Source organism: Glycine soja, chromosome 12 (genome assembly GCF_004193775.1).
Source record: "Glycine soja cultivar W05 chromosome 12, ASM419377v2, whole genome shotgun sequence".
In the NCBI taxonomy this organism is placed as follows: Eukaryota; Viridiplantae; Streptophyta; class Magnoliopsida; order Fabales; family Fabaceae; genus Glycine; species Glycine soja.
Window position 1 is genome coordinate 40,474,757 of NC_041013.1, and position 280,298 is coordinate 40,755,054.

A 280,298-nucleotide genomic window follows, 5' to 3' on the forward strand; every position below is an offset into this window, starting at 1 on the left:
GATTATTGCTCTATAACTTCTATTCTTATAATCAAGACTTTAATTACAATTTAGATGTGAGTTATGTATTCATTTATATTACTCATTATTTTTATTGGTTTTTCTATTATAGTTAACGTTTTTTTTCCATTAACTTTTCTATTAAGTTTCTACCCCAAAGCAAACAAATATAAAAAGGCTTTTAAAAAGGTTATGAGGCTAGGCTTTTAAAAAGGTCAAACCAAATCACAATAAAAGTCTTTGATGGGCTATAGGCCAGACTCAAGCCTAAAAAATTCATCGTAGGATAGACTTAGGCCTTTTAAAGCTTAGTCTGACATATTCACACCCCTATATATCATCTCCGCTTTTTTTTATACAGATGTTCCTTTGTTTAAATGTTGGGAAATAATTGAGAAAGGAAATCTGTAAAAAAATTTGAGAAAGGAATTTTTTTTATGAAAAGGAATATTTCGAATTTAACAAAATGAGTAAAATTTAAATATCTGGCTTAAACAATTATTTTATTACACTTTATTTACCCCCAATTTGACCAGCCATTTTAAACATATGGGGAATACATGAGAATAATCCTTTTTTTAAAATTATATGTACGTGAGTAGAGTAGAGTAGTGTGTTAGCTAGGTGAGTGTATTAATTAATTATGACTAAATAAGTAGCATTTTACTTAATGTATTCTGAATTTCTCTTATTATAAAACTAGAATCTTAAACGAATGCAATTTTATAAAAGTCCTAGAAAGTAAAAAAAAAGAAGAAGAGAATTTTGTATTAAAAATAATTTAAATAAAATAATTTTAAAACCTTCTAATATTTTATTTCTTTATTCTTAGTCTTGAAACACACAACAATATTCCAAATAGTTTTAATTTAAAAGTAATTTTTAAGTTAAAGTAATTATAAATTAATTAAGAAACGTGATCATTTTAATTTTAAAGATCTTACTTTTAAATTTAAAATAATTTTTATGATTTACAATGTTTAAAACAAATATTACCTTTATGTGAGTTTAACTTATTTTATTTGATAAAATATTTTTTTGACAACTTTGTGAAAGAGTTTTAAAAAAATAAATTGTTTTCTCTTGAAAAAATTGTTACAAAACATTCACATAATTTAATATGTATGCTTAAAATTGTTTTTCAATAAAAATAATATTATATGTAATTATATATGTAATCAACATTATTTCCTTACTTTCTTAAAAAAAAAACATTATTTCCTTACTTCTCTTATATTTTTACTTGACATTTTTGCATGCACATATGGCACAAGGTATTCTTTGTTCATAAGTACGTAGCATTACTATTTGTGAGCTAACACAGTTACATGAGAACGATTAGATATAATTTTTTAATATTAAATAAAATTCATATAAATTTTATTAAAAATTATATATTTCACTTAATAGATCACACTTTTTATTAAATAAACTTTATTCAAAAATAAAAAGAATTAAATATCAAATAAAAGGATAAAAATATAAAACTAACATCTAAAATTAAATAAAATATTTTTTTTATCTATGTTAGTAGATATAAAATTATAAATGTGGAAGTAATTAGAAGGATACGGGTCGTTTATCATTTCAGGAAAACGCGTATAATCTTGATCATTAAAACTGTTGAGTTTTAATGGATGGAATTGTAAACTGCATATGAATAAGCATGACATGTAATTCAGAAAAAAATTTTAAATCAATCATAGCCTTACATACTCCATCACATGCTTCAAATAGTAAATATATTTATAAATTTTAATGTACTTATAACGAAAATTCCAGTGTGGGAAATAAATAAGAAAAAAATTGTTACTTCTAAAATAAAAGTATTTTTAAATTCTTTCAAAATTAGTCCAAACAAAACATGCAGTGAAAAACGAAAGAATCCAGATTTCTGCTTAACCATTTTTCATCAAAACAGGGGCGGCTCGCAGTTAAGTGGGAAACGTCATACTCTATACGTTAGATTTTACGCATTTAGACACAATGGTTGTTCGTGAATTGCCGCACGTGAATTGGAGATCAAGCAAACTTCTTGTTACTTTCCTATCATTTTTTAAAATAATTTTATAAAAATTAATAAATTTATGATAAAATCATTATTTATAATTAGATGATAATATAAAATTATTTTATATTGTTAATTCATATTTTTTTTACTTTTAAAAATATAAACAAAAATTATCATATACTACGAGGATTAAAAAAATATGTAAACAATATATTAGAAATTATTTAAGTGACTCGCTTCAAATCGAGAAAAAAAAATGAAAGATACAGAAGGTGAAATAATATAAAAGAAAAAAATAAAGATGAGAAATATATGAAAGAAAGTATTAATTGTTAGAATTTGATATTCTCTTTATACGTTGGGGGTAGATATCGAATCAGGTTAAGTTCAGTTGGCTAACTTGATTAGTCCAATAAAAAATATGGGTTAAGTTAATAAAAATATTTTAATTATTCATTTGGTTATATAAACATTTATAGTTTGATTTTGTTCTTTTCTGTTAAAAAATATTTAACACCAAAAAGGATGATGGATGTGATATTGACTTGCCTTTGACATGTGTGGCATTTTATGATTTAATTATTATACTTGCACTATCATTTATGTTTTGTCCAAATAATTGAACAATCTTTATATTTTGGTCCTACCTCATGTCTAGGAAATGTATTTGAACTCTACAACCTCGGTTATTATCTGATTTAGTCAATAGAAATTAGTTGTAAGAAACATAATCTAAAAATAAAAGAAGGAAATGGGTGTTGATGAGGAAAAATAAAAGAAGAGAGGAAAGAAAGAAGAAGAAAAGACATACATATGGATAAGAATTAAAATATAATGATCTCAAACGGTTAATCTAACCAAATCTACTAAAAATTGAGTTGAATCACATAAAATTTCTTTTTGTATTGGGGTGAAAATTCAAATCCAATCCAACCTATGGTGAGATATGCCAGGGTTGAATTAGTCCATCATCCCATATATTTAATAATTTTATTTGTCTTCAATTTTTTTCTAAATTTCTTAATCAAATATAATTATAAATAATAAAAATAATGTTATAAGATTACTAATAAAAAATAATTAAAAGATTGTCATAAAAGTGTAGGTGTTAAATATAGTTTAAGAAAAAAAAAACAGTAAGTTAAAAAAAAGTCAATCCAACTCACATAGGTTGGTTTAACGGATTACTAAAACAAATTGTTTCTAATGGTAGGGACCGAAACTTAAAAATTGTATAAGTATATAAAACAAAACGGAAAAATAGTGAAAAACTTAAAGGGACTAGAACCTAAAGTGCACATCACGTCAACGCTACCTCGACACCACATCCTCAACAGCTAATAACATTAAGTTCTTTTTAATTAACAATAAAGACAAAAAATGAAACTAAAAGTATTTGAGAATTAAAGTGCACAAACTAAAAAGTAAAATTTACATAATTATAAGGATGAAAATCAATCCTTAATAAAAAGTCTAAAAGCATGTTTGCCCAAACTCAATCCCATCAAACATCTATTAATTTTTTTAAACTCTTACATTATTCTGTAATGAGCTTTTAATTTTTTTATTATATTGAGTTCGTATATATTTTTTTATGGGCCTCATCAAGTCGAGACTTATGAATGTATTGCTTATAAAATCATTATATTTACTATATTAGTTTTAAAAATATGATAATATTATCACGAGTCATTAAATTATATAATGTATTAAAAAAGTAATTATTTCACACATATATTATATATATTTTTCTATAAGCTATATTATTTAAATTGCTAAGAAATAAGAAATACATTTTTCAAGAAAAAATATAAATTCACAAGTCAATACTCTTGCTATACAATCCCTAGAGAGTTGAATTGGATTATAAAATTAGTAACTTATAAATAAATTCGTTAAACCGGGCCAGAAAAATATAATAATTTGTCAGGCTAGGACTCACGAGTGACGTCAATATGAATCAACATCTATCAAACCATATATATCCAAATTGTACGCGTATTATATTTTGACAAAATTCCTTCAATTTACAATTTCATCCTCGATCAAGTCTTTATTAATTGTTCCAAATTCGTCATTTTCTTGGCACAAAGCTCGGTTGTTAAGACATGATTGCTATGATGGACGCAGAATTGGGAGGAATCTTTATAATTATTTAGTTTATTGAAATTCTAAGGAGCATGAAACACGTTTTGCCAATAGGAACTCATGTAGTAGTTATATATAAATAAGTAAAGGTTTCGATGATTTTGGTCCGACATTAATAGAGGGAAACAACATCATCGTCCATCATCTGTTTCTTATTGTTTCTCTTACACACACGAACGAAGTACATCGCCAACACAGCATCAGATATGAGAACTCCATCTTCCTCTCACAAAAGTGGACTTAACAAAGGCACTTGGACTCCAGAGGAAGATGCCAAGTTAATAGCTTATATCACTCGTTATGGCTCTTGGAATTGGCGCCAACTCCCAAGATTTGCAGGTAATTAAATCAAACAGCATATCCTATATATACTTGTAATTAAATGCATGTGAAAATTAAGTTAAGTTAATCATTTTGAAGTGTAAGTGTGAGTAAAAATAAATAAATTGAATAATATATAAGTGAAAAAGACTTATAAATCTAATATCTTACGAGTTTAGGTTAAATATGCTTTTTTAAGTTCAGATTTATAGAATTTCATGGTATAAGGACTAATTAATATCATTGGTGCATTGATTTTCAGGACTGGCAAGGTGTGGAAAGAGCTGCAGGCTTAGGTGGCTAAATTATCTCAGGCCCAACATAAAAAGAGGGAACTATACTAAAGAAGAAGAAGAGATTATAATCAGACTGCACGAAAAGCTGGGTAACAAGTATGCTCTCACATTCCAAGCTAAACTAAATTTCCCACAACATTGTACAGCATCAAAAGCTAGACAGGGGAACTATAAGATTTTCCCTTACTTCAACACCTACAGACCAATGCATCTTGCAAAGTCCACTCATAATTAATATCACAATAATAATTGGGACAAAACTTATAAGTAATTCATACATGTTTATTTTTTTAAGTGGTGCTTTTAAATTAGAATTGAATTTTTGCTTAAATAATCTGGATAATAATAAAAGTTTTCTTTTTTTATAGGTTAGTACTCCCTCTAAGACCTTTTTAGAAATTTATTTCTTCTTTTTCCATAAAATTCTTTTCTAATTTTAAAAACGGGAATTAGTTAAAAAATTCTTATAATTAGAAAAAAAGTAAGTACCAACATAAATTATCTAAGAGAAATTTATATTTTAACGGATATATATAGTAACAAAATATATCTATACAACTATATATAAGTTTTATTATTATTAGTGGGATATAAATTTTGTCTTTTCTTCCTTCACTTGCAGATGGTCTGTGATTGCCACTCATTTACCCGGAAGAACAGATAACGAAATAAAGAACCACTGGCACACCACTCTCAAAAAGCGTTTTGGAAAGAACACAGTTCACCCCAATAAAAAAATGAAAGCCACAAAATCAAATAGTTCTGGATCCAAGCAAATTCAGAACGTTGGTTTCTTTCACAGTAGTTCTACAATAACAACTTCTGAAACCTCTGATTCTGTCCCTTTGTCCCCAAGAGAATTCTCGTCCACAACCTCGGACTATACCACAGTTGTCACTAACGAAAATTTCTTACTGGAAGACGGGTTCGATTTTCTAGAAGCATGCTTAGAGGACGTGAACGAGAATATTTGGACAGAGACAAATGCAGCTAGCATTTCCAATTCCAAGACCCCAATGCTAGATAATGGTAATGGTAGTAATTTTCATGGTTCAGATGCTGCAGGGCCCATCATGGAATATAACGAAAATTTGGTTCTGGAGAATGATGAATTTGCGTTTCTAGAAGCATTGCAGCCAACAGTAACAACTGAGAATTTTTTGACAGACATGTCCCTTGTTCCAAACGAATTACTTGCCCCTTTGGTGAACGAATCTGAGGAATACTTTTCTTCCTTGTACGATGTGGACCTTTGGTGTCCCAGTAATTTCCATGATTTGCACGTGGGCTTATTGCAATGAATGAATAAATTGTTTTTCTTTTTAACCTCATTTTTGTTGCAACACAACAGTCAGCATCCTAAATTCCTAATAGTATTATTACTTTAGCGCAACTTTTTTCGCTGCGTACAACGTATAAGGATATGTTCGGAACAGGCCAACAGAAACTGAGGTCCAAAAATTGAAACTTTTTTGTTTTAAAGAAAAATGGAATATGTGAAACTTTTTAGTTAATATGTGTAATTTTTTTATTTTAAAAATTTAATAATAAATGTTAATAGGTCTAATGTCCACGCTTTAGTTATTTTATTTTTAACTGGATATATTCATATATATTGTGCAAAATTGTGGATCACGATTACCCGTTTATGACTAACTAGAGATAATTTTTTTAAAATACTTTCCTTCTTAAATAAAAATAAGCAACTCATTAGGATTACTGAAAATTATGTATTTAAATTAGTTAATCTTAATTAATATGTCATATGTTTAAATTTAATTTATTTCAAAATACTTATAAAAATAAATAAATTAAGTGGCCTGGTGACTTATATATATATAGTTGATGACACTGACTTAATTTATCTCCCAATTTTCACTTACGCTTTGCTTGCTCAAATAAAAAAAAATGAGAAGGAAGGAAAATAGAAATGAGAGGAATTAGATAGAAATACTAAATTTTCATCGATTGAATGGGAGGAAAAATAGTAAGGGTAAGTGTTTTTTTTGTGAAACCTCCGGAAAACACTTCCTCTAAATTGGCATAAAATGGGAGGTAGTTAATCTATTTCTTTTTCATTTATTTGTTTTAAATTCTTAAAAAAAAAATTGATAACCAAAAATTATTTAAAAATAATAATAATTTTATATGCTAAGAAAAAAATAATGGAATAAAAAATAGTTTTAATTAATATAAAATATTTTTATATTTTATTTATTTCTTATTACTTCAATTTTACTCATCCAAATAAATGTAGAGAATGTACAAAAGAGAACTACAAATGTACCAAAAAATAAATGGATTTTTTTCACTTCTTTACTTTTTGTTTCTAATCCATTCAAATAACATAGATTTCTTGTTTAATTTCTTTACTTATTTCCTTTCTTCACAGTTTTTTTTTTCCACTCATATCTATGCTTTTTCTTTAATTCCTATCTTTTTCTTCTCTATTTCACTTTTAATTTCAAACAAATCCATCCTGAAAATAAGCCATGTCAAGCTTCAACAATTAAGCCATTTATATACAAGTGAATTTGCTAATCTAATTTTGATTCTTATATTCAATTACCAATTACTTAATTATCAATGAAAAGAATATTATATTTAATTATGTCGTAAAAAGGATAAAATGTCTTTAACATTTTTATCTAACCATACTGGTGAAGAGAGCAAAATCAATTTTAATTTTTCTCAATCCAAACAATTTTCTAAAAAATCATCTTCTATTCTTTTTCTTATTTCCTACTTTTTCCCACCCTACTTATTTTTCTTTCTGCTTCTCTATACATCCGAAACAAACTCTAGCTAAGAGTACACGAACTCAAATAATACTTGGTTACAATATTTTTTTTATATATAAAAACAAGGTTTTTCTTCTAAAAAAGAAAGTTGTAGGGCTCCCACCCTTGCTAGGGACTCTTACCATGATCCATTAACAATTCTAAGTGATTTTGAGAGTGACCTGAGTTGCCAGCTTGGTTTTTGGTCCATAGACCAACATGCTTTGGATATGTCAAATATACCATGGGCCAGGCTTATTACCTGTGGTTTATTTTTCAAAATGGGCTATGAGCGGTGTCTCACCAGTATGCACAATACTTTAACCCCGATGAACACATTTTGGCGTTGACTGAAAAGGAAAATAAAAGAAGTAGATAAAAAATGATTTAGCCGCCATTTATAATTCTTTTTTACTCTCTTTTTTTAATTCCACTTCTTCTCTCTTTTCACTTCTAATGTGAAAAAAAGAGTACAAATCAAAGTGATAATTACATGCTTATCTTCTTGGGGCACACATAATTACATTTATCTTATCTTTTTCTTATTTAAAGTCTTTTTTTCTTCCTTTTTAGTTAGAATTTATTTAAAAAAATTATGTTTTCCTATGTTTTAAGTGAAAAAGGTTGGAAGCTCACTATTGAAGGAAGAAGAATCAAAGTAAAGAAGATGTTTTGAACTCTGGCCTAGCCAAACAGTGGTGTGCTTGTCCAGCCAGAGAGATTTTAGTCTCGAAGTGCTCCTAGCCTAGCGAGAAAAAGCTCTTGCCCAACCAAAACAAGTCAGAGAGCACCACATTTTGAAGACACTTCTAGCCCAGCTAACACAAGGGTGTCTCGTCTAGTCATGTTGTTCTAGTATTCATTAATGAAGCTCTGGCCATACAATAATATTGGTTAGCTAGGTCAGAAATGTTGCACTATCACTTTTTTAATAGAAAAATAAAGCATTAAAAGGAACTTTTGCAATAGAATAGATCATTCTTCTTAGACCTAGGTTTTGGGATAAGGGAGACTTCGCGGGCCTTTCTTTATTTTTCACCTTCTTCACTTTACCATTTTGAAGCCCTTTTCATCCATGAGTAGCTAAGCTCCCCTTGATTATGGTTTGATGTAACTAAACCTACCTAAATTCATGTATATCTTTTGAGTTATTAACAAATATTTATTGTTCACCGTTAAGTGTTTTTTTATTTACTTAATACTTATTTTGATTTGATCACCAATTTACTTCATTTTATGGTTTAAATGTGATTAGAAAATATATTTGAATTATGAACGGAGAAGACCACCTAATGGGTATTGTTGCTAAGAATAGAGTAAGACTAGACATGGCAATGAGGCGAGTCGGATACGGGTATTGTCTCCCCAATTCCTTACCCCGACTCCTCAACATATCCCCATGCCCGAACCCGATACTCGACGGGTTTGAGTTTATTGTCTCATCCTCGTACCCGTCGGATATCGGGTATCCCCAACCCCGTTTCACACACCATTTAGAAAAATATTTTTTTTTTGTAAAAAAATATTAAAAATTTGATTTTAGAAAAAAATAAATTGATTGTTAAACATTTATTTTTAACTACTTATATATCAATAAATTTATTATAACGCGTGTGTCAACATAAATAGTTAAGAAAATAATATTAAATTATGTAAAAATTTTAAAATAAAATTAACTAGTAATAAAAATTATATGCCTTTTTGATTAAATTATGCAAAAATTCTAAAGATTTTAAGTGGCGGGGCGGGTTCGGGTTCGGGGTCGGGATGGGTCTAGTAATCCCATACCCGTATCCGTACCCGACTTTTGGTTATCGGGGAAAACCCGAACCCGAACCCATACCCGGTCAACTCAGGTATTACCCGTCAAAATCGGGACGGATTCGGGCGGGTACCCACGGGTACGGGTTTTCTTGCCATGTCTAAGTAAGACCCATTGGTTACCTTTGACTCTTTTTTTTAAAGTAAATAACTTGGCTAAGCTATACAAGATATTGATAGTTTAGTCATAGGACTTAGGCTCTTATTATAAGAAATTAGGTATTGAGCATTTTTATGAGTTGATAATAACAAAGGAATGATAAACATAAATTAATAGTTTATTTATGTATGAGAGAGTGATTTAGTGAAGTCGAACCCCAATCATTCCCTTCTATTGTGTTTCACATAATTCTTGTTTGTAACTTAAATATTTGAAAATAAAAAAACTTTTTTTATTTGTTTTATTTCAAGTTTTCACCTTAATTTTTAAACCTTAATCATTGTTAATTTAAGTTTGCTCTATAGTTTTTTGTCTAGTAAGTAACAAATATGTAAATTGTCAATTATTAAACAAGCCCTTTAGGAAAACGATACATAGACTTTTCATTTTACTACTTGCGTTTATAAAAAGTGTAACACATAAATTTAATTTTCATGCATTATCAATCAACTTATTAAAATAGGTTGGATGCTCGGATCATTTCATTCAATCTTTTAATTCGCACAATTCAACCCACATAACCTGCTAACCCGTCACCACCATTAAAAAAGAATATTTTGGAACACAATATGTTTTCATAATCCAAATAGACTAAATCACAACGTGCCAAAATATGTTGTTAGGTAAGACCCCAATATAACCAACAAGGACGATTTTTTATTGGTGGACCTAATACATAGATTTTAGTTGCTTTACTCATAGACTAAACTTGATAACCAATCAATGCAGATATTACATATGAAAACTAGCTAGTTCGTCACCATTCAAGATAAAAATAAGTGATTACTATCTTTCTTCCAAATAAAATACAAGATATATGCATAAGTTTACTAAAAGGGAGTTTGAATTTTTTTCCTTTATAATTCTTTAAATATTTAACTTCTTATAAATGTAGTAATTTCCAAAAAAAAGTATTTATTAATTTTACACTTAAAATTATTACTAGTTTTTATTTTAAATGGTAATAAGCTTAACCATTATTATAATGGACACAACATAATTTTATACTGATTATAGCCTTAGCTTTTTTTTTAAGATTATAACCTTAGTTACTATTAAAATAAAAAATAGAATTAATTTTACAAAATTTTGCCTTATTTAACTTTAATTATTAATTTAATAGCAATAAACATAAAAAAATTTACACTAACAAATTTAAAAATATAAATATTTAGACATTATAAATTTCAAGGGAGGGAGCTAGGGACCCTGCATGCGCCCTACTCCATCCGTCCATGTACCAACACATGAGGTAATACTCCTCTATTACACAAATTCTAACTTGACTCGACAACCCATCCAAATTTACCCGTCAAGATAATTAACGCAAGTACTTTTAGAGGATGAGAACATTTCCAAATTAAAAAAATTTAAAACAACATACTAAGAAATCAAGAGTTGACTCTTTACAATACCCGTGCCTGTAAGAAGTTGTAAGCTGATTTAATTGCGAAGAGGCTTCTACATTCAGCATCCCTTGCTCTAACTAACCTCTACACCAAAAGAAAGAACCTAAAGTATTAACCGAATCTACCAACATGTATGTTTTTTGGTGATGTTAATCTTTATTTTGGTAATGCACCAACATGCATTTATTTATTTATTTTACAATAGCAGCAATGAAGATCAAACTTAAGCCTTCATGTATCTATCTCAACCTCCCATTACTAGGACGATCCTACACTAGTGAGTTTCACCAACATGTATTTTAACTTGATCTTAGTTTTGGAACCTTAATTAAAATTATGGTTTGAATAACTTTAACTTACTTTAATTTAATAGTAAATGCATCCTCAGATGTATGATTTAGAAATTGTTTTTGTTAACATCAAAGAAACTTTGTCCATATATAGAGAGAAAGAACACGAGAAGAGAATTTGGAGTTTGTTAGTTTTAAAATTGTTCCATGCCATATATCCTAAATAAAACAAGGTGTGACAGTGCTCCATATGCACGCACGCATGATAAGTAAGCATACGAAGCGCGCAGTTATAGCTCAGCAGCAAATGAGACAAGGATGAAGACCACCTCGTATTATGGAGTTTGGAGGCTTATCATTGTGAGTTTGTGACCACTTTAACGATAACGATGACAAGTGCCAACTCTCTTTCTTCTGTCGTCTCGGAATTCATGTGACTTTGGGCAGGGCTGGGGGGTTCCACGACTTTAATTGCTCTGCTCCTGCATGTAGCCCTCGCTAGACAATTCAACCAAGAAACTAGTACCAAATCTCTTCTTGCAAGATTCTCCCACATTGCATTAATTACGTACGTATATACGAAAAATGTTCATTTCCTGCACAATGTTTTTTTTACGTATACGTTATTCTTACAGCAGTAAATTTGTTTAGCAGCCGCTAAATCATTAATTAAGAAGCTATATGGATAGATTGATTAATGAACTTATAAGAATCCGTTAGATTTTAAGTCACATATATGTAATTCTTACCTACAGGACACGTCCTTGAGAAGTAAGAAACATTCAGTATGACCAAGACTCTTACCAAGAATTAGTTAAAGACCAAAGCTTATAAGAGTATCTTGAGATTTCATAAGAGTAACAAAAACCTAGTTACAGAAATTAGAAAAGAGAGAGTACTATATGCAATTCTTTCTTTGCATATAAGCAGTCTTAATCTTAATTATATATGAATAAATTCTTGGAAGTACGTATAATTAAATATTGCTTAATTAAAAGGTGCGTAGAAATAGTTAACCCCTGTTACATATGTGATTATGTGTTTCTTGCTTAGCCAATGGATTCCTAGTTTTTCATTAACGGATATAAAGTTCACAATTAAGAATACAACAACGTTAACAATAAATTTTTTACATGACTAATTGTAAGAACTATTTATTGTAAAAAATAAATGCAAAGAGTAGAGTTATTCAATTGGCAATATCAATGCAACCCCATCGAGCTGAACTTTCTATTCATGCAGCTTATCTTTTTCACTGTGTCGCTGTCTCACTGACCCATTGATCTCGTTCGTTCGTTCATAAAATATGACCTCAGTGTGTGCATGACACCCAAATTTATTTGTCTAGCCTGTCTATAAACTAGTTTTGGGCTTATTGCAAAATTGGACGTACTTAGTGACAAATCTTCCTACGTACTATTTTCTTTAATCGTATTTTTGTCCCAGTCTACTGTGGCGGGAGCGTGCACTATCCAGAAATTATGAACAAAGGCCCGCAAGGATTGGTCATCATTTTCAAGTTTTGTCCTTCTAGGTAGGAAATGAGTGAATCAACTTAAGTTATAATTGCACATATTGTTGGCTTCACCTGTTTTGTTTTGTGCCTATATCTCAAGCAGTAAAATTATTAGAATACGACATGTCTCCATTTCACTATAATTTATGTTAAGCAAACCCTGAGAAGCTATATAGAAAACATGTTGCTCGATGTACGTTTACTTTAGTTTACCGAACAGCAAAGATCCTTTCATGTTCAACCCCCCACCCCACCACTCCCCACGCACACAGGCACACACAAACCTGTTTGCACGGTTTACAGTGCGTCCTTGTAAAAAATAGAGTAAGGAAATGAAAAAAAAGTACAAATAAAAAGATGAATTTTTCACTATGTACTGGAGAGAAAAAAACTTGAGATTTTTTTTTTAGAACTCATCAAAACAATTTCCTCTCAATTTGACATAAAATTAATGGGAAGAAAATGACTTCTCTCTTTGTAATTCTTGTTTGTTTTACTTTTTTAGAACATAAAAGTAAAAAATATAGTACTTATTTTTTTATTAAGAAAAAAAGATGGAGTAAAGTCTTCTTTTTTAATTATTATAAAAATATTTTTCTATAATTTATTTATTTCTTTTTACTCTTTTCCACGTATTTAAATAAGTAAATAAGTAGGGAGAATTTTCTCCACCTTTTTACTGCTTATTTCTATTCATCCAAACAATACAATATTTTTATTGAAATTTTCTTTTATTTCTATTAATTATATTTCTTTCTTTTCTTCCTGTTTCAGTTATAATGCAAACAAAATATTAGGATTGGTTTCCAGATTCAAACTCTAATTTTGGACCTTTATCAATTTATTTATTTATAAAATTTAATTAAAATATATGTACAAGTTTTTATTTTATTTTCATTCAGTTTTAAATTATCGTTTATGATAAAATTATTGACTCTAATAATATATATTTTTTAAAATTTTATATTATATCTAAAATAATCACACTCTTACTTGCACGCTTAATTGTATTAATGGTACCCCACCGACATCATGCTTTATGCGAGTTAAAAACTTTATAAAACATTTTACATGCAAGGTAAATATAAACACAGAAAATTTACATCCAGTTGGATAACTGCGTGCTGTGGCGAAATTCAGCTACCGAATATAAACAAGGTTTCTGATAAAGGGTGTGCGTAAGTGAACAAGTAATATCTGTTAAAAAAAAGAGAAAAATAAATAACAGTTTCATATATGGTAATTCTTAACATATTTTTAAGCAAATAAATATTCAGTTGATAATTTTTAATCTGCACCATCCAATTATTTTATTTTATATCAATAATGAAAAATGAGGATAAAATTGACTTTCAACTAATAAAAAAAAAGTAAGAAAATACAAAATAACGGTTGGTGATATACTTTACCCGAATCCCCGCTACATATGTTCTATCTACACCAAAAAAGCACGTACCTCAACAGTAACAGGAATCTTCAGTGGCAGGTTTAAGTTTAGTTTTAAATTTTTTATCATTAGAATTGAAAATGCTGCTGCTATGTAACGTAAGTGACCATCTGCGACTGAAAACGCCACTCATGTCGCCATTATAATAAACACTGAAAAACGTTATTAGTTGCATGAGGAGGAGGATCATAAAAACAGAGAAAAAAAACTTTATAAAAGAGCAAAGAGTAAGACTATTATTATTTTTAAAAGAAAACAAACCCACGGTGGTCCCTATTCCCTCTGAGAAGTTGCAATCAATTCCCAGGTACAACAACAGAGATCTCAAAAATGGGTCCAAACAAATATCTTTGATAAAGAAGTGAGTATTTGGGACCTTTCAACGATTCAAATAAATTAAAATAACACTCGTTCACTAATTTCTCACAAATTAGACGCTCACGAGTTCTGTAACCATATTGATGACTTAAATAAAGATTAAAGAACTTGACAGATAGATGAAAGAAGATTATAAAAAGATAGATGCACACAAGAAATTATTATTTAGTCCAACGTATCATGTGCATGTGTATATAATTCTGATCGACCTTCACGCAGCATGTACATGAATTTTTTAATTTACGATAAAGAATTAATAAAACTTGAGTATTTTCAAGTTGATAGATGAAAGAAGTAAAAGAAAAAAAAAGATAAATACATATATTATATGAGAAATTATTATGTGGTCCAAAATATATTGTATGGTTTCAATTGATCATCATGTGGCATATTTATGATATTTTTAATGAAAAAAAGATTATGTAATAATAATATAAAATAATTTTATACCATCATCTAATATAAAATTATCATTTATAATAAATTTATTGACTTTAACAAAATTATCTTAGAAATCATGTTCATAATAATTTATGATTAAATTATTCTGTAAAATTAGCATTGTAATACCGTTAAATCTTCTTTAATTTACGAGAGAAAAAATGATAAAGCTTGATTATTGTTAAGTACTGTAAAAATTAACCGGGATTATAGACATTGGAGACACTCACATAGAGATTGGGGACACTCTACTTCTTAGATGCTCAATTACTACCATAACGGTTTTTTGCCTCAACAAATTTACAGCTAATAACTCAGACGAAATAGTATGCATTTATTACCATCTCTAGTTAAAAAAAATGGTATTTATGCAAGTTTATAAGGGGATTTCGCTATTCTTGGTTTGCGCAGACCTGAACTCACTTAAGAAAGAAGCAACATGAACAATATACATGGGTGTCTAATGTCAATACATAAAAGTACTATATTTTATTTTCCAAGAAAATTGGCTGCTTCACTATTACTATTGTGATTATTCCTTTGCCAGAAGCTAAGAGACAGAACCACACTTGACTACAAAACAACCAACCAAAAAAAAAACACTCAATCCTACAATTCAAAGTCACGTTTTGTCTTTTTGTTTGCTCTCTTAGGAAACCCAAAAAAAAAAAAATCCCATCTTATCTTCCATGCTCCTCGACACAACCAACAGATTTAATGAAGGCCGTACAAGGATCACGTTACAGTGATTTTGTCCACTAACTAAAAATTGATCGAATTCTCTTCTCCTCTCTTCTCATACTGAGTCCATCACTATCTCTCTTCCTATTACTATGTTCTCATTTGTTTTCCACATTATTTATATTTTTTGGTTAAACCACTAAAATATGATATTAATCGCTCGTGGATGGACCAGATGATATGATTAAATGTGGTCTTGTTGTGGTACTTTCAGCATTGATGAAAATGTGAAAACGGGACCGTGCGATTGTTGCCATAATCGGTGGTTTTCCTTCTTTTGAAATCCTGCTCTTGTGTCACAACGTTGGTTCCGTTGGTTTTTTCACTTTCCAAGCTCAGAAAATGTTCGTCTAACACATTAACCGGTGTGTCTGAAGTTGAATTTATATTCAACACTGATTCGTACTCCTCCCTGGTTATGTCGTGTATCACATTATAACATTGCACCACAGTTTCCTGCAGTAAAATTATCGTACCCTCTATTATCCATATCCATGTAATAATAACAATAATAGTAATAGTAAAAAACTAAAAATAAAGAACTCGTTTTTTTCTTACCACTCATTTTACACGAGATAGTAATTCATACGTGTTGGATAACAAAAAAGAAAAAAAAATGAAAGAATTTATGTACCTTATTAATATATGAACAATCGGATATTGCTCTTAAGAAGCACGGATATTGAAAGGGAAACAACTCATGTGAAGCATACAGAAGGGCTGACGCAGCAACTGTAGATGGCTTGAATTCCAAGACCTTTATCTCTGAAAAAAAAATAAAGTAAAAAAATATTATTTAACTGTAATTCTATATTAGCAATCAAATTAACTCATCTTATTTCCAATGTTAAAGTCAATTAAGCATTAATTATGTTTACACTACCTCTTTGTGACTTGAGTATGATTTCTGATGCTCCATCCTTCAGAACCTGCCTCAATGCAGGGTCTTTAAGCCTGAACAAGTTGACGAAGAAGGGAATGAAAGAGAAGGGGGTGATCGAACGCATTCGCCATTGTAGAGCCCCCAAGACAATGCCTTCCATTCTTTGAATTGTCTGTGCCTCAAAAATGGCACCCCCATCACCATGATTCATAAGAACCTAGTCACAAGTAATACTAGTTCAAATGAATACCAATCCCTCTTACAAAAACTTTGGTTTCAAATTTCAATTCAGGCAAATTGATTACTTAGAAGGCACAAACACTTTACCTGGACATCAGTGGCAGAGTACTCTGTTTTCAACATCTTGGCAGCTAGAGAAAAGCAAGAGATTGCAAGGAGCTTGTTTGCCCATGGCTTTGGTTGCTGTTGCTCATACCCATTTTCAGTTAGATCTTGAGGAAGCATATTCTAATTGTTTGGTTAATATTCTTTAGATAACAATACTAAACAAGGTTATAAATTGCAGTTTCAGTCGCAATTTCGTAGCAATCCTTCATATTAAGGAAAATTAATCAAAATATAGACAAATGTGACCACGATTGCAACTACATTGCAATCAGAAAAACTCTAAAAACCTTGATGTTGCAGTCAAAATCGCGATTTTTTTTCCAAAAAATGGTGCTAACTGCTAAGTATAAACCAAGTGGAGAAAAATTATGAACAAGTTGTTTGGTTTGGTAACTTACCAATATTCCTTGGTGAGCGAGGAAGCGATCCAAGTAGTTAATAGCTAAGTAAGGAAGAACCGGATCGAAGGTGCAGGACAACTGAAGAGAAACGAAACAAGCAAGCCACGAAAGACAAAAAAGACAAGATTTTGAGACAACAAAATTGTCTTTCTCAGAAAAAAGTGAATTGTGGTTGGTGTTGCTGAATTACCTGCGAGATCAAAGAGACAACGTCTCTTCTTACAGAGATGTCGAAGTCGCTGGCCTTGAAACTCTGACAGTAGTTGGGTGGAGGGATGTGGTCGGATTCGATGAGGAAGAGGGAAGGGACAGCGTCACAAGGAAGGTCGTGGAAGTTTCCAAGAGGGTTTTCGAGGTCAAAATCCATGGTTAAGTCTTTTCTTGTGAAGTTGGTGTTAGTTAGTGAGCAACAAGAAGAAGAATAAGCAATGTAAATAAAAGGGAAGAAGAGAGAGAGAGAACAATAAGGTAAAAAAAGGTGTAGAGAGAGTTATGTAGTTTCTTCAAATGAAAGCTACTACGAGGGAGGTTGAGCTTTCCTTTTGGGAAGTACCAGCCTCTCTCTCTCTCTTTATTAGTGTTCAGAGAGTATCTGTGTCTCTCTCTTAGGGGTTAGTGTGTGATTGGCAAATAAAATATGGGAAATAGGAGAGAAGAGGACTGGGGGCTGAGGAGGTAGTTGGTTTGGTCCCTCACCTGTGCAGTGCTCAGGGCTGCATGAGGTGAGGATGGTGCTAATGCTGTGCCAAAAATAAAGGTTAAGACCAGTTAATAATCATAATTTCAGATCTCATTTTGAGGACTCAGATTAAAAACTTCAAAAATCTATTGAAGACATAAAAAAGAGAAAAATATAAAAATAGATGAGAATGTGAATATTGTGATTACAATAAAAAAATAATAAAAGGAAATAATCATTTTTAATTGTGTTTTTTAATTAAAGAGATTGAGTCTAATATCACTTGAATCAATAATTTATTGATATTTTTAATTAAGGGTTTAAGAAAATAAAATGTATAAAAATTATCACTCGGAGCAACGAATTCTTCATATTTTTAATTAAGAGTTTAAGATAATAAGATGTGCAAAAATTATTACTCTTAAAAACTGGTTCTTTGAAGACAATTTTTTAAAAAAGATAAAAAAAAAATATGCAATAAGGTAGTTGATATAATAGAGAAAAAAATATTATTATAAAAATAATATTTTTTTTTTAACCGAAATACTATTTGTAAAATAATTTTAGTAAGTAATTGCACAAAAAGAGATATTAACCAACAAAAAAATATCATTCACAAATCATGATAAGAGTTTGGCTTAATTGATAGGATAGAGAAACTTAAAACACCAATCATATTCTTTTATGAAATTCTTTTTCGCATTCTTCAACATTTCTGTTTTTTTAAGAAATGTAATGCACACACAATAATTTTTTCAACTATTTATACAATACTACTTTTATGTTATTTTATAACATGCAATAAATAATGTGTACAAGAAAAATTAACACAAAAAATATTGTTGTAAATTTATTATACAAATAACATTTCTAATAGCATTGTGATTGATAAATATATTTTGCAATTCAGTCATATATTAATAGATAACATTATAAATGAATGCCTAAATAATTAGGTAAATTAATTTCAAATTCCCCTTTAGTTGTCCAATTAATTCATATTTTTTATAATAATAAATAATTTATTTGTATATTTCAGATTTGAGTATTCACAATAAAGAATGAGACTCTTGTTTTTCTTTTTCCCAAAATAAAAAAATCATTTAATGACGATTAAAAATGGTTTTCAACGATGATTCCAAACCATCTTTATAGCCGGTGTCATTGAAAGATAACACCATCAACGACAGTTTTACGAAAAATCGTCATAGAAAAATCGATGATATTAAGATAATTGTTATAATAATATAATAACCGCTAAATATGAGTTATTTTGATAGTAAAAATATATTGAAAATATTTTTAAAAATATTTATTTAGCAGTTATCTTTGGCTTAAATATTAAAATTTGATATTTTTATTATTGATGTCTTGCAGATATGAAAAGGAGAGATTAAAGGAGAAAAAGATCTAGAAAATATCCAAAATATCAAGAAATCTTAAGAAGATATGATTACAATCAAAACAAATTCAAAAGATATCAAAAATATCAAAAAAGATAGATAAATAAAATAGGCTTGTCATAGTGAGGAATCAGGGGCAAGTAATTGAACAGATGTGGGTAGAACAAAGTCACCTAAATTGATAAAGAAAAATCATAAACTCATACATCCTAGGCAAACAAGGTAGCACGCCAGGTCCCAACCTTATCATACTCTGATTTTATCTTCTATTTTTATCTTTTACTTTTCTTATCTTATTTTTATCTTCTATTTTCTCTTATCTTTATCATATCTTAGTTTAAATATTTTATCTTCTATATTTATCTTTAAATCTTTTATCCTTTCTTTTAAATTTTTATCTTATCTACTATATTTTTTTATCTTTATTTTAAATTCTTTATCTATTGCTTTTAGATTGGGTTTGCATTAAGTACAAACAAAGTCACTGTGGATTCGACACTCGAACTTTCGAGTACTTTACTACTTGTGACAAATTTGGTACACTTGCCAACGAGTTAACATCTTAGAATGTATATTTTTTAAGACGATTTTTATCTAATAATTGTCTTAGAAAACATATATTTTAAGACGGTTATTATAACAACCGTCTTAGAATATCATATATTTTAGACCTTGTACTGTTTCATTGTATTTTATGTAGAACCTATTGACTACATTTTCTCTTGAATAATTAAGCATTCTCGCTTTCTAAATTCTATCCAAAATATTTTGTTTTATCTTCCTTTCAATCCCACCCTACCTCTAAATTCAACAAATCTATGTAGATCTAAATCACTAAATAAACTAATCTGCAACAAAATTTTCAATCGTTCCTGAGGAGCAACTGCAGTACGTGAGCGGCACAAACACAAAAAAGTTTAGTGTGGTTAAAACTTAACATAACATACACCAAAATAGATCCCAGAATTATTGTCAAGAAATAGTTTCCAAGAAAATTGGATTATAGGTCGTTATAATTGCAACTAAATCTCATCTCACTAAAATGAAAATGAAATAAGTGAATGAAGATTTTCTAGTGAATTTCATTATAAACCACACATACAAGCACAACCTTATTCCAAAACCCTAACACCGAGTGGTTCTTCACAAATCACAAGTCATCCAATCCAATTAAAACAAAACCACACCCATTGACTTCCAAAATCACTCATTTAATTCAAAAGCCAGATTCAAAAAGGCATTCTACATTGATTCTAACGGCCTTTCTACATCGGTTATGACGCGTGGTGGTAACCCGGGGTCGTTGAATCACAACATCGGTTTTATGACCGTCTTTGAAGGGCGGCTTTTCTATATCGGTTGTATAGCTACAACCGATGTAGAATTGGTAGGTTTCTATAGCGGTTCTAAGGCTGAAAATGATGTTAAATGGGTAGGTTTCTACATCGGTTGACTGATAACCGATGTAGAAAATGAAAGGTTATTACATCGATTATAGTTCAACCGATGTAAAATGACTAGATATGGTAACGTGGCTACATCGGTTATCAATCAACCGATGCAGAAAATGAAAGGTTTTTACATCGTTTATCATTAAACCGATGTAGTATGAGGAGATTTTCTACATTGTTTATCACTAAACTGATGTAGAATGGGCACGAATGGAAAGATTTCTACATCGGTCTTCAATCAACCGATGTAGAATTTGAAGAGTTTTTACATCGTTTATCGCCTAACCGATGTAGAATGAGGATATTTTTTACATCGTTTATAATTGAACCGATGTAGCATATGGATTTTTTTTTTACTTTTTGGAAATTTATAAACTCAGGTTAAATTAGTACAAGAAGCTATGTTGCTTATATGTAATACAGTGCATATAATGAAATTCAACAAAATATTTTGAACCTATGTAATACAATACAAATTCTCAAGCTTACATCTCCAACATAATGGTTAATTGTGAAAAAGTCTCATGAGTTGAGGGAACATGCTGCAGAAAACAAGAATATAATTACAATTTCAACTATTATATAATCAATTAAAAATGTAACCCACAAAAGCATATGGATTATGGTAAACAGAAGATTTGAAAAATAACTAAAGAAGTAAGAAGATAATACACAATGTTATATTAACTAAAAAGAAAATAGATGATGAGAAGCACACCATTAACATATATATGGCCCAAAAAGCATTTAAAGTAATTAACTAGTAGGACCAATTTTAAAAATTAGACAAAACAGGCCATATAAAATGTCCTGAGTTATATACATATGACTCAAAATAAAAGAACATCAAAAGTATACTCACAACTGAAATGCCACCTGCTATTGCAGCTTTTGCAGCTTCCATGGCCACTTCTGCACTATATGTAGATGAAAATAAAAAAGTAAGTCAGCATAAAAGCGAATTAAAAAATAGTATTGACTAATATAAAAGATATTTGGGGGGGGGGGGAGGGGGGAATGCATATGAGGAAGGACCAAACCCTCCATATGTACCATTGAAAAAAGATGTCAGTTTTTTATACCCAATGCAAATCACTAAGCACCAATTTAGACCCTTGTACTAACATTTGCTTCCTATTCATGCAGAGGAAATGTGATCTTAAGCATCCCCCTGGTGATGAAATATACAGAAGTGGTACACTGTCAATGTTTGAGGTACATTTTTTGTCAGTATTTTTTTTGTCATCAGTACCCCGCTTCCACTATGTTCAATTTCTCGAGTTCAAAATGAATTTTGAATTTCTTAGTATTTTTCTTAATAAATTGTTACAATATCTTGTAAAATAATATATATGATTTGAATATGATGTGCTAACTTGTGAAAATTCAAACCATAGTGACTGCAATCTGAATCTCAGTGCATGAAACATCCACAATCACAATTTAAAACTTTGCTACTTATTATATTAATGGGTGCTTGAAGGATGTTTCTGTTTCTGTCTGACATGTACAAAGATTGTGCTGCTGATAAAAAAAATGTACAAACATTGTGCTGCTATTCTGCATTTTTGTGTTTTGTACTCTGTTCTTTTTTTTTTGAAGGATTAATTATCCTCCTTCAATTGTAATAGAGTTCTTTTTTAAAGCCATTGATCTCCCTTGCCCCAATTTCCCTAGCTTCAACTATTGCTTGATGAGCATCAGCTCTGTAATGATTTTTTTTTTAAATTCTTTATCTTTTTCTTAAAGATTTAGACAATTTTTTTAATTAAATTATCTAATGGAAGTCAACGATAAGTAGCTACAAATCTCAAATATTGGAAATTATTTCAATTTATAAAATGAATGAATTTTGAGAACGTTGTGTTATGACAGTTGCAAGTGGCAAGAGTTATATATACATTTTTTTTGTTATTAATGATTGATTACTATCATAATGTGATTACTTATAATTATTGCTATATCTGGTAACAGGTCGATGGCAAAAAGAACAAGGTTTATGGGCAGAACCTTTGTTATTTGGCTAAGTTATTTCTTGATCACAAGACCCTTTATTATGATGTAGACCTGTTTCTGTTCTATGTTTTGTGTGAATGTGATGATCGAGGATGTCTCCAAGATAAAATATTGCAGTGTTGTCATTATTTTGCTTTGACATGAGATATTTCAGATTTTTATATTTTACTGCTAATATGCCCATTTAACGTTTGTTTCTGATCTAAATGGCCCACCAAAACTGCCTCTGAATTAGCAAGCAGGACCATTAATAATATAATTATGAAGTTCTATTTTGGGGAGCTAAGTTTATGATGTTCTTTGACAGACCTTAATTTTAGTTGTTTTATGAAAAATGAACTTTGTTATAATTTTGACATATTTAACTTTCCAACTTTTTTATTTATTAGAATTCTTATTTGTTCATTAGTTTCTTTATGTTATGGATAATCTTATTGATTTTGTTTACTTTTTGATGATAAAGGAAAAACATTCTAAGGAATCTTACAATTTGGCATGTATCCTCACCCTACCACCTTACCAAAGGAAAGGCTATGGCAAATTTCTATTTGCATTCTGTAAGCTCTCTCTCTCTAAAGTTGGTCTCTTTGTATTTGCTAGTTATATGTGATAAAGTGTGAGTGAAGTTCATTTAAATTTCAAAAATTGAATAGCATATGAACTGTCCAAAAAGGAGGGCAAAGTTGGCACACCTGAAAGACCCCTTTCGGACCTTGGACTGCTAAGCTACATAGGATATTGGACCAGGGTTCTCTTAGACATTCTGAAGAAGCACAAGGGAAACATTTCTATCAAGGTACCATATTCTTTTCTATTAATGTTTCTAAGACACAGAAGAATTCATCTATTCTGTTTACAAATAAAGTTCATTTGATTGTGCCTGTGTTCAATTTAATTAACTCCAATTATTATATATAAAGTATAAACGTGAAACCCCAATTATATCAACTAATAATTAACTCTTCTTTTGAAAAGCCAAAGAAAAGAAATTTTTGACAACCCAAGTGTACCTTAGGAACGAAGTATTGCAGGAGCTTCTAGTGCGACGAGAGAGAATATTATTAGTGTTGCAGCCACTAACTTTGTTTGAAACTGAAGTGAAGTACACCCATTGTGTTATCAAACTTGTGCTTCCATGTTGAGCCTGCAAATCGAATCCAAATCTAATTTACTTTTGTTAGTGGCACATGGTCAACGGATGCCTTTACAAAAAGAAAAAAAATTGAATGATAAAGGTTGTTACAGTCCAAAACGAACAAACTCATAATTCACAAAAATGTGGACCTTGTTGGTGATTTATTTTGTAAATGTTCTTAAATCTTGAGGTCAGTCTTTCTTTTTTTGCATTTCACTAATTTAAACTTGGCTTTCAGTTCAGGAACAACAACTATTTCATGGTTTCATTAAGAAGGATGCCCGAAGGATATGAGTTGATTTCTCAATTAATTTATTGAGTAAAAATTTCAAGCCGAAATTGGGAAAATAAAGCCAAGATATCGAGGTTACCTTAAAGTAAGCAATTTCTACAACCTTTTCGTCCTCAGTAACTGATGAGGACTATTGGGCTGCAGGAGATTGAAAAGTAAATGCAATTCAGTCAAAGCCATTCAAAACCCTTCTTTCATACCTTCTTCATGGTACTAATAACCTCAGACTAACTTCGTACAACCCTTTTAAGAAATTTTGAATATGCCTAAACCCTAGCCCTAACATTCAACCCAAACACTAAAAATTGTTTGTGTGCGAACAGGGTTTGGGTGAACAAGCGATTGTAAACACATTTCGTTACCTGTGGCCGAACAAGGGACTGTAGGAGGCAAGGGATGACTCCTACTACCGCGCGAACTCAGACCACCAAAAAACCCAGCCACACCACGTCGAACTAGACAGGGATGACTGCTGGAAGCACGCGAACTCAGGCAAGGGATGACTGCTGGTAACACGCGCAATAGACACGCACGACGGACAACGAGATGCGAGACACAAGCTGAGAGGCAAGATTGAAGCTTTTCGGGCGCGCACGCATTTCAGTAGCTAGGTTTTGTATTTTATTCAGTGAACATCGATAACACGTTCCACGTTATTACAAAATTGCCACTAGGTGGCATTCTAAGACGGTCGTAAGGAACTGCCTTAGATTCTGTGACGTAAAAAAAATTATTCTGTTAATTACAAAAATGCCACCACGTGGCATTCTAAGGCGGTTCTGTAGTACCGTCTTAGATTCAGTATCGTAGAAAATTAATTTTCTAGTAGTGCAAATTGATTAAATTCATTAACCACTCTGAAATTAAAAAACAAAAAACTTGCTCATTTAATTCAAATAGAATTACTGTTTAGAAGCAGGCTTTAAGGAGGAACTTAAAAATGACTAATTGACTTACTTAAGTCTATATGTGCATGTGAGCCTACATGCATTATCCTGTAGCACACTTGAGCTGGCCAATGTTGAAATTAAATCAACGGTAGCTTCTTGCAGCCACCTATGGACAAATTGTTTGGATATAAGAAATTACAACTCATATACTTTTGATAAATGATAATAGATAAAAATGAATATATTTATATAGTCATGTGAGATATCAACCAATAGATGATAATTATTCAAAGTATTAACATCATATTATTTTAATATAAATAAAATAAAAATTATATGATTCATAAATATCTAACTTAATTCTGCGTAATTATTAAACTACTTATTTATTCTTCTTTGAAAAAAAAAAGCAAACTTATAATAGGAAACGAAATTTGAAGCATGTGAAGTTACAAATAAAATACAAATGCTAAGGCTTCATGATAAAAAAAAAAGGGAACAAAACAGCGTACCACTATTGCTAGATCCAATTGAATTTATATTTTTTATGTATCTTGTATATTTTTTATGTATCATAAAAATCATGGAGTTGAAGTACTAGTTGAGAACATGAATCTATAATAACTTCTGATATGAAATAGTTCCTAAACTGGATCTCATGTACTTCATAAAATCAAATTTCCATGAATTTTTTTTGACTTACCTTCAACATTAATAGAAAACATGAATATTATATATTAAAAAAAATTAAAAAGTTTTATTTCTATTTATTGTCATTATAATTAACTTATTTAAATTAGGTGTTTAATTGTTTATATAATTTAAATTATGCAATCTTTTATAATGTTGTTTGTGTGCGTGATTAATTAAAATTTTTGGCATATTTTTGTTGATGTCATCAACGGCTACTTGAAAAAACCACAGAAAATTCAAGACCCAGAAAACCAGCTCCAAAGGAATCCTGCGTGGTCTTTATTTTATATATATATATATATATATATATATATATATATATATATATATATATATATATATATATATATATATATATATATAATACCATTTAATTTTAATGATAATATTTTGTAATTGTGGTTTTTCCAATTTCTTATAATCATTATATCAAAATCTTAATGTTTTAGAGGAAGAAAATGAATATTGTAATGACACATATATATTGATCGATAATTGAAAATATTTTTATAATAAATTATAAATTAATCTAAATTGTAATTTTATTCTGATTAAGATTCATGATTTTGGTCATCTTTTTTCATGATTTTGATTCTTGTATTTAAAAAAATTTACAATTTTTATTCAACCCTTAATTTTTCATATATTTATTTCTTTTATTTTGGTTTATTAATTAAATACTAAATCTAACATATTCATTTAAAATATTATAAAAATAATTTAATTAATTAAAATATAAAAATATATGTAAAATTGAATATTGAATCGAAATTATGTATTTTTTAAACTAGAGATATCAAAATTAAAAAAAAATTGGAGGACGAAAGTCATAAATAATTGGTGAACTAAAATTAAAATTTATCTATAAATTATTATTATCTATATTGTTATTATATATTATATTATTTTACTTTATTTTATTAGTTGCACTATTAATTACAATTTAATGGAATTTTAACTTATGATTCATTTTTATATTTTAAAACTAATTACTTCTAATAAGCAAAATAGTTTAAATTTAAAATTTTGAAATGAATCAAATTCATTTTCATCATAAATTTGAATTAATTGAGTTCAAAATTATGAGTATAGATCAACTACGATTTAACATAGTTGATATCATGAAAAAATGTTAATGTTTTTTATACCAAAAATTATTTTTATGTTTACACTTTGAAGAAAAGTAAAATGTATCATAATAGTGATGATACGCTATCAATATTTACATGTTCAAATGTGATTATTTTAATTTCATGTAATTCTTTTGTCTTATACAAGTTAAAATTAAATTAAATTGATTTAATTAATACAATTGGAATTTAATTAATTTAAGCCAAACTATTATTCATTGCATAATAAATAGAGAGATAGAGAAATAAGATATTCGTAAAAAGGTGTATCCAATCATTACAATCTATGTCATGTATCTCTTTAATTTTGTATAAATTATTTTATCCTCTTCCCACCACCAACGTTCTCCATTTTGAATATTGACATTTATATGTAAAACGATGTTCAGAAATCTTGAGCTGTATTTTGATTTGATTATTGATAATTGTTAAATATGAGTTATTTTTATAATAAAATATATTAAAATATCTTTAAAAATATTTATTTAGTAGTTATGTTTGGCTTAAAGGATAAAAGTTGATATTTTTATTATTTATGACTTGCAGATATGAAAAAGATAGATTAAAAGAAAAAAAATCGAGAAAATATCAAAAAGAAAGACTTTTAGTATTAGGTCCAAGTCCACTTCAATCACTATAAATAGAGAGTCACGCCACGGAGTTTAGGATCACGACAGAACCCCTTTAATAGGGTTTCATTTACTTCTTTCCTTTCTTTCACCCATTTTATTCCATCCCTTCTTATATCCCATTTAGTGTAAAGTCCTCAATGGTCATAAATTAGCTAAATCTCTAGTTAGGACTTGACAGGCCTAAATCCCTAGTTATGTATGAATTCCATATCGGGGTAATTTTTTTAGACTTTTTTTGTCACTTAGCTTCAGGCTTGTGCGCGGCAACTTATATCATAATTAAGATTTAAAATACTAGCGCACATGCTTAACCTCTGGAAAGAGATAAAGAAGGACCTTGTTCTTTAATTAATGAATTGAAAGATTGGTGTCGCTTATTCAATTATTGATTCTTAACTACATTGTATGACATAAACAATAGTAAAACTAGTGGGAGGAATTTAATGGAAAATTAAGGTTAAAGTGTGAAATTTGGTCAAATCAAACAAACTAGAAACCTATCATAAATATAAAGCAAATATCGTGTTGTGTGCTGAAGTTCAGATTGTAGATTAGCATTTCACATCACATGTAACTAACTCCCCACCTTAATTGACCTACATACCTGAGAACGGGGACATTGTCATACGTGCGTACTTTGAAATTTACATCATACATACGCTTTCATTATGAATGAGTAATAGCAAGAGTGATAAGGTTTGAAATCTTTCCTTGCATGTTTTGAACCACATACGTGTGTGAAAGTGAGAAAGAATAGGTAAGAATTGAAAGAGATCATGTTTTATCCTAGGTTTGTAACAGGCATATACGTACGAACCCTCATAATTAAATAGGGATTAAATAGTCGGGTAGATTACTATAAATAAGTGCAACTGCTACTGTGCCGTGATACTACTTCCCTTACAGCTGTACAAACTTTAAATTACAAACCCCATTTTAACCCAAGCATGAAACATGGGACCATCCTGTACGAGAGCCTTAACCTACTTGTCCAACGGATACGACGTACACGTCTCTTTATATGTATCACTCAATCTAATGCATGACAACTTATAATTACTATAATTCATGCATCCACATACAAATTATATGTACCTCCAAATGTATATTCATTATAATATAGATAAATTGATTTATGCATTTGTCTAACATTTTCTTTATCTTAAGTTGGGCTGTTCTAATAATAATAAGTGAGAACAAAAATACATTTTAAGAATAAAATTATTATTTTAAATAAAAGTTATATGTTGAATTTTTTTTAACATATAAGACCTTTTTTATATAAAAACTAAAAATAAATAACTTTCTTTGTTGGTAAGTTGTCTAAATCTTAAGTTTAAAGCTTAAACTTTAGTTGTTTTATTTTTTATTTAGTTTTGACACTAAGGATTTTTTTTGAAAATGATAAATAAATCATACTAAAATTTATTTAAAAGATTAACATGTATATTTTCATCCACACAAACTTTGGAAACCAAAACTTTACCACGTACTTAAACAAAAGTTATCTATCAACCAAACATCCGAATTTTCCTTGTACGCATAATTAGCGCTCATTTTAAGAGATGGCACATGATGCAGCTTTAAAAGGGTTCCAGCTAATTTTCTTTTTGAACGGAAAGGGTTCCAGCTAATTAATAAAGAAGAAGAAGGTTCAAATAATATCTCCTATGTTGAAATTCTGCTTTAACGCACTAATATTTTAATATTGTGGGCTCCGTATTCGTTTTTCTTCTACTCAACAAGGTAGGTTGGGAAAGCAAGACACCAAGTCCCACTCTGAACCCTGGAGCGCAAAAACGATCATATATAGTGTCATTGTTAAGGGAAAAAATGTCACAACCTAGCTACAACGGTTCTCAGATCAATTGCACCAACAGAACAGATTCATTTAAAACATTGCCCCATCTCTTTGGGGGCCAGACCTGAAACCACACATGGAGGCACGCAGTTCCTTTTATAAGTCACTCTTGTGTGATGAGGGACAGCAATAATACAAATATATATATATATATATATATATATATATATATATATATATATATATATAAGCTAGATCTTGAGCAACAAAAGACAAGACTGAAACATATCTACCATCACAAAAGAAAAAAATTATAGGACTATATGTGACGGTTGGGAATTTAAAATGAACGTGAGTCTAGAACTTTGTCTTTGTTGAGTTATCAATCTAAGCAAATTAAACTAGTGGCTCCATAAAACAAAGACGACACATGTCTCAGTGTGTACCTCATCACCAATATATTGGTCAAAGGAATATATCATTGAGGTTAGTTTTTGGTAAGTATGTCTGTGGGACATGCCTCATTAAGATGCAGGAAATTAAAGTTAGTTTGTGTGACTTTGGGATGTTGGCTCAGTCTTTTTTTTTTTTTTTTTCGATTTGAACTTCATGTTTGGTTGAGAGTTGGATTAGGAACTAGTTTTCGTATAATGATGAATTAGGATTTGAATTTTAGTTGAGACTGATATCTGCATTTACCATCGTACTTTAAAATATTGCTTCCTGCGAACATTGATCCTTACGAGTATTAAAAAAAAAAAAAGACTCGGTGAAATTTAATAATATATCAATTTTTTTGGTACAATTAATAATATAGAATTTAACATGTGACAAGTTAGCATATAGTCATGTTTCTTAAATATACGGTGGAGGAGTAATATTTAGTGTAGCATAAAAGCATTGAGTAACTGTTTGGTATAATAAGTAAACACAATTGACTGAGAATTCAATAATTAATAGAGTAAATGTGAAAGGAATAAAATAAAGTAGTACAGTAACACGTTGCAGAATAAGTATTAAACTCAGTCTTAAATTCATGTATCATAATATAAGTACTTTCATGATAAAGCAGCCAAGGATGTAGCCCGATGACAACAAAATTGGCCCCGATTTAGAGTCTGACATCATGAGCAGCAACCTGTTTAATATGTTGTTGACTAGCTGGGTGAAGAAGTTTTTATCATTAACTTGGAGTGACATACGATGACTATGTATTTGTAATAATAAAGCTATTGAATAAGGAATGAGAGTCATAATTTTTAAGAAATTTCAGTTAATAATAAAACATACTTAAAATAATATATTAGAGAATATATTATTACATTTATATTGTACTCAAATATATTACGTGATGCTGTCAAAATTTAAAATGAGAAAAGACCTAACTGTAATTGTTTATATTATTTGTGTTTAAAAATACATTATAGTAGTATTTTTTTTCTTCGTGTAGAGAGAGGGAAGGAATTTATATTACACTAGTAGTACGTACTATCAATGAGATCTCCTTGCCATCAATAAATCATAATCAAATTACTCATAAAAGTGCGAGTAAAAGTAGGCAGGGCACTGAGGACAGAACCTATTTGTGCGTGAGAGGTTGGTCAGCTCCCCAACGTTTTCTTAAAGTTCAAAAACTTTGCATATAAATAAAATTAAAATAAAATACTACATACTTCAAATTTAATTTTAATTTGGTCTTGGGCGTGTAAGGTATTTATATTTGATGACTCTAACTAAACTGGTCTAGCTCCTCCAAAGTTTTAATCATGAATTTTTAATATCAACCTTTAATATTTTAATACACTAATAAATCGTTAATGTGTTAATTGAGTTGTGAGACAAAGGGCTTTGGAACATTGCAAAATGCAACATGGCCTTTCAAGGGGCTCATATCACTTCAAAACGCGACATTGAAGAACGTTCTATTTTTTCGGTGTTGCTTCAAGCTGCTTGTTGTATCTCTCTCGTACAAAATATACATAATTTTGTTGAGTAGTTCTGCTGTTAGGAATTTTATAATTCTTAATTAATTAATATGGGTTACTTATTATATTATAATATTTATATTAACTATTTATATTTATATGGGTTCAATATAAAGTGATCTAATTCAATGAACCCATTAGACTATCAACTGAAAATTGATATGAGTTTAATGAGCGAAAACCAGGTTGATTCATTAGGGGATAATGAAAATCCTAATAGGTTAAAATCTAATGCATGATTATGATCTTCAAGACACCAAATTAAGAAACAGTTTCTCATTTTCTCATCTGAAGAGAAAACGAGGAAGGTTCCATAAGAAAAAAGTGATTTGGTTGAAAAAGATTATCAAATCAATGGTTCATGACCACCTAAGATTCCGTTGCGTATGATCAAACTCTATGGATTTAAATATTCCTTAAAACCACTTTGTTGAGTGTTATCTTCTTTGACGAAAACCACATATTCTGTTTTTATTGCCTTGATGCAAGAGAAGGCGTAAAGAGACCCATTGTTTTTACTCTCGTTGGAAGACTATTATCCGTTTCTTTTCACAAACTCTTTCATTTTATGAGTTTAATTTTGATGGTGTGGTCAGTATAGAAACTATACAATTAACTAATTAAATTATCACAAATTTAATAGTTACTCAAATAATATTTATTATTAACTCTAAAAATATTATTATAAGGTAATTTATAATTAATAAGTTGATAGTATAAAAAATTATATTCAAATTAGAAGATACAATGCTCTTATACAATTAGTGTCATAATTATTAAGAAAAAGCAACTAAAGAACAAATTTATATATAAAAGGTTCAAATAAGAAGATTCAATGTTCAATGTTAAGATTATTACATGAAAGAATCTCTAAATGTTAAATAATGTTTAAACCTTTCTAATCTAGTTTATGTACTGCTTTTGGTGTAAATAGGTAGTCCCTTAGCTTAGTGATCTTAGATGCAAGTTTTCAGATTTTGTACTTAGCTACTTGTGAGTGTTTCTTTGTGATAGTTGTATTCAATTTCTTGTTTCAAAGAATTTGAAGTTCTCTCAAAAGTTGTCATACAATATGCAGCAATCATTAGAGATTAAAAGGCTTAATTTGGATTATATAATTATATTCAAATAGTTATGATTATTTTAATTAATTATAATTTCAATCATACGGTTATATTTACTTCTCTCATGCGCGCTCTTATATCTCACTTGATGTCCTTTTTACACACACAATGTTTTAAAGTCCTCGTAACGTAAGCTTGCTTTCATTTTAGTCTCTTTTTTTTTCATTTTAATCCCCTTAATTTTTTTTCTTATTTTGATTCTAGAACAAAATTCTTTTTTAATAAAAACAGGAAAATTTTAAGATCATTAAAACGAAAACCAGAGAGAGAGAGAGAGAGAGAGAGCACAAAAGGGTACATAGAGAGATGGAGAAGCACATGATGATTTGGTGAGTGCATGTGGCACGCCATACCTCCCATGCAGATAACAGCATCATTCTATACTTTATTATTTCCATAGAGGGCGTAGACAAGGAAGAGGACCATTACCTAGCTACTTGGGACATGCAAAATAAAAGACACTTATCAACTATTTATGTTTTCTGGGAAGGGCATTACCATTCATGCCTCCCTTCAACGTCAAGATGAGGTAGAAACCGAGTCTTACTTTTGGTGTGCATTGCCCACGACTACTCGAGAGGAGGTGAGGTTTATCTTATCTAGATATTATCTGAAGTGTAGCTAATTTAAGTAAATTGTTGTTGATGTATTAATTAAAGAGTAAATTAAAGTTTTAACTGAGTAAATTAAAGTTTTAACTGATGATATATATATATATATATATATATATATATATATATATATATATAAAGTAATTTACTGTTCTTTAGTTGCTGATTTTTATAAATGTAAATTATTAATAATTTTAATAGTATGACACTAAATTTATTAAATGAAATTTTTACTTTTGATTTAGATTTTTTTTTTATACCAATAGTATCTTGCAGTTAACAGCCAGAGATGAATCTCTTAGGCATAAAACATCATGAATGTGAGTTTTATCGCATTTAACAAAACATTTTTCATTAATATAATTACAAATCAAATCCTTATGAAGCTTAAAGGATTCAAGTATTTATACATCATGTCAACTTAATTTAATTTGATGGTAATGTGGTGAGATTTTTTTTACACGTGTAGTGAGATTTAAAATCTGAGTCTCTGACACATGAAAATGAAAAATTAGTCCCACATTTGATACTAAGTCCCATGTTTTAGTTTGAAATTTTAAGTTTATAAAAGTGATAAGCTTAAATATTTTTGGTGCATTATGTTTAAATATTTTTTTTATTTTGATATATTAAGTTTTAAAAGTTTTATTTTAATATTTTATGTTTTTAAAGATTTTATTTTGGTACATTAAATTTAAAAAAATTTATTTTAATCATTTATGTTTTTAAATTTTTATTTTAATCATTTATATTTTCAAAAATTTTATTTTATTTTATATTTTATTTTTGATAGCAAATGTTACATGTGTTCTTTTAATTTTTAAATAATTAATTTAAAATAATGAAAAAAAAGTGATGTAAAATCTAAAATTATCGTTGTGACATCTCAAACTTCTCATAATTGTTAAGATTCAATGTTTTTTTTATTTAGGTTGGTGTTGAATCGCAGTGTGACTATAAGATGATGTGACGATGTTATTTGATGGATGCATGTTACAAATGATTTGCTTGTTGATGATGATTGTTGTAGTGCTTGAGGAGGTTGTAGATCTAAGTGGACAATGATTGTATTGTTTAAGTTATAGTGAGTATGGAATTTACATAAGAAGATAATAGAAATTAAAAAAATAGGTGGTTGAATGTATTTTAGAAAGTTAATGGTGATTTTTAGACGTCACTATTTTAAATTAATTTATTTCAAATTTAATATTACCTATACACTAATGTTTGTTAATGAAAATTAAAAGAAATGTTCAAAATAAAATTTTTAAAACTAGTAAAATAAAATTTTTAAAAACATAAAAAATCAAAATAAAATTTTCAAAAACATGAAATATCAAAATAAATTTTTAAAAATAATATATCAATATAAAACAATACTAAAACATAATAGATTAAAAGATACATATTTAGCCGGAGGATAACGTCAAAGTTAACCGTTAAACACGTCTTAAAATCAATTCATTGAACATTCTGATATTTAAAGTGCATTTAGACATCAAACGAGCCCATTTTCTGACACGTATTAAGTTCCTTGCAAAGTGCAAACGGGACTAAGGCCTAAAAATATTTTGGGCCCGCCTGGTAAGCTCACGGGGCTTTGTTATTCTTAGTTGGCCTTTTTCCTCTTCTCACTCCCTTGTTTGTTGTTTTCCTTGAATATCATATTCTACCCTTTTCTTCACCTCTCTCCTTCTCTTTCAACCTTTTCTCTTCCGCCACTCTTTTTTTTTTTTCACAAGACACTCTCTTTCCTCTCCCTCTTCTATTCTTATCCCACCCTCATTGTTCCTTTTTGTTTCTTTTTTTTCTTTCACTTCTTGTTGATTCGATGGAAACTAGTTTTTATTATGCTTGAGTATGTGACTATACAATAAAAACATGTTCTTATTTTGTTTAAAAAATAACACAAAAGAACTACCCTTGTGCCAAAGTTTGAAAATAAAATTAATTATAAAAAATAATTCCTTCTTTTGGAAGAAGATTTTTCTGGTAAGAACTTCTTTCGATAGCTTTGTTCTTCCGGAAGAACCTTCTTCCGGAGAAACTACCGAAAGAACTTCTTCCGGATGAACAATTTGTTCTTCCAGAAAAACCTTCTTCCGGAAGAACAAAGCTACCAGAAGAAGTTCTTCCGATAACTTTTCCGGAAGAAGGTTCTTCTGGTAGAACAAATTGTTCATTCGGAAGAATCTTCTTCCAGAAGAAGGATTTTTTTTTTTTAATTAGTTTCATTTTCAAACTTTGACACAAGGATAGTTTTACCCATTCACCTAATTGTTGGGTGCACCACCAATGTTGCTGTGTGCACCAAATGTCCCAAAGGAAAAAAGCCTTAATCCTTAACAAGCTAAAATTCCATGACAAAAAAAGCAAATCAAGTTGCTGTGTTGGACCATGAGGACCCAAAAAACAAGATAACAAGGTGGTTTATTTGGTTGTTGTTGATTGGCTGAAGAACATGTGGCTATGTGGCACCTACGTGGCCTTAGCGCCTTATCCAGCAACTGTTGTGTTGACAGTTGTGGTGGTCCTTTAAGATTTTTAACCTGAAATCTTCACTTCACATCTCTCTATCTTCTCAATCTTCATCTCCAACAAGTGTTTCTGTAACCATGGCATCCACCACTCTATCCCCTACAACCCCTTCTCAGGTACTAAAAAAAAAGATTCTTTTTATTCTTTTTTCTCTATAATGTGTAGCATAGGTTTGGTGCTTTTCGAGTTAACAAAAGGGACTATTATGTTTTGTGATTTCAGCTATGCTCAGGAAAGAGTGGGATTTTCAGTCCCTCACAGGCACTTCTTGTGAAGCCAGTGAAGAGGCAGATGATGGGGAAGAGCAAGGGAATGAGAATTGCATGCCAAGCCACCAGCATTCCTGCTGATAGAGTCCCTGACATGGGCAAAAGACAGCTCATGAATCTGCTTCTTCTTGGTGCCATTTCACTCCCCTCTGCTGGAATGCTTATTCCCTACACCTACTTTTTTGTCCCTCCAGGGTAGGTTTTTGTTTTCCTACACAATTATACTTATCATCACATTAATTAGTTCTTACATCTTCACAAATTTTGGTCGTCAAATTAGTCCTTAAGAGATGCAAAATGTCATTGCCTTTGTCCTTGAACGATTTTATCATCAGATTACTTCGTTATAGGTTTAATTTGTCACTAAACTTGCTCTTCGATTTTATTATGGAGTAAATAATTTATGCAATATAGTATACTGTAATTTAATCACAAACCACCATGTATGATAACTTTATTGATTTTTACAATAACTACTTCAACTGTAATACCGACAATGATTTTTGATCAGTTGATAGTATATAGAAATTAAACTCCTTATTTTGTGTCATCACTTCCTTAAGGATGAATGTGGTGACATTTGAGATCTATAAGTGACAAATGTGGTGACAGAATTTTTAAAAAACTAACATGGCAGCATTTTAAATCACTAAGGAACTAATGAACTAACTAAAATTTAAGAAGGGCTAATGTTGTGTCGTGTGTAACTTTGGAGAAGTAATTACTCCAGTAGCATGAATTCCCCAAAACATAAAATAACAGGTGTTGATAGTGCTCATGTACTAATAGGATCAGCTTTAGGGGATGCCTTAATTTGATGGTGCTTCCATGAGAAGCTTTTCTCTTGAACGTTGAATAATTACCTTCTGCTTTGCTAGATGTGCAGCCTCTTTTTCAATAGTTGTACTATTACTTGAAGCTAATTCATACATATTACTTTTGGTATTATTATTATCATTGTAATGATTTTTGTAGTGGGAGGGAAAGAAGCGATGAAAGTTAAAAATTTGCACATTCCTGACATTGGGGGAGGAGTACTGAATTGATTATTTCTTAATGTTTTGAATTTTGCCTCAATTCTTTAGTTTTGCATTCTAGTCACATTAGTTTAAAAGCTATCTTCTGAACTTAAACTATCAGTTGATTCGAAGAGGAACATATAAATTGCATTGAAAGGGAAGAAAATCTATCATATTGCTCATTACTTGTTGCATTTAGCACCCAAAAGTTTGATAATTAACTCTTAACCTTCCAATGTGTTGCTTTTTATTATTCAATCCCAGTTTCTTCATCTATACAAATCATTAACCTGACTGGGGAAAAAATTACAGTTCAGGTTCTTCAGCTGGTGGTACTGTTGCCAAGGATGCTGTTGGAAATGATGTAATTGCAGAGAATTGGCTCAAGGCACATGGACCTGGTGACCGAACCCTTGCACAAGGATTGAAGGTAAGTGTACCGCTGTTTAGTTAGTGTACTCATAGATCTTCAACAAGTTGCAGATGCTTTACATGTAATATTGAAAGCAATAGCTTCCCTAGACTGCTTTGGCATCATTTCTCATTGCTTCTTTTCTTCAATTATTAGACCTCTTCTCTTTCCTCAACAAATTTATCTTGCTACACTCTGCCCATTTTATACAGTGGCAGTGTTAGAGAAATTTAAACTGTAGTTCTAGTTACAAAAACCAAAGGTTTGGCTTTGTAGAAGTGGAAATGATTTCCTTCTCACCTTCCAACCATAATAACTATTTTCATAATTCTACAATTTGAATCCACCCCCCTTTATTTACAGGGAGATCCTACCTATCTTGTTGTGGAGAAAGACAGAACCCTTGCAACATATGCAATTAATGCCGTGTGCACTCACCTTGGATGTGTCGTGCCATGGAATCAAGCAGAGAACAAGTTCATCTGCCCTTGCCATGGATCTCAGTACAATGACCAAGGAAGAGTTGTGAGAGGACCTGCTCCCTTGGTAAGTAAATTGGAAAGAGTCCTATTACCTTATAAAAGAAAAAATTAAATGAAAAAGTAAAGCGTTTAATGTCTTGAAAATATAAAATGCATTGAATACTTATCATGCAAGAAAGTAGAATGATTGGGTAAAAAACTGTTTTTGATTCCTAAAAGTATAAGAGTTATGACATTAGTCTCTGAAACTAAGAAAATTCAAATTAAATTGCTAGATGTCAAATATGTTCCTAAACTTAACTACTTATTGTTACTTTAGTCCCTAAACTTATGTCAATATTATGGCCTAAGTCATACGACTTTTTGAATTTTGGACTCAAGTGATTTACAGATTGCATTCGTAGGGGTTTCTTTTGAATTTTCGTACTTTTGTGGACTGATGTGACAGTACTATATACTTTAGTGGATCTGAGTAATGTTTTACCTTGGAATGATTAGTAGGAGCCTAGGGGGATTTATAATTATTCAATTGGAAAACCATGTCTTTTGAGAAATTGTGGTATTTAGAGTTTTAGAAGTATCCAGAATTCGTTATGATTAGTTTCTTTACAACCTCAATTTTATTTTTCAATTTTCAATCTCTGCTACACTTGTCTATTACTAGAACAGTGATGTATACTTCTGTTGTTCTTGTTGGACAGTCTCTGGCATTAGCACATTGTGATATAGATGATGGGAAGGTGGTGTTTGTTCCTTGGGTTGAAACAGATTTCAGAACAGGTGATGCTCCATGGTGGGCTTAGACTCCTTAAAGCCGTCCCTCTGTTGTCATGTATATTTAAACATGAAATTCAAACATTCTGTTTTGTATTAATGCATAAATATATTTTGTAATCAAATTGATATTTTGTGAACTGAAGCTAAGATGGAAAGGAACCTGAACGGGTCACTTTTTACCGTGTAACTTTTCACCATCACCTCTCCCGTGGGCTTTCTCTCCCTTTTATTTTCTTCATTTAATGCAATACATAGCTTAGTGCTGCCAAATATTGAACCTTTAGAATCCTTGCTAATTGCTAGGCCTTTTTATAACGCTGATGGTTTATTTTTAGCTGCCAATATGTGGTCTTGTGATTTAAAAGTTAAAACCAATGTTTAGTTATTGAATGTGACACTTAAATTTGATTCATTTTCACAACAAAACACTTTGATTTTATGTAATTATGATAACAATTACATTACATTATTAGTGAAGTTGACATCCGTGGCAAAGAATAAGAGTCGCAACCTGACTAAAAGCAGAATAAATTTGCTGAAGTGTTGACAGAACTAAAAAAAAAAGGTAAGTCTTTCCTGAATTTGAAGAAACAAGAAGAAGCAGAGATGAATTTGGAGTGAGAGGGGGATAGAGATAGGGCGAAAAGTGGAAAAAAAATGAGATTGAAACTGAAGATCTCTGCACATACGGCGAAGGTCTGAGGATTCTTGAAAGATCAGAACAAAAAACTTGAAAAAACAAAGAAATGATGTATCTGATAGAGGAAGAAGAAAAACAAAACTTGAAACGCTATCTATGATTTCAATTTCTTTGATGAGACGAAGGGAGAAAGATCATATACAAGATGATAATATTTGTAATAGAACAAAGAAAATGGAAGAACATGGAAAGAAAGATGTAGCAAAATATGATCCTTGGTAAATACCATGTGAGTAATGGTTGAACCTGAGAGAAGAGAAAATTGTAGAAAATTTACATAATTGAAAATAGAAATGTATTGAAATAAGAGATAATTCTATAAGTACACTGAAACTTAAATAGTCAATGAGAACAACTAATAAAACTAATCTGTAACTAACATTTTACAACTCTATTGTAGTGGAAGATCAAGTTGTTCTATAGATTAAGACATTGTAAAGATACAGTTACATACAACATTGTTGTAAAAATACATCATCCAATTCAGGTCGTGTTTTGTACAAATTAGTGTGCAATGCTACAACCTTCAAATCAATAATCAGTCTGGTAAAAATTAAATTGAATTCAATGGATAAGTTTTAACCTTCTGTCTGTTAGTGTTAGGTCTTACAACAACCATTTTTACCATGTGCAAATGAATGGATTTAATGAAAATATTATACGTGATTTGAAAGAATCCATTTAAATTTAAGGAAGTGATGTTTGTTACCAATAATTAAATTTAAACAACCTTTTGTCAATTTATTCACATGTTCATAAATAAATAAATTCTCATTTAATAAGAACTTACTCAGTATTTAATCAAACCTTGTATCCAAACACTACATTGAAGACAAAATATTCGAGGGGGGGGGGGGGGGGCACTTAGATCAAGTTAGTCATTACGGCCCAATGCCAACCATGCGTAGTTGCATACGGTTAAAATTCCAAAAAATTCTAAAATCTATATTGAGCTCTGTTATTAAATGTGATAAGTGAATGAAAGAAAAGAATAAGATTATATGCAAATAAATAGGAGAAAGATTAATATGTAATTGGATTGAATAACATTGTGGATGAAAAAACATAACTGAGAAGAAAGCTTCACAATCTTACACAGTTATATGTCTTCATCATACATTCCTTTTTTTTCTTCTTGATATTCTTTTATTATCTCACTTTCTTTTCAATCGTACCATCCTACTTTTTATTATTCTAAAACAAATGTAAGAAAAAAAGATTATACTTAAAAAAAAAAAGAATAACGAGCACAACAAAACTATAAGAGCGCAAAAAGGACAATTGAAAAATCGCATTACAGTCCTGGTCACATTGGCATAAATAATTATAATCTTATATTCCCTTTATTTTATCTTCATATTATTTTAATAAGTCACTTTCTTTTTAAACACATCATACTACTTTTTATTTCTAACTTAAATATATAAAAAATATAATGAATAATGCAATAAAAAATAAAATAAAAAGCGGAAAAAGAGACTTACAAAAGAACAAAGATGTACAAAAAAATTAATAGGTGAATCAATAGAGTCCAAAATTTACAGTGAGAAAAGACAGAGACTAGGTTGCATGTTTTTGTCTAATAGCTTCACGTGACACCCCCGAATACACATTAGAAACAAACCGGGCATGCACGCATCAAAGAAACGTCCCTCGCAAATCGCAATCAACAAGTGGACCCTTCAATCACATGCAGAATAAAATGAGAACGATCACGAGCACAATCCAAAACAACCTCAACGGCGACGATGAACCCTTGCTCGTTTCATATCGCAGCGAATCAACGGCCAAGGGCATGTTCTCCTGGTCCGGACTACACGTCGATTCGTGTGGATGCGCACTGTACATCACAGCCCGCAACACCGCCGAAACAGTGGGTATGTACGCCGTTTTGTTCCGCCCTAGAAGCCACGTCAGCGCCATCAGTTGGCAGTCCCGGTTAAACATCTTCTTCGCCCTCTCACTCTCACTCTCCTTCTTGTTATTCCCTTTTATCTGCATAAAAAAGAACCAAACTTATGAAAAAAAGAAACATTGGCTACACTTAATGCTATGGCCGTACATTGGAGAAGCACATGGCAGTGTCATTTTCGCAGGTCAACCCCAAATTAATTAGGACGACATTGGAATTCAAGTAAAGAAACTATTCAACGCTGCGTTATGAAGATAAGGCCCACATCGTCGAAAGGTGGTGTGGTTTTAATGTTTATAAAGGGAGGAGATGAGAAACGTGTAACCTTTTGTAGGGCGATGAGGCATTGGGTGCAGCCAGCGTAGGAAGCGTTGCGGCAATTCTTTTCCAAGTTGCGAACGATGGCGGTGGGGGTGGCGTTGTGGGTGCCGCCGGAGGACGCGTTGCGAAGCGCGGTGGTGACGTTGAAAGCGTTGGGGCAGGTCAGGGAGGTTATGTGGTGGAGCCTGATGCCACAGAAGCAGAGAATGGCGTCACAGGTGGCGTTGGGCTGTGGGATTCGGATGCTGCGGTTGCGGAGCGAGTCTTGGAGAGAGTTGACGCATTTTTGGGAGTCGTCGGCGGGCATCATGGGGAGGTCGCCGGAGGGGGGAGGCGACGATGCAGCGGAGACTTCGAGGGCGGTGCGGGCGTGGGCGGCGAAGAGCCAGGCGGCGAGGACGGGGCAGCAGCGGCTGCGGTCAAGGGTGGGGCCGCCACCGCAGGCGGCGTTGACACCGCCGAAGAGCTCGTTGGAGAGGTCGAGGCGGCAGATTTGGGACTGGGTTTGGGTCGGGTATGCGGGGACGGTGTTGGAGTCCAGAGTTTGTGGAACAGTGTGTGATATGGACGCGAGGAAAACGAGGTACGCTATAAAGGAAGTGAATGCTTGCATTTTGGCTTTTAAGTTGAACTGTGGGCACTGGTTGGTGATTGGAAGTCGAGTGTGGTGGTTTGTTTTGGTGTCGGAGAAAGTGGCAACGTTGTTCTGGGAAGTGGAAAGAAAGGGTTTGCGCGAGGAAAAAGAAGGCACTGGATAAGAAAGGATTAACGTTGTTTGGACTATAATTTTTTTATATAAAAGAAAAGAAATGAAAGATAATTCTGAGATAAAATAATTGAGGTGACAAAAAAAAATGTACTGGAATATCAAGGTTTCGTAAAATTCTTATTGTAAGGATAAAATAGAGTGGTTCCTGTGCCTTTTAAAATGGTTTACGCATTTTGAAAGCCTAAAACTTATTTTTATTTTTTGACAGCAATTAAAACTTAATTTTGTACTAGTATATTTTTAACATTGTTCATATTAAGGATTAAAGTTATATAAAATTATATTATGGTTGATAAAATGGAATATTCGCCCTAACTCGATTCTTCAAGTCTGAAAAATGAATTGGACTAACTCTGACTAAAATATTTTATGAGATGTATTTCTGTGGCCCGTGGAACAGGTCAAATTGGCTTGTTTTAGTTGTCTAAATTTATATATATATATTAAAATTAATAATTAAAATAATTACGAGTCAAAATAAACCTAATTGAATTCAAGTCTATAATTTTTTTTTACTCGACTTGGCGTTTAACCCATCGATCAGGGCTATATTGACACAGTTTATTTGATGTCACATTATTTTGGCCCTACTATGCCTGATGAGTTGGGTTCGACCCATTTTACTAGCATTAATTTCTTTGCCAAAATTAATCAAGAGAATAATTGAACATTTTAATCCCCTAAAAATCAAATATATTATTAAGTTAGTTCCAAAACTAATATTTATTAAAATAAATTAGGCGGTTCCTTTGGTGCATGTTTTGATTAGGGGGTATTGAAACCCCCTCTAACGTGGACCAATTGTAATGCACCATGCATGATCATGCCATGGTATAATCAGTAACTTTGACTCAGAGTTTTTTTGTATTTTTAAAAGATTATGGGGTCACTTTATAATTTAAAAAACATTATTTTATTATATTTTAACAATACATTTTGAATCTATCTTTAATTTCTTATTTCATTCTAAAATCCCTAATTGACCATGGTTTCTCTATTCTTCCTTCTTCATCACTACTTTGGCTCTCCACCTTGTTCAAAATCAAGCACCACATCCTCCTTCCTTCATTGCTCCAAAACACAACCCATCTTGGTTCCCCTCACAGTTGTTAAAGCACAATTGCTGAACAAAAATAATATGATTGCCTATACACAGATTCAAGCTATGGTTCCGTCGGGTCAAGCCACTGTTAATTGAGATAAGTAAAAATTAGAGAGATTTATACTAATGAATTATAAAAATTATAAGTAAAAATAACATTATACTTTAATAAAAAAACATTTTAAATTTATGGATTTTTTTCTCTTTTACCTCACAATAATCCAAACAGTCACCTCGGTGCCAATACAACAACGTGACCGGTGAGGAAGGCACGAGGAGGGAAAGTGACTATTCCCTTTTCCCCCTTTAATCACTACCAATAGAAACAACAAAAGCACAAACACAGAACACTCCCTCCGAAATTCGTCTCCGACATTACGCTCTTCCTCATTGTCCACGTTGGAAACGCCGACCTCGTACGACGTTGGGCCTTCAATTTTCAAATCGCGATTTCAATATTTCTTTTGATTTTCTTTTTTGATGCATCCGCCACTATCGCATGAGTTCCTACGCGAGGCAGTTGCCGCTGCCATCACTCCTTTTTACATTTAGATTTGTTTTTTTTGTATTCAAACCAATTTACCAAAATCTTAAGCACCAAGCATAAATTACTAATTTTTTTGTCAACCATAGAAACAACCAAGTCATTACAAAAGAAAAAATAGATATAAATATAATAAAATAGTATATTGCAAAATTATAAAGTGATCGCAAATCCCTTGAATAAATACACTAAACCCCAGTCAAAACTGCTGGTTATGACCTGAATGATTGCACAATTGACACATAATGATTGGTCCACGTCAGAGGGAGGGGTTTCAATACCCCTAATCTGAACGGGCACCAAAGGAATCGCGAAAAAAATTATGAATTGTATTTCATTGGTTATTTAAATTCAAGAGTTAATTGACATTACATGACAATCACATTTTTTTTTTATTTGGCATCCACGTGACATGCTGATGTGTTTAAAAGGTCATATTGCCTTTCATGTGTAAGTTAAATTAATTTCAAATTTAATTTCTATTTTTTATTTGGATTAACTTGAAAGTGAAGGGTTTATATCCGGTTAAATGGTTATTTTGATCTTTATCTTATTTATGTTACTCAAAATAATATTTTATCTTTTTAAAAAAAAATTATTTTATTCCTTTATCTTTTTTTAAAAGATTCAAGATAATTTTTTATTTTTTCAAAAAATTTACTTTGATACCTTATCTTATTTAAAATGATATTTCAATTATTTTAATATATTTATTTTTTGTTATTTGAATAACACTTGGATGAAATTTCATTATGAATATATTTCAATAATTGAAGGATCATTTTAAAAATAAGATGAAGTATCAAAGTGAATCTTTTAAAAAGTAAAGGATCATATTAAATTTCTTAAATAAAATAAAAGATCAAAATTAATTTTTTAAAAGATAAAATATAAAACTTAAAAAAATAAGATAAAAGATCAACACCATCATTTATCCTTTATATTAACTTTAATATTTCCATGGAAATAATTAATTCATCAACTTCATTGGCTCATGGCCCACTTTTCCTTTTCCACTTTCGTTGTTGTGGCTCGAACTTCCCTCAAGCCTTACAATTGTTTAGTGCTTGTAGACAATTTTGAATTGTAAGGAAGTTGGGTTAATTATGGGCTTTATTTTTTAGCCTTGACGTAATTTATTTGAAATTTTAACTTAATTTGTTAGTCTATTTAAAAGCATATTTTATATTAAATTTTTTTATATAAATATAACTTCTCTTTAAATGGACTAGTAAACTCATAATCTCCTTGAAACTAATTAACATTAAAGTGAAGTTAGCCTCTCATTCAAATTATTGATCCTATAATAGTAAAACATTATTCTTGTCAAACCAATTAAAAAAGATGATTTGTTGTTGAAGGCACCATGTGTGTAGAACGTTTTCTTATTGAGGAAATATCCTTTGTACTATGTTTTTTTTTTTTTCAAATCAGGCACGTTATATAATAATATTGTCTATTAGCCTTTTTTAAAAAAAAAGGACGCTGATTAATATTAATGAAGTGCCTGACGATGATGTTTTCTTATTTTACTTAGTTGTATTAAAAAAAAGTGCTTATCGTCAACACATGTTAATCCAAGTAACAATGAGGCTCCTTTCAATAATAATAACGAGTTTGGTTTTCTTTCCATATAAAATTTTTCATGTATAAAAATGTTTTTTTTTATTTAATAATTTCACGATCCATTAACACAATTCTTGTCCTCAAGCGTTTTTTTTTTCTTGTTTAAAATTCCTCAGCGCTTCTAATTTCTTACTGAGAACAGAGTGAAGTCAATGACTCAATGTTTTTGTTGAAAAATGAAAACCTTATCTGTCATTGCATGTTACACATCTTATCAAGAAAGTGCCAATAGAACAACTCACATTATTGCAATGGATTATATATTAGCTTTTAATAAAAATCATAACTAGTATTAATAGTTTTTGTATAATATGGAGAAAAAACAAAGAGAGTAAAGCAATTTGTACTCGAAGTAAACGCTGCCATTCAATTACGCCCAAACAAAATTGCATAAATGTAAACAAGCAAGGGTCAACAACAACTTGTCTGCTTTTGAAAGATGATGTGGCTAACGTGGTGAAGCTTTCTTTCACACCTTGCAGAAGAAAATCTTCTCGAATATAGTTTTTATGGTTCTCTAGCTAATTCGTTGTAGTAGAATTTGTGATTATAAAGCAAAGAGAAGAGGCGTGATCATGGCTCAGGAGTAAGGACAAAGGTGCACTTTTGTGCTCTTAATTGCGTGAACGCATGAGCTTTCAAAATTCAAACAGCTCAAGTCTTTTGCGTGGGCGGTAGAAGGACCAGAAAGATAAGAAAGACAGAAGAACAATATATGAATACTTTCTCAAACCAACAAGGAAAAACACATGAAATTTAATTTATTCATTAAAGAATAGAAATAAAAAGATTCTAAATCATATTAAGTCTTGTTATGTTGTTAACCACAAGAACAGAGAAAATAGAATCCCAAGAGACAGAAAGAGAGAAATCATAGAGAGAGAGTGTGGGTTCTCATTTATTAGTTAAGAGTTGTCAGTATCAATACATAATTACAGTATTTATGAATAACCATTGAGAAGCTTTTGGCGGTAAAATTAGTTGCGTCACTGTCTTCTATTTATGTTGGATTCCTCACCATTGAAGTTATATCACATGTTGACTTTGTGTTGTATGTTGACTTCATATTCTATGTCAGTTGTGTGTTGATTTTGTATTGTTATTAGTTGTATGAATTTCATCTTGATATCAACATTGAAATTCTTATAATAGTTGTTCCTAAGTTGGTGTACTTTGAAAAAATAATGCCAACTTTGAGTGGAAAGTAAATATCTTCCTCTTCTTCATAACAAGTCTAAACCATATATTGAATTATAATACCATCTCTAATTTAAGCCTTAACTAGCTAGCTATATCTACCACAATGATAAATGTTAGCATGCCTTGGTTATGGTAGGTTTAAAACTCCAAGTTCTTATGGAGAGTAAAAAAAATGTTCATAAAGGAAAGAGAAGACTACTATTTTGAACGGGTCGGATACCGACAGAATTGGATCGAAGCTTGGGCTTTATTCCAAATTGCAATTCAAAATCCAAAATAAAGTGATGCAATTCTACCGTATTGGGTGCGTCATGAATCATAAGGTACCGCAAAACATAGTGGCCCAATTTTGTTTCAAGTCAAAAAAAGGCACTTTACATCAAGACATCAGACATGTCAAAAAACGGTGCAGACTATGTTCTGTATTCAAATGCCACGCTGCCAGCTGGTCTTGTAGAGTCCAATAATTTTATGGATTTAATTTAGTTTCTATACACTCTTTGAGGCCAAAAATATTTACATTATTAATTAATAAGAAATTATAGTAGTAAGATTTTTAAAGTAAAAATCAATGAGTTTATCATATATATTATTGACTTGAAATTATTAAATATTTGTATAAAACTTTTTCATACGGATAATGCATAGGATATTTACTCTAATTTTATTATTTAAACATCAAATAATTGGCAAAGTATAACATTATAAATAACTATTTTATTGCTTATTTATTTTTCAACTTTCCATGTAAAGACATTTTAAAATAGGTTGATCCAAATTAAAAGGGATAAGTGTCCTATTTTAATTGCATAAAAGCATTTCTGAAAAGTCATTGTTCCTTGAGAAAAATGCGCTTGGAAATTCACCAATCTGCATGCACTTTAAAGTCACTATCTCATTGCAACTGAGGGATATGTGGTTCCATTTTTGCTTCTTTTTCTTATTGTCAAAATAAAAGTTTGCTTTAGGACTTGGGGAGAACGCACACACAAAAGGATAAGTCAAGGTACAGATTAACTCCCTCATAGTGTCATGTATGACGTGTCCTTTCTTTTCTAGAAAAATTAATCCACAAAGGAAGGGATAACTGATCGATTTTGCTTCAAAGCGATAATAATAGTTTCATGCATGACACGATTTTTGCCTCCGCTTTTGTGGAAGATGCTTTCCGTGTTTGAAATGTCTCCAACAGCGCAATTTCAGAGAAAATTAAATACTTGTAATTGTAAAGCTTTTAATTTCAACTCTGTAACGATGAAGTTTCTGTTGTGCGTAAGGAACAAATCCACCTCTATGTCTCATCAAAATATGAAAGTAATAACTCAATTTGTATGAGAAATAAAAGATACCGTATAGTACAATGTAATATGGGTTGTAAATACGGAGTTATGGACACAAATGTGCCGTAACAAATTTTATGCGGCGTAGAGGTTCGTTTCCCACTTAATGAGGAAACAAATTTTATGTGGTTCTCTTTCACAGAAGAGACCACGTAAGGACAAAGACACACTTTTTTGATCGCTGAATAACGTCAAAAAGATCGACATTCAAATTATACGATTTCCACAGTGTTTTGGCATGGTAAATGGTGATAAACGTGGCTATAGCGGCTCCATTGTTCAAAGTTCAAAGTTCAAAGTTCAAACACTTTGTGGAAGAGAGGATACAATGCGATAAGCCGAAAGATGATCAATAGCGGTCCCCAGAATAGATTGATTAGAACACGATGGAATTCATGTATGCTTTAATTAGTTTGTCCAATTATATTTACCATGTTTTTCGAAGAAGCCATGCAATAAATGGCACAAAAGGGTTTTGCACGAACCCATTACCAATACATGTGCTTTTTTTTTTTTACATATTAAAGTTTTGGAACACGGAAAATAGTTTTATAGTTGTGACTTAGAAGAATATTTGTTTGAATGTTTATTATGTTCAATATTATGTTTTTTTTATCTAATAATCCTTATTTTTATTTTTTATTTTCAACAAGTGCCTTTATGACATTTATTAGCAATATCCTTTTTGATTTATAAGAGGCCAAATAGATATTTATTTTGGGGAAGTTCTTTAAATAATTGTCTTTAGAGTAGATAAGTAGTAAGTGAAGGTATATTTATTATTGATCTAACCTATTGAAATTTAAAAATAAAACTAAAAAAACTCTTTTCAAAAAGTTAAAACATCAACGTTAACGGCCTTGTTTTTCTGTTAACGAAACATCAAAATTATATATATATATATATATATATATATATATATATATATATATATATATATATGGTTTTTATCAAAAAATCATAATTTTTTAGAATATTAGTTTTGTTAATTGAAAAAATTGAACTTATTATATTATATTTCCCATCTTCTCTTCTTCCTTAACCATAAAAAAACCCACCTTATATCTCGTATATATACAAGCTTTTAGTTAATTGGTAATGGCTCAAAGACTGTTAGCCCTCTTCCTTAAATTTTCTAACAAGTGCTTTCAGCTTTTATATAACTCAGCTCTTTTAAAAGGAAAAATGAAAATTTCTAATCTTTGTACTTGCATTTAACTCTTTTGAATAAAATGAATAAAGTATAATTAAAATAACTTTAAAATTCTCAATGGATTCTCAAGTCATTTTTCTAGCCTATATTTTCTTAAACAAACATTATTATTTATTAAAAATAAAATAAGTTATGTATTACAAATAAATAACCTTAAAGGATATATTTCCGATTGAATTATGATTTCATAGTACAAATTAAATATTCTAAGACAGTACTTTATTTTTATCGTTGGAACTGGATTTGTAGTACAAAATTTTCTTACAAATTCAACGAGTAACTTTCCCCTCTCTCTTCCTCCTTTTAGATAAGAAGCCATGTTAAAATAATTATAAAATCATGTTAATCCTTCATCTAATTTAAAATATAAATTAAGTTCAATCTTGACAAGTACACATTCTTAATATATTCCAGAAAAAGTCAAGTTTCACATTCTCTGATACTATGGCGGCATATACTGTTCATGATGTTTGGTAAATTATCCAAACTCTTTTTCAGCAGTTAATAGCCCGCTACTACTTAACTTTTTAAGTTCATTCTCTTGTAAGAAAAAGTAATCAACCTGTTAAGCGCATTAAATTAATTACAATTGAATTTCCTGATTAATTTTATTTGATTAAAGCTGTATCAAATGTTTTGTTTTCAGTTCATTACTACCTTCATGACCCAAGGAATTTTGTAGTTCCTAAGACGGTATATTTTGTTATCTAATTAACGTTTAGAGAGTGTAATCAACGAAACTCCACCACACAAAAATGTAACTGCAGAAATCATTCAAAAGAAAGACACTGATAAAAATTACAAAGACTTGGTGTCATATATCATATTAGAAATATTGACAGCTGCAAAGCAAAAATGAACAAAGATTTAAAAAAACCAACCCGAGTACAAAATTCTGCATGCCCCACATATTTAAATAACAAGAATAATATAATATATAAATTCAAACTAATTAAACAGCAGTGTGCAAATTAAACGCAATATTCACACAGACACATATTTACAAGAAATCGCTAATGTCAAGACTCTCTGGAATTTCTAACTTGAATACATCGCTGCAATAGGTGTCCCTCTCTTCCTCCGCGCAACTATTCACATACGTGGACGATGAATTCAATGAGGTAGGAGTTGACAAAGGTGTAACTGATTCATGGCCTATGTTTTGGTTTATACTGTTTAAGTAATGTTCCAATTCGGGGTCCAGAAGCAAATCAACTTGGTTAATTTGTTGAGCATTCAGCTGGTAATTATTCTCCCCAAGATAAGAAGGAATTGATGAATTCTCTGGGGAAATTGATGATAAGCCATTGTTCACGTTGTTGTTGCTTAGAGTTGGTGTCTGAAACTGATTTGGAGCAGCAACTTGGTTCTGTACTTGACCATTCCCAGCATTATTATTGAATTGTTGTTGCACTTGTGAAACTAAGTTTGATGCGTTCTCATGATTCTTCAAAGATAAAAGTGTGGCAGTGGCAGCGAGCTTAAAAAATTCTGGGTTCATCAACGCTTGGGCACCCAATAGGCCTTGCAGATTCAGAAACGATGGGTTAACGGTTCCTATTGCTGACCTTAGAATCGAGGACATGTCAAGAAGATCAAGGCGTGGAGCGTGTGTAACTGGGTCAATTCCCATTCGAAGCAACCTCTTCCTAATGTTTGTGTTCCAATAGTTCTTTATTTCGTTGTCGGTTCTCCCCGGTAACTTAGCTGCTATAGCCGACCACCTAAATATGAACACATAAATTAAACACATAAGAACAACAACATTCTTAAAAAAAATAAAATTGAGAAGATTAAGGAAAATCCAAGACGTACTTGTTTCCCAAGACACTGTGAAGCTGAATGATGGCCTCTTCTTCTTCAAATGAGAACTTCCCTCTCTTGATATCGGGTCTAAGGTAATTAGTCCATCTAAGGCGACAACTCTTGCCACATCTTTGTAGACCTATGATTAATCAACAAATAGTTCAATATATGTTAATATTCAATAATTAGATAACACAAAAAAAACTTTTAATAAAAATTAGAATTAGAATAATCAAAATGGTATAGCTAGGTACCAGCATTCTTGGGGAGGGTTCGCCAATTTCCTGGTCCATAAGTCTGAATGTAGTTGGTGAGCAGGAGATCCTCCTCAGGAGTCCATGGACCCTTTTTGAGGTCATTCTTGTCACAACAGGGTGCTCTTCCCATTTTGGAATTGAAGAAGATGAATAGCAAAAAGTATATAATAGGGTGAATATAATGATTTCTAAAAGGGCAGCCGCAAAGTGCACTCAAACACGACAGAGAAGAAAGAAAGAAAGAAGGTTGCGCTGAAACTGAAACTCAGGGAAAGTAAACGTTTGTTGGGTCTAATGAAAAGCAAGGACGTTCCCTGACTTTATAGCAAAAGAAAGTGGGGATCTTCGTTTGAAGTCAAAAGGATTTGGTGCCGTCCTTCTGCTATGTATTTATCAACAGATGTATACACATGATTGCACTGTAAGTATAATTATACGCATTTAATACGTACGCAATACATGCATACAACATACATTTCTTAAAAATCAGGACAAATATATGATATCATGTTATTATATAAATAAAGTGAGGTAAATGTATGGTAAAAAAGAGACAGATAAAATGAAGAAATTCTATTAAATTTTAAGGAGCAGTAGTATAATTTCCTTTGAAAAATATACATGCAATACACATTTATCTGATAAAGTTTCAAGAGAATGATATTATTTTCATTACCATTTTTGTGAGAATAATGTATACTATCTATTGTAATTATTTTCACTTCCCAATTGTTATGTTATAAATTCGATTTTCCGATCTCTGTTGTGGTCATTTCTTTTAATCTATTTTTTTCATTAAATTACATGATTATTTTGCATAAATTATTTTATATTTCTATTACTGCTATTACAAAAGTTTAGATCTCTCAATTGTAAATTCAATGCTAAATTTTAAAATTTGAAGCATCATATCAAATTAACAAATATAAAGATTATATGTATATATATAAACATAAGCAAGTGGAATGTTAGGTAATGTAGTTACACTCAAAGACAAAAATTTATCATTTGTAGTTTTTTTTTTTTTTTTTTACAAATCTCAAAAGCAAGATCTTACTTAAGAAATTCAAACTCATCTTCACTTATACCAACATAGTATTAATAATTAAAAACACATTTATTAGCATTTTTATAAATATTTTTCACTTCTATGTAAATATAAAAGAAACAGAAAATTTGCTATTCCTATATTGATCTAAACATAACTAATAACTAAAACAACTTGTGTGTTATTGGAGTTATAAAATTTTGTTTAAATTTAGGGTGCGTGATATATTACTATTTTTGTTTCTCAATTTTCACTCTTTTATGTTTTTTTTTTTAAATATTTCTTAAAATGACTTTATTTGGTAGTTATTTTCAACCATTATAATAATTTTTTAATACAAAATCACTTAAGAATTAATATACATTTTTTATAGACAAAATGATTTTTATTATAATATAAAATAACTGGTATCATAAGATATGATAAACACCTACTGGGATCAACTTAGTGGGGAAGAGTTTGGATAATATAAGTGAGATTATAGGATCTAAATTAATTCATTGTAACTTTTGTACAAACAAAAAAAAGATATGGTCTCACTATCAATAATACTTAATATATGTTTTTACAAATAATTACAAAATTGCACAATTTAGAAGATATTTTTTAAATCAATTTCACACGTTTCTTTATTTATGTATTAATAATTTATTTAATTTGAGATAATCTAAAGTACTGAAATATAAAAAATATTGGTTTTAATTCCTTCACTTTTTATGTCAATAGGAGTACTTTTTTAATAGAATTATATTATTTTAATAATTTTTTGTTACCTTGTTTTAAGAGTGAAATATCTATTGATTTTTTTTATAATTATTTTTTTGTTAGAAAAACAGACTGTTCACTTTTACTAATAAATTTTTTCTTCCTAGATATATTTTTTTTAATCCACGGTTCTTGAATTTGATATCTTGTTATTTAAGACTTTCGAACTTAGTTTTACTTGAACTATGTAATGCTGGTATCTAATTTTTTAAATACAAAATATTGGAATAATTTTGAAGACAAGAATCTAATTTTCTTTTTTAATGAAATAAATTAATCTAGAAACTGCTTATATGGTTTAATTTAGAATGATGAAATATAAAATCAAGTTTTGATCATTGGTTACTTTTTATGAAAAATTGTAGTTTACTTAAGTATAAATTCTTTGCCAAGCTAAAATAGTTATCAAAACTTAAAAAGAAAATGAACAAATTGAGTAACATGGTGTTTGATTTTCTAAAGTCTAACTGCATCAATTGGTTTAAAACGAAATATATATATATATATATATATATATATATATATATATATATATATATATATATATATATAAAATGTATTTGACATAGAGAATTATAAGTTTTTGTGCTCACTTACATTTTAATTCTTATTTGGAGTTTCATATAATTGCTTTTGAGCAGTCATGAATAAATTTAGGTTAAATTATTGATTTATTTTGCATTGAAGACAAATATGGCTCTTATTACCGGTGAATGTGAACTTTCAAACAGAACTTTAACATGGAGAATCACACGAGCATATTCAAAGAACACATGCACCTATGTCAGAGGTTTCCAAGGGGAAAGAAAACGATGAATCAGCTGGAATTGCAGTCACAGCCACGGCCACGTCTACTCCCGTTAGTCTTATATTAGGCATTAGCCACATATTCACACAATTAAACAAATTAAATGTATCCGTAGGGACTAATTTATTAATAGATAGGAGTTGAGGAACTAAAATTTTCATTATTTGTTTTTTGGAATTAATCCTCAACTTTCCGGAGGTTTTTCATTACTGTTTTATTTGTGTTGGAACATCATCATAACCATTAACTTAAGAAAAGTTGAGCATTTTAATTAATTATTGGATGATAATTAATCTGAAAAACAGTTTTGCAATTATATTATACGAAAATGAATTTATAAAATTATACTTTTTTAATATCTTGAATGATTTATAATATATATTGCAATTTTTAAAATTACAAAAATTACGTTTAAGTGATCAAAGGACTATGAACAAATATATTTAAGGTTTTGTGTTATGGTTTGAGTATTTTGGATGAAAAATAATTGTTGAGAGGAAATTTTTTACAAAAGGTAACTAACTAAATTTTTAACAAAAATTAGTTAAAATAATAACTATTTCGTCATAATAATATGATTAAAAATTTATTATATATTAAGAGACTAATTCAGACTGGATGCTCTTAGTCCACACAGCGTACAAAGAAATTCTCAAAATTTTTAATTAAGAATTAATACACGAAGAAATGGAATTTCCGGTATTTGTTTAGTTGAATGTATACTCAGTGGCAGATCCAGATACATATATAGCTAATTGCCCCACAATAAATTTTTTTATATTCAAAATATATTTAATAATTATAATTTTTCCCCACAAAAAATTAGTGTTGTTCCATATAGGACCATTTTTTTTAAAAAATAATTAATATAAAAATTTATCATTCAACATTTTTAAAATATTTGAAAATATGTAGGAGGAAATTATAATATATAAAAGCTTAAGTATTTATCATTTATTTTTGTCATAACATTACATAGTTTGAAAAAACTTATAATATTTTTTTCTATTAAAATATTTGAATTATTTTTTCTCCCAATAAAAATATTCAGTATCAACCACTGCGTATATATACATGCATACATATTTAAGTAGATTGGGGCACTGACAGCCATATATGAATCATAACACGTAACATTAGGTTGAAGAAAAATGATTAGTTTACACGCCACATTTTTTTAATGTCACTTTTACCTAATTAAGTTTAAAACATAGAGTAGCTTCTCTTCAATAACTAAGGCATGCCTCCATTGTTTATAGAAGGAGAGGTCTATAGAAAACACATGGGGGGGAGGGGGCTTTTTCTTTTTCATTGTAAAACTGTGTTGGGATCAGGGTGAGAAAATGAACATTGAATTTGAGTTTGACCTTATTAGCTTTAGGTGTATTATGGGGAATGATTGGACGGTAAGTTTGTTCAGTTTCCTTATCAACATTTGGAGAAATTTTATTCTACTCTTACGTCGTATTACTTTACTTGGCTGTCTCCCTTCGTTTCCGGGCTTGACTAGGGATGTTCCTTATTTGATTTGGTTTAATTTTTTATAAAAAAGAAATTATCTGAATCAAATTTAAAAAATACATAGGGTTTGATTTTTATTTAAAATAAAATTTCAACCAAACTAAATAAATATTTTTTGATTTAGTTCAATTAGATTTTTGTGATTTTTACTAAATATTATTTCTTTAAAATTTAAAATAAAATTCAATATTATTTCTTTAAATTAAATTATATTACAAAAAATTGTTAATAATAATCTACGAAACTTATTCATATATTAAACCTTCTGCAATAAAAATTCATTAAATTTTCATCAATTTTAAATCAAATATATCTTAAAAAAATAATTTGAAAAAAAGTGATATATATTGTATAAATTCATATTTGTAATATTATAAAATATTATGAAAGTAAAGTAATATATACATAAAATATATTAATATTAAAGTAATATAAGTGTTATTATAAGTATTGCAATTTGATTTAGTTTTAAAAAAATACAAACCACAAACCAAATCAAATCTATCCCTCTAAGAGAAAAAAATATTTAAACAAATTAAAAAAAATGGTTTTGTTTGATTTGATTTTCTGTTTTTTGAGTGATTTTTTATTTTTATTTTAGATGAGTTTAAATTTGAGTATTCTTAGTCGTGACTGTGAATTTTGGATAAGAATATTTTAAAATAAGTTTATGTTTAAAGTAAGTAATGAATGTATTTTTAATTAACTTTATTTAAAAAGTCAAATAATCTATTGGTCATTTATTTTATTTTTTAGTTCAATTTGATATTTTATTTTTAAAAAAATTTAATTTAATTCTTTATCTTATTTCTTTAGTCTTTTATCTTTTAAAAACTTTATTTTAATCATTTATCTTTTTTTTTTCTTTAGTTTAAATTTTTTATCTGTTTAAAATTGATGTTATTAATAATTTAAGAATGAATTTTTTTTTGTTAAGAATGAAGTGGAAGGAAAGGAAAGAAAATTAAACAAAAAGTTAATTTTTATTTTTAAATGATTAATGACGTAAAGTTTAAATAAACTAAAGGACCAAATTAAAAAAAAAGATAAAAAATGAAACTGAAAAAATAAAATGAAAGATCAAATAAAATTTTAAAAAATATAAACGACTAAACTAAAAAAAAAGATTAAAAAAATAAATTAAACTTTCTAAACTATAAAATATCAAACTAAAAAAATAACTAAATAGGTTATTTAACCTATTTAAGACTATGTTGTCTAATAATGACCACAACCAACGTCTCACTGCTCGAGAATCTTCCGCCTACCTACTAAGACTAATGTACGTACAAATTAAAGTACAAGATCATGAACACAATTGGTTAATATATCTAAATCCCGAAATCGACCTCAGAAGCATTTATACCACATCTAGTTACGTAAGAAATACTGAAATACTAAGTTTAATTTTACAAGCCTCACATAAATAACTTTCTAATTTTATACTACATTTCATCTTCTCCTGTGAATACTGATTAGAGAGCATCAAAATCTATTCCACCTAAGCTTGACTCAAAGATCATCAGAGATTCCAACTTCCACTTCAAATATTTCCTGTCTTGGGATGGTGCTGAATTAAGTGTCTGTTTGGTTTAAGAATTTTTCGCATTCCAATAAATGTTGAATATAATTTTATTGAGAGAAAACTTTGACACTTAATGTACTAAACACCAATACAAACACAGCCTAATTTATCAAAATCCGAACGAAAATATACTTTACTTAATGTATACACTATACACCTTAATATATAATTTTAAAGAATTACTTTTTTATTTTTTAATTGAAATTACGTAGTCTAAGTTTGACTTTTTGGTTACTTCTGTCCTATGTCAAACTTAAACACTTTGATGAATTGATGCACGCATTGCAAGGGATTTATTTTTACAGGTGCAACACCAATTAAAATGTGCGAGCTAGTAATTACTCTGTCCGACGTATATTATTGTCTACTTTAGATTATTTTACATAGATCAAGAAAAAGACAATAAATAGATAAAAAAATAGTAAAATAATTTTATATTTTCATTAATTTAATTATAAATTTTGTTATCCACAGAGATATATATAAATAGAAAAAAAATAATCTTACATTAAAAAATTAAAATAATAATTTTTTTAAAATAATTTTTTTCTTACATGATAAAAATAATATCTTATGTGAGATTCATAATGTTTAAAATATACATACATTTTTTTATTTTTGGGCCATTATATTTCTTTTTTTTATTATGTGATTTTTTATACAAAAGGTTATACAAATTCACATAGAATATAATAATTGATTATTTTGTGGTTGGTTGTTCTGTTAAGCCTACCAAAATTAGTGCTTATTGTTTAAAATTATTTTCTAAAATTTAAAATTATACCAAACTGATTGGCTTTGATGATGTGTCAACCTAAACTCTTACCTTCTAAGTTATAACAATAACAAGAGGTCAACCCCAAATTCTTGGACACATGTCTGCTTATGTGTGGCCAAATTTCTGTGGCAGGGAGCATTTTAACGATCGTATATGACAGTTGTCCATTTTTGTTCCAAGAGTGAAGTCAATGATGCCATAGGCTCTTGACATTTGTGATTTGCAGTATGTTGCTTCATCTATTTTAGCATCCGTGCCCATATATTCAAAAGACATGGAAAATCAGGTGCCAAAATTCATCAACCTTCCATCTAACAACGTGGGATTTAACGGTCAAATGTTATTTTAGTTCATTCTCTCCTATTAGTTTTTTACTTTTTCTACCAAGAAAACATTATTATTATACATCTCTCGGAGATCTCACACGATTGTGGTTCCTGTTTTCTTAAGTTACAACCTGCAGAAGGAGAAAAGCTTCATAGTGATGTCACTTTTGTTGTTGCTTGCTAATTGTGATCTCCTTGTACTTCACTGTAGACATGGTGGTCCATTATTCGCTACTAGCTAGCAGAGAAAATGATCTAGAAGAGTCATTTGTTATTTGCCCATTTGAATATGTCTGTTTATGGTATTGAAGAATGGCGCTAATCTAAGATAATGATTAATGTTAATCTTTTCTTTTAAATAGATGATGATGAATGTGAATCTGACAAATTTTTATTTTTCACTTTTTAAAAATAATTAAAGCAAAAGAATGAGTCTAGAGATGACAAAAATATTCATATTCACAAATACCCGCAAATAAAATGTACAACCAATTCAATTAATTTGGATAGTTAAATGAATATTTACCTCTCATTTAAATTGTTCTTTTCTCTATCTATTTATTGACAATGCGGGACATATATGAAGGTGCTTGAGAAATACTAAAAACACATTCTCATTCTCTCTTAAGCTTTCTTTCTAAGATTCTCACTATGATTTGTTAGAATATATTCGAAATCATCTCTTTTAATAGGTTTTGGTTATCATTTAATGATTCTCTTTCTTAATTTATATTAAATAAGAAATTTTTTTTTATTAAAGTTTATGATTTTCAATAAATTCTAACCAATCATATAGAGAGTCTTTGAGGGAGAATACCAGAAAGAATGCCACTAACATTTCTCATATCAAAGTTTGGTGTATGTCACTACTTGCTTATATGCATAAAAGTTAATTTAATAATTATGTATTGACGGTATAAAATAATTGTATACTTTCATTCAATCGTAAATAACGATTGAAACCAACTGTAAACAATTTTACATTGATAATTGTTAACTTCTTGACAAGTATATCAATTCATCCATGTATTATTTTAAAATGATAAGATCAAGTGTCAAGTCAATAGGGACTTTGACTGTACTCAAAGTTTATGTATATCAATTTTTTAAGCAATTAATGAATTGATTCAAATATGTGCAACATGTGACATTAAATGTAAATTTGACATAAAATTAAACTATGAAGTTGCATGTGCAAGGGGCGAGACAACAAACACTCATAGTAGTGAAGTGATGGTAGATGCAGAATTATGGACATATTGGGGGCTTAGCCTACCAAAATTACTCTTTATGCAATATTAATGATTTTTCTCTATTCAATATTATTTCAATTATCACCAACATCTACTTGCATACTCTAACTATGACTCCTCACATGAAAGAGTCTAAGCTACCTAATTCCTCCCCTAATCCCTTAAGAGATAAATTAGACATGTTGCATTATAAACATAGATGTATAAAATAGGCTAAATAATACCATTTCATCCCTAGAGATGACTTATCTATATGTTCTTTTCTAGTTCTTAAGAGATAAACATTTCTCAATGCATAAATCCTATAACATCACATGAGCATGGATGATCATACCACAAATATGAAAATAAACACAGAAAAGAGACAATAATACTGAAATAACATTAAATGGATAGTTAGAACATTACATCTTTGATTACTAAACTCTCAAGAATGGATAGTTTAGCCCCATTGTCATAAGAGACTTACAAATACAAAAAGGGTGAAAGTAGTGGAAGGGAATAGAGGAAAATGGAGAGGAAAGGAAAGAAAAGCTCCCAATGGGTGGTTCTCCCTCCAAAAGGACGAGCCCTAGTCTTATGCTCTATGGAATGCTAAATGAAAATGTTCCCTCTTTTTTTTTTCTCTTAAAATGCAGAAAAATCATTTTTTTTTCGACATTAACCGTGTGTTAAGCGAGACTACACGCTAAGTGCAGGACAAGGGGTCACGCGTTAAGCGCGCATGCATGAGACAACTGGCTTCCCATGTGACTTCTCGCGCTAAGTGGGGGTGACGCGATGAGCGAGACTCCTAATGTTTAACACAAAAAAAAAGTAATAAAAAAGAAAAGAATCACATAATTTTTTTGTGATTTAATTACATAATTTATGTATACATAATAATTATCAATAATGTACCAAATATGATTATTTGTGATTGAATAATAGTATAAAATTATTTTTTTCTCTATTATGGATTGTTAATTAGTATAATTGTTGATTTTTTTTAAAATTTTATTTTTAATAAGTATCCATGAATATCCATTAATATTCACAGGTGTCTACTTAACAATACTTGCGTGCATATGAGGCAGACATGAGACAATTTTTTAGTCAATAGAACAAGTAATGAAGGCATATTATTTGGGCTTGCTTTGTCTCTCTAATATCCTTAGGTGAGTCAGGTGGAATATAAGAAAACTGACAAAGTTTATTTCCTTTATAAAATTATAAGAAAAAAGTAAAGAAAAATAGATATTTGAATAGAAAATTAAAAAAAGAGAATAACTAGCAGTTAAAACAATAACCAAGACAAATAAATAATTAAAAATCAATTATGAGAAAACTCTAACTCAATGTATAAATCTTAGTTTCACTTCTTAAGATTGCAATTTTTCTGACAAATTGATTCTAGTTGTTAACAAGTTCTAATAATCAATCCTTTCTTACTTTTTTAATAACCAAGAGGACTTTGTTGATTAATTTCCCAATAATAGACAACCCTAAACAAGCTGCTAGGATTTAACTTACAATGCATCAAAGGGATCCAATTCAAACCAACAAACGCACAAGGATGGTCATTCATTTAGACTAGATTATATTTCTAAACAACAATGCAAGTGTAATTTTACCACTAACTATATTTGTGCACTCTACAACAAGATGTAGTTATATTTGACTTATTATTTCCTTTCTTTTTTTGATTTCAGTTAACTTTCATCTTTTTTAAGGATTAATTTCCCCCCTTTCACATAAAAAATTAATAAACCAAACAACAGTAATAGAACTGAGAAGATAAAACTATACAAATTAATAAAGAAATGTTATCAATAGTGTTTGTTTTTTACTTCCAATTTTTTAGTATAAAGTTGATAAAAGTTGTTGTCTCCTTGTTTGATGTTTAGGAGACATACCTATTTTAATTTGTAGTCAGTTGCATTAAACAAAAATAAGAAACAGTAGATATAGTTAGAGTTGCATTCTCTAAACAATAAATTAAATATGAAAGTTATCAGCAAAAACTAAAATATGTGAAAATAATGTGTTTCGAAAGCGAATTATACATGCACGGTTTTCCTTTGCGTTTCGTAAATGTTCATCGATCTCGTGCCTAGATCTATACTACATGATCAGTGTGGTGGGATAGCTGGATAACAATCACGCGTCACCATATCTTTATATACATTTTTAATACACGGTTTTAATTATTTATTTGAAGCACCATATCACACCTAATCTTAGTCAAATGGCTGAGGATTGTATTTTACTTAACATATCATAGGCATAGCCACTTAGATGATTGCATATGACCTGTTTTTGGTAAGTACTTTGCACAAATGAAAGGTGGGTGACGACAGCTTGCCTTACACAGTAATCTAACACCTCTTAATTAATTGAATAACATATATGAGTTTACAATGTGAATTTTGTTATGTTAGTTGTGTGGTTTTCAAAACTCCAACAAACTTTTAGTCTTGCATGGTCTTAATTGGTTTGTTAAAATTTTTTTGGTATAGTGTTGGTGGGGTTCGCGGTACTTGAAGAGTTACACGTAGAGGGTCACGCTGGTCTCAAGAGCTTCAAGATTGCCATCTTTGTTTTTGGTGGAAGCTTGCAAGATTACATGGGGACGTGCTTATGTTTATTCAAGTGGGAATCACACGGAACTTAATTAATTGACAAAAACTGAAGAGTTGGCGCTTCACGTAATAAACACGTATTATCATTGCCTAAGTTCCTTGAAGTTTATGATGAATTTAAGATAATAAACGATTGCGAAAGTTTATAAGTTAAAAAAATAGTGAAAATTTGGTAAAATTTTGGATAAGGGTATATACATATATATATATATATATATATATATATATATATATATATATATATATATATATATATATATATATATATATATATATATATATATATCTTTGTTTGAAATCTTATATTTTGGTTGGTATGTTTTTATTAAATAGAAAAATATTTAATTAAGTAAATTAGCTCGTGAAAATTTTGAAGAATAAAAATGAGATGAGAGTTTGGGTAAAAGAAAATCGAAGGAGATGAAATTTATTGAATGTTAAAAAACGGAGACATAATTAGTTAAAAAAAAACTTTGGAAGACCAAAATGATACATAATGCAAATTAAAGAAAATAAAAGTTCAATTAAATCTTGTTTTTTAGCCAATTAAGTCTTGTTTTATTTTGACCTTTTTTAGAGATGAACCATACACCTAATATTTAATCATCTTTGATTTTGTATTTTTTACTAAGAAATGTGTATACTCGATTTTTAAATGACTACTTGACTAGACTTCCAAAAATATGTTGCCGATGAAGTCGACCTAAGTTGATTAAGTAGGAAGTTTGAGTTCTTATAAACTTCCAACTTCCAGTTATTCTTATGGATAACAAAGAAGACTTCCTAAATCTTCTATCATTTTGTTTCGTTGCGGTAAGTTTGCTAAATAGTGCTAAATTCAAGCTAACGATATTATCTTGGGCTAATGACGCAAAGAGTAAGCCCGTGGGCCAATGACAGTGTTTTGCAGTGCCATTGTGTATTTCAATGATATAATAGGGTGAATGAACCGATTCAATTTGAAAATAGTTCAAATTTTGATTTGATAATCAGTTTATTAAATTTGGTTCATAAATTAAATTAAATAAATTAAATTTGAACTAAAAATTGACCTCATTAAATAAATGGGCCTTATTTAAATTGTGTATAGTGCAAATTATTTGATTCATGAATTGGATATATATAATTGTTTGGATTTTTTATTTTTTTATATATGTAGTGTGGAGTAGTTTTTATTTATACAGACTTTCATTGTAATTATATTTTTTTTATTATACTTGGTGACCCTTAATAAAATAAGTTTTATTTTGCCTTTTTTTTTAAAAAAATCAAATAATCATTTTATCTAAAATCTACTGATAAATTGAGAATTCAAAATATATAAGATTTAAAAAATTTAACTGTTAATATATGTGGGGGATATTTAAGGGGTACACTTATGGAACACAAGTCACCACATAAAAAGACCTGACACTACACTCTAACCCAAAACCTTAAAATGCTCAGGGTTTATGGGTCTTCTCTTCACTGGTGCTCAACCTTTCTCCTTCTACTCGATGTGAGACTTTACGTCACACTTGTAACCAGCAATACCTGCAGGAGTATGTGTGTGAGCACTCGAGCTAGCAGTTAGGCTGTTAGCTAGGCCGTTAATTCTGTTACAACAAACTATAGCATTTCAGGAAGAATTCCAATTGTATAAATTCAGAAATGACAAAGCAATGAAATAAGTCAAAACTTAGCTCCATTTTAGCTTTCTTTCGTTTTTATCTGATCTCAGTCCTCTAACAGGTTACTACTTGGTGGACCTATCTCGTTGGTAGGCTTATTTAAAGTGCATGCATTCCTTCTTATATGGAACCTTACCTCTGCATGTAATAGCACTTCTTGCGCGCTGTTATTAATGTTATTCTATTTGGCTATAAAAAAAATTTCATTAACTATCCAAAAATTATTATTCTCAGCAGACTAAATTTCTTAAACAAGATAAATCACCAAATTATAATAAATATAACATCAGAAGATCCTTATTACAGTTGGGGAAGCTAAAATCAACCGAGTCATTGACTCGATTTTTTTATATAGACCTTAGCTTCAGTTTTTATTTAAATCGCACGAATAAAATTAGAATTTTGAAACTTGAAGTCCTTGTTCAATGGCAGACCTTAAATATTCAAATTCTGTACTTGTGCACACCAAGCCAATCTCAAGTCCTCCTTCTTTATCCTCACTTTCAGCCAGAGACATACCCTTGAAGGAATGTATCATTTCCACTTTGGTAGGCCTTCCAAATCCAAAATCAGTCTCATAAACAGTGAACTTTGGTGATCCTGTAACCATCAAGGTACTTTCCAACACAAACATCTTTGTAAAAGATTCCCTCCAATTTTCTGCATCGATCTTTGAAGAGTTCACTTTTCATATCAGTCACTGCTCTTTCGATGACCTTGACCACATTCAATGACCTTGACCACTTTCCAACACAAACATCTTTGAATTCAATAACCTTGACCACATTCAATGACCTTGACCACTTTCCAACACAAACATCTTTGAATTCAATGACCTTCACCACATTCACCAAACCACTTTCTCCCTCGAGGTTTTTTCTCTTAAGCGTTGCATAACATAGAGTTAAGCAGTTTCCAAAGTATGTTTCTGGCGCAGAATGCTCAAGGCGATCTCTGCAATCTGCAGCAAAACGAAAGAACTCCTCTTTGACATCTTCTTCATCATCATTTCTGCATCTTGTTTAAACCAAATTAGCCCACACAAAGGCACATTACACCTCAAATCAAAAACTGAAAACTCACAGCAACAGACCTAGTTTTTTAAATTATTTTTTATTCAATTAAAATGATGTTATCTGATTTGAAAAAATCATGAAACTTAATTAGTTATCAGTGTAAAGATGGTTTACATGCATGGTACATAGCTTTTAGTCTCTAAGTAATAATATAAGCAACAAAATTGATTATTCTATTGTATTTATTTTATACCTGTGTGATTTTGACATGAAATAAGTATTTTGCTCATGTTAACAAAATAAATTAAATGCAGGCGGACCAAATTAACATTCAATGGAGAGAAGCGAAGCTATTGTGGATAAAGGTGTAATTTTGACGCTGTCTCATTGTCAACCCACTTGGCATATTATAATGGCCCTAAGAATTTTAGTTCATCTAATGAGGGAGTTTAACAACCCCAATCTGCATAACCACTTGATTAGTCAGGAGGTTGGGGCGACTTAAGGGTGGTTAGGCCACAAATTATAATTACTAGAGCAAATATTTTTAATTTGATTTTGGCTACAGAAATCTTAACTTGCATTGTCAAAGAATATTTAACTAGTCCTCTATTTTAAAGTAATTTGTGCTCACTCTTGATTAAAGTATTTTTATCCCCTTTAACCAAAAGTATCTTTAGTTTTTTGTCAGAATATATTTATTTTCCCTTTGATTTTGACTAAAGTATCTTTATTAAGCCCAAAGTATATTTAACTCAACTTCAACAATATATAATAGCTTCGTATTAACTTTACAAAAATATCTTTAATTTGACCTTGATCCAAACATATTCTCCTCGGTCAAATTAATTCCAACTCAACCCCAACTAAATTATCTTTGTGACACCAATTCCTTTCTTAACTCCTGTTTGAAGGACATTTGAGCTAATCACAAGAGATCATTAAGTATAAATAATGTAAAACATTATAAATAATCGTGTATGAGTTTCAGTATATATCTTACCAAAACCAAGATTGTGTTTTGAATTGACAGTATAAGATTATAATGTTAAGGTGAACAAACAATCAAGAGCTTGTGAATTTAATTAGGGTTAGTGATTTTAATCATAATCTTAATTTTCTGGAAGTTGCATGTGTTGTTATTTGGACACTGAAGATTAAGATGACTGGATTTTAATCCAATACCCTAGTGCACCGACTTGAAAAAAATTTAAAGCTGAGGAAAATTGCTCTGAGCCACACTCTAAATAATTCCTAGCTACATGTCCTAAAAGTTTCTAGCAGTGAGACATTGACCAGCTAATTTCATGAATTAGAATGATAAAATAGTTGCTTACTGTGCTTATTAAGTGTTTCCCCTCTCTCCCCCACTTTAGCTTATAAGAGAAGCCAAGCACCTAAACACCGTCATTTCCCCCTCCCCCCATCTTGAGATGTATTTAACTTTTAATTCTCAACACAAATAAGCAATCGAGTGGGAGGGGTATGATATAATAACTTATGTTTATGGAACATAATTAAGTGACCAAACAGTACAATATTGTTTTTTAGGTGAATGCAAACAGTACATTGATCACCTCATAAAACCTTCATAACAATCATGCATTAGAAATTAAGGAAACAAGATATCCAAGTAACTAAACATAAATCCAAACATCCTTATTAAAGTCGAGGAAGTTAATTAAAATCAACCATGATAACTTGTTAACACAAAGTTAACTTTTGGATAGACCTATGTTTTGATTTTTATTTAAATATATATCACAGTATAATAGATTTAGGATTTTGAAGCTTTTAGTCCTTGTTCAATGACAGAAAATAAATCTTCAAACTCTGTACTTCTACACACCAAACCAACCTCAAGTCCTCCTTCCTCATCTCCACTTTCAGCTAGAGAAATACACTTGAAGAGATGTACCATTTCCACTTTGGTAGGCCTTCCAAATCCAAAATCAGTCTCATAAACAGTGAACTTGGGTGACCCTGTAACCATCAAGGTACTTTCCAACACGTACATCTTCATAAACGACTCCCTCCAGTGTTCTACATCTTTCAAGGGTTCAATTTTCATATCAGCCACAGCTCTTTCAATGACCTTGGCCGCATTTACAAAACCATTCTCTCCCTTTAGGTCATTTCTCTTAAGCATTGCATAACATAGAGTTAAGCAGTTTCCAAAGTATGTTTCTGGTATAGGATACCCAAGGCGATCCCTGCAATCAGCAGTGAAACCAAAATACTTCTCTTTCACATTTTCTTCTTCATCATTTATGCATCTTGTTTTATCCAAACTAGCCCACACAAAAGCACATGCCACCACAAATTTTGACATATATTGTGGCGTGTTGAATTCCTCACTCTTCTTCCACTGATTCAGCACCCATCTTCTTAGCCCCTCAATGTCTTCTCTTCCAAAAACAATCGTTGCTTTGACATAATCTTCAGTATTTTCATTGGAAATCTCAGAAGTTTTACCAACCTTCCAACTTGACCTCTCTTCAAAATAATCTCTTAAGAAGATAGCTTCGAGTCCTTTGGGGTCCTTCAACACTTCCCTATCAAAGCAAGGCGTTGACTTCTCCACAAGAGTCAAGTCAACTCCACCACTTCGACAAATGGAAGACCAAGACTTCATGAAATGGCTGCAACAGTTATCATCCATCACGTGGCAATACGTGATTGCGATGCAAAGGCCATGGTTGGGGAAAACCGTGGCTTGCAATGCCACCAAAGGGAAAATGAACGTGTCATCGTGTGTATATGTGCATGTTAACTTGGGAACCAAGTGATCCAAGTCTTTGAGGCTTTTGGGGTGGTTTGATGATAGATTTTTGAAATCTGCTTGGGACTCGATGATGGTTAAGGTGACAGAGTCATCATCGGTGCAGCGAATGAAGGGTTTGTGGGGTGGTGGAGGACAAATGAGGTTTCCAGCGAGAGGGAAGAAGTGTTGAAGGGTTTTAGAGAGAGAGGTTTTGAGAGAAGGAAGGGTGGTTTCAGAGAAATGGAGTGTGGAATGGGGGAACTGATAGAAGAATTGGCGTCTCACATAAATAGGACCTGCCAAAGGCAAATCAAGGAATGTGAGGGGAAGAGTGGTGATTGTTCTCACTGCTGGAACAACCTGAATTTTTCCAACAAGCTTGTGTTCTCTAAGAACCACCATTTTCTTGGATGGAATTTCTGAAGAATATGAAAGGAACTTATCTGTTGAAGCTAGCATGTTTAAGAGATGCAGTGTACGTATCTATATATATGTTCTGTCATCTTTTCGTCTTTGAAGGATTCAAAATAGAAAGGCATATATTGCATGCCTATGTGACTACTAACAATTTTGAATTTCTGATACGTATTCTACATCATATTTTTATTTGACTTTTGAGGGGGGGAAAAAGTTTGACAAAATATGTATACAAATACGGGGTTTTATTTATTTCTTTAAAAAATAATTTGAAATTAGTGTAAATATATTATTAGCAAATATCATGACTTGATACAAATAATATAATGATTAGTCTCGGTAGAAATAAATTGTATCTCTTGATGGATTTATATGCAATAAAAATGTTAATTATTTTAAAACTATACATGTAATCACTAAAAAAAATATTATTATTTTTATTGGACTGGACAAATAAAAAATATTGATGGTTAGAATTGCCTTCATTGATAGAATTTTTATTTAATAAAAAATAGTTAATACATACAAGGTTAATCTATTCATTAAACTAATATATTATAACTAAGAAGAATTCAGTGACTTTGTTGATAAGGATTTTCTTAGAAAATTTGAATGATCATTTTTAATAAAATTTTTCTTTTTTCAATTATATTTATTTATTCACCAAATTTGAATCTCACTTTAGACTTTAAGAGATTTGTATTCAATATACTCGGACCAACATAATATTGAGACACAGGTTTAAATTAAGAGACACAACATTAAAAATAAAAATATTCTCATTAGAAATAAGATTTTGAGTACTTATAATTAAACTCAAACCCAATTATCATCCTTAATTGTCTAGACTTTACATTCCATTTTTTAATTTATTACTGCACTATATATACAAAAGCTTGATGGTAATTTTTATGATCACTAGCAATCTTTATATGTTCCGATTTGAGTAAACTCCACTTCATAAAAAAAAAACAATTAAAAAAGTGTTTTACATTAATACCACAAATGCGGAGAAACTTCCAATTACAATGTGACCATGTGAAAAAATTGCGTTTCAACTGCTGATTTGTCCCTATTTTGTATATTTATTGTCAGTGATAAGAAGTTATATAACTTCATTTTCCAAAAGCCTGTTAATGTAAGCATGGAAAGTGTCATTGTAGCTTTTACAACGCTAATTAAGCATTTGGCTCTTGGACTCTTTGCTAGAACGTGAATTAAGGCCCCTTTATTTGTGAATCAGTTGTTTTCATATAACTAACCGATTAGCACGAAAGTATATTGGTCTTTATTATTATCTAAAATATGCACAGATTTTTACATGTAAAATCAATTGATATAGTGATGTTAGGTTTTCTTCAATTCTAATTCTACGCAAGTGGTGGGAAGAAACTAGGAATTTTTTTTAATATAGAATGACTCAGTCGAAGTCATCATGTTGGTCTGCTAATTTGAGGATCTCGTTCTTATTTCTATGCTCTGCTAGCTACGGCAAGATTGTAGGAAACTAGTAAAGGGTAGTCAGATGGTTTAAGATTAAAAAAAAGAGTGATTCCGTTAAAAAAATAACTTAGTGATTATTTTGAAGAGTTTAATGATTATTGTTTTTTTAACTAAGATATCTCTTCGTCTAGAATTAAAGATTAATCCCTTAAAGTATTCGAATTTATTAGAGGAGTTGATATTTTCTAATAAATATTTTTTCATATACATAATTAGAAATTAATATCACATTTTTAAGATATAATGTTATCTTCTAATTAGAAATATAAATGAGTTAAGTTATTTGTAAATTATTCAAGTCTAACTCATTAAATAATTCATAAAGTTTATTTATTTAATTACATTAATAAATTCAAACTTAGGATTGAACTTAATTATTTAAATAAGTTAAATTCAAGTTTGACATTAATAATTCATATATATAAAGAGAGATGATCAATTATATAAAAATGATCAAGAATGATTAATGTCAACAGTTATATTAAAATAAAAAATCAAAATCAAAATATTTTAAATTAAAATTAAAATCTCATTTAATCAGAAATTTTTATAACAAATTAAAAATCAAACATCATAGAATTAGAAACGGAGTTAATACTACATTACAAGTTTTTCTCTAAACGACTTGTGTTGTTGAATAAACTAATTACAGGAGCAAAGAGCCTTGAATTTACTTAGATGTCTTGGAATATTACGTCTGGGAACGCCTCAGAAATTATCACGTCTTGGAATTATTACTTCCCAAAAATAATCGCGTCTTAGATATGTACATGAATGTGATTAAAACCTGTGGATCATGATCTTCCACGTGGCACTTCATCGGGGGATGCAATCACGCGATCAGACAAACCAACGGTACAGTCCCTTAGATGTCATCACACCGAGGTATAGTCTCTTTATGCTTATAAATTCGAGACTGATCGATGGGTTGTGTATAGAGTCTGAGGGGTTTGTATTCATTGGTTGTCATTGGTCGAGCCCAATGACCAATAAAACAATTATTTTATCTACTTTGATTTGTTTTTGTTATCTTTATGCATAGGCAACTTTTTGGGACTTTAGTATTTTTGTTGGGATTTCTAGTAATTTTTTAAAATGTGAAAAATATCATTATGGATATTTTTATTATAAATAAGGGGTTTGATTTTTCATTATTTTTGTAGTACCTTATTTTTTTTTGCAAAATTTCACACCCTTAAGTTAAGTTATTTTTATTAGTCTCCTTTTTTAGCATTTTTTTTTATCTCTGATGTAAGTGCATTGTTCAAGAGTATATGATGAAATTGGATAATTATTTATCGTCGAAGAAGAGATATGTAATGAAAAAAATAGAAACATACAGATTGTCAATCCATATGATTCATACGAACGAATCATCAATCTATATAGTCATACGGATTGACAATCTGTATAACTCATACAGATTAGCAAGCTGTATAAATCACACAAATTGCATGAGTCATAAAGATTGACAATTCATATGTTTTCTAATTTTTAAATCTGCATATAGTGATTGATATTTAAATTTTAAATCTAAAATTATGGTTTCAATATTTTTTATTACTATCAAATTTAATATATTTTTAAATTTGATTTTAATCATTATCTTAAACTAACAATCTTATCATATTTTAAATTTTGATTTTCATATTTTTTATAATTATCAAATTTAATATATTTTTAAATTTAATTTCAATCTTTATCTTAAACTAACAATCATATCATATTTTAAATTTTGGTTTCAATAATTTTTAAAACTACCAAATTTAATATATTTTAAATTTTGATTTCAATCATTCTTAAACTAACAATCTTATGATATTTTAAATTTTGATTTCAATATTTTTTATAACTACCAAATTTAATATATTTTTAAATTTGTTTTCAATCATTGTCTTAAACTAACAATCTTATCATATTTTAAATTTTAAATTTTGGTTTCAATATTTTTTATAACTACCAAATTTAATATATTTTAAATTTTGATTTCAATCATTTTCTTCAACTAATAATCTTATCATATTTTAAATTTTAGTTTCAAATATTTTTTATAACTACCAAATTTAATATATTTTAAAATTTGATTTCAATCATTGTCTTAAACTAATAATCTTATCATATTTTAAATTTTAGTTTCAATATTTTTTATACCTACCAACTTAAATATATTTTTTAATTTGATTTCAATCATTAATAATCTTATCATATTTTCAAATTTAAATTATGGTTTCATAATTTTTTGTAACTAACAGATTAGTTGATTGTACAATTAAAAATTATGTTTTGATATTTTTATAACAAATTTTAATTATTTAAAATTTTTGTTTAAATATTTTTTGTAACTAACAAATTTAAATTATTTTTAATTATGATTTCAATATTTTTCATAAGTAACAAATTCAATATCTTTTAAATATTTGTTTTGATTTTTAAAAAAAGTTAAGCAGACGAATCAACAACTCGTATGAGTTTTTTTATGTTTTTTTTGTTGAATTTTTTTTCAATTTTTTTCTTCTAAATTTGTTTGTTTAATTTTTGTTTACATTGTAAATATATATTTGTTGATTATTATTTAAATTTTTTCATAGTATAATGTTATTTTGTAATGTTAATGAAATTTTATAATTTTTTCTAATTTATATGTTAAGTATTAATTTTATTTATAAAAAATATATATTAGTTATTACTAAGACTAGATTAGATTAGATTTGCTAAAACTAAGGTTAGATGATATTAGATTGCTAAAATTAAGATTAGATTGGTGAAACAATTAATTTTCAATATTGTTATATTATATTTCAACATCAATCCTTATGGAATTTTTCCATAAAAATACCATTTTTGTTTGTGACATTGCTTCAAACAACAACATCAAATCAATATCAACAACATCCAAAAGGAGCACCAACAGGGAAAGGAAGAAAAAAAATCACAACGGTGCGGGAAGTGGAGGAAGAAGAAGGAAAGAAGAAGAATCACGATGGCACGAGAAGTGGAGGAAGAAGAAGAACGAAAACGGCGCATGAACAATGACTCGTACGGACAAGTTACCCTTTTTTTTATAGGCAAAAGATAATGATATTTTAGTCATTTCACCTTCGTTGCTGGGTATCCCAACATTTTCAAACTTAAGGGCAAGTTACCCTTGTTTTTTATAAGGCCAAAGTAATGGCCTTATACTTATGCATTGAAACTTAAGGGTTATGTATATTTCAAATGTCAACCCAACATCCAATAAAGTAAGTTGGATTCCAATTGATCCGATCTATACTGATGATAGACATCTTGACACTTTATTTAGATTAATATCCGTTCTCATTTATTATTAACTATTCGTTCATATATTATCATGTTTAATCATATCTAATTTAATCATCTTATATGGAGATAAAATATAATCAAATCTTATCATACATTATACCGAATATCTAGTAAACGCTATGAACAAACATATGAAACACTTGCATGCTTTAGATAAACCTAGCTATACCGGAACATATGTTATGGAGGTTCACATAATTATTGCTCTTAAATCATAGTAATAAAATTGCAAATTACTTTTTTTAATAAAAGGAATTGCATATTACTTATAAGTCTTGTTTTCTCAACAAATTACTTCAACTCCTACAATTGCATGCGCCTTTTTTGTTTTGTCTTGATTACACAAATGATCGTATATTATCCATCATCATTGTCTCTTAATTAGTTCTTCACTGATCTATCCTTGTTCCCTTTGGTCCATGTTAGCTTTCGAGGGAAAGGAGGAGAGAGAGAGAGAGGTATGAATGCCTTATTCGAGGTGAAGGCTCCTCCTGAAACGTATGAAAAGCTTTTATTTCTGCATGCATTGTGTGTTCATTTTCCAGCTTATATACACAAGTCTCACGTGCTTATTACAAGCTATTAGTTATAACGTCCTAACTAACTAATAACGGACTAACTACTTTAGCTTCTAGAACTTGCACGTGCGTTTTGATCTGCTACTTGCTTCCTGTTATTCGAGTATGTAATCGCGTAGGTAACGAGGTGTGGTGGCTCCTCTTCGGGTTCTGGTTCCTTCGAGTTCTGGTTTATGCATGCATGTATCAATACTCACTTCCCCGAATACCATGTTGTCCTCAAGGAGGTAGGAGTCGTGTAACTCAGGCCAGGACTCCCAGGTGGTGTCTTCGGGGGGTTGACCCTGCCATTGAGTGAGGACCAAACGAGTGGGGGGAGATGTGGAGTCATCCATCTTCGAATCTAAGAAGCATAAAGGGTGTGGGATTGGTTTGTGATCAACAACTTGCAAGGGCCATGTGTCTAAGGAAGATGGCAGACGACCGTGATGAGCGCGGAGGAGAGAACAGCGAAACGCGGGGTGGATGCGTGCAGTGTCGGGCAATCGGAGGCGATATGCGACTTGACCTATGCGATCAACGATCTGGAAGGGTCCGAAAAACCTCTTTGAAAGCTTGGAGTGGGTATCTCCTACGACTGAACGCTGACGATGTGGCCGGAGATTGACGTAGACCCACTGGCCAATTGTGAAGGATACATCTTCGCGTTTGGAATCTGCGTGGAGTTTCATAGCAGCTTGTGCTTTTAATAAACGCTGCCAGAGTTTGGTGTGGATCTCCTGACGGTTGGTAATCATGGTGTCGACTGCTTCGTTAGTGGTGTTGCCGGGAAGGTAGTGAGGTAGTGCTGGCGGTGGTTTGCCGTAAATGACCTCAAAGGGGGTGAACCCAGAGCTGGTATGAAGAGACGTGTTGTAGGACCATTCAGCTAGGGCTAGGTAGCGGAACCAGTTTGCTAGCTGCGAGTGAACAAAGGAGTGCAGATATTGCTCGAGGATGCGGTTCATTACCTCTGTTTGGCCGTCGGTCTGCGGGTGGTATGTCGTACTCATGCGGAGGAGGGTTCCATGCAATCGAAAAAGCTCTCACCAGAACGAGCTCAAGAACACAAGGTCTCGGTCTGAAACAATGCTGCGGAGGAACCCGTGATGCTTACACACCAGGTCGAGGAAGAGGGTTGCAACTTTGTAAGCCGAGAAGTGCGTGGGTAGTGCTCCCAAGTGCACACCTTTGGAGAAACGATCCACAATGACGAGGACGACGGTGTAACCGTGAGAAGCTGGTAAATGGGTTATAAAATCCATTGAGATATCTTCCCAGATCCCAGTTGGAAGAGGAAGTGGTTGTAACAGTCCTCCCGGCCGGCGAATGCTTGACTTGGTCTGTTGATAGACCTTGCATTCACAAACAAAGCTTTTAACATCAGCCTTAAGGTTTTGCCAAGTGAAGCTAGACTCGAGACGATGTGTTGTTTTGGCAACACCCATGTGGCCTCCTAATGGGGTCGCGTGGTATTTGAGTAAGATGGTGGGTATGTAAGGGTTTGTTTTTGGTAACCAGATACGTCCCTGAAAAAAGAGAAGGCCATTGTGAATTTGATAGTCAAGGTAATCTGAAGGTTTGGCCTGGACCTTTGAGAGTAATTCTGAAACTCCTGTTCATCATGTAAGGATCGTCGGAGATCTGAAATGAAGTCCAAGTGAGGGACTGAGAGTAAAAGTAGCTGGCCGGAAAGTGGTGGTGCTCAAGATAAGGCATCTGCTACGATGTTGGAAGCGCCTGCCTTGTATCGAATGGTGTAATCGAACCCCAGAAACTTAGAGAGGTAGTAATGTTGCTCAGGGGTTTGAATTACCTGCGTCATAAGTTCTTGGATGCTCTTGTGGTCTGTTAGGATAGTGAAAGATCTTCCTAAGAGGTATTGACGCCATTTTCGTACTGTCGTGACTATGGTGTGGAGTTCGCGTATGTATGTTGAAGCATGGGTTAGTCGAGGACCAAAAACCTTGCTGAAGAATGTCACTGGGTGGTTCTTTTGCACTAAGACGACACCCATGGCGGTCTGCGACGCGTCTGTGTCCACGATAAATGGTTCAGAGAAATTGGGGAGAGCTAGTACGGGGGCTTGAGTCATAGCTGACTTAAGGGCATCGAAGGCAGCTTGAGAAACTTCATTCCACTCGAAGGCATCTTTACATAGGAGTGTTGTAAGTGGTGAGGCTATGGACGCGTAATCTCTTATAAATTTTCGATAGAACCCCGTTAGCCCTAAGAAACCTTGGAGTTCTTTGACGGAAGTCGGAGTAGGCCATTGTAACATGGCTTGAATCTTAGAGGGTTCAGGTTCAACCCCTCTGCCTGACACGACGTGGCCCAAATAATCCACTTGTTTTTGCGCGAAAACACACTTATTATATTTGAGATAGAACTGACCATCTAATAGAGCTTTGAAGATCATTTCCAGATGCTGAACATGTAAAGATAGGGTCTTACTATAGACTAGAATATCATCGAAAAATACCGTAGCACAGTGTCGCAGGAATGGTGTGACAAGCTGTTCATGGCAGCTTGAAACGTAGAGGGAGCATTGCTCAACCCGAATGGCATCACGCTATATTCATAATTCCCCTGATGCGTCCGGAATGTCATTTTCTCAATATCGGTTCATGCATAAGAATCTGCTGAAAGCCCTGTCGTAAATCGAGTTTAGAAAACCAAGATGATTGCCCGAGTTCGTCCAACAATTCGTCGATAGTGGGTATCGGGCACCTGTCACGGATGGTTACTGCGTTGAGTGCGCGATAATCCACGCACATTCGCCATGTTCCGTCCTTCTTCTTCACCAGAAGAACTGGGGAAGAGTATGGACTTGTGCTGGGACGTATCAAACCGGCGGAAAGGAGATCGGAAACTTGCTTTTCTATCTCGGTTTTCTGGAAATGGGGGTATCTATATGGTCTTACGTTGATTGGGGAAGATGAAGGGAAAAGGTTTATGTGGTGAGTGACGTTTCGAGGAGGGGGAAGGGTGGTTGGTTTTTGGAAAATTTGTTGGTAGCGTCGGAGAAGGTTTTCGATTGCAGGGTCTGGGTGGGGAAGACGATGTTGAGGAAGATGATGATGTGGCGGTTCGGTGCGGGTTATGGGTAGTAGGCTTAAGTGAAATAGGGCGGAAGTAGACCCGGTTCGGATAAGGCGCTTGTCTTGGGGTGCTGAAACGGGTTCGGGCCCATTTGTAACGTCCGCGTGAAGCTCAATGACTTATTAGATCACCTCATAAAACCACCTTAAAAATCATCCATTAGAAATGAAACTAGATAACCATGTTACTAAACATAAATTCAAACATCCTTAGTAAAGTCGAGGAAAGTTAAAATCAACCATGACCACTTATTAACTCAAAATTAACTTTTGGATAGACCCATGCTTTGATTTTTATTTAAATATCACACTAATGGATTTAGGATTTTGAAGTTTTAAGTCCTTGTTGAATGACAGAATTTAAATCTTCAAACTCTGTACTTCTACACACCAAGCCAACCTCGAGTCCTCCTTCCTCATCTTCACTTTCAGCCAGAGACATACAATTGAAGGGATGTACCATTTCCACTTTGGTAGGCCTTCCAAATCCAAAATCAGTCTCATAAACAGTGAGCTTGGGTGACCCTGTAACCAGCAGTGCACTTCCCAACACAAACATCTTCAAAAACAACTCCCTCCAATGTTCCGCATCTTTAAAAGGATCAATTTTCATATCACTCACTGACTTTTCAATTACCTTGGCCGCATTCACAAAACCACTTTCTCCCTTGAGGTCTTTTCTCTTAAGTATTGCATAACATAGCGTTAAGCAGTTTCCAAAGTAAGTTTCTGGTATAGGGTACCCAAGGCGATCTCTGCAATCAGCAGCGAAACGAAAGTACTCCTCTTTGACATCTTCTTCTTCATCATCATAGTTTCTGCATCTTGTTTTAACCAAACTAGCCCACACAAAAGCACACGTCACCACAAACTTTGACAGATTTTGGGGCGAGTTGAACTCGTTGTTTTTCTTCCACTGAGTCAGTGCCCATCTTTTTAAGCCCTCAGTATCATCTTTTCCAAAAACAATAGTTGCCTTAACAAAGTCTTCATCGCTATCATCTTTTCTTCCACCGAGTTTGCCCTTCCAAGTTGTTCTCTCTTCAAAATACTGTCTTAAGAAAATGGCCTCGAGTCCTCTGGGGTCCTTCAACACTTCCCTATCAAAGCAAGGTGGTGACTTTTCCAAAAGAGTAAAGTCAACTCCACCACTTCGACAAATGGAAGACCAAGACTTCATGAAATGACTGCAACATTTACCATCAATCGCATGACAGTACGTGATGGCGATGCAAAGGCCATGGTTTGGGAAAACCGTGGCTTGCAATGCCATTATAGGGAAAATGAACGTGTCATCATGCATGGTTGAGAATGAGAAACTCAACTCTGGAACCAAGTGATCTAATTCTTTGAGACTCTTGGGGTGGTTGGATGAGAGGAGCTTGAAATCAGCTTCGGATTCAATGACTGTTAAGGTGACAGTGTCATCATTGGTGTTGCGAATGAAGGGTTTGTGGGGTGGTGAAGGACAGAGGAGGTTGCCAGCGAGAGGAAAAAAGTGAGAGAGAGTGAGAGAGAGTGAGTGTTTGAGAGTGGGGAGTGTGGTTTGACAGAAATGGTGTGTGGGGTGTGCAAAGTGATAGAAGAATTGGCGTCTCACATAAATAGGACCTGCTAGAGGCAAGTCAAGGAATGAGAGGGGAAGAGACGAGGTTGTTCTCGTTGTTGCTGGAGCAACCTCAGATTTCTCAACAAGCTTGTGTGCTCTTGGCACTGCCATTTGTTTAAGAAATTCTGAAGGAGACCTATTCCGGAGATGGATTAATTGATGATGACATACCTGTTAGTAACAGCATACTTATAGCTAGCTGTATAGAAGAAAAGGGATGATAAAGGTTTAAATAAAAAATAAGAATGTAGAATTATATTTTATATATAACTTAATGAAATAATTTATTTGATATGCAGATAAAACGTAATAATGGTGCAACTTATAATATTGTTTAATAGATAAAATATATAGTAAAAAAATTCTGATATATTTAGAGATCTTAATAATATCAATACCTTATCGAGATCCTCAATTTCTCTCTATTATCTGTTTTTAACACATCATATTAATTATTTATCTTCTCTCTTTTTTTTTAGATGTTTTATTTTTTTTTCTGTTATCTGTTTTTAGTACGTCATATTGTTAATGAGTTAGATCATATCAATTATTTATCTTCTCCCTTTCTATCTCTATCAAGATATCCACCTTTTAATGAGTTTCTAAATATAATTTTCCAAAAGAACAAAAAAAGAGATGTATCCCATTAATTATAAAAGGAAATCAACAATTTATAACCTACATATCATACCAATTGCGTTGCCCGTGCAACTAGAGAAGCAAGCATAATCATGAGATGTATAATATATATATTCTATGAATATAATTAATATTTAAAATGCATTCTTCAGTTAAATATTCATGGATTGTTACATAATTAAAATTATTAATGATATATATATATATATATATATATATAAAGTGAGTTTTAGATAATTGACATTATAAAATTCTATATACTAATAATACATCAAAATTGAACGCTTATTTAAGTTTATCCCTTCTTTGCGTGGTTGAATGAGTCAAAGTTGAAACTTGTTAGAACGTATATGCCACGCCTATGACAAATAATTCTAATGAAAATTATCTTACATTATATTATTTGAGTTGTTCGTATAGAAAGAATTAAAAGAAAGTTTGAGAAAATGTGTTAAAGTGCGCACTTTTTATTTAAATATTGAAAAATAATTTAAAAAGAGTGTAAATTTTTTAAGGGCAAATATAATTCCTAGTGAATTTTACATGTAATGTATCAGGGTTTGATTAATAAAGGTGTAGTCACCACTAACTACCGCTAAAATAATAGTATAATATTTAGTCAAAGGATAAATAAAGGCTTAGATAAAATTAAATAGGAAGTTTTCTTTTATTTCTTGTTTTAAATTTTAAAAATTTTTAATTTAGTTTTTTTATATAAAATTTCATTTTTTATTTTACTCTGTCATTAATGGATTTGATTAACCGTTGAGGTTTCTAAGATGTCATCATAGCATGTTAGTAAACAATGATGTCATCACTTGACAACATTCTAAAAAAAGTCTGATGGACTAAAATAAAAAGTAATGTATTTTTATGAACTAAAAATAAAAAATAATATAATTACGAATTAAAAATATATAATTAGAAAAAGTGATATATTTGTAAAAAAATAAATTAAATTTGGTGAATAAATAAAGATAATTAATAACATAAGAGAAGATAAATTTGATTAATTTAATTAGAAACCTTGATTGCTTCATGTTTTTTCTATATATAATTATATAATATAGTCTACATCAATCATTTTTTCATATAATAATTATTCACTACATCCTTTTTTAGGAGATCATGTTTTCATATAATAATTATTCACTACATCCTTTTTTAGGAGATCATGATCCAGATAATCTACTTGAAAAATTACTTTTAAATGCATCTCATGATCTGTTTTGCTTCCTGCTTTTGACTTCTTTTAGATTGATATTAGTTGTAGGTCACCTTAATTCTATTTGTATTGATCCAATCAATTATCTAAAAAATGGTTAAATTAATAATTAAATCTTGCATTTCTATTCTTAATTCTCGTATCAAAATGTTTTTTTTTCTCAGATTCCAACATCAATATTACTTTGTCGGCTTGTATTTATCACTTGTTGGCTAATAATTGTAAATTTTAATTGTTGAATATGGGCCATCAATTGTTAGCTATCAATTAAGTGTTACTTCAATGTTATTTTTTATTTTTTTTTAAATATATCAGCTTTTGCTTTAATTTTTTTACTATTTTTTTTATCTTTGCAAATATTTTATATTTTTGTTTGGTCCTTAAAATATGACACTTTACTTTTATTTTAGTCCATAAAAATATATCACTTTTTTAATCCCTAATTATGTTATTATTTGTTGATTGAATATTTTTTTATGATGCCTGCAAGTGATGATATCATCATTTGCTAATGTAACACAATTATGAAATTATCATTATTAGTTATGTTAACACTTAACGAAATTAATTACCATTAAAAATAAAATAAAAAAAATAAAATTTTACAAAGAATAAATTAAAAAAATTAAAGAAGTAAAATAAAAAATATTCCTACTTAATTAATTCTTTTCCCTGCTGCTCTACTTTTCAATCTTGTTTTCGACGGACTCATAAAATAGAATTGTGATTTTAAATTTAGAAAATTGAGACACCGAAATGCAAATATTGCCTAAACTTATAGTCTTTTTTTAACCAATCCTACACTTATATTCTAAATGTTAGTTTATTATATGGAAGGTTTATAATCATTTCATCGTTCACAGTCTTCAATAATGAAAAATTAATTTGACTAACTTCACTTTGTCTTTGAATAATTAACTATATAGTTGTTTTAAAAAATTATCACAAACGCCAACAAATTTCAAAATCTATATTTGTTAACTCATTGAAAATAGTATTAAATTGTCTTAAGTATTAAAATATTTGAAGGTCCGAATGTTGAATCTACATTTGTACTTAGATTAATTAAAATTCAATTTACAAACAAGTGATAAGGAATTTATAATAGAAGATAAAAAAGAGTTAGGAGACAAGATAAAGATTTGAAAGAAAAGACAAAAGATTTAAACATAAATACAATATATAAAAGATAAGAAAGATAAAAAATAAATGTTATGATAAAAAGATAATTCAGTTCAGAATACAAATATGTCGGGGTCTAGCATGTCAAAACTAATTGTGATGTAATGTTAATGATTTTTTCTATCTAAGGATATCTTTGTTTTCATTCACTTCTACTATGACACTCTATCTTTATTTCTCCCATGAAGAGCCTAATTTATCTTTTCTTTTCTTTCAGATTTTCTTGCAAATATAAAAATAATAAATCACATTAAGATTAGAGATACATGAAATAAGCTAAACGAATATCAATTTATTTCTAGCAATGATTTCATTTATATACCCTTTCCTAGTTCTTTAGAAAATAATTATTTTCTAATGCATGATATCCCTAGACACTACATGGATGACCAGATCATAATAAACAATTAAGCACATAAAAAATATATGATTGCATTAAATAGATAATAAGAAAGAGTTATATTACAAGAGTTGACCAACAATATGGTTTAACCTCTCATTATCATGAGAGACTTTACACAAGAGTTGATGTGGATAGAAGGAGAGGAATGGACAAGGGAAGAGAAGGGGATAATGGACATAGATTGAGGATTTCGCCAATTAGAGATACTAAAGCTTAGAATGTATTCATTAGAGAACTCTAAGTTTCTGGGGTGGTTTAGGGATTGGTATCCCCGTGTGTAGGTTGTAGGGATTGATCTTTCTCATTTGCTTTCTACTTCTTTTATAGACTTAATGTACCTTAATTTTTATGTAACATCGTGTTTAGCGTGGACTTTTGCGCTAATTAAAACACACCTTTGGGCTTCTTCGTGCTAAGCGTGCCGCTAAGCGAGAGACGCGCTAAGTCTGTCTCGCACGCTAAGCGAGTTGTCTCAATCTTCAGTTTTTTTTTCAGATTTTTTCTTCAAATTTTTGCATCAATTTTTTTTCAAAGCACTTGAAATCTTTTTTTAAAAAAAAATTTACTAATAAAAAATTATAAAGATATTAATTTCTTTATTATTTCATTAAAAACACATTAAAATAAAGAAATTACCATCATTCTTAATCAAAATTAACTATTAAATTAACTCAAATTTCATGATTATCATAAAACCTACATATTCAACCGTTGATTCCTCCATGTTTTGTATGTGTATTGTCATCGACGGATATGAAGTTATCTTTCGTTAACCAGATTTGTTTTTCCAAGAGCTAGTTTATAGTGTAAGATTGAAAAATGCATATTGGAATTTTCACAACTCTTTTCTAAAGAAAGTTTAACCTAGTATAGACTTCTTTATTTGGATTCCTATAGAAGTATTTAGGAAAAAACAGAAAGGCAATTTTACTTGGCATTTTTTTCTAAATACTTTTTTTTTTCTGATCAGTTTATTTTTCCATATGACCCATTCGCTCTCAAACACAACGTGGAAAATTGGAAGCACACGTCTCTACTATAACCTAATGATACGCACATATTTTAACGATAGCTACAACGATGATAGATTTTCTTGAATACATGTTATACACAAAGGGGTGGGAGCTGGGAAGATACTATGAAATTTCTGGAAGATCAACATGACTCAGTCCAAGTCATCTAATTTGTATGCTAGTGTATGTTGGGGTCTCTTTCGAATTTTCTTCGTCTTACGTTATTTATAACTTCATTTATTTTAATCTATCTTAAAATATTTATCATTTTAAAAAATTAATTATATTCCCACTACTTATTAATTTTGTTATGAGAAAAATGCATTAATAGGACTACCGACCCCTGTATAAAAACAAAACATATATTGTCAAAGCACCAGAAAATGAAAATTGAACCAAAACTCAATCCTACACTACCAAGGCGTAGTCACTACTATTTAATTTGCTTTAAAGCACCAAAATTTATAGTAACCAGAGTTTCATAAGGAATCTAACTCAATTAATTAAATTGAATAAGACGTGTGAAATTCTGTTATTATCTTTGATTTTAACGAATATTATATATATATATAATCACTATCCCCATATACTTTCATGCATAGATTAAATTGATATAATTAATTAGTTAATATATAGCGTAATGCAATTATCTCAAGTTTTAATAGCCTAAATGCTATAAATAAACTTTTCTTAAGAAAGTATTTTTTTAACTTTTATATTTATGTATTTAAAGGATTTAGTATTTCATTTTTTTTCTTCAACTTTTATTTATCTTAATTTTTCATTTTTTATCTTTTAATGATATTATCTAGTATTATTGAGTGTCTTAATCTGCTCATGTCCATTATGTAATTTTTTTATTTTATTTTAGGTATAAAAAAATAATTTATTAATATTGTAAATCCTTCAATGCACCAAGACCATCAATATTGTCATAGTAGGAAATGTTAGCAAAAGTTGCAGTCTAGTATTGCGTGCAAATTATGTAACAATTAAATTAAAGACATACATTAGGTGGCAAATTTTCCTTCTACCCTTAGAATAATGATGTTTGGTACAAATTTTAATAAACAAATATTTTGTACGAAGAACTTTGGGATGATTTCTGCCGACTTTTTCTAATTTTGTTTTATATTTATTTAGTTACATGATTGTCCAATAAAAAAATGAGCCAGGTAGAATACAGTTTTTGACGAAAAGTTTGAAGCTGAATTTTCGTACCAAATAACAATCAGCTATTTTCCAATAACTGTAACAATACTCTTACTATTTAGTATAGTATTTAAAACCATTAAATAATAAACAAATGCATGGCGTGAAAGATACATGTTATGACTAATACGTGGATGGTTTAATTAGTCAAGAACTGCAATATGACTAAGGTGTTCTTCCAAGATGTTAGTGAAATTGTTCATTTGAATCCTCTCGAGTACTATTCCAACCTGAATTCCACCTTCTTGGTCTCTACAATCAGTGAGAGAAACTGTTCGCACAGAATCAAGATTCACCACTTCTGACTTTATGGGCTTCCCCCATCCAAAGTCAGTGTTGTACGCAGTAAGTTTCGGCGAGCCAACAATCACCACAAGAGATTGACCACATTTCCCTAAGCCTCTAATATCTGACATCGTTGTTTCAGCCCATCTCAAAGCATCACTCTTGAAATCTCTAATCTTCCTTTCAATGGCATTTGCAGCTGCAACAATCCCATTTTGTCCCACCAACTCACCCCTCTTTAGGGTTGTGAGGAGAGGGATCAAACAGTTCCCAAAGTAGTTTGAAGGTAATGAAAACTGAGGATGGTTATGACAGTCTGCGGAAAATCCAATGTTGCATGGTTCATCAAAGTAACCTTTTGTAACATAGTTATTACCTTCCTCTTCCTTTTGTTCTGATTTGAGCATACACACCCATATCAAAGAACATGTCACTACAAAGGTTGATATATGTAAAGTCCCTGAACTGTTACATTTAAGAGAGACCCATTTCTTTAGTTTCTCAGCTTGTTCTCTACTAAACATAAAAGCGGCACGTACCTTGTCAGCGTAAACACCACGTAAAAACCCTCCGAAATGCTTATTTTGCAACGCTGAATTTCTCATCTCTTGCACGTAAACGTGCATGAGCCCTTTGGGGTCTTTCACTATGTCCCTATCATATAAGGGTAGAGGCACAGAGCCAGGGAAATTCAAATCCCCTTTGGCCTTGCAAACTGAGGCCCAAAACTTCATGAAATGATGAAGGGTTCTCCCATCTCCTGCAACGTGGTTGAAGATAACACATATGCTGAATCCAGAGTTAGGTATCACCGTTACCTGAATGGCCATGAGGGGGAACTCGCACGTGCCGTCGTGTGTAGTGCGTGGCGAGGGAAATGCCGGAGCAAGGGGTTGCCAGTCATTGACATCTTGAGGGGAATTTGACGTGAGAAGCGTGAAGTTTGCAGGACTGAACTCTGAGACAGTGAACGAGACAGAGTCGCCGTTAAGGTAACGGATGTAAGGGACATGGAGACGTGGAGGGAGGATGAGATTAGAGGCAAAGGGGAAGAAATGTTGGAGAGTGAGGGAAAGAGAGTGTTTCAGGGTGGGAAGTGCTGTTTCGAGGAAGTGGGTGGTAGGAAAGGGAAACTCATAGAAGAAGATGCGTCTGGCGTGGCGGGTTAGGAACCATGGAATGTCCAGAAAAGTGAGGGGGAGAATGGTTGAATGAAGGGAATCTTGTGGGGGAGCAACTTGAGATTGCTCTATGATGTTCACTGCAGGCTCTTTCATTTCTTGAGCCATCTGTTTCTGAATACAAGAGAGGTTGTGAAGAGAGAACGTTTTATCTCTATATATATATATCATGTGAAAGAATGATTAAGCTTATAATAAAGTTTTACCAAAACAATAATGTTGATTGAGATTGCAGAGTTATTAACGGTAAGGGTCTGGTCGAGAGAAAATATTTGAGTTTTTTTTCAAATAAAAATATTAGAGAGTCGTGATCTATGTTTATAGTCTCGATTAAATTATTTTTTGCTTAAAGCACTATTAAAAAACAAGTTTTAACAACGATTTTATTAAAATTTTCATCATTAAAATTGTGGTAATAAACGGTTGAAAATTATCATAAAAAGTCACAAATAATCATCTTTAAAAGTAATTTTTTAGTAGTAAAACAATTATTCAGATATCTAATTTGAATACTTACCATTTCTCAGTATTTCCTTCCAATAACATCATATCACACGTAATAAATGTTTATATGCACATAACTAATAAGATTAAGGTTATTTTAATATTTGGGTCATTATGATGACTTATTTATCAAAATCGGTCATTTTGTAAAATTAATTATCAAAGTGGTTGTTTTATAAAAAAAATTTACATGTTATGAGAGATTTTTATCACATAAGATGCAAGAAGTGCAATCCTAAGTGACATCTTATATTTTTTATTTGTCCTATGGCATGAGATGCCACCCTGATATGCTCTATCCTTGTCAGGTATTTAGCGTCGATCAAGACGACATTAAATACTTGTCTAATAATTAGATTCTATGTCATATTTTCACTTAAGTCGATGTCAAATATATATTTAATGACTATATCCTATGTCACAGTTTCACTTAAGTTGACGTCAAATACATGTTTAATGACTATATATTTTTACTCAATTTAACGTCGGTCAAGCCAAGGCTAAATACCTAATAGGAAAAAGGGTTAAAAGTGTGGGAGGCAAAAGGGTGACGGAAAAAAAAGAGACCGAAGAGAAAGAATCGATCGAAGATAATGGAATTTGGGTGAAAAAAAAAAACATAGAAGCAAACGAGTGGGAGAAGAAAAGGTTTCTCAACCTTTTTATAGTCTTATATATGGAAGCTTATGGTAGTCAAAAGGGAGCATCCATTCGTCGAACCTTTAGATGTCCCCTTTAGGAGACAAATCAACAGTTGGCATGATCCTTGGGAATTTCAATGATGTTTTGAACTTCAAAAAACACAATTATCGTGTCTTTCTTGAAAATGTGCAATAACTTTAAATGTGTTTGAATCAATATAAGAGTTGATAAGATGTCACTTTGAATTCGTAACCATTTCAACTCGGTACTAACTATTCAAATTCCTTCGTGACTAAGTTAAAAACTTTGTCAAAGAAGACCTCTCTCAAGTTCGACTATAACCAGACTTGTAATTAACACTCGAACTCAGCTAGACGATAATAAAGTCAAGTTGAGGATTTAAGACTATTTCTTATACATAAAAAGCTCATACAGTCAGCTTCAAAGCTTGAAGGGACTTATATACTTCATACTCGGCATACCTTTGTATTTAGTGGCCGATCGAACAAGCTACTCGAATTCAGAAAATCTAAGTAAATTTAACTGAGTTAAGAGAAAACTCTATCTTTTATATATAAAAAAAGATAGAGCTAGATATCCCATAAAATCAAATGTTATCTATTATTAGAGGAAAGATAAAATCATATTTTTTTTTATTTTACATTATGTTAGAAGAAAAATTAAAATTTTATCATCTAATTTCACGTTTATAAAAGAAAATCATGAAAGGTTCAAAATCTAACATATATTTTGAAACGTGTATGATTTTACATAGCTAATTTGAGCGTACACCCCACCATTGTACGTGCAAAAGCTCACAAAGATTCCGTCAAATCCAATAAGAACAATGCTTATTATCATCTGTAATTTTTCTCGATTTTTCTCGTTACTCAATTATTAAGTATTAAATAGCATTTTGGACGTTAAGTATATTTCTATTTGCAGTAAAAAAAAAAGTATATTTCTATTTCACTCAAAATGTCAAAGATACGTGCAACTAATGCCTGTGAAGATAATAATTTTCTTTAAAAAAAAATCAAAAGTCATAATCTCCACTTCTGTAATCTTTGGGCTTGTCTGTGAAGATACGTGTTGAAGCCAATAATGGACTTTGTTTCGTAGCCGCAATAGCATTTCATTTATTTTTCTCTTCATTACGGCACGACATTTAATAGTTTTTATGCAATGGCCTTTTTTTTTAAAAAAAAAAGGTGGGGATTTTCTTTATACATGAGAATCATAGACAGTATTATGAGGTATTTTTTTATATGTGCCAACTAAATTAGACCTTGACAAATTTAGATGAGTTAAATCTTATGCTTTAGCCTCTTTATAATTTAAAAATATAGTAGTATTTTATTTTAACGATTTTTTTAACATTTTCAGGTAGTGGATATATAGAGCTGCAAATGGACCACAGTGTATAGATATATTTTATGAAAGATAACGTTGAGCTGTAAGAGATAAAATTCTCTTTTTAAACATTTAATCCAACTGTATAAAATTTAAATGTGAAATTACTGATAAAATTGAAAACACCATATAAATTAATTTATAAAAGATATATCGTTTAATAACCTTTATTATTATTGAATTATATTCTGTTATATAATTAACATGGTTGATTTTTACTTTAAAATTTATATTTAAAACGATAGAAAGGTAAAACCATTTCTATGAGCAAATTCCAATTTGAGAAGAAACTACTATTTTAGCCTGCATTCCACTGGTCAATTTTAATATTTAAATTTTATTATTATATTTAATTATATATCATAAAAACTGAAAAAAAAATATTCACATCATATAATTAAAATAAATAACAATCAACATAAAAATTTTAAGGAGAAATATTTATATAATAAATAAATATAAATTATACATGAAATTATATGTCTTATATATTTAAACCACATAATAGATATTTATATTAAAAAAAAGATGAAAACTTCATATATGAAATTATATTATTATATTATATCCCCTAAAGGTGGAAGATGTTAAGAAACTCTTTGTACCTTGCTTTTATAACCAGTCGAGAGAAATGCAAATTTGTTATATGTCATTTTGAATTTTTAAAAGAGGTATATAAAGATAATTTGAAAACAGATATAGACAAAAATATTTGAAGATAAATCAACAGGATACGCGCGCAGTTACATGCAAGATCAATAAAATTTGGAGACCATACTATTAACTATTAAGCAAGTTCATCAAAAGACCCAACTAGTAACTGCAAAAATCTTTCAATATTTCAACACACTTGAGTCATAATCAAACTGTTCCTCTTACAACATCTAGCTGCGCTCTTTGATCCACAACTTTAAATAAGCCCCATCAACCAAAGCTAAAAGATAAAGTACGTAAAATGCAACATTTTTTTTTTAATTATTCCAAGTCCCAACACTGCAACATTTTTCACTAGCATCACAACCACACACACACACACAAAAAAAAAAGAACAATACTCCATGTTGTCCTTTATTAAATTGCACATTACAACGTTGAACAACTGGAAAGTGAAAACAATGCACACATACATTTAGGATTTTAATGCTACAAATCCTTGCTCAATGACAGAAATGAAATACTCAAATTCCCCACTTCTAAATACCAAGCCAAGCTCTAATCCTCCTTCTTTGTCTCCACTTTCGGCAACAGACATACACTTAGGGGAATGTACCATCTCCACTTTGGTAGGTCTTCCAAATCCAAAGTCAGTCTCATAAACACTGAACTTAGGTGACCCTGTAACTAGCACAGTACTTCCCAATACAAACATCTTCCTAAATAATGCCCTCCAGTTTTCAGCACCTCTAAGAGGTTCAGTTTTCATATCAGTTATTGCTCTTGCAATGGCCTTCACTGCGTTCACAAAACCACCTTCTCCCTTTAGCTCCTTCCGCTTGAGCACTGCATAACATCTCGTTAAGCAATTTCCGAAGTACGTTTCTGGTATAGGGTAATCCAAGCGATCTCTACAATCTGCTGCAAAACGAAAGTACTCCTCTTTCATCTCTTCCCCTTCATCATCATCTCTATATTTTGCTTTAACCAAGCTAACCCACACGAAAGCACACGTTACCACAAATTTTGATAGATATTGTGGCGCTTTGAGTTCAGCATTTTTTTTCCAATGATTCAGCACATATCTTTTGAGGCTCTCAATATCATCTCTTCCAAAAGCAATAGTTGCCTTAAGAAAGTCCTCATCATCACACACGTGTTTAGGAGTTTGACCAATGAGTTTGTCCTTCCAAGTTGACCTCTCTTGAAAGTAATCTCTCAAGAAAATAGCCTCGAGTGATCCTTTGGGGTCCTTCAATATTTTCCTATCAAAGCAAGGTGGTGACTTCTCCACAAGGGTCAAGTCAACTCCACCGCTTCGACAAATGGAAGACCAAGACTTCATGAAATGACCGCAACACCTATCATCCATCACGTGGCAATAAGTGATAGCTATGCAAAGGCCATTGTTGGGAAAAACCGTGACTTGCAAGGCCACAATTGGGAAAATGAACGTGTCTTCTTCATGCATGGTTGTGCATGTCAACTTTGGAACCAAGTGACCTAAATCTTTGAGATTTTTGGGGTGGTTGGAAGAGAGATGGTTGAAATCCGCTTTGGACTCGATGATGGTTAAGGTGACAGTGTCATCATCGGTGCAGCGAATGAAGGGTTTGTGAGGTGGTGGTGGACAAAGGAGATTTCCAGCAAGAGGGAAGAAATGTTGAAGGGTAAGGGAGAGAGTGTGTTTGAGAGAAGGGAGTGTAGTTTCATAGAAAATTTCTGTGTGGTGGGGAAAGTGATAGAAGAATTGGCGTCTCACATAAACAGGACCTGCCAAAGACAAGTCAAGGAATGTGAGGGGAAGAGAAGTTGTGGTGCTTGTAGCTGGTGAAACCTCAGATTTCTCAACAAGCTTTTGTGCTCTAGCTTCTTCCATTTTTGTTCAACGATATGCATGCATGAAGAGAACCAGAGAGGTAATGATATAAATATAGTACTCTCTTTCTGGTGTGGTTGTTGGATTCAAAACTTGAAGTTTGTGGGCAAAACGTATAAGCCACGTCTAGTTTTGTGGAAAATGATTCTGACTTTGAAGTTTTTGGTCTTCTAAGTCAGCGTGCCTGTAAAATAAAATTACAACTCTTAGTTATGGAATCTAAGACAACAGAAAGTGCAACGAATTTTACGATCGGGGGATGTCTTTGAACAAGTCAGCGCATTGTGGGTTAGTTGTAACTAGAAGAATAGTGGCGGCTTCTAGGGTGAGAGACCTCAATAAATGACCCACCATGGGAAACAAACCTATAACTGGGATTAGGATTTTTCAAGAGATATGCATAATATTATCATAGAGAGGCATGCACTAGATTAGTGATACACTGCTTTCTCTTTCCTTGCTATTTCTTCTTAGCTTATATGCTTTTCGCTCTTTCCACTTTTTGAATTTTCATATATAAGATTTTAAAATTTGATACATAAAACCTTTGAACTATCTTTGCACGGTTTTGAATATTTTCTGTTCTCATTCTCAGTTGCTTGCCATAGTGAGGATTTTACGTTCATTTTGCATCGTTAATTAATTAATAAAAAGGTAGAATAGTGGAAGAGGATGGGCTTGCAGCGACGAGTGAGGTGGAAACAAAATCAAGAAAAAGAACCGTAACAGGAAGAGGGAACAATATTCTCATGTTCTACTTTTTTTTTCCTCAAAAATAATAACAATACGGTGCAGACAATCTCATGTTCTACGCACCAGATTTATTTCTCATGGTGCGAGTTTGTTCAGATTCTCCACCCTAGAAGCCGCCCTAGTATATCATTGTAGCTTATCATGAGAATAAATATTTATTTTTATATGATTAAAATTTATAATGAATAAATAATTATAAATATATAAAATAAACACTTAAATATATTTTTAATTTAAAGTGATTATTTTTTAGTCCTTAAAAAGTAATTTATTTTCATTAATTCCTCAAATTTTTGAAAAAAATATATTTTGTCCTTTTTTGTTGAATGTGTTTATGATTTCATAATTTATAACAATTTTTAAGCGCAAAAATTTATTTTCTGTTTTTTTATTAAAAATGATTTCTTGACAATGTGAAACTACCAAAAAATTTTACTTTTGGTGTTTATTTTTTTATATATTATGTTGATTTTAAAGAGAATGAAAAAATAGATGTGAAATTATCATGATTTTTTGCATATTCTAATTATTTTAAACAGTCATAAATCAATTTTAAAGAAAATAAATTAAAAAATATTTTTCATAATAATAAATTGTTACAAATTATGATACCATTAATATAAAGAATAAGAAATATTAAAAAAAAATTTAGAAATTTGAGTGACTAATAAAAGTAAATTCTTTTTTAGAAAAAAATTATTCAAACGGTTAAAAATATATTTAAATCTAAAATCTAAAATAAATTATAATTTATGTTTATAATATATTGTTAGATATCTTATATTGGCTATTGATGCCTAGACTAAGAATTAGTCCTGTGTGTGTAATCGGTTTAATTAAAAGGCTGGAAGTTTATAAGAATATTGGAAATTCGACAGAGATTTTTTTTTTTTAACAGAATCGACGGAGACGTTAAAGACTCAGATTATCGCGATTATTAAAATACTAGTAATATAATCAAAGTAGCATATGAAAGTGAGATAATTTTCACGGTTTACCTTTTGGAATTAAATTAAATTCAAATCTAAATTCTAATAAGATATTAATTAGATTTAGTGATATGTCTAAAATCTTAGAGTTAGAAGACAAAATATTTGTATCATGAGATGAGATAATATTTGAGGTTGAATTAAATTCAAACCCGAATCTAAATTTAAGATGAGTAATAATTTCAAATATATAAAATAATTTAAATTTATTATATCAATTTAAATTATCATATAAAGTTATTTTTAATTGTTAATATTATTATAATAAAAATAAAAGGAGTATAATTTGAGATGATTGAAAGAATGTTTTGGGCTAATTGCATGGTAGTATGTGAAAGCGCATCCAAATGAGGGGGGAAAAGATAAGTTTAATTTCATATTTTATTTTAAAATTTTCCTTTTAAACGAATTTGTCCCAAACAAATTTTGTTTCTTTGTTAATTGGCTAACTAGCTAATGCAGTATGTTATTAGTTTTGGCTTAATTGGATCTTTTATATCTCCAACTTTTATTTTTTGACAAATTTATCTCTCAACTTTTGTGGACTCTGTTGCTAGTAAATTAATGAACGGAAGGTAAATTTTATAATTATTTTTAAAATTTTTAAATAAAACATGTCAAATTAATTATTATTTTTATAAAATTCACAAAAAAATAAAAAATTGAAGATAAAATATAAAATTAAGCCAAAGAGATAATATTGATAAGTACAAAACTTAACTACAATTTCTTATGTACTTTTGGTGTTTAGAGCTAGAGTTTCATCTAAATAATTTATGTCAACATTTAATACAAACTTTTACAACACATATAATTGAGATGAAATTTCAAAATTATGATTGAATAACAACAATAAAAACACATAAAGAAAGTACGTACATCTATTTTTTTTCTTCTATTAAAAATGTTTATTTGAAAGAGTGAGAGTCTTACTCTCCAAATTATATATTCTAATTTATATATAGTGTAGGAGTATATTGAAATAATTATAACTTTTTTATTTCAAAGGGAATTTATTTTACAAGTATCTTTTTTTAAAGGAAATTTTATTCGTGACAAATTGTAGAATGTTAAATGTGAGCATCTCTCACAAGGAAGACTCAAGCTTTTAATTAGCCTATGTGGATTGAAATAATGAGAACTAGCACTAGTATTTTATTATTTGCATTGCTCAAAATAAGTATTTATTTTATATAATTAAATTTTTAATAAATGAATATTTTAACATATAAACTATATTATAATTAAAATTCTTAATAAATAAATATATTTTAATATACAAAATATTATATCTAAGATTTACAATGACAATTTAAATTGTGATATAAACTTTATTCGTTAGTTTAAATTTTAATGGTTATTGACTTGTAAAATATAAACTATCCATTTGTCTTTATACTCTAAATTCTATAATTATTAAATATTTAAAATAAAAACTTAAAAATAAATTCAATATTATCATCTGTATAAATCAATCGATCATAAAGGATAATTTAAAATTTTTCCAGAAAACATATACTATAAAAATATTTTAAAAAAACTTATCCAAACGCACTTAAGTACAATTTTAATAATCATTTTCAACAATTGATACACTGGAAATCGTCAATATTCAAGCTATTGTAGGAAAATAAAGGCAATTCGTTTTCCCAGTGTATTTTTCTAAACAGCTGTTTCCATGTGACCGATTTGCTCTCAAACGGAACATGAAATTATAGTACATACATTATTAGTCTGCGTAATTATCAAAATATGCCCAGAGTCATTACAAGAAAAACTAAGTGATAGAAAGATGTAATGACTGAGGAATTTCTAGCTAGTATTCAGATTCTGGGCAAGTGATGGGAGGAAACTATGAAACTTCTGAATTATAAATAACTTAATTATTAGTCTAAGTCACTGCTGCTGCTGTGGGCCTCATATTACTGCTTATCTGTTTGCTCCCAAGGCAATATCTAGGAAACTTATGAACTAACTTACAAACTAATTCTACCTGTAAATTAACTTTTAAAATGTAAAAAGATTAAAAAAATAATTGTTTCATAATAAATTTTGTATAATTTTCTTATCTAGCTGAGCTTTCAAAGATCTCTTAAAAATTGAATCTCTGAGTTGACACACTATAGGAAAGTTCACTACTAGATGTTGGTCACACTATCTAAAGAATTAAAGTCGACGATAAATATTACTTTAGCATCGGCTATGAATAAATAAAAATTAATTGAAGGTTTATAATTACATAAATGTGAAACAAAAGATAGCAGGAGTTATCTCGAAAGAAAGGATTGAATTCCCATTAGATACAACGAAAATAATAAACTATATGTTGCTTTCACTTTGGTCATTGTAATAGAGACATTAACACTTGTATTCTAATATACGAATGTATTACATATATAATAATCAAATAAATTTTTGTGTAATTTCTGTGTATAGTATGTAGTTATCATAATGGAATATTGCATTAGAGGTAGGCAATGTAGTTATAATTTTTTTTTTCATTTTTTAATAGACTTCCTACATCGCCATGGCTAGTCTTGATATTTTATAAGGTCAAGATGAAATAACAGATGAGAGACCCTTATGTAAGTATTCTAAAATGTAAACGTATATTATATACAAAGAATAACACAATTTTGTTAAAAATGATATGTTTTACGTACCACACATAATATTTTTTTCTACTCATTAAATTATGGTCCATCACCTACAAGGTCCACATCTTGGGCTTAGGCTGAAGGTGTAATGCCCTGGGCGGCCCAGAGTTGTGAAGATTTTAGACAATTTTGAAAGAAGTTAAAAGAAGTTATTCGATGCTAAAATTATTTTCACATGTTTGTTTGATGTTGAAAAATTAATTCGGGATTTAAAATTAATTCTAGATATATTTTTATATGTTTAATTTCAGATTAAAAAAAGTTAAGAATTAATTTCAAATTGAAATAACTATAAGTAACTTTTGCATTTAGATCAAAAAAATTGTATTGAGTTTTACTCATAAATTTAAAATAAAAATATCCAAACATAAATCACATTACTTCAAAATTAATTCTATTCAAAATTATTTTTGCCAACACTCATTTAAACATGCACTAAGAATTCTCATTAATTTGTGCTCTTATCATGTTGTTAAACTTTGAGGTAAAGTTTTTACTTAGTGAATGTTTTGCCTTGTGCCTTTTGATGATTTCAGCTTCTTCTGCCATTATAATGGTTAAGCTTTCTTCATGAGATTTTTAGTGGATATATATTTCTAATTTTTCTCTTTGAATTTTCCTTTAATTTGATTTGGGCTTGTATTAATCTTTTGCGAGCTAGAAAAGTTGTGAACACCTTTGAGCTTGTGGAGTCCTATTTGAGATGTAGTTAATTAGTGATTAGTAATTAGCCTATATATAAAAAGGCTTATGTAATAATATTGTGATTACCTTTGTCGTTATCAATATATTCCTCTTTCAGTTTTATATTTTTCTTTAACGGTATCTTTTGAACCAGGAATTCTAACAACATTAGCGGCTTCTTTATTTTATTTTTTAAAATTTGGTAAAACCAAACCACGCCATAAACTTGCTCACCATAAACGACCTACACAATGCATAAATCTCGTGAAACACTTCCCAGGTCCTCAAAAACACAATGTTTTAAATATGGATCACAATCGAACATATAAATCTTGATGTATTATCATATATGAAAAAAAATATCAATGGCATTCATAAAAATTATTCAGAAGTTATAATGTTATATCTAATTTCATTTCCAAACTTTACATGAAAATATTTAAGTCTTAGGTCTTATATTGAGGAATCAAGATATACATATCATTTAAGGCTTCTACAAATTAAATACAACTAATATGACTAATAAATAGTCTGGTAGTATCACTTCAGTAGAATATTAACTGACTTGAATGTGAAAGTATCTTTTATAAATTCCGGACTTCATTTGGACAAGCAAATAGTCACCTCGCCAAGTCATAACAACTAATTTGAAACAAATCAAAACAATATAAGGACTAGTTTCAGCACCTCATCCACCTTCTCACACTCCAGACATAACAATTTCTAATTATTCAATAATATAAAAGCTTCTATACCAAAGAAAATTAAACTCATTATTTTTAACATACAAATTAATTCTAAACTTTAGTATTGGCTGAAAAAGTAATTATCATTTTATTAAAATAAATATTTCTAATAAGATAGGTAGCGCAGATTTAAGGTTGAACTTTATCTTGTTAATTAAAAATATATTTTTTAATAAAATGATAATTATTTTTTTCAGTCAACACAAAGATATTAACTTACATTCGAATGAATGGTTCCCTCAGAATTTATTAATATTATGGAGTTGCTCTTCAAAGATAGTGATGAAGTTGCTCTTCAAAGATAGTGATGAACCTATTCATCCGAATGAATGGTTCCCTCAAAATTTATTAATATTATGGAGTTGCTCTTCAAAAATAGTGATGAACATATTCATCCCAATGAATGGTTCCCTCAGAATTTATTAATATTATGGAGTTGCTCTTCAAAGATAGTGATGAAGTTGCTCTTCAAAGATAGTGATGAACTTATTCATCCGAATGAATGGTTCCCTCAGAATTTATTAATATTATGGGGTTGCTCTTCAAAGATAGTGATGAAGTTGCTCTTCAAAGATAGTGATGAACCTATTCATCCGAATGAATGGTTCCCTCAGAATTTATTAATATTATGGAGTTGCTCTTCAAAGATACTGATGAACCTATTCATCCGAATGAATGGTTCCCTCAGAATTTATTAATATTATGGAGTTGCTCTTCAAAGATAGTGATGAAGTTGCTCTTCAAAGATAGTGATGAACCTATTCATCCGAATGAATTGTTCCCTCAGAATTTATTAATATTATGGAGTTGCTCTTCAAAGATAGTGATGAACCTATTCATCCGAATCCTTTCATGTGTCAATGCAACCTCTATTCCTCCTTTTTCGTCTCTACAATCAGAAAGACAAATCCATCCCGAAGATTCAATATAAGCTGCAAAAGATTTCTTAGGCTTGCCCCATCCAAAATCAGTCTGGTACACAGAAAACTTTGGTGTCCCCGAAACTATTAAGGTAGATTTACCAAATTGTTTAAATTCTGGCATCGCCGTTTCAACCGTTCTCAAAGGGTCATTCTTCAAATCTCTAATTAGTCTTTCAATTGCATTTGCCACTCCAACGATCCCATTTTCTCCCACTAGCTCACTCTTCTTCATTGCCACAAAGCAAGTGGCTAAACAATTCCCAAAGTACGTTGAAGGTAATGAAAATTCAGGACGATGACGACAATCTGCTGGAATTAGCAAGTAGCACACTTCATCCTCATCGTTGTTTTGTGCAACACTATTGCTTTTGCTCTCCTCTGATCTAATCATGCAAACCCAGAACAAGGAACATAGCACCATATAGGTTGATATGTGCACTGTGCCATCAGTGTAGCTGGCACATTTAATAGAGACCCACTTCTTCAGTTTCTCAACTTGTTCATGAGTCAATAGAGCAGTGTAGCGAACGGTGTTAGTGAAAACATCTCCAACGAGCCCCGCAAACTCCACGCTTCTTGACTCGTGATGTTCAAGTTCTTGAAAGTAATTGAGCTTAAGGCCCTTTGGGTCTTTAACTATGTCCCTCTCGTGTGAAGGAAGAGACAGAGAAGTTTCAAGGGAAGAAGCCAAGTTCCCTTTTGCTTTGCAAAGAGAGGCCCAAAACTTGATGAAATGATGAAGTGATTTGCCATCGGTAGCAATGTGGTGGAACGTAAGACACATGGTGAAGCCTGAGTTTGGGAAAACGGTGACCTGAATGGCCATGAGAGGGAACACACGTGTGCCATCTTGCTCCACAAGTGGGGAAGGCAAGGTAGGAACAAGAGGGTGCCAATTTTGAGCATCTTGGGGTGAATGAGATGTGAGGAGAGTGAAGTCTGCAGTGGACTCAGCAACGGTGAAGGAGAGAGAGTCTCCATCAAGGTAACGGATGTGAGAGAGATGGGGTTGTTGTGGAGGAACGATGAGGTTGGAGGAGAAGGGGAAGAAGTGTTGGAGAGTGAGGGAAAGAGAGTGTTTCAGAATGGGAAGTGTTGTTTGGAGAAAGTAGAGAGTGGGATGAGGAAACTCGTAGAAGAAGATGCGTTTGAAGGGTGGGCTGAAGAAAAATGGAACGTCAAAGAAGGTAAGGGGAAGAGTGGTAGAGGGAACTGAGCCTGGTTTTGGAGTAACTCTACATTGCTCTAAGATCTTCAGTGGCTCCTGACTAATCTGATGAGCCATGTAGATGGAGAGCAACTGCTAGTATGTTGTGGGAGAAAATCTAGCATGTTTAAATAATGGAAACTAATGCATGGACTCATGATTATAAGATTAATTACCGTTTGAAATTTTGTAACATTAAAATTTATCATCTTTTGAAAAACGTATTATGTAATAAACACACTTTTTTTTTTCAAAAAATTCAACGTTGCTAATTAACAGAGGGATAAAGTCAGAGTGGAGTTGGTAGGAATTGGGACAGCAAAGTTGGTAGCGTTATATTTGATAAAAAAAATTCAACGTTGCTAATTATATTTTTTTTTTTTGGAAAAATGTAAATTATATTAAACCCAAAATGATATAATAATAAACGGGACATACCTCGCAGCTAGAGAAAATCAAAAGTCTCCCTAATATAAGAAGACATATATCAAGATGTTAAAACAAATGCAACAGATGTGTGTCTATACATAAGAAACTTAATCTTGCTAATAACCTCTATTACCGAAAATTGATAATCTTCAAAAATCAGCTTGTTCCTAGACAGCCAGATGCAGTAGACTAATTGTTATAGCCAGACAACGAAATTTTCCTTGAACACCTGATGTGGATCTGCCCCTAATTAAAGAGTCAGTAATGCACTGCAAAGAAGTGAAACGTTTGCGGAAATGAGTCAAATCACGAATGTGAGTCCAAACTTGGAGAGATTTCTTGCAAGAAAAGAACAAATGAGCATTTAACTCAGTCTCATTTGAACATAAAGGACAGAGAAAATCCTTGTTCAAAAAGACAGTTTTGTCAAGAATAAGCAGTCGGTTCCTTTTAGCAAGCCATAGAATGAAAGATATCTTAGGGGGGATTGCTGGGTTCCATATAATAGAACACCAACTAACAGTAGGCTTGACACCTCTAATGTATTCATAGACTTTGCCAACAAGCAATTGTTCATTGGTACTCCAAGATTGAATCCTCTTTTTGGCATCTTCCATATTTAGCTCTTTGGAAATAATAAAGTCCCTTATTTGAATTATTTTCTTTATCAAAACTGAATCTGATGAAGAAGTATTGTAATTCCACACATCGCTCCCTCTGAAATAGTAATGGTGAACCCACCGAATCCATAGAGAATCTTTCTTATAATGAAAGTCTCACAGGATACGGGAAAGAAGCGCAAGGTTCCAGTCCTTGAAATTAAAAAGGCCTAACCCCCCTTCTTTTTTCAGAGAACAAACTACTAACCAAGCAACCAATGGCTTGTTTTTGCCAATATCCGCTTTGCCCCACAGAAAATTACGGCACGAAGCATTGATCCGGTCCAGAACAGATTGAAGCAAAGGAAAAATCCCCATCCAAAAATTCACAATTCCTTGAATAACTGCTCTGATCAACTCTAGCTTACCTGCATAAGATAAAGACTTCCTGCTCTATCCCTGAATCACGCCAGTAATCTTGGAAAGCAAGGGAGCATAGTGAGTTAGTGACATACATTTAATCTAGATGATAAAAGGGGAACACCCAAGTATCTAAAAGGGAAGTCACCCAAGCTAAATCCAGTAAGCTGCTAAATATGAGAAAGCTCATGAGGCTTAATACTGGCTGAGTATATGGCAGATTTATCGGAGCTGATGAAAAACCCTTAAACCCTATAGAAGTGCTGAAGCTTGACAAACATAGTTGACACATAAAGGATATCTCCTCTAAATAGAAGCATAATATCATCTGCAAAAGTCAAATGAGATAGCTAAATACCTGCACAGTTGAGATGAAATTTAAAATTGGCATCATCGTTGAGACGACTCATATCTCTGAAAAAATACTCCAAACAAAACAGAAACAAATAAGGGGGGAGAGAATCCCCTTGTCTAAGACCCCGCTGCCCTTTGGAATGACCATAAAAAAATGTGTTAAATATCTAGATTATATTAATTGAATAACCGTACACTAATCTAGATATACTTACCTGAAAAACAATGTGTTAAATAAAAAAAAATTGTATAACTGACATTTGTGGTCCGTGGAGTGATGCCTAAAATAGTTAATGCAGGGTGTATTTGGAAAATATTACTCAATCTCTACTTTCTCTTTTCATCTCATTTTTCTGTTTATTTCTCCATGACTTGCAGGCTTCCAGCTATTAATACATACAATAGAGCCACATTTTTGCTAACGTAGTACAATATGACATTATTATGTTGGAAAAGATAACTTCGAATTATTTTTCAATTTAACTCAAATATATAATCATCTAACTATATATTGTGATGTGTTGTCCTTGTATATGAAAAAGAATCGTTGACAATTATAATATAGAACTGATACAAAAATATAACTTTATTTTAAACCGAAAGTTATCAAATTCGATTAAGTTATCGACTCAATTCAGCTAATAGGTCACTCGTTTAATCGGTAGATCAGATTCGATTTAATCGGATATATATTAAAAAATTTAAAATTATATATTTATCTATTACATATAAGTATAAAATTAATATTATTTAATTTAAAAAAATTCATTCATACCTCAAAATATAAAATAACAATTAAAATATTAAAGTTAATAATATAAGTTTACAAATAATAATTCGATAATACAATTACATAAGTTCCTTATTTTTTTTTGAGCATTTTGGAGTTTTTTTTAATTTTTTTTACACAAGACAGGTTTTAAAAGCTGGTCTGGATCATTAGATTTATCTCGAATCGATAGGATTTGACCTGATTGGGTCACCTCGGATTAAATGCATAATCAATCTAATAACTAAATCAGTCTAATTATGTCATGTGATCCTAATTGAATGGGTTTGGCTTATCAGATTGAACCAGATTTTTAAACTATATTTTAAACCATTTAATAATATATTTCTTTTATTTTTTTTATCATTTTACAAATTCTATTATATTAATATATTTTTTAATTTTTATTTCTCATTCTACATGTTGGATATGTTAACGAGTGTCTATTATGCATTTTTTCTTTATAATAACTATTCAAAAGTTAAATCTAAAATAATTTGTGTTCCAAACTCATTTTAGATTTCTATAAATACAACATTATTTAATTGAGAAAGTGATGACCAACATTATTCAATGGATACAGGTCGTGTAAGCTCGTGAACGATCCCCTTAGAATTTATTAAATATTATTGAGTTGATCTTCTAAGATGTTGACGAACTTATTCACCCGAATCTTGTCAAGCGCCAATCCAACCTCAATTCCTCCTTTACGTCTCTACAATCAGAAAGAGAAATTGATCCTAATGATTCAACGTGCGTTAGCTGAGATAGATTTCTTTGGCTTACCCCATCCAAAATCAGTCTCGTACACTTCCAATTTGGGTGACCCCGCAACCACTAACACAGCTTTACCTGGTTTCACTGCTCTAAATTTTGACATCCACATTTGAACCTTTCTCTTGGAATGTCTGATTTGCTTTTTAATATCATTTGCCACCCCAAAAGATCCCATTTTCTCCCACTATCTCACTCCTTTTCATTCCCACAAGCCAAGAGGCTAGGCAATTCCCAGAGTACGTTGAAGGCAATGAAAATTCAGGAACAGTAAGTAGCACACTTCATCACAGTCTTGTGCAACACAATTGACTTTACAACCATATAATATATTTTATGTTTAGTTTAGATATTTTTGTTTTTTTTTAAAAAAAAAAATCAATATAAACCGTATGTTATGGTTAAAGCTTATATAGTTGTGGCATGTTTTTCCGTCTATTTAATCCACTGGACCAAAGATTTCATGCATTCACACAATCACGCAGTTGTGTACTAAACACCGTTTAAGAAAGATCGTATGGTTGGATTTTCGTATGCATATTTGAAATCTAATTTACGAGAAAAAACATAATCCGTTGGATCTTCATCAACGATCGTGATTAGTTTACTGCGTGAAAGCGTTATATTCTGGTTGCAGAGTATCAGAGTCCTACCACGTCAGCATTCAGTTTCCTTATTTGATCACAAGGCAAGGGACCCGCCAATAAAAATGCACCAATCCTTTCCGATTCCTTATCACACCGAGTCAACTCGCCCCCGCTGTTTTCTCGGAACTCAGTGCTGCTTCAGATCCAGGTAATCAGCCACATTTCACCAACAGAATTTCACAATTTTCACACATTAAGCACTTTCAATGCTCAATCGCTTCGTGTTAACGATCACTGCTGAATTTGACAACAGCTTCAGTAACGTACACTGAAAGCAATTGTTGATATCTCCGTGTTGCAAACGCGCTTTCTGAATGCGGCAATGGCTTCTCACAGCGACGCCAATTCCTTGAGGGACTTTTGGATCCCGGGCCACGTTCTCGTGCCGGATTCCGTGGTTGAAGGAAGCAACATCGATATCGAAGGACCTAAGTGTCCGGTGCTCGTTTTCGTTAACTCAAGGAGTGGTGGCCAGCTAGGAGGAGAACTCTTGAAAACGTACCGTGCGCTTCTTAACGAAAACCAGGTGCTGTTAGAGTGTGATCTTTCTAGAATATTCAAGTTCATGATCTTGTTATGCACGACTGAACATAGCGTTTTTTTTTTTTTGTTAAGGTTTTCGACTTGGGGGAAGAGGCTCCTGATAAGGTTCTGAGCAGGATCTATGCGAATTTGGAAAACCTCAGGCTTCAAGGCGATCATATTGCTATACAGATTATGGAGAAGTTGAGATTAATTGTGAGTTCAAATTCCTTTTGAGTTTGATCAATTCATGTTTCAATTAGAGCCGCAACAATTAACATCATAGTTTTTTTCTTTTTTCTTTTTCCTGGAAGCAATTTTATATGCAAATAAATTTTTTTCTCTCTCCAGTTTTTATATTTAGTTTGGCTTTAGGTTGCAGGGGGTGATGGAACAGCAGGCTGGCTACTTGGAGTTGTTTGTGATCTCAAATTATCTCATCCGCCACCCATTGCCACGGTTCCGTTGGGCACAGGGAATAATCTACCATTTGCATTTGGTTGGGTACGAAATTGCTGTTTGATATTACGTGCTTTTAATGAAGCTTTGAAGTACATGTAAAATGTTATATTGACTCTGTAGTGATTTGCTAGTTTTAGAGCTACAGTTTCACCAAAAAAGATTTTAATTGTCTTGATTCCTGCTCTTTGTTTGATTGGATGGTCTTTAAGATTAAAAATATTATGCTGGTTTATTCCTGAACTTTTTGCATGTCTGCCATTTACTTATTAAAAGTAAAAAAAAAAAGAAAAAAGAAAATAGCATGCAGTGTTTATGTTTCCCTGTATATATGAAGATTTGTGGTTCCTACTATGTCCTTCACTTTTGAGTAGTAGTGAAGGGAATTTTCTTCAGTTCATTAGTTGCTGCGATTGTGATGATAAACATTATCAGAAAGTATTTATTTAATAAAAAACTATGAAACACATTTTTTTCTGCTGCTTTATTGCAGGGGAAGAAGAACCCAGGGACGGATGAACAGGCGGTCAAGTCATTTCTAGATCAAGTAATGAAAGCTAAGGAAATGAAAATAGACAAGTAATGAATTTTGGTTCTATTCTTTCATCTTACCATTAAGTATTATTCTGTTGTTCTGCTACTTGAATAGTTCAGTTATTAATCTGTAGTTCCATTTCCTTCCTACTATTGAGGATATTCTTCAGGCTCGCTTATTATTGAATGTAATACATTTGTATTTGTATATTGCCTGGTTATGATTGTGATCCTAATTGATTTTGTGTGGGTTAAAGGCATTTTAGTTGGGATCGCTGCAATACCAGTAAATGTATAATTAATTGATTATTCGGATATCCAAACTGAAAGCTTATGATTTACTAATTTAATTTTCATTTTGTGGATACCAGTTCAATAAGAGATTCTTCTGTCGTGTTTACATACCTTGTTAATCTTACACTGTCAAGCTAGCTGTTATTTAACATTATTATTTCATTCACTCTTTTTTGTTCATTATTTTGTTCTCTTATGGGGCCTAGTAGTGATTTTTCTAGTTTAGTAGTAGTAGTCCTTTTTTCTTCTTTTGAGATTTAGTTTTGTCCCTTACTGACTCCCCATGTCCTTAATGCCCTTTAATTCAAAGTAAATATATGATTACTGTTTAATGGATACTCTTTGTTCAAGATATTTATTAATTTTTGAATTGATTTGTTCTACAAATGGTTATTGCTTATACCCTCAGCTGGCACATTCTTATGCGGATGAGGGCTCCAAAACAAGGTCCCTGTGATCCAATCCCTCCTCTTGAGTTACCACATTCTTTGCATGCCTTCCATCGTGTATCAGAGGCAGATGAACTTAATAAGGTAAGATTATACCATTCACTGTTTTGCAATCTTATCTGCATCTGGTTTGTGGTGACTAGAAGATATATTTTGGAACTTAAATTTCATGGAAGATACCTTGAGTTTCATATGCTATATTTTATGATTTGACTGGAATTCAGCATAGCTATGATAAGTGGCAACTTCATTAAAGTACGACCAGATGATATAGGGTTTATAAGTTATAACTAAAATTATACCGATTTTGGGATGATTTGTTTTGAACTTTTATAGGCACGAGCCCTGTTTTCCTCAAGCAAGTACAACATATCTGAATATTTAATATTTTATCCTTGCTTTTAGCTAATGGAGTTCACATAGTAAAAACTGGGGGGAGAGTGAAAGTAGTTCTTCAAAACTGTTTTGTTTCCATAAGTTTTGGCTTCTTTCTTACTCACTGTATGGTTGCTTCTTATTGCTCCTCAGGAAGGTTTCCATACTTTTCGTGGGGGATTTTGGAATTACTTCAGCATGGGTAAGAATAGCTTTCATGGTTCTTTTATACATGAACTTTACCTTTGCTGACTTTATAATTCCATGTTCCAATTACTGAAGAATTAGTTGATTTAGTTGACACTTCAATATAATATTTAAGTTAGTCTTTTTCACATCCTTGAATTTTGGGTAAGACATCAAATTTTGACAATATAAAATCCATTTTAAATTAATTTTAGCAAGAAAACTTACATTATGCATGCTGAAAAGTATGAATTTGTAATGATGGAGACATGATTTGTATAATGTTATGTCAGTGTGCTGATTAAGTGAAATTCATTGATTACCTTCATCAATGGTGTTGATTATTCTTAGCCTTTCTTAGAATATTTTTAGATCATGGAAATAGAATATATTAGAGGACTTCTTTTTTCCTCATTCCATCAATGTATCCTACTTCAACTCTTGTTATAAAATTTTCATGACTACATATTGTAGGAATGGATGCTCAAGTCTCTTATGCATTTCATTCTGAACGAAAATTGCATCCTGAAAAATTCAAGAATCAGTTGGTCAATCAGGTATGCTTTTGTTTGGTAGTAATCATAGTAAATACGTAAAAGCATTGCATAGACATAGAAGGTTGATAACAATACTATTTTGACTTTCTCACTCTTGATTGGAAAGCCTATATAGTTTCGGTCTTTTAGACCATGGAGATGTAATTGATCTACTTTTTTGTGATTGATTTTATTCTGATTTTAACATATCAGAGTACTTATGCTAAGCTTGGATGCACACAAGGATGGTTTTTTGCTCCTCTGTTCCACCCTCCTTCCAGGTCAGTCTGTGTAGATTGATTGGACAAAGAATTCCTTTTATGATTTTTAGGTTGTTTTTTCCCACTGCAGTAAATTTGCAAAACCATCTAATATAGGAGGATGATAGAAACTGGTTCAGATTTAGCACACCAAGAATATACTGTTACTGATTAACAGAAAGAATGCACAATTTCCCTGGATATTCAGAGATCCAAGACTCTCCCTAGTCACAATACTAACTCACCAATTGACTAACTCCTCCTCTCAATCTCTCTTTCTATTTATAGGCAGCATGCCTTATTTCTTCAACCAACTAACCTAATTAGCTAACCAATGTAACTAGGTATCTATCAGAGGGCCATGTAAATTCATGAAAGTTCATGGTTGTAATAAATGCTACATGAGTCATATAGCAAATCTGTTTATGAAAATTAGTTAAATTGACTCCTTGCAACTGGTTCTCTAATTAAATATATGAATATCTTGAATTTATTTTTTTTATTTTGGCCTATCTCCATCCAACCATGAATTTGTCATCGTTAGTTAATTTGGCCCTACTTTGTACAGTGCCACCATCAAGAACCTACAGTTGTTACTTGTTAACGGTAGACTAAATAATAGCAATCCATACATGGACATTACGTGTGAACAATTATTTTCTCCACCAGTTGAGTTGTTTGGAGTGACAAACTGGCTGGTTCACCAGTTTCTCAGTTGAGTTAGATGGTTTTGTTTGGCTTTTTAGTCACTCGTTATCTGTAGTTCTTGTCAATTTTTAATGCTGGTTTAGATTGGTCAGTTGTACACGCATATGCCCAAACCACTCACAATATCAATCCTTCATAGGTCCATCTTAAGAATTTTTGTAGTATATGTTACTTAACCAGTTAAGTAAATGTAATTTGATCTTTGAATGCAGCAACATAGCACATCTTGCAAAAGTAAAAGTCATGAAAACGCATGGTGGTTGGGAAGACTTGCAAATTCCTTCCAGGTATATCATTTTAAATACTCATATATGTCATTTTCTTTTATTATATTGGAGGTATAAGCAGTTGAGTAGGCGAGAGGAAAAAGAGTGTAGTGGTGGATTGAACCTCTGATGTCAACATCATGCAAGTCTTAAAACCAATGTCTATTGAGCTACAAGCTCATTAGCATATATATATCTACAAAAGTGAATGTCATAAAAAATTCAGTTTAGGGGAAAAACTCCTGGATTTTCAAACTACCGAAGATCCATAGCCACACTTAACTATGCTTGATAGCTTTCCAATTTTATTGTTACGCAAATCATGTCTATTCATGTTTTCAAAACCTTGTTGCTTTTATTGATATTTCTCTTGTTTATTTGTTGATTACTGTCTCATCACATGAGCAACTTATCGAGTATGGATAATTTTTGGTTAAAAGGCCATTTAATCAACTTCCATTTGTCCATCTTCTGTTCTTTCTGCTCCAGTTTACTTCTGGGACAATGATCTGTTGTTTTATTAACACTCTTTTCGTTTTGTATACAGCATCAGGTCAATTGTATGCCTTAACTTGCCTAGCTTTTCTGGTGGATTGAATCCATGGGGTACACCAAACAAGATGAAGCGGCGTGATGTAAACTTCATTAGTTAATTCTGAAATAATTTATTTTGTAAAATCTTTTCCCCATATTAGTTTTAAGGTGAAGTACAAGTGGTAGTAATAATAACTAATAGTCTTCAATATTTTTATGCATTTATTTTGTCAACAACCAAAACTCTAAGTATGCTATCTTGATTCAATACATTACAGAGAGATTTGACACCTCCATATGTAGATGATGGCCTTATAGAGGTGGTTGGTTTTAGAGATGCCTGGCATGGGCTTGTTTTGCTTGCCCCAAATGGACATGGAACTCGCCTTGCTCAGGTATGTGGTTACACATTTTTTTTTGTACTTTTTGATACCCAGGCCACATTCTTCTTTCTAAATCAAACTTTTAGAAATATTTTCTAAAATTTGATTGCACAGTTGTGAGTTTTTGTACCTATTATTATTTTATGGCTTCAAATTATCTTGGCACTAGGCACACAGAATCCGCTTTGAGTTTCACAAAGGTGCGGCAGAATATACATTCATGAGGATTGATGGGGAACCTTGGAAGCAACCCCTCCCAGTTGACGATGATACTGTTTTGGTGGAAATTTCTCACCATGGCCAGGTTAACATGCTCGCCACTCATGATTCCAAGTCCAAAAGTGTGAATGATCCGTCATCACCACACCATAATGATGTCGAGGAAGATGATAGTGATGATGAAGAAGCTAAAGCAGATGAATACCGGAAGTTTGGTGCGGCAGATACATTTAAAATCCCAGATGAGGTAGACCTTGCTCATCTTAGTTAGATCTTTCATTGTGAAAGCCATTCTTTAGAGTTATGTAGTTGACAACATTGTCTGCTTAGCTGTTAGTAGGATTTTTATAAATATTTGTTAGTTGCCTTTATCAATTGTATCACCTATTTGATCTATTCTAGCAGCGTTATGTCTGTGAACATGTGAATAGTAATTAAGAATTGAGATGCAATAATTCCTTTGATATAAACGTTTGTGCTGTTGAAATATATAAGAATTGAGATCCAACAATTGCTTTGTTATAAAAGTTTGTGCTGTTGAAATACATACCTATTTGTAACATATATCTATTTGTTAGTGGGGATTATTATGCTGTCATATTGGTTTTTTTTAAAAGTATTTTTCTCACGTCGATGTTTTCTCTTCAGTTGTTGTCCAAAAAAATATTGATGTTTTTTCTTAAAAATTATTTTTCTCACGTGGATGTTTTCTCTTCAGTTGTTATCCTCACGCTTCAATCAAATAATTTCTCTCTTACCATTTACTTTTATTGGGGAAAAAAATTCTTCGCCTTTTTATTGCCTTTCCTTCTTCACAAAACTAAAGCATGACATAACACATCACTTCCAAAATTTTTTTTCCTAAAAGTAAAACTATAATTTCCTTTTGATGAAAAAAAAGAAAAGAAACTCACCGCTTTTCTTATATTTGTTAAAAATAAACTTCGAAAAACATTACTTCGCAAAATTAAGTAGAATTGTAAGTTTCTTTATTTTGATTAAATTAATTATTAATTGAATCTTTATACGTTAAATTCATTTCTAGATTAGTTTATATATATTTTTTTGTTTTATGCTCATTTATTTTGGTGTTATATATTAGTTTATATATGGAAAAATTCTAGCTTTTGATCCTTAGACAAAATTAACATTACATTTTAGTCCCCCTTGTTTAAATCTGTTATGAGTTGTGACGATCTTAAACAGATGTTCACGTGTAATAGAAATCCTACATGACATGAATTTTCAAACAATATCAATTCATCACTAGTGTCGGTAAGAAAGTACAGAAAGCCGTGAATTACCATTATAATAAAAGGAGTATGGTGCACACTATAAATTAGTGATTGGTAATAGCAAATTTTAACAGTGAAAGTGATATGGGAAAGGTGATACACATTAAAACGTGAACATTTTAGTGATAGCTACTACACACGCTATCACTCTTGCGTTTGAGAACCACAAAATACATTTGTGACAACGAGCCGAGTTGGACGGATAAATTAATTGAATTTAGTTAAACAAGATTTAGGTGGATCACCATCATGACAAAAGATTACAATTTGCAGCAAGTACAAGGATTTGTTTACTCTAAATTGTACACTACATAGAATAAAGTAGAGAATGATAATTGCTGATTAATCAACGATTGAGATTATAATAAAATTTAATTTATTTTACACATTTTATTAAAATCTCAATCATTGATAACAATTTTTATTTTTAGTATATTTTATCCTTTGAAATGTACTCTGCACTTTAGATGATTCAAATCCTGCAAAATCAAGATGATAGAAGTTCCGACTTGCCTTATCCAACTCAAGGATCAACAAGAAAACATGTAAAGATAAGAAGTCTATCTTGAGTAGGAGATTGTTTCAGAAGACCATAACTACAGACCAGGCAATTGTTGTCCCAAACATGTTGTGATGGCCTCATTAGCCTTTTGTGGTTCAGCCCTTTCATCCCTTTTCTTTTTCTCCCTGAAGCAAAATGTCATTTCAACGAATCAAAACTTTGTTGATGAAAGCAAGCAAGTTGTAACTATAAATCTGTCACAACTATTAACACAAGAATTTAGGTTCAGGACTACATAGACTTTGAAGTAAAATAAAATGTTGAGACTATTGATCTCACATGCTAGTTTGTCACCAAAAAGTTGTGCAATCTCATGTTTTCTAAAAGGGGGCTACATAGAATGTCAATCTGTCTTAAAAATAAAAAACTTAGTCCCTGTTGGATTAATTTAAGCACACATCTCAGTCACATTCAATATTTCAAAATCAATTTTATCAAATTCTAAATCAAATGGACACTCAGTAATAGAGCCACAACTGCAAACTCGATCAAGTAAAACATCTCAAATTTAAATTATACATTGAAACATAAGTTGAATTTTTAGTAGTAATCACAGGTGTCTTCTAAGAGAGATAATTCTGCTCGAACTGGATATGTTCACTATGCATCACATGTATTTAATATAATTGCAAATTCAAACTTGTGGTAATGTCTAGGATTTTTTTTTTTGTATTTTTTTTAGAGTTTTTACATTCACTAATTATATCTCATGAAAAGCCATGGGAACAGAGAAAAGCAATTGAACGGCATTGAAAGGTTTGATGCATACCTGTCAATATACTCCTTCAGCAGCTCTTTTGCTTGAACCAACTTTGAAAGCAGGATGCGATACACATCCAAGTCCCGATCAACACTTCTTTTGTTGATGTTCAAAGCCACACAAAGCTGTTATGTTAACACCAAAGATTAATTTGGATGTATGAAATATAAATTTTTACAATCATGATACTGAGAGCAATCCTTGGATGATAACAGATCAGGCCAAGTCAATTAAGCACTTCAAAATATGTTGGACTTTCTTGATTTGTAATTTGCTAAAACTTTTTTTTTTCTACCAAGTAATTTGCTAAAACTTGTGTAGATAAGAAGTGAGAACTGACTTGGTAGCTTCAACATCAAATTGCAAAAACAAAATACACAATGAAATGAGTATTTGAATAAATCCAAGTCATGAGTCTTAAATGAATTGGTTAACCTTGTCCAAAATCGTTGGTTCCGTGGCATTTGCCAACTCCAGAAGACGAAACAGTCCAACTGCAAAAAAACGACTATAACTGAATTCTCCTTTTCCTCCAGCTCTTTCTGCAATGTCCTTTAAAATTCCCTCAACTTCTCCTTCTTTGGATGAAAACTCAACAAGGGAAGTTGGCTTTTGAACTCGAGCCCACTCTTCCAACTTTCGTGCGTCTATTCTGTATAAAACATCATTTAATGTAACATAAAAAAAAAATAGAAGAAATAGGCTATGCATCTAATCAGAAATCTCCATTATGGTAAGTTTATTGAATTTTATTAATACTACGTTAAATGTCACACTTACCATAAATTCTAATTAGTTGACAGTGTAAAAACTCTTTAGTCTTTACCTTGCATATAAATTAAACTCAAAAAACAATTAACCTTAAATGCAATTTATTAAAATGACACTGATAATATGGTGCTTTCATTTCTGCTAAAGATTTGGAGCAGGAGTAAAAAAAACAAATAAAAACAATAATTACAGAATGTTCTAACCTGTATTGTTCTGGATCTTCCTTCAATGCCTTAATGTAGGCTTGGAAGATGGCATCTCGGTCCTCATCACTAGGATACCCTTCCATAAGTTTATCATATATAGTGACAAAACCAAGAGCAAACACAGGGTCATAGCGGTATGATCTCTTGTATTTCATTAAATGTTGCTGCACTATTAGCTCCTGCAGCACAGTGTTGTAAATACTAGGGATTGGTCGCTTATATGCCTTGAGGAAATTTAACTTTGTCTCAGAAACAGTGGGAGGAACATCTGCACATCATGCAAACCCATAAAATTTTCTATTTCTATTCATTCTTCCCTTTTTGGCAGAATATATTAGAAGAATGAAAGAACCTAACTGTTCACACCATGCCATACATAAGATAACCAAAACATATTTCCTGAGTTAAATTTGATACACTCTGAGTGTAAAGATTTTTTATGTTGTCAAGTGTCAACAAAGTATAAATTATCTGAAAAATCGATGATCTTACCTTACATGACAATTCACCATTTTTTTTAATTAAAATTGACAGAATGAGACACTCTCAATACCACCGGACAGTGCACTAATGGCATGTTGGGGTCGCAAGTAATTTTTACCATTCACAACTATTCAACTAGCTCCTAAGCACTAGGGAATCTGACAATTCACCATTGAATGGATAAAAGAAACCCTTTATAATGCATTCTAATTAAATTCTATTCACGTCAATTTAATTAGTTTAACGCCTTACCATGCATTGGTTTATCTGAAGAGGGTTGCTTACTAATAGAAAGAAACCAATAAAGTGTAGTTTGCATTACTTCTTCCTTTCGAAAACAAGATTATATGTTCTTCTTGATTTCGAGAGAAGATAGTAAAGCGAGAACAAATATCATGCACGTCACACATAAGGTAACCAAAACACATATATGCGTAGACAGTTAGATAACAACACTAAATTATTGTGAGATATGAGAATAATCAATCTGGACAATCAAATTTTATTTTAACGATTACAATACAAATGTGTATGTAGTCAGTAGTGTATATATTTTCCCATTCTTTTTTCAACTAACAGAACAAGATTTTTTTTTTTTATCCACTCTCAGTGTAACAAATCTACATAGTCAACAAACTTACCATATAACAAGTTTAATTTGTAATGAAATATTTACTCCAATAGAAATAATTTCAAAGACACGAACCTGTAGCAGAAGACATGCATTGAACAACCATTTTAGATGGGGAATTGGAAGCTCGAACACCAACATAGTGGTACGAGAAATCGGTTCGGAACCCAAATATCTCTGAGGAGGAAGCCAGAAAGCGAGTGGAGGAAAGGGTCACTTTTCTTTCTGAGCAATGAGTCACTGCTGAGAAAGATAGAGAAGTGAGAGCAGCCATGGGTGGAAACTGAATGCTCGTGGCTATGAGAAAGTGTCCTTCGTTGAAGGACAAAATTCATAGGTGACCCTGCATTGCTTTCAAACGTGTTGGAATGAAAACAAGGCACAACCAAAAAGCTTATCCACACTGTGAAGTCTCAAACTGAAACTGAAACCTTCTTTTGTCCACTTTCCAACTAGCCGATCACATAATGACACGTTCAATTTTGGCGGTCACAATGCTTTTCTAAACCATCTGATAACAATGTTACAATTTTCTGCAACAATTGTGTGGAAGTCTCACCAACACCAATATCAGAATAAAAAAAATTGAACATAGTCAGGTGCATGCATAAATTGAAATAGGATTGTTTCAATTTAAACAAAAATTTCGAGGTTCGAATCTTAAATATATAATTCAAATTTTTTAATGTATATAATTTTGTTAAATACTCGTAATGAAAGCTTCCTTTTTTTTTTATAATATGCTATGGAGGATACTTAGTCTCTATGCAGATAAAAATAAAAGTATATTTATCATTAATTTAAATTTTATAAATGTAATGCTTCACTTTACACGTTTACTGAAAAATAATTTTAGTTTTCTGAATATATATATATATATATATATATATATATATATATATATCATTAAAATTATACCAAGTATATTTGGTTATTGCCAAGTTCAATTTATTTAAAAATAAAAATAAGAGAAATAACTACCCATTTTCGAAGACCTTTTTGTTTCTACATTAGATTTTTATTTTGAATATAGTTAAGAAAGATGTAAATATGATAACACATTTGATATTTGCTAAATTTATTACATAAGAAAAAAAGTTATACAGTTAATTATGTGCAGAATATATGTTATATCATTATTCAGGGTTATAGTCGCTTGTTAGAGGAAGATATACTTGCTTCTCCCTCCACGGTATTTGTTCTTCGCTCTAACTCGTGGTTGAGAGGGAACTAAAAGCAGGTTGATTTTGGACCAGTCACATTCACATGTGACATATTTTGTTGTATTATATATTAAGTTGAAAAATGGTAAAGATGTTTGAGAAATGGAAATGGTGTGTTTTGTTAAATTGGAAAATAGGAAAGGTTTAAGAATTCCATCTTTGACTCGGTCCATTTGGTGGTTCAAAACACGAAATTGGATCATCTCATATGCAGTTCCGTTTTTAGCTTCATCTCCTACAGGTAAAATTAAAGGACTAAATTTTTATTTAATGGATTTAAGTTTAATATTTTAACATAAACAAAAACAATTTAGGGTGAGAACCCCCTGCACTTATTTTAGAACGGCAAAGGTTAATTCGTAATCCTTAATGTTTTTCAATCTTATATTGTTTGAATGTTTGACCCATATTATTAGTTTCTCCCTTGTCAAACAAATTGAAAAGAAAGAAAGAAAAGAAACATTTTTATGCTTAGCAAGTCCAAGCCACCATAAAATTCAAATGATATATTAATATTATGTATACTTTTGATCTGTAAACTACTAAATGTCTTGTACCATTACGTCAATAGTCTCACTTTGAAAGGAAAACACGAAGTTAACTAGTTGACGGTTGCTGCTTTCCTCTCAAGCAATAAAGCTAATTGAGAATTAGTTAAGTAATGATGTAATACTTTATTAATCTATCATATTATCATTTAAATATGACACTTTATTAGTTCAACATATCATCATTTAACAAATCTTTAAAGATGATAAATACTAAAATCAAACATAAAAAATATCATACAATGAAATAAAAAAAATTAGATAGTAAAACTAAAATTAACTATTTTACATGTATAAAAACATATTTGAACATAAAATAAATTTCATGTATCATTTGTTTGAATAAACAAGCTATGTAGACACATTGTCATCTAATTATAATAATTGTATATGATAAGTTTCTGATTGATTGATAATAATAAAAATTACACTGCCAACGCATAAATTCTTAGTGTTTATTAAAGTTAAACTTTCTTTTATAATGTTTTGCAGAGTTATAACAGTAAAAAAATTCAGTTGTATCATTTCCATTTCTGTATATATTAACAACATACATGTTCCCCGTGTTTTAAATGCCTGAGTGGGTGTGGCTTCTTATGTTCTTTTATAGCAAGTTGTTTTCTTTAATCTTCCTTGTCCGATCGAATCTAGTCACTTCTAACCCTCTTCCCAAAAAATCCAAGAGTGAGGAAAGTAACATGATTTTGAACTTGGAGATGTGCATGAGCTGAGATATTCATATTCTCCAAGTGGTTCAAAACATGGAGGAAGGAATCAAAGATGGAACTCCAACAAAAGACAACCTCATTAGTTCTTCTCACAAAGGTAGCTCCTCAAGAATCCCTGGTCTCTCTAAGCCAGAGAACCGTGTTGCTGGGAATGGTTATGAAAATGTGATTCATCAAGCATCCAAGTGCAGTAATGTTGATGCTGCTGATAAATTTAAAAAAGCTGAAGAATCTCTTAGAACTGTCATGTACTTGAGTTGCTGGGGTCCTAACTAAAGGGGCACCTTCAAACCCTCAAGAACTGTGTCTAGTGGCAGGTATGATATTTGGAACTTTTTGGATAAATTTTTCAACAAGTACCCGTAGGAAAAGAAATAAGAAAAATAAAATGAATTAAACTTGTTCCATAAGTTGAAATTAGCTTATACATAAGTTAATTTATAAGAACTTGTTTAACTTCTGCAAAAGTTTATTTGAACATTTACTTAAGTTAATTTTAACTTACGAGAAAAGTATAATTTATTTCATCTTCTGATTTTTTTTCCTACAAGTGAGTTTATCCAAAAGGGTCTTCTTATCAGTATCGCGATTAGTGCTTTTCATATTTCGCTAGTAGCCTATCACTACTGTTTTTTCTGAAAATATATAAATGCAGCAGCTGTACTGTACATAGAGCTTTGTAAAGTCGAGTTAAAACTCAATAAACGAATCTCTATTCTCTACTTTCCTTTTATTATTATGAGAATGTTGGAGTGCTTATGTAATTTTCAATATTTGAGTGTAAAAAAGGGTTCAAATATTATACAGAGTGCGTGAAGAACTGGGATTGGAGTGTATGCTTCACATTTACCAAAAAAGTTCGTGGTGTTTTAAGATAGTGATTAGTGAGGAATATCTATAGTTGTGGATCCTACAGTAACAGGTGGAAAGAAATGGCATTGACTAGTTGCTAAATTTTGTGTTAAGACTGTTCACCCATCTTTATCCAAAACAGTGGATTATAAATAATAAAGTTGATTTATGGCTAAACTTGACAGAGGAAACAAAGATCATCAAGGGTAAAACAATAGCAAAAAAGAAAAAATGTTTACTTATTAAGGAAGGAACCAGTCAATGAGGTGAACAAAATTTCGTCCATTTTCTGCCCCCAATCCCCATTCACGTTCTTCATGGGCTCCACTACTCCCTAATCCGAATCTGGTTTGGGCTTTGCTTGAATTGTTGAGCCCATCTGACAAAAAAACCTTCCCATGGACCTTTATCTTATTTAGTTATGTTGAATGCATGCTTAAATATGTTTTTACTATTTGTAAAATAAGTAAATTTTTGTCTTAGATTTTAAAATATAATTTTTTTTAGTTTTTCTCCCTCTAAATTTAAAATCAGTGTTTTCATCACTATGAAATGAGTTAATTTTGGTTTTGGGTCGGTAGAATATTTTTCTTTAATTTTTATTCCTTCAAATTTTGAAACTTTTTGTTTTAATATCTATGATTCATTTTAAGATAGATAAATGACATACTTTAAGGCTAAAAACTTGTGAGTCATTTGTTAATATGACATCACATACACATTATTGGGTTTCGCTTGAAATAGTCACGCAATCTTTTATTAGACACGTAAGAAAATTAGTCAATGTCATATGATGGAAGAGACAAAAAAAAAATATTGACTTTATTTAGTAGATGGATGAATAAAAAAAGTTTAAAGGAAAACTAAGCAACTATATGTAAAATAAGGTAAAAATTTAAGGATCGATTGAAATGAAATTAACATTTAGGATGCTTAATTATAAAATAATAAAATTTAAGAAACCATTGAGAAAAAAATAAAGTGTATTTATTTGTAGGAAGATAAAATTTAATAATCAATTACTATTAAAATTAAAATATAGAATGTGAGTTTAAAAGAAGATAAAGTTTACTCTTTCCTGTTTTATTATTATGGGTACCTTGTAAATAAATGATATTAAGTTTCTCGACTCCATCAAGGATTTAGTATGTATTTGATTGAGCATTTAAACCCACTTTCAATGGAAAAATATGCGTTCTAAGGCATTAAAGGTAAAGCAATGTGAGGGTAGTTTTTTTTTTTTTTTTTCAACACCAATATACCTTAATTGCAACTGGTTTGCAAACACATCGAGAACCTTGATTTCTTGTAAGCTTGATCTACCTCTCCAAAATTTTAATTTTTCTATTATGACTTGATATCAATGTTTTCTTTAATGAATATAGCCTTGTCCATAAAGAGAATTCCACAAGGTATGCATTATGATGAAACAACGTTATTATAAGTAAAGCAGATTAATGATTGGTCTAACAAGCTGCACACAGTACTCTCCATGTTATTGGAATTGGTAACTTTGAAAAGGGAAAACAGAGCACACATAATTAAACTTTTGTGAAGATGAATGTTAATTATTAATTTATTAATTTTTATTAGTGTGAAAAAAAAATTCTTTTCTATTTCTTTAATTATTAAATTAATCATATAATTCTTCTCCAACTTACGTTATTGCTCATAACAGAACACACACAGAACACTCGTCTAGTAATTAGTGATCCTCAAGATGTGACAGTATATACGCTCTGAATTGTACTGTATATTTCAGATTAAGCTATTAATTCCATGGCAGAAACAACATATGAATAGAAAATTGTTTATTTGAGTTCCCAACATATGTTTAGGATGTGATGATAATATAAGCAAAGATGGGAATCCTTCTACTCTGTATAATAAAAGACAATTTCGTGTGCAAGTGTAAGTGGGCGATGCTAAATAGATACAAAGTACTACACTATTGGATATTGGTGGCTCTCTTGGTATGCCCCCACCTAATCATCATCTTTTAATAAACAATGGTATCACTCCCAAAACTACGGGTCCAAATTTTACATATATTATGGGCTCGTGGCAAAACCATGTGCCAAAGGGCCCTACAATAATTCAAAATGCAAACTCCACTAAAGCCTAAAGAATAAAGACAAAGGAGAGTTATTTATGTGGCAATTAAGATACGGCTAGTGAAAATGAAAACCTCAGGCTATCCACATAGTTCAATCCACCTGTAACAAACCAAAATAGCATCCGGTTTTCCCCCCTAAGCCTCAATTCTTAATCTATATAAGCACCAAAACTCACTCACTTGTAATCATAGTAGCAACTTCAACTACTGATATCAATTATAACAAAACATTGAAGGATTATTAGGGAAGTTGTAGTTTGAAACTGCACCAATTATATATACAACATGTGTCGTGGAACTTTTGTGGTTGCAACCACTGTTGGAGTGGTGGAGGCGTTGAAGGATCAAGGGTATTGCAAAATGAACAGCACAATGATGAAGTTGGTGGCTCAACATGCCAAGAACCACATAGGGTCAGTAACTGAGGCCAAGAAGCTGGCTTCTCCTTCTCCTTCTCCTTCTACTTCTTCTTCTTCAGTAACTTCAAATAACCTGAGAGATGATGAGAAGAGAAGGATGGCAGAGGAGTCTCTCAGAACAGTTATGTATTTGAGCACATGGGGTCCTAATTCTTAGAGTTAGAAAACATTAGATTAATATCATAAATATTTAGCATAATTCAGCAGGGCACAAAAAATATGATGCCAGTGATCAGCTCAGCCACTTAATTCTATAAAACTGGAGAGTGCTCATAACATATATAGCACTCTTGGTGCACTGATTGTGCAAGGTTTTGATCCTCATTAATTGTTGGTGGGTGTGTATTGCGATTTGGATGTGACTGTAAATTGCCATATCAATAAAAAGTTACGTGCTTTGGCACGGAAATTATTGTGTGATTTCATTTTTTAAAAAAATTTCCTAAAATTTTGGTAGCTATAGAAATACTTCTTACAATTACAAATTTTCATTCTAAGCTTTCTTAAAGTTCATATTATCATAGAGTGAGTCTTAAATCAAAATAAGAAGTTAACAGAAACTAATTTATAAATCAGCACTATGCTATGCCTACCTAAATCACATCAAAACACTAAAAACCTATTAGATTATATTTGTGTAAAATATATTCCTATAACACATTGAAAATAATAGATATCTTATTATCTCATACAACTGTTCTTTATGACACTTATCACATCACTTGTGATAAGTTTTAAATGTTTTTTATAACTAAAAATAAAAAGTTATTTTTTACGCTAGGACCTTGGGATAGATAAGAAAGATACTAAAAAAAAACTAAAAAAACGATAGATGTAATAAATAAGATAATGAAAAAGAAAGGAATAGAAATATGTAAATAATATAAAAATTGAAAATAAAGAGAATCATATATTGCCTAAAAGCTCAATTTCCTTGTTTCCACAAATCCTCAATAATCAATAAATATTGGGCATGAAAATTAATAGTTAGAATTGGGTAAAGTATCATATATAATTTAAAAAAACAAAAATTTTGTGATTAAACCTATTAATAACTTTAATATTGACCTTAAAAAAAACTTTAATGTCTATATTCATGTATAATAGATATTTATATATATATGCTAAGAGCCTTTAACTTATTGCCCACAATTTATTTTTCATCCATGATTAGAATAAATTTACTTTTTAAGTTCATCAATCCATCATAGAACTATCGATTGGTACTCAACTCTAAATCTCAGTGCCCTTGAATTAAACATAAGGAAAATTTAAAAGATTAGATGACTATTAGCAAAATAGGATTTGATATCGCCTTGATGTTATAAAGTGTGCGATAGCAATTTTATAAATATAATGTCATTGTAAATATTGGTCGCTAAAAAATTGATTTTGAAATAAGAATCTTAAAATCAATTTTATAAGAATCGATGTCGTAAATAGTCATCTAACATCAGTGTTTTTTAAAACAGATCTGAACGTCAGTTTTTTAGAAATGGATGTTGTGGATTTTTAGAAACTCATTTTCATAAATTAATTTTGTGACAAGCCAAGCAATTTAAAATGAAGTTGGGTGGACTAAATCGGTGGAGAACGTGCATGATGAGACTATCTGGCTCTGCCACTCCGACGACCTCGTTTTGGAGCGCACCAACACTAGCCATGGCCTTGGCTTCGTCTCTGTGGCCGCCACCCCCTCGGTTTCGTCACCGCCTCCTCCTCCCTCGACAACATTGTTCGTGTCTTCAATGTCAATTCCAATACCACAATGGTGGTAGGACATACAATGGTAGAATGCTTAATAGTATGTGTCTAATTTTTGGTTTGCAAACCTGGTTGGTTAATGATTGTCTAATATTCAGTGAAAGATGCTTTTTCAATGCTACTATTAAAGAAACTACCTTGCGACCAACCCAAATTGATATATATATTGTCTCAAAGAATTTTGAGCCACATAAAGGAACATTAAATAAACTTTTATATCCATATATCAAGGCAACAACATAACCATTTCAATGATTTTCAGAACATCGATACATCTTTGCATTTCTCATGGTGGTTGTTTGTTAACATGTGACCTCATTTATTGAAGAAGGCTAAGCAACATAGAGCATAGTGGTCATCATTGTAAATGGAATCAATTTTAAGGAAGAAAAATAGATATTATTTGGAACTCATGATGATTTTCTGCAACTTCTATGTTGTCGTCTATCATTGTTCATAAATTTAATTTTCCAGAAGTTCATAATCCATACAAAACAACGTAGCTAGCATGGATATTTGTCTTCATGTAATATGTCATTTTTTTGAAGAATTAATATAATTCATAATTTTGTGTGTCTGCGAATGGGATTATGTGCAGGGAACAAATGATGATATTGTTGATTGGTCTCATGGCAAGCGATTGTGGGAACTCTCCAACGAAAAATATGATCCCTTGTGGGTTAAAGGTGGGGTCACAAGGGGTGTGAGAAGGTATGTGAAGTAAAGGGATGTGAGCAAGTATGTGAAGTATGTAAAGTAAGGGGTGTGAGTAGCAAAAAATAGCATCGGAAAAAACTAATTACAACATCAGTTTTATTTTTTTAGAATCAATATTGTTTTTGTATTTTTTTTTTCTATTTCCTAGTATACCACATTAATTTTGGGAAGAATCAATGTTATAGGGTAAATTTTAACATCGATTTTCATAATCGATGTTAAAAATGATACTTTTAATGACAATAATTTCAATATGAGTTGAAAATTAATATTGAGTGTTTATAAAAATTTATGTTAAAAATCTATTTTTCAGTGGTGAATAAAAAAAAGGACTTCTCTCACTCTTCTTAAACAAAACAAAAAAAGCTAAGGTAAGAAAAAATCATGGAATCTATATGTATTTTAGAAAAATGCTTAAAAAAATTGTAAATACAATATTATTATAATGAAATAAAATAGAAATGATTAAATTTCTCTTAACATCAACTCTGATTCAACTATTTATTCGTTCATGAAATACTCAGGATATTATTATAAACTAAGTAGTGATATAATGTAATATAGCCAAAAGGAAAATAATGAGTGTTGATGGAATATTTATGGTAAAGAGAAATCACCCGTCATTACACAATAGTTTATCGTTTAAAAAAGTGGAATACAGAAATAAATTTATGTTATATCAATCCTACTTTTGTAGATCTCATGTTAAAGGAAACAAGACCGATCGAGAAGGGGAGGAATTTTTTATAGAACAACTTAGGTTCGAGTAAATGAAGAATATGTACCACATCCTACATAATTTTAACACATACTTTTTTTTTTTATCACCACACACCACTTAACATCGAGCATGGACTTTCGTCACAGTACTGTTTAACGCAAGTATCTCGTGCAGCTTTCTCGATTTACTTGCAAAATTAGGAATTCCCGTGAAAAAGGAAATGAATACTTTACTTATATAACTATTACAATAAATTATTTATATAACCTTTTCCCATCATGTATAAGTACTGTATAATGTTCATTTACGATTCTAGTATTTTTTTTATTATAACAGGGACACATAAAGTATTTATCAGTTTTAATAATAACTAATTTCTACTGAAAAATCTAACTAATAATTTTTAATAAAATTTGTTCCTTTTAATTATTTTTATTTATAAGATTCGAACCAGAGATTTACTTAAGGTACCGAATCTAGAATCGCTGGTCCAACTAGTTGTTGATTTACGAGTCAAGTATAAGTTAATATGTCAGCACCAGTTTTTTCAATTTCTTACGAAATGGTTCATCTTCCTAGAGAATTCTCGTTTATCTCTTATCCACTTATCCATACATGCATGGGTAACGTTAATCCAAAAAAATATGATAAGGTCCAGGTACTGAAATTCGGCCTCACCAATATATATATGCTCTATACCAGTTACTTTCAACTTTCAATCTCTCAAATGGTTTTGGCTCCACGTACCAAACCTAAGTTCCGTACTCTACGATTCTCCTTATAAACAATGTGCGCACCTAGCTGATAAAGCACTCAAAAACGTGTAAGCATTCAACAATGAAAGAAAAAAAGAATCATCTTTTGTCGCTTCCAATGAGCTATAATCCAGCAGTGTCAAGCGCAAGTTGAAGTTGTGTGGTCCTACAACTACTAGTGCAGTGAAGTCCTTGACACAAATTAACTGTTGAGAGATTCTTAATTGGATATATATATGTATACCCATTTTAGATCCTTACCTAACAAACAAAATTTAACACGCATGACACCCCACAAACCAAAACCATGTGTGCGCCTTTTCCACTGCCTCTGGTTTTGCACACAAACTAATTAAACTAGTGTCTGTGTTTTCCATTATTGTCTCAATCTCACACTATATATTATCAAAAAAATGCACCCCATATTCATTCATCTTCAACTCATCAATTAATATTCTCCATACACATCAAACTAGACATACACTACCTAGCTTGTTCTTAAATTCCACACAAACACAACAAAAACTATTAGCATCATCTACTTTCTAGCTTATTGTTCAAGAGTTGTGATCAAGAATGAGTTCAACAAGCCGTGCTTGGACTTGGACCGTGGCGGCAAGTGTTGGAGTGGTGGAGGCCTTGAAGGACCAAGGTATATGCAGGTGGAACAGTGTGATGAGATCAGCACAACAACATGCTAAACATAATATGAAGTCTTTGTCTCAGACCAAGAAGCTTTCTTCTCAATCATCTGTTATGGCTTCAGCCAAATTGAAAGATGAGAAAGCTAAGAAGTCAGAGGAGTCCTTGAGAACCGTTATGTACTTGAGTTGCTGGGGTCCCAACTAAATACAGATGCATGGATTTTATGCAATTCTGGATTTTTTTTTTCTTGGAATATGAATTGCAGGAAGATGAGAAATGGAAGACTCAGAAGATACACCAATCAGAGAAGAGTTTCAACTCTCAACCAACACCATGTTACTTGCATGCTATGCTTGAACACCTGTTGATCAAACCGATCGAATCAAAGGCTGAACTAAGAATATATAGTCTGAAGCATGTCTTCTGCCTTTATTTGATCGATAATCATCTTTGGAATGATGAAATTTGAGACAGAAATTGCTATATATGTATAGGATCTTTTACATGATGACTGGGGGTTATGTGTTATGCTGAATAATTGTAAAGTGGAATTTATTAGCCAACAAGTATTAAGAAATGACTTTTTCTCTGCGAAATTTTCCCGTGTTATTTTTTTGTGGGATCCCCACCTAGCTTGTTTTGAAAAAGCTCCAAGGAATCTAATTAAAGGAGTTCAAAACTTATCAGTTCAGTAAACATAAAACTTTAATCCAATAGCATTTCAGTATTTTTCCAGGTTTCAAGGAATGATTGATTATGGTGGGAGAATTTTACAAATCAATTATAAAATATTCTGACTAAGAAGTATCCGTAGTATATGGTTAAGAAACTAAAAGAAAAAAATATTTGTTATGTAAATCATAAGAAAAAATCTTCCATATAATTTCCTTCATATTGAACTAACATCTGTTACGGTCATCATTCGATTCAAAGAATCTCCGCTCGTACATGAGATTTTCATCTCATACGGTTCCTACCTTATGTGTGTATAAAATACATAGAATAAACAAAAATTGTAGTATTCTCATTATCAAATGAACAGGGTGGGCTAGTGTTTTTTTAAAAAACTCTAGTCAACCTTCCGCTAAAAAATTCTTTTCTTTACATCAAGTATGTTGGTACTAGATAAAGATCATTTTCCTCAAGGCTGCTTAATTTCACGGAATTAGTCACTTCAATAATCTTCAATGGTTATATATATGGGTATCCAAAATATGAACGAGATGAATATTTATGTGATGGTGTAATTTTTCGTCTCCCAATAAAATTATTTTTATTTGATGTTTCTTATCCAATATCTTTAGATACTGATTAACTTTTGTTTTATCAGAATACACAATTGAGTTAAAGAAAAATGAGGAAACTCAAATTTAACTAAAACAAAATTCTCTCATTTTATGGAACCAAAACAATGATTTCAAAGTTTCGAAGAATGAAAAATAAAATAAAAATTTAAAAGAATTAAAATTAACTTATTTTACAAGTACTAAAAACATATTTAAATTTGGTTTTTTCTATCACATGACTCTGCAGGTATTAACTAGAGATTTGATGTCGAGAAATATTATTCCTACAGTTAATGTAAGAGTTTTTTTCTTAGAAAATGATTTTTTTTATCAGAAAATAATATTTTCTTACAAAATGAATTTATCTTCTAATTGAATTTTCATGCCTCTTATCCGCACCTTATCCACACATATTGGTATCGTTAATCCAAATATGATGAGGTCCATGCCAGGTACTGAATTTCGGGCTCACCAATTTATATCTCTATACCAGTTACTTTCAATCTCTGTAGTGGTTTTGGCTCCACGGTTCCATATAAGATTCACCTACTAATAAACAATGTTCGTACTAAATTGATAGTTAGCTGATGCATCATCTTTTGTCGCTTCCAATGAGCAATTGTGTGGTCCTACAACTACTACAACTAGTGAAACAAACTGTTGATAGATTCTTAATTGGATAACCCAATTTAGATCCTCACCTAACAAACAAAACTCACGCATCAAACCCCACAAACCAAAACCAAAACCAAAACCCAAAACCATGTGTCTTTTTTCCCACTGCCTCTGATTTTGCACACAAACTAAACTAGTATCCGTGTTTTCCATTCCCTCTATGTCACACTATATATATTAACAACAACCTGCAGCACCCATTCATTCATCTTCAACTTATCAATATTCTCCATACACACAACAAATTAGACACTACCTTGTTCTTACATTCCACACACACAAAATAACTATTAGCAATTTGGCATCATCAAGAATGAGTTCAACAAGCCGTGCTTGGACTTGGACCGTGGCAGCAAGTGTTGGAGTGGTGGAGGCCTTGAAGGATCAGGGTATCTGCAGGTGGAACAGCGTGATGAGATCAGCACAACAACATGCTAAACATAATATGAGGTCTTTGTCTCAGACCAAGAAGCTTTCTTCTCAACCATCTGCTATGGCTTCAGCCAAATTGAAAGATGAGAAAGCTAAGAAGTCAGAAGAGTCTTTGAGAACCGTTATGTATTTGAGTTGCTGGGGTCCCAACTAAACAAAGATGCATAGATATGCAATTCTCGATTTCTTTTTCTTCTTCTTGGAATATGAATTGAAGGAAGATGAGGAGTGGAAGAGCCAGAAGGTGCACCCACGAATCACAGAAGTGTCTTAACTGTCAAATGACATGTTACAGGCATGCTGTTGATTTGATCCGATCGAATCAGAAGCTTAATTAATCGAGAAATGAGTCTGAAGCATGCATTTGGAAGAGCGATCAACATTGAATCATCATTGGAATCATGAAATTTGAGACAGAAATTGCTATTATGTATAGGATTTTTTATTTGATGACCAGGGTTATGTATGTATTATGTATAGAATTTATAAAGCCAACAAGTCTTGAGAAATGACTTTTCTCTCTGAATTTTTCCTGTGTTATTTTTCGTGGCATCCACTTCTTATTGTGAAAATATTCAAAGTTAATTAAAGGAAGTAAGACTTATGCCGTTCAATAAACATCAAGCTTTAGGATTTCAATGTTTTTCCTGGTTTCAAGTGCTGCAAGAGAGTGTTGTAATATTTACCAACATGTAATTGTTACTCAACTTATCTGTTCTTTTCCTATTCTGGATGTGGAGTGCTCAACTGAATAAAAAGTATATAGTCACAATATTATTTGCAGCCCATAAGGAATGTCAGAGCACTTGTTTGCTCTTGTGAACAAATGTGAAACGTGAGGAGGAAAGAGTACATATAGCCTGCAGGGAGAAAATAAGATTTTCTTTTTAACCAGAAGTTTGAACTTTCTTATTTTGCATCCAACTAATCATCTCTCATCGATAAAGTGATAACACTAGTTGCAACTTCATATCCAAGTTAAAGATTAAACCTGAAATCTTGATTAAGAAATCCAAATGATCACTTGTGCCAACAATTTTTGGTAAAATAAGAATATATTTATCATTTAAAGTATTTCATAATTATAATTAACTTCAAATTTTATACCATTAGATTAGTCCAATCAGGAGAGAATCTCAGAGATTGTGAAATTTTAAATTTATGTCTGTGCGGGCTCAATTCATCTCGGAATGGAAAAACAAAAACCTGCTGACCCAGAATAGTTTTACTTTGTTAGTTATAGATCCCAATTCCTATCGTGATAATTTTTTTTATTTCAACATTTTTAATCTATTTTAATAACAAAATGTAAAATTCAACTAATGTAATTATTGATGAACGGATTAATGAAATTCTAAATTAGTTCTTTAATGATAAGATTAGGATAAGAAGTGAAAAAGCGGGATTAAACTAAAATATTTCAGGTTTACTTAAGTTTTTATCACTTAAAATTTTATGATTCTTTTATTTCTTTTTATTATTTTATATGATTTTTTATACAAAAAAATTATTAATAACTTATCCTTCCACTCATATGTTTCATCTTTTATTCAACTCCTCTAAATATCTTGATTTTTTATTTTGTAAATTAAATAAATAAACTCATAATAAATAAAAGTATCAAAAGAAAATTTCATGATATTTAAATGAGTTGAACAAAAAGAAACTTAAATAATTAAGAAAAAATATTTCATTAAATATTTATTTAAAAAATAAAGGATGAAAATAGAAAAAATGACAAATTTTTGGAAACTGAAAGTATAATTAATTAGTATTTTGACGAAGAATATAGTAATTTGACTATTTTATTATCTGTGGGCCTGTGGCCGTGAAGTGGTTCAAGATCCAGCGAATGTCCATTCATCCCATTATTACGCTGCCGCATGTTTTTTTCCTTTAAATCTCCGAAACCGCTTAGATACAGCCTCTGGTTTCTCCAAATCAAATTGTTCTCAGTTTTTTCACCAACAACAAGCACATGCTAGTGGCTAGTAACATACCTTAATCCTCTCTATAAAAAAGGGGTAACATTCTATATATGCTGTGAACTATGAACTGTGAATATCATCATCACAATTAAGATGAGTAGTGCAACAAGCAAGGCTTGGATATTGTGACAGCCAGTGTTGGAGCCGTGGAGGCTTTGAAGGACCAATTGGGTGTGAGCAGATGAAATTATATATGCTTTGAGGTGTGCTCAGCAGCACATGAAAAACCATGTTAGATCCTTGTCTCAAGCATTAAAGAATGTTTCTTCTTCTGGTCTTGTTAGCAAATTAAAGGGTGAGAAGGCCAAACAGGCTAAAGAGTCCTTGAGGGCTGTCATGTACTTAAGCTGTTGCGGTCCTAACTGATCTTAAAGGAGACAACTGATTTGAAATGAATATTGCTTTATGTGTAAATAGAGATGATAGATTGTATGAAAATTGTAATTCCAAACGGCAATATTAATTAATATACTTTTCAATGATGAAAGTGTCTTCATCAGATATCTATGTATGCTTCTCTTGTAACAGAAACAAGCAATTTTATTATAAATCAACCAATATTGAAGTCAGAAACTGGCTAATTATATTAGATTTAAAATCCTTTATGTTTCTTTTTAAAACTCTTGGGGATACATAACACAAATTTGAGGTATGGTGATCAGAGAGCTAGTTTTTATTCATTAGTCATCATTTTCTTGATTTATTCGTCTCAGCCAAGAATTTTTCTTGCTTATATTCTTCTAGGTTTTTTTTTTGTTTTTTTTTTTTGCATGAGATTAAAAAACTTATGGTATATACATCTGAATAAATTAGTAAATTAGTTATACTTTAATGCTATATATTTTATTGTTTAAGTTAATTAAAATTAGTAAATACGAATTTTTAAAATATTTTTCATTATTTAATTTTATTTTTAATTTATTATCTATTATCATCAATTATTTTAATTATATTTAATTTTTATTTTGAGTGTGATATTTTTGACTTTTGAGTATAAATTAATATTATTAGAAGTTAGTTTAATTTTAATCAAAATGTTATATATGATTTATTATTTGTTGTCATTGATTAAAATGATAAAAAAAATATTTCAGCGAGGGAAAAATTATTGTGATATAAAAATTCAAATAGAATTTTTTATAAGTTTGAAATTCAAAATAATAATTTTAAGTTAAAATTAAATTATCATATAAAAACTATTAACACATTCATTAGTACATATTTAATGCAAGGTGAAGTTGAATATTATAAAATTTTATTTCCAAAATTTTTTCATACTAATATTTTTGTTTTCTTTTTTACGAATAAAAAGCCTTAAGGCTTACTACTTGAGTTGGTAAGAGCATCTTTAAATGTGAATGCTTAGTTGAGTTATTTAAAATTTAGTAATATTGTTTAATAGATTTTTATTATTGAAATTGATGACTTGATAATTCATTACTTAAGTAAGTTATTTATATAAATAATTATTGTTTAATTGATTATTATCAAAATAAAATAATTTTTCAATCTAAAATTTATTATAATTCAAGTTAAATACTTATTCTAATTACTTAACATTAAAATAAAACTTTGCTTAAATTTTTTTAAATTTATGTAATATTATAAAACTCATAAATTAAAAATAATCAACTTATTTAAACAATGATGAATTGTAAAATGTTCTAATGGAATTCAAACCAACATTAATGTAAAATACAGATAGATTCCTTATCATGTATTTGGCTAAGTTTGGATTATTCAATTCAATTAATTCCTTGAAAGAAGTAACATTGATTCTCTGACCAGAAACCGGGGTCTATCTAGCATTGATTGGTTTTATAGAAGATATAAAGGGGGGAGCCCACGTTGTCTTTTACTCAAGCAAGAATCTCCACGTGTAAGCTAATCTGTGCTCTGCAATGCAACTGGGTGGCACCGTGGCACATAAATGACAGACACGTGGCCTTCAATGTAACAGTGAAACAGGATTCTGAGCAATTAAAAAGCATTTCATTTTCCCAAAAAAAATGGCATTTGTTTTATGTGACCGACTTTTGCATCCCTATATATGAGTACCCTTTCACTCCATTTCTTCAATCAAAAACTACAAACTACAAATCTAGCTGCTAGTATTTCCTTCTATTACATACTGAGTTACACTAGTATCAACTTGAGGTTGTGAAGAATATTAAGAGTGTATCACTTCACTTTTACTACATTTATATATTAATTATATAGTTGCAAGATGATGATTTCAAGTAGGAGAGCATGGACTGTGGCGGTTAGTGTTGGAGTTGTTGAGAGCTTGAAGGACCAGGGCCTCTGCAGATGGAATTCAACTTTCAAGTCAGCTCAACAAAGTGTGAAAAGCCATATGAGATCTTTGTCACGGGCAAATAAGCTCTCTTCTGCTATGCTTTCTAGCACACTACTGCATGGAGAGAAGACGAAGCAGTCAGAAGAATCCTTGAGGACCGTCATGTACTTAAGTTGCTGGGGTCCCAACTGAGAAATTAGTCCTCCAAATCTAATGAAATTTTGTACATATTAGGAATTAAAAATAGATTTTTTGTTAGGTTAACCATTTGAATCCAAAGTCTTCTCTTGCCAAGTTTGGCTTTGTATTCATCGCATGTATAATTGTATATTAAATACGATTTTAGATTCCCTCAACACCACCAGAGTATACTACTCTTATATTTTTTTATATAATTTTTTATACAATCTCGTATTTTTTTTTTATCTTTTGTGTATCTTTGGAATAATTTTGTATATCTTTGGAATAATTTGTTGATATACTTTCTATAAAATTTGGTTTCAGTTTGTATACATTTAAATCAATTATTTTAATCTTCAAAATATTAAAAAAAAAACATGTAAATTTATCCTCTATTTTAATAAAAATGATTGATAGATGTTTTTAAAATTTAAAAGTCTGAAGTTTGAAAATACATAGTCTAAAATCAAATTTTACGTACAAGAATCAAAAATATTTTTATTTTTTTTCTTAATTGAGCGATGATATATATAACATGTTCTTTCTCAAGTAGCTAAGAACAACTTGATAGCACTACAATTATATAATTATATAACTTAATCAGACGCCGGATAAGTAAAAAAAAAAACGCGATAGCTAATGAAGTGCATGAATTATATAATTATATAACACTACAATTATATAGCACTACGTATAATATTATTTTTGTTATTTTATCACATTTTATTTATTTATTTATTTCTTTATAGATAAAATATTAATAGAATTAATTAATTAATTAATTGTATTCAACTATATAAAATTTCTCAGACGGACAATATGATTCTTCGAAAATCAATGGTGCCTTGATTTGTAAGATTGCCAAAGTTTTATACAAAGTATCATTCTTTTTTTTTTATTTGAATAATATAAAGTGTCATTGTTATTTACAGGATTATACTGAAAGTAGTAATTTTATAGTAGGAAAGTTAAATAGTACAATAAATCGATTTATCTTTTCAAGTTTCACCCTACGGTTTCCGTCTATCCACTTATTATAGTTTGTATTTGTTGAAGATGTTGAGTTGTTAGATTTTTTTGTGTTATAACATATACTTTGAATTTATTTTGTTATTAGATAACTTTTATATGAGTGTATTAAATAAAAATAAATTTAAATTACTCAATAAAACAGATAAGAAGTTACTCAATAGTGCCACATAAATAAATAAATTCAAAAAAGTTATATAGACTCATTCATAAATAAATAAATAAAAATGTTATATTAGATGCGAAACGAGTGAGAGTTGTCTTGATTTGCCAAGCAGGCAGCATAGTACCATAGTGACGCGAAAAATCATGTTTTACATATTTTAAATTAAACTTTAAGTGAGTGCAACACTCGTGTGACAAAGACACGTGGTCCTACAACTACGGATACATTGAACTTAATTCCAAATCTTAACACACAACAAAACCACTAGCCTCACCAAAACTTTATGCCAGTGGTTTTTCCAAATATTTGGCCGTTTCCTTAGTTTAGTAATAATCCTGACATCACATGTCAAGTGCTTCCCCTCTATATAATAACACCTTCATTTCAATTGCTCTCTCAAACTCAATCTAAAAATCTTGCTAGAGATTTCTTCCATCACTAAGCCACACCACACCACAATTAGCAAGTATCAATTGGGTTATTTTTGGTCATCTAATAAAAAGCAAAGTTTAGCAAGAGTTACTTTGAAGAAGACTTGTACAAAGATGAGTTCAGCAAGCAGAACTTGGGCTGTGGCAGCAAGTGTTGGAGTTGTGGAGGCCTTGAAGGACCAGGGCCTGTGTAGGTGGAACAATGCTTTAAGATCAGCACAACATCAAGTGAAAAACCATGTGAGATCCTTGTCTCAGGAAAAGAAGGTTTCTTCTTCATCATCTTCTGCTGTGGTTTCTAGTAGATTAAAGGAAGAGGGTGCAAAACAGTCAGAGGAATCATTGAGGACAGTGATGTACTTAAGTTGTTGGGGTCCCAACTAGAGTCATATGGCAATTACTAAATGTTTGATAGAACATTTGCCCCTAGGGAAAATGGGGACAGATTTGTGAACCAGTAATGGGGCTTGTTAGCATTCAAAATTATTGCTACTATTTGCGGCAAATAGATGTAAATTATGATAAATGGAATATAGAAGTGTGAAGCAATTCCAAATTTTATGTGTTAATACTTCTTTTTTTGAACATTCTTCACTCCCATATATGTCAAATGCTGCATTTCAGGGAGTGAAGCATCATTTTGAACTTTCATTTTCGCTGCTAAAAAGAAGGATATACAAAAATTGAGAGGAAGTTCGAATGTACTGTTTTTGAAATTTTGATAAAACCAACTAACCAAGGCTCAGAACTAAAGCAGGTTTGTTTCTTTTGGCGTTAGAAAATTGAGGGTTTGATTTTTTTTCTTTTAATAAAAACATGTCAATTCTTTTTACTTTTCAAAATGTATATATATATATATATATATATATATATATATATATATATATATATAATGTAAACTTTTATGATTGGATTAGATTTAATGATTTAAAATTAATTTTATTAGAATGGATTTCATTCAGCTTCAAAAAAAAAAAAAAACGGAGTGATAGGAGGTTTAAAATAATTTGCACAAAATCCTAACTTTAAACTCTTTATTACAATAGGAAAAAAACGGTTTGAATTCAAGATTAATATAATCACCGGTTGATAAAGTAGGACTAGATGCATATTTGGAAACCCGTTACCCATAGAAAAGCCCAAAATAACGTTAGTTTTATGTAGCAAAATTTTGATATTATAACTACTCACCTCGTAATAAACAAATTGTATGGTTGGACATCAAATCAATTTTACTTTACAAAATTAGAGTGATGTTATGAAAAAAATAGAAATAATAATTTGTTGTTTTTGAATTATCATGTAAAATTAATTAAGTTTTTCATACCATAAAATCATTTCAAATACAATAATAACATATCTAGAATGAAAGACCAAATACGCTCTATAAAATCTGTGTGGCAAACTGGTATCACGGTCTTCACACTCCAAAAAAAAGGGTAAAAAGGTTGAATTTACATGGTAAATTGTGGACTTTCAAAAGAGGTACTTCAAATTTGGCAGAGCAAGGTTTCCAGCAATTGAATTCGATATTCTATACATTATCGTACTCTCAAAATGAAAAACCCTTGCTAGTTTGAATAAAAAGATTTCACAACTAATTTTGATTATAAGCCCCATAAATATTAAATATATTTGTCCATTGAAATTATTATACACATCTCCTATATGAGCACATATTTGAGGGGGCACCTCTCATATATGTTTATCTCTCTACTCTTTTTCTGTTAGAGGCTTGAATTGACTCAAACATAAAAAAATTCAGTTCATTTCTCTATTTTTTTTATTATTATTATTTGAACTGATCGACTTAAGCAACAGAATACTCGTGAGATCTTCCCAATCGACATGGTTAAGTGACAAGTCTCGGAAGGTTTGTAAGAACAAAAGTTAATGTAGAAAACCATCAATTTGAAAATCAAACACTTTGGTTCTTGAAACTAGTTTTTACTATCAACATTTTTAAAAAAATATTATCCACTTTTTGAATTCAAGAATAAAATATAGTTCTACCTTTTTTTATCAATATTTATTGTTAAAATGTTATTTTTATTAGTAGAAGAAATTAAACCCACATTTTTTTTTCTTTTTAACTATCTAATCCATCTTATATCTCCCAAAATAGTTATAATTAAACTTTTTATTCTAGTATATCAAAAGCAACTTGAAGGAGAAAAGAAAAAAAATATTAAAAACATCTATGTGAGAGAATGAAAATATTTCTAAATTATATATTTCAATTTGATGTTAAATATTTTCGAGAGAATATATATCCTTCATTCATTTGTCGTCTGTTTAGGACGTAAAAACAGTCATTTGATTATTGTGTACACAAATGGCTTTCGAGATTTGGAAGAGAAAAGTAGCTTTTGGGCAAAGTATGTTCGATTATTCCCGAGCAATTTACTGATTGAAAGGAATTACCAATTCATGATGATATATTTATATTATATATTATACATTTATATGTCTAGAACAAAAGGGATAATATAAAGATATATACCCTTACGCAAGAGGGCCACAAACGAGGATTAGTGGATTTTCCCGTGGTGTCATTCTTGGCAAAATCACTTACTAGTAATGCTCTACAACCATATTATATCATGGCTAATAATAATATTGGATAGACGAAGCTAGAAGCAGCTTTTCTATGTGCTTTTCAAGCACAAGGATGATAAAAATAAAAGGAGAGAAGAAAGAGACATGTCAATTTGGTAAAAGCATACATCCATGATCCATGGCTAGATTTATTTCGTCCCTTTTTGTGGTTAGATATGAAGCCAATTTTGATTGTGGATGCTGATTTTATTTTTGCTCTTATCTGAATTGCGTTAAATTTGCTTGAAAAGGCAGAAATCACTGCTCATCCTATACCTTCTCTGCTGTTACTGTTAACCACTAATCATGGATGCTATTATCAAATAAATTGTGGGGAAAAAGAAACACAAATTAAATGGCACATGATACATATATCATTCAGCAGGCATTTACGCGAACATATATCATTTCATATTAAAATTTCACGAGATAAAGTTATTTATAAATTTTGTTAGTTCTCCCTCAACAAATATTAAAAAAAAATACTCTTATAAAATTAATAAGAGAAGTAAATTAAATGAAAAACTTACACACGACCTATCATTTGCTAAATGCGATGTTCATTACATGTCAATTTGAGTAACCCCAATTCTGAAATATCGTCAGCAACTAAAATTAAGAAACCTTTTAGAAAGTAAAGATTCCGATTTTAATACATGACTATTTAAATATCCCAAGCGGTGCATGTTTGTGTTGCCTTGCTTTTCCTCCAACTTTTGCAAAAATTAAGGGTTACTGTAGTGGTTATCAAATTAGTTTGGAGGATAAGAATGTGTATAAAATATAATTTAGTGAGAGATTTTTCATTCGAATAACTAATGTGAAAAATTATCTTTGTAGAGAAGTAAATTAGAAGAAGTCCCCACAAAACTACTTTCAACGAAAAGAACACATAGATATACATAAAAAAAAACGTTAGCAAAAGATCCCTTTTTATTATAATAGTTGAAGATTATGTTGTTGAAAAAATTATTTGACCTAATAAATTAACTTAATAACTTTTATGTATAAGTTAATTTTTTAACTTTTAAATAAGTTAACCTTTTAATTATTTTTGTCAAACATAACAGAAAGTGTAATGGCTTAACAGGAATATAAGCATAATCTAAAATCATATTATTTATCGACAGTATAATTATTTTTTATCTTGTTGTTGTATCAAAATTAAACGACAGTCATTTTTTTTATATCAGTCATTTTGTATATATCTTAATTACAAATACACTTATTCAGTGCATGTTTAGATTTTAGTGGATAAACATAAAAATTTATTATAATGGATTGGAATTATTCCAAAAATACTTTCTATAAAGTTAATCTAGGTCTTTGTTAGATTCGGCTTAAGGTGAACAACATTGCAAGGAGATGAAAGTAGATAGTCCATGTTGTACTGTTCGATTGATTCAAAGGTAAAAGTTTTAAAAAGATGAGACCCACTGAATACTCTTTCACCTAAAAAATTGAGGTGAAAGAAACAATAAATGTATAAAAGTTTTGTGTGTTTCAAAACAGCCCCTGCCTGTATACTTGTGAGCCATTATTTTTCTTATTTTCAAATAGTTTGTGGCTTTTACCCCGCAAGTTCTCTTCACAAGCATATAAGCACATAGTAGATTATGCATAAAGATATAATCCATCATATGTCTTCTATTTTATTTTTATTTTTTTTAAAGTTACTACAGACATACAATCGAAATGTGGACATTATCGATTATATGCCTTTTAATTTTAAAAAAAGTTTTCATAGAAAAAAATGACAGTTGAAGTAAAATGAGAATTAGATAAATATTTAATTTTTGTTTTTTCTCTTATTTACTTTGTAATTTTAATTCAAATATTTTATTTTTATTTCATCTAAATCAAATAACTTTAAACACGTCTGCGAAGTTAAATGTAAGTTTGCCAACGAATTAAGATCTTTCTTTTTTGTGTTTATTCTGCATAAGACTGTTGAATTTGTCTCTACATTTGTGAGGCGACAATTTGGACAAAGAATCAAACATCAACTTTATTTTTTACTTTCATTTTTTATTTTCATTTCAATCCACACCACCGATCGAACAGTGTAAAAGTAGACTTATTCAGAAATGACCAGTGGATACGGAAAAGGTGGGAATGCCAATCTTACATGTGGAAATGTTGAAAAGAAGTAGCAAATGATTGCAGAGACGGTAGAATCCAACCAACTGTAAAGCCAGGGAATCCATAACCAAACAACCGGACCTCAAACACACAAATCAAATACACAATATTCGCACCATTGAGTCCGAACCCAATTGTGCATTCCATCACAGTAAAATTGACCTCTCTCTCTCTGCTACCAAATTGTCTCACTCATAAAGGTACTAACCAGTACGCAGTAACTACCACCGTTTTCGACAAAACTAGAAAAAAATAAAGTTGTAAATCAACACACAACACAACCAAAGCCAAAGGTCACATTCAATTCAACAACCTCGGCGTTTTATCGGACTTACTACGTTCTAGTGCTTTTTACCAACAGACACCACACAACCCACATAGTATTTTTGCTACAACTACCAAATCTACCTTCAGGCCCTTCACTTATTAACTAGAAAGCTTGAAACTTTGCAAGCAATTCTGAGACCCAGTTGCCGGAAGTGGCAGTTCCCGGTGGGGATGGAGGTGGAGACTGAAAAATCAGGGTCTGATGGGAAGGGTTGGAGTTTTTGTAGAATGCCATTTTGGCAAACAACTCATACTCCTTCTTCTTCTTCTTCATCTTCCATGTCTTACATGCACAATGTTCATCAGCAAAGTCAGAATAATGCTCAATCTGTTGATAGATCCAGTCATCATTCTTCAACAACAGTTTCATCTGTGGCCAAGTCTCTGCTCCCTACAAAGAGGAGGCTCCGCCTTGATCCTTCCAACAAGCTCTACTTTCCATGTATGTGTCTCTTGAAACTTTTTTGGTCATGGAATCTTTTTTGGAGGATTATCTTCTCATGAGTAATGTTATGCTCGCTTACAATTTTTTTAATTATATTTTATAGAACAATATTAAATGAAAAAGTAAAAACATATAATGTCTTGAAAACATAAAAAAATTATTCAATATTTACTATATATAGCAAGCAGGAGGATTGGTAGGGAGATATTATAAGGAGATTTAGAATTACTCGTTTTTGGCTTGGATTTCTAGTGAAATTCATGTTTTGTTTTAATTGTTTGGTTTTTATTATTTTTATTCTCTAGAAGACCCTTATGAATGGGTTGTTCTATTCTTAGTTATCATGGCTAACGTTCACATTCGTGCATTCTGTTTTTTTTTCCTTGCTTTAGTGTTATACTATATTTAAGGTAAGCTTTCTTATGATGGGTGGAAGTGGAATCAAGAATATGATTTGTTTGCAGTGGATGTTAGGTTTTTCCTTGCCTGATATAATGTGACTTGACTTTGTTTTGATTTTGAAGATGAACCTGGTAAGCAAGTTAGGAGTGCAATCGCAATTAAAAACACTTGCAAGTCTCATGTAGCTTTCAAGGTGTGGTTTATGCTTCCAATTATATTTTTTTTGTCATTACTTTACTGTATTCAGAAATGATGTGTGACACAACATTATCATCATGTTACTCCATACGGTGAATTGGCGACTAATTCTGTCATTCATTGTATTCAACAAACATAATAGGAAATTAGAATTTTTGTGTGAGCAATATTTCTTAGAGTCTATACTGCCTCAACAGCTGGGACAAAACTGGAGAAGAAGCTTTGCTTTTGAACATTGAGAAAGTTTTCATCGTGGGAGTTTGCCATTAAACAGTTTCAAAATCTTGGGAAAATTTTTCTAAATTACTATAGTAAGTTAGTAACTATGGGATAGGAGATGTAACAGTTGATCGTGACCTTCTTCATATTGGGTTTCATGGCATATTTCTATAGGATGATATGAACACTTCCATTCTTGTACACTGCCTAGTTATATAGTAATGCCTTTTTTTTTTGGTTTCCAATTTTTATCCACTATTTAGGTTACGACTAATGTTGATGTTCTCTTTTGTCTTAGTTTCAAACAACTGCACCCAAGAGTTGTTATATGCGCCCTCCTGGGGGTATTCTTGCCCCTGGTGAAAGTATTATTGCCACTGGTAATTTTTGCTTCTAAACTTGTGTTAAGAAAACATAGTCAAATGCTTAGAATTTGGTGAATCCTCTTACAACTCTTACATATTTGGCAGTGTTCAAGTTTGTGGAGCCACCTGAGAACAATGAGAAATCAATTGATAAAAAAAGCAAGGTTAAGTTTAAAATTATGAGCTTAAAAGTGCAAGGTGAAATGGACTATGTACCGGAAATGGTAAAGTATTATTGCTCCTTTCCATGATATCTGGCATCAACATCATTGTAATTTTTATTTATATCTTTGCTTGTTTATGTAAGATGAAGTTAAAACTTTCTTTCTGTCCTTGAGCTAATTAAAGTTTTATGTCCTAAAATCCGTTTTTTCTTTTTTTTTTTGTGTGGAAAAACTGAAAAAGTTAGTTTAACCCAAGATTTTTATCAAGAAAATTGAATCAACAAGAAAATAATATTTCATGTTACTACTTTTGAATTTCTTAAAATATTTTTTGCTTATAAATACTTCAAAGAGATTTCATTTTGTAAAAATGGGAATTTGGCACGTGTGTTAGTTACTGGAAGTAGAAGGAGGCTCTGGAACCTTTATGTATTTCCATGACCTGATTTTACTTTCTTTCTGGAGACGTGAGTCAGTGTAGCTTATTGATTTGTTGTCTTCACATCTATATTAGATACTTTTGTGAGGCTGCTGTGACTTGTATTCTGACTTGCGTCACACTTGAATTTATTCATGAACATTTCCTGATTCTGTTCACACAATTATTGTCATAACTGAATTTTATATGAACTGTCTTCTCCAGTGTATTCTACTCTTAATGCATTTCATTTAAGGTTTATGCTTACGGTATTAAAAATTAAATATCTTGTCAAACAGTTTTTTATTGCTGGCATTACAACTTTTGACTAAATTCACTACACAACCTACTTTCATTGCAATTGTCAAATTAAAGATAGATAACAATGAAGAATTCGTTTAAAAAGCCTTAAACTGATTGCAAGTATTAGGTTTGACCTTATTCACAAAATCATTTTTCATAATTCATCTTTTGCAGGCATGTCTTGCAATTCATAGATTTATTCCTACAATGACAAATAAGCCAAGTCTATGTGTTTCAAATACTTTGAACATTTAGGACAAAAATGCTTTGGTTTCTTGAATAAATAGATCATGCATTCAATGCTGGAAGAAAATGGGAATCTAAAATGTAAACGTCACATGATTCTTCCTACAGTTTGATGAGCAAAGAGATCAAGTGGCAATAGAGCAAATTCTGCGGGTTATGTTTCTGGACCCTGAAAGGCCTAGTCCTGTAAGACTCTATATCTCAAACTTGTCATATAACCTCTACCATTTTATGTGGCATTGTAGTTGAAAGTTGTTGTTTCTTAAAGGTCCTGGATAAGCTTAAACGAATGTTGGCCGAGGCCGATGCTGCACTTGAAGCACGAAAGAAACCGCCAGAGGAGAAAGGTCCCCGTGTTGCTGGGGAAGGCCTTGTTATAGACGAATGGGTTAGACACTTGTTTCAACACATTTTTTTGTTTGAATACATAGTATATGAACTGACAAAGTAAAGACATTTCATCTTGTCATCCAATCACAAGTTATCATATATGATAACTTTGTTGACTTTTATAATAATTATCTCAAAAGTTATACTTACCAAGATTTTTTATTAGTTGACCATGTAAATTTTTTATACTAACATAGCATAGATGTTAAACTCTTTGTTTATGTATGGGATGCTTTCTTTCCATTTTTCTCATATTCTGCTCGCTTGCTCCTTATGTAGAAAGAAAGAAGAGAAAGATACTTGGCTCAACAGCAGGTCCAAGGTGTTGATTCAATGTAAAGCATTTCTTTCTTCCTTTTTGTTGTGTAAGCCCTTATTTTCTTCAATTTATGTTCTGAAATTGAATTCATAGCTCACTGATCTGATCTAGAAAATTGCTATGAAGCAATAATGAAATCCTTTCATTTTTATTTTCAATTATGTTTGTGATATTAAATGCGAGTGAATTAATACTATAATCACCTGTACTTAATTGTACTTTTACATCATAATCTATAATTTGTACATAGCTTTTTTTTAGGAGTTATAGATAGCTTGTTTGTTTTAGAAGTATATGGAGTATTCGTGTCTTTTAACATATTTCTGCCTCTTTTGAACGATGGATCAATATAATTAATTATATTAAAATAGTTTTGATATTGGTAAGTCATTAGTTGTTTATAGCCATTATTAATCGGGTGAGAGAAAACAAAGTTGGTAGCATCCATGATCGATGGCGGCTATAACATCATAATCTCCTTATTCTTTGTTTATTACTAAGGATGCTTTTATTATTATTATTATTATTATTATATACAAAGCTTTAGCTTTATCCGTTGGAGATCAAATGAAATCAGAGATCTTTTACTTCTTTTTTGTTAAAAAAAGAGGTTAGTGGTTTGAAGCAGTCAGGAAAATTAATCAATAGATTTAGGGGTCACTATCATTATATATCTTTTTTTAGGGCATGTCATTATACATTAGTTGGGGACAGTGGAATGCGCATTTTAAATGATCTCCCATCTCTCCTTTGATTTGGTCATACTTTTTTTGGTTACATGATTTGGTTATACTAATATTGCAACATTCCAGAAATAGAAATGCTTTGGCTTTTATCAGAATGTTTGCTTCTGCCTTTGAATCCAAGGGATCCACGTCCATAGCTTGTGCATATTTTAGATGTTAGATGTGGTGAGAGTGCTTAATCCATTGTTATTAAATTCTTTACAAACACGTACTGTATTAAATTATTAATTATATCTGGTTGTGCAAGTATTATAAACGAAAAGCTTTCATTTAAAAAAGATTTGGTCTTAATTTCTGAAACAACAAAGGTAATTACTGGTAAAAAGTTAACAATAGTAATTGGCCCAAAATAGCAAGGATTATTATTATTATTATTATTAAGCAATGTATATAATATCACTTCACTTGGAGATCAAATGAAGAGATTTTATACTTCTTTTTCTGTTAAAAGAAAGAAGCTAGTGGTTTAAATCAGTCAGGAAAATTAATTAATAGACAATTAGCTAGCAGTCCCTATCATTCTATATACCTTTTTTAGGGGCATGTCATTATATATCTTTAATATAGTATAAACATGCTGATTTAACAGGTAATTTAGTCTTTTAACATCCACAAAGTGGGCAGGTCCACTTTAAAAAAGTGAGCATATCTCCTTTTTCTAAAGTACAATATTTAAGTGCTTATTATTATGGCATATCAAGGAGCAGCAGCTATGCCATGTGAAGTAGAGTATTAGATGTTATAGAAGAATAATTATTGATGTGTTTTTATTAAACAATTTAGTGCCCGTTTGCTTTGAATCTTAACTGTGGTGGCATACATTTCAATACAAAATTAATATTAAAAACACGTTATTTGAAAAGGAGACAATAGTAAAGATTGTCAACTATGTTTTCTTTATATTTTTTTAATAAATATTTCATACTTATAATATGTTAATAAAAAACATTTCATTACAGAATGAACGGTGAGGATCATCTCTTGCTTGAATTCCCAACATTTTGGACGACAGATATAAGTTCATCTTCTAAAGTTAATTGAAAATTAAAAAGTTAATTGAAAAGCTAAAGGTTGTTAAACTATTTTATTAAGTTAAAAATATTTAATAAAATTAGATAGAAAATGTAAAATGACAAAAAAATGTTTCTTTGATTTTTGTATTTTTTTTTAATTTTACAGACTATAATTTTAGGTAATTATAGTTTTAAGTTATATTAGTAAATTTTGAATTCTTATAATTTTTGTTTAAAGACTAAACAATAGTGTAAAATTAAAATGAATAGCATAATAGTGAAAATAGTGTATAATTAAAGAGTTTAATATTTATGTACTAACAGCTTAAATAATTTTATATTGTCATTTAATTACAAATCATTTTTTAAATTACTTTAAAATAATTATTTTAAAAGTTAATAAATTTATCATATATGATGAATTATAATTGAATAATATTGTGTAAGTACACAACATTTTTTCTCATTATTAAATGTGAAGTTTTATTATACTAATAGTAGTGTGATATTAAATAATTTCATTAAAATTTTGGTGGTAAAAAATAAAAATGGAGGAAGCAAAGGCTGCGGGTTTTGGATTATTGGAACCGCAGAATATCATAAATGGCATAGAATTGAATCGTTCTCAAAGCATAAAATGGTGAAGCTAAGGTTGAGATTCATTGCACAAAAATAGGCCACCTTCAATAACAAAACAACGTGCTTTCTTACAATTCTTGTAGCTTCATGCACATGGATTTTGGACCTCGTCGTAAAACCAGCGGATACTCAGAAGTGCCTCTTTAATTATCTCTAGTTTTCACTTTCCCTCATGTTAGCTATAATGTTGTCTTCTCTGCATATGATTGTATTAGCTGATTAGCTTGACAACCAACTTGCCTTCTGTCTGAACGTGTGCATCCAAGTACAAACGAAACTAGCTAGTTTTACAAGTTCATGTTGCAAGGTACACGTAGCAAGTTTAAATCCTGAACATACGCCAAATATTTATAGAAAAAATTATATTATTTTTTTGTTCTCCTGGTAAATTATCCCAACTAGGGTGTTCACTAATACGGGTCATTCATGAATTTAAATTGATTCAAATCGATCCGAACAGTTTAGATTGGGTCATTTATGTATTTGGATCAAAACAAAACCAAACTGATTAAAATCGTTCATGTACGAGTTGAGTCATTTATATATTTGGGTCAAAATTAAAACAAACTGATTACAACCATTTGTGTACGGACTCAATCACAAGTTTATATTTATAAATCCGATCAAAATCGAGCTGATAAAATTTTTTAAAGTTGTTTGGTTTAACTTTAAATATTGTTAATATTAAAACTCAAAGTGCTAGATATGTAAGTGTTGATGTTACTCGTGTTGAAAATTCTTATAATATTAAATGAATCAATTTTACTACTTTTAAACATTTGATAATATTATGTTAATTATATTAATATTTGAATGAATCATGATATAAAATAATAATTCTAAGAAATAAAAATCAAATTTAAATAGATAATTTATTAATCCGAACCAAACTAAACTGTTTATTAGAATGAGTTGGGTTTAAAAAAATTTATAAAAATCAAACATGATGAAACTGATCAAATTTAACTAAATTGAATCTGAATTTAATAAAAATTGATCTGAATCGGTCAACAATACCCCTAACCCAATAACAATTTGATACGGTCTAATGAAGTGGCTACTGACACAGAGGATAGTAATGAACTAGGAAATGTCCATCGAGCCATGCACTCGCACGTGATGCCCTTCCGGAGCCCATAAAGAAATGGATCATTCATCGGACTTCAGGCCCATCATCCCTTAAACTTCAACGTGTCATTGCCACAGTTCAACGTACAACACGTATACAATCAAATCAATTAAAAATGGGTAAAAACTAAAAAGAAAAAGTGGTCCTGCATTGAAGGACTAAATTACCCCTGCATAAAACAACAATACTTCATGGGCCAGAGTCTCGGAACGGACAAAGAGGTGGGACCCACGACCCGCGAAGAATTGAAGAGAGAGAATAAAGAAAGGGACATTCATGTCAGGAAAATGACTGATCACTGAAATACAATTGGAGACAAAAGATGAGTCATGAGTGACAATTACATCTCTTTCGGATAAGTCCACCACCTGTTTCCTGGAACCACCACTCCTCTCACTCACTAATCTCACTATTAATCCTTAATTATATTACAGTAGAAATTCTTTAAATTAATATTTAATAAATTAATAAATTTTTTAAAATAATAAATTTGTTTGGCATCAACTTGAATCAATGTAAAAAATTGAAAAATTTGATAAAATAATAAGATAATAATTTTTCGTGAGATCTCTTTATAATTTTTGGTCCCAAGAAGATCATAAATTAATAATTCATAAAAACAGGAAAAAATATATTACCTCTATTGAGATATGATTCAATAGTTGTCTGTTTTTCTTTAAAGTTTAAATCTATTTGGAGCTCATCTTTAACTTGTCTTATTGCATGTGTTATATTTTTGTATTGTATCATAAAGTTGTGAAAAATATTCGATGTCATAGTGTTTCCTTTCGTGTAACAAGTTCCAAAAACACCGTATCATCTTCATCGTCATCTTTTTTTTCAATGATAGTACCCACAATATCTTCGCCGCCATAAATGCTTACTTAAAAACTCTTTAAATTAATAATTATTAATTTATCAATAAATTAATAACTCTCTAAATTAATAAATTTCTCTGGTCCTGATATTATTAATTTATAAAATTTTAACTGTATAGTACTTTTCTACTTTTTTAGTTTTACAAGTTTTCTTTATTTTATTTTATTTTTTAATAATTTGATCCTCTGTTTACTTTTTATGCAAGATCTTCTATTATTTTAGTTGTACAATTTTCATCTGCTTATTAGTTTAATATCTATATTTAATAAAAATAACATAAAAATACAATAATGTTATGTCCGTATAAATGTATTGACATGTAAAATATTACATTAATATTTTTCTTAGATATTAAATGTTAAATTAACAGATAAATTAAAATAGTAGAGAATTAAATTTGTAAAAAAAAAAGAAGTTAAAAAGTAAAACAAAAATACAATTATTTCAATTTCAATAAAAAAATTAATATATTTTTAATTTTCGTATATCAAAAGTGATGTAATTTTAGTCATTGTTAAAATTTACAACACATGTTTCTGGATAAATTTAAGAAATAAAAATATGTTATTAAATAAAAATATATTTGATTTTTTATTTGATATTATCTTAATAATGGAAAGATTTACAAGAAATAGTAGTATTAGTGAATCTAAGTACCACCATTAAAAAACATTCTACAATGATACAAGAAATCTATAATATGGATTAATTAACAAAAAAGATAAGCGCTTAGGTACAAAATGGGGCCCACCAGAAAATGAGTATTATACAGAAAATCATATCCCAAGTGGTTCTCATTTCCTCTATAAATTCCCCCTTCCTCATCTCATTCATTTCACTACTAACGTTTCTTTGAATTGTGCTGTGTTGTGTTGCAAACAAAGAGGAGAAAAATATGAGTTACTTGAACCGTGTTTGGATGGCGGCGACGGTGGCGGTGGCGCAGGGCCACACCGATCCCGGCCACAAGTGCAAGACGGCGCTCACCTCCATCCACCACAACCGGAGCCGCCTCTTCTCCGGCGGATCCCTGTCAGATCTCCGGCCTCTTTCCGGCGTCGTGGGATCTGACGTGGCCGGCTCGGTGGCGGGGAGCTCCGACGTGGAGAATAGGGTGAGGCAAGCCGACGACTCTCTGAGGAAAGTGATGTACTTGAGCTGCTGGGGTCAGGGCTGAACCACACGTGGCGTTATGAACGGTGGAGATTGAAGTGGTGGCCGGAGAAAGTGACCCGGGTCGGGTTCGGATCTGAGTTGACCTGACCGAGTCAGATCGGATGACTCGGTTGGAGAGAAAAACTTGGAATGTTCTGATCTTGTAAATAGGTTATGTGTGGATGTATGTGTACAGAGGATAAAAATAGTTTTTCCCACTCCCGAGTGGATGGAGATGATGAGATCTGAAATTAATAAGAATACCTAAAATTATACAAACTCACTCTGATTCCCTTTTATTAATCGTCAATTTCGGGTAAAATTAAACAAAATACTAGAGATGCCTTTACCAATAATTTCTGAAGTATTGTATTTTTCAGGTCAAGGTTTGAGTTGAAGAAAAGGTCCTTTAAGAAACAGTTTTACAAGGAAAAAATCATTGAGAATGAAGCAATCATGATTGGAATATGAAAATTATATTATTATCTTAAATTCATAAGTTGAACTAAATAAAATTTGAACATATACAGATGCTTCCAAGAATCAGAAGTTGATAAGGCATTTTCCGCCTTGAGTTCATTCAGATCCATAATGATAAAGTTTACACATCTGCTTCCAAGAGTCCCCAAGTACAGCAAAATTTTAGATATGACCCATAGTGGCAAATTTTAGCCAAAACTTTAGATTTTGCGAAGACTCTTCTAACTCGGGCATCAATTAAAACTAGATTAATAATTAAAATGATGATTGATCACTTGTTATTTGAATGCAAGGTGCAGTCTGGGTCTGACTTCCTTGTTTTATTAAGCACAATTTGGTAGAAAGAGAAAGTGAGTATTCCCTAAATAAAAGGGTGCTTTTGATCTTTTTCAATTAAAATTGAAATTACTAAATATTTACGTTGAAGATTAATTGAGGTGAAGTTCTGATTTAATTGAAGAATACGATAAAAACTCTTTAAGGAATTGCATCTTGTATTCAATAGACGAAAGGAAGAACAATATATAGCCAGGAAATTAAATGAACTTATAACCACACAAAAAAATTGTTAACAAAAAAAAAAGAAAAGAACTTTCAAAACCTTCTAGTAACAAAAATAGACAACCGTAAGTTACAACAAGGTACAGGATTTGTGGTGCGTATTGGGGTGTAACAATTTCCTTTGGCAATCAGAAAATTAGAGCCAATGGCATCACAAAAAGGAACAGAAAGTACATTAAACAAGAATATGGATTCAGGCATTCATAACCAAACAACATATTGCAACTAGCAAGGAACTTGGACAATCAATAGTGTCCTATACTACAAAGCAACGTTATTCACACAAGGCAAGCATATTACAACTCATGCAGATGCAGGTAACGAGATACTATTTCTCTGGCTTCCAGAGCTTGGTTTTATCTCCCATGATAGCACATGCTGCTCTTCCTCAGGATTGATGAAAGGCAAAAAAATCTTACGGATCATCAGGTCACCACAAAATGGGCATTCACTAGCTATAGCATCATCCAGTTGTGATCGGAGCTGCTCATAATTTGACATGAGTACATATAATTATTAGTTCAAGTCCATCAAAGTACAAGCATTTGACACCACAGTGTGAAGTTCACAAAGATGCCAACACACAAAAGTAGCTTCTTTCATTCCCAATGAACTTAATAAGTACATATATGCTTGCCTAAAGAGCGATTCCAGCAGCTAAGTACTCCTTTGTCACATTTTGTTTGACGTTTATGGTTTTGGCACAGGAATTAAGAAAAATAATGGTTGTTTTAAACTTCATAAAAACTCTTGTGCAATTTCTTAGCATATCCTGTCTTTCATATTAATTAGATTATCCCTCATCTATACTTTTTTTATTTGCTCACTCTATAGTAAATGGTTAAAGATATTTGATCTGTTTGGATAAATTTCTCCATAAACACTTCTAGTAGAAGAATATTAAAAGAAAAAATGAAATACGTTTCTCTATAAGCTAAAATTTGCTACTGTATAAGTTAAAGATAAGCTTTTGGAGAAACTAATATGAGTGAGCTTCTACAAATTAGCTTATGCATAAATTATTGTTTTAATGTTAAATGTTTAATGTTTCATTGATATTGTAAAATGACAATGAAAATGGAACAAAAAAATTTACTAAAACGTTAAACAAAATAAGACGGAGGGAGGATATAAAAGACCTCTGAATTATTACATGCAGAATTCAAAAGATAATGAATATTTAAAAATCAAAGTTGTCAATAATCACAGCCCATGAAAATAGTAATGGTAGAACAAGAAGAGGAATTTGAAGCCTAAATTTCAATGCAAGAAAAATGTAATATTGAGCAACAAATTTCTGCCGTCACCTACTGATACATGTTACCTGGTGCATGAAAGAAAGTTCTGAACAAACCTTGTCTATAGTGGTCATGCTAGGAATGGACTCCTCTGGAGAAAGGGTACCATTGGATTCTCTCCTTGCTTCACTGCCCATCAAAGAAAGTTGCTTCTGCAGATCCAGTATATACTCAGCCTGCAACATTTCCCAATAGATTCAATCTGAATGACGATATTGGAGGTAATAAGAATATGTTGGTTTGAGGTGGGGACAACATTTTGACGGCATGCAAACAAGGTTCTGACAATTATGACTACACTTAAGAATTAAATTAATGAATACAACTTCTTTAAGATATAAAACTTACAACATTGTCAATTTATGACCAATGTAGTAACCCAAATTTGAGGCTACAAACAGCATTTTCATGCTCGATTACAGTGTATTTGTGTCAGCAACAATCAAAGAAGTTAGGATATCACCCCTCAAAGCTATCCAATTTTTTTATGTTAAACAGCTAAAGATCAGATCATTGTGTCCTTTCAACTTTCTTACATTGGCATCTCACAATCACATCAGTGTTCAACTCATCTGAAACAATGTGCAGTTCATTGGTATTTTTATTTTGAAGCAAAAAACTTATTGGTTTTAATTATTATTATTGCAGATACTGCTGAAAACAATAAACTTTCAAGTAGCATAACGTGAAATAGTCACAATGAGATGACAAATATGAGAAAAAAAGTAGTATATTTACATGGGTCTCAACTGTACAGCGAGTCACATGGACAATCAGGCATTCTGCATGGAAGGCATGTCCACATGGAAAGATATAAAAAGGTGCCATTTGGCCTACTAATGTATAGCCACGGCCCGTGCCAAATTCCCTGCCAGCTGTTAAAATTTTTCGTTGACAAACCTAGGGAGTAAGATTAAAATCATTTCAAATGAGGGGATAAATTCAGCAAACTAAATCAGAAAAACAAAAGCAGATAGATCTTTTAATATATATATATATATATATATATATACAGTCATGTCATAGAGATTCAACAAAGTTTTACGTTGACTGTCGAAAGCCTAACACAACCCTCTCCTTTTATCCGGGCTTGGGACCGGCTAAGAATAGCAAAGCTAACCTAGGCAGGATTATATATATATATACAGTACGCAACTAAAAAGTAAACAACTGCACAATTTAAAAACTGCAGGTGCAGTTTTTTCAAACATATATCAGGAAGGGCAATACCCCACACTCCTCATCTCGATCAATAATAGTGCATCTTTGAGCAAGTGCACTGATATCATTTCTGATGTTGTCAGCACCATGGGTTGCATCATTCATCTCTTCCTTCAGCTGTTCAATTTGCTTATTGTAATCCTCCAATGATGAGCAGATAGCCTCCTGCATAAATTTAGATATTCACCAATGGAAGTTTAAGAAAACCAATTACAATTACCCAAAACAAGTAGACAAATGACTTCACATGAGATTTCTTTAGTTAATATTCCAAAAAGAAGCCAGTATATTATATCTAAATTTCAACAGGTAATAATAATAATAATAATAATAAAACAATTGAACTTGTAAGCATCACTAGATAAGATTATCAGAGTTGAAAATTGTCGATCAACATGGCAAAAACAAAGCAAAAATAACTGTACCTTGAAGTCGTCAATCAGGGCAAAATCTGGAAAGAATGGTAATATATCCTCTATCTTTAGCAGGCCATCAGTTTCTTTAAGAAATGCAATTGCCTTCCTTATGTTTTCCCTCTTAGTTCCTTTTTCTTGTTCAACAACATGCTTGGCAATCATGAGCCAAAGCTTCTTTCTCAAATCCTCATCATCTTCAACCTTATCAGCTTCGGCCATAGCAAGCTCTGAATCAATCTAATACAGAAAAGTGATTTAGCATGAAAGAATCAATCTTAAAAAATGAAAAAAAAAATCCCTTCAAAATATTTAAAGGCTTATTCTTATTTCGTTGTTAGGATGTCAAATTATTTAAGATTTAAAAAACTTCTAACTGGATATGTTGTACTTCTTTTTCAAAAACGTGGCTCTGAGAGAACTATATATTATACAAGAACACTTACTTATTCTAGCCACAGTGGAGAAAGGGATGAGAAGAGAAGAAAAATCCCCAGAGGAATGTACTTTTGGGCCTTATTTATGAATTATTCCTTAAGACTTCTAATGCATAAAGAATAAAACATGTGTTAAAATTGGTTGCTCTTGCAGCATCCCCATAAGATATGACTACAAGTGAAAAATATCACCAATGAAGAACATTCGTAAAGCAAGTATTTCTAATTAAGATGCACCATTTTTTGTATTGAAGCAGTGGTAAAGTTGGAACACAACAATCATCATATTAGTCTCACCTGTAAGGCAAGAGCAACTGCTTCTTCATGCATTGACATCATACTGTATATATGAACACATGCACGCATTCGTTTTTCCTTGAGGCAAAGACGCAAGGCGTATTTAGGATCGTAGAAGAACTCAGGACCATTTTCTGGTCCTTTCCCAAATTTGCTTTGTAGGAAACGTAGAAGTGAACTATCATCTTCCTGAGTAATAAAAAAATAGAACAAATACATAAATAGGCTCTATTTTCAACATCATACAGATCCAGGAAGTCGTAAATTCCTTCATATCTAGTCAAGAAATGAGACAACTTTAAGACTCAATCAAACCTCAATTGATTTGTCAAAGAAAAGTCACACGTTAGAATTTCCATAAAATATTTCCCTGGAGGCTCGTGTTCAATTTACATTTACAATTTAGATCCCAATCACCTGATGTCAGTTTTAATGAAGGACAAACATACAATGAAGAATATGATCTTTGTCTTCATACAAGAGTGGAAAAACAGACAATTTGATTTGATCCTAGGAGATTCAAATATGCTTAAATTGCAGTACGAATCTGTCATTTCAGTTTTGATCAATGGCACTATACAGTAAAGAGGAGCTATTGTTTATGTATATGAGAAGTGAAAAAACAAGTAAATTGATGTTAAATAGTTTAAAGGTGTAAGATGCATAGCATGGACTAAGCAGAGATTACCAATTCCTTATGAAAATTTCACAAGCATGGATGATTGATATATCATCCATTTGTTCACATGCAGGTACACATAACATACGTTCTATACATAAATATAGATGATATCATAATACAATAGGAATGTGAAACACCCTTTATAATCACCACATCAGAAGTGCATGATCATGGATTATAAAGCAAGCCACACAACCTGTTTTGCATATAAAGAAAGTAGCAGGTTATGAATTCCAGGATTTTCATTATGTAATCGATGAACACAATATTCAAGATATTTAATGACTTCGTGTGTCTCATTCCTGCATGTGAAAACAGTTGACATAAATGAACTTAAAATTCCAAAACAAAATATCAATAAATTTACGAAATCTGTCACAAGGGAGACACTGAGAACACACAAAATAAATAAATAAATAAATAAATCGGTGAACACAATTCTGACTGAAACATTTAACTGATTGAAAATGCAAATACAAATACGGAGTACTTTGCATGTGGTTCACTTGAATAACGCATCATTGCAGGAATCAGTTTCCTTGGGTTCAGATTCTTTGTAGTCATCCACGATTCAACAGTTTCATATGCATCAAGGGCAACAAGGTCTGGAGCAAACTTATACTGCATAGGACAGTCAATATAGTCTATTACATGTAATATTTCTCAAAAAAGATTGTGAGGCTACAGTCCCAAATAGATTATCACATGATTCACATCCCAAATCCTAAATGTTGAATCATACCTGAAGATCTATAGGCACAGAAGGTTTCTGAAGCACTTCCAATGCTTTTTTTGCTTCTCCTTGCTTGAAAAAAAACACAGAAAGTAAGAGCAATGAAAAGGATATATAACCAAAATGACATGGAACATAAGTGGAATCAGGGCACCTGAATGTAATGGTGAACTACAATCTCATACTGCCCTTTTAAGCTAGCAAAATATACCAATTCTTCAACCCTTCCATAACTGTAGAAAATTGCAAAAAGCAAAATTATATAAGATTAATCTCTGTATAATATATTACTAGCTCTGGTAAAAAAAAATCACAAGGAAATAAACCACTAAGTAAATTGGAGTGCTACTTCTGTTTGGATTGATATGATAAACAATAAAATATTATGTTATTGTGCAAGGGACTTGGGTGTCCCACATCAAGTAGTATGGGATACTCAATGGAGTACTTAAGTGGTTTGGTTCTCCCCCTTAACAGCTGGTTTTAAGGGAGGGTCTTCTAAGTGTTTGGATGCTTATCAATTGGTATCGGAGTTGGTTGCCAAAGGAGGGACTGACCAGAAAGACTGATGAAACATCAATACATCATAGAGTGCAAAGCCACTGGGACATTGACTCTTAGGAGTGGGGCTATGATAGGGACTAGGGTATTATGGGGTCCCTAAGTCCCACATCGAGTAATATGGGATGCTCGGTGGCATACTTAAGTGGCTTGGTTCTCCCCCTGTTGACAACTAGCTTATAAGGTAGGGTTCCCAAGTGCTTGTGTGCTTATCATGTTGAAAGACAAAATTAGTGAGTTCTACTCACAATAAATAACATTTGACAACTTATATATACTGATGTAATACAGAAGATCTAGACATAATAAAAAGTTTTATGGCCACGAGACAAATTTTCAATCCAAAGTAGATTTTACGATCCTATAAAAAGTTCATCACTGGTGTAAAATTAAATTTGATTTACATTGCTGTCAATGGACTCTAACCCATACACATCATAATTCATACCAAGAAACTACACCTTTTTTTATTGTTCATAAAATGTAACACATTCTGCAAAATGACACCAATATGACTAACACATGTAATGGATGTGAAATTGAAAAGCTGCAATACCAGATCAAGGCAGAGGGATGGAGTCATCACCACTGAACCTAGGTGGCTAATAACTAATATATTAATCTTGTCATCTTCAAACTTTGTAGACGCAAAGGGTCTCCTCATTTTAGAAAAGTTTCCTCTTGAATAAATTATTATGATAACTAAATTTTTAAAATCTCAAAAAACTACAAAACTAATCAACACAAACAAACATGGATCTGGACCCTCCACTCTGCCCACGAAAGCACATCCATTATTTTTCCTGCATTTTTTGTTGAATTTAACTGTATAAGAAATAACTTGTGCTTGAGAGAATTTCGTATACACAAACTACCAGAATTTTATAAATAAAATTGAAGAAAACAGGTATGCACCAAGAATTAATGTCCAGCCAAAAAACATTCAGCAGGCATATCAAGAATCAACTACTACCTTTCTAAAAGTTTCATTGTAGTCGTTTCATCCAATACATCTTTGTTGTCACTGAGAAAAGTACAAAACTCTTTAATAATTGATTGGTACTCTAAATTGTTATTCTCTGATGCAAAGTCATCTTCCAAGAGCAGTCGATTTATCTAAAAGATCAAGATAGAAAACCCAAATTAATTTGCATGCAAAAAATATCTATAAACTCACAGGATAAATATTAAAGAAAACAACTGAAGTAGTCATTTAATTGCCTAAAGCCATAGAAAAGTATCAGAAATTGCTCCCTAGCTCTACCCATCTTTTCAACAACAAAAAATCTAAAGCATAAATGAGTATCAGCATTGTTGATTTACTATCATGTGTTTGGTTGGATTAATGTTGTGAACACATGTATATTCGTTTTTTCATGTCAAATCAATTTTAAAGCGTGAAAGATATATATAGTAGTTGTGGGTTGCGATATATTGTTGTACAACACGAAACCAAACACCCACCAAGCATTGGTAACGCAAATCGGTTATTTCACACAGAAGGTCAGGGTTTGTTGCTTTTCATACAAACATGTTTATATTTAACTTCCACTACATGCTTAAGCAGTTCATAATGGTTTTCTTATTGATAACTGCTAAATATGAATTATTTTTTATAATAAAAATATATTGAAAATATCTTTAAAAATATTTATTTAGCAATTATTTTTTGCTTAAATGATAGGAATTAATATTTTTTTTATTTATAACTTGCAGATATGAAAAGGAAGGATTAAAATAAAAAAGATCCAGAAAATATTAAAAATATAAATAAGAAAGATTTTTTGCATCAAGCTCAAGTCCACTCCAGCAACTACAAAAAGGGAGTAAAGCCAAGGAGAAAAGACACACTGAATCTCAGAGCACTCTAATACACACCTAAAGCCTGAGAACTCTCCCTTAGGGAATTCTTTCTTCTCTTTCATTATTTTCTATTCCCTTTTTTCATCTCTTCTCCTCCATCAGTTCTTATACCTCTTTGCTAGTGTAAGGTCCCTTATAGCTATGAGAGGCTAAACCCTTAGTTAGGGTTTGACAGGCCTAAAAAGTCAAAAGATGTATTGTACACTTCATATTTATCAATGCAAACAGGTGTTTTCTTTCCTATTTTCCTTTCTTACTTTTAATTTCATGCATCATTCATCCTTACATCATCTTTAGGCGTTAGGTGCTCGACAGAGGGTAGTCCTTAATAGAAAAACAAGGAAAGTTTTGCATACATCTGTTTTAGAAATTAGTCGCTCAATAGGAGATAATTTCTAATAGAACTAAAAGGAAGGGGTATCTTAATAAAATCATTGTTAGACATAGAGTGATTGCATTATGCCCATGCATCAAAGCAAGCATCTAGAATTAGAATTTCATGCATTTTATCTATTGACTCTTTGCAAAGCCATTTGGGAGATAGATAAGTAAAATAGGCTTGTCATCAAGAGACATCAAGGACAAGTATTCTAATAGATGTGGGTAGGATAAATTCACCTGATTGATAGAGAAAAATCACAAATAATACATCTTAGGCAAATAAGGCATGCTAGGTCCTAACATTCTCATTCCATTGAATTCCATGTTATTTCTTTTGTTATCTATTAATAGTTATTATTTTATACTCTATTCTTTTAAAGTTATCTTATATATCTTATTTTATTTTTTTCTCTTATAAATTGAAAATTATCCAACACAAATATAAAACAAAGTCCCTGTGGAAATCGACACTCGGACTTCCGAGTTTTTATTACTTGGACATTTGATAAACTTGTCAACGAGTTAACACTTATCACACTTACAGACGGGATCATTGTTTTCTTATTCTTTGTTTGTTTCAGTATTTAGCTTATGGCATGAGGGAACTATCCTTGGCAGTTTTTGCTCTTCATTTCTGTTACTCAAATATGATACTTTAAATTTTCATTGTCTCTTTTTCTTATTATTGGAAAAAATCCAAATCCCACATCGGCTAGAGATAGTGCCAAGATATAATATATAAGTAAGGAACAATCCTTACCCTATGAGCTAGCTTTTGGGGTTGAGTTAGGCTCAAACCCACATTCTTAGACCTATCACTTACTCTTCATGAACCATGTACAAATAAGTGAAACAATAAGAGTTTGTGGAAAACATGGTTCTTTTAGAACATATACAGAAATAAGCACCATTCTAGTTTAAATTTGGATATAACTATATAAGGTTTGTCATGCCATTGTTCATAGAAAATGAGATAAAGAAATAAAAATAGGAAACTAAATTTCCTTCCAAGTGTCAAGAATGTAGAACCTTATCCAAGTATAATTCAGTTGTCCAGGTGGATATCATTGTTATTTGACATTTGTCACTCTTTTCTAAATTATCAAGCTTCCGCAGTACGAAAGTTCTCAAAGCATCCTACAAAAAGAAAGAAACTAGTGAATTTGTATAAGCATGAGTCAAATGTAAAATCCAAGAATTTAAAAATTAAATTCAAGATTAACCAATTCAAATCAGTTTGCATATGCCCACATAGGAAAGCAATAACTCTAAAGATTAAATGCACATAAGAAAATTCTAAGATACAACATAAATTTACCATTTATCAAACTTATAAATAAGTTTTAGAAGCAAAAGAAGAATGAAATAGAGAAGAGTACATGTGAAAAGATTTTCTTCTTGAAAAACAAAATTACAGCATAAGCTCTTCAAGAAATTCACACATTGACAAACATTGCAGCCATATAATTCTTATTTAAAGACCAGCAACATGAAAAGTACCTGTTCACCAATACTAATGAACTTCAAAGTGACCTCTTCAAATGATAAAATATAATTGATCTGCAAATCATATTCCTGTCAGATTTTTTTTCTTTTGGATTATCAAAACAAATTCGTGTTACTACTTTTGACAGCATGATATGCACATTGATTCAGTAAAAAACACTCACAATTATCACCAAATTCTCAAAATTGAGCACTGTATATAAAGATGATGCTGTGAAAAAATTCTACACCTCCAAAGTTCAATTTATAAACAGAACTCATCTAAAATATTCAGTGGCCTATCTTCAGGGAGTGATGTTTCTTTAATGAAAAAGTCATGACAGTTTTACGCATGGATCTCCCAGTTTGAAGAAGATTCATTAGGAAAAGATGCATAATAATATCTATGCATAATTTTCAGTATAATTGGACCAGGATTTGGTAGTGTACTAGTGTTAAAAGTTTATAGGCATGAGAGTCCAGTTCACCACTAAATATATATTAATCAAAATCACAAGGGGCAGCACAATTACTTTTAAGTAATCAAGTGTCACAAAAGCAAAGGAAGTTCCTGCATAAATATAACAAACTAAAGATACCAAAATAGTGAACTTAAAAAGAAGATTTACTTTGGCATAGAAAGAAGCAGCTCTTAAATAATCTTTAAAAGAAAACGCAGCTTCAGCCTGCACCACAAATTATTCCAATCAAACACCAAACTACAGTCTTGTAGCAAATATAAAATACATGAATTTATGTTACAAACTATTTCATGGGCGGCACAATAAAGCAAGTGAACAGTACCTGGACTAAATATACTTGGTCCCTTTGAAAAGGGTCACGGCAGTTTGCTAAAGCAGCAGCATATTCATTCATGTCAAGATATACTTTCCACATATCTTGGCCTTCATCATTGATAGACACCTACTAAAATATTAAATACAGTAGAAGCAGCAGCAGTAGCAGCAATTACAACCAAGCCAGTTAGATCCACAATTCAGAAGGCTGCAGCATTCAAAGAACACAAACCTGAAAGATGGAGTTTTGATCATATGCATAAAACAAACCAGCCGTGGCATCACTACACAATCCTATAATACCCTTAGAGGCTGAATCAGAAGTTTGATCAAACTGAAGTTCCTCAATGATCTTCTCGCTAATTCTGTTTACAACCTATAAATGTTCAAATAATTTAGCTAGCATGGATAAAACTCTTTAAAATTTAGATCGCGCATGGCACAGACACTATGATGTAAACAAAACTATGATATATAAGTGCATACACACCTTGACCTTATTCCCTAAAAGCAACAAGAAATGGAATTCAGACAAAGCCATTGAACTTGGTTTAACTACTTCAGCTCCTTCAGACAATTTGGAGTAGTCCAAAAGAGCCTTATTCTCAATAAAATTTTCATTTCCACTTGAAGAGCTGTCAAAAGTGTGAGAAAGGTGAATATGGAAGGATTCACAAAACAACAATAAGAACCATTCATGAAGCACATATAGCATGTTATAAAATGACTAATGAGGTTTGCAGAATCATGACCCACATAGCAAACATGATCTGAATCAATATCTATTATTGATGAAACAGACAACAAAGTCAAGTAATTCTCTACTACCTTTGTTGTCCTCCAAAATTTAAGCCACCATGGTACATACCAGCACCAGAAAGCCATGCAAAATGTACAGCTCTTCGTTGCTTGATGAAAAAATGCAACTCACTGGAAGATACCCAATAAAATGAAATCTTAGAAGGGATAGATCATATACAAACAACAAATGTGAAAGTCTGTAAAAAATAAAGCAATTTTCAGCTTTTAGACCACTTACATTTTATGTAGAATGTTCCCATGAAATAACAGTAGTAGTATTATTTTAGAGAGAGGGAGAGTACTTGCCTGTTTGCTATGTCACCAGGAAGTTCCATAAAATGCACCGTACGATCTAAATAACCTGAAAAAACAGTCTAAATTTGTATAACAATCAGTAAAAATTAAACTTTAGAATATAATGAAGGGTATAATGTAAAAGGATAGAGCCCAAGATTAATCTTCAATAATGTGATAGAACAAGGACATCGTGTTTTAGAACATATAACGGTAATTACCTGTTCATATATATTATATTACATTTTTTTAATACTAAAAATGGAAGTATGGATATGTTACTCAAATATCAAAACATAAAGGGAAAAAAAAAACAAAAATGTGGAAATTTATATTATTTAACTTACTTCCAGTGAAAGAGTAAAGCCGAGTAGGAGTAACAGCCATCACATAGTATCTAGTCCCATTTATCATGCTAGCTGTTTCCATCTGAGCAAAATGGACAAGAACCAGAACAGAAATTGAATGCCTTATTCGCATTTGGGACAAAAAAACAGACTCTAAATTCCTCAAAAATGGGATGAAACCATAGACATTATCTTGAAAAAAGAACCTATAACAGTAAACAGACAAACGATATACCTGCAAACCCATAAAAGCTTCTTGAAGTTCTGTTAATTCAAAGAGAAACTTGATATACTTCTCTTTCTTGTCCTTCTCATCCACAGCCAACTCATGAAGTTGACCATTTTCTGTCCCAAGAATGACTTCCTTTGTGGAAACTGTATTTTAAAAAGTTTAATCAAAACCTCAAGCTGAAGAATATGTGAAAGTCTTTGTTGTAAATAAATCAACAAGCAATGGGCAAAAGTCAAATAAGTGATCAAAAACTACCTTCAGTTATCTGCTGCTTGTTCCATGCAACGGCATTTACAACAAGACCTTTCAGCTTGCTCAAAATTCGTGGCTTGGTCCATTTGGCATGAGTATAGAAAGTTTCAGCTCCTCCAGGACCAACTACAGTGGCAATACAGTGACTCCCTCCAGGATCAACAAAAACCCTATGGATTGACTGGTCCCCAGGACGACCCACGGAGAGATCAATCTCTACACTCCAAACAGACAAGTTATCAGACTTCCATCAATCCTATTGAAGAAGCAGGATATCAAAGCACAAGAGACAACTCCAAATCCCAGCATAAGCTCGAGTATACACCACCATCAACAACCCTAAAACGAATCATTAAAAAAGTGACCCTATTCTATATCTATGTTAAATTACAATCAAACCCCCAAATTTGACATTCAAAATGTAAAGGTTACTGAATTTGAAATACCCATATCAATGGGATGTCAAATGACAATTCATTTCTACCATTTAAAAATCAATGGAAATTGGAAAGTGCGTATCCAAGGAATAGAAAGCTGAAAAATTATTTGAAACTTCACCATTTGAATTGCCAACCCCAAAATCATGCCTGACGACCCATCCTCTGCTGGTTCCAATCACAATGACATCATTTCCAGCAGCCATGCAAGTGATAACTCCACGCCCTTTTGCAGCATATCGTTCAAGAAGGTCCACTGTGAATACCTGCCTCCCTTGATCCATCTATCAATCTTTTTATGTGAAGAAAAAATGGTCAGTAACTGGAAATTAATAAGATAAATAGAAGTATTTGAGTTTCGAAAAAAGGAGCTCACTTGATTATTGAAAGAATAAAATTGGTTTCACAAGGGAACTCGAGCTTGAACAATGGGAGCACACTAACAACACTTGTTCTTTCTATGCGATTTAAAACATTAATAATTAATGATTAACAATCTTCATATTTTTCTGATCTGATTCCATCTAGCACAAAATTACCAAAATTTCATATAGTTTTTTTCTTTTATAAATATGAAAATGAAGACAATGTTTTTAAAAAAGAAAATGTATATATCACAACATGGAATGTTGTTGAACTTGGTGAGGTGATCGACTGAGTTCAGATAATGGTAAAAAAATTATAAGACAAGCTAACAAAATTCAAGATGCCCACACTCCAAATTTCAAATGATCACACAAGCACCTTGAGTGAATAACTAAGTAGTTCTAAACTCAGATAAAAAAGTAAGGACTAAAATTAACTTCAAGAAAACTTGGCATCAGAAATCAATTTACTTTCAAAAAAACACTACAAAATTTTGAATCGGATTCGGACCTGATGCTATAAGCTTGAAAAAAATTGAATCAGACCTTAATACATCAATTTTGAATGCAAAACAAAAAACAAATAAAAAGGAAAAAGAGTTGCCGTTGGAAAATCCACCACGTCGAGCTTTGTCTCCGAATGAAAGAGTAGGAATTTCCGTTGGCGTTGGACGTGCTCTTCTTCTCCACACCCAATTTGCTGAAACAATGGCACCTTTCGAGTTTTTTTTATAAAGGGGCCTTTTTGTAAAAAAAAAAAACATTAACTTTGAGGTCTATATTGTGAAACCGGTCACAGGGACTAAACAGCAGTATTCGTAACATGTTTGCGCACCCTGTAGAATAAAAACATAAAATTGGTAATCTCAGTTCATCTGCGAATGATGTTGGGAGGTGCAACAGCAAGGGGCGTTTCACTGATTAAACTTCTTCCTCTGTTCCGCTTTTGCTTCAAACACTCCTCTGCTCTTTCAAAAACCATTTGGTAACCCTCCTAAACCAATTTTTTCACTCTAAATTTTTTATTTTTTTTCTTTATAATTCTCTTATTGCTTTGAATGAAAGTATGTATACTCTCCATTGTCGAAAGTGAAATTCCTATGGTGGCTTGCTCTCAGAACCTCCACTGATGATTATCAATATACATTACTGCCTTTGTAATTTTCTATGCTATAATAATTTTGGATTTTACTGTAAGTTGAGTGATTATTATTGTTGTTGTTGAAGTTCAAACTTGTTTTATCATGAAGAAGTAACTGGTGTTAGAGCTGAGTAACATTGAAAATGTTGTTTCTTATGTTAAAGAGTGCAAGAGGAAGACTCAAAACTGACTACACATTTTCACAAATAGATGAGACTCCTCTAAGGTGTATTACTTTGAATTTTAGTGGGCTGAGATCACAATGTGTTTTAAAATCTAGGGTGGACACACCATTACTTGTGCGCTTTTAGAGACAAACCACTTTAGGGGAGTTGATTTCTCATCAAGCTTATGCATGGATAAATTGAGTTTCCTCATATCTGTTTGCTCAGGGCACAGCATCTTGCCCTTTTGTGGTGTAAGTGGTTTGGAGTTAGATCAAACTGTGACACTTGAACAATTGAACTTTAGCTATATTTATTTTCCTAGTTGAAACTACTTGATCCGATAAGATTATCCCATCATCAAACTTAGCATTTTGCTTGAATATTTTTTTTTTAAAATAGTTCTGTATAGATTTGCTTTTTTTTTTTTTTTTATTTATTGAGCTTGACTTATCAAGTGCTAGTGTGATAGTCTCATTCTTAGATACATGTTCTTTAAGATGACAGATATATACATGTCTGTCATGTATAAATGAATTTTGATGTATAGCATATTTCAAGATCATGCCTGTTCTACTCCAAGGCAACTTATTTTAGTTTAGCTTTAGCACTTAAATAGTTGTCCAAATTCAGCTTACATTTATATGGCCTTGTTACATTTTTCAATTATTGGGCATTTGGTAGCAAAATATAAGTAAATGTCTTTTGGATTCGGTCACATGGAGCTGTCTTGGATTATCATTGAATTAAACTTCTTTATGAAAAATGTACAATTAATTAACTGAAAACTGTTTTTTGGTCTAAATGATGATGACTCTCATTACAACATTGAACAGTATTACCATCACAAACAAACACTTTTGAATCTGACTGTTTTTAACCAGTAAAAGTTAATTCATTGGCACTTAGCAGTTTTCAGGTTTATTCGACAGAGGCATCTTCTGGCATAGAGAGAGTGACAAATCAAGTCCTGAAAGAATTTCTTGCCACTGTTGAAAATGCACCAACATCCAATGCAAAAGTCTATTACGCATATATCAATAAGATGTGCAAGCCTGGAAATCTTTCAGTTGCCAGTAAGATGCTACAAATTTTAAATGATAAGAGCATTGCTGTTACCCTTAATGTGTATAACTTCATATTAGTGGAGGCAAGTCAGAAGAATGACATTGACCTTTCTTGTCAAGTTTTCTAGAAATTATTGTTGTCTTGTAAATCCCCAAGTGCAACCTCATGCCTTAAGTTTGCCCAGGCTTTCAAAAATGAATGATTGTGTGAAGCTACTCCAATTTCTTGAGGTAATATCAGTGATAACGTGTTCAAGCATATCATCCTTCATCAACAAGATCATTTTTGCCTTTGCCAAATTTGGACAGAGAGATAAGTCGTTGGTGATATTTGATCATCTTAAAAGACAGGGGTATGGTCTGGACTTGGTCACATATAATATTGTTCTAGATATTTTGGGTCACACAGGCCACATGGATGAAATGCTTGATGTGTTTGCATCCATAAAGAATACTAGTTTCATCCCAGATATTGTTTCCTACAATACTCTGATAAATGGCTTGCAGAAGATTGGAAGATTTGATATGTGCTTTCTTTATTTTAAGGAAATGACTGAGAATGGGGTTGAACCAGATCTGCTTACATATACCGCACTAATTGAGATCTTTGGCCGATCAGGAAATGTTGAGGAATCACTGAAATGCTTTAGGGAGATGAAACTGAAGGGGGTTCTTCCTTCAATATATATCTACCGATCACTGATCCATAATTTAACTAAAACAGGGAAGGTTGAGTTGGCAACAGAACTTCTAGAGGAGTTGAATTCATCATCAACTTGTCTAGCTGGTCCAGAAGATTTCAAGCAGAAAAGAAGGCAAAGAAACCCTTTAAAAAGTTTAAGTTTTTAGTTTCAGTTGTCTGAGGTGAGGGATTTGAGTTCACAAGTTTACATTGGCATGTCATTCTCTGCAATGTCTTTAAGTTGGAGACATGCAAGGGAAGACTATAATATTGATTGATTCAATTTCATCATAACTTATTCCAGGCTATATAGGAATGATTAGCTAATTTGTTCAGGCATTCTTTGAATTTTTACATCAAATAGAGACTCCTCAGTTGTGTAATTTTTGTCATAAAGAGTGTCTTGTGGGAAAAATGCATATTTTGGTAATTACTTATCTTAATTGCCTCACTGAATCCTTATCAAAGAATGTACATTTTTATGCACTACATGTTGTATCCCAAACAAAAATATGTGTACCTTCAGAAAATGACAATTCTTCATGACACCAGTGGTGTTAAATGTATTTACTTGTGCTCCAATTGCTACAACCAAGTAGTCATAATCCACAGAAAATCCACCATTTCCCACTAAGTTGTCGTCAATATTGGACATACATAAGACCTTTTTGCTTGCAGAATCAATCTTCAGGCATTCTGCCTCCCAAAATTTAATTTCTCCTTTTCTCTGCAATAGGATGGAAACAACAGAATTTTATTATTAATTTGCCTAGTGAAAATATCCTCAGAAAGAATAATAAGAGGGGGAAAAAACCAAGAAGTGACTACACAACAATCTCTAGAAATTGCATGGTCATGAGTCATGACTCTAGTAATCCTATTTTATAAGTTGACCTCAAAGAAAAAATACCAGTGCCACAAGATTTCTCGTTATATTACAATTACATGCTCATGTGTTATCATTGTTACGGAAAAAAAAAATCACATATACTTATACATAGTTTACTACGTCTTTTTCTTAGAGCTTTTGCTTTGTTTCTTTACCTTTTTTATGATGTTTCAGACTGGCTCTACTATGCTCCTAGCTTCAACTGTCCCACAAGTGACACTGGGTAATAAAGGAGTGAATGCAAAGTAGTTACGTGGGGAAACAACCTGAACATCATATAACGAAGCGTGGAGATCCTTAAGGAAACTGGTACCAGCCCATCCTGTTCCAAGAACCACCAATTTCTTTTTCTTTGGCTCATTAGGATCAATACTAGGAACATGAGGTTTAGCATCAGATTTTGATTCTGAGTATGACCCCACACCTCCACCACTGCAATTTTCAATTTTCACTTGCAGGTAAAGTCCATTACCATAAACTATGAAATACAATATAAGCTGCATGCAAGGCAAGAAGCAAGAGTGACATTTATGGATGCATTACATAATATACATAGATACTATGCATGATTTGTCCCATTTTTGCAATTACCATAGTTAGACATAAAGTTCAAATAACCTATGCAGATTCACTCAAAAGTTCTCTTAATTATTTTCCTTGTAATCTTTTACAACTATAATTCTTCGCATCAACAATGGTATTTTCTAGATCCTACTGCATTTTTATCAACACAAACACTGAGGTCACTCTCTCCTAATTTTCTTATATGATGTTAATTAATAAACATAACAATTTCCATTTCTTTGAAATCGTTCCACTTTTCATCAACCCATTATACATTGGTTGTAAAAGAGTACGTCACCAAAAAAAAACAAAGATAGGAAGAAAATAGATTGATTTATAATAATGATGATGATGATGATAACCTTAGAGTACAGAGAAGCACAAGCTTGTAGCATGAAGGGAAGCTGTGGAAAGTCTTGGCATAGAAGGAAGCAATCATCATTGGCATGAGATTGGAGAGAATCAGAGGTAAAGAATTGGAAACAGAAAAATGTTGGGAGCTTCAACTTCTAAACTGTGAATTTCTGTTACAACCTTACACAGATTCAGTTGTTTACCTTACAGTTGGACAGGTGGGATTAACGACAATGTTAACACGTGCAATTATGGTGTTTCAGTTCTTCATGTAAAAATAATAACACTGCAGTGGACATCAATGTCGTTCTCAATTAAAATGCCCTTTTTCATAGGAACATGTTGGTCCATTTTCTACCTATTAGAAATCATCTTGTATATAACTTTTAAAGTCATCATTATAAAAAATGAATAATATTCTCTTAAAAAAATAATATTATCATACAAGATAATATATAATTGAATGAAAATAAAAAAAAATATTGTCAATGCATTTTAATAAATCCTAAAAGATCAATAATGTGCTCTCTTTTTGTAACATATGTGAATGATTTCAAATTTTGTTTAAGAATTAACATTTGGTATCATGCTATGTTTTGTGTTTTTCAAAATCAAATTGTCCCGCATATTCTTTTGGTGTACAATAGTAGTAATGAGGTTTGAATCTAAAATCTCATTCAAGATGTGTGTTTTCATCTCTCTAATTTGAAAATACACCAATTTTATTCCTAAAAGTGGTTATAACTAAAATTACGTATACATCTTTTTTTTGAGCATTTCTTATACATCATATGCATTAAAAATATTAGGTTAGTACATATTAAAAAAATAAATAAATGAAAATTGACTCATGTTAACAAACTCCCACACGGCAATATATAATATTTATTAACCAATAAAAAAATAAAATTACTCTTTATTTTTTTTTCTAAACTTAATATAGCAAACATCTTTTGAACTTTTGATTTAAAAAAAAAATACAATATCTTTTAATGTTTTATTTTCTAAAATAGGAAGCAAGACATCAAAACAAATACATATTTTAAAGCATTCAAAATGTGAAAATAAAAGTGATTTTTATAAAATAAATCTGAAAAATAAAAACATACATATTTTCCCAAACCAAACACACCGTACTTTTTCTAATGTTAGTTTAGAGAGAGAAAATTTTAGGGTTTTGGTGCGCCTATATATAACCATATACCATATCAATTCTCTATATCATAAGTGTAGGGTTTGGCAATGGCTGCTACTGTTCTCAGTCATTACATCAGAGGTAGCATTTTAGGTTCAAAAATTTCGTTTTATCGTATGATTCTCTGCACGATGTCTCCCGGGCTCTTCTGATTAACCCTTGACGAAAAAGCCCCAATACACGTGCCAAAACGGCGCCGTTCGTGTTGCAGATTAGCCCCAATTTTATCCACGGCTGATCTGTGTCAAAGCAACGGCAAAATTTCAATTTTCCCTGTTTTCTCATTTTTTGCAATTCTTTTGTGTTTTTGATTTTCTGTTTTGATTTCGCCTCACTACACCTTTAGCTTGTTTTCGAAATGTTGAAATGAAAATGAAGCTAGTCATAGAGGCGCAGATTGAAATCGGCGGTTTTTCACGTGGGGGTTTAACCTTTCAATGTTTGTGCCTCTAAAAATGTCCGCCACATTAGGGTTTCAATTTTTAGCTTTTATTTTTATTTTTATTTTTTTGTAACCTTGATTTTCGGCGATGATTACACATTATCCGCGCTTCTGAGGTTTCACGATGAAGCATAACGGATCAAAATGGTTGAATTTCTTGATATGAGCCGTGTTTTGATTTGTAAATGTCTTTTTTTTAATAAAATTAATTTTGGTTTTACTTTTTTTTAATCTATATTTGTTTCAACTTTTGTTGTAATGGTTGGCTGTGAGGATGACTATTTCAGCTTTAAATGCCAGTTCTGCTTCTGAGAAATCGTGATTGATAGAGCTGTAATACATTCTGAGCCCCTATTCATGAAATTGCGTCAAATAATTCTTTTCAAATGTTGTTGACGCGTGTATTTTGATGTACTTTTGATGGTCAAATGTTACATTGTATCAAACTGTGTTAATTGGGTGCTTTACGTTAACTTGATAATTATACTATAGGGTTACATGAAGTAAAAATGAGGTTATGCAAACTATGTAGAAAATGATTGATGGAATTAAGATGTCAATCATCCTTAAGTACATAATTAATTGCACCAGTTGTTTTCTAATTGTATTGTTTAACCCCAGTTTTAATTGCAACAATTGCACCATTTCTAATCGTTTGATGATTATATCCAAATAGTTTGTAGCTTTTGTTGTATGTCCATTATCCATCTTCATTCATAGGAAGTATTTGTGTTCCTAAAACGTGCTGCATGTTCTAATTTGATTGATTTGCCTGTACCAAGTATTTTTGTTCTGAACCAATGATGTTACAATCCAACTTGTGAGTCTGTAGTTTACCCAAGACCCTCTTTTGAGGGAGAACCTACTTGGTGCTGCTACATTTTCTATGACAGCAAAGATTGTTCTGAGGTTCCATTTAGTTAAGCGTTGTAGTGAGAAACTGTATGTTTGTTATTGTGTAATACACTTTTCCATTTTATTAATGTTCTCTCTGAAAAACTCAAGCTTCCTCTCTGGTTTAAACCACGAAATTTTATACCTCGGTATATTTTGAAGCCTGGTTCAAACTTGTATTTGTCCTATCTTTGTTCTAGCCATAACCTTTTTTTAGGCGTGCTTTTTTTATGCATCTTACATATGGTCTATTTGATTTTAGGCCTAAGACATTTAGCATACGGATTGACTTGTATCGTTTTTGAACCATTACTTTGTTTGAACGAGCACCCGACATAGTTCATATATATTGTAAACTATTATTTTTGTGTAGATGTTTCTGCTGTCAATTATAATTGTGAATATTCATCGGTGTTGAAATGCAGCGATCTCAATCTTAAGTCTCACCTGTGATTACTCCATCCCTTGTTTTGGAAGCATAAGAACTTGGATTAAATAATAAGCTCATTTTATGTGCACAACTAAATTGTATCTAATATATAAAGGGTTCGGATCTCATTAAACTGTGGACTACCCATGTTTTTGAAGGCATAAGGACTTGGATTAAGTGATATAAAACACGTAAGCACAAGAATTTGTGCGTATAACTAAATTATCTATTAGTCCAAATGATTCGGTTACATACCCAATCCAAATATTACTAAATGATGCATAACTTTGAGTAAAAAAAAATCCTAACCACATGAATGTATGTAGAATGACTATAGTAAACTTTGGTGTGGCAGAACTTGGTCCTATTTTTGAAAGCAAAAGGGCGAGATACCCATGTAAATGGGAATCAAAATATCCAATGTATTTTTTTTGTAAGAAAAAGTGTTAACGCCCGAACAAAAACCATGTGGAAATGAAATGGAAGCTACATCAGCTGGCACAGGGCGAGATAAAAGCCCTAGAATAACATCAAAGAAACGGCATACATTGAATCCAACTCCACAAGCATCTTTCTGAAGCTCCTGGACCAATCAATCTGCAAGCGAATGACAATAGCTCATCTCTCAGTTTGAGAGATAGAGCAAGACCCTATGTTAATAAAACAAGCCCACCATACTGGTCAACCCTATGTTAAAAGCTTGAAAGATATTTAGTGTTTGATGATTCAATAAGTTTGAGTATTTAACCAATGGTATAGACTCCATGTGAGTAGAAGAAATGAATAGAGGTAGGCAAGCAGTAGCCAATAAAACATTAATATATAAAAATGAGTCAAACCTAATTTCTTTGATGAAACAGAATATGTAACAATAATGTTATTTGATACAAAACTATATAAAACACGATTCAGTTTTTAAAATAATGGGTGATGGTGAGTAGAAATAGTGGCAGTAACAAGAATGGAGGTTGTTGAATAACAATGACAATAATGGTGGTGGAAGTGATATGGTGGTGGTGGAGGGGAAGTGACGTAGTGATGATGGTTGTATTAGGTTCAATGCAAAGTTAATCCAATAAACAACTTAATATGATTAGACCAAGGTCACGGTCAAATTGACGGGATTGGTTTGAGTTTTAGAAAATAATCATCACCATTTTTTCATCATTGTCGTTATTCTCATTTTCACTGTCACCATCAATATCATCATTATTATCATCATCATTGTCGTCATTTCCATTCCATTATCTCTGTTACCATCATTATTTCATAATAAAGCAAGCTTATTTTATTTATTTTTAATTTATAAAACTAAAATTGATTTCAATTTTTAAAATTTTAAAATTAAAAGTGATAAATCACTTTGAAAAGGATCTAAGAATTTTACATATCTCTTACTTTGATCATTAATTAAGTTGAATAACATCATTTTTTTTAAAGTAAAAAGAAATGTTTTGGAATAAAGTTGTTATTCTTATCGTCCTCATATTGCCACAGCTTCATTTTCAACTTTTTGACTTGGCATCTCTAAAAGTTTCAAGATTTGGGTTGCTTGTCCTCGATCACCTTCTTCAAGCTATGTGACTTGGCCTGCTTGTTCTCTAGCACCTTCTTTGAGCTACGTGGTTGAAATTTCCCCAAGAACAACATATTTAATTTGATCTGCTTGAAAAGATATTGAAGATAAAAGGCACATTTTTGGATTTATCTAAAAACATGTTAATCCTTTTGTTAATTGTAATTATAACAAAAGAAACCATTTTGATTAAAGTACGCATAACATAAAATGCCATTGGTAGAAAGACTTGGTTAGTTGGCTGACATGTAATGGAAATCTATTTTAGCTATGAGGGGGAAACGACAACATAGGATATTATGGCGTAAGGGACTATATAGGGGAAAATTTTGGCTGTAGCTATAATGGACATAATTATAGATTACTACAAAGACTCAATTTTACATTTATCAAATATTAATCTTCCCAAAAACAGAATAATATTAGTTTTAACTCTGTTAACATGGATTGGCACAAGTAATTCTCTAATGTTTAAGGATCAACTAATTGACACAAGTAATTCTCTAATGTTTAAGGATTAACTAAGTAATTATAATTAGGTGGAAGTGTTTGTGGTTCACACCAGTACAATAACCCTTTAGATGGATCTTTAGTGACAATCCTAACATGTCATTGGGGGCACCGTCCTTTTCGGTAGTATTGGGGTGTCTTTTCATTCTATCATTTTTTTTAGCGAAAAGAATAGGTTCCAAGTCCTAATTGGAGAGAAAATGTATTAAAAGTAAGCAAAGAAGGTAAAGTGAAAAAAAAATTGCAGATGTGGTTTAATTGTTCAATGATAACTTATCTTTCAACTTGTAGGATATTTGTTTTAAAGTTACACTAATAAACATGTACGGTACGGTTAATTCATGAAACTACAATGTACCAAAAAAATTCTTGGAACTACAGATAGGTAGGATGTACATTTTTCTTTTATGTGCTAATAAATCCCACATAGATTTCATTACAAAATTATTTTACTTTAGGTACAGCTGAGTGATCGAAGGATATAATTATATAAATATTATTCCTACCTATATAGCCGTTTATTGTAAGGACATAGTTTGAACATCATCATACCTGTAAACAAAAAAATTGTTCTAGGTAGGAATTCATGTGTCGTATTTAGGTGAGAAATTGAAGAAATCGGGTGCATGCATCTCATCCTAAACACCTGTACACCAAAGCCCTTGATGATAAGGTGAAAAACAACCAAATCATTGTACCTTTGCCATAAGTTATGACAAATTTTGCAATTAAAAAATATTTGAAAATGTTTCACGTTAAACTCAGAAATATTTTGTGCAATTGAGATATCAAATGAAAATAAAATGTGAACAATAAATTGCCTATTTCCCCAATATTGTCATATTAATAACGATGGAAGAACCAAGCCAAAAAAATGTTACTGTAATAAAAGAAGATAGAGATGTTTATACATAAAAATTTGACTTTATTTTTTATGTTGTTAGTGTAAAAAGTTTACACAATTAATCAATAAAAATTATTGTTTAGATAAGTTTTAAACTAATTATTATAAAAAAATTAACTAATTTATGATATCTAACAATTTATAATTAGTTCTTTTCTTTTCCCGTGCCATATTATGTAATCCACCACGGCACCACCCCAAAATAAAAACTCCAATTTGTATTATCTCTCTTTTATTCGCTAGTTTTTCAGTGGTTAGTTTCTCTCTCATTTTACAGTGTCTGAGAAGAGAAGGCAAAATTGAGAACCGACCATTCCTGATTGGACTCTAATGAATGGCTCATCGAAATCTTAATCACAAGTTGACATGGCACCATCAGAACCGTTTGTCAATGTCCCTGAAAATGAAATTCCAAAAACAGATGAGTGTGCCATGAAAAAACCACTTCCACTTGCTTCTCTTCTCTCTCTCTGTTCTTTTCTTCATTCATTTGTTCTCACTGTAGTGCTCACGAAGCACTTCACCAGCGCATGCCCACCAAAGCAAAACCAATTTTTTCTCCAAAGTCTGAATCTTTTCACCCTTTATTACCAAATCCGGAAACCCCAGATCTCGGGTATAGCCGGTGATCTGAATTTTTTTTTTCCTCTGCTTTTCTTTGAACATTACATTCCCGGAAAACGGTTTTCCGGGGAAAGAAGTGAAGGAAGGGCGGAATTGGGGTTTGAAAAATGCGGCGAAGAGCGACGGATTTTCGAAGGCCAGTGCGTAAGAGGGTTCCAGATGCGTTGTGGTGGGCATTGTGCTGTGCAGTGATTCTTCTCTTTGTTTATATTCTGAGCAAAGGGAACAAAATTGAGTCCAGACCCGCTTTGTCCAAGGTATTGTTTTTTTCTCAATTTGTTTTGTTTTGATAGATTTGTCCTGTCGGGGTGCCGGAAAATGTGTGGGGTAATTAAAAAAAAGTTTTTTTAATTATTAAATTTTGAATTTTTAACTCAGGCTTTTGAGGGGTTCAACTTCTGTCAAGTTAATTTGATTTTGGGGGGGGGGGGGGGGGGTCTGTGAACGAGTGATTGGTGTGGCTTGTTTTTGTTAATATGGTGCTGGGAACTGATTTTGGGATTGTGTGTTGTGTCGTATGTATTTAGGAGATTGTGTGAATTGGCTTTTTACAATACTTTGTTTTGGATTTTTAAATTTTTTCTTTTCTTCCGTTTTTTGTACGGGAGGTGAAGGAGTGAGTTGAATGTTTTTACATCAATCAGAACTCGAATGCCTAATAATTTGGAATAGCAGTGTTATGCTAGATCTGATGTTTTAAAATGCTGATTTTATTAGATATCAACAGATTCAACACTTGCACAATTCATTTTTATTTAGTCTAAGATGGCTCACTGGCATTGATTTTTGCAAGTTCGAGTAATGTTTATAATTACTGCAATTGTATGGAGAGCGTAAATCTTGTTTTGCAATAGGGAGAATAGTGATTTTTCTAGATGTTGCTCTTGTTGTAAGTTATGTCACATACACTTCATATCCTTATTACAGAGAAAAACCACAGTTCCTTATAAAGATATTTATTATAAAAAAATTCCTAATATTAGATCGGTAACAGAATGGTCAAGTTTTTCCAGAAAGGATCATGCATGGATCATAAAAACAATACTTGAATTTGATTAAGTTACTATAATGCTGCTTGGGGTGTAGATTGGATCCCTTGCGTCCTTTTTTAGCTAACAATAACTTATATCCTGTTGTGCAGAAAACTTACAGGCATGATAAGATTATGGAAGGCCTTAATATTACTGAAGAGATGTTAAACTCTAACTCGTTCACGAGACAACTCAATGATCAGATATCCCTGGCAAAAGCTTTTGTTGTAATTGCAAAAGAAAGTAATAATCTCCAATTTGCTTGGGAATTAAGTGCCCAGATCCACAATTCGCAGATGCTCCTCTCGAATGCAGCCACTAGGCGTCTTCCTTTAACAACCAGGGAAACAGAAAGGGCTATCCATGATATGGCATTATTGTTATACCAGGCCCAGCAGCTCCATTATGATAGTGCAACCATGATCATGAGATTCAAAGCAAAAATTCAAGCTCTTGAGGAACAGATGAATTCTGTTAGTGAAAAGAGTTCAAAATATGGACAAATAGCTGCTGAAGAAGTCCCAAAAAGCCTCTATTGTCTAGGTGTCCGGTTGACTACAGAATGGTTCAAAAACTTCAATTTGCAAAAGAAATTTAAGGACAAAAGGCACGTGGTGATGAAGCTTAAGGATAACAGTCTTCATCACTTTTGCATTTTCTCTGATAACATTATTGCAACTTCTGTTGTGGTCAATTCAACTGCAATGAATTGTAAAAATCCCAATATGATTGTTTTCCACCTTGTCACTGACGAAATAAACTATGCTGCAATGAAGGCATGGTTTGCCATGAATGATTTCCGTGGGGTGACTGTGGAAGTTCAGAAGTTTGAAGACTTTACTTGGTTAAATGCTTCATACGTTCCAGTGCTCAAGCAACTTCAAGACTCAGAAATACAGAGCTACTACTTTTCTGGCAACAGTGATGAGGGCAGGACACCTATCAAGTTCCGTAACCCTAAATATTTATCCATGCTTAATCACCTGAGGTTTTACATCCCTGAAGTTTTTCCTGCACTTAAGAAGGTGGTGTTCCTGGATGATGATGTTGTGGTTCAGAAGGATCTTTCTGGTCTTTTTTCCATTGATTTGAATGAGAATGTAAATGGAGCTGTTGAAACATGCATGGAGACATTTCACAGATACCATAAATATTTGAACTACTCCCATCCTCTTATACGTGCACATTTTGACCCCGATGCTTGTGGATGGGCATTTGGGATGAATGTATTTGATTTGGTTGAATGGAGGAAAAAGAATGTAACTGGCATCTACCACTACTGGCAGGAAAAGAACATAGACCGAACATTGTGGAAACTCGGTACCTTGCCACCTGGACTGCTGACATTTTATGGATTAACTGAGCCCTTGGATCCATCATGGCATGTTTTGGGTTTTGGCTACACCAATGTTGATCCTCAGTTGATAGAGAGGGGAGCTGTATTACACTTCAATGGGAACTCCAAACCCTGGTTGAAGATTGGGATTGAGAAGTACAAGCCCCTATGGGAAAAATATGTTGAATACTCTCATCCTTTGTTGCAACAGTGTAACTTCCATTGATTTTGAATTGCATTTAAATTGATACTTCAAACCTTGGTGGAAGATTCAGATACAGGGCTAGGCTCTGTTGATGGGGTAGGAGAATATATTATTGGCCGTTTGTAGGTCTGGCAGGCTTGGTGATTCTTACCAGAAAGTGAATTCAGGTCTTGATTTGTAGTCAGAAATGCTTGTACAATTTGAAAAGGTCAAGCATGTCTGGTGGCTTTAACTTGGTGCCTTCATTGAATCCGGATCTACTTCTGTAGCATATATAATTATACACGTTCATTTGTCAAGTATTAGACTGAATCAGTTCATAGTTTTCAAGTGTAGTCAAGGATGAGATCTGCTGCAAACTTCTTATTGTTCATTACTGCTCCTTGCAAGAACAGATGTTCTTTCCTGTGACATTCATTTGCTGAAACTTTATTCTGCTATTCTTGTTGCCATTTTTTTAAAAGTAGTTACTGTTATTTAGTTCTCAAATTCTCATGTATCACAAAACTATAGTTTATTTGTTCCACTAGCAGAAATTCCAGCTGCATTTGTTGTTATGTGTGGGGAGAATAGTCACATGCTTGTGACAAGTATGTTACGGATATTTTGTACCTTATATCTCAATAGTCCAAATTATTAGTATCTAAGATTATTAGTTCAAGGATGCATGCGTGTTCAGCATGGTAGTTAAATGCTTCCTTGTTCACCCAAAAAAAAAAAAATGCTTCCTTGAGTTCCTTCTTGCTTATTAGGACACTGGTTCAACTTTGCATGAAGTCACTGAGGTATTTTAATCGTTGATGTTTTTACTTTTTACTTTTTTGGTTGACAAGAAATTAATTTCTGATCATATTAATGAAAATATTTCAATAAGGACTATATACTTCATTTTAGTACTTTCTACTATTTTCAAGGGTGTTTTTGACACGTATGGAGGCAACTTTATTAGAAAACGGATCGTCAACTGAAGAGTTAGTTTTCTGACACTACAGCAAAAAACAATAATGCATACTTGCCTTTTCTCTAAAAAGTAATTCAGAAAAGGAAAATAAAGAAGAAAGAAAATAAGGGGTTGTTTGGTTTGAGAAAATATATTTTATTTTCATTTCTTGTTTTTAGTTTTTGAAAACAATTTTCATTTTTAAATTTTTAAGTTTAAAAAATGTGTTTGGTTTAATTATTTTCAATAAAATTTCATGAAATGATTTTAGTATAAATTTTATAAATGATTTTTAAAAAATATAATATGTTTCCTGAATAATAGTTATCAAAATCATTGCACTATTTATTTTTAAAAAGTAAACATAAAAGTTAATATCAAATTTTTAGTCTCAAACAAATATACACATAAATGATGACCAAGTTTGACAAAATAGCAATCAAATCAATTTTTTCATGACCTATGATAACTTTTCTACATCTGATTTGTAATAGTTTCTTGAACTTGTGTCATTTCAGCAATTTGATTAGCATTCATATTAACATCTTTTTGGCCTACACTTAAACTTTGTTTATCCATAATTAACTCTTCTCTGTCATATTGGTTAAAAAGTTTATCAATACACACTCACAACATTGATAGAGATGCGAATAAGAACCTGAAAGTAGTTTGTGAAAAAAAAAAAAAGATGAATAAAATCAACTCAAGCTCAAGGATTTATTGGTCAAACTGAAATAAAAGATTATGGAAAAATCATAGAGGATATTTTGAGTTAAAATTCTCGTAACCTCAATCTGAAACCAATTTTTCTAGTGCTGAAAGTAATTTGCGTATAAAAAAGTGGGAAAAAAGCATGTAAACCAAGATTTGGAAGATTATAAGAGATTGTTTAGTTATGAGGCATTTGAATCTTCAAGAAGAAAACAAACAGCGTGAGGGTAGGAGACTCACCACGCTGGAACAATAAGAGAGACAGAGAGAAGAATATCAAAATATTTACACTTTGTGTTACCGCATTGTCTATAAAGATAGTTTCTGTTTTCATGAAAATGGGAAAAAAGAAAATTTTAAGTTTTTGAATTTCTACTATTTTTTTGAAAATATTTCTTAAAAAAATATTTTCAAAATTTCAACCAAACATATTTTTAACACATTTTTCATTTTCAGTGAAAATAAATAAAAAAAAACAGACAAACTAAAGGCACCCTAAGGAATTAAAGATTTTGTTTTCTGTTAGGGGTCATGATAGAAATGAGAAGAAAATCTTACAAAGTACTAATTTTCTCGTAACGTTTGTGTGCAGTTGATTTTTTTTAATAAAGGGTAGTTGTGTGATATATAGCATTAGCTGATTTTTGGTGAGCTAAAATTACGTTTTACCATGATTTCAATTTTCTCGTATTCATTTTAGTCCATTTCATCATTTAGTTTAAGCCTATAAGGGATAACTATTGAAAAGGTATAAATGTTGTCTAGCAAATTTATGATACTTCCTTTAAATATGATTGTATTATTCTCAAACAATTTTCTCATATGTTTCAGTTTTACAAATTGTTGAGTCAACATGTAACTAAACGTGATCACATCATACACCATTACTTAATAATTAGAAAAAAACATAAAATCAAATTCACATATAGTAATAATTTAATTAAAAAATCGTGCAATCCAACCAAACATAAAGGGTATGAGAAAAGGCCATTTCAACTTTGAAGAGCTTTGAAACATGTGGCACTAATAGATTTCTTCACCCCTCAAACAGGAAGAGCCAAATTATCGGCAATGATTTTTCAACTTCCATTCCTGTCTAGCTGCCAAACATAAACTGTTCCTCACTCCTCAACAATCAATAACTGGTGTAAGAAAAGAGAGATTAAAAGAAATGAATAGGGTCAATGAAATAAATCTATTTTTATATATACAAGAAGCATATATGGTAAGAGACAAGAGTGTAAGAGTAATTCTTATCTTAACAATTAAAATGGATAGTCAAGATTACGTATATGTATATATCAAAGATTAACTCTTCTTATTTCCCACCTTTAGTTAGATATGCTTCTTATGTCTGTGGGTGTATATATGACTCACACTTTATTATTAATTTCCCTCAGTATGAGCTCATTGTGAATGAGAAATGATGGAGTGATGGTTTCATGATTTGTGAATGTGTTTAGAGAAATTTGATATGTGTTTGGGATGGTCTCACAAAGTTACAGCAATCTGTTCTGAAAAAGAAGATAAAGTTTGTCAGAGAAAAATTTGAAATGAAGATCGCTTATGTACTGTATTCTCAAGTCAGTACCAAATCAAACTTTATTAAGATTTGCTTAACATATATATTATTTCAATGGTTTCATTTTCATTCACGTGTACATATATTGTTGTTTTGGCAGATGAAGCTATTGGAAGCTTGGGGAGGAATGGAAAGGCAACACTTACAAGCAATTACTGCCATCAAAGTGTAACTAGCTAGGTACAATAGAAACATTTACCATACCAGAAGTGATAGGAAAAGTGTATTGACTGAATTAAATCTTTTACTTAATTACAGGTGAACATGCAATCAACATCCATTGCTCTTCGGCATGCATCTGATCTCACAGCTTCCATCAAGTTAATTTTAACTACTTGTTCATCTTCAGTATGTTTGTTAACACTGCTATTTATTCTTGTTATTATCTATGAGGACTTAAATTGAAATCGAAATATATATTGCTTCATCAGGAGGCTGAAAAGATTGTTGCAATGCTATCAGAATTAGCGAAAGTTATTGCACAAGAGAAACAGCTCTTAGAAGAGTTCTATGATCTTTTCCAGACCATAGGTGTCTTTGAGGTAACTAATTTCAATTTTACATGACAACCAAGAGAGAATAAAGTTAAGCTAGCTTCCATATATAGTTTCATTTGAGTATATAGAAAATAAAGCATTGTGTTCAAATTTTGTAAAACTATATATAAAGTCTAGAGCTAAAATATCCTCATTTTAATTCCTGTGATACAAATTCGTGTTCACAATTAAATTTCATCATAATTACTTATTGCATACGTGTTGCTTGGAAATAAAATCCTTTGGGTTTATTTCTCGTTAATTTTATCACAAATAAAATGTTAGCAGGTTCAAGAAAGAAGTGTAAAGTGCAATCTCGTTCAACTTGAAGGTTGGCAACAAAAATATCAACTGCAGCAATTCCTACTACCGGAGATCACTTCATAGATCGTTGAGAGAAATATGGAAGTATTGATTGACAAATTTTCTTAACATTGCAACTGCTTTCATGGTCCTCGAAACTATAATTGTTATTCTTTAAACCAGCATGTACGATTAGTTTACATGTTACAGTGTCCCTTCATAGTAGCAAATAATACCAATTTAATAATGTACTCCTGAAAAATGATATTTTCCCCGTAAAATCTCACGACAATTTTTTTTCTTTATCTTTTGTTCATCACATTATTTATCTTAGTCTACAGTTATCTTTTCATTCTTTCAATCTCTCGTTTCTTTTTAAAATGTCTTGTGAGAATATTACGTGAAAATAACAATATTATACCGTCTGCATTTTATCTCTCGTCTCTGTTGTTTTTTTTTTCTTTTAACACTTGATTTTCCTATATCTCTTTTCCATTTTTTTTCTGTTTTTTTTTCCTTCTCTTTTTCTTCAACCTATTTCACACTACACGAAAGGTGTGAGATAAATATTTTCCTTTATTTATTCTCATGTCAAATCCGTAGTTTGTGCAAATATGGTATCTACATAGGAACTTGTTTTACTTCACTTAAAATTTGGTTATATCTTCAGTTAGAATTTATAATGGCATGAATCGTATGATGGGGATTTTCCTAAAGCAACTGCGTTCTATGGATTAATTAAAAAAACACATAAATTCATTCTGGACAGAAAGCTACTTATCCTCTCCAATTATTTTTCTCTTCATTCTTTTCATTACTAAAGTTTTGGATAGATAAATGTAATGGACGACATGTAACTCATTAATTGAAAAGTACCATTTATTTTTTCAAAACCATAGAAATGGAAGAAATGAATAGAAAAACAAATGGAGATGATGTTTTTCCTCCATTTTTTCAGTGGTGACATGCTCAGAAATCAACATAAAATTTGAATATTTATTAAGAATAAAAAAATATATTTTAGCCTTATTTAAAAAATAATAAATTAAAAAAGTAACAAATTTCTGGTTGTATCCCAGATTTCGTTAATCGTGAATGCTCTGTCACCAAAATCCTTATCTTTCAAGCACAAGACAGAAAGCTTGCAAATGTAAATCAAACTTGTGGGACTTACACGTATCAATGATAGCAGAGAAAGAAGCTTGCGATCCCCTTGAAGATTAATTTGGCAAATATTCTCTTGATTATACAAAGTAGTTTTTTTTTTTTTTTTTTTAAAAAAGGCATTCGTACGATTTACACAAAATCAGCTTCGTACTAAATAATATTATCCATTTTGGGGAGGCAGAAAGTAAACTTTAATATCAGAAGTGAGATAATTTAATAATATCTCACAAGGTCATAAGTTCAAACGCTGTGACACTATTAAATTATCTCACTTCTTATATTTGGAATTTGTAAAAGTAATTAGGACTTTGTAAATTACTTTAAGTATTCGGTACGGCAAAAGATATTAGTCCATTGGGCCACGATTAGCTCTTACCAGGCTTTCCACGTTATTATTAGTCCCCAACCACGACCTCTACAAAAAACAAAAAAAGAATATTTCTTTGAGTTTTATAGCCAAAAGAAAAACAAATTTATTTGGTTCATAATGGCCTGAGCCGAGACTCGAGGTTCCTTTGTTTCGTCTCTAGACTTGGAACTGAAACAGGTATTTTAACTGTTTATTTCAATTGTCGTTATTTTTTTCCCACCTTTCTCTCACAATATTGTCTTGTTCAGTTATGAAAACTCTAAATCTCTATTTTTGGTACGATCTTGCTATTCTAATGCATTTTGGCATTTCCTATGTCGGAGATGGTCATTACCTATTACCCATATCCGCCAAAATTAGCTGTTACATAGGTGTCTTCACTCTTCACATCTCATGACTCATGTTTAAAAAATCAAAAACAAAAATTGATTAATTAATAATATTTGAGATAAGGTTTTGTTTTAGTTATTGTCCTTGTATTCTTAAATGGATTGTGGCCACATTTTAAGGTTAAGTGATTTTTGTTGTCTGACTCACTCACTCACTCCACATAGGTGGTGATTGAAATTTGTAAATAAACATGCTGAAGTCCATTGTGGGATGCTGCAAGGTGTACATATCAGAGAGCAGAAACAGAACTGCATTAGAATCAATAGAACGAGCTTCCAAGCTTTTCCCTTTGGCTCCAATAATCAACAAGTTTGAGGATGTGGCCTATAACAGAGTTGGTTACACCCTTGTCTCTGAATTGGGTCATTCAGGGCCATGCCACTTGTCAAATGCTGTGTTGGCAATGGTGAAGGCTGCATTTGACTCCATTGACTTTGAGGTGCACACTGGTACTCATCCTCGGCTTGGTGTTGTGGACCACATTTGTTTTCACCCCCTGCTTGATGCTTCCTTGGATCATGCAGCTAATGCTGCTAGGTGTTTAGCCACAGACATGGGTTCTACTCTGCAAGGTTAGTAGTATCAGTATATATTGTATGGCTTCGGGGTCTTCGAATTTGCTTAACTTTTGTTATGCTGCATTAGATGTTTGTAAGCACTCTTAGCATTTAGAAAGAAAAGAAGTTAACGTGTAGATGCTTAAAAGGGTGATGTTAGTAGTTGAACAATATTCACTTAATTGAGAGCATTAGAAATAATGTGCAACAGAGATGAAGAAGAAAGAATAATGAACACACAGATGTAAGGTAGAAAATCCTTCACAAGAAAATAAAAACCATGGCAGAAGAGAAGCTAATTCACTGTATAGAAAATTGGAAAAAAAAAAAGTTTTTAGTTCCTGTAACTTGTAAAATTCTTGGATTTAGTCCATGTACTTCACCATTGAACATTTTGGTCCCTAAACTTTTAAAAATTGGTGTTTTTAGTCTCTTAGGACAGATGTCATGTAGGAAACGGTGTGTTAATAGTATCTATCTTAAGCGACTAAAAACACTTATTTTTCCCTAGAAAATTTGTACAAGAGAAATTCTAAAAGAATGGTTGTAGGATTGTAGTGTCTAACTGGCTATTTTGAGAAACTACCAGCTCTATTATATTTGTGCATATAATATCTTAGCCCCAAAAACATAAAAGTCCACCACACCCCCAAACATGATCAGTGGTGAGCTCTAGTCGCACTGCGAGCTTTTTGGACTGGACAAGAATTCAGATCACCAACTCTAATATAGAGTTAATCTTTTAGATTACTACTTATTATACATGAGAAAATCAAATAACCTCTTCAGTTCTATGCAGAAATAGATTTCTTGAACTTCATTCTGTTTGAATGTTGGTTAAGAATCATGTCTTCATGATTAATTCTTCTTAGCTCCCTAGTTTCAATTTGTTTGGATATTTCCTTGTTCATACATGATTAGTTTTAAAACTACTACTTTACACGCTAATAAGGTGATTATAGTGCTGCCAATCATCTTTGTAACTTTTATGTTTGCATGTCAATGATCATTAAAAGTATGTGCAGTTCCCACTTATCTATATGGAGCAGCACATGAAGAGGGGAGGACACTTGATTCAATCAGAAGAATATTTGGTTATTTTAAACCAAATTCTATCGAAAACCAGTGGATTGGGGGGATGAAATCAGACTCTTTGCCGCTGAATCCTGATAGTGGTCCATCTCAAGTTACTCCAGCAAAAGGTGTTGTGGTCATTGGAGCAACCAATTGGGTTGATAACTACAATGTCTCTTTATTATCTTCTGATATTAGTGCTGTTCGGAGAATTGCAAAACAGGTTAGTGGAAGAGGTGGTGGACTTCCTTCTGTGCAGGCCATGGCACTTGCACATGGTGAAGGTGTCATTGAGGTAGCTTGTAATTTGTTGGATCCAAATAAAGTTGGTGGTGAAAGAGTACAACAAGAAGTTGAGAACCTGGCAAGGGAAGAAGGTATTTCTGTGGAGAGGGGATACTACACAGACTTTTCACAGGATCAAATCATTTCAAGTTACTTGGAGTTCTTTGAAGAGAAAATTTGAGGTCATACTGTCATAGTGCCTTGGTTTACTGCATATAAAATAATTCTCACCAGGGAAAATTACTTTCTCGTGGACTATCTGCTAGTGAATTTTCCTTCTCAAGGCAAAGTTAATTTGGCATCCCTTGAAATTAAGATAGAAAGAAAAAAAAAATCTATGGATGAATTTTTCATGTAATTGGTCATTCTTAAATTTTTACATTCGTTTTCAATAGAGATTAAACTGACACTAAAATATGTCATTCTAGCTTCTGACTTGCCTCCCTATTCTGCTTATCCTTCTAATGAACAATGTTCTGTATATAGAACATAAAAAGATGGGTGAACCTAACCTTATCGATACCTCTTGGTAAGTTTGCTACTGGAAAAATTACTCATATTTTAGTTGGTGGTTTACATACAACATCTTGAAGTTTTCATCAATGGGAAATAGTATGAGAAAAAAGGGTTTAGGGAGTTGGCCGTGGTGGGTTTGAACTTTGAACTTTGAAGTGACATTGTGCATAAAAGATACTGAAAGAAATATGACTAATACGCTGTTTTTTTTATATATACTGTAACTAATACACTGTTTATCATACTCTTTCAAATATATTTATATTATTGAGTAAAATTGATATATGATTCATCTTAAATGATGTGGATGAGAGTGTATTCCAAAATGAAATAGTGGCGCGTCTCATCAGCTAAGTGTGCCAATTCTTTATGAATTAAAAAGAAAGTGAATACTTATTGAGCATAGTTGAATTGATATCTCTTCTGAGCTAGTTTGAGGTAAATTACGTCTCCCCATTATTTTTCTTACTTTTCTAAAACGTCATCCGATTGATTTTTTTCCCCATTTCAATCAAACATGAATTAGGTGATTTTATATGTTTTCTGTAATTTGTAAAATAGTCGGCATCCGCTCCATTTTTCTGCCTTTCTATTGCATGATTGGTGTTTTAATAATGGTTTGTGGTTAATAATGTTATTAATGTATGACAGTGTAGGATTTAATTTATTGCCGTTTAGACTAATTAGGCACGGTACTTTTAGTTCATAAAAAAAACTTGGTAACTTTTAAGTTGAAGGAAAGAAAATAAAAATGTTTAAATATCTTTTTCTTTTAATCTTTGTAAAATTATTTTTTTATTTTTAATTTTTGTAAATTATGTTTGTTTTATTTTTTGATTCTTATGATGTTTCAGATATTATTATTTTTACTATTCAAAATATTATCTAAAGTGTTTTAAAGACTAAAAACAAAATAAATATAATTTGTAATGATTAAAAATAAAAAAATAGTTTTAGAAGGATAAAAAATAAAAAAAATATTAAATTACAAGAATAAAAAATATATTTAAATAAAAGAAAAAGAGTAGAAGCTAAGACTTTTAGGTTGTATAATTGTGTAAACAAATGAAAGGGAAAACAATGTGATAAAATGAAAAAAACGACCTTAATAAAAAAATACGATACAATTTATTTGTCTTTTTTTAATTTGTTAAACCTTCTCTCTCCCATTTTCTTTCCTATTTGGAGGCATGAAATTTTTAGCTGCACAGTGAAAATGCAATAAATTCTTCTTATATTGTAACATTTCAAACAAAAGAAGAAAGCATCATTTTAATGTTTTCCATCACTCCCTAGTTCTTCTTCTCCTTTTAATCTCTCTTACAAACAAACCATTGGTTTGGTAGACTGTTTTTATCTTTTATCAATTTCATTAGACTAATGGGTTCTTTGACTTCCTTTTCACTTTTATTGTTTTTAAAATAATTTCATATTATTCAGGAATTAATTTTTCATCTAGAACAATTTATGAATTTTTGGAAATTAATTCAAAAATAAGTATTAAAAAAACATATATATCTGGGAGATGTTTTCTTATCTTCCTTTTTCTGTGTTTATCTTGTTCAACCTCTTTGTCTCAACAATCTTATTTAATTGAAATTTAAAATCTAACTAAAAAACAAGCACACTCTAAATTTATCTAATATTTCATGAGTTAATCTCACGATTATGTTCATTATAAGATTCTTCGTCCAAAACCAAAAATAAGAAAATATAACATAAATGATAATATTGGAACTAAAAATTATTTAAGAAACGTGAGTAAATTACAAAATACTCCAATGAGATTTTGTGTAATTATACAAGTATCTCTTATATTTTCAATCATTAATTTTGTCGTCTATATAAGGAGTGTTAGTGAAAAAATGTTATTGTAATGTCTTTAAACTCAAAGAAAGTTAGTAAAAATAACTCCACACCGAACAAATCATGGACTCTGTTAGGTAATAGAATAGTTTCATTCTACAATAGATTCATTTAATTTTGAAAATATTATCTTTATTTTAAAAGATTGATGCTTTAGCATTAAAAAAATTTATATTGACTAATGTTTTTTAATTTCCAATGTGATATTAAAGGTTTTGTTTCAAATAATTACATTAATCTAAATAATGTTCTAGCGATATGTATATTAATATTTTAAGCACAATTGTTAATGACCTAATAATTATAAGTGATATATACATAGAGAGGAAGAATATTTTAGTAAAAAATATTTTAATAAATAACTTGCATATTGTTTTTAAAAAACAAAAATCTTAAACATTTTATTTTATCATTTTAAAATGGGAAAAGTATTAAATAAAAGCATTGGAAAATGCATGTACATAGACAAATAGGGAATTGGCAAGCATGAACAAGGACCTACCAACTGCCACCAATATACGAAACAGGTCCCACCCAGCAAGCAATTACACCTTTTCGATTTATTACAATGTGGCTCCATTTGATCCTTGGATCATATCAACGGCCAAGATCCAAAGTCTTACTCAAACAAGTTCGAACTTTAAGCATCTACTAAAAAATCAGAGCTAGCTTCCCTATAATAAGAGCACCTCAACCAACGAACTACTCTCAGTGTGCCTAACATCAATTAATTTTTCAACATTTCATTTCACCGCCAAAAAAACGAGAAATGGTGTTCTTCTGCTTTCTGGTGGACCAGCAGCGGCAGGTGCAGCGGAGCAAGCCGGCGGCGGGGATCTGCTCCCGCTGCGGCGGCGGAGCCAGCGTCGCCGACATGAAGACCGCCACCAGGTTCTGCTATGTCCCCTTCTACTGGAAGTCCTGGAGAGCCATCGTTTGCACTTTCTGCGGAGCCGTTCTTCGCTCTTACCAACACTAAATTCATTCATATATCAGCCACTGCTTAATTCTGTTTCCAATTACTATTATTATTTCCTTACACATGAAGTGCCATCGTCATATCATGTATTCATACTAACTTCCAACTCTTTCTAATTCCTATGTATTAATTCTTTCTTTCTTCTTGTTCTATCTAATTAGTTAGTTTCCCTAGCTTGAATTCTTTTCCTAGTTACAACTTACAAGTTAGAACTCTCCCTCTTAATTAATTTCTTTACGTGCTTGAATTAGTATAATTCACCTTTAATAAGTTGCTTTTGAAGATTTATATACATGAGGAATGATTAAGTTACTTCCAAAGTTATTCTTTTTTTTTTTAATTTTATACAAGAGGAATGATTAAGTTACTTCCAAAGTTATTCTTTTTTTAATTTAATAGATGAATTAATTATTTGTTAGAATTATCATATATCATCACGTGCAATTTGTTATTTCCATCATTTTATATTTCACTAAAGTTATTCTGATTAATCCAGAATTTAAGTAAAAATTATATTATAATAATATCTAAATAATTCAACTTTTTTGTTCAATCATTTGTTAACAAATTATTATTTGAATTTTTATTAAAAAAAGATGTTTTTATTTAATATTTAACAATGTCTCCAACAGAAATTATGTTCGAGAGAATAGTTGTGGAGAAAAAAAAATTAGAAGATTGAGTTCTGAATATTTAAATAATAATCTCTTTAATATTATTGCTGCTAACCGGTGATCCTCGGTTTAAAGGGATAATGTGTATTTATTTTGCCTTAAATAAGTGTAAGGTTTATATTGAGCTACAATCTGTGGTGCATAGCAAAGAGCATTAAGGAAAGGGCGAGGGGCAGGTGGAAAGTGATGTTGTGTTAATTTGTCATTAAATTAAGCTGTGAACTTGAGTGACATACCACACCACACCACACAGGGCATGGCATACACTAGCTTCTGCTTTTTTCTGAAACTGTACGCGCACTGCTATTTACAACTGCGATAAAACTTGCTTCTTTCCTTGGAATAACTTTTTTCACCGTTGCCTTATTTGGTATAAAAGACAATGACCGGAAAAAAAGTTAAAATTTAAATTCAAATCATAAAAATAAAATCACATTTTTACTGGAATCACGTCTGAGAACAGGTAAAAAGACACACTATGTTTTCATGCATTTTGTGTTTACACAGTCAAGTAAGTCAACTTTCATCGCATCTTTGTACATCATAATATTTTCCATTAGTTATTCTAAAATTTCAAGTTATACTTCTCCAACTTATGTTATTAATGTGTTTAAAAAAAACATGTTATTAATATGCGGTTTAAAGTAAAAATATAAGCAATAGTAATTGCATAGAGTGAAAAAAAGAGACATAATTTATTGCATAGGGGGTGTAACAGCTGGAGAACTACCCAAGTTATTGCATAGAGTGAAAAATCTCTCCCTGAACAGACTAGTGGCTACACTACAGTGCTTATACCGTTGATGCACACTTGTTGTTCACATGATACATCTTTAAGGCATGTAACTGACTCTGACTTCCAAATTTAATAGGACAGATATGAAGAAGTTGAACTTGATGTAAAAAGAGAGACTTTATTGCTCAACTAAGTTTAACTCACTAAATTTATATAATAACAATGAATTACATGTACCTTGTAGTCTTGTACCTGCAGCGGACGCGCATTTTCATTTTACAATATGCATAAAGTTGACTAGATTCACATGAATTAAACAAATGATCCGTTATCTATGCATGTATCTTTGTCTAGGAAGTGATCATGCATTCTGGCTGGAATATTTGACTATGATCGATGGAACTATTTTCTTAATTTTTTTTCCCTTAGCTTGACCATACTACTGGCCATGGCAAGTGTACAGCTTGAGCCATGTGTATGAGAATTTGAACTTTAAATGCGACATGCATACGAACTCATGTCGATAGCATGACAACCTTGCATGAGAGGTGTATAGTGTGTCTGCGCTACAGGACCACAATTGCCATAGCAAGCAAAAACAGTGGGTGAACATGCAAATGCAGCCCTAGTTAATGATTCATGGTTTTTGTGGTCTGAAATCAAATGCGGTGACAGGGTAGCTTACCAAATTACTATTACAAGCATATAGATGAGGCTTCACAAGTTTATCGGTTGTTGTTTTTTATTATTCACAAATATTAGTATTAGTTGTTAATATATTAATTTTTGTTAGAGAAAAATTCAAACTTATAATTTTTTTCTTCTTCTTTTAATCATTAAATCAACTTTATATTTCCTGTGTTAGTCGCTCGTTGTGACTGATAAATGTTTAAAATGATGAGAATTAAGTACTACCTCCAGTTTTCCTTTAAAAACACAAGTAATAATATATTTTACACTATTATGATTTATATTAACATTAAATAATTAGAAAGAAGCATTAAAAAAAATTATATTAACATAAATTGTGATGTATATAATAAATTTTTAAATAATTTTATAGTATCACATGGTTTTGCATAAATATGACTTATCCAATAAGTATTTCCAATCTTGTAAATTTCAACCATATAGGCTATGTTTGGTAAGATTTTTAGGAAATTATAAGATATTTTGATTAAGATAAGTTTGTTTAGTACACCAGCTTATTTAAATAATATATTTTCCATATGTTATTTTAAGTAGTTTATTTTGATAAGTTACTTGAAGTAGTTTATGAAAAATAAATTAACTTAAAAGTTAATAGTTTTTTGTTCTCAATTTTATCTTTATTGTTTTATTTTAAATTATGTTTTACCCTTTTATTTAATTTAAAAATCCTATTTCCTTTTACAATTCAGAAAACTTCTTTTATCTAATTTATTATTCTTACACACACAAGACAATCAATGTATCAATTGTTAGTTGTTATCGTCACATTGTTCCTTATGGTTAAAAATTATTTGAATTATATCAACTTTATAATTATTTGTTGAATAATTTTTGGTTTTTTAGTTATATGACCTAATTTAAATGGAATTTTAAACATATATGATTAATTTTGAATAGAAGATGTGATTTGTATCATATTTCATAGTTATGCAAGTGAGAAAGTTATACATCCAAGTTATTTTTTGATAAATAGGAAAATAAATGTTTAATAAAATTATAAAGAAAGAATATTTTTATTTCATTCAATTTCATCCTTTTTTCAAAAAAATGAAAATTTTGAGACTAAACAATATGAATAAAATCACCAAAATCTTTATCGCTTTTTATAATACAAATTTAAAAATCATTATCCTACTTTTTAAGAATATAAGTTATTAGAAATAAATTTAAATGTAAAAAACATCAAATATATATTTTGTCATTTTATATTTATCCGGTAGTTTTACATGGTACTTTTAGTTTAATCAATTAGTTTACAAACTTTCAGTTAGCTTCACAGTTTAATCAATTAGTTTACAAACTTTCAGTTAGCTTCACAGTGTAGCCAAATTTAGGGGTGTTGAAATCCAAAAGGATCCAATATAAAAACTAAAAACCTCTAAAAAAAAATCAAAAATCAAACTACATTTATTTATTTTTAATTTGTTTGGATATTCTTTTCTTAAACTGAAGGTTTGGTTTGCGGTTTATATTTTTAAAATTAAACCAAACCGCAAGTCCGCAACACTTATATTACTAAAATTAAACCAAATCGCAACACTTATATTACTTTAGTATTAAGTATTTTATATATATATTACTTGAGTTTTACAATATTTTATAATGTTATATATATGAAATTTATATAATACATATCACTTTTTTTTATGGCTTTTTTAGATACATTTGGTTTAAAATATAAAAATTTAACATATTTTTATTGTAAAAGATTTAAAATATTAATAAGTTTGATAGATTATTTTTTATAATTTTTTAATGTAATTTAATTTAAAAGATAAAAATAAAGTATATAAATTTTAATAAAATAATATTTTAGTAAAATTTATAAAAATCAAACCAAACCATAAAATATTAATTCAAATTTTATTTTAAATAAAAATCAAACCTCATATATTTTATATATTTAATTCTAATAATATTTTTTTATAAAAAATCAAATCAAACTAAACTCAACCACGTTCCTATCCAAAACAATGCGAGCAGTAAATGCATATTGTACTGTTAATGCGAGCAGGTAAATGCATGTAGTGGACATAATCGTGAGATTAACTCTTGAATGAAGGAGATGATTTTCTAAAATTCTTTTAAAATTGAGATATCTTGCTGTTATTTATAAAATTTGTTTGAGATCAAAAGTTTACTTCTTTTTCTTTTTTTTTCTACAGTTATCCCTTTGTATTAAACTCAAGCTAGGTACATTGCGTCACTGCCTATGCAAATTTCAACAGCCTAGAGTTTTGAACAGGCCAATTTGCGATTAAAAAAAGGAAAAGTTGGAAGTCACACTGCACGAGCCGAACTGCAGCGCAGAAGTAGGCACCCAAACAGTGAGCAATTTTCAGGACCAGCTGGAATCTGATGTAATTTCCTTTCGTATTAAGTCTTGCCATTTTATTTTAGGTATAAAAAAAGTTTTCCATTTTAATATCATTATAATAATTCTCCTATAATGACGAATAAAAAAATTTTCACATCTTTTTTACGTTTGTCTTTTTATATAAGAAAAGAAAATAATATTCATTGCATGGATTTAACGGAAAACCAATGGCTGGCTATTATGTGGATGCAAGATCATCTTCAAATTATAGGCATTGGAAGAAGTTGTATATACAAAATAAAAAATTATTATTAGTGACAAAAATTTTGCCATTAATTCTCTTGTGATCAAATTGAATCTCAGGTAAAGAAGTTGTATATACTTTGAATTCTATTTTTGGTATTACCTACTTTGTGACCCTAGGTAGGGCATTGTTTCTCAATGACCTGCATGATGGTGGTTGAAATGTAGTCTGTAATACAGGGTTTAATGATGAATTCCGAGAAAGTGTGACTAAATGCCCCAAGATGCCTTTTTGTTGGCCAAGGCACTTGTTATGCAGTCCTTGAATGGAGTGTTTCGAAATTAAATCACATCTACTTATAACTTATCTCCTGTCATTTCTAAAATTCTTTGTTTGGATTGTCATTTTTTTTTAGTGTCATTTGTGAACTCTAAAATTTCAATATAAATATGAAAAATAAAGAGTACATGTCAGTTTGGATAAGGTTTTAACCTTTTACCTAAAATCTCACCAATATGATTGTTTTCTTTAAGTTTAGACTGATTAAATCCTCAAATCGAATTAACAAGTTTATATACACTGGTATGGAAACACCCAGAATCATATTATTCATGCAATTCAGCAAATAGCAGAGGATAGAACCAAATTCTTTTTAAAAAAAACCTTGCCCGAACATTAGCCATCCTCGTGAGAATAATGATACACCGAATTGTATAATTAAAAAAAAAAGACGAAAAATAAATAATTTGGAGATGCAGGGGATCGAACCCTGTACCTCTCGCATGCAAAGCGAGCGCTCTACCATTTGAGCTACATCCCCACATGCTAGTGCTTGCAAATAAATAATAATAATATTAATAACATTACACTAATGTTTTTATTACATATCATTACGCTCACGTATTTTTTCATTAAAGTGAGGTGGAAGCATCACAATACAAGTGTGCACAAGTTGTTTTGGGGGAGACTACTTGCTATTGTTAAATGACAAATACTCTGTAGTTAAGATGTGCATGCAAGTGTATCATTGGTGGATTAGTAAGGAACAAAGCTGAGTGAAGAATTTCAATTAATTCTTAAACCGTGTTTCTATTTTCTCAGTCACTTTATTAACCCCCTTCTGATTAAAATAAAAAAAAAATTAAAAAATCCATTACTGCATATCGGCATATGCTATTTTTCATTTGGTTAATCATTATGCTGAAAATCTCAACATGACAACATGCAGGCATGATTCTCTTAAAAAGGAATTATCTTATATTGATTTCCACGCTTCATTGCCTACTGTTAATTAGTTTTATTTTTATGGTTTCCTTCCTGTTTACATGATGCTAAGTTGATTGTGTTATAATCCAACTTTTGTGTACCATCTAATTATGAGTCTACATTGTTGTGTTTGAGTTGAGGAATCAAGTTTTTTCCATTTTCATTTATGTTACATACATGTAGGTAAAAAAAAGATGTAGAAAGAGTTGCAGAATGAGGTAACTAACATTAACTACCACAAATCAGATATCAAACGAGGAAACTTCAGCTTCGAAGACTATTGCACCATTATTCAACTCCATACTCTTCTTGGAATTTCATTCTGCTTTATGAGTTTTCTTTTGTAAGAACACGTTATTTTTCTATTGACAATGAAAAGCTCTTAAAAACATTCTATTTGAATAATAGTTTCCAAAAATATGCTTTTATATATATATGTATGGTTAATAATGTGAAATGAGATTATTCTCATTTTTTCCATCGATCACTTTTACACCTTTTAGAAATGAAAAAGAAAAAAAGTTTGCACTTATAGTTTTATAAAAAGAAATTGCAAATATTCTCCTCTACTTTCCTCTCCTTTATTTCTCATCAAGTCATTATGTATATTGCATACACACATGACCAATTATAGCATCTCACTACCTCAAGAAAACAAACAATGCGATCAAGAATTATTGTAACACCAACATCAAGAAAGGGCTTATCATGATTGTCATAGATTCCATTGCCAACTATTGCATTCAGTACCTCCCATTGCATTCCATAAAGTCCATTCTAGAATGCAATTGAAGGTGCAGGATACAATAGTGAAAGTGCAGGAAACAAATGCCTCCATTGCCCGCAAACCAAAAGCCAACATCTTTGTAGTCTATGGTAGCACCAGTCAAAGAATATCATCAATATGAATATGGCAGTGGGATATTGCATAATTTGAGGTTGAAGTATGACATTTCCTTTGAGTCAGAGAGATCTTTAAAGAATACTAAAATGTTGAGACATTTCCTAGCTTTAGGGGCAGTAAGGTACAATGACATCATCCGTAAAAACAACTTGTTCTTGGTGGTGAAGAATCTCAACTGATATTTTCATCAATCTTGTTCCTCTCATGTTGGTGAAGGTTAATCCCAATTTTATGCATAGAAAATTTTCCGATCAAAGATATTGTAGTCATTATGAGAATGCTCTTTTCTCGGACCTCCCGGGTTAATGCCGTTGCCAAAATAAATTACAATTAAGAGATTTTCCTTTGATGATAGTTCAACAATAATGTACGCACGTTCACCTCGTGTAATCAGTCAAAAGCGACAAACTACATATTACTGGGTCATCTCTAGTTCTTGGTTAATTTTCCAGAAATCACATCCAGATAGACACGTTTGATTTTGGATTACTTTATGAAACAGACTACTACTAAAACTCACCTTAGATTTTCGTCCAAGCAACAAAATCATTCATTCGTAACTTGAGAAGCCAGCAGGCAAAAAACTAAAAAGTAACTAATGCAAGCAAAAGATTAAAATATCATTAAATGAATAACATAGACCAAAACAAAATCTTCACAATCGCAAATATTGCTTCCACAAGCTGCTCAACGGTTTGCCTTGGCAACTCTCTCAATTTCATCCTTTTTCTTGATAGCATAGCTGAAATGGAGTATTATTTTTCGGTAAAAAAACCCAAACACCAATAAAAAAAAATGAAAGAGATGAAGAAAATAAAATACATCAGAAAATGCCTCCACATAGAATTCCTAGAAGTATACCTGTTGGACGACCCTTTTGCTGCATTAATAAGTTCATCAGCCAAGCATTCAGCAATTGTCTTAATATTTCTGAAAGCAGCTTCGCGTGCACCAGTTGTTAGAAGATATATAGCCTGATTCACACGCCGAAGGGGTGAAATATCCACAGCCTGCCTCCTTACAACTCCAGCAGAACCAATTCTTGTTGCATCTTCACGAGGACCACTGAATAAACAAAACACAATCAAAACAGTAAGATAAATTACTGACACTTTAAAGTAAATTTAGTGTTCAATTCATATAGATGCACATCAAGAACTGCAAATAGTATTCATTCGCTACAGTTCAGTGGTAGCAAATTAATGCTTATTTGGAATGAATATAACATACCAACATTTACTGTTCAGAGTATCAGTACCTCCAAACAATACAAAATTTTATTACATTTTTTTGTGAATTATGTCCACCATAAACAAATTGCTCAATCAAAATAGTGTGGTGTTGATCACATGACATTATTCTATTTTAAGTAATTAAGGAGAATGATCAGATAGAGCTAATACACAGGTGCCATCATATAGGCTATCAAACCAATAGGGAAACAAACAATCATCATTCATTCTCTGACTACAACCACCATTAAGAAAACAATCACAGAAACTAGCATGCTCTAAAACCATCCTCTGCAAAGAAATCTTCTTTCCAAAAAAAAAACAACACATTCAATCAAAATATCTAAGTATGACAAAAACTACAAAAATAATGCAGAGGAAGACAAGGAGAATGGTCAGATAGAGCTAATACAAAATGCCATCATTCAGGCAATCAAACTAATAGGGAAACCTATAATCATCATTCCATCCTCCAAATCAAGCCAGACGAATAGCTTCCCAAGTAAACTCCAAATTGAGGTTCAAATATATAAAAATTAAACAATTTTACAAATATCAGACTCAACTTCTTAAATAATGAACTTACTGGACTTTCTACTATAGTACTATACCAATCTTTATTCTATAAAAGGCCTAGTCATCATCATCATCTAGATATAAACCATGAATACAAAAGTCATACCTGTTGATGACAGCATCAACAATAACCTGAATGGGGTTCTGGTCAGTCAACAAATGAATAATCTCCATAGCATGCTTGATGATCCTAACAGCCAAGAGTTTCTTGCCATTGTTTCTACCGTGCATCATGAGAGAGTTGGTGAGCCTCTCAACAATGGGGCACTGCGCCTTCCTGAACCGCTTCACGGAGTACCTTCCGGCGGTGTGAGGAACATATGTGGCGTGCTTGGATGCCGCAACTCCAATGTAATCAGCCAGTGAAATGTCAGTAACCTGATAACACAAGCAAAAAAAAAAAAATCAACAATAGTTTCGCATTTCACATAAGAACACAGAAAAACATCAAAACAAAATACATATCACAGCTTTTTTTAGGATATAATTTGCTAAGTAACTAAACCCTAGAAACATGGAAATCGGTACCTCAATATCCTCGAAGCTCCAGCGGTTAAAGAGCTTGACATCGATCTGGGTGGGATCTGGAACAACCACAGCTTCGTCGGCCATAGCTTCAAGAACAATTGAACAGATACAATTACAGAAAGCGAGAATAAAAAAATTAAAAAAGAAAAAAGAGGAACGGAACGGAACAAATGCAGAGCGAAGCAGAGTGTTGAAACCCTTCGATGATTAAGAGAGATATCTAACGAATGGTGGAGCGGCAGAAAGAACAAGACTTTCAATGAAAAGATTGAAATGGCAGTGATTGTACCTGAAATTAGTAGAGAGGAAGACGAGGTTAGGGTAGCCGCTGCTTACGCTTCTATCTCGCAAACAAGAACCACAACTTAAAACCCTAGTTGCTCAAATTTATACCCTCGGAGTGGCATAAACAAAGCTAAAACCTAAAAGACCATTAAACTATTTTAAAATTTTGAAAAAATTTTAATTTTCGTCCTGACATACTTCATCATCGTCATTTTAGTTTCTTTATTTTTTTTCATTTGATTTTAATTCTTGTATTTTAAATATTTTATGGCTTTAGTTCAATTTTTTATTTTGTATATATTTTAGGATTAATTAATTTTTTGTCTCTAAATTTTTTAAAATTCTAATTTTTAGTTTCTTAAATTTTTTTCACAATTTTTAATTCTTCGTTAATATTTTGTTAACATTTTTAATATTTTTTTATTTTTTTAGTTTTAGTCACTCATTTATTTTGATTACCCATAATTAATCTTAAATATAAAATAAATGAGAGACTCAAAATAAATAAACAAACACATTTTGAGTAATAAAAATAAAATGAGACTAAAATTATCAAAGGAACTTAAAATGCTGATAAAAAATTAATAAAAAAATAGGAACTTAAAAAAATTAAAAATAAGGAACTAAAAACTTTTATTTAAAAAAATAAAAACTTAATTAATTCTTTTTTTTTTTCAAATCAACACTCAACCTTAGTAAATGAATAGAAAAGGTTTTCAAGTAAATTCACACACTCACACAAAACCATGGTAAGTTTGTCGAAAAGAAAAAGATCAATCCATATGAAAAAAAATATATAAAAAGGAAAAAAAATTAAATCTAAAATGAACATCCTAATTTGTGTCAGAATTTTATTTTATTTTTAAATTTCACATATTATTCTAAAGGAACCTTAATCACAATCACAATACATGAAAATTCTGATATCGTCTATTCTGTTTCCTTCGCTTACATACACATCATATGTCAGATGGAATTGATCTGTGGTAAAGTTCGTAATTAGGATATATATAATTCTTCATAAAAACTTTATTAACTATCAGCGCCTGTAGCTCAGTGGATAGAGCGTCTGTTTCCTAAGCAGAAAGTCGTAGGTTCGACCCCTACCTGGCGCGCCATTCCATTCTATTTTATTTTAAATTATTTTTTCAATCTATCTCAGTACTCATTATTTAGGGGGGTTTCATTGGGATATGAAAAAAGCATCACTTCTTAAACTCACTTCATGGCTTCGCTTAAGGTGAGTGGTTCACAGAAGCTAATGCTCTTTTGTTATTGCCATCCTATTCATAGAGAATATATTACCTATTACTTGTGACAGTAAAATTACTTCAGCTCTGCATTTTGCATGCCTCAGCCAATCCTAAAAATATAGTAATATTATTTCCTATTTTATGGTTATCATTTATCTACACTTTTTACCACGTCTTTCAATCTGAAAAGTCTTGTAACATAAACTTGTGACCATAATTCAGTAGTTCTAGGAAACTTCAACAATGTATGATGTAGATATTAAAAAATTTAGAGCAGTTTAGGGTAGAGTAGATATTGAAAAAAATATATTTTTATCATTAAAGCTGATAGCAAGGGTGAATTTTCAGCCAAGAAGCAATGAACAATCAGTCAATGTCAGACAACTAGTGTGTAATTGTTAGGCTCTCTGATATTATTTTCTAAAGTAATATAATTTTTTTGAAGATTGAATAGTCTGATTTTATTCAAAGAAGCAAATTGTCCTTTAAGGAGACACATTGGATGGAGGAAGTTCCCCACCAAATTGCCCCTCAGATTGAGTCTGATTTACAGTGATTTGCTTCTTTGAATAAAATCAGACTAAAATAATCATAATTGATACTATTTTATGAGGGAGCTAATTCATTTTTATGAACCATACTTGTTAATATCAAACATTGTAAGTATTCTATGAAACAAGTCATGCATACATCAAGGGAGTATCTCAATTCTCAAATAATGTAGCCCTATGTATGCACACAACTAGGGTTTGTCTTAACCATCTAGTTTAACTGAATTCCATGGCCAAACCTATATAGAGTAAAACATCTATATTTTTGGTGTAACAATTGTTAAGACATTTGCAAGTGCCATTTTACACATTTCATCGCCTTGTCATAGAGCTGCCCTCATGGCCCCTTGCGCAGCTTCACGCCTCATCGCTGCAGCCTTTCCACTGCCCCGGAAGTACATGTATACTTGCTGCGTATATAAATTAAATGTCAACAAAGAAAACACTAGAGCCAAGAGAATGCACCATGGTAGAGTTTAGGACTATTAAAAACCTGAATAACCCAAATGCTCAGCAGTGATTCAATGCAGAAAAAACCAAACCCAATAAAGTAGAGTATCTGTAATTCAGGACAAGTATTAGTATGATTTAAACATGTCATCGTGACATGAATATATATAACCCCTCCCTTTGGAAGGAGAATAATAAATTAGAAGCCAAAAAATAGTAGTAACACAATTGGTACTTACCCCAACCAATCCATTGTAGTCCAATACCTCAAACGCAGGCAGAATACCTCTGGCCACAACATAACATCATACAACACAACCATTAATTAAAGTAAAATTGAAACAACAATGCAAAAAGAACGGTATGGCAATAACATAACTGATAATTTATGAAGGAGATATCATAATAAATATGCCTTCAACCCAGCACAACAATTTAAAGAAAAATATGATGAGATAATCGTCAAGTGAAGTGCAATAGAGACAAAATCATGCAGTATAAAGTGCCTCCAAAAGATGTCCCCTCAATTAAATAGTTTTGGGACAAATCAATTAGCTCGATGATAAATCACAGCAAGAGGTAAAGAAAGCAAAGCCAAATGGTGTTAAAATGGAAGCAACCTATTGATGTTTTCTTCGGGGTTAAAATATCAAATAAAAAAAAAGCGAATAAAGATGAACATGAGTATAGGAGTATGCAACCCAACTAAATTGAGGTGAAAAGATGATTGTATTCAACACAGCTGAAAATAGTTTACAATTCTGTTTATATAACAGTTACAATTATGTAACTATCAACTAACTTGAATTAGTTAGTGACAGCTGTCATACAACTGTCCTAACAGTTAACAACTAACTATAGATTAACTACTAACTATAGTTTAGCTTTACATATTAGCTGAAGAAAAAAGAAAACTACTACACCGAGTAAGTATACTGTATACTCCTATAGTTAGGTATCAGAATATATAAAAGGAACGCAGTTTTAAAAAGGAACTCACGTGAGAGATTTCCCTTTGAAGACAATTGGAGGAGCAATTGTAGCAAAAACACAAAAGAGAATGTGCACCTGGTTGGAAAGAATGGGAAAAGGGATAAGAGCACTAAACAAGTTAGCGCAGAATGAATGAGTACATGTAGAACGTATGTAAAACTTACTCCGTAAGACAAGAAAAACCAGCTAAACCTTAGAGCACTATCCGTCCTATAACAGGAAATGGCACAAAAATATAAAACATAACATTCTGATTCGAAATGTTAAAATCAGATGGAAAAAAGAACGAAGAATCCTGAAATGCTGATGCTAAAACGGTTCCTGTTCACAATATTAACATTCCTAAAAATGCATTTACATGTCAAAGGCTATGCATCAGCATACTGTATTTGTCTCCACATTGCTCTCCTTTCACAGTCTTTCTACTTCTGGCCTTTCGTTGGAGAAAATTATATTAAGGTATATTATGATGTAAACTTTGCATACACAAGCCTTTTAGTTTCACAAAGAAAATGTTGTCAGTTATTGGCTTTCATTCTGCCCACAAATTTCCCAGATGTACATACCGCTGCTACAGAAAAATGTTTGATGCTTCAAAATGGCAATAAAGCTATGTGGATGACATTAACAATTTCTTTTTAAAGTTTAGGAAAAAGGTTGAAATCATCTTGAATATACATGTCATACCATAAGAATTGAATTCAATCAAATTGAAAACTACCTTGTCGCACGATAAAGAGGGCGATACCACATCACATAGGATGCTGGAACACCGGAAATAAAGTATATGATAGATAGGAACCAGATTGAAAGACCTACAAGGTAAGACGAATTTGTGTAAACAATAGCCCTACTATGTTTAATGGTTCAATAAGTAAAACAAACCTTCTCCTTTGATCCAAGCTACAGTAACTGCTGCAATATTCCATAAAAGACATACAACCAAACCTGCAAATTGTTGCAAAGCTCAAAATTGAAATATGGACAGTAATTGAAGAAATATGTTGATAAAAGGATGTTTATATGAGAAACTTCAACAAAAACAGGGAGGCGATATTTCAAAGTTCTAATAGGCTCTATGCGTGGAATTTTATTAGTGATTCTTTCTCGTATGAATTTGAATTTCATATTTCCACACGTAAAAAGAATATGAAACTGCCTTTTTATCCAACATTTGAATTAATACTGAAATCTTTGATGCAAGTTGCTGAAAACTATAAAGTACTAATCAAATGAAGCAAAACAGATATAATCTATAACAAAAAAGTAGTTATGACCAAAACATAATCCATAACAAAAAAAATTTCTAGACTTCAACATACCTAACCATGTTGTAAATGCTACATACTGGATTGATTGAAGATGTATAGGTATTTCATTTGCAATGTCGTGATGAATGATGGGGCAAAAAGGTGGCCAATTTTTCTCCTCTATAACAATTCCAGCTGCAAAAACAAAAAAAGTGTAAACCACCAAACTAAAGGCATTACTCCTGTTGGGTTATGTAAAGTGTTGAAGAACTCAAAATACCTCGTGCTATAGCATCTTCCCTTCGTTTTAGCTCCTACAAAACATCATGAGATCGTGAATTACTTGACTGACACAAAATATCTTATATATGCAATAGCCAAGTTAACTAATAGCATGGTCAAAGTCACTGATATAATTGCTTATTAAGGTAATAAACAACCATGTATCAAAGAAATAGCAGAGGCTACTCTTGCTCGCAATTAGGACCTTGTTATTTTTCAACTTAAAACAGATAAAATCATTGCTAATTACTGACACCTATGTAAAATAACAACCTAAAACATTGAATCTAAGAAACCAAGTTTATAACTTAATAAAATGAGTTTCAAAGCTATCAAATAAAGGTATGTTTGGATTTTTTATGGGAGTGTTCCAAAAGTATGTTTGAGAATAAAATTTTGTTTGGAAACTCAATTTTAGAGAAACTAGATTTGAGATATTTTTGCAAACTCAATTTACAAATTAATCCAAATTTAAATTTCCAAACTTTAATCCAAACATGTACTAAGAGATCATGATAAATAACCTGTTCCCTTCTTTTCAATTCAGCCTCTCTAGCTTGGAGCTCCTTCTCCTTGGCTTTGAGGTCCTAAAGATAAAATTTACATAATTAAATATTTGGTTAGATACATTAATACATCATAATTTTCAAATTTATTTCAACAGATTCATAATATAACCTTTGAGGAATCAAGAGGAATGTCAACAGTTGCTGCACAATCATAAGGCTCAGGAGACAGGGGTGAAAGCTTTGATGCTGCACCACCACCATGATTTGATTGCCCCGATGCTTTTCCTTTAGCAGTTCCATCCTAAAATTATTATTGAAAACGCAAAATGTTTAGATGTTAAAGTAATTATTATTATTATTAGAATATATAAAAATATCTTATTATAGTTTCTCAGAACATCTTAAGTTTTCCTGTACGATTAGAATTTAGTCGATCAGTTTCTCTATTTCCTCAGGATTTGCTATCATATTTCTTATCATGATTTACTTTCCTAATTAACTAGGACTATGATTAATTAATATAAATAAAGGTTAGTATTATAGGTTTTATGAATATATCAAAATATTGTAATACGTCTTAGTTAATATCAATTCAGTATTTCATTTTCCTTTCTTAATATCTAATATCTAAAACTATATAATTTTAACAATAATAATAATATAAAAAGGAAAACAAAAAGGATTCAAAACGCTTTATGATTGAAAAAGGCCAATCAATGATCAAAATATTTTCTTAAAACTAATACTAATAACATATTCTTTTAATACTTTCTTAAAATCGTGAGCCTCTGGTGATATGTATTTTCATTTTCAATGACTTTCTTTCGGCCAAGTGCTTAAAATAATTTAATGGAATTAATTTGAAGCAAAATTTTCCACCATAAAAATGTATTCATATATAAATAATGAGCCTTGCAATTCAATTTTTTTTATTTTACTGAAAAAAATGAAAATAACTTTTAAAATATACAATATATTTTATCTATCTTGTACAATATTATATATATATTTTTAAAAAAATTTAGTTTGGCTCAAAATAATATTTGTCAATTGTGTTTAGATATAAGGACAATATAAAATATTTTTACACCTACAATGCAGAATCACTCTTTGACCACATCATATTAATGAATAAAATGATATAGTAAAATAAAATAATCAAATTCTACTAGATATGTGTATAAAAAAAAAATATTTTTTCACAATCACAAAATGGCGCGACTGTGGCTGCCATGGCATCACAAGCACAATCTAAAAACCTGTTTCTGTAGAAACAGAAAATGAACAAATCACAAAATCAAAATGTGGTGTCATCCGGAGAAACGTTTTTTTTTTCCTTTCAAATTTTGCAATTCTATGATCTGATACACGAACAGAGTCAACATATATTGAACTAGGTTCCAACAACAATAGTATATATCATCCGTCATTCCAGCTACACATTATAAATTTCATTCAATTCACCAGCGACACCACAAACATGCACGTATGGATCAGATCATTCAAACACCTATGCCTTATTGTTATAAACACGTAATATATTGGGGAAATGTGAATCAAAATGAAGTTATATATATTAAATGAATGCGCGTAGTTAGGAATGAAATGGAAGAGAGTTAGTTAGGGATGGAAGAAACTTACAGCGAAAGGATTAACCTCGTCTTCGGCAAAGGGGTTGATGTCGTAGCTACTCATGCCAAACACGGAGATCTAGACACTAAGAGAGAGATCTATATCAAAATTAAGAGAAAAAAAAGAAAAAAAAATCGATGGACACGAGATGGAGGGAAATGAGAATGGCTTCAGAAAAATGATGGAAGATATCTTGATTCTTTGTGATTGTGATATCGTTTGTTTGTTTGCTTGTTGAAAGGGGGGGAAGAAAAGTGAAGAGGAACGGAGAGAAACAAGTTGGTGCGTTACCAACGCAATGTGATAGAAAAATACCAAAGGAGGGAGGAAATATATTCATGCATGCATCGATCGTTTCGTGATCTATCTTGCATTACAACCAACGTCCCTTCATGCACTTTTCTTCTTCTTTTTCTTTTTCCTTTTTATTGTTTGTCTACATATTTTTAAAAACAATATTTGTTTCCCGATAATTAAAATTTGGAACGTTTGAAAGAACATCAATAAGATGTCCTTGCATGCAAAATAATAATAATAATAATAAGGTTAGGATCAATTGACACCAAAGTATCAAATTAACGTTTTAATTTACACCATATATCACTCATCCACGTTAATTTAATCTAACGACTCTAAATAATTCACTTAAAAACTCACGTGACAACCAAATTCTTCCTTTACTACTGTTCATAAATTTGTTACGTCCTTAATTATTGCTTGTAGAATATGTGCGTTTGGTATTCACCAAAGATCACTTGTAGAATATGTACACCATTGTAGAGAAAAGAAATTAGCGCCCTCCTCACTGTGCCGATAAATCAGAAATCAAATTATCTTTTGTAATTGCTAATTTATGTGAGAATATAGATGGGAACCATGATTGAGCGACGATGGGATATAGATGATTAAGAAATCAGTTCAAAATTTCTTATTCTACACTCTTGTTCTTTGATAATATATATAATATATTTCCATCAAAGTTAAAATATATAATCAGGGACAAATTTCTTAGTGCCTTCACATTACATGGGGGTGATTCATGGCGAAGCGATAACTCTCGGCAATGAGGAGCGGCAACCCTTGGATAGGAGGCATACATCACAAACTGGGTATTACGCAAATTGTTACTTGAATAGCAACTGTGTATTGCAGGACTCACACACATTACATCACAAATACGTTGGATAGAAGCGGCAACGCTTGCTGCGGAGACCCCGTGCATTTGTAATTCTGGAACACATTGTCATGTGAGAGGGGATAATTGGAAGGAAGGGAGAGATTGTCACATAAGTTTTTAAGTGAATTATTTAGACTCATTTGATTAAATTTAAAATGAAGTAACTGAATAGTTAATATGTTAAAGTTAAAATTGAACTATGAATTTAATTATTGACAAAAACATTTTTTGGTTAAATTTTATTTATCTCTAGATCAAATTTCATATTACTCAAACATCTTTTCCCTAATGAATTGGAGTATTAAGACAAAAAAAATTAAAATAAATAGTAAAATTTGGTGTTAAACTTTAATTTGACACCTTGGTATCATTTGATCCTATCTCAAAATCATATTTTATCATTTTGAAAATGAGAACTAGTAAATGAAAAATAAGAATCATATAATTTTAGTAAAAACTCATAAATTTTATCCAATAAAAAAATAATGTGTTAAAAAGAGTATTACATAATGCTAGATTGTGTTACAAAAGTGATAAATTTGAATTCTAATCTTAGATATGAAATAAGTCGTCTTGGAAAAAAATTCACCTTTTATGCACTCAGAATTTTCTTACAAATATTAATTATTGTTTCCTGCAGAAACTATTTGTATTACTATCATGGTCAATAAAATGATTTTTGTATTGTTAGTTCTTCCATGACCAATGAAAAAATCATAATTTCTTATGTATTGTTGAGTATTGATAGAGGACTAAATGATAAAAGAGGCTTCAAGTTTATTGGAGTAAAATAGTACTATATTACCCTTTTATTTAGTTTTTCTATTGGACCTTTGTTGGGCTTTTGTAATTTTTTTCTATATTTTGTAATTAGAACATGGATTTTGGATTAGGCCTCCTTAATATTGGGTCTTCCTAAGCTTCTAGTTTTAGTTATTTAGTTGGAGGCAATTACTTAATGCCTCCCATTTTTTGGTTGGTTGACTTTCGAATTTTCTAATATCCTAAGCAAACCTCTATGATCACCTCTCCTCCAAACCTCCACGATGGCCACCGCATCTCGCCTCCACCCAACACCACCACTCCAACCACCAAACGCCACCTAATTGCACCAAACTCACCACTGCATTGCCACCCACCACTGCCACATGTATCACTATAATCCATGAACACCCACGTTGTACCAAATCACCATTCCTCCGCACAAATTTTATATATATACGAATTGAGCAATTTCTATGCATTACTGATTAAGCAATCTATAACACATTTGTATTATAGATTTCTCAATTTGTAATGGACACCACTTCGTGCTTCAGCAGTACCACTGCCTCCAAAAAACTCATCACCAACAATCCTTATCTCATTGTCTACGTTGTCAACACCATTGTGACATGTTCCCACATGATCTTGATCTTACGAAATCCAACATGGAACGAGCATTTCAAGATTCCCTTCACACACTTGGCACTACAGGTTGAGTTCTACATCAAGGACAATGACATGTTTGGTGTCGACCTGATCAAAGTTGCCACTATCCCAATCAAATGGATCCACACAAGTGCTAGTCGAATTGAAGAGGAAGATGGAGAGAAAAAAAGAGTGAGTGGGATGAAAAGTGTAAGATTGAGACTTTACAAATTTTGCATGTGAACCAAGCATAAAATGGGGTGCCTTGATAATTGCCTTGTTTGATTAGTTAGTTTGCTTGTTGGACCTTGGGTTAGCTTATTGGGTGGGCTTAATTAGTTTCAGTATATGTATATATAGGAGTTTGTAACTCAATTCTAAATTTTTTATGAATTTGAAATTTAATAGCATTTTGCTTGTGAGAAAGTATCTCTCTTGGTTTTTGTCTTTAATCACTAAATTCTTATGAAAGAAACATTTATTTATGGTGAATCCTCCTTAACGTATAAATTATGCTATGCTTGTAGCATCTTTTCCATTTCTTATCTTTCTGATTTTTTTTTTATCACAAATCCGATTTTGAGTTTTCATCACATACTCTTGCATCCCTATATTTTTTAGCAAACACAAGAAAGACTTAAACATAAAAGTTTTTTCTCATTGATAGGTTGAGGCAAACTAGTTTGACAATGAAGATTTAAATTTTGTTTAACATGAAACTCCAAAATTCAAATTAAATCATGCAATTTTCATAAACGGTAAGTTGAAATATTTTGTATATTTTAGTATTATTAAACTTTTTTCTGGCATTTCACATATTAGTTTATGACCTAATATTTTTTTTAGACCACAAATATTTTTTTTCACCATATACGATATTATTTGAGTTGGATTGGACCACCATCAGAAATAAAGTTTTTCTTTTAAATATTTAATGCAGTTATATATCCAAAAACTTCGGACCACCAATTAGGACAATCTCATGTTAGTTGTGGTGGCTTACGACCTAATATTCTTATTACATGGATAAAAAAAAGATTTACATATTTGTTATATCATTTTGTTTTTTAGTTGAATTTCAATCTATTATAAATATATTTCACTTTTCATTACGTCAAATAATACATGTTGCAAAAAGATTTTGACATCTCAAAAAATTATAATGATAATAATTAATTTTAATTTTATATCAACTCATGATTACATCATAATGTGTTAACATTATAATAAACTTACATTTTTTTAAGAATTTATTCTTAAGCTTTGATTGCAGAATTTAACTTCTGGTAAAATGTGAGCTCACACTGTTGAAAGAATCAAGTGCAATTTTGGTACGATTGTCAAAACAAATAATTGTAATTTTGCTTCCTGGACTATTTTGGTTCATCAATCTTTAATTCTTTCATTTTGGTCTCTGTATTTTCAAGTCGTGCCATTTTAGTCCACTAATTAATTTGACACCCAATATTTGACAAAAATGTTGATATGTTCTATATGAATGTTAAGTGTTGACATAAGTAAGTTGATGTGCAGACAAATAAAAAGTATGTTGATGTAGAGCTAGAGTGCTAACGCAAGGTGTTTACCTGAGTGTCCACTTTTAATTAATCAACTCTGGTTCTCATATTTTCAATATTTAAGAAATGCAAAAACTAATTAAATGTACCAACAACTCCTTTATTGTTATTTCTGTACATAACAATTTTCAGTTATAAGTAGAACACAAATGAAAATATTAATATTATTATAATTAAAGTTAATATTAAATTTTTTCTCCTTAATTATCCAATTGAAATATATAGACCAGCCTGTGTAAATTTTTTTCACGCAGAATTAATTTAAATGCCAATCATTTCCCCACGGGCTACCGAAAACCGAATCATTCACTTTATAGACCAGTCTGCTTCTTTTTCTTCATAAATGGGCCCCAAATTCCTTTTCATGTTGATTGATGTAAGGGATTCCTATCGGCCTCAATAAAATTGTTCTAGGCTCTTATCAACCAAAGAGTAATTACCCGACTATTATTTCACACTTCTCTTATCTTCATTCTTCTCTCTTTTTTTTTTTTTTCATTCATTCATCCTATTTTCTCTTTCTCACTGTTCCTGCTCTTCACTCTCTTATACTCATGTTTGTTAATTTTTTTTAAACGGAATCATGATTTTACTGTACATTTTTTAAAAATAAATATATTTTTAAGGATATGAATCTCAATATGTAATTGATATTTATATGAAATTCTATATAATACATGTTATTTTTGTAAATTTTTAAAATTCTAAAAAAGATGTAGAACGAAAGTGTGATTCCGTCATAAATAATAACAATGAAATCACATATTCCTTGTATTTTTTTTTTCAAAAAAAATATTAAATGAAAGTGTAATTCTATTATATATTTCTTTTTTTCCAAAACAAAATCAAAATAGAAATGTAATCCCATTACACATCATACAACGAATTCACACTTTCATAATGCTGTCGTATTTTAACCCTCCCCTTATATAATAGAATTATGATTATGTTAGCAAAAATTTCGCACCCCGTTTTATGTAACAAATTCACGGTAATACTTTTTGGGAGAGATAATCTTGAAATTTTGAGAGATTATAAGGATTTATATATCAACAATATGGAAGCAATCATCAAACAAATGGGTTTAAATAATTTCCAGGGCACTGCAACATGGCATGGTTCAATGAACCATTAAATGATCATATATGTATATATAATAAAAATAATAAAATATAAACTACTCGAGTGCGAGGAGTGTCGGTAGCTACAATTCTCTGAAGCTGATTGGTCAAACTTCCTGGCATGTGAATATTGGATGGATCAGTACTTCGAATATGGGGGCATCTAATTGGGCCCCTCCTTGGGTGACATGCAATCATGCATATCTCAACTAGTAGAGATTCAGCAATCAGCATGTAATTCTTTGCACATGCATTCATGTTCAAATATCATTACCATTTCCATTGTTTATTCATTTGATTCACTTTTCTGATTTTCCTTTCTTATCATATTTATTAAGTACAAGACCACTTCTGACATTGCTGGCCTAAATTCTGGCTCTGACTGCATAAGAGATACATATAAGGCCAAGAAATCAATTCCATGGCAAAGAAATTAGTAAGCTAAGTAAAGCAACAGTTTTAAGTTAAGGGTGAAAGAAGCTTTACCTGAACACATCTTGAAATAATGTCTGCAAAATTTGACAATGATTTGGCAGGGTAATTTCCTTTTAGAGAGGGATCAACCATCTTTGATAATGCATCAATGTCATGAAGCTGAGGAATAGCCCACCTCACCAGAAACTGCTCCCCTCGAGGGCGTGTCCTGTCCAAGATGTTCAGAATACATGAATTAACAACTACCATAAATAATTCATAAATATTTAAGAGTAAATTACACTAACTACTTCTAAGATTTTGTAAAATTACACAAGTCTACCTGCTTTTTTAACATGTACAGTAACCTCCCTTTTGGGAAGTCGGATTTCATGTTTTTCAAACAATTAAGAGGGTGTCAATGTATATTTTTGAACAACTAAGGGGGTTAGTGTAAGAATAGATAAAGCAGGAGTGTTTGTGTAATTTCATTAAATTTCAGTGGTAGTTAGTGTAATTTACTCATAAAAAAATAGATGCAGAAGTACTTCAGTTGTTGGCTCTCACCTGTCATAGGACTGACGGCCTGTCAAAAGTTCTAACATAACTACTCCAAAGCTGTAAACATCACTCTGGTATGTGTAAATTCCTGACTCAAACTCTGGAGCCCCATAGCCATATGCTGTTAGCAGTTGTCCTGAGAGCTGAAAATGCATGGAATGTTATATAGTGCTAATTGTACTGACAATTATTTCAATGAAATGCTATTCACCATTGGTATAATGTAGTTGCAAGATTACAGAGGGAACAACCAAATACAAGTTTTAAAAAAAATGTGCATTTCACTGGAAGCATGTTCATTTAGGATGATTTTGAAGTTTTCTTTTTGAGTAAAAATAATTATAATCTTCTGGCTACAAGTTATTGATATTCATATGCCTGTGCTAATCATTCCAATTCAGAGTGATTGCTTTATAATGATGAGGGGGAAAACCCTAAACATAATACAAAATTACCATAATCAAAATTGCTACTACGTAGGTTAGTCCACACAAAATATGTATTTTTCTTGCAGAACTTTTCTTACCAATGCCCTCAAAATGCAGAAACATTTTTTACAATACCTAATTATCTCTTACCTGACTTACAGAACCTTTAGTTATTAGTGGAGACAAACCACAATCAGATACACGCACAGAAACATCATCATAGAGGAGAATGTTAGCAGACTTGAAATTTCTGTGTACAACTGGTGGCTGAAACTGCCCATGCAAGTACCTTGTCAGAGGACAACATTACAGCGTTAGATTCAAAGTTCCACATCAAGACACATTATGGAGAACTTATGTTTTAGAATCTTAAACTTCAAAAGTTGTAGCATATATACTATACTGACCCCAAATTTCTAGCAATAAAGTTCCGGCATTAAATTAATCCACCCAGGAATACTTGAAAATTCAGGCAGGACAAATTAAATTTATAAAAAGAAAACATTGAACCCACTATATGCAACAAATTGACAGCTAGGGGCAAATATTTTTCTTTAATGTCAATACTCAATAGTTAATTGACTTACTCTAAGGATCTAGCTGCCCCGAGTGCTATCCGAATGCGAGCATTCCATGACAGTCTTGTTTTGAATTCATCATGTGAATGGAGTGCATCCTGCAGCGACCCATTACTGCAATACTCATAAATCAGAAGCCTTTGACCATGCTCTGCACAGTACCCAATAAGCTCAACAATATTTGGATGCCGGATTCTGTCAATACTGTTTATCAATTCAAGAAACTCATCATCTGTTTGGTGATCAGAAACTCTCTTGTCTAGTTTCTTCACAGCAAGTATCTAACAATTTATAGAGAAAGAGTATGTGTCAAGATTTGAGTCCAATCATGGTATATGCAATTTACAAGACTGTGTGAACAATGGAAACAGAAATAGAGAAACTTGAATCAAAATGCAATTCAAACATATCGGTAGTTAAACATGTGATAAAAATAAATATCATCTATCCAGATAAGAGAACATTTAAGAGACTACACAAAAAGAAATAATAATAATGTAATCATTAGTAGCTACCTAAAGGTGATTAAGTTCAGGAAAATAAATCATAAGCCATGGCAATGAAGCAGACAGGGCAATTAATAAGCAAAAACACAATTAATGAGCAACAATCCTACCTTTCCATCTGGAAGCTCTGCCCTATACACACTCCCTAGCATGCCTAAACCTATAAGATTGTCTTGAGAAAAGCTATTTGTATACTGTTGAAGGGATGCAATGGTGAAAGTTTTCGCAAAAGTGGGAGGAACAGGACTTTTTTTGGGAGGATTGATGTTAGCCTCTTTGTGGAATGAGGCTGGTTCAACAATCACCCTCTCAGCAGGAAGTGGTGGAGGAGGTGGCGGTGGAGAAGGCATTGAAAATACATCTAGTGAACTCATATCTATCTCATGCTCTAACAGCTTTGGGATTGTTTCCATTCTTTGTTCATCCTTCTCTTGCTCGCCTTGCGGCTTTGGAATAGTCCTCAATCTCCTTGCCTCTTCTTGATGATCCCCTTTCAGCCTCACCACAGCACCTTTCGGTACTATTATGAGAAAGAAAAAAAAAAGTTTAGAAAGAGGAATGGTTATATTAGTGAATTCCTCACAACGAAAAATTAAATGTTTGAAACAAAATTCTGAGAGACCAAAAAGTTGTATTTATTTGCCTTTCTCAGTTTGACTAGGTGGTTGGACAAAAGCCCCATAGTCCCTAGGATTCTGTCTTTCACCTCCATATGCTCCAACTTGATGTTGCTTGGAACTTCTGTTAACCCGTTCTCTTCTGCTACATCTTGGAACAAAGAGAAGAAGTCCCAGTACTAGAATTATAAACACCAATATACCAGAAATAGATATCCAAACCACCTTTTTGGTGTTTTTTTTCGATTTCCCAGAATTTGATTCCTTTGCTGCAGTTGGTCCCTTGGTCGGTTTAGTTGGTACACGTCCAGACGACGGCGTAACAGAAACCACAGTTCCTGTTGGTGATGCTGTCACTGGAGAATGTGGTGGATGTGCTGGGGCTATAGTAGAATTGTCATTGAGATTAAATGGGTTTCCATCTTTTCTGCATAACAAAAATCACCATGAGTTATTGAAGAACCAAAGTTACAAATGTATAAAACATATCACTCAGATTTCTGATGTGACAGAAATCAGCAAAGGAACAGAGAATAAAGGAAACTTTGGTTGAGGCATAATCATTTCATTTTTCTCAATAGATACAAGATAGCTGCAACTACAACAACAATAACACCTTAGAGTCCTTCTTAAGGACATAATATCTGGCACTTTTCCATCTACACATTTTTCTAACTCAGGAATTATCTCATTTGAGCATAAAGAAGCAACACTCTGTTTAAAGATTTCACCTGAAGCTAGGGATGCTTAACAACTTCGGAGGTATTGGTCCAGCAAACTGGTTGTTCTCAACATTCCTGTTCAAATAAGGCAGAATAAGCACAAATTTAAAAAGAGAATGAATGTGTTTGAAAAATTAAAGACGTCAAATTCTATACAAATTCCAATTTTCCAAAAGCTCTACAACCCAAGTCAACAACAATTCTGTAAATTAATAGCTCAAAATAAGTAATTAATCCCTACATTTTCACCCATTTAAATTTTGACTCCCATAATTATTTTTTCTGAATATTGGTCTCTATAGTTTCATTCATTTGGATTTTATTCCTTTGCATTTGACAATAAGGTATTTTTCTAATATTTTTCACTTGTTTAGATTTTAATCATTATAATTTTTACTTATTGAGGTGTTAATTCATATTTTACGAAGAAATAGTCCTTAGAGTTTCCCATTATTAAAGCATTGGTCCCTGAGGGACCAAAATCTAAATTCAATGAAACTATAGGAACTGATTGTTTATTTTTAACCAAACTAATATCATGCAAAATTTATATGAAACATGGCTAAGAGAAGTACAAATCTTGCAGTGGAAGGTCTTGTAAAACATCCAGGGTCCCAGACAGTTTATTGTTCTGTAAATGTCTGCCAATGAGGAAAAAGTTAGACTGATTGACAGAGAGGACAGAAATACATTCAAGAAAATCATCTTATTAAGACAAAATACTCACACGCTGGTCAGAGCTGACAAATTCTCCATAGATGGAGGCAATTCCCCACTCAAATTATTATTAGATAAATCTCTGCACAGCAGTTGATGGTTCGCTCAATAAGTTTTACAAGCTAAGATATTCTCCATTCAAATTTATATATATGTAGTTGAAGAATAATTTAAAGAGTCCCTACAGATTGATCAATTGCATAAGAGACTGAAATGCATCTGGTACTTCTCCTGTTAGAAGATTGTCGTTAAGAGACCTGAAAGGGCGTAATTCAATCTCATTTAGATAAACTTGCATAACAATTAACATAATCTATCATTAGAATTTGATAGAGACAGAAAAAGTAATAAACTCACATGTCAGTCAGTTCGGTCAATGTGGATAAAGAGGCTGGAATACTTCCAGTGAACTGGTTATCTGATAGAAAGCTGCAAAAGTACAAACCATTGTGTTATTTTGCACAATGTGTTAGAAGAAATAGTAATAGTATCACAAAGGTAGGTACCACATACAAGTGCTGTAATGTGACTGGCAAACTGGATGGAATACTTCCTCCAATGTGATTGTTGTTTAGAACTCTGCCCCAGAAACATGAAACAAATGGTAAAGGTAATGCAGGAGCAACATTAACAAATAATGATCACTAAAATTCATGAACTAAGGAAATGCAATACACATGCAGACATACATTAGCAAATGGACTTGTTCATGCCATGCAGATGCCTGGGGACACACAGAAAGATGCATGAAAAGCAAGCGAGCAAGAGAGGAGCACAGAGAGGGAGAGAGAAAGAGAGAAAGAGAAAGCTATTTACATTGCTCTGATAGAAACAAAACTTCCCAAGCTATCACCCAGTTCTCCTCCCAAGTTTGCACCATTCAGAATTCTGTCATGAATAACAAAGAGCTAATGGTTATTTACTTTTTGTGAGATTTCAATCAGTGCGAAGAAGAAGCAAGAGAAAAGTGGTCACATACATTTCTTGTATGACTGAGCCATTGCATTGAACGCCTTGCCACCCTTGTCCGCACGGGTCTCCCGCACTAGAAACCCACCCAGGAAGAACAGGGTTGCCCAATGCAGTATACAATCTATTAATTGCAGCGACTGCTCCAATTATGAAATTTTAACACTCTTATGACAGACCCCAGATAGAGGAAAACAATCAAGAAATAATGTGTTAAGAGTAACAAAACAAACATCACACATTCCACTCCATGCCACCAATTCTGTACCCCATTGCACATTGGCCTAGCTAGAGGAGGGATTATTCAAAAACAGTAGCCATGAGAGATAAGGCAGAAGCAGAACCACAAGGATATATAATTTTGATTTAAATGAGAAATATTTGAGCATGTCACGTAACAAAGGAAAATGTTTGATAGGGAGGCACATGAGCACAATTATCAACATAAAGCATCATTGTAGAGGAAAATAGGTAAGGCTAAAAAGGGACAGAATCATTATTACCATCAACGGGATCAGTGTCTGCAACTGAAAACTGAATTGTGCAGATCAACATAATTATAAACCCCAATAGAACTTCTCCATGGATCTTCACTCTTTTGTTCTGTAAACCAGATCTCTCCTCACCCATTTTTCCAAGCTCAAAGTTAATCTTCAGCTCGCTTCTTTCCCTTGAAACCAATCACCAAACCATTCTCTTCTGAAAATTCAATCCCCACAAAAAACCAAAACAGACCCATTATTCCACAAGCACATAAAATGCTTAAAAAGATAAAATTTGAGTCGAGTATTAATCATGAACATGAGGGATGAAGTCTGAGAAACAAAATGAACTTACCTAGGAGAGAAACTGAACAAGCTTGGGAAGTAATGCTGAAAATAATATTAAAAAAAATAAAGGTTTGTGTTTTTGAGTGTGTAAATAAACTTAAGGGCTAAGTTTCTGAGCTTATTTAGTAGTTTAAGTGGTGAACGTAAGCACACACTGCAATGCTAAGCTTTTGGCATATAATATAATAATAATGAAAGTGATTAAAAATTCTGGTAAAAACCCCAAGCTTTAGAAAAAGCTGAAACAAGAGAAAAGCCAAAGGGATGAGGAAAAGCTGGTCTGAAGGAAATTCTATTCTGAAGCACACACTCCTCTCTCTACAAAAACAAAAAACAAAAAAACAGACACTCTCTTTCTCTCTCTAGAGAGAAGTGAAATGAGTGTGTGTGTGTGTTTGTGTTGTTTAAGGAGTGTCTTGTTGGAATGGTGAAATTACCGTTGCCACGCTCCCTGATGGACGCGTACGGTTACTCTACCATGAGTCATGACATCTGCCCATGTTTGATATTTAATAATGGAGTGCTTATTATTCTTGTCATTGTCCCCGTGTTACAAGATACAACAGGTCAATTATTTGTCAAATTAGTATGTGTTCTTGCATAAACAAGTACGATCCTTCGCGTTTGTGTTGTTAGTAGAAAAGAAATTGGATTAGTGACAAAGACTCGTGATGGAATTGTTAGTGTATGTGTCATGTGTGATTACATGCTACAACTTGTCATTAGATTGAATAAAAGAAATTTATTGGTTAATAGTATATCTTTTTCAGCTTTTATTGGTTATTATGTTAACATTATGTAAAATTTATTTGAAATAAATCTAAAGCACCTTAAAATTTATTTAATAATAATATTTTATATTATTGTTATTAAAATATCAATTAAACCTAAAGGAAGAATTTATAAATACTTTCGAATGAAGAGTTTTATCTTTCATAATAATTATACTAACTTGAATAGAATTATCTTGTGTGTAAGATACATACAATTTATAAAAAAATCAATTAAACATATGCATGTGTTAAAATTAAAATCATTAGCTTTCAAGATAAAAAAAGAGAATGAAAAACAATTATAAAGTTTAATTTAATTTTTTTCATTTATATTTAACTTTTCATTTTACTCATTTTTATCTAAAAAAATATAGGTTTTAAGTTTCTAAAAAAATCTAAAGGAATGATTTTTTTATATTTTAATCCTTATTATTAATTCTCCAACTTTTCACGATATAAAACTTCCACAAAATGAAGAGATAAGGACTAAAATATACCTAAAAAAAGAGGCTAAAAAAATATTCGTTTAAAAACTGAAACATGGAGGAATTGTGTTTAGAGACTAAAACAAAAAGGTTGCGTGATGCCAACCAAGTTGGCTAAGCATGAGAAATATATCTATTGTTAATTGAGAACTTGCGAGCTTATGATTATGATTTACCTTTAATTGCTTTGGCTGTTAAAACTGATGTAGACTCTATTATTTTTTCTCGTGAATTTTAATTGATCTTTGTAGGAGCAATTTGCCCCTTCATTCCAAAAAAAAAAGACTAAAACAAAAAGTTCATACATGTATGAAGAAAAAAATAACTAAATCCAATTTTAAAATTGGAGGTCTTAACAATTAGGCATGATTCTTTATTGTATAATTAAACTGGTTTAAAAAATTAACGTTATTCTTAAGGAAATGTTAATAAACATTTTCACTGAGTTGATAAAAAATGTAATATTTATTTTTTAACTAAAAGAAACATATTAAATATTTCTCAAGTAACATTGTTAAAATATTTGATAACGAGACGTTTACTCTTGTGAGTTAACGTTAATAAGATGATGGACTTTGCTGATATTTGCTAATTGCAAATTCTTACTAATTTTTGGACTTACAAAATACGAGTAAGGAAGACTAGCCACATTCTCCCATACTTTCTTCTAGGTATCTTGAAAATAAAAATTTGAACTAATTAAGTATTCGTCCGATCCTGTCTCAAGTAGTTTAATAGGAAAAATATGTTTTGATCAAACCCAGGTCCGGATCCAATTTTCCCAACTTCAAAAAAATAAGATATGTCACTTCTTATCCCATTTCTGATGCATATGATTTTATTATTATACATAAATTATATATTTAAAAATTTTAATTTAATTTTTAAATATATTTAATTATTTATTCTTTATTAAATTATATATATATATATATATATTGAATTAAAAAATAAAAAATAATTTGATCTATGAAATAAATATATTTTTAAAATGTGAGATGGATAATTCACATATTTTTTTCAAACCCAAATAAATTCGATGGGAATGAAATTGAGTTTCATTTTTCAGACCGTCCTTTATAAATCTAAACTCAAACTCATCTCAACCTTTTATAGAAATGCAGATGGGATAGGTAAACCAGTTCCAATGGCATCCATATTCTCTTTCCAACCCTAAATTCATTAAAAGTCATCAATTTTGATCAATCCTACTTATCATTAAGATCCACTAAAATTTATTATTTTTAATAAATTTCGGTCATGAGAAGCATATTGAAGAAAGAAATATCAGAGAATCAGGCGGGGACTCCTCATATTCTAGTACTACTACTCCATTACTCCCTACTAGTATTATTTATTGTACATGATTTTAGTCGTATAAATTAGTGGTTGTTCACTTTAACTATTTTCATATTTAAAATAGATATAACGTGTATGAATTTATCAAATTTAGATTTGGCGTCAGTTTGTTTCAACTTAAAAAAATTAATTTTAAAACAAGTGTTTTTTATATAAATATTTTTTAAGAAGTAAATAGGATTTTCTTCTTAAAACAAATAAAAGATTATTTTTTTATAAGTAAAAATAATTTAGACAAATCATACTAAAAATAGAAAGTTACTTATTTTATTAAAATAAACATTTATTTCAAAAAAATAAGTTTAAACAAACTGCTAAATTATTAAAAGCATAGTTTATTAAAAAAATGTATCAGTTTTATCAATTTAAGTAAATGTAGAGTATATTTAATTAAAAAAACTATATTAAAATATTTTTAAAATTATTTATTGTACATCTAAATATTTATCATATATTTTTTTACCAAAAAAACTATGATAAATATGTATATATAATAAAAATTTTAAGCAATTTTAGTTTTTTAAATTCTTAACTAATGTTTTTAATTTTCTGTAAAAAATAATGTTTTTAATATAATGTAATAATTAATTAATATTTATCTGATAATAAGAAATTTTACTTTTACCCTTTATTCGTTTCAGAGGAATAAATATAAGAGAAGATAATAACTTTTAAAATTTAAATCAAATAAAAGTAATTCAATTTTGTTATCTTTCTTCTTAAAAAAATAAAAGTATACATGAATATTAATATTTTCTCTTTATTTTCTTATTATTGTGTATATTGATTGTTAAATCTTTGATTAATCATATTTGTTCACATTTGTAACATGTCATTAATTTTTCTATTTACAAAATATAATGAAAATATATTAAATATTTTTATGTTTTAAAGCTACTAAATATATTTTTATTTAATATTTTTTATAATATATTAGAAATATTTACGAAAAAAGTAACGAGAACATTCCTTTATTCTCCCAAATATTTTTACTTTTTCACAATATAAAAAACGCTAATACTTTTTAACATTATTGTCTTATTCTTTTACGTAAGTTCTTATTAGATAAAATTAGTTGAAAAATTAGTTAGAAATTAAAAGTTAAAATATAGAAATTAAAAGTTAAAAATTAACTTATTAAATTATAAAAATTTAGTAAAATTATTTATTGAAGGAGTTGAAAAATGTAAAATAATAGAAAAATAATAAATTATGATTTACTTAAAAATAGTAGTTAGGAAATTCGATAAATATATTAAGGATAAAAGAATATAAAAAATTAAAAGTTAAAAATTAGCATGTTAAAATACGTTACTTCAAGTAATATTTCAAAAAATAAATATTAAAAACTACTAAGATTATGTTCAACAAAATTAACTAAAAAATTAATTGAAAGCTAAAAAATTAGTCGGAAGATGAAAAACTAGTTAGTTGAAAATTAAAAAATTAATTTATTAAATTATAAATATTTGATAAAAATAACTATTAAAATAACTTAAAAATATAAAATAATAAAATCTTAATGGATAACCAAAATGTTAAATAAATATAAAGAATAAAAATAAAAAAATATATAAAAAAATAAAAAGTTAAAAACTAAAAATTAGCATTAGATAATATTCTATAAAAGTTATTAAAATAATTATTTACTAAACGGTCAAACAAATTTTTCACCTAATAAAAAAATTAAAAATTAAATAAAATATGTTGTGAAGCATAACCTATCATCCTACTTAAAAAATTTATTTATCAACAAGTCACATAAATTTTTAAGCTAATAAAAAAAATAAAAATTAACTAAAATATTTTATTAAATATAACCTAAAAACGATAAATCCATGTGAAAACTCAGATCTTACTGGATAGAGTATATAGATACATTTCTTATTTAATGAATTTGCATTTTTTTATAGGAATATTTGCATAAATATTTCTCTCGGTAGATTTGCATAAATTTCAGTAAGAGGAAGTACATTAAAAACTACGTAAAAAGGTTTATTAAGGAAAACACTTGTCTTCAGAGGCTATACTCGCGTAACGAAGGAATCTAACGTTTTAAAAACAGTGACTTGTGTCAGAGCCGCCAGTTTCTCTATGGTGATGCTCTTCACGTGTTGGACTCAATGATTGTTACGGGCTTCGTCTCAGTAAATTAATCCCACTGAATATATCTGCATATTTTTGTGTAAGAAGTGACAACATAAAATAGGTCTAATAATTTATACTGTAATTATAATTCATAATTATACTAGGCGGTATTATTATTCTTTTTTATTTTTCAATTTTATAAAAATATATGTTTGTGAATACATATAAATATAAATATACATATTTAAAACTATTAATATTATAGTCAAATAATTTTATATTTATGTATATTTCTTATATTACTTTGATTTATATGTTTTCATAATTTTTTCACCATGTTATCGTAAAAGAAATAAGGGAATAACATTTATTAGAAAATAGATTTGTAGGTATTTTAGATTACAATAAAAATGTAATGAAACTTGCACAATGATTTCGTTAATCTTGATACACAACAAACAATTACATTAATACTACTACTAATCAAAATATTGATTGTATTTGTAGGCATTTTAATTTACTTGTGAATAGAAAAATAGATTTATAAAATTATCCCATTATCTTGCCATGTCATTTGTTTCTTGCTCAAAAGTTAACAGTCAATAGTTAATATCTTGAGAAAATGATCTGAAATAAAACAATAAGTATTAGCATAGAGTTTCCACATCAATACTACATGAGAAGAATAAATTCCTTTTCTAAAAAAATCTACATTTGAAAATGTTTTACATGTTCATGCAGGCAGTAAACAAAAGAAAAACTACATAAATTACAACGAAGAAAAATAATAAAATAGTACTATTATATAAATATATATATATATATATGATACAAATTACAATGACCGTTTAAAGAAAAAAGGAAATTAGTTTGGTAGCTTTCAAGGGTAAGAGGGAACATTATGGTTATGGTATGAAAAAAGAAAAACGAAGCATCGAAACGGGAAAAAATGCATGTCGAAAAGCTGGGTTCGTGTTTTTATCCACCCCAACCATAGCTGTCATTCATCATAACGAATCTCTGCGATGCACACTATCCTATAGTATTTTCAATGCCAGGGAAAGATATCAGATAAATAAATCATTTTATTTTCTATATTTATGCGTAATTCATTGAAATTGACTATTGAAACTTTTTTTTTTCTGGTATAGAAACGTATAGAGAACTTCTTTAGTCCCATTTCAGATAAATTGTTAAACGCTGGTACAAAATTGTGTGGCTAACAAATACGCAGCATATAAAACAAGAGAGTGTTTTTTATTTATTTATCAGGAAACAAAAAGTGCTAATTAAAAAAAAACGGAAGATTGATTTGATTTGAAAATTACATTTTGTGTTTGGGGTATAAAAAATTTGGACAAATTAATGATCATATAAATGTTGTTAGACAAATTATACTCCTAGAGGTAAAAATACTCTTCCATGTCTTCATCTTCCAAACCAAAACCATAAGCTTTCAAAATTGTGGAAACATATGGACACTTCTTAAAAGAAAACTCAAACCCACTAGACCAGTACTACACTTTCAAAACTAAATTTTGGAATGCAGTTCACATGGAACCATAACTTTTGGGACCAGAGCTCACATAAAGAAAAAAATATTTCCAGATAGATTTCATTTGAAGCCATTGGCCAAAAACAAAACACAATATTTCTGAGTTCATTTTATATATTAGAACTGATCATTTGCAATTAAGCATTATCAGGAGCCCAACTCCCCCTCAATTACTACATATTCAACAATCCAAATTCTAAGAATTTTCATATCGTCAAAATAGGGAAAATAATCGAACAATCTAGGAGTTTTTCCGAAGCTATGATTCAATTGGATATAATTTTGGGGATTTAAAACAAGGTGTGCTGGATTTAAAACAAACAAAATTGTCATTCACGTTTGATGTATTTCAAAATGGGTTCCCAATATGACTTCTCAAATAGATTTTGTTGGACAAATTTCACGAATTCTTCCTTCACAAATAAATGAAGGATTTCAAACCTTTTGCAAAAAGAATCAACTTGGAAGAACTGACACTTCCAATTGATATCTATTTTTTTTAATCATCTCTTTACCATGGAAAAGCACTTTACACAGTCACAGTTTGAAATTATTTTTCAATCGTTGCAGGCTTAACAAGAGTTAGCATTACACAATTATCAACAGTTTCATCAACCAGAACCACTTGATGACCTTTTCTTTCTCCCATTAACCACTCTTGACAAAAAAATTAAAACTATTACTTATAAATTAATTAATAAGAATTTGCACACTGAGTTAAGAATTTTGAAAAAAAAATATAAATTATTTAAGAAAAGACACATATGTAAACATAAAACACAACATATTCATAGAGAAGATCAGATCTAATTCAGTTGGTTGAATAGAATAAGTGAGTTTCATAGTGTCTGTTTTGGATTCTTATGAATAAAAAAAAAAAACATAACACATTTGCATTCTTTATGAGCAAAGCAATTGGAAAAATGGATTAAAGGAACCTTAAAAAGCGAATATTTTCGATGAGTAAACCACTCTTTATTTTATACACTATATCAACGCCTCTTATTTTTTTTCTATCTCATTCTTCCTATCATATTATAAATACTATATGTATATTATTTTTTTTTTCTTTTTTCGTTCTCTTCCGAGTGTAGGATAACATAGGGATGTTTATCAAAGATTTTTCATTTTCGACCCTTTTGGTATCCGAATTCCGATGAATGACGAAAAAGCCCAAATCCCACTTTGACAACCAAAGCCATCGTGTTGGCTGTGACGCAGATGTGTGCCTCTGCCTCACCTCAGTTCCATCCATTCAATTATTTTAGGATTAAACATTTTTTCCCCATAATTGTGATAATATTCACTTTTAAAAAGTGTAGACAATTATACGCGAAAACATTTAGTAGTGTAAGTAAAATCTAAAGGTTGTCATTGTTATGCTTTGAATGGCGATTTAAACTTTAGAGAACGTGGGGTAGCTAGATATCAATTAACGTTGGTTTGTGTAGAGCGCCAGCAGTATTGCATTTGCATGTTTTATGTCCCTTTCTTGCCATTTTCTTAACCAAGTCCAAGCCTATTAGAAATAATAGTTTGCAACAGTTGAAAGACCCTAACACATAGACTTAAACAATAATAAACTCATTACAGCTATTTGATCGAGACTGTTTATGCTGCCCTGGATTTTATTTTGAATAAAAACAAAACATAGCTCATTTTTCAAATGAAATGCAATAACATTAACAATAATTAATAACAATAACTCATTGTCGTCTTAGCTAATGAAATTTTTGTAGAGATCAGTGCGTATACTTTACGTAGTGTGAAAGGAAAGAGTTTGAATTTATTCATTTTTATGTAAAATCTTTTTAAACTTTTTTAAAATACAATGAATCAATGATAACGATAGTTTAATTTTTTTTATTTTATGTTGTAAACTTGTATATTAATGATGTTTTTATCCCCTTTATGCACTTTGAACTTACAAGTCCACGGTTCAGAAGATTTTAGGTTGGCGAAGAAGAGGAGTAAAGTAGTATATTCAAATCTCTCTACTAATAAAATTAACAATTAACAACTAATATTTATTAATAAACTAATAACTACCGTTTGATGAAAAAAAAAAAGAAAGTCTACCGTCCATAAACATATTCAGGAAAAATGGGCCGTAATTATAATTAGGCTCGGTTTAAAATATTTGGGCCAACTTGTTTGAAGCAACGCTCAGGCCCATATTGAGGGTGGTTGGTGTGGGCGTTGCGTGTCGCGTGCATCTTCATCCTTATGTTTTTCTCTATCTCCGTTACGCGATCTGTGATTGTCCGTAAGAGAGAGAGAGAGAGAGAGATGGTGATGCATTCACGGGTCAGAAGCGTCGCCGGAAACATCAAATGCGCAGCGAGACTCTTCTGTTCATCTTCGACGACCACGCCGCCGGCTGCGCCGTTGCAGTTCCCGCAGACTCTGGCGGGGCTCCGGGCGCGGCTGGCGGAGGAGTCGCCGTCGCTGTCGGACTTCCTCGCGTTAAAATCGGAGAGCACGTACTCGGTGGAGGTCGGGACTAAGAAGAAGCCGCTTCCGAAGCCGAAGTGGATGAAGGAGGCCGTTCCCGGCGGCGAGAAGTACGTGCAGATCAAGAAGAAGCTCCGTGAATTGAAGCTTCACACGGTTTGCGAGGAGGCTCGGTGCCCTAATTTGGGGGAGTGCTGGTCCGGAGGCGAGACCGGCACTGCCACCGCCACTATCATGATTCTCGGCGACACTTGTACTCGAGGTTGCAGGTTATAATCCGATCATTTCGTTTTATTTTTTTTTGTAATTGGGGCATTTGGCGTTGGTCATTCACTTATTTGTGTTTAGAAGGTGGCTTTGAGGAAATGGTGGTGTTGAATTGGATAATTAGGTAGAGTAGTAAGTAACCGTTGGTGTGTCGGTTTGATAGATAAATAGAGCAGGTACGACTCGCGAGTGGAATAGCAGAAATGATATGGAGTAATTCTATGCACATGCTGTGTAAATTCTAGGGAATGCTGGAATGCTGTGCTCATGTTTTGGAGATTGAGTTGTTTACGGGCTCAGTATAATGAATGATGCTACTCTAAAGTATGGAGTGACGAGTTGAGGTGAGTGGAGTGGTACTTTTCATCGGATTTAATTTCTTCAAATGTAGGTATAGTTGGCCCAGATTATAATAAAATACATGTATATCTTAGAATTTGGGTAACTCAACCTTGAGAGCTAGCTCATGGCGTGGTGTTGTCCCTCCACTAATATACATTATTTTAGTCATATTGTTAGTTAATGTAGGATCTCGAACACATTTCCTTCACGTCAATCTCAAGTATGAAGTTTGTAAGACTGGATATCTCGAGCATGAAGTTAGTCAGATTGGATATCTAGAGCGTGCAGTTTGAAAGACTGATGCGAGTGGTTTGACAATGGGCATTGATACCATCTTAGAATTTAGATTTGGATGTATAACTAACTTTTAAGTTGTTAAAATGTTAACTTTAATTCTCTTATCAACAACTATAATTATACTTTATCTTCTAAAGTGTACTTCTCTCACTTTAGAGGAGCCAAATCCCCTTTTATCTGGTTGCTAGTTTGTAGTTATGATCAAATTGTTATGTTAATTAAAAGGAAAATAATGCTTCTGTCTGATTTTGAAACTGTACCGCCTTATGTAATTTAAAACACACTGACTAATCTTAAGGATACCGCTTGTTACACTTTGAATCCTTTTTGTTTGGAAAATTACACACGCAGCCATAACTTTGTGTACTTTTCCAATGCCTACTCTTTTTATTTGAGAAATTGCCCCCTCCCTGCCTACTTTATGTATAATTTCTACACCATTTCTCTTTGTAAATAACTAAGGTAAGGAAGGTAGGTGTAATTTCCCAAAGAAGTATTGGATGTAATAAGAACTAACTTCAAGGGAGGTTAGTGTAATTACCCAAGACCTGTTATTGACTTATAGTTGTGCCTGGAATAGTTTTTCACTAGTTCACTTCCATTTAATTATTTTATGTCAATTTTCAGATTTTGTAATGTTAAGACGTCAAGGACTCCTCCACCACCTGACCCTGATGAGCCCACCAATGTGGCTGAAGCAATTGCATCTTGGGGTCTGGATTATGTGGTTATAACGAGTGTTGACCGTGATGATTTGCCTGATCAAGGGAGTGGTCATTTTACCGAAACAGTGCAGAAGCTGAAGGCACTGAAGCCTAATATGCTGATAGAAGCCTTAGGTATGCATTTGAATATTTGCATGAACTAGTTCTATCAAATAGGAAACAACCAAGTCTAATCCTGATACGTGGGAATGTAGCTCTATTTGAAAAATTGAGCATCTACATGGTTTGCAGTTATAGTTAGTGGATAATGAATATGAAAGGATGGACCATCTATTGTTAGTTTTTTCAACTGTAGGTTGCGAGGTGAATTAGGTGCTACCTATAGTACTAATTCCCTATGCAGTTTCTGTTGATGAATTCCATACTCATAGTTTTAATATTGAGCTGGGTTATTTTAATTGTATGACTTTTAATAGAATTAAAAGAGATCTTGTTGATAGAGCATGGAGAATAAATTTGGTTTGATTTTGTATTTACATATTTTTTGTTTTAGGTTTCAGTAGAGCATGGAGTATATGTTTGTTGAGATGGATTATTATCTAGGGAACTATGCTAGTATGCTTAATTCAAAACCTTTTCAAATACAGCTTAAAAAATTTCTTCCTGTGATGATTGTTGCACTATTTTTGTTTTTACAGTTCCAGATTTTCGAGGAGATGCTGACTGTGTAGAGAAGGTTGCCAAATCAGGATTAGATGTCTTTGCACACAACATTGAGACAGTTGAAGAGCTTCAGAGTGTTGTACGGGATCATCGTGCTAATTTTAAGCAGTCATTAGATGTTCTAATGATGGCCAAGGAAAATGCTCCTGCTGGAACACTTACTAAGACTTCAATAATGTTAGGTTGTGGGGAAACACCTGATCAGGTTGTGAAGACAATGGAGAAGGTGAGAGCAGCTGGTGTTGACGTGATGACATTTGGTCAGTATATGAGACCTTCAAAGCGCCATATGCCGGTATCTGAATATGTTACACCAGAGGCCTTTGATAAGTATCAGAAACTTGGCATGGAAATGGTAAGTCTTTTGTTCGTGTGTTTGAATTAACTTATTTTGGAGAAAAAACCATTCTGTTGTGACTTTGTGGGAGTTGTTGAAATATAAAGCAGTTATTTCTCATAATTAATTGGTTACGAAAGTAATTGTCAGAATATATGATGAATATCTCATACCGTCAATATTTTATATTAGCATATTTTAGAGTACCTTAGATATTATATCTTAAGATTAGTTATCCTATTTCCTCGATTTCCTTTGGGGTAAATAGAATCATTTCCATTATCATTTTTGCATATTCAGCTTTTTGTGAAATAATCTCAATCTTGCTATCCATGGTAAATTCAGACTTGCCATTCCCTTATTTATTCTTAGGAGTTAGCACACCCCAGTGGCCCCTGCCAATAGCAATCTTTATCTAGCAATGCATCTGGCATTGGATACATCACCAAGCGAGTGTAATCATGACTCATTTCTCTCCTTTTAATTGTTGCATCCAGCATCATGATGATTTGTGGAAAAACTGTAATACTATAAAAGCTGCATGCAGTATTTAATTATAGCTTGATCATGTGGTATGAATGACAAACTAATTCGACTTTGTATGTAGGGCTTTCGATATGTGGCATCTGGGCCCATGGTGAGGTCATCATACAAGGCAGGTGAATTCTATATTAAATCCATGATTGAATCAGATCGGGCTGCTTCTCCCTCAAAGCTGACCTCTTCTTGATCCACCATCTTTTTTGTTATTCACACACTTCATTGTGCATTATATGTAAGGAGTGCAGACTTACTACATTGCTGTTGATGCTCATGCCACGTGTAATATCAGTAAAAAGCTATAAACGGGCATATGCTGCTGTCTGCAATTTTTTTCACTGCCTCCTCCCCAACCTATGAGTGAATAGGTTGATTTATTTAGAAAATGCAAATTTCAAAGGTTGATTGTATATGTTCTCATTTACATGAACTCATTTTTCTCTATTAAACTGGTGCTAACTTACTCCAGTTACTGTAGTTATTAAAAGTTAATAAGTGTTTACCTCTTATTTGAGAACTGGCTAGTGTCTGTGTTATGAACTGAAAATCAGCTCAATGTTTCCTAACATTCGAGGTCTAGGACCCTCCCAAGAAAAAAGAACGAGAAGAAGGAAACTCTATTATTTTTCTCTGCTCCCTATTACAAACTAAGCATCCCTTTATATTGGGCCATGACCAGCAATGCTAATACAGAATAGAAGGTGCTAGAATGCAATAATAACAGAAAATGATCTGAAATAAAACAAGAAAGAAATGTGCAATGCAGTGTTGCGCATGGTCCTGCATGATGGGGAATATTCTTCATGAGCCAATTCCTCCCTGCCAGCTCAGCATTCTTGTAACAGAATGGATTTGCACAAAACCCATCAGGTGTCTGGCGTGGTCTAGTGGCTGAGTTGCCTTCCTCATAACAGTCTGTCTCACAACATCCTTTGGGGACTAATATTTAAAACTATTGAAAGCTGGAATACTTTGAGTAATTGATTTTTGGCTACAATTCATTCCTCAAGCATATAAAATATGTTGAAATATGGCAAGTTTTGGGGGGTCTCTTTGGTACTCGTGAATACTCCATTTTATTCAGGTGTAACTTAAAGAGGAGACTTGGTCAAATAAAAGACTTACAAATGAAGGAAAGCAGTTATCAAGAATAAAATATTTGATTTTCTGGATAAGATATAGAAGACTCAGTCAGCCCAAGCATTTACAAAGCAACAACAGCAAGCAAGGAAGTAACAAAAAAGAACAGCACCAAGTGGAGAAAACAGTGGGATTGTAGAGATAAGTAGGTTACAAGGGAGAGTAGCTAGTTTTTTTTCTCACTCACGCACTTGTTGCACTAACGTTTAGGAGGGTTCATATTTCAACCATTATTCAAAGGTTATCTTTCTTGTATTCTTTCTTTCTATGAATGAACCTTGCTGATGGAAATTCATTGCATTTCATTTTTTTATATTGTGTTAACACACCTAATCGACTCTCCAATTTATCTTTAATTTCAAAGATTATTTTAAAAAAGATTACTCAATGTTTTTTTTATCAGAATAAAATATTAGTGACAACTTCAATTTTTTTTTTCCCACCGTGCCATTATAACTCCGGTTGCCATAGTACTATATGGGGTTCTCCCTTTGTCCGTGTATATTGCGGTAAAATGCTTGGTCGGGTAATCTGGGTGTGGCTCTGGTCTTGATTGAAGAAACTGATGTTGATCAAAGGAACAGGGGGATCCTTTGTTTCATGTTGAAAGTACCCACTGAGATTTGTTCCGTTCTCGTTCATAATCAGCTTCATCAGATCATAATTTTAGCTAGCGATACAGATATTCAAATTTTATTAATTATTGATCTTCACAACCATGTTTATTTTTTAATTAAATGAAATATTATAAAGGCTTGTTTGAGTAGTAGGTCTTCTTGACACGTTAAAGTGACAATTGTTTTCTTACTTTTTTAGTCATGGTTATTGTACCCAAAAAATACATTTGACATTTTATAAAAGGTTAATGTTTATGACCAAAATTGGGAGTATAATATAGTGTATCATTTTCATATTAAAATTGGCTTGTCAAATTTTGATTTTGTGTAGATAGAAATTAAGTAAATGCATAAATATCTCGAGTGTGAATATTTAACCTTTTCACAAATATCAGTACGTGTAAAATTGAGATAAGATTCACATTTTTTTTATATTTTATTTTAATTTAAAATTTTCATCTTATTTTACTCCTTTTTTTTCACTTTATAGAATGAACCCTACGAGAATGACAAGAATCACTGTAAAATATTTTTATTTTAGAGATAAGGTTGACAAGAATAAAAAAGCAAGATCTCGAAACTTCAATCGTATCAAAGTTTTTTTTTTTTTTAACAATTGAGAGAATGTTATCCCTGAAACTTGAAGTACATTCAGTAAGAAGTTTTTGTTACAGGCTGACTAAATTTAGATATATATGGATCATGTATCTCCTATTCCCAATCGTTTATCCAACTCTCTAATTTCTACATATTTACAAATTATTCCAAGTTTGGGAAACTACAAATTTGTCCACAATGACATCTAGAATATTTTATTTTGGACAGTTTAGTAAAATTTTCTTGTCTTTTTTGGATAAAATTTGATTATATATACTAGGCTTTATTAAAAAAATAATTCAAGCATAGAGTCAATACATGTAGGTGACGATGTAAACTGCTTTTAATAAAATGCATTTACATCAACTGTTTCTAAGTAATTTTAAATGACAGATATAAATATTATAAATTACTTATAAAAATGTTGGATATCATTAAGGATAATATATTATAAAAAAACTACTGGAGATAAAAATAAAAAAATACATTCTTTTAAAAATGGTACTCAAATAACCACCTAATTTTTTCACGTATTCATAGCTTTCTCTGTCTATTCGTTTTGTTCGTTTAAAATCAAATTACTATATTTCTTAATTGACAATTCAAAAGGAGTACATGTACATCTTTCTTTTTCTTACGTTCTTTAGCATGACATTGACAGCCTTGCCCAGCATGTTTCACTTTTGAATCATCTTTTCCCATTTCTTGCATAAACTTTTAGAATTGCCTTTTGAATTCATCCTTTTCGGTTTCTTCCATTAAATTTCAGAATTCACTTTTGAATTCATCTTTTCCGTTTTCTGAAGAAAATAAAAAACTTCAGAATGTTTGGGACGGGCAAAATTTACGACATTATCACGGTGAAATCTTAATTACAAAAAGTGTCCAATAATTATGCAGGAAACACTACTCAGCCCGCAAAAATAAAATTAGCACAGAATAAGTGTTACCATTTAAGAAAATGTGCTAAAATTTCGACTATTTAAAACAGCATTAAAAACTATATTATTCAATCCTTCCTCCGTCCCATAATAATTTTGGATAATAATTGAGGTGTAAGAAAAAAAAATTATGTTAAAATAATTATCATTTTAATTTTTTAATGTAATATTAACTATATTTTTTTTATTTATATCTCTTATAATATTAATAATATGAAAATTTTAAATTAAATTAATTATAATAAGGTTAATTTTATAAATTCATTTTTTTTCATTCATTTATTAGTTTTATTAGTATGTGTGATATAATTTAAGACAATAATTATAATAAGAAGAAGGGAGTATATTAAAATATAAAAAGTAATGTATAATATATATAGATTTATGCAAAAGAATAACCCATCCAAAATTCCAAAATAAATATGTTATATGGTTGACACCTAACTTGATAGCATATAAAGTTATAATTTTATCAGGGCTATGTTTACCTTTAAATTTTAAATGTGACTTGTTCTTTAAGCTAACGTGAAGTCAAACCGAGTGTAAACACGGGTTAAAAACTAATATTTGTTAACGTGAATAGATTTGCTGAAAAACTAGTGGCCTCACATATTGATAATCTACTTATCACTTTTGTTAACCGCATAGCATTCGTCCATTTCGAAGATTTGGAATTTGAAGTCTTCCCCGTTAAAGGATTGCAAAAACAATTTGAAGTTTCAAACTACACTTTCTTTTAATAAACCCAACACACAAATAGAGTTTTATATAAACACGGTCGTATGAATTAAGTTGCACCATAAACTAACTTTAATTGTCAAGCCATAGCCCACAAATATGTTTCACAAAATGAATTCAATGTCCAACAGAGAAAGACAAAGGGAAAGAAAAAAGATTTGGATTTCACCCGACAAGCATTATACACATAAGTTCGAATTTAGTTGACCCTAATTCTAAAAAAAATAAATAACACATTATAATTTTAGAATAAAAATAAATAGAGTATTTTACCGGAAGAAACACATATTATATCCATTTCTTGCACAGTTTAAGGACTAACAAAGTATCCCATTTTATTATGACAAATAATTTTCCTTTTTTATTGGGATAGACAGAATGTAAGATTGTTTTTATATAAAAAAATTTAAAAAAATGTAAGATTGTTGGATGCTGGTTTGTCCTTAATCCAGATCAAGATCAAAGCTACTTAAGAAGCTCCAGCATGTTCCTTGTTCAAGGCTCACTCCTACTACAATCTATCTATTTTCACCTCACTAGTTATTTCTGTGTTGCCCCTTTTACTCTTCACTTCCCTATTCTCCTCAAACAACCTTTTCCTTCATTTCACTTTCCAAACCACCCTACATTTCAATAGCCGTTAACGACTTTTCATTTACTTTCCCATCAAAAATTTCAAAACCCAACAAAGCCATGCAACAACATCCAACGCTGTCTTGTTCCAACCACTACTACTATACCATTACAATAACCTGAAACCTCTTCACAACTTGGTCCAATATCCAAATGGGTTGTTGCTTCAGCACCCCTAACTCTAAGCCACCTCAAAATGGCGACAAACACCAACAACCCCACCTCGGATCCCATGAACAAAACTGCAGAATCAGAATCTCACAACCCCTTGAAGAGGAATCTGTGAAAGAGGTTCTCTCGGAGACTCCCATCTCAAAACCTCAACAAGTTCCAATTTTGATGCCACAAACGAAGACCCAATTGCCCGAAATTCAACATCCAAAGGTGCCCATAAAAAAAGCGTTGGAATTAGAGGAAGGGTCCCTCGTGTCGGAAACATGCAGCAACGGCGAGAGCCTCTCCACCACCGCCACCACCACGACGGAAAACCGAGAAGACGAAGCCACGAGCAAGAGAAGCAACGGAACTCGCAACCGGAAGCGTTCTTACGCCGTCGACGGCAATAGAATCGGTGGCAGAGACCGGAGGCCCAAATCTCCGGGGAGAAAGCCGGAAATTCCGGCGCGGTCACGGTCAGTTCGCCGGAGAGAGACCGACCATGCCCGCCGTCATTCCGGCGAGGGGACTACCCATCGGTCGAGGTCGCCGTCGCGTGGCGGCCGGAGTAAGCTTCGGTTGCCTGGAGGGGTCAGTCGGCGAGTTCCTCCGGCTAAGGGTGTTGTGGAGGAAAAGGACACCGTTTCAGTGAAGGAGTCACTAGAGAATCCACACGTGTCGTTGGAGTGCTTTATTTTTCTGTAGGTTTGGGAAGCACGTTTCTTTCTTTGTTTCAGGGTTCTTTTTTTGGCTTTGGTTTTCTAGAAGCGATTTTGAGTCACATAGCATGTTTTCCGTTTCAAGTGCTTGCTTGTTACAACGTTTGAGAGTTCATTTGTTTTCTTGTGGGACTTGTAGCTCGCAAAATTGCTTCTGTAAATACGTACATCTCCAAAGATGTTTCTCTTTTTTTGTCCCCTTTCTTTCTTTTTTGGTGTCCTTGCTTTGTTTCTTGACATATCTCCAATCCAGGGATGGTGAATTTATAAGGGATTTGCGGTAATAATAATATGTATGTATTGCATTTGAGTAATTCTATTTTTTCTTAAAAATATTTTATAAAAAAATATTAAATAGAAAAACAAATTCTTATAATGTCCTGAAAATATAAAAGGCATTCAATATTTATTAATAAAAAAATAAAATTAGTAAGAAAATTTAGAATTTTCATTGTTTTTTAATATCTTTATATACATTTTTAAATAATAAAATAAGTAATGAGATTAATTTTTTTTGCTTTGCAAAAATTTATTGAGAGAACGATATCCAGATAAAAAGCTTCTGAACTTCAAAAGCAGTTGGAATTAAGTCTTGAGATTAGTAAAGGTCCATTTAGTTATTAAATTATAAAATATTTATTGTGTAGTTGATGTTTATTTAGATTTTAAAACTATAATATTTATAAAAAGGAACTTAATTGATGAAATATTAATTAATGATTAAATTATATGAAATTATGTAGATTTAATTATTTACAAAGTAAAAATTATATAGACTTAATTGATTATAGAATTAATTACTTGATGAAAATTTGACTAATATTATATTTGATGCATATTTAATGTATTTTTTTAATGAGTAAAAATGATAACATTGAAATATCCACATCGATGAACTTATGGGATCTGAGCTCATTAATAAGAAAATGATAAAAGTGAGAAAAATATAGACATTATAAGTATTATGATTTCACACTAAAGATATGAATATTCACGTATGATCACTAAAAAACTAACACACTCGGCATAGTTAGAGAAGGTGTGCCTTTTGATCTTTATTTAGTAGTTCACATTAAACTAAACTATATTTGATTGGTACAAATGACACTGATATTCTATAATGTGCAGTAATTTTTTGCGACCGTACAGTAAAAAAAAAAGGATATGTTAAGCAATGAAAATGGTCCTCGAAATAGGGCATCATCTTTACTTTATGGGGTAAGGTGAAGAGGAAGACAGAGGCTTCTTTTTCTTCTGGGTGTTGGTGTGGATTGTCTTCTTTTGTATGCAAGCAAGCTTGCAAAAAAGTGCACAATAGGACGCAAGGTGACAAAATATTAGACAGTTTTTGGAATGTTTTACATTTATACTGATTTTATTATTATTAATTCATTTTTTTATTATATGTTTAAAAAGTATACTTCTCTTATTTCATTTTTAAAAATTTGTAATAGTAAAAATATTTTTTTTATCAAATTTAAAAAAATCCGGAAACAATAAAAGATAAGTGGTGTTTTATAACAATTAAATTATTTATCTTATTTTTTTATTTAATTTATTCTTTTATCTTTTAAAAAGTTAAATTTAATTTTTTATCTTTTAAAAAGTTTATTTTATTCATATTATTAATTTTTTTTGTCTAATTTAATCTTTCTATCCATTTAAGATTGACAATGTTAATCTTTTAAGAATGAATTTTTTGTTAAAAAAAATATTTTTAAATATTTAATGATATTAATCTTAAATAGATTAAAGGATTACACCGAAAAGAAAATAAGATAAAAAAGATCAAACTAAACCAAAAAATAATATAAAGGATCAAATGAACTTTTTAAAGAGATAAAAGACTAAAATGAATAAAAAATATAAGATAAAAGATTAAATAAATCATTTAATCTTTTTATAATTATATATAAGAAAATAATTAATTTTTGGACACCCTTAGGTGTTTAGGTTTACACACCTTGAGAGAAATAAAAAAAGAAAAAAGATAAATGATTAATTTAATTGGTGAAGTAATATGATAAAAAATTTAGATAAAAAAATTAGAAATATTAATAAGATATTTATAACATATAACTTATGAGTATCTGAATATATTACTCAAAGATCAAATTAGAGTCATATATCATATATGACAAGTTGACAAGGAAGTAGAATAATGGAGCGGTTGAATATAATGGTTCCATCTTTCCTCTTGAGAATCAATTGTTGCACTTTGCATCACGGAACATGCACCACCATCCATGTCTACTCAAGATTAGCCTTACAAAATCCTAATAAAACAATCCACATGCACTACCTTCCAAACATAACTAACCATTAATTTTCTTTTACTCTCATTACTGTATTCGGTTATGTTCTCCATTGCTACAAATGACGATTCAATGCACAGGGATAAGGGAAACTCAAAGGTATAAGTAGTATGGAGTGTAGGGAGCACAAATAAAATAGTAAAAATATAATAGTTTGGAAAGGGTGTCAATTTCTCGAATGGTATATTGGCAGTAGTAGTGTCACAGTAAAGAGTTCAGTATAATTTTATTTCCTTCATTTTATTTAATTCGTAAATTTAATTATTTTATTTTAAAATTGAAATATTTGATTTTTATATTTTTTAAAAATTCAAAATTTTGGTCCCTTACTTTAAAATACTAATATTTGGTTTCCATATTCTAGAAATTCCATAATTTGGGTCTCGAATTTTAAATAATTCATAATTTTGGTTTAATATTTAATTTTTCAACATTTTATTCATTTTATTTCTTATTTTATAATTAATTAAATCATTTTTTATGATATCTTAAATAAATATGTTAATTTTAGGATTCAATTGAATCAAAATAAAAAAAAAAATTTACTTAAAATTGAGAATTTAACCAATATTACAAATTTTTTAAAATAGGAAAACTAAATATCTCTCTTTTAAAATGGGAGGATCAAAATTATGATTTTTTTAAAATGAAAAGGCTAAATGTTTTAATTTTAAAATAGAGAAACTAAAATTAGATCAAACAAAAAAATAAGAGGATCATAATTGTATTTAAGCCTAATAAAAAAGGAAGAAAAATCTATCAATAAAAAAAGGATCGTGCATTACAAATTAATAATGACATAATAATATTATCAATAATGATGTCAATGGTAATAATAACAATTCAATTAAAATAATACTGATAATCATGAAAATAATATTGATTGTTATGGTATCAATAATATTAATGATAATAATGATTTTGGTATGATAACAATAGTGATAAGATAATGAAAATAAATTAATAATATACACAACAGGGATAACATGTTACGATTGATAGCAATGGTGCTCATAGCTGCTGATAATATTGGCAATAATAATATGAGTATGATAAGAGAGATAATGAAATTAAAGATTTTTTCTTAAAAATATAAATACAAAAATAAAACCACTTTTTTAAATTTAAAACTATGTTCAAAGTGTTTTGAATTTGAGTTAAAAGTTCATTCAACGTCATTCTAATTGAACATTTTTTTAATTTGTAGTTAACTAAAAATTGAAAGACTGTACCTACCTCAAATACATCTCAATTTTTACAATTTTTTTTTATATTCTTTTCGCTTGCAACAATAATAACATCTTAGTTTTTTTTACTAGAGTTTAATTTTCATATATTAAATTTTTTACATTACCAATCAAGTAGAAACCATGAAACATATGACTTTTAAGTAAATTTTTTTATTAAAATTAATAATTTTATCATATATAATAATTTATAATTAAATGATAACATAAAAAATGAAATTATTGGTTTATTCTAATTAATTTTTTAATCATCAAGAGAACTTAATTAGTTGAATAAGATGCATAATTATTAAGTGTTAGCCTAAATTGTTAAGTGTTAGGGGGTGGACAACGTGCAGAGACTTTGGGGTGGGGTTTATGGAAGAGGAAAGGGGGTGGGGTTAAGGAAAGGGCATGTAACAGAGTGATAGCCTTAAAAGGGTATTATCGGTATTTAAAAAACAAAATGGGGGATTCAGGGTGTACGTAGTAAAATAGTAAGTTCCCTAACCTATTAACTTCTTATTTTTATCAGTTCATTGGATCTGAAACAAGGCTAAATGGCCCAAATCAAATAACTTTTCTTGTGAAAAGAAATATGAAGAACCATGGACAAGGGATTGCGGTAATGAAATGTTTTTTTTTAATCACCCTAATTAGAGCCTTTGGCTCAACTTTGATCATCTGGATGGACTATATAACTATTATTCTGTTCAAGACTTAGTCATAATTAATTTCTCACTTCTCCCATGAGTGTATTTTATAATAATGACAATGATGAATTTAGTTAATTTGACGAATTTGCTCTTCATATTGTTTAGCATTTTCATAGTTAAATATATATGAAACCAAGTTTACTCTCCAAACCGAGTTTGGAGCATTCTAAACGAGAATTTAAACATGTTCTAATATGTTGGATGGTTAAAAATTAATAAATTACTGAAATGAAAAAAAGTTAAGAGAATAAGAAAATTAATTTTCCCTGTTTCTCTTTTTCTCTCTGTATCAAATAAAAATAGAAGACAAGATAATCTTCCACAGCCAAGAAATGAGACAATTATCATAAAATGACCCTACTGTACAGGATTCCAGAGAATGACATTGCATTAAAGAGAAGAAGTCCAGTGCTGGACAACATGCCAGTTTGACAGAAGCAAGAAGAGCTGAGTCATGATTGGTATAAATATATACGGCACACATTCATAGGAAAATTATATGGTTGTTTTTTACTGAACCACATATTACATACTGGTCAATAAACTTGTTCCCACTCATAGAAAACCAAAATTTATCGTATTGATTTTTTTTATGGATTATTAATTAATTAAAAATATCCGCTAAAAATACGTAATTCTACCAAAAATGTTTGTTTTATATTATTTATAGATGTCTCACTAAATCATTTAATAATATTAATGTGACTTATTTTTTTATCAATAAATATTAGTTATTAATTTTGTTGGTATAAAAAATTGATTCCACAATTTTTTTTTGTTTTTTTTCTTTTAATCATCCCATTCATCTTGTATCTTTTTAATGTTTCTCACTTTGAAATAGAACTTATAACCTTTCATTGAAATTTGATAAAATAAATAATATAAATATTAAATTAGCATAAACATTAAACCCAAAACTTATATAGATACCGTCCCACTCACCCATGATACGTGGTCATTATACATTTGTGCACATATCTTTTCAAAGTTAGTTAGGAACCGACAATGCTATACTATACCTGGTCATTAAACACCAATGCTATATCAACAGCATTGTTCTGCTTAGATTCATTGGTTTTTTATGCATAGATAAGTTTTGTATTAAGAAGATTTTTGATTTTCTTAAATTGTAGGGTATGTCCCGTTTATTATTGTATCATTTTGGGTTTAATATAATTTACATTTTTTTCCAAAAAAAAGAAAAAAAATGTATAAATGTCCAACACTCTAGCAAGTTTTTTCGCAATTAATAACTAGATGTGTAGCTAAATGGCTAATGGTGTGTCTGTTTTATTGTTGTTTATTTGTTGTGCACCGTTGTAATGCTCTTTCTATAGCATTCTGTGTTTATTTCTTGCTAAAAAGTCAAAGAATAAGGAATGCTAGCTAAATTGCTAACCTAGAGCCTATTTACAACAAGCATAACCCCAAGAAAACAAAATTAGAAAGCTCCCTGTCACACCCTGCAATACATATTGAACACAAAATTTGCATGACCAACTACGTACACGTCACTTTATTGGCACACTTAAAACCAATATGCAATTTGACACTATTACTTTTGGATTCCTATTGCGTGGCTGCGTGCTGCCTAACTAATTAAAACATGGAGTTGAAAAATGTTTGATAGACATAGTGAATAATGATCCATGAATTATATTTTATTAATATCTTTCATATATTTTTATCTCTTTTTTTTCTATCACATTATAAATCCTATAATATTTATATTTTTCATACTTAAAATAAAAATGATTTATGTATCATTATTTTTAAAATATACGCAGAATAGGCTCCCAGGTATCCTGGCAGCAGAGAATACATATAGATTCCACGTATAATACACTACTACTTTCCATTGGGAGTGTGCAAAGACCATGAAACACAAAACCATTTACAGAGATAAGGATTTTTTCTTCTCCTTACCCACTTGACAAACTAAAAATAAATGATTCACAGAGGGGTCCAAACAGCAGGTGAAACAGGTTGAGCAGAATGGCCGACATGGATGACAATAAGCATTAGATACGTGGGTAACAACAAACACAATATGCCGATAACTTATAATCAAATACCACCATTTACATGTGTTTTAATGGGTCCTTGGCTGCAGCACAAAATTTGACCTGTTTCTACTGAAATAAGATTATTTGTCTAAGATTTGTCCCCTGTTTTATTATTTTATTTCCCAATCCCATCTTCCAACATGTTTTGAACTACTAAATTGTTAATCTTCCTGACCAAAGGTTGATACTATAACAATGCATTAATTATTGAGGTACTAGAGTTCTGTGTACGATCATCTCCGCTGTAAGTTTCATAAAGTGTAATAATGATTGTTATATTCATACATTCAGTTACTCTTCTAATTCATTATTTATTACATTTATCAATTTCTTACTTTCTCCTTCTTTCTCTCTCTCAAATTTTCTCTTACTTCTACTTATATGCCAATAACACCATTGAAAATTTTCCTGTTACAAAACTGTGACTGTTTGCTACAATATTACGAAGTTGTATTTAATTTTCATATTAAAATTTTACACAAAGATGATCTCTTCTTTTTTTTCTTTTTCTATTTTTTTCCTTATTTTCTGGTTATTATCTCTCTCCCTTTATACCTTTCCGTGTGAAAAAATTGTTTTTTTCCTACCACTAACAATTAATGCACTTTTTTGTATAAGTCAATAGCCTCATATGACATAAAATCATAACTATATACGCATATTGTGGGCAATTTGTGTCATCGTGAATGGTCCACCACTTAACGTAATGTTAAATCAACTAAATTAGATTTTCTTAATTCACGTTGCTTGTTTGCCAATTCATTATGAAACAATGAATATAAATATTAGCAGTTGACTAGATGATGAACACAATCATATGTATAATGACTTAAATGTTCATTTTATTAAAATTAATTGACTGCTATACTCACTTCAAACTCTGACATATATATTTACAAAGTAAATTTTAGGTAGGTTTCTCATGGCAGCACATGGGTTGCAAGCACGAACTTGTGCGCGTCGAAAAGTTGATAGGAAGATGATAAGAGCAAGATACAAAAAAGAGACAAAGTAGCATTGACTATTGTTCCAAAACTTTTCTGCAATTCTGCTAGCTGATTCTAGTTTCACACCGCAAACTACACTGTTACTAATTATTAGTGCAATTAACATTTGTATTAATAGTTGTATTAATAGCGTATCCACGTGAGTGACAGGATATAAAATACAATATGTTTTTAATACTTTTATTCGTGAGAAATACACTTCTTCCAACTCACGATATATAACCTTTCGTTTTTAGTAAAAAATAAAAATAATTTTATTTAAAAAATTAATAGAGTTTTTAAAAATTAAATAAATGAAAGAAAAAAGTTTTTTTAATTAAAATAAAGGTTTCAAATTAGAAAATAAAAGGGATGTTTAATTGAATATTTATTTAATGAAAGAGTAAAATAGATTTTTTTTATAAAATAATAAAATAAAAAAATGTAGTAAATAATAGACTAAAAGTATCCTAACTATAATAGGAATTTTATACATTTATAATGTGCTTTTACGCTTTATCTTCTTCCTAAATTCGTTCTTCCTTTTTTGTTTTCTCAAAACTTTTTTTCTTTCTCGCATACACCTAAATTTGTTCCGGTAAAATTAAGATTCCGGATTTGTGGACCGTTGGATCATCCTGAAATTCAGATACCACCTTTGGAACTCATTTTTCCACATTTCTACCGTTGATATTTACGAAATAATTCATGTAGAAAAAGAAATGTCCCTCACACAGAGACAATGAAATTGAGACTTTAATTTCTTATCCTTCTCTCTAACACTGGAAAATCCTAGCACAGCAACCGTAGGAAAAACTTGGAAAATCTTAGAAAACCACTAGAGATGTCACTATCGCTATCGGATTACACATGTGAGTCCGCTTAAATGTAAGAAATGAATTTATCGTAAATAAGGTTAGAATAAATATGTGTAGGGATCCTTATTGGATCAAATTAGGGTTTATTTTGAGATGTTTACTATATTGTAATTATGTCTTTATGATTATAATCACGAGATTGTTATGTTTGACGGGCTAATTAATGTCCTAATGCGAATTGGTTGATAAAATTGAGTGCTTTGGTATTTTCGTGTTTTTGAACCTATGATTTTGATTCATTTGATTTTAATATGATTATATGAAATTGTTTGAGTCTTTTTACTCCCCACGTTATGAGTATCATTTTTGTATAATTTGTTTGTATTTTGGACAAAATTTACTAGATTAGCGTGAGAATTAGATTGTTAAAAATATTCTTTATCATGTTTTGGTCTCAAGCTTATTATGTGTTGATGATTATAACACATATATATGTATATGAATTGTTAAAATAAATTAGAAATTAATAGTTCAAACAATCAAATTAAATTAAAGGAAATTAATATATTAAGATTGAACAATAAATAGTCTCAATGCATTTTTAGTATAATTATTTATTAACTCCTTTTAATTGAAAATAACATAGTTTGATTTAATATATACACGTTTTGTGACACGTAAATATTAATATTGTGTGATATTTATATGATTCATGAAGTGTGATAACATGTTACATTGGGATTATAACATTGTAACTGAGATTAGGTGTAGGTGATAAATTTAGTATGTGTTGAATTGTAAGATACATGTGTATTGAAATGTTATGTGCATTGAGTTGTGACCTATGAATCGTACAATCACACGATTGTAAGACCCTTTAAGAGCGACGAGTTAATGCGTGAGGAGTATTGTGATGGGATCCACTATGGGAATCTGACAAGTTGAATCACTTTGAGGCGTGACAAGTTTACAATTATTTTGAGAACAATTGAGGAGTCGTGTATTTTGTATAGGTCATAGGTAAAGTCTGCGTGTTAAAATATTTATTGTGTTACACCCAATTTGAGTGCTCCTTTAAGCATGTGTCAATCCCGCATGATTAAAGCATTCTCGCAAAATAATGTGACCATGACTCGTCTTCCTATGATTTTACCTAGTGAAAGTGACCTGACTTACCACTATGTGATTTGTCTTGTCATGTACTCCAAGGCGCCCGACGAGGTTTTTCACTGATATGGTACCACATTGCATATAGAATTGAGTCTTAATATATCTGTTGCATAACGCCTGTGTAATGATCATTGTGATTTGTTACATGATGATGGATAATGAATTGTGTGAGTATGAAATATTGTGTTTTACTTGAAATGTAATGTTTAGAACATGTGATTAATGTGAAGGTGTGAAATTGGATTTTGTGATTAAATCCTTGGGACAAGTGATGTTAGATAATGAGTGGTAAAATAATATGAATTGTGCTAAGTTGAGGTTGTTATACTCATATTATATATGTGTGTGTGTGTGGATGGGTGTGCGCACGTGTGTGCTTTCATATATCTCTACCTGTTTAGGAATGTGATAACTCACTCCCTGTGTATTTTTTGTGTTTGGATCCTGTGATGATCTCGAACCTTGTGTTTGTGGGAGTAGATTGGTTAAGTGGATGACTTTAAAGAATCTCATGCTAGAGGACACTAGGATACAATACTCTGATAGGATGTGACATTGGAATATGAGTTTTTATATTAATTGCATGAAGTTCTGGACATGTAGTTTTTATCATTTTTGTTTCATATGTTGAGTCTTTAGTTCTTTCTTTGGAGTTTTGAATGACTTTATTTTGAGCCGAAAATGTTTTCATACCCTTAATTGATAAGTGTTTAATTTAATGATTAACGTGAATATGAACCTTTTACCCATGTGAACTCCTTTATGTTTTTTTGAATGAAATCATTTTATGTAATTTCGTATTTTCATGTATTTTATATATATATATATATATATATATATATATATATATATATATATATATATAGGGGTAGAGAGTGTCACACAGGAACATGTATCATAACTCTTAACATTCAATTAATCCAAAATAACAAAAAAAAATCATTTTATTTTTGGGATTTAGGTCATATTACCTAGTTCTCAAGTAAATTTTGAATATGAAAACACACCATCATGAAATGGTTAAAATATATGGTTGATCTTGTCATGCATGACTCATTTTATGGGTAGGGCAAAGTTAAAGTCCAGTGTTAGGGTCATTTATTATTGGGTTATGAAGCGGATTAGGGGTGCCACAACAAAGCCCCAACGGAATGTGTAATATTGTACGTGGATTTAAATAACACAAGCGGATTAAGCAAATGTACATGTAAAGATAATGTACACAGTTTAAGATAATGTACACATATAGTGTGAGGTAAAGTCCCACAACGGGTAAAAATAAAAAAAGTTGAGTACCATATAAGTGAGAAGAAGACTCATAAACCTAAACTTTCAGGTTTTGAGTTAAGGTGTGGAGGTTCACTTATATGATTGTTTGTGATCCATTGATGAAAAAAAAATTGGTTCTAAATTGATCTCTTATATTTTAAATTTTTTGAAATGGTTCCCTAAAGAATTTTTAATAACATGTGTATCCTTTCGTTAGTTTTAACCCAAACAGTGTTAAACTTGTGTTATTGGCAACTGCGGCTCCTCTGCCTCCCGTGGCGGTGCAATTTTTGGTAGTTGTTTCGCCCTATGGTTCCACAATCATGGAGAGGTTATAACCTTTGACGAGATTCACGTTGAAGAAATTCAGTCCATTGGCATCATTCAAGGTGAACTCCACTATCGTGACCGACAGAATGACGTTACTACCATTACATTCCACAACGGAGGAACCACAATTGACTTGTCGGTGATGCAGCTTCAATACATTTGGGTTAAAACTAACGAAAAGACAAATGTGTTACTAAAAAAAATTCTTTAGGGGACCATTTTAAAACTTTGAAAACATAAGAGACCAATTTTAAAAAGAAATAAGTTAAGACACCAACCATATATATTTTAGCCTTACGAAAGCAGAAAATTCTAATACACACTCACTTTTTTTCCAAATTTTTGGGTACAAGAGAAAATAATTGAAAAAATAAGAGATCGAAACTCCTCAACAAAAAAAAAATAGCCATAAATGAAAAGCGTTCTCACAACATCGATTGGAAATTTTGAAGCAAAGGTCCTAAGGGTTCATTAAGGACAACAAAGACAGTCTTTCAATACAACATCAACTTAACTAGAACATAAGCTCATGGTTCTCTACACAAATGGTGTGACCAAGCAAGCAAATTCAAGTCCAACCTCTCTTATTTTTGGGTTATTATAGATATGTAATATGTCTACTTTTTCTTTCATCTCATTTTTACTTCATGTTCTTTCTTATTATATCATTTTATCATTTGTTATATATATATATTTTCTTATCTTTCTTTTCCTACTGAAAGAAACTCTAACATAAATTGGAGGAAAAACTCAGTTTCTGAAATGATCTTTTCATTGATTCAACTGAATGTTTACAAGATTAGCTATAAACACAAGCTAAACTATGGTTAGAACATAAGCTAACTAGAGTTAGTTGTGACTAACTATAAAACTAACCAAAAATAGAAAGTTAACAACTAAGCTAACAAAATTAGTTGCTAACTAAGGTCCAAAATGGAAAATAAAGAATACAATTGTTGGAGAACTTGTCTAATCCTAATACCTACTATACCCAAATTCACCCAAAAATGGAATGGACTTAATACTTATCTTTAATTTTTTTTTATTTCTCTTATAGCATTTATCATATTTATTGTTTTTATATGAACCTCTTGCCTAGTTAAAAAAATGTTTATGATTTTCTCTCTATATTTTCTTTTTCCTTTTCTTCCTATATATCTCTTCCTTTTGTTCCAATCCACCTCATTTTAGGCTAATTGATTATCACTGCTCTATGAAAATTTTGAAAAGTGTAAGTAAATTTCCACCGAGTTATGTGTTTAAGATTTTCAAGAGACTACAATATGATCACTACTATATATTTATCCTTTAACAACATTTTTTTTCTAATCTTTAATAATTTTTTTGTTGAAAACCTTTGACAACATTCAAAAAATATTGTCAAATATGAATAAATGTTATTAACATATTTTTGTGACATTTTAGCAAAGGTTACATATAGTCCATATTGTCGAAGTCTTTTTATAATATTTTTAAGTTTTAACAATATAAATTATACACAATATTTGATAAAATATCTAAAAAATATATTAATAACATTTATTTATAATTTGATGATATTTTTTTTATTAAGTGTTTAAAAAAATATTATTAAAGATTATATATATATATATATATATATATATATGTAAGTGAATGCTTGGTTTAACTATTACATACTATAGACAACTGCTTGGTTGAAGTTTTTTTTTAACTATTACATACTCTATGATATGAAAACATGAGGTTCAATTTCCTTTTAAATAATCTCAAGATTTATTAAATGTGTGGTTTTAATGGTGTGTTTGATAGAGAGGGGTGAAAATGAATGAAAGTGTGGAAAATGAAAAAAAGATGAAGGAGTGTAAAATATTGATTTGGTAGAAATAAAAGAAAGTATAAAATAGATGAAAGATTTAAATTAAAATAATTTGATAGGTAAAATAAAATTTGAAAAAAAGATAATTAATTATACATTTTTACATAATCAATTTGGCATGTATAAAACGTGTGAGAAACTCATTTTCTTATGTCATCTCTCTTCACTCTTTTCTCTTATACATACATTAACACTTATTTATTTTCTTTTTACTCTCATCTCATCTTATCGTATTTTTTTAGTAAAAGTTTTATCTCAAGAATCCATTTTTTTTTTTAAAATATTATAGCTCCCAAACACCCATCTCACTACATTATTTCTTGTATCAACTCAATTTAATTGGATCTCATATTCACCCCTTTAAACAAACATCCCCTAAATCAAAATATGTTATTGATGATTCCCGTTACGTCTTTTCCCTGACTTTTTTTTATTTAAGTTTCTTTGCTTTTTATATTTCGTAGAAGTCTGTGTTTTTGCTTCAAGGAAAGAAAAAGGGTTTCAGATGGAAACACGAGCTACGGTACTGTACGGTGTTACTGTAGGTACTGCGCAGGTGCTCAGTGTCAATAGACAGTGGTCAACAAAATAAGCGCTCCGGCCAGCTGGGAACACTGCTTGCCAACCACAGTTGCACTGCCGAATTTAGACTCTCTCAATTATGATTTGTACGGCATTGTAGCTCTGAGTAAATTAACATAGATGAAAATAGATGAAGGCTGAGATAGAGTTTAGGATGTGTTTGGTACATAGGAAAAAATAATGCAACTTAGTTTTAAAAAGTGAGAGTGAAAATAGATGAAGATAAAAATACTAAATTAAATCATTTGGTTGAAAAGAAATACAAAGATGAGAAGAGAAATAAGTAAAAGTCGATAAAAAAATAATACAAGCAGACTCCATTGTCTTAAAACTTATTTTTATCTTATTTATCCTATTGCAAGCGCCCAAATATTATTTTCATCTTCTAATATTGTTTTCATCTATCAAACCAAACATAACCTTGAAGATATTTTAGTTGGAAAAAATTAAAAAAGAGAGATATGAATAAAAATAGATTAAAAATTACTGGTGAATCTCATTTTATTTTCACTTTATTTTTAAGATATATACCAAAACAATCAATACTATTTCCATCATTCCTATTTCTGTTCTCTTATCTTATTTTTATCCAACCAAACAGGGTGTAAAAGTATATAATTGTGTCACACAATAATTGTTGAAACTAAAAAAGACTATACTAAATAAGTTTCGAAAAAAGTGGGCAAAACATATTAATCTAAAATTCAAAATAATGTTGACTTAATTGATATATTAACATATACTTAGAGAACAAAATGGTAGTAAATGCTTAAATTTAAAAATTTAGATGAAACAACAAAAAATTTAACAACTTATTTAAAAACGATTAGTTCTAAAAATTGATGTGATAATACTATATACTTTTCATAGATCAAAATGATAGTTTACTTGTGATAATTAATATGACTCAAGATTAGATATATGTCAATCAAAATTTGTTTGACATGTGTCTTAACACATTTTTATAATATTTATTTTTATTATTGTCTAAAATTGATCAAAATATATAATATTATGTAAATTGTATCATTTTATTTATTGAATTCTATTCAACTTTTTATAATTTTTAATAAATTTTAATTAATAATAAAAATGTTATTAGTACTCCTAGAACACTTTTAGGCTAAAACACCATTTATCTCTCATCTTATATATATATTTTTTGTTTCACTTTATTTCTCTAAGTTTAAAACTTTTGGTCCCTCAAAATTGGCACTGTGCTTAATTTGGGTGTAGCATTGGTGACACTGACTACTTCGAATGGCCTTACAAGTAAAATCATTGAAGGAGGAAGGAGTGTCTTGGTTGACGGACGCAAAACAACTAGGAAGATAATTTGTCGACGGCAAAAAAGGTGAGAGCGGGAGGAAAGAAAATAATATATTTATAAAATGTCATAAATCTTCATAAATAAATAAAAAAGAATTAATAATTTTGTTTATATATGTTCTAATCTTAAAGTATATAATATTATTTTAAAATTTTTGTTCTCTTTTAATTTGTGTGGTTTTTGCCAAATTGGAAGGAAAGAAATTTGATGTGAGATTCATCACTTTTTTTTTCTTTCTTTCTTATTTTAATGTATACCAAACAAGAAAAATGTTCTATATGTGTGTATTTCTTCCTCTCTTTTTCATTATTCTCATTTTCATTTATATCAAATGGAGTGATTGAGAGAAAGAAAAAGAAAAAAAAAAGGAATTAAGAAGAAAGTTGAAAGAAAGAAAGGGCAAAAGAGAAAGGGAGGGGATGGGTAACGAATGAATAATGTTACTCTCATTAAATAATTTAATGTCATTTTAGTATTCAAAATATTCATTTTGATATATGAAATTATATAATTATTAAAAATTATAAACAAAAACAACATTGAAATCATCATTTTGATCCTTGTTGATGTGTCTATGACTAGACAACCATACAAAAACACACACAATTGCTAAAGTGGCACAAAAAATGTGTCATGTTCCATGTTTTCTAATGAACTTAATAGGCTAATTAACTTGATTAACAAAGTTTAGATCAATGATCAAAATGAGATAATTCCTTTTGAAATTTAGTAAATGAGGACAAATTTTGAAATAATACTCAAATAAGGGTAAGTTGGAGGGTTTTTTTATGACTTATAATTATGAAGTCATAAAAAATTGATGATTTTATTTTACTGTTGAAGTCGTTAAAAACTAAACGACTTTTTTTTTTAATTTTTTATATGCCAACAACTTTCAAGTTGTAAAATCTTTTACAACTTTAAAGTAGTTCTATTTTAATTATTTATCATTAATTCATTTTTATTTCAATATTTTTATTGTTTATATTAATAAATAATATTAACTTAAAATTTATCAAATAATATTAATTTTTTAAAAATATTTTTTTTGATTATATTAACTTAAAATTTATCAAATAGCATTAAATTATTTTTAAATATTTTTAATTAGTATTTACATTTATCATTAAGTAATCTAATAATTTCATAGTATTATTAATTGTTTTATTTGATAAAATTATTTTAATATTAACAAAAAAATAATTTAGTAATAAAGGTAGTTGTTAAAATAAAAATAACATAATATATTAATATAAAATAAACAATATAAATTAAATACAAACATAAAATTGAAAAGTAGAAATAATATTACCTGTCAACTTACTTATATAGACGATTACTATGATTATGTCTTTCAATTTTACACAAATAAATATTTCTCAAACCTATTTGAAATTTCACTATTAATGTTTTTCTTAAACAAATACGTGTACTATTTTTTTTATTTAAATTTAAGCTTTTTGTTTACATTATTTTTTATAATTTACAAAACAAATAATAATCCTTAACAAACATATTGAAAATATTAAATAAAAAATATAAAAATATTAAACAAAACAATATACAAAAATATAGAAAACATATTAAATAAAAAAGTACAAAATATATAAAATATGAAATAAAATAATATACAAAAGTATAAATTAAACTAATTTAGAGTGGTTCAAATTAATTTTATTTATTTTAAAAAATTAGCATGCGTCATTGAAAATTTTACTACTTCAAATAAATAATTAAAAAATAGAAAAACTTTAAAATAATAAAATCTTTAATGATTTTTTGTCATATAAGAAATAAAAAAACTAAAGTCATTGAGTTTTTAATGCCTTCAGTAAAAAAAATAAAGTCTATCATTTTTTACGATTTCATAGTCAAAAGTCATAAAAAATCCAATGATTTATCTCTATATTAATATTGATTAAAAATTTGTTTCCATTTCATAATTTTTTTAAAAAAAAATACTTCCTTTTGCTCATTGGGCCACAAAATTCAATTTGAGACATTTATTTAAATTTCAAAGCTCACTACAATGACAACACTCCACAATTTAATCCGCACTAATGTGTTCATTATAATATATTTATTGGACATTACACATGAGTGTCAAAGTGATGCATAACTATCACATGATATATTTATTAATAAAATTAATTAATAACTAATGATAAAGATTGATTTGATTGGGCTAGATGTGGATCGCAAAACTTGATTATAGCCATGTAATTGTTGATGTTGACTGTAAAATAACTTTTGATAATATGACAGATGCAATTGCCCTGTCTAATTTCCATGTTATTTTATTTTAAGTGTAGGGCTGCTCTTTATAATATTTCTAACTTTTAGGGTAATTAAGTTCTGTAACGACTAACGAGTCAAACAAATCATGTAGCGTATGAGCTAGCTAAAACTTTAAAATTTTATGCTTGAAATTAAGTATTTAATTGTATTCTCACTTATATTCATCATATGTTGATTATGAATTAAATATGATAACTTTTATTCGGTTAAAAAAAAAGTCTGATTTGTTGATTGATGAAACTTTATTGTTTTTTTATTAAACATGTTTTTATTTCTAATAAATATATGATTTTTATATTTGTTTTCGAATAACTTTTTATTTTACGTTAAATTTTTAATAAAATAATACTTTTATTGTTTTTTTTAATATTTTGTTTGTCTATAATAAATTAGTGAGTTTTGTATTTTTTTTTAATAAAGTAATAAATTTTGTTTTAATTGCAACTAATAAAAAATGAGAAATTTTATGAGAGAATAAATACAAAACTTATTAATTTATAAAAGATTAAAATTAAGTGTGAAAGACAAAAAAATAAAATCTTTATTTTATTAAAAATTATTCCGGATGAAAATAAGAGTTTACTATTTCTTCAATTGGAGATGTTAATCCCATAACAACGTACAATATTTAACAAGTCTGGCGCGGAAGGAAAGATACTGTGTATATATGCAGGTCTCATTTTCCAAACGGTGGCTCAGTCACAATAAATTTGGGAAGGAGAGTTCTCAGCTGTCATGAGTGGTGGTGTAGCTTGGTCCCCATACTATGGCATTTAAGAATCTCTTTCTCTCTCCTTAAAATTATAACCCCATATCTTGTGGTCTATAACTGATCGTACCATTCTTCTGCAACATTAGGTTTGTTGAACCGTTTGAATATCGGGGCATTGCTCTTGATTGATAAACAAAATAAAAGGGATAGTTCAATGGTGGGCTCAGTGCCTTGTTTGGCCTTTTTCTATCTACTTGCCTTGTGGAAACTGACACCCACCAACACTAAAATTTATTCATTTTTATTTGCAACACTTGCCAATGCCCCAGCCCGCAGCAGCACCATCAATAACCCTTCTTCAATGGAGCCCCCAGTTCTCAGTTTCAATAGCAATGACACCACCAACAATGGCAACTGCACCACTGACTTTGATATCATTACCTGGTTTGAAGACGTTTCCAAGAACGCTGGTTCTGTTCAGACTCAGACACTCTGCAAGATTCTTAAGCAGAACTATGGGGTTGAATATCTAAAGACATGGTTGGGGAGCTACAATATCTCAGAAATGGATGCATGTGCCTTGGAATCTCTTTTTACTTCTGTGGTTCCCCTTGCTTCACATGCAGATTTCGAGCCATATATCCAAAAAATTGCAGATGGAGACACAGGTCCTATACTCACACAACAACCCATAACCACTCTCTCCTTAAGGTACTATTGCCTTTTTGTTTATTTATTTACACATTTTATTACTTCTTTCATAGTTCTTCCTTCCCCTTTTGGGTGATAAATGGGATTCATTGCAGTTCTCTTAGTTTTATGCTCTTTCCTTCCTCTTATGGGTGATGTTAAATACAAACCATATATGTGGCACTTAATTTCCTTATTCTATCTCTCTATATATCTATTTATTTATCTATCTATTTATCTCGTACCTTGATTTAATAATGACAAAGTCTAGGTGCAAGTAATTGATTGACAAAATCAATTGATAATAGCCCAACTGAAGAAATTAACCAAGGAAAGTTTTGTCATGCTCATGCATATTGATTATAGATATATTAAGATGATTGGTTTTTCTTTCATCTGTATATGTCAGATCTTCCCTCGCTTTATGATAAACTTTTTTTTCTTCTTTAAAATGTAATCTTATAAGGTAGAGGTTATGCAGTTCTGGAACCACAGAGGGAAGGCAGAAGTTCGTACCCTTTACCCGCCATAGTGCTCAAACGACCCTGCAAACTATCACTTTAGCAGCAGCCTATAGATCAAGGTGTGCTTCTCTCAAGTCTCATTTCCTTCACGAATATTCAAGATGACCTAGTTAATGTTTTCAAAGTTCTTATTATGCTTGTTTGAAATGTTTATTGTAGGGTTTATCCGACAAGGGAAGGAGGTAGGATTCTTGAATTTATATACAGCAGCAATCAGTTCAAAACAAAAGGAGGATTAAAAGTTGGAACAGCCACAACACACTACTATGCAAGTGAAGAATTCAAAACCAAACAAGAGAAAACAAAGGCATTCACTTGCAGCCCCTATGAGGTTATTTCTGGGGGGGACTATAAACAATCCACGTACTGCCACCTCCTTCTTGGGCTCTTCTTCTCTGATCACGTAGAGTTTATTTCCTCAGCTTTTGCCTATGGCATAGTGCAAGCATTTTGCACTTTCGAAGAGGTTTGGAGAGACCTTTGCAATGACATAAGAGATGGCACTTTGAGTTCAAGAATCATGTTACCCCAAATGAGAGAGGCTGTTTTGGGTACAATAACTTCAAACCCCTCTTTGGCCTCAAAACTAGAAGAAGCTTGCTTGGAGCTAGAAGTGGTGGATTGGTTTGGTTTGGTTCCAAAACTTTGGCCAAATGCCAAGTACCTTTATTCCATAATGACAGGTTCTATGCAACCTTATTTGAAAAAGCTTAGGCATTATGCAAATGGGGTGCCACTAATAAGTGCTGACTATGGTTCAACTGAGAGTTGGATAGGGGTTAATGTGGATCCTTGTTTGGCTCCTGAGAAAGTAACCTTTGCTGTAGTACCGACGTTCTCTTACTTTGAGTTCATACCACTTTATTATAGACAGAAACAAGATTTCAGCTCAGTAGCTGATCATGATTTCATGGAAGACGAGCCAATCCCACTATCCCAGGTTAAAGTTGGCCAAGAGTACGAAATAGCGCTCACAACTTTTACTGGTAATTATTCATTCATTCTTCTTCTCTTCTATAAAATAATACCGCCTCCTGTCATTCATATATATAACTATGTATGACATCAAAATGGGAAGTGATTATTTTTTGAAAGATAATGTTCATCCAATAAGTGTATTTTATTTTGAGTTCAATAAATAGTTCACTTTCATGAGAAAAATGAATATATATCATTAATAGATCTCACAGTTAATTAAGAATAAAAATAAAATTTAATAATAAAATAATCTTATATCTCTTATAATTGAAATTAAAAAAATATTATATTTAATTTCTTGTATATAACATTAAAGATAATATTAATTAAATTAATTAAATGCCCGTTTATTCGACACATGCTTTTTATAGATCATGATTCATATTTGGACATCATTCTTCATTTAAATATTTAACATGCCTGAATTATATTCCAACTATGTTTTGACTTTTTTTTAGTGGTGATACATTGATATTTTAATATTTTAGACATTTTATTGACAACTTCCATTTATTTTATCTTTATTCTTGTTGTCAAATCAAATACTTATATAATTTATCATTTTTTTTCTCTAAGTGTATATTAGCATATGGAGTGTCTATGAGACATTTTTCAATTCTTTTAATAAATAACCTATTTTTAATGATGGAAATACTCAAGATATATTTAATACCATCTCTTCCCTCTCATTATTTTAGCTCTTTTTTTCTATTTTATTATTATATTATTTATCCTTTTGACTATCTTTTCTTCTTCCTATCTTTCTCTTTCTCTTTATATATTCCACTCCATTTTTTTTGGGTAGACATTTATCACGAATCTTTTAATTAAAGTATTGGTGAATAGTTTAAATTGTGTTAGATAAATAATCTAAGCAAATATTTGTTTAATAAGATTTTATCAAGATGACAGTCTAATCATAAACTTGACTATAAAGTTTTAAAAAATAAAGTAAAATGAAAATATCTCGATAATTCTTTTGCCTAAAGCTTATTAAATATATAAGATTAAAAAAAAAAACTGATCAATAAGGGATTGTAAAAAGTCTCTTTTCGTAACACCACATAAGTTCTTCCAAACATTTGAATCGCCCACTCAACAGAAACTTTTTCACGGTTAGGCAGGATTGATTAGAACCATTGTCCTCACATAAAATAATGCTTAGCGTAGAACATTACTTCATAAAGAAGCTACATAGATGTGTCGAATTAATATATGCTATAGATGACCCTCACTTGGACGTGAACAAGGATATGTACCGAAAAATCTTGTGTGAACCTAATCTCTTATCTTTGATATAATTTAGATCATCACAAAACTCTAGAAAAGTTGGTTTAGATATGTCAGGTGAATAATTGAATTGAAATACAAAATTCTGCATATGGGTTTTGAAAACTTCTGTAGTTCTAGCGGGTGTTGGTCATGATTTGGGGTTGTGTGCCCACATCCCTCGGGAGTGTTCATATCATATGTCGTGACCTTTGGCTTTTTATTATTTTCCTTCAATGTTATGTACCTGTCATCCCAGTCTCTTCTGAGTTCTGACAAGGATTTACCATGATAGTGTCAGTAATGGTCATTTTCAAAATTCTATCCAAACTGGAATAATGTAATCCTTCTGAATATATCAATGTTATCAGCTGGTACAACCTATCCAACTAAGAACGAGTTATATATTCAACTAATGAACAAGTTACTGGATCGAAAATTCCATGAAAAATTAGTTTAGTTTGGCTTGACCTAAAATTTTCAAGTGAATTGGTAACCCGATTAGTACAATATTGGTTTGAGTGAATCAGTAACCTAACGGGTTTCTGAGTTTGTGTTCTATATAAATTATAAAATCTAAAATTTACAGTTTATAAAATCTTAGAAATTTTGTAATATAGAAGGATTCCTCCTCCAACGGAATCAATGAGACTTAGTTATGTTTAGTTTTCCGTTTAAAGAATAAACTCATTTTAGCGATATATTTAACTACTCGTAAAAGTATTTTTGCACATAATTTTTTTCCTAGAGATTCAGTTTAATTTGCAAAAGTAAGATTTAGATTGCTTTTTCAAATACAATTTATAAACTTATTTAACTCAAATTTAAGTTTACAAACTTTAATAAAAACATAAATTTATTAAAAAAATATCTAATCAGACAACATTTGAATATATATACAAGTCACCATGATATAGAGGTACTCCTGTACAACAAATACTTCATTGATTCTTTTTACCCTTTTCTAATTATATCATATCACATATTATATACTAACAAATACATTGATCGATTAATTAGTGTAAAATTATTTTAATTTAATTAATAGTGTTGACTTAGAGATAAATACTCAAAATTTTGCTACATATAGAGATTTTATTTGCCTCGAATATAAGATTTTCTCTTATATCACCGATTATACATAGATTCTTCTTTCTTCTTTCTTTAGGTGCAATCTGTTGGGTGTGTGCATTGATTATTTTTTCACAGATACCTCTTGCTTTTCATTAATTTTTAAAATTTCTATACAGACTGAGTAAAGTATTTATATATACTTTCAGGGCTGTATAGGTGCAGACTAGGAGACGTGGTGGAAGTGGCAGGTTTTCACAACGGGACCCCAAAATTGAACTTTATATGCAGAAGAAAACTAATTCTAACCGTGAATATAGACAAGAACACAGAGAGAGACCTTCAAATAGTGGTAGAGAAAGGGTCACAGCTGCTAAACAAGGCAAAAGCTGAGCTTGTTGATTTTACAAGCCATGCAGATGTCTCAAACAACCCAGGTTGTTACGTTATTTTCTGGGAAATCAAAGGTGAGGCCGAGGATAAGGTACTTGAGGCATGCTGCAGGGAAATGGATGCTGCTTTTGTTGACCATGGCTATGTGGTCGCAAGGAAAACAAGTTCAATAGGGCCTTTGTTGCTTTGCATTGTAGAGAGAGGGACTTTTAAAAAGATTTTGGATTATTTTGTGGAGAATGGGGCAGCACTGGGCCAGTTCAAGACCCCTAGGTGCACTAACAACCCGGTCCTCCTCAAAATTCTTAGTGCATGCACCATTAAAACATTTCGCAGCACTGCTTATATATAGTTCAATCCACTTATGATGGATGCATCATGCATTGTTTTGATTTTTTTTTTCTTTTCAAAATTTTTCTATGGTTTTCTCCTAGTGAACAACAAGCTATAGCGAAGTTATTAGCCCATGGTTACTAGAGGAAAAAAAAATCTTTTTAATCAAAAACCCTTGTCTTGGGGGTGTGTTGTAATTGTTTCTTTATTTTTCTTTTCAAGAATTCAGGGTGTGCTTGTAGACCAGTCTTAAAAAAGAAACATGCAACCGGATGATTCAATGCCATTGATTTTTTTTCTTTGTAATGTAAGTATTTAATTGGTATATTTGATTCAAGTTGCAAAACTATCATATATAAATTAATTAATTTGAGTCAATTTGGATTACATGGAGTTTTCAGTATATATGTTGTAATATTTTAAAGATAGGCCTAAATTCATTATTTTCACGTCATATTCCAATAGAGAAAACCTAACCCTTTTCAAAAGAGCCGTCAACAGCCATTAACTAGTTTATGTAGAAATAACCCAAGGTAAAGATACATTCATAACATGTTAAGTCACATAATAGCATTATAGATGGAAAAAAAAGTAGTTGAGAAGAGATACTCAACTAAAGGTATATATAATAGTACTATAGTAGCAACTTTTTTTCCTATGTACTTGTGTGTACGTACTTAATTGTGAAATAACTCAAAACAACACTCTGTCAATTGCCTGACAATAGAACCGGAAAGAAATAAAGACGACTATGAAAGTCTTTTAGTGTGCATTGTAATGCACCGTGTAGTTGCAATCAGATTAGACTCAAGCGTTTATATATGCATGAGAGCACATGCGATGGTATATATGATCTATGGCTATGAATATAAACTATCAAACAAAGTGGTCCAGCTTAGAGAACAGGAACTGGGCTACAGTAACAGTGAACATATATATGTTGGGGAGATCCTTATTGTTATACTTCCACTCTCTCATCCCAACAGATCATGCTTGGCTTTTAATTAATTATCCTGCCATATGGTGCTGTGAGGCGTAGTTTTTATAAGCCACGTGAAACTAAGTACAGTAGTAGGGGAGGGACCTAGCTAGATGCGTACCAAAACCTATGGGTGCCAAATTAAAGCACGTGGAATGATCAATTGGATCTATATGTAACCAATAATAACTCATTATTGTCTTGTTTGGTAGAAAGAAAAAAAAAAGATGATGATAGATAGATAAAAATATGAGTGCAAATAGATAAAAATGATAAAGTAAAAATGAAACGTTTTTTTGTCAAAAAAGTAAAGAAAAGACAACAAGAGATAAATGGAAATATATAAGAAATAATGTATTAGCTCTCACAAATTTTAAAATTATTTTCATTATAATCTTTTCTACCAAACAACTTGAATAATTTTCTTTTCTCCCACTCCTGCTAATTCCATCTCTAGCAAACAAAGGCTATATACTGAAAACACTTTTTACGTTGAATAATACTTTGAATTCTTTGAATAATTTTCTTTTTTTGGAGAAATTTATCTAAATAAAATCTTTTATATCTATTAAAGAATGTTTCTTGTTAAGTGGAATGAGAAATTTGAGGAAGAATGATGATCGGGATAGTAACTTCTGATCAATCTAAGAATTGGATATTGCTTTCACTCAACACAAAAGTGTAAATATAATTGTATATCTTAAGGGAGTGCAACACATGCTATCGTTTGTTCCTATGACCAAACAAAGCTTGTTGGAAAAAAAAAAAAAGTACTGAAAAAACAACAAACAAATTGTCAAGATATTTCGAAAAAATCAGAAGTGTAGGTATTAGAAAAGTTCACTTGGATCACAAAATGATGAGAAGATATGACCAAATAAACATGCTCCTTTAACCACGTACCTCTCCATGTTTTCAGAAGTCACATGTCTGCTAACATCATACACAAGCAATGCACCAACCACAGAGAATGGACATTAATTGGCCTCTTCGATCATGTCCATATTTTGGACGGTACGTAGCTGCAGCAATATTCATCATGAGACTCGATGTGAGGAGGAACAGTTACCATCAACTTGAAGGTTCATCGATCGGTATTTAATTATAAGTTGTGCATAAGTCTTTTTCACATTAATCAATTGGATTTTTTCTATGACCAAGCCCCTGATGCCATGAGGAGTCTTTGTTCTGCTGTCTCACTTGGATGTATAGTATATGAGCTCTCTTGTGAGTTGTGACGAAGATGAGTACTATATATGAAGTAGGAACTCAGTCCTCCATGGATAGACAATCTAAATTATGCTCACCATTTTTTTCTTCTGGCTATTGGCAGTGCTATGTGCACTAAACATGATTCTTCAACAAATTTTACTCTATGAAAGCCACAAATTTTACTCAAGGCATGCATGATATATGGATGTAAATAGTTAAGCTATATTTTATAATACTTTAGAGTGAAATAAAACTTTATTTTTTTCAACAAAACAAACTCAAACTTTTAAATAAATAAGCTAAACTTAAACATTATATTGTTTTTTACAAGTCTAACACAGTGTACTCAACTCGTCATACCCCTGCTATGCTATACGATCTCCTCCCTTTGCACATTTTCAAAGCGGGACGGCACAACATGAATACATAGCTTATCATTTCCGGCACGGCACAACATCAATTTTTGAAAATTCTTAATTATCTTTTTAAAAAAAAATAGTAATTAAGGAAGTCTATTGTTGAACATTATGTATCAATATTATAATTCTTGTTATCTGTCTTCAATTTCTTGTGATGATTTTTTTTAAACTTTTTAATACTTTAAACAATTTTATAAAAAAATTAGAAATTTTATTATTTAATTATAGAGAAATTATGATGTAATTAAAATTATTATACTTTTGTGACAAGTATTTGAAAAATTATATTTAAACTGATTTTTAATTAATAAATTTACTACAGTAGTGTATAAAAATTGAAGTAGAAAGAAAAAAAAAAAAAAGGAACGGTTAAGTTGGCAAGTAAGAGATGAATTCGTACTTGACATCCTCGATGTGGGAGTAACAGGAACAGGTTGATGCCCAACATACTTAGCCAATTCACACGACAAAAACAGTGGAAATCAACACAATCCTCGGACCCTCTTCCATGGCTACTGTTTCTTCTCTTTGCGCTGTTTTTCCCATACTCACACCAACCTTGTCGAAACCCCACTTGGCTCCCCTCTCTTGCCGAATCCCAAAACGACGTCGTATCAGTATCATCACCTCTGTTGCCGAGGATCGAGAAATAGTTCCGGTGTCTGAAGGCAGAGGAACCCGTTTGAACGAAGTTGAGGGGTTTCAACCTTCGGAGCCTCACACAGAGTCGGAGGTTGTTGTTTCGAGCCTCACAAGCAGTAGCTCCGTCAATGCCATCATCGTTTTGGGGTTTGGGACTTTCGCTGTCACCAAGTTGCTCACCATTGACCATGACTACTGGCATGTCCGTATCTTCAGCTTTCCTTATATATTTTGTCTCTCCTTTTATTATAATAATAATAATAATTTATTGTTGAACTGCTGCTTTTCACTTCTACCCCTTGAAATAAGCTTCTTCACTGTTATTTTACTTTAAGTTCGTGACTTTGGCCTGTTTAAAATGTAGGGAGCAACAATCGCCTCATGAGCTAGCTTTGGTGTTAAGTTAGGTTGAAATTCAAATTCAAATTCTAGGATGATATCGGTGTTTATACTAGTAATTGTTGTTGAGTCTATAAAGCCACCCGTATCGAATTACCACAAATGTCTAATCTTGCAAATTTCATTGTCTAAATGTCTAGTACCAGGCCTGAGGGAGGTTTGTTAGAGATCTCACATTGATTAGTGATAAAGTCAAAATAGTGTATACAAGTAGTGAACAACTTTCATTTCATGAGCTAGCTGTCGAGGATGAGTTTGGTTTAAATTCAAATTCTAAGAGACCCTGTTTGGTTTCTTGTATATATTGGGTATTCTATTCTATCACCACGGAGCGTAAAGAACTGAAAATGGAACATTTTGTGAAGTGTTAAACGTAACAGAAAGTGAAAGTGGTTTGAGATACATCCATACATACCATGCAAAAGCAGAGTTGGTTGATTTGAGCTGAAACATTGTTCCTGTAAATCATGAAGATTTTGATGATATCAAGAAGAATTTGCTTGAGAAAGAGGGAGATGTAAATCATGCAAGCTTTGATGGTGTCGAGAAGAAATCACATGTTTGTCATCATCAAAAAGGGGGAGAATGTGAATGTATGTATACATGATTTTGATGATGTCAAAGAAGAATCTAACAAGGCTGCTTCAAATGATAAGCATTTGCTTCAAGAATAATTCAAGATTGCTTCAACAAACAAAGCCTTGTTTCAAGATTCACTAAAGACCAAGCCTTGCCTTAAAACAATGTGCTTTCAAGACATGCAAGGCTCTGGTAATCGATTACCAGGAAGTGTAATCGATTACCAGAAGACAGGGTTGAGAAATAGCTATTGAAAAAGGTTTTGAATTTGAATTTTCAACATGTAATCGATTACCATATGTCTGTAATCGATTACCAGCAACGAAACTTTGGAAATTCAAATTCAAAAGTCATAACCCTTCAAATTATAACTGTGTAATCGATTACACAAACATTGTAATCGATTACCAGTGGAAAGTTTTCAGAAAATCTGCCAACAGTCACATCTTTTCATTAGATTTGTGAATGGTCATCAAAGGCCTATAAATAGGTGACTTGGGCACGAATTTTAGACAGAGAGTTTTGCTTGGCAAAATGTCTTATCCTCTCAAAAGACAATGAGAGAGATTCCAAAAGAACTTCATTGTCAAATGCTCTCTCAAAAGAAATCCTTGACCAAACACTTGCAAAATCTATAAGGATTCTTACATGATCTTCATTGTAATATTCTTCTCTTGAAGAGAGAATTCTTCTTCTATTCTTCTTATTCAATGAGATTGGTTAAGAGACTGTGAGTCTCTTGTTGTAAAGCATCTGAACACAAGGGATGGGTTGTCCCTGTGTGGTTCAGACTTTGTAAAGGATTTTACAAAGATAGTGGAAATCTCAAGTGGGTTGCTTGAGTACTGGACGTAGGCACGGGTTGTGGCCGAACCAGTATAAAACTGTGTTTGCATTCTCTCTTCCCTTATCTTATTTATTTTGTTGCAATCAATTGTGTCTTGCATGTTTAAAGAACATTGTTAAATTGATTGTTGTTGCTTCTTCTATATTCTAAGCCTATCCCTCTTAAGATTATTGAGGCCACAAGGTCCAACAGTTCCAAGTTAAACAATCATGTTCTTGTTGGTTGCACAAGTTTCTTTTCACTAATTATAATAACAAAGAAACGAGGGCAAGATGTTAAATAGTACAGTGATTAAGAAAGAGAACTGCAGTGCATTTTCTGTATAATATAGGGAAGAAGTTAACAACTAACTGGGATCTTATTATTCAGGGTTGGACCCTTTATGAGATTGTAAGGTATATACCTGAACACAATTGGATTGCCTATGAGCAAGCTCTGAAAGCAAACCCAGTTTTGGCTAAAATGGCTATAAGTGGGATTGTCTACTCAATTGGAGACTGGATTGCTCAGCTTTGCTTTTGACTCCCAAAAACATGAAATGCGTTTCTTCGACATAGAGTTTTAACAACACTTCAGCTATTTCTAACCTAAATATACAGTGCTATGAAGGAAAGCCTCTTTTTGAGTTTGATCGGACACGGGTACTCAGATCAGGTCTTGTTGGGTTTACTCTCCATGGATCACTTTCTCACTATTACTACCAACTTTGTGAGGTGATTATTGTGTCTACTTGAGTTAGAACTATTAGGTTATATTTTATGAATGGCTGAAATTGTTTGCATGATTCCACAGGCTCTTTTTCCTTTCCAAGAATGGTGGGTTGTCCCTGCTAAAGTTGCTTTCGACCAAACTGTGTGGTCTGCAATTTGGAACAGCATCTACTTTGTGGTTTTGGGCTTGTTGCGTTTTGAATCTTTGACTAACATATATGGAGAACTGAAGTCAACATTCTTGCCCTTGCTTACTGTGAGTGGCTATTTTATTTGTTTCTTTATGCTGTTTTCAGATGTTAATTGTAAATGTAATTACGTGCCTCATTGCATACATTGTTTTAGTGTCAATGCAAAATTATGGAGATGCATCAATAGCATTTTAGTAATTGAGCCGAGCTAAAAATTGAGCTTATGTACTTGGGCTATGTCATACCCTTAGGCTCAAATTTGTAGCATTATACTGTTATAGTGTCGGGTATATAGTAGGGAAGTAATTAGAGTGAGCCTTTGATTCAAATTTTCATGTAGTTCCATCCTATCCTCTTTCCAAGCTTGGGTATAATTTCTGTATCTTGCTCTTAAACTATGAATTGCATGAATTGTTTTGGTAACTAAACCTCAAACCTGCCTTATTTCTGCATGCCATATTGTTTCAAGTGTCTCTGCAATCTGTATTGATTGTGCCCCAAATTTCCTGCTCATGAGCTGAGTAGTACTGTAGCTATGTTTGAAGCCGGTGCTAAATAGAAGGCTGTGAAATATGATTAGTCCTCGACTCTTAATTAATAGATCTGTAGAAAACATAGGGCCCTAGGAAAGCAAGTGTTTATAATAAGAACTAATAATCCAATGCCTCTGTTTGCATATAGCAAAGTGAACAAATAGAATCTACTCAATCTAGAGAAGGTGGTGTACCTGTAAATGTCCACTGTGGGAATGGGCTTGTTGCAGATTGCCCATTTGGTGTTATAGAAACCAAAAAAGGAAAAGGTGAAAATTTAAGGAAGAAATTCTAATAATACAACTAATCACTAGCTATTCAAAGATGAAGAATGGTATAATATAATAATAAATTTTATATTCTTCTCCTGATTATTTGAGTAAAAAATTTCTTCTGTTTGGACAACTAAAATCTCTAATTCTAATATGCTTCACAGGCAGGGTGGAAACTTTGGCCTTTTGCGCATCTGATTACTTATGGTGTGATTCCTGTGGAACAAAGGCTTCTTTGGGTGGACTGTGTGGAGCTCATCTGGGTCACAATACTTTCAACGTAGGTTTTCTAAGATTATTTGTCATATCATATAAAATTATTACACACGACTATTTTTCCATAAGAAGCAGGATTTTAATGTCCTTTTGAATGCTTAAGTATCTCATACCATCTTGTAACTGATTCTCATTTAAGGATGGATGCTTGACAGTGACATTTTATACAGGAATGCACACCACAAAATAACATTAAAAATGTTTTACATATATAGTCATATAAAATTGTCAACAGGGTTCTCATCCCTACACGATCTTGTTTTGTTTTTAGCTATTCAAATGAGAAATCAGAAGCTAGAATATCTGAGGCAGCATCAGAAACAGGGTCATCCACTTCAAGCGAAAATTCCAAGGTAAGTAGACTGTGTTCTTCTGCTGGGGTGTCATGAAATGAAGAGAAAACTGTTAAGAACATTTTAACCCCTTTTTTTTCTTCTTACTTTTTGGGAATTGGGACATATATGATTCTTTTTTGCTGGACAAGATTTGGTAAATCGATCCTTCAAATTGAGATAAAAAATAATACTCCAGCATATACTCTGCCTTGTCTTAGCCTAAAGTTCCAATTATGAGTATTCCATCACTGTTCTACTTCATATGTTAAGACAATAACTTCTTTTTTTTCTCTTTTTATTGTCTATTATATCTTGTGTACTGCCAGGGATAAACAAATTGAGAATAGGAGAAAAAACCAATCTAGGTTCATGGCAGTTGCAAAATCAACCTCAACCTCAGCAATGAATCGAAGAATCTATCAGTTGAAGGTCCAGTTGAGCGACCTGAGGACATGAGGTTTTGATCTGATTTTCATACAGGAATATATACATTATACAGTTACAGTTGCTGGTGGTACATCCTTCTGGCTAAGATCAACTATTCAGGTTGCAGTGATGAGATACATAGGTGATTGTATTATGTACATATGATATAGATGCATTCAGAACTCAAGTTAAATTATGTTCCTTTTCTTGGGTTGTATTGGATTACCTTATATATCCATATTTCTGTATAAAAAATAATGCATCTCATATATAGTGATGGAAAACGTTAAAAAAACTACACAACATTCCCGCTGGAATTTTATTTGCTCAGGTATCTTTAACTTAACTACCAAAAAAAAAACACTACATCCACTGCGTTCCCTGGGCATCAACAGGTCATTTGCTTATACATATATTCGGAACACTGACTTGTATATTGATAGGGAAGAACAGTGCACGAGAAATGTGAGTATCATATTTTTTTAATACAGGTTTTTTTAGAATGCTTTTTGTCATTGCTTTAGTTTTATCGAAAATTATAAACTTTTGTAAATTCCACTCCTATTTTATTAAGAAAATATTAAATTAAAAATTTAAATGTACTTAATGTCATAAAAATATCAATATTTATCATTTAAAAGAAGAAAAATAATAGGAGAACGTTGCAAGGGGATTTAGAATTGGGAATATGTTGTTAGAATGAATGACTTAGGTATCAATTGGTTGTGAGGAGAGAAATGGAGAGAATGGAAGAGAATAAGAGAGAAGAGAAATAAGTAAGAAATAGAATGAAAAGAAAGATGATTTGGTTGAAGTGAAATAGAGTATAATAGAAGATAAATATTTAAATTAGAGTGATTTGATAAATAAAAAAAAAAACAAAGAAATTGATAATTTGCAAAAGTATTGTTTTATCCTTTAGCTGAGTTTTTCTCTCTCCCCAACACAAGTTGCTTTCAGCATGTGTGTAGCAAGGCGGTACCATAACTATAGTTGTGCAGTGCTTTCTTCCTCTCAAATTAGGGCATTCTAGAGAGGATTAAATTTAACATGGGTCTCACCACAAAATTTGTAATCTTCCCTTCCTTTCTATAGTACCAAATCACCCAAAACATCTATCTTCTCTCCTCCCCTCATATTTGATCTCAATCAAACCACCGCTTATTTAAGCACAAATAGCATGAAATGTATGTGTCACAAATATTAATTTAACATATTAAAAATGCTAAAAGTGAATTTGATGGAAAATAGGTTGTGCATCGGGTCATAGGTAGGGGTGGCAACAGGATATATGGATGGAATAAATTTTTGTAGAAAAATATTTGATGAATACCTAATAATCTATTCAACACTTGCAAAGAAAAGTAAAAATTAGAAAAAAAAAATTATTGGTATAATAGAATTTATGATGTGACATAAAAAATTTTTTAAAAAAAATTAATGATATTAATTAGGTGTTTAAAACAAAGAAACATTTGTGTATTATTACTAAATTTTCTACTCATCTAAATTGGTAGTTTTTTTATTTATAAAAAATTATTTTTTTTTAAAATTTTATTTCTGTTTTTAATTTTTTATCTTCTCGTTCTTATAAATCGTGTATCATTACTGAATTTTCATCGTGTATCATTATTTCATTCTCAATTAAAGCAAAACATTAGAGGAATATACTTAAGTTGATTGAATTCTGAATGTGAGGCATTGTAAATTTCTGATAATATTTCCAATTCTTATAATAATAAAAATAAAGCAAAACATTAAAAAAAAAAAAAAACGAAAAGAATCCCAATTGGGGTTATGTGTGTGGGATTAGTTTGGATTTTCCGTGGCTCCCTTGGCTTAGGCGTAGCTTTTGGGTTATTCAGCAATAGCCGAGGTGAGGTGAAGATCGGAACCCTCCGCTCTCTGCTCTGCAATGGCCAAGATCGAAGAACTGAACGACTCGGTTGCCAAATCTAAGAATAAAAGGAATCATGGCTCTACAATGTTCTTTGTCATTGTTGATTACCTTTTTATTTTGATCTTCCTGGGATTCCTCTGCTTCATCGTTTTCAAAATTCTCAGCATTTGATTCGATTCCCGAAATCACACAATCCACCGTGTGTTATGTGCTAGGTACGTATCTTGCACCACCAACTTGGTTTATTCTCCTATCGCGCTCGTGAAAATTTGATTTTTCCTAACCATTTTGGATGACAGGTAGTAAAACGGATTAAAAAGTGTATGAATTAAGACTAAAACGAGTAACTTTTAGGTGTAAAACGTAAAAGTCGGCCAGGTCATTGAACAAATGAGTAATTGAACCTTAATATCCTTGTTTTGATGGATGATGCTATTATCTACCAAAAGAAAAGAACGAGGCTGTTGAGTAAAGTCATAAATTTTCTCCTGTTACTTTTTTTATTATATGCTTTTGAGGATTATGGCAGATACTGATTTCTTTTAAAGCAAATTACAGTGACATTCTTTGTAATTTCTTGAGATTGCACATGATTTTCCTGTTTTTCTAACATTTACTATATTTTTCTTACAGAGATATGCGGTGTAATGTGTTTCTTAGGTTTAAAAGACAAGAATAACATGTGCAATCTTTAGAAATCATAAAGGATGTCAATGTAATTTGCTATTTTTTTCTAACATTGTTACTCAATTATTGCGTGTATGTAGATGTGTATGCTAGTACTTTTACTTTATGCTTGCAACACAAATTCATGTTTGGAAAATGATTTGTGGACATTTAAAATCTATTTGACACCTAAATAAGAGAAAGAGAAATGTAGATATGATAAGTGGTATGATATATAGTGTATTTGGTTTAAATTCACTTTTAGCATAATTGTTTAAAAATCACATCAAGAGTGAAACAATAAATACTAGCTTCAGCTTTTTCATGGTGTCACCAAGATCTTATGGATTAGAATAAATTCTCACTTGTTATCCAAACACACTAGTAATAGAAACATATAGATAGAGAAAAATAATGAATGTTAATGAAATGTTTAAAGTAAAAGAGAGTTTGTAATCATTCCTCTTCATGTTATCTTTCTCCTCTGTATCTTTCTCAACTTTACATTATCATTTCCTGTGGAGTTACATGATTTGTACAAAACACTTGGTTTTTCTTTCTTATCTTTCTCTATCCCATCAACCATCTTATTACACACTTCTCTCTCTTTTTTCTAATATTCTCTTTCTTCACCTCCACTTCTTTTGGCAGGATATTCGCATGACATAGCTAGGCTTCACAAGCCTAGTTCCAAGCTTGAAGGCTGCGGCAACTAGCAAGTGTCATTTTTAATCAGATCCTATGATGTAATACTTGAATTTACCATCTTTCTCAACTTTTGTTCTCGAATTCCAAAATTTACACTACTCATTTCCCCCGTTAGTTTTCTTTCATTAGTGTCTTGTGTATTACATTTGATCTTTTAACATGTCCTTTTCCACTTTCATTTCCTTTTACTTTGACTGTGGTAAATAAGGATGACAACTAAGATCAATATCAATATCAAAGTACATTGCATTGATTAAAAACTGATAGTGATGGCAGAGTAATCTCCCTTTTCTTTGCCAAATTTTTATTCAAGACGAAATGCCATTTCTCGGAGAGGGGCTTGGGGATATAGACTATGTTTTTGTTATCTACTTTCTGTTTCTGGTTGGTGGATTGGGGTGGGGTATTGAACAGCAGAGATGAAGACCCGAAACTGCTATTTTGCATGAGACAGATTTATCTGTAGTTTGGTGTGGTCGCCTTCATATTGATGGCACAACAACTTTGCATTTATGTGAGCCATTTCTATCCTTCATGGTTGGTTGCTATGTCCTATTATAACATCCTATTAATCCTGTGAATACTTGATAGAAGATATTAAATAAAAATGTAACAACCTATGTTTTGAAAACATTAAAAAAAAGGTAAGCTACCGATTTTATTTATGACCTGTTTTGCATTGATGAATCTTCCCATTGTCGAGCGTTTAATCGAAGAATTTTTTTCTTCTGCTTTTTATGCATTGGGAAGTCAAACATAACATGTTGCTTTTAGAATTTTTTTTAACACGGTATAAGTAATTAGAAATATTCATGTAAGTTATATGAGCACAGCTTTATGTGGCTGGTGAGTATATGCCATGATTTTTAGTACTATGAAAAGGGAGAGAGGAACATCAAAAAGGATATCGGAAGAAGTTGTTCAAAGGAATCTTATGATGAATAATATTTTTGAAAATTTGGTCTTTAATCAAACTGGATAACATTGTGTAATTCATATAACGGATTTCACTTAGTAAAATAAAACATACTTTTGTTGTATAAGTAATAAGAGTGTTTTTTTTAGAATAAGAAAGAGTGTTAAGAGAACATAGAATAATTCTTAGTGGAATATCTACTTGAGGTTATGAGGGTTGTTATATTTCCCTGTTTGTATTTTTGCTATTTCTGCATGTCTCCACAATATTTATGTTGTTTAAGACCTCATTCCACTGTTTCTGTAAAAAAAAAAAACCTTATTCCTGTATTGATTTGTGAAGTAGTGATGAACCATATTACCTTAATTTAGAAGGTGGTTTCAAGTTATCTTAACTTGTTTTTTGGGAATAATGTGAATTTTCCTATATATTCCCAAGTATAAAATATTTTCAAGAAAAGAATAATTTTCATATTCCTCCATTATCATTCCTAGCAAAGAGGGTGTGTAAATTGATTTACATGAGGTGAAAATAACATTATATATGCAGAACTTTCACTTTTATCTTTTTAACTTCTATATATCACTTTCACAAAAAGACATCTAACAAAATTTAGTTATTAATTAAATATAATTTTTTAAAATATCAAAAAATTTCATTATAAAAATATTGTTCTCAAGAACAAAAGTAGATAACTTGTACCAAAGTCTCCTTATCAAGTTCCGTGCAAAAAATAGTGTAACTAGAAGAATTATTAGTACCAGCGGATGTTCATAATTTTAAATAGGCTCTACCTTACAAATGTTCTAAGATAGGAGTATTGGTTCAGGAACCAATTAGAAATCATGATAATATCTTGGAAATTACATATATAGGTACATTAGTAACATTTTTTCAATCTTTCCTCTTCTAATTTCTTAACCAATTCTTTATAATAAGGGTACTTGTTATCATTCTTTTTAGTAACATTATTTCTTATTAGTACCAACGAATACAACCAGCATTACAGCATGCTTAACTTCATTCCAAACAAGAAAAGAGCAGAGAGGCTCTGCATACGAATAGCAGATGAAGTACACACAGAGAACTACTTATTCACGAGTACCAAAAACAGGAGACTAGTACTACAATTTGTCAAAAGGTGCAATCATGCATAATGCATGATAGCTCATAACTGGGAGGACTCACGGATTAACTGGAACTCCACCACCACTGCCAGGGTTTGGAAACTCAAAACCAGGGTTTGGGACAAAGGTGTCATCACCACCTGGAACATAACCACGACCTAGTGGTCCTGACCCTAGTCCACTACCACCAGTGTTTGGGCTTTGAGGTGTAAACCCAAAGAAAGGTGGCAGCCCTACTCCCCCAAAGCCAGGAAAATGGAAATTACCTTCCGGAGGGAACAAAAATTGAGGCTCTTTCTTGTCCCCTTTGTTTGAGTGTTTTGGAATAATGTGGCGTCTAGCGACCGCTTGCCATGTAGTGGCAAGAAGGATAGTGGCGATGAGAAGAAGTGCAAGGAAAGAAGAAGGTTTGCAAGCCATTGTGTGATGAGAATTTGAATGAGATGTGTTTTGTATTGAAGTTGAAGGGATTGACTGCGTTTTATAGCCAAGGATTATGCTGAGTACCAACAAGTTGTTGCATTGGTTTGAGTGTGATATTAGGTTTGGCTCCTAAATCTCGCGCTTAAATCTTGTGAATAGAAAATACTGATTAAGAGAAGATATTTCACTAAAGATACTAGTCAATATCTTCCAAGGAAGATTAGTTTGTTGGAATATTTTTAATCTTTATTTTGTATACTGAAGCTAAAAATTCACAGGTCTATCATTTAGAATAATTCATTAAAAATTTTAGGATTTTCAACATGTTTGATTATTAAAAATTAGATGAAATACCTGAATTCGTAGTTGGTTCCTAATCTTAGTATTTTTTCGACATTTGTTGTAAGATCTTTGTGATTATCATAATCATAAATAATGACATTATGGTTATTCCTGAGCCAAAGTCTCTTTGTTCTTCAATGAAACCTTTTTAACGTGATGACTCGGTATACCGAGGACTCTTACAACATGTTAACATAATAAGGTTCTCATTATTCTCTAATAAGTCAACTCTAGGATGTGTTTATTTAAGTTCATATCATCTCTTTTAATTGTCTAAGAAGCTATCTTAATTTGATCACATAAAATAAAATTCGCTAATAATAAATAAATAATATAATTATCTTATAATATTAACCCACATTAATTATTAGAATAAAAATTTTCAACATAATCATTAATAAAATTTATAGATATTTTAATGGTGACCCAAACAAAGGTTATGCCGAGTTGAGTTGAGTGTGTGCTGTGGCGGTGAGTTAAGTGTTTCTTTCTTTGGCAAATGCTACGGGGAGAACATTGGAATTGGCATTGGTTAATGACTCGTATGCATGGTGTCTCTTTTGGTAGTTGTTCATTTTGTGTGGCTAAGTGAACTTCAGGACACTTCATTTGTCACAGTGGTTAAAGTTCTATATAGTTTCACTTTTATTACCTTCTATTTGTGGAAGATATATAGTCACCAATTTAATAGAGGCGATTAAATGGAGCCGTCAGAGCCGTCACATGGCTCAGTTATGAACCGCCATATGAAGAAAACTTGGAATTGCTTTTAGCTTCGTTATTTATGTTGTCTCATTTTGTAGACGCTAGTCAATTTGTGTGTTAAAGACTGTACATAAAGATGTAGTAGATTTTCATTTGCTAATTTTAATCGCTTATTTATGCAGTAACAACTGTTTACAAACGGGGACAAAAAGTGTAAATGAGCGCACATATTAGTTGAAAGGACAAAACTTAAATGTAGTTTTATTTTTGTTGTCGTTTTCCATCAAAATTGGAGTTTTAACATAATAATTTAATGGTTATGCAATTATGAGAGATAAAACTTCAATTTTAATTAGAAAATAACACCAAAAACACTTACAACACTACATCTAAATATAGTAAAACAAATCACTATTTACGTAAATTAGATACAAATATAGTATTTAATGTAACAAACATAGAAGACCCTTTAATTAGTCACGAAACAAAAAAAAAATCAAGAGGGCAATTTACGTTACATTGTTTTCAACCCCGTCCCTCGAGATAAAAAAAAATTGTAGCTCCCACTAAAATCAGTAAATAAAATCAAAATAATCAAAGAACATAGAAGCACAAACATTACTTATTAATTAATTGTTATTCATGACAAGTCATCACTTTTATTGTCAATTAAGAATTGTCTTTTTGTGTCTATGGTGTGTTGGCACAGGGAAGCAAGGAATTCCAGTAGCCTCAATCTAGTTAGTTCCATGAAAGAACTTGGATGGTGAGAATCAATGTGTAAATTTTGAATTGAGGTTCCAAATACCAGCCCAATTTACACGCTTGGATTAGTTTGAATCGAGACAAGTGTTGTGGTACTCAACATAGAAGCAAGTGTTTATACTAGAAGGGTCCTCTAGTCCCTGCCAAGGCAAATACCCATAAGAGTGAATTAAATCATTAATGTAAGTTTCTATGATTATGGTCCTAGAGTAGTTCTTCCATGGACGAGCAAGGTAAGCCTTATTCTCAATCTCACTGAGTAGAAGTAAGGGTCAGACACAATGAATCCACCTTGGATTACTATTTCAGATGATTGTTGTCTCTCTTTTCTACCTTGTGCAGTTACAATGCAATGACTTTCTAACCACAAAAATGGAATTTTGGAAAACAAACAAGTGTATTACCAAACACAAAGTCGATGGTATCTAAAATAGTTCAATTCCTATAGAATTGACGCATGGTGTGTACATAAAGTGTGTCCCAATACTCATCTATCGAGCAATTGTAAAAGATGCACTTGTCTGCTTGAACTCTCAATGCCACTGCTTGATGCTTTTGAGGTCCAACGGAATTCTCAAACCCCATATTAATGACCACAAAGTGATATCCTTAAATAGCCACATGCATAAATTAATTAATTTATCAATTCAAACATAAAATTTTCCTTGAATTGAAAATTGTTTATATTTTGTATTTTTTTTAAGTTTCGTTTAACTAAATTGGTTTAAAGAATTTTGCTAATTATGAACAATTAAGATGTTAAGAAGGAAAAAGATATTTCAAAGAGTTTGTTTAAGTTTATGAAAGTAATATATCACCTCCTTATAAACTTAAAAAGTTTTATCGAGAAGTTTATCAAACTAGTTTTTTTAACATTAGTTTTATTAAGCTTCATAGTCAAGCTTATGACCAAGGTTTTATTTAATAAATTTATTAAATAAGTTCTGAATAGAGTTTATTTACCCAAATGCATAGGAATAATAAGTTAAATAAGTTGGTAAACATGAAAGAAGACATACCAATAATGACGGTTTCTATAAGTGTTAATTCCACCAATAAAGTTTTTGTTTTCAGTTTTTCGTGTCTTTTTTCCACCATCGCCAATAAACACCATGTGGGTCATTTCCTTTGTAGCTTCAACATACTCTTGGTGAACGCCCTTATTGATATAGATCAAGAATGACTTTCGGTTTTTCTCAGGTACTTGCTTCAATGCCTCATTGATGGTTGTGAAATATTCGCTTCCATCTTCGGCTATAGTAACATTAGGCTTGTGTTTGAATGGACTTGCATTTGCTTTAAGGAGTCTACGGTGATCAACTCACGAAGGAAGCTCAGAATCTTGAAGGAGACGCCACCCAAGTGATTTTGTGACATTCCAATTATTAACCGTGTCAGCCAATTCTGATACAATGGCAAGAGCATTGCTGCTCATATGCATGCTTGTCATTAACAAGTCTTTCATCTTTTCTACCAACTTCACTAGTGATGTTCTCAAACCCATCCAAGCAAGTATCTTGATATGTAAGCGCACCACTAAGCCAAAAATTTTAATTCATGAGGATTTTGTTGACATTTGTTAGGTTATACGCACCTATTCCATCAAGTGACCTTGTTAACTCCCCAATTGAAAGATCCATGAGTTGCTTACATGTGTCAAGTGCCATCTTGGCTCTGGGATCCTTCTCAACCTCATGCAAAAGATTAGTTTCTTTGAATTTATCACCAATTTTTGTATTGGTGATGTTAAAGGCAATTTTGATAAGTTCTTTTGGATCTGTTGTGTTTCCAACCCCTACTGTGAGGCTTTCCTCACATTATTTCTTATAATTTATGGGATGACAAACGGTTTGGACTACTTTTATAGTAGAAGCAGCGTGATTTTTCTTGTGTTTGAACCATTTTCACAAAGGTCGATATTAACTATGACAACCACAACCATAGCCACCAACAAATAAGGCCGAGACGCCAATGATGGCAATTCTCTTTCCTTTCTCTCCATTTCACACAAACATTTCTATTATATCCTGTCACAGATGAATATTAACGTAAAACTAGTGAATGTGACAAGTAAAAATAACCATAATATTCCTATGTTCTACTTAAGCATAGACATGCTTTTAAACTCTAAACATGGATTTATTTGATTTTGATCTAAAACCAGGCTGGGTTAGAAACTTAGAATTGGTAAATTTTGGGTCTATAACTTGAACCTAATTAGCCATTTGGCAATTGCTAAATACACTCACTCTCCCTAATTTATAAATGTACCCCATTAGTATTTTTGTCATTTAATAAGTAGTAACAAGAAGTATTTATTTTCGCTTGTTGGTTAGTATTGGGTCATGGTTCAGTTAATGGACCTCTCAACATATATAACCAAGCTTGCCTCAATAGTTAATTCCCAATACTTAATTCTTAGCACTAAACGTTGTCTTCAAATTTCATAGATGGACTTCATTAGTGTGCAAATCAGGAATGCCACTTTCAACCCAGACTTGCTGGCTTTTGTTGTGGGTTGTGGCCTTCATGTTTGATATTTAGCAACACTGGAAGCTGAATCCATTTTTTGGTGACCTTAATTAAAACCATAGGAAGATTTTCTTTGTTGAATCACTGTTGAGTAGCAACAGGTATTACAATCTCACTGAACCAACAAAACTCAAGAGTTTGGCCTTTCCTCAGAAAATCTAGGAAGTTGAACCAGTGAGTTTACTCGCGTGACACCCTCCAGACCTGACCAGTTTTGATCTTCGGCTGCGGATGTTCCATCGTCAACATCAACAAATACCCCTCCAACTCCTCCTCCACAGGTTTCATTTTCTTCTGAGGATCTCACAGTAAAGTTCCTTCGCAAAGATGGCTCAGGCTTTTGACCGTCATCTGACTCAACCGGATTTTCTGAATGGTTGCTCTGGATGGTTGCAGAAGAGAAGCATGGCTCATCACAATCAGATTCTGAGTCCATTTTTCCATCCAAAAATAGGCACACAACTGCACAGTCATCCATTTTTGAAGTAGGATATTTGAGTTTCCACTCTAGGGCCGCGGAATCCACCAGAATCCTCGCTGCTGATGATCGAGTTGGCGCTGAAGATACTATCCCAACCACCTCTTCATTGCTCAAAACATCCCAGACCTGCACAAAACATCGAGAGTTGGCTATGCTACTCATCAGGACTCAGGAGAATATGTGGGTTTTCAGAGCTAACATTGATTTTTCTGAAAGGTGGATAGTAGCATCAAAACAAAGTAAACCAGATGCTATAAAGTTGATTCATGTAGAAATGTCAACATACACAGGAAAGCAGGGAATCAATGATATAGTGCTGTAACAATTTTCAGCAATGCAATATGTACAATTTTGTCCAGTGGAGAAAGTATTATACTATATGCATGGTGGGAAGAACTATTTTGACTTTTGAGAACTATGCAAATTCCAATTCAGCAATGCACATTGTATCCTCATAAAATTGAAAATATTAAAAAAGGAAAATATATAAGAAAAATATGTTTTTGAGTTAATATTTGTTTAAAAATTTTCTGGTAGTAGATCATATCTCTAATTTTATCCATAAAATTAATAATAAATATTTTTTAAGCTTATTATTTATTAAATAATTGTTTATTAATATTTAAATAATTATGTAAAAAAAATTCCAACCCCCCCTTTGGTCCACTCCTGGGCCCATCCCAGGTGATGTGAACTTTCTTCTCTTACCATATCTTGAACAATTATGTTCACTTTTATTATATTTGTAGGCTTGTTATGTTCATAACTACATGCTTTTATCATGTAGAGAAACAAAAAGGTTATACATATAGCTTAAAGCAAGTTAAATGACAATTTCTGATGCCTTTCACAGAGAGTTGCAAATAATTTAGATCATGTCCTAACTACTTGTCAAATAACTTAAAGCAAGTTAAATGACAATTTCTTATGCCTTTCACAGAGAGTTGCAAATAATTTAGATCATGTCCTAACTACTTGTCAAATAACTTAAAGCAAGTTAAATGACAATTTCTTATGCCTTTCACAGAGAGTTGCAAATAACTTAGATCATGTCCTAACTACTTGTCAATAGTTTTGTCAAGAGTGCTAAAATTCGGTTGTACACAAAGTGGTTTTCAGAAGTCATTTCCCAGTTTCCTTACTACCACCTTATAGTTTATGCAATGTCATTATTCATTATTGATCTAAAAGTTTGCCTCTACTTATTACATGTTCTTATTTCACTCTTTCGAAGCATTACCTTGTGGTATAATGGTTAATATAAAAAATAAAATAAAATAATTGCAGTTACTGTAGCCTATTAGGCAGCCTTCAGAAAGTAAATTGTGGAACATATTTTTAACATATATCGGGAGAAAAATTAATGAAACAATTTTCAATGTGTCATAAAAAATGAATGAACAAATAAAACTAAATGTGAGATTGAAAATTCGTACCCCATCTGAGGCAAGAACAATGAATTGATCTTTGTCTGTTAGCAGCCGATGAGAAAATTCAGGTATAGAAATCACACCATATTCCTTCAAGCAAAAATCTCCAAATGCTCTAGCCATTGCTAATCCTGGTGCATCATCAAAAGGCAACCATACCCTATGAACTTCTGGCTCATCTTCTAACGCAAATACCCTACCCTTGCACCGTTTGATTCTTTCTGCTTCCCCTATAAAAATTAAAATCCAAATTTCAATTAGTTTACATCAAGCAAAAACATAGATTGGACATAGAAAGGATGAATGATGATGCTAGATAACACACTTGGCAAATCAGGTTTCAAATCAATGGTCAACTGAATTGCCACCATGGAGTGGTTGCTGTCCTTTGATCCCATGATTGCTCGGGAATCCCCAATATTTCCCATGAACAAATTGGAACCCTGGAAAGTAAAGAACATAAAAACAATGTTTAAAAGAAATGGAAACATGAGGATAGATGCTTCTCTGAGATACCTGCTTCACTATAGTGACAGCTGTGCTTCCACTACAGAAGCAGTCCAAATTTGGATGAGACCTCAACTCTTTATCCATAGCCTTGTATGCCTTCATGAAAGCTTCTCTCCACATAGAATTTTCGTTATCTTCAGCAGACAAATCTTTCTCAGATTCTCCACTTTCAGGCTTTATGTTGCCCCTAAAACAAGCTTTACCTGAACCATTTTGCCCTGATTCGGAGGAATGCAAAAATGAAAGAAGTTTCAGCGGCAAGGCTTCCCTGACTTTGCATGCGACAAGGTGACCGTGTGGACCATGACCATCAAAGACACCACAAAAGGTTACATCTTCGGGCATGAAATCCTACAGAAATAAAGATCCAAACCAAGAATGCCAACTTCCAAAATTAGCTAAATCTCCATTCATTCAATGAGAACATTGCATCCTCAACACTACAAGATGAAAATACTTACTTCCCACACAATCATGGCGTCCTGATTAATACCCTTCCGACCCTGCTGCGTAAATATGCAAGAAGACCTGCTCTTTCCATTGGTGAAAATTCTGTTTGGTAATGAGGGGAATTGATGCAGAGACACAACATGATCAGAGGATGTTCTCCTTGCACTCTTTTGACCACAGAATCCAATCTCTAGACAGGTTGGAGCGATCGTGTCTCCATTGCTCCTGCTACTACAAGTACTCTGACTGCTTGTTGAGACACAACAGCCCATTTGCTCAGTTCCAGAATGAAGACATCAGGTAAAAATCATGTCAAGTTCCTTACTTCCTCACTTTAGATCTCATACCAAACTCTCAGATTCCAACTATAGTCAGCTGAGTAAACAATCCTGACTCCAAAGATTCTCTCACATATAGAAAGTAATATTAGACAATCTACACCTTGAAGTTGAAAACTGGGGTCCTTGCTACTTGGTCAAAGGCGCAATTTGCCAGAATCCAAATGAATAGATAATGAAACCAGCTGAACAAAATAAGACAAATGAATTAGTTAATATATGGTCTGAAAGAATCAAACCCTTGTTGCATGTAAAGAATTAAAAAACAAAAACAAAGAAAGACTCAATTAACCGAGCAATAAGCATATAAATAATCCCAACACGTGAAAAAAATATAGAATATACTAAAATTCTGTCCGGTCATTTGTCTTTCATCAGGATTCTCATTGACAGAATCGAAATGAAGAGTTTGAAATAACTAAATCAGGAAACCTTGCAACAAGTTTTTTTTTTAAGAAAACAAAGACAGAGAACACAGCAGAGCAGCAAGGAACATGGAATCTCCACAAAAAAAAAATTGTCTTTCCTTTTCACAGAATTTTTAGATCTTTATAGAATCGAAGACCAAATACATATCAAGACCATGAAATCTCCAATTGAAAACCAAAACACACTTTTGATATTTTATTCAATTTTCCTCACAGCAGAAAGGAACATCTCAATTGTAAAATGTAGAAATTGAAAAAAAAAATACAAGTATAAAACTAGTCAAAACATAGTTGAATTAACTGACCCAAATGAGATCAAAATCTGAATGAAAATAACCGTCGATGACCAAAAGCATATATGGTTACAAATTCTGATTTTTCTAAGCCTTTTTTTCCTGGTTTTACCTCAGCAACCAGGTAGAACAGAAAACATGGTAAATGACACTTCAGAGAGAGAAAGAGAGTAAAGTAGTACAAAACAAACTCTGGTTTCCTACAGCGGGGAAATACATACAAGAGATAAAGTGAATAACGCAAAAGCAGAAAAGGACGAAAGAAAGGTATGATATGATCTCGTCAACCAAGATTCACAGAGAGATCAACCAAGTAAACCTTACGTTATTATTATCATAATAACAAGCAAAAGAAAACAACAAATGTCGCAATAGGAGACCGAGAAATGAGTGAGCAATTCAACAAGGATCAAATCAACACAAAAATAGTAGAAATAAAAACAATAATAACATCTACAATAACATAGCGGAACTCTGAATAGGCCAGCTCAGAAATACATAAAGTGAAGTAAAAAAAAAATTATCTTTGTGTAGAAAACAAAAATAATGCAGGAAAAAAAGAATTTTTTCCAGAAAGTTGAAGTAACTTAGAAACATTCAGAAGACAATGAGTAAGGGGACTTTTTTATTTATATTAGTTAAATTTAAAAAAAGAAAGCATATAGAGGCAGAGAAACTGAACATGCAGATCCTGCATCTGCATTGGTGGTTTTGTCTCCAAAGAATAGAAAAAAAAAAAAAAAAGTTGACAGTATACACACAAAGTTTTAGATGAAGGAAAAGAACAATTGAATGGTTCAAAAAGTGGGAAAATGAAGAGAAGATGGAAATGGTGGAAGTACATTGATCACCTTTCTTAGAATGGAGAATAAGGGTTGGATGGATGAGAGAAGAGGAATGAGGGGAAGAAGGTGACAGAGAGTTAAGAAAGAGAGGGGGGGTGGTGCAGTGTGTGAAGTTATTAATTGCAAGACAGTAGTAGACAAAGAAAGAAAGACAGTATAGTAAAGCAAGCGAGAGGTAATACCAATAAATTACTGTTCTGGTTTTTAAGATTTATTATTACTCTTTCTGATCCCAAATAAGTATAGTCCTAAATTTATTTTTTTATATCGATTAACACAAATTAATAAATAAATAAATGAAAATAATAATATTTTAAAACTAATTTTATTATTAATATTACGTTAAAAGACTAAAGCGATACTTATTTCATTTGTGCAATTCACATTTTAGAGGATTTAAACCTTAGGCATTTTAATTAATAATTATAAATTTACACTTTTTTAAATCTATCATTTTAAATGAGTTGAATTATGATATTTAATTATTTTTTCGAACACTTGCATGAAAATATAGAAATAATTATATTTTATTAGTTATTGTAATGCAAAATATTTTAATATTTTTATTATTTACTTCATATGTTATGTTTAACCTGTCATTTGAGAGAGCTCATTATTATAATTTTTCTTCTGCAACTTATCATTATATTTTACTACTTAATGATTTGGAAAAAAAAATCTATAAACACATGATGCCAAAATATGAAATATTTCCAAGTAAATGTTTTAAATTAATTTAAAAGTAAATATTAAATGGTTTTTTAATGTAAAAAATAATTTCTTTCTAATTAAAATTCAAAAATTACTCATCGATGTCTTAAATATATTGATTAAGAAATTAAAAAATATAAAATATTATTAATGTACTTTTATCATCATTTTCTCCAAAAAAACATTTTTATTACTAATTTCTTAATTAATATTTTTAAAATGGCTAAATGATCATTTTTTATCTTTTAAAAAATTTGTTTTGATATTTTATATTTTAAAAAATAATCAAAATAATCCTTTGGTCAATTCACCTTAAAATATAAGATTTTTTTTTTCACATGTTAAATAAGTAACATATATTGTAATTGGTTGTATTAATTTTTTTCAAATCTGACTCATCTAAAATGAGTATGAACAAAATAAATCATCTCAGTTATTGATAAGAAGATTAATAGTTAATATTACAACTATTCATAATTTATCATACATGTGCAATTGATATATCAATTGTTGGGTTTTTTCCATTAATAATAACAAAAATTACTTACATTACCCTTTAAAATGAACAGGCTGATTAATTTTTGTCCCTGTTGAATAATGTTGCACTAAATGATTGTATAAGGAAAGGGTTAAACTTAAAATGTAGTGAAACAAATTCTTACAAACGTTTGTTCTACACTAGTACCCACAGCTTGTTATTCCTCACTTAGAGCAATTTTCATAGGAGTATTTTAAGTTACTTTTTTTATAAAAAAAAATAGTATACTTGTTTTATAGAGTAACACCAGTAGAGTTATATGAGTTGGCACACTAATTATGCAATTGCATCTTGCACAAGAAATCATTGCAATTATAAAAACTATGGGCCCAGAATATATGGAATTTAGAACTCAACGAGAGAGGCAGAGAAAGGTCCCCCACCAACACTGAATGCAGTCACGAGAGAGGCAGAAACTGAGTGGAAAAGAGAGTTACATGGTTAGGAAAATAATACCTTACTCCGTATAAAATAAGAACAATCATATGTAATAGTCAAAATTATTATATAAAATTTTTTAAGAAACCGTGTAAGATATTGCCGATAGAAATGATCTTAAGCGTGTATACAGTCTTCAGATAAAGTACGTTGACTTAACACATTTATGTTACAAATTAAAATATATATTATATATTTGACTTCAGTGGAGTGCTCTTTTTTCAATTACCTCCGACTTTATTTTTATCAATTAAATTTTTAATGTTTGTTTTTAAAATGAAAATTTTAGTTTTTTGATTAAATAAAACGATAAATATGGAATTTGGCCTCGTAGTGATTAAAACACAGTTCGACACTCTAGATTATAGTAATGGATAAGCTTATAGTGACATACAGAATCAGTATGAATGTGTGATGGCCTAATTTAGTTAGATATTGGCTTCAAGGTAAGTGTGAAAAAACAAGGGATTATGATCAGGGAATATATGAGATACTCTACGTAGTGTATAGACCAATCAATTTATTAATTTAACGAAAATAAATTGCATTGATCACAATCCTTAATTATCCAGTTAGTGCTCCCATGAACGACAAACCATGCCTTAATTAGTTATTTTCTACTTGCTTATAGATAAAAGGGAAGTCAACCAAACATTAGTGATAGATATTATATTAATATAGAGATAAATGGTGATGTTACATGATGTATGAAGCCTAACTTTTAAATCCAAATTATATAAACTAATATGTGGTACGTACAACTGAACTTAAATTATGACTTATTTTGATATTATCACTTTTACATTATCTTAATTGCAAATTCTCAATATTTTTTCTCTTCTCTCATTTACATATCTATTTCACGTTTACTACTAGCTAAACATATTTCTCTCTTAATTAATCATTTCAAACTACCCTCATTTTATCTTCGTTTGTATATTCAATTTTCTTATTTAGTTGTCCCTTTCAATTTTTTGGAACAGATCTCGCGTATCAATTAATTTACGAGTTGAATGATACTTATCCTTTTTCTTTTTAACTTTCTTTTATCTATTTTTCAAAATAATTTTCAATAACTTTTTTTTAAAGAAAAGATCTCAATAGTTAAAAAAAATGTATATCATAATTTAAATTGTTGATTATAAATTCAAATTCAATTCAAATATAATTTATATATTTAAAATATACACAGACTATATATATATATATATATAGAAATTAAGCTTCCAGTATGCTATTTACTAGAAAATGGATAAACAACAGGAACAACAACATCCAGCCATCGAATTGTTGTGGGAAATTAGGTATATCAATTACGCAATATTAACCAATAAATAACTTTACGTGTAACAATAATAGAATCTTACGATGTTAACATTTATTCGTAAAGTAGATAGATAGTTTTAATAGTGCTAGTCTTTAAATAATTTTTTCTTAGGTTGGGTCAAACACAATTTTTAAGGAATTATAAAAAGTAAAATTAATTTGTTAAGGGAAGGAAAATTCAAAAGGAAAATATTTAATTGAGAGAAGAGAATTTATATTTTTAAAAAAGCAAAACAACTAAAAATATTATATCAAACTATATCTGAAAAGGAATTAAATATTTAGAAAGGAAAATATTAGTAACAAGTATATCCTTTTCTGCTTATGAGGCGACATGTGTATTTATTTTAAGTAATTATAGTCCTTGCATTTATTGTGATTTTAAATCTAACCTTCTCGAGTGAGAAACTCTCACTACGCAACTCATAAAGGATTGACCCAAAAAGGTACGAAAATGAAAGGAGGGAAATTACCACAAACCGTAGTCATTTATATTCCATTAAATAGAAGGAGCAGGGATCAAGAGCTTGCAACCACTGCAAGTCAAACAATAACTATAATTCTCAGATAATTATAAAATAAAATAAAAACATTTAAACTATGGTATATCAACGCTGCTAGTCTAGTTTTCTTTTTCTATATATTAAATCTCTTCAAAGTTACACTTTAAAAATTAAATTCGTAGTCCTTCTTTAATTGGTAGGAAAAAATAAAAAGAAAATACTAATGTGAGGAAAAGGATTATTCAAACCCTTACAATTAATTAAGGAACCATTTTGAAAAGAAAAAAAAAAAGCTGCTGGATTAAGGAACCATATTAAAAGAAAAAAAAAAAAACCAAATCACGGAACTTGGGCCTTAATTAACTCAAACTCAAGATGTTACCTTAACTAATTCTGTACTATATCCTTTATTTCTAAGCTTTTTCAAAAATAATTAAACCTGACTTCTGAATAAACAAAATCACTGTGCGTGAAATGTAGAGAAATGGGAAAATAATGTTCTGTGTTGCATGTGAAGTTCCTGACTTGTATGAACTGTGATAATTTATTGACCACAAAGAAAACATCAAAATGAGAGTAATAGATAAGTACTGTAAATCAACCAAGCAACAATATAAGGTTACGTCACAGGT

At 31.1% G+C, this 280,298-nt stretch overlaps 32 protein-coding genes, 1 long non-coding RNA gene, 8 other non-coding genes and 3 pseudogenes across 52 annotated transcripts; 25 read left to right on the forward strand and 19 right to left on the reverse strand.

Annotated features, from left to right (window-relative positions):
• The first annotated feature begins 4,229 nt into the window (after nt 1–4,229).
• Nucleotides 4,230–6,107, forward strand: LOC114379576 (transcription factor MYB8-like). The gene is made up of 3 exons (XM_028338254.1): nt 4,230–4,498; nt 4,743–4,872; nt 5,399–6,107. Exons 1-3 carry the CDS (start codon nt 4,366–4,368, stop codon nt 6,075–6,077), a joined length of 942 nt encoding a protein of 313 aa, XP_028194055.1. The 5' UTR covers nt 4,230–4,365; the 3' UTR covers nt 6,078–6,107.
• Nucleotides 6,108–15,471: 9,364 nt separating this feature from the next.
• LOC114379344 (putative cyclin-D6-1) lies at nt 15,472–18,086 on the reverse strand. Its single transcript, XM_028337987.1, has 6 exons — nt 17,582–18,086; nt 17,389–17,469; nt 16,970–17,065; nt 16,643–16,859; nt 16,394–16,524; nt 15,472–16,215 (listed from the first exon to the last, which is right to left on the reverse strand). The coding sequence occupies exons 1-6, from the start codon at nt 17,756–17,758 to the stop codon at nt 15,970–15,972; spliced, it is 948 nt and encodes a 315-aa protein (XP_028193788.1). The 5' UTR covers nt 17,759–18,086; the 3' UTR covers nt 15,472–15,969.
• A 17,638-nt stretch (nt 18,087–35,724) lies between these two features.
• Nucleotides 35,725–38,930, forward strand: LOC114379626 (cytochrome b6-f complex iron-sulfur subunit, chloroplastic-like). The gene is made up of 5 exons (XM_028338311.1): nt 35,725–35,887; nt 35,994–36,235; nt 37,372–37,489; nt 37,835–38,017; nt 38,655–38,930. Exons 1-5 carry the CDS (start codon nt 35,849–35,851, stop codon nt 38,754–38,756), a joined length of 684 nt encoding a protein of 227 aa, XP_028194112.1. The 5' UTR covers nt 35,725–35,848; the 3' UTR covers nt 38,757–38,930.
• A 1,985-nt stretch (nt 38,931–40,915) lies between these two features.
• On the reverse strand, nt 40,916–42,540 carry LOC114379624 (uncharacterized GPI-anchored protein At4g28100-like). Its single transcript, XM_028338310.1, has 2 exons — nt 41,668–42,540; nt 40,916–41,425 (listed from the first exon to the last, which is right to left on the reverse strand). Exons 1-2 carry the CDS (start codon nt 42,274–42,276, stop codon nt 41,117–41,119), a joined length of 918 nt encoding a protein of 305 aa, XP_028194111.1. The 5' UTR covers nt 42,277–42,540; the 3' UTR covers nt 40,916–41,116.
• A 7,675-nt stretch (nt 42,541–50,215) lies between these two features.
• On the reverse strand, nt 50,216–51,797 carry LOC114379649 (transcription factor MYB41-like). The gene is made up of 3 exons (XM_028338335.1): nt 51,518–51,797; nt 51,273–51,402; nt 50,216–51,181 (listed from the first exon to the last, which is right to left on the reverse strand). Exons 1-3 carry the CDS (start codon nt 51,648–51,650, stop codon nt 50,458–50,460), a joined length of 987 nt encoding a protein of 328 aa, XP_028194136.1. The 5' UTR covers nt 51,651–51,797; the 3' UTR covers nt 50,216–50,457.
• A 12,492-nt stretch (nt 51,798–64,289) lies between these two features.
• LOC114379029 lies at nt 64,290–66,322 on the reverse strand (annotated as a pseudogene).
• Nucleotides 66,323–66,451: 129 nt separating this feature from the next.
• Nucleotides 66,452–68,114, reverse strand: LOC114378180 (coumaroyl-CoA:anthocyanidin 3-O-glucoside-6''-O-coumaroyltransferase 2-like). Its single transcript, XM_028336727.1, has one exon. It carries the CDS (start codon nt 68,075–68,077, stop codon nt 66,689–66,691), a length of 1,389 nt encoding a protein of 462 aa, XP_028192528.1. The 5' UTR covers nt 68,078–68,114; the 3' UTR covers nt 66,452–66,688.
• An 8,620-nt stretch (nt 68,115–76,734) lies between these two features.
• LOC114379375 (coumaroyl-CoA:anthocyanidin 3-O-glucoside-6''-O-coumaroyltransferase 2-like) lies at nt 76,735–78,354 on the reverse strand. Its single transcript, XM_028338019.1, has one exon. The coding sequence runs from the start codon at nt 78,292–78,294 to the stop codon at nt 76,894–76,896; it is 1,401 nt and encodes a 466-aa protein (XP_028193820.1). The 5' UTR covers nt 78,295–78,354; the 3' UTR covers nt 76,735–76,893.
• Nucleotides 78,355–83,857: 5,503 nt separating this feature from the next.
• Nucleotides 83,858–85,461, reverse strand: LOC114379255 (coumaroyl-CoA:anthocyanidin 3-O-glucoside-6''-O-coumaroyltransferase 2-like). 2 transcript variants are annotated; one of them, XM_028337884.1, is made up of 2 exons: nt 84,682–85,461; nt 84,386–84,607 (listed from the first exon to the last, which is right to left on the reverse strand). In XM_028337884.1, exons 1-2 carry the CDS (start codon nt 85,429–85,431, stop codon nt 84,515–84,517), a joined length of 843 nt encoding a protein of 280 aa, XP_028193685.1. In that variant the 5' UTR covers nt 85,432–85,461; the 3' UTR covers nt 84,386–84,514. The 2 variants fall into 2 exon arrangements, with proteins under 2 accessions (XP_028193684.1, XP_028193685.1); XM_028337883.1 differs by having other exon boundaries at nt 83,858–85,461.
• A 3,238-nt stretch (nt 85,462–88,699) lies between these two features.
• LOC114379449 (malonyl-coenzyme A:anthocyanin 3-O-glucoside-6''-O-malonyltransferase-like) lies at nt 88,700–90,454 on the reverse strand. The gene has a single exon (XM_028338110.1). The coding sequence runs from the start codon at nt 90,413–90,415 to the stop codon at nt 89,012–89,014; it is 1,404 nt and encodes a 467-aa protein (XP_028193911.1). The 5' UTR covers nt 90,416–90,454; the 3' UTR covers nt 88,700–89,011.
• Nucleotides 90,455–96,483: 6,029 nt separating this feature from the next.
• LOC114380191 (coumaroyl-CoA:anthocyanidin 3-O-glucoside-6''-O-coumaroyltransferase 1-like) lies at nt 96,484–98,478 on the reverse strand. The gene has a single exon (XM_028339150.1). It carries the CDS (start codon nt 98,450–98,452, stop codon nt 97,028–97,030), a length of 1,425 nt encoding a protein of 474 aa, XP_028194951.1. The 5' UTR covers nt 98,453–98,478; the 3' UTR covers nt 96,484–97,027.
• A 3,881-nt stretch (nt 98,479–102,359) lies between these two features.
• Nucleotides 102,360–108,618, forward strand: LOC114380190 (diacylglycerol kinase 5-like). Its single transcript, XM_028339149.1, has 13 exons — nt 102,360–102,514; nt 102,620–102,892; nt 102,982–103,104; nt 103,264–103,392; nt 103,841–103,926; nt 104,585–104,708; nt 105,153–105,201; nt 105,660–105,742; nt 105,935–106,002; nt 106,902–106,976; nt 107,503–107,590; nt 107,768–107,884; nt 108,042–108,618. Exons 2-13 carry the CDS (start codon nt 102,689–102,691, stop codon nt 108,360–108,362), a joined length of 1,467 nt encoding a protein of 488 aa, XP_028194950.1. The 5' UTR covers nt 102,360–102,514; nt 102,620–102,688; the 3' UTR covers nt 108,363–108,618.
• Nucleotides 108,619–109,561: 943 nt separating this feature from the next.
• Nucleotides 109,562–113,200, reverse strand: LOC114378322 (protein THYLAKOID FORMATION1, chloroplastic-like). Its single transcript, XM_028336894.1, has 5 exons — nt 112,875–113,200; nt 111,683–111,953; nt 111,144–111,360; nt 110,718–110,833; nt 109,562–110,073 (listed from the first exon to the last, which is right to left on the reverse strand). Exons 1-5 carry the CDS (start codon nt 113,071–113,073, stop codon nt 109,983–109,985), a joined length of 894 nt encoding a protein of 297 aa, XP_028192695.1. The 5' UTR covers nt 113,074–113,200; the 3' UTR covers nt 109,562–109,982.
• Nucleotides 113,201–118,433: 5,233 nt separating this feature from the next.
• On the forward strand, nt 118,434–119,108 carry LOC114379327. The gene has a single exon (XM_028337969.1). It carries the CDS (start codon nt 118,552–118,554, stop codon nt 118,840–118,842), a length of 291 nt encoding a protein of 96 aa, XP_028193770.1. The 5' UTR covers nt 118,434–118,551; the 3' UTR covers nt 118,843–119,108.
• A 3,790-nt stretch (nt 119,109–122,898) lies between these two features.
• LOC114378497 lies at nt 122,899–123,883 on the forward strand. The gene has a single exon (XM_028337094.1). The coding sequence runs from the start codon at nt 123,219–123,221 to the stop codon at nt 123,489–123,491; it is 273 nt and encodes a 90-aa protein (XP_028192895.1). The 5' UTR covers nt 122,899–123,218; the 3' UTR covers nt 123,492–123,883.
• A 1,480-nt stretch (nt 123,884–125,363) lies between these two features.
• On the forward strand, nt 125,364–126,298 carry LOC114379260. Its single transcript, XM_028337889.1, has one exon. It carries the CDS (start codon nt 125,562–125,564, stop codon nt 125,832–125,834), a length of 273 nt encoding a protein of 90 aa, XP_028193690.1. The 5' UTR covers nt 125,364–125,561; the 3' UTR covers nt 125,835–126,298.
• A 1,310-nt stretch (nt 126,299–127,608) lies between these two features.
• LOC114378185 lies at nt 127,609–128,171 on the forward strand (annotated as a pseudogene).
• A 1,593-nt stretch (nt 128,172–129,764) lies between these two features.
• On the forward strand, nt 129,765–130,392 carry LOC114378136. The gene has a single exon (XM_028336682.1). It carries the CDS (start codon nt 129,896–129,898, stop codon nt 130,157–130,159), a length of 264 nt encoding a protein of 87 aa, XP_028192483.1. The 5' UTR covers nt 129,765–129,895; the 3' UTR covers nt 130,160–130,392.
• A 1,348-nt stretch (nt 130,393–131,740) lies between these two features.
• Nucleotides 131,741–132,329, forward strand: LOC114379451. Its single transcript, XM_028338112.1, has one exon. The coding sequence runs from the start codon at nt 131,888–131,890 to the stop codon at nt 132,155–132,157; it is 270 nt and encodes an 89-aa protein (XP_028193913.1). The 5' UTR covers nt 131,741–131,887; the 3' UTR covers nt 132,158–132,329.
• Nucleotides 132,330–136,436: 4,107 nt separating this feature from the next.
• Nucleotides 136,437–140,467, forward strand: LOC114378641 (vesicle-associated protein 4-2-like). Its single transcript, XM_028337286.1, has 7 exons — nt 136,437–137,282; nt 137,810–137,880; nt 138,403–138,484; nt 138,575–138,693; nt 139,709–139,786; nt 139,869–139,988; nt 140,270–140,467. The coding sequence occupies exons 1-7, from the start codon at nt 137,012–137,014 to the stop codon at nt 140,327–140,329; spliced, it is 801 nt and encodes a 266-aa protein (XP_028193087.1). The 5' UTR covers nt 136,437–137,011; the 3' UTR covers nt 140,330–140,467.
• Nucleotides 140,468–145,442: 4,975 nt separating this feature from the next.
• LOC114378455 lies at nt 145,443–146,153 on the forward strand. Its single transcript, XM_028337049.1, has one exon. The coding sequence runs from the start codon at nt 145,611–145,613 to the stop codon at nt 145,890–145,892; it is 282 nt and encodes a 93-aa protein (XP_028192850.1). The 5' UTR covers nt 145,443–145,610; the 3' UTR covers nt 145,893–146,153.
• A 780-nt stretch (nt 146,154–146,933) lies between these two features.
• LOC114378453 (vacuolar sorting protein 18-like) lies at nt 146,934–160,509 on the reverse strand. Of its 5 annotated transcripts, XM_028337046.1 has the most exons (25): nt 160,427–160,509; nt 159,819–159,900; nt 159,564–159,734; nt 159,009–159,221; nt 158,757–158,896; nt 158,522–158,603; nt 158,187–158,241; nt 157,908–158,009; nt 157,570–157,714; nt 157,312–157,455; nt 157,087–157,206; nt 156,912–156,968; nt 156,298–156,357; nt 155,827–155,934; nt 153,527–153,669; nt 152,147–152,225; nt 152,002–152,064; nt 151,750–151,880; nt 151,456–151,561; nt 150,578–150,766; nt 149,856–150,083; nt 149,440–149,595; nt 148,948–149,109; nt 148,266–148,385; nt 146,934–147,394 (listed from the first exon to the last, which is right to left on the reverse strand). In XM_028337046.1, exons 3-25 carry the CDS (start codon nt 159,724–159,726, stop codon nt 147,215–147,217), a joined length of 2,946 nt encoding a protein of 981 aa, XP_028192847.1. In that variant the 5' UTR covers nt 159,727–159,734; nt 159,819–159,900; nt 160,427–160,509; the 3' UTR covers nt 146,934–147,214. The 5 variants fall into 5 exon arrangements, with proteins under 5 accessions (XP_028192847.1, XP_028192846.1, XP_028192849.1 ...); XM_028337045.1 differs by having other exon boundaries at nt 159,564–159,900; XM_028337048.1 differs by lacking the exon at nt 159,819–159,900 and having other exon boundaries at nt 160,427–160,507.
• An 85-nt stretch (nt 160,510–160,594) lies between these two features.
• Nucleotides 160,595–165,059, forward strand: LOC114378454 (annotated as a pseudogene).
• A 928-nt stretch (nt 165,060–165,987) lies between these two features.
• On the forward strand, nt 165,988–166,127 carry LOC114380630. The gene has a single exon (XR_003659805.1). It is a non-coding gene; the product is annotated as a small nucleolar RNA snoR134 (small nucleolar RNA).
• Nucleotides 166,128–166,388: 261 nt separating this feature from the next.
• LOC114380627 lies at nt 166,389–166,475 on the forward strand. Its single transcript, XR_003659802.1, has one exon. It is a non-coding gene; the product is annotated as a small nucleolar RNA U36a (small nucleolar RNA).
• Nucleotides 166,476–166,565: 90 nt separating this feature from the next.
• LOC114380604 lies at nt 166,566–166,661 on the forward strand. The gene has a single exon (XR_003659780.1). It is a non-coding gene; the product is annotated as a small nucleolar RNA Z223 (small nucleolar RNA).
• Nucleotides 166,662–167,101: 440 nt separating this feature from the next.
• LOC114380607 lies at nt 167,102–167,216 on the forward strand. The gene has a single exon (XR_003659783.1). It is a non-coding gene; the product is annotated as a small nucleolar RNA Z278 (small nucleolar RNA).
• A 3,632-nt stretch (nt 167,217–170,848) lies between these two features.
• On the forward strand, nt 170,849–174,476 carry LOC114379874 (probable galacturonosyltransferase 10). Its single transcript, XM_028338666.1, has 2 exons — nt 170,849–171,500; nt 172,385–174,476. The coding sequence occupies exons 1-2, from the start codon at nt 171,351–171,353 to the stop codon at nt 173,834–173,836; spliced, it is 1,602 nt and encodes a 533-aa protein (XP_028194467.1). The 5' UTR covers nt 170,849–171,350; the 3' UTR covers nt 173,837–174,476.
• Nucleotides 174,477–179,483: 5,007 nt separating this feature from the next.
• On the forward strand, nt 179,484–182,162 carry LOC114379152 (formimidoyltransferase-cyclodeaminase-like). The gene is made up of 3 exons (XM_028337751.1): nt 179,484–179,601; nt 179,979–180,386; nt 181,397–182,162. The coding sequence occupies exons 2-3, from the start codon at nt 180,005–180,007 to the stop codon at nt 181,909–181,911; spliced, it is 897 nt and encodes a 298-aa protein (XP_028193552.1). The 5' UTR covers nt 179,484–179,601; nt 179,979–180,004; the 3' UTR covers nt 181,912–182,162.
• Nucleotides 182,163–184,809: 2,647 nt separating this feature from the next.
• On the forward strand, nt 184,810–185,361 carry LOC114377902. Its single transcript, XM_028336374.1, has one exon. It carries the CDS (start codon nt 184,882–184,884, stop codon nt 185,089–185,091), a length of 210 nt encoding a protein of 69 aa, XP_028192175.1. The 5' UTR covers nt 184,810–184,881; the 3' UTR covers nt 185,092–185,361.
• Nucleotides 185,362–190,520: 5,159 nt separating this feature from the next.
• On the reverse strand, nt 190,521–190,593 carry TRNAA-UGC. Its single transcript has one exon. It is a non-coding gene; the product is annotated as a tRNA-Ala (tRNA).
• Nucleotides 190,594–192,295: 1,702 nt separating this feature from the next.
• LOC114380357 (40S ribosomal protein S5-like) lies at nt 192,296–194,642 on the reverse strand. The gene is made up of 5 exons (XM_028339360.1): nt 194,569–194,642; nt 194,280–194,365; nt 193,858–194,129; nt 192,805–193,008; nt 192,296–192,685 (listed from the first exon to the last, which is right to left on the reverse strand). Exons 2-5 carry the CDS (start codon nt 194,361–194,363, stop codon nt 192,631–192,633), a joined length of 615 nt encoding a protein of 204 aa, XP_028195161.1. The 5' UTR covers nt 194,364–194,365; nt 194,569–194,642; the 3' UTR covers nt 192,296–192,630.
• Nucleotides 193,324–193,405, reverse strand: LOC114380616. Its single transcript, XR_003659792.1, has one exon. It is a non-coding gene; the product is annotated as a small nucleolar RNA Z102/R77 (small nucleolar RNA).
• LOC114380617 lies at nt 193,565–193,646 on the reverse strand. The gene has a single exon (XR_003659793.1). It is a non-coding gene; the product is annotated as a small nucleolar RNA Z102/R77 (small nucleolar RNA).
• A 964-nt stretch (nt 194,643–195,606) lies between the features above and the next one.
• TRNAR-CCU lies at nt 195,607–195,679 on the forward strand. The gene has a single exon. It is a non-coding gene; the product is annotated as a tRNA-Arg (tRNA).
• A 763-nt stretch (nt 195,680–196,442) lies between these two features.
• LOC114378014 (secretory carrier-associated membrane protein 1-like) lies at nt 196,443–201,705 on the reverse strand. Its single transcript, XM_028336520.1, has 12 exons — nt 201,494–201,705; nt 200,022–200,153; nt 199,868–199,930; nt 199,342–199,375; nt 199,134–199,256; nt 198,697–198,759; nt 198,533–198,626; nt 197,976–198,021; nt 197,819–197,886; nt 197,058–197,106; nt 196,862–196,927; nt 196,443–196,778 (listed from the first exon to the last, which is right to left on the reverse strand). Exons 1-12 carry the CDS (start codon nt 201,545–201,547, stop codon nt 196,692–196,694), a joined length of 879 nt encoding a protein of 292 aa, XP_028192321.1. The 5' UTR covers nt 201,548–201,705; the 3' UTR covers nt 196,443–196,691.
• Nucleotides 201,706–206,659: 4,954 nt separating this feature from the next.
• LOC114380224 (protein STRUBBELIG-RECEPTOR FAMILY 3-like) lies at nt 206,660–213,499 on the reverse strand. Of its 2 annotated transcripts, XM_028339220.1 has the most exons (17): nt 213,119–213,499; nt 212,785–212,980; nt 212,292–212,421; nt 212,129–212,200; nt 211,826–211,891; nt 211,670–211,741; nt 211,498–211,569; nt 211,323–211,394; nt 211,171–211,236; nt 210,605–210,670; nt 209,900–210,300; nt 209,367–209,776; nt 208,760–209,031; nt 208,323–208,461; nt 207,751–207,887; nt 207,256–207,412; nt 206,660–207,151 (listed from the first exon to the last, which is right to left on the reverse strand). In XM_028339220.1, exons 2-17 carry the CDS (start codon nt 212,909–212,911, stop codon nt 207,056–207,058), a joined length of 2,355 nt encoding a protein of 784 aa, XP_028195021.1. In that variant the 5' UTR covers nt 212,912–212,980; nt 213,119–213,499; the 3' UTR covers nt 206,660–207,055. The 2 variants fall into 2 exon arrangements, with proteins under 2 accessions (XP_028195021.1, XP_028195022.1); XM_028339221.1 differs by lacking the exons at nt 212,292–212,421; nt 212,785–212,980; nt 213,119–213,499 and adding an exon at nt 212,002–212,036 and having other exon boundaries at nt 212,129–212,173.
• An 8,105-nt stretch (nt 213,500–221,604) lies between these two features.
• Nucleotides 221,605–225,513, forward strand: LOC114380098 (lipoyl synthase 2, mitochondrial-like). Its single transcript, XM_028339028.1, has 4 exons — nt 221,605–222,094; nt 223,359–223,570; nt 224,095–224,474; nt 225,064–225,513. Exons 1-4 carry the CDS (start codon nt 221,661–221,663, stop codon nt 225,184–225,186), a joined length of 1,149 nt encoding a protein of 382 aa, XP_028194829.1. The 5' UTR covers nt 221,605–221,660; the 3' UTR covers nt 225,187–225,513.
• A 4,302-nt stretch (nt 225,514–229,815) lies between these two features.
• LOC114379031 lies at nt 229,816–230,523 on the forward strand. The gene has a single exon (XM_028337589.1). The coding sequence runs from the start codon at nt 229,816–229,818 to the stop codon at nt 230,521–230,523; it is 708 nt and encodes a 235-aa protein (XP_028193390.1).
• Nucleotides 230,524–248,331: 17,808 nt separating this feature from the next.
• Nucleotides 248,332–253,777, forward strand: LOC114379488 (indole-3-acetic acid-amido synthetase GH3.10-like). 2 transcript variants are annotated; one of them, XM_028338163.1, is made up of 4 exons: nt 248,332–248,924; nt 249,385–249,486; nt 249,587–250,413; nt 252,925–252,994. In XM_028338163.1, exons 1-4 carry the CDS (start codon nt 248,428–248,430, stop codon nt 252,927–252,929), a joined length of 1,431 nt encoding a protein of 476 aa, XP_028193964.1. In that variant the 5' UTR covers nt 248,332–248,427; the 3' UTR covers nt 252,930–252,994. The 2 variants fall into 2 exon arrangements, with proteins under 2 accessions (XP_028193964.1, XP_028193963.1); XM_028338162.1 differs by having other exon boundaries at nt 248,335–248,924; nt 252,955–253,777.
• Nucleotides 253,778–256,461: 2,684 nt separating this feature from the next.
• On the forward strand, nt 256,462–261,616 carry LOC114378509 (protein SYM1-like). Of its 2 annotated transcripts, XM_028337105.1 has the most exons (7): nt 256,462–256,925; nt 258,918–259,055; nt 259,145–259,261; nt 259,341–259,514; nt 260,419–260,534; nt 260,802–260,883; nt 261,192–261,616. In XM_028337105.1, exons 1-7 carry the CDS (start codon nt 256,590–256,592, stop codon nt 261,195–261,197), a joined length of 969 nt encoding a protein of 322 aa, XP_028192906.1. In that variant the 5' UTR covers nt 256,462–256,589; the 3' UTR covers nt 261,198–261,616. The 2 variants fall into 2 exon arrangements, with proteins under 2 accessions (XP_028192906.1, XP_028192907.1); XM_028337106.1 differs by lacking the exon at nt 258,918–259,055 and having other exon boundaries at nt 256,463–256,925; nt 259,148–259,261.
• Nucleotides 261,617–262,984: 1,368 nt separating this feature from the next.
• On the forward strand, nt 262,985–264,753 carry LOC114378938. Its single transcript, XR_003659400.1, has 2 exons — nt 262,985–263,406; nt 264,509–264,753. It is a non-coding gene; the product is annotated as an uncharacterized LOC114378938 (long non-coding RNA).
• A 1,540-nt stretch (nt 264,754–266,293) lies between these two features.
• LOC114378071 (putative cell wall protein) lies at nt 266,294–267,130 on the reverse strand. Its single transcript, XM_028336588.1, has one exon. It carries the CDS (start codon nt 267,026–267,028, stop codon nt 266,666–266,668), a length of 363 nt encoding a protein of 120 aa, XP_028192389.1. The 5' UTR covers nt 267,029–267,130; the 3' UTR covers nt 266,294–266,665.
• A 4,003-nt stretch (nt 267,131–271,133) lies between these two features.
• Nucleotides 271,134–276,268, reverse strand: LOC114380399 (probable protein phosphatase 2C 52). Of its 4 annotated transcripts, none has more exons than XM_028339427.1 (6): nt 276,157–276,268; nt 274,258–274,769; nt 273,803–274,147; nt 273,612–273,729; nt 273,293–273,516; nt 271,134–271,982 (listed from the first exon to the last, which is right to left on the reverse strand). In XM_028339427.1, exons 2-6 carry the CDS (start codon nt 274,516–274,518, stop codon nt 271,506–271,508), a joined length of 1,425 nt encoding a protein of 474 aa, XP_028195228.1. In that variant the 5' UTR covers nt 274,519–274,769; nt 276,157–276,268; the 3' UTR covers nt 271,134–271,505. The 4 variants fall into 4 exon arrangements, with proteins under 4 accessions (XP_028195228.1, XP_028195230.1, XP_028195229.1 ...); XM_028339429.1 differs by having other exon boundaries at nt 276,148–276,226; XM_028339428.1 differs by lacking the exon at nt 276,157–276,268 and adding an exon at nt 275,318–275,465.
• Between the last annotated feature and the right edge of the window lie 4,030 nt (nt 276,269–280,298).

What these genes read in the sequence shown, in the direction of transcription:
- LOC114378180 (XM_028336727.1), bottom strand. Translation starts at nt 68,077, where the DNA reads ATGGTGGTTCTTAGAGAACACAAGCTTGTTGGAAAAATTCAGGTTGTT.
- LOC114379451 (XM_028338112.1), top strand. Translation starts at nt 131,888, where the DNA reads ATGAGTTCAGCAAGCAGAACTTGGGCTGTGGCAGCAAGTGTTGGAGTT.
- LOC114379152 (XM_028337751.1), top strand. Translation starts at nt 180,005, where the DNA reads ATGCTGAAGTCCATTGTGGGATGCTGCAAGGTGTACATATCAGAGAGC. An exon ending in CATGGGTTCTACTCTGCAAG is followed by an intron (nt 180,387 to 181,396) that starts GTTAGTAGTATC and finishes AAGTATGTGCAG; the next exon opens with TTCCCACTTATCTATATGGA.
- LOC114379255 (XM_028337883.1), bottom strand. Translation starts at nt 85,431, where the DNA reads ATGGCTCAAGAAATGAAAGAGCCTGCAGTGAACATCATAGAGCAATCT.
- LOC114379375 (XM_028338019.1), bottom strand. Translation starts at nt 78,294, where the DNA reads ATGGCAGTGCCAAGAGCACACAAGCTTGTTGAGAAATCTGAGGTTGCT.
- LOC114379626 (XM_028338311.1), top strand. Translation starts at nt 35,849, where the DNA reads ATGGCATCCACCACTCTATCCCCTACAACCCCTTCTCAG. An exon ending in CCCCTACAACCCCTTCTCAG is followed by an intron (nt 35,888 to 35,993) that starts GTACTAAAAAAA and finishes TTGTGATTTCAG; the next exon opens with CTATGCTCAGGAAAGAGTGG. An exon ending in TGAGAGGACCTGCTCCCTTG is followed by an intron (nt 38,018 to 38,654) that starts GTAAGTAAATTG and finishes CTTGTTGGACAG; the next exon opens with TCTCTGGCATTAGCACATTG.
- LOC114378453 (XM_028337046.1), bottom strand. Translation starts at nt 159,726, where the DNA reads ATGGATCAAGGGAGGCAGGTATTCACAGTGGACCTTCTTGAACGATAT. An exon ending in CTGAATTATACTTGGATAAG is followed by an intron (nt 153,670 to 155,826) that starts GTTCTACATTCT and finishes TTGATCTTTTAG; the next exon opens with ATAAATCGACTGCTCTTGGA. An exon ending in GCTGTACAGTTGAGACCCAT is followed by an intron (nt 148,386 to 148,947) that starts GTAAATATACTA and finishes GAAATGTTGCAG; the next exon opens with GCTGAGTATATACTGGATCT.
- LOC114379344 (XM_028337987.1), bottom strand. Translation starts at nt 17,758, where the DNA reads ATGGATTTTGACCTCGAAAACCCTCTTGGAAACTTCCACGACCTTCCT. An exon ending in TTGTCTCTTTGATCTCGCAG is followed by an intron (nt 17,470 to 17,581) that starts GTAATTCAGCAA and finishes GTTTCTCTTCAG; the next exon opens with TTGTCCTGCACCTTCGATCC. An exon ending in ATTGTTCATATATTAATAAG is followed by an intron (nt 16,216 to 16,393) that starts GTACATAAATTC and finishes ATTTTACTGCAG; the next exon opens with GAAACTGTGGTGCAATGTTA.
- LOC114378497 (XM_028337094.1), top strand. Translation starts at nt 123,219, where the DNA reads ATGAGTTCAACAAGCCGTGCTTGGACTTGGACCGTGGCGGCAAGTGTT.
- LOC114379576 (XM_028338254.1), top strand. Translation starts at nt 4,366, where the DNA reads ATGAGAACTCCATCTTCCTCTCACAAAAGTGGACTTAACAAAGGCACT. An exon ending in CCAACTCCCAAGATTTGCAG is followed by an intron (nt 4,499 to 4,742) that starts GTAATTAAATCA and finishes ATTGATTTTCAG; the next exon opens with GACTGGCAAGGTGTGGAAAG. An exon ending in CACGAAAAGCTGGGTAACAA is followed by an intron (nt 4,873 to 5,398) that starts GTATGCTCTCAC and finishes CTTCACTTGCAG; the next exon opens with ATGGTCTGTGATTGCCACTC.
- LOC114379449 (XM_028338110.1), bottom strand. Translation starts at nt 90,415, where the DNA reads ATGGAAGAAGCTAGAGCACAAAAGCTTGTTGAGAAATCTGAGGTTTCA.
- LOC114378014 (XM_028336520.1), bottom strand. Translation starts at nt 201,547, where the DNA reads ATGAGTAGCTACGACATCAACCCCTTTGCCGAAGACGAGGTTAATCCT. An exon ending in TTCCTCTTGATTCCTCAAAG is followed by an intron (nt 199,931 to 200,021) that starts GTTATATTATGA and finishes TTTTATCTTTAG; the next exon opens with GACCTCAAAGCCAAGGAGAA. An exon ending in GGTTTTTCTTGTCTTACGGA is followed by an intron (nt 197,887 to 197,975) that starts GTAAGTTTTACA and finishes CTTTCCAACCAG; the next exon opens with GTGCACATTCTCTTTTGTGT.
- LOC114380224 (XM_028339220.1), bottom strand. Translation starts at nt 212,911, where the DNA reads ATGGGTGAGGAGAGATCTGGTTTACAGAACAAAAGAGTGAAGATCCAT. An exon ending in TTGTCAGCTCTGACCAGCGT is followed by an intron (nt 211,237 to 211,322) that starts GTGAGTATTTTG and finishes CCTCATTGGCAG; the next exon opens with ACATTTACAGAACAATAAAC. An exon ending in TTATTTCAAGATGTGTTCAG is followed by an intron (nt 207,152 to 207,255) that starts GTAAAGCTTCTT and finishes TCTCTTATGCAG; the next exon opens with TCAGAGCCAGAATTTAGGCC.
- LOC114380191 (XM_028339150.1), bottom strand. Translation starts at nt 98,452, where the DNA reads ATGGCTCATCAGATTAGTCAGGAGCCACTGAAGATCTTAGAGCAATGT.
- LOC114378136 (XM_028336682.1), top strand. Translation starts at nt 129,896, where the DNA reads ATGATGATTTCAAGTAGGAGAGCATGGACTGTGGCGGTTAGTGTTGGA.
- LOC114380190 (XM_028339149.1), top strand. Translation starts at nt 102,689, where the DNA reads ATGGCTTCTCACAGCGACGCCAATTCCTTGAGGGACTTTTGGATCCCG. An exon ending in AGAATCAGTTGGTCAATCAG is followed by an intron (nt 105,743 to 105,934) that starts GTATGCTTTTGT and finishes TTAACATATCAG; the next exon opens with AGTACTTATGCTAAGCTTGG. An exon ending in GACTTGCAAATTCCTTCCAG is followed by an intron (nt 106,977 to 107,502) that starts GTATATCATTTT and finishes TTTTGTATACAG; the next exon opens with CATCAGGTCAATTGTATGCC.
- LOC114379488 (XM_028338162.1), top strand. Translation starts at nt 248,428, where the DNA reads ATGGTGGGCTCAGTGCCTTGTTTGGCCTTTTTCTATCTACTTGCCTTG. An exon ending in GCAGCAGCCTATAGATCAAG is followed by an intron (nt 249,487 to 249,586) that starts GTGTGCTTCTCT and finishes TGTTTATTGTAG; the next exon opens with GGTTTATCCGACAAGGGAAG. An exon ending in AGCGCTCACAACTTTTACTG is followed by an intron (nt 250,414 to 252,954) that starts GTAATTATTCAT and finishes ATATACTTTCAG; the next exon opens with GGCTGTATAGGTGCAGACTA.
- LOC114379649 (XM_028338335.1), bottom strand. Translation starts at nt 51,650, where the DNA reads ATGGGAAGAGCACCCTGTTGTGACAAGAATGACCTCAAAAAGGGTCCA. An exon ending in AACCCTCCCCAAGAATGCTG is followed by an intron (nt 51,403 to 51,517) that starts GTACCTAGCTAT and finishes GATTAATCATAG; the next exon opens with GTCTACAAAGATGTGGCAAG. An exon ending in CACAGTGTCTTGGGAAACAA is followed by an intron (nt 51,182 to 51,272) that starts GTACGTCTTGGA and finishes GTTCATATTTAG; the next exon opens with GTGGTCGGCTATAGCAGCTA.
- LOC114380098 (XM_028339028.1), top strand. Translation starts at nt 221,661, where the DNA reads ATGGTGATGCATTCACGGGTCAGAAGCGTCGCCGGAAACATCAAATGC. An exon ending in ACTTGTACTCGAGGTTGCAG is followed by an intron (nt 222,095 to 223,358) that starts GTTATAATCCGA and finishes GTCAATTTTCAG; the next exon opens with ATTTTGTAATGTTAAGACGT. An exon ending in AGAAACTTGGCATGGAAATG is followed by an intron (nt 224,475 to 225,063) that starts GTAAGTCTTTTG and finishes CTTTGTATGTAG; the next exon opens with GGCTTTCGATATGTGGCATC.
- LOC114378322 (XM_028336894.1), bottom strand. Translation starts at nt 113,073, where the DNA reads ATGGCTGCTCTCACTTCTCTATCTTTCTCAGCAGTGACTCATTGCTCA. An exon ending in GAAGATCCAGAACAATACAG is followed by an intron (nt 111,361 to 111,682) that starts GTTAGAACATTC and finishes TGTTTTATACAG; the next exon opens with AATAGACGCACGAAAGTTGG. An exon ending in CTGAAGGAGTATATTGACAG is followed by an intron (nt 110,074 to 110,717) that starts GTATGCATCAAA and finishes ATTTTGCTTCAG; the next exon opens with GGAGAAAAAGAAAAGGGATG.
- LOC114378455 (XM_028337049.1), top strand. Translation starts at nt 145,611, where the DNA reads ATGAGTTACTTGAACCGTGTTTGGATGGCGGCGACGGTGGCGGTGGCG.
- LOC114380399 (XM_028339427.1), bottom strand. Translation starts at nt 274,518, where the DNA reads ATGGGCTGTTGTGTCTCAACAAGCAGTCAGAGTACTTGTAGTAGCAGG. An exon ending in CTGTCACTATAGTGAAGCAG is followed by an intron (nt 273,730 to 273,802) that starts GTATCTCAGAGA and finishes TTTACTTTCCAG; the next exon opens with GGTTCCAATTTGTTCATGGG. An exon ending in TTGTTCTTGCCTCAGATGGG is followed by an intron (nt 271,983 to 273,292) that starts GTACGAATTTTC and finishes TGTTTTGTGCAG; the next exon opens with GTCTGGGATGTTTTGAGCAA.
- LOC114380357 (XM_028339360.1), bottom strand. Translation starts at nt 194,363, where the DNA reads ATGGCCGACGAAGCTGTGGTTGTTCCAGATCCCACCCAGATCGATGTC. An exon ending in GGAGCTTCGAGGATATTGAG is followed by an intron (nt 194,130 to 194,279) that starts GTACCGATTTCC and finishes TTGTGTTATCAG; the next exon opens with GTTACTGACATTTCACTGGC. An exon ending in GCAAAAGGGTCGTCCAACAG is followed by an intron (nt 192,686 to 192,804) that starts GTATACTTCTAG and finishes ACTCCATTTCAG; the next exon opens with CTATGCTATCAAGAAAAAGG.
- LOC114379260 (XM_028337889.1), top strand. Translation starts at nt 125,562, where the DNA reads ATGAGTTCAACAAGCCGTGCTTGGACTTGGACCGTGGCAGCAAGTGTT.
- LOC114378071 (XM_028336588.1), bottom strand. Translation starts at nt 267,028, where the DNA reads ATGGCTTGCAAACCTTCTTCTTTCCTTGCACTTCTTCTCATCGCCACT.
- LOC114379031 (XM_028337589.1), top strand. Translation starts at nt 229,816, where the DNA reads ATGGGTTGTTGCTTCAGCACCCCTAACTCTAAGCCACCTCAAAATGGC.
- LOC114377902 (XM_028336374.1), top strand. Translation starts at nt 184,882, where the DNA reads ATGGTGTTCTTCTGCTTTCTGGTGGACCAGCAGCGGCAGGTGCAGCGG.
- LOC114379624 (XM_028338310.1), bottom strand. Translation starts at nt 42,276, where the DNA reads ATGCAAGCATTCACTTCCTTTATAGCGTACCTCGTTTTCCTCGCGTCC. An exon ending in GCCTCATCGCCCTACAAAAG is followed by an intron (nt 41,426 to 41,667) that starts GTTACACGTTTC and finishes TTTTTTATGCAG; the next exon opens with ATAAAAGGGAATAACAAGAA.
- LOC114379327 (XM_028337969.1), top strand. Translation starts at nt 118,552, where the DNA reads ATGTGTCGTGGAACTTTTGTGGTTGCAACCACTGTTGGAGTGGTGGAG.
- LOC114378641 (XM_028337286.1), top strand. Translation starts at nt 137,012, where the DNA reads ATGGAGGTGGAGACTGAAAAATCAGGGTCTGATGGGAAGGGTTGGAGT. An exon ending in AGTCTCATGTAGCTTTCAAG is followed by an intron (nt 137,881 to 138,402) that starts GTGTGGTTTATG and finishes CTTTTGTCTTAG; the next exon opens with TTTCAAACAACTGCACCCAA. An exon ending in GCCTTGTTATAGACGAATGG is followed by an intron (nt 139,989 to 140,269) that starts GTTAGACACTTG and finishes CTCCTTATGTAG; the next exon opens with AAAGAAAGAAGAGAAAGATA.
- LOC114379874 (XM_028338666.1), top strand. Translation starts at nt 171,351, where the DNA reads ATGCGGCGAAGAGCGACGGATTTTCGAAGGCCAGTGCGTAAGAGGGTT. An exon ending in CCAGACCCGCTTTGTCCAAG is followed by an intron (nt 171,501 to 172,384) that starts GTATTGTTTTTT and finishes CCTGTTGTGCAG; the next exon opens with AAAACTTACAGGCATGATAA.
- LOC114378509 (XM_028337105.1), top strand. Translation starts at nt 256,590, where the DNA reads ATGGCTACTGTTTCTTCTCTTTGCGCTGTTTTTCCCATACTCACACCA. An exon ending in ATTACTACCAACTTTGTGAG is followed by an intron (nt 259,262 to 259,340) that starts GTGATTATTGTG and finishes ATGATTCCACAG; the next exon opens with GCTCTTTTTCCTTTCCAAGA. An exon ending in CATTCTTGCCCTTGCTTACT is followed by an intron (nt 259,515 to 260,418) that starts GTGAGTGGCTAT and finishes TATGCTTCACAG; the next exon opens with GCAGGGTGGAAACTTTGGCC.